General features: G+C 44.0%; 14 protein-coding genes and 3 long non-coding RNA genes across 107 annotated transcripts; 9 read left to right on the top strand and 8 right to left on the bottom strand.

Moving 5' to 3' along the window:
* Positions 1 to 3,616: 3,616 nt before the first annotated feature.
* LOC125712284 (E3 ubiquitin-protein ligase RNF26-like) lies at positions 3,617 to 6,237 on the top strand. 2 transcript variants are annotated; one of them, XM_048982184.1, is made up of 2 exons: positions 3,617 to 4,105; positions 4,256 to 6,237. In XM_048982184.1, exon 2 carries the CDS (start codon positions 4,353 to 4,355, stop codon positions 5,553 to 5,555), a length of 1,203 nt encoding a protein of 400 aa, XP_048838141.1. In that variant the 5' UTR covers positions 3,617 to 4,105; positions 4,256 to 4,352; the 3' UTR covers positions 5,556 to 6,237. The 2 variants fall into 2 exon arrangements, with proteins under 2 accessions (XP_048838141.1, XP_048838140.1); XM_048982183.1 differs by having other exon boundaries at positions 3,618 to 3,798.
* An 8,372-nt stretch (positions 6,238 to 14,609) lies between these two features.
* nlrx1 (NLR family member X1) lies at positions 14,610 to 27,752 on the bottom strand. 3 transcript variants are annotated; one of them, XM_048982097.1, is made up of 8 exons: positions 27,631 to 27,752; positions 24,582 to 24,702; positions 24,409 to 24,472; positions 23,964 to 24,082; positions 21,094 to 21,704; positions 19,452 to 20,884; positions 17,397 to 17,657; positions 14,610 to 17,233 (listed from the first exon to the last, which is right to left on the bottom strand). In XM_048982097.1, the coding sequence occupies exons 2-8, from the start codon at positions 24,682 to 24,684 to the stop codon at positions 16,906 to 16,908; spliced, it is 2,919 nt and encodes a 972-aa protein (XP_048838054.1). In that variant the 5' UTR covers positions 24,685 to 24,702; positions 27,631 to 27,752; the 3' UTR covers positions 14,610 to 16,905. The 3 variants fall into 3 exon arrangements, with proteins under 3 accessions (XP_048838054.1, XP_048838055.1, XP_048838056.1); XM_048982098.1 differs by having other exon boundaries at positions 19,506 to 20,884; positions 27,631 to 27,746; XM_048982099.1 differs by lacking the exon at positions 14,610 to 17,233 and having other exon boundaries at positions 17,421 to 17,559; positions 27,631 to 27,746.
* An 11,287-nt stretch (positions 27,753 to 39,039) lies between these two features.
* Positions 39,040 to 78,536, bottom strand: dpagt1 (dolichyl-phosphate (UDP-N-acetylglucosamine) N-acetylglucosaminephosphotransferase 1 (GlcNAc-1-P transferase)). 14 transcript variants are annotated; one of them, XM_048982175.1, is made up of 10 exons: positions 77,622 to 78,533; positions 77,277 to 77,397; positions 76,763 to 76,976; positions 76,169 to 76,315; positions 75,806 to 75,890; positions 75,503 to 75,691; positions 75,306 to 75,393; positions 48,463 to 48,618; positions 40,116 to 40,203; positions 39,040 to 39,162 (listed from the first exon to the last, which is right to left on the bottom strand). In XM_048982175.1, the coding sequence occupies exons 1-9, from the start codon at positions 77,774 to 77,776 to the stop codon at positions 40,138 to 40,140; spliced, it is 1,221 nt and encodes a 406-aa protein (XP_048838132.1). In that variant the 5' UTR covers positions 77,777 to 78,533; the 3' UTR covers positions 39,040 to 39,162; positions 40,116 to 40,137. The 14 variants fall into 14 exon arrangements, with proteins under 14 accessions (XP_048838132.1, XP_048838131.1, XP_048838130.1 ...); XM_048982174.1 differs by lacking the exon at positions 48,463 to 48,618 and adding an exon at positions 40,287 to 40,442; XM_048982173.1 differs by lacking the exon at positions 48,463 to 48,618 and adding an exon at positions 74,935 to 75,090 and having other exon boundaries at positions 77,622 to 78,530.
* Positions 78,537 to 79,137: 601 nt separating this feature from the next.
* LOC125712272 (phospholipid transfer protein C2CD2L-like) lies at positions 79,138 to 86,108 on the top strand. Of its 5 annotated transcripts, none has more exons than XM_048982156.1 (12): positions 79,140 to 79,399; positions 80,332 to 80,495; positions 80,869 to 80,964; positions 81,142 to 81,261; positions 81,858 to 81,968; positions 82,156 to 82,266; positions 82,364 to 82,430; positions 82,579 to 82,677; positions 82,950 to 83,065; positions 83,318 to 83,507; positions 83,615 to 84,691; positions 84,741 to 86,108. In XM_048982156.1, exons 2-11 carry the CDS (start codon positions 80,433 to 80,435, stop codon positions 83,827 to 83,829), a joined length of 1,188 nt encoding a protein of 395 aa, XP_048838113.1. In that variant the 5' UTR covers positions 79,140 to 79,399; positions 80,332 to 80,432; the 3' UTR covers positions 83,830 to 84,691; positions 84,741 to 86,108. The 5 variants fall into 5 exon arrangements, with proteins under 5 accessions (XP_048838111.1, XP_048838110.1, XP_048838113.1 ...); XM_048982155.1 differs by having other exon boundaries at positions 79,140 to 79,875; XM_048982157.1 differs by lacking the exon at positions 79,140 to 79,399 and adding an exon at positions 80,150 to 80,277 and having other exon boundaries at positions 80,373 to 80,495.
* A 2,926-nt stretch (positions 86,109 to 89,034) lies between these two features.
* On the bottom strand, positions 89,035 to 98,139 carry LOC125712286 (porphobilinogen deaminase-like). 2 transcript variants are annotated; one of them, XM_048982187.1, is made up of 14 exons: positions 98,000 to 98,139; positions 96,238 to 96,291; positions 95,257 to 95,329; positions 94,803 to 94,852; positions 94,561 to 94,616; positions 92,772 to 92,849; positions 92,337 to 92,414; positions 91,727 to 91,802; positions 91,288 to 91,401; positions 91,156 to 91,194; positions 90,944 to 91,067; positions 90,482 to 90,531; positions 90,220 to 90,306; positions 89,035 to 90,107 (listed from the first exon to the last, which is right to left on the bottom strand). In XM_048982187.1, exons 1-14 carry the CDS (start codon positions 98,021 to 98,023, stop codon positions 89,934 to 89,936), a joined length of 1,077 nt encoding a protein of 358 aa, XP_048838144.1. In that variant the 5' UTR covers positions 98,024 to 98,139; the 3' UTR covers positions 89,035 to 89,933. The 2 variants fall into 2 exon arrangements, with proteins under 2 accessions (XP_048838144.1, XP_048838143.1); XM_048982186.1 differs by lacking the exon at positions 98,000 to 98,139 and adding an exon at positions 96,506 to 96,886.
* Positions 98,119 to 104,639, top strand: LOC125712267 (coatomer subunit delta). 2 transcript variants are annotated; one of them, XM_048982147.1, is made up of 11 exons: positions 98,119 to 98,259; positions 98,816 to 99,043; positions 99,366 to 99,629; positions 99,967 to 100,146; positions 100,235 to 100,437; positions 100,638 to 100,799; positions 101,109 to 101,274; positions 101,467 to 101,614; positions 102,030 to 102,138; positions 102,247 to 102,451; positions 102,601 to 104,639. In XM_048982147.1, the coding sequence occupies exons 2-11, from the start codon at positions 99,041 to 99,043 to the stop codon at positions 102,688 to 102,690; spliced, it is 1,530 nt and encodes a 509-aa protein (XP_048838104.1). In that variant the 5' UTR covers positions 98,119 to 98,259; positions 98,816 to 99,040; the 3' UTR covers positions 102,691 to 104,639. The 2 variants fall into 2 exon arrangements, with proteins under 2 accessions (XP_048838104.1, XP_048838105.1); XM_048982148.1 differs by having other exon boundaries at positions 98,145 to 98,263.
* A 3,253-nt stretch (positions 104,640 to 107,892) lies between these two features.
* LOC125712236 (pleckstrin homology-like domain family B member 1) lies at positions 107,893 to 147,945 on the top strand. 17 transcript variants are annotated; one of them, XM_048982072.1, is made up of 29 exons: positions 107,893 to 108,868; positions 110,737 to 110,980; positions 111,445 to 115,838; positions 116,014 to 116,349; positions 117,607 to 117,708; positions 118,350 to 118,473; positions 120,665 to 120,838; positions 123,969 to 124,082; positions 124,269 to 125,107; positions 129,745 to 129,957; positions 130,058 to 130,195; positions 130,484 to 130,621; positions 130,720 to 130,848; positions 130,961 to 131,116; positions 131,496 to 131,606; positions 131,710 to 131,799; positions 132,056 to 132,178; positions 132,519 to 132,623; positions 134,754 to 134,900; positions 135,372 to 135,509; positions 136,492 to 136,563; positions 136,687 to 136,789; positions 138,184 to 138,466; positions 138,583 to 138,673; positions 139,556 to 139,702; positions 139,908 to 140,127; positions 142,590 to 142,675; positions 142,806 to 142,853; positions 146,569 to 147,945. In XM_048982072.1, exons 4-29 carry the CDS (start codon positions 116,314 to 116,316, stop codon positions 146,707 to 146,709), a joined length of 4,068 nt encoding a protein of 1,355 aa, XP_048838029.1. In that variant the 5' UTR covers positions 107,893 to 108,868; positions 110,737 to 110,980; positions 111,445 to 115,838; positions 116,014 to 116,313; the 3' UTR covers positions 146,710 to 147,945. The 17 variants fall into 17 exon arrangements, with proteins under 17 accessions (XP_048838029.1, XP_048838028.1, XP_048838030.1 ...); XM_048982071.1 differs by lacking the exon at positions 110,737 to 110,980; XM_048982073.1 differs by lacking the exons at positions 110,737 to 110,980; positions 111,445 to 115,838.
* LOC125712331 (uncharacterized) lies at positions 132,788 to 134,556 on the bottom strand. Its single transcript, XR_007383265.1, has 5 exons — positions 134,490 to 134,556; positions 134,262 to 134,337; positions 134,034 to 134,223; positions 133,882 to 133,995; positions 132,788 to 132,814 (listed from the first exon to the last, which is right to left on the bottom strand). It is a non-coding gene; the product is annotated as an uncharacterized LOC125712331 (long non-coding RNA).
* LOC125712234 (alpha-2-macroglobulin) lies at positions 146,880 to 178,578 on the bottom strand. 5 transcript variants are annotated; one of them, XM_048982062.1, is made up of 36 exons: positions 178,175 to 178,576; positions 177,052 to 177,232; positions 175,244 to 175,400; positions 174,959 to 175,011; positions 174,725 to 174,745; positions 173,432 to 173,600; positions 173,192 to 173,276; positions 172,951 to 173,044; positions 172,722 to 172,839; positions 172,212 to 172,327; positions 171,055 to 171,243; positions 168,226 to 168,429; positions 165,832 to 165,895; positions 165,547 to 165,692; positions 165,305 to 165,454; positions 163,233 to 163,349; positions 162,818 to 162,887; positions 162,579 to 162,723; positions 161,755 to 161,980; positions 161,381 to 161,507; positions 161,016 to 161,137; positions 160,209 to 160,260; positions 160,017 to 160,100; positions 159,638 to 159,814; positions 159,090 to 159,171; positions 157,963 to 158,119; positions 157,387 to 157,461; positions 152,647 to 152,809; positions 152,175 to 152,362; positions 151,826 to 152,041; positions 151,475 to 151,593; positions 149,681 to 149,771; positions 149,499 to 149,567; positions 148,803 to 148,908; positions 148,554 to 148,595; positions 146,880 to 148,123 (listed from the first exon to the last, which is right to left on the bottom strand). In XM_048982062.1, the coding sequence occupies exons 1-36, from the start codon at positions 178,237 to 178,239 to the stop codon at positions 148,101 to 148,103; spliced, it is 4,263 nt and encodes a 1,420-aa protein (XP_048838019.1). In that variant the 5' UTR covers positions 178,240 to 178,576; the 3' UTR covers positions 146,880 to 148,100. The 5 variants fall into 5 exon arrangements, with proteins under 5 accessions (XP_048838019.1, XP_048838018.1, XP_048838021.1 ...); XM_048982061.1 differs by having other exon boundaries at positions 146,880 to 148,595; XM_048982064.1 differs by lacking the exon at positions 168,226 to 168,429 and having other exon boundaries at positions 146,880 to 148,595; positions 178,175 to 178,578.
* On the top strand, positions 152,803 to 158,614 carry LOC125712288 (uncharacterized). 12 transcript variants are annotated; one of them, XM_048982197.1, is made up of 4 exons: positions 152,803 to 155,970; positions 156,141 to 156,276; positions 156,379 to 156,548; positions 156,617 to 158,614. In XM_048982197.1, the coding sequence occupies exons 1-4, from the start codon at positions 155,726 to 155,728 to the stop codon at positions 156,993 to 156,995; spliced, it is 930 nt and encodes a 309-aa protein (XP_048838154.1). In that variant the 5' UTR covers positions 152,803 to 155,725; the 3' UTR covers positions 156,996 to 158,614. The 12 variants fall into 12 exon arrangements, 10 of the variants coding, with proteins under 10 accessions (XP_048838154.1, XP_048838150.1, XP_048838151.1 ...); XR_007383233.1 differs by lacking the exon at positions 156,379 to 156,548 and having other exon boundaries at positions 156,209 to 156,276; positions 156,549 to 158,614; XR_007383232.1 differs by lacking the exon at positions 156,379 to 156,548 and having other exon boundaries at positions 152,803 to 156,276; positions 156,549 to 158,614.
* A 2,603-nt stretch (positions 178,579 to 181,181) lies between the features above and the next one.
* On the bottom strand, positions 181,182 to 193,332 carry LOC125712329 (uncharacterized). Its single transcript, XR_007383263.1, has 5 exons — positions 193,027 to 193,332; positions 192,686 to 192,801; positions 186,563 to 186,650; positions 182,025 to 182,240; positions 181,182 to 181,266 (listed from the first exon to the last, which is right to left on the bottom strand). It is a non-coding gene; the product is annotated as an uncharacterized LOC125712329 (long non-coding RNA).
* LOC125712270 (uncharacterized) lies at positions 185,794 to 192,175 on the top strand. The gene is made up of 4 exons (XM_048982150.1): positions 185,794 to 186,070; positions 187,910 to 188,146; positions 188,565 to 189,738; positions 190,403 to 192,175. Exons 2-4 carry the CDS (start codon positions 188,005 to 188,007, stop codon positions 190,587 to 190,589), a joined length of 1,503 nt encoding a protein of 500 aa, XP_048838107.1. The 5' UTR covers positions 185,794 to 186,070; positions 187,910 to 188,004; the 3' UTR covers positions 190,590 to 192,175.
* A 4,430-nt stretch (positions 193,333 to 197,762) lies between the features above and the next one.
* zgc:113279 (uncharacterized protein LOC553749 homolog) lies at positions 197,763 to 205,355 on the bottom strand. Of its 2 annotated transcripts, XM_048982144.1 has the most exons (12): positions 204,931 to 205,355; positions 204,542 to 204,663; positions 204,359 to 204,389; positions 204,178 to 204,224; positions 202,274 to 202,896; positions 201,763 to 201,792; positions 201,074 to 201,179; positions 200,709 to 200,855; positions 200,379 to 200,439; positions 199,791 to 199,981; positions 198,951 to 199,043; positions 197,763 to 198,697 (listed from the first exon to the last, which is right to left on the bottom strand). In XM_048982144.1, exons 1-11 carry the CDS (start codon positions 205,115 to 205,117, stop codon positions 198,978 to 198,980), a joined length of 1,611 nt encoding a protein of 536 aa, XP_048838101.1. In that variant the 5' UTR covers positions 205,118 to 205,355; the 3' UTR covers positions 197,763 to 198,697; positions 198,951 to 198,977. The 2 variants fall into 2 exon arrangements, with proteins under 2 accessions (XP_048838101.1, XP_048838102.1); XM_048982145.1 differs by lacking the exon at positions 201,763 to 201,792 and having other exon boundaries at positions 204,931 to 205,354.
* Positions 205,356 to 217,016: 11,661 nt separating this feature from the next.
* On the top strand, positions 217,017 to 236,199 carry LOC125712306 (POU domain class 2-associating factor 1). Of its 18 annotated transcripts, none has more exons than XM_048982232.1 (11): positions 217,099 to 218,490; positions 221,338 to 222,080; positions 223,448 to 223,701; positions 223,834 to 224,035; positions 224,229 to 224,292; positions 224,556 to 224,706; positions 225,709 to 225,909; positions 232,936 to 233,063; positions 234,401 to 234,443; positions 234,624 to 234,892; positions 235,112 to 236,199. In XM_048982232.1, the coding sequence occupies exons 7-11, from the start codon at positions 225,894 to 225,896 to the stop codon at positions 235,409 to 235,411; spliced, it is 756 nt and encodes a 251-aa protein (XP_048838189.1). In that variant the 5' UTR covers positions 217,099 to 218,490; positions 221,338 to 222,080; positions 223,448 to 223,701; positions 223,834 to 224,035; positions 224,229 to 224,292; positions 224,556 to 224,706; positions 225,709 to 225,893; the 3' UTR covers positions 235,412 to 236,199. The 18 variants fall into 18 exon arrangements, with proteins under 18 accessions (XP_048838204.1, XP_048838189.1, XP_048838201.1 ...); XM_048982244.1 differs by having other exon boundaries at positions 217,099 to 221,451; positions 222,012 to 222,080; positions 223,563 to 223,701; XM_048982241.1 differs by having other exon boundaries at positions 217,099 to 221,451; positions 222,012 to 222,080; positions 223,494 to 223,701.
* Positions 236,200 to 240,143: 3,944 nt separating this feature from the next.
* LOC125712337 (uncharacterized) lies at positions 240,144 to 244,047 on the top strand. Its single transcript, XR_007383272.1, has 3 exons — positions 240,144 to 240,392; positions 241,780 to 241,926; positions 243,984 to 244,047. It is a non-coding gene; the product is annotated as an uncharacterized LOC125712337 (long non-coding RNA).
* A 10,539-nt stretch (positions 244,048 to 254,586) lies between these two features.
* linc.pou2af1 (lnc RNA pou2af1) lies at positions 254,587 to 259,758 on the bottom strand. The gene is made up of 5 exons (XM_048982249.1): positions 259,618 to 259,758; positions 257,356 to 257,453; positions 256,539 to 256,587; positions 255,561 to 255,796; positions 254,587 to 255,217 (listed from the first exon to the last, which is right to left on the bottom strand). The coding sequence occupies exons 1-5, from the start codon at positions 259,622 to 259,624 to the stop codon at positions 254,900 to 254,902; spliced, it is 708 nt and encodes a 235-aa protein (XP_048838206.1). The 5' UTR covers positions 259,625 to 259,758; the 3' UTR covers positions 254,587 to 254,899.
* On the top strand, positions 255,951 to 268,921 carry LOC125712292 (uncharacterized). Of its 20 annotated transcripts, none has more exons than XM_048982208.1 (7): positions 255,951 to 256,017; positions 264,843 to 265,016; positions 266,179 to 266,299; positions 266,338 to 266,413; positions 266,528 to 266,565; positions 266,604 to 266,641; positions 266,680 to 268,921. In XM_048982208.1, the coding sequence occupies exons 2-7, from the start codon at positions 264,943 to 264,945 to the stop codon at positions 267,317 to 267,319; spliced, it is 987 nt and encodes a 328-aa protein (XP_048838165.1). In that variant the 5' UTR covers positions 255,951 to 256,017; positions 264,843 to 264,942; the 3' UTR covers positions 267,320 to 268,921. The 20 variants fall into 20 exon arrangements, 3 of the variants coding, with proteins under 3 accessions (XP_048838165.1, XP_048838164.1, XP_048838163.1); XM_048982207.1 differs by lacking the exon at positions 255,951 to 256,017 and adding an exon at positions 259,795 to 264,110; XR_007383242.1 differs by having other exon boundaries at positions 255,954 to 258,248; positions 259,551 to 266,299; positions 266,338 to 266,451; positions 266,680 to 268,909.
* Positions 268,922 to 272,576: the final 3,655 nt, after the last annotated feature.

The raw sequence follows: 272,576 nt of genomic DNA, 5'->3' as shown, positions 1-272,576 counted from the left end.
AAGAGGTTCCTTCAAATAACTGCACATGATGAAAGTATTATTGAAGCTTTTTCTGGATAAAGTTTTTAACTTCCTACATATTCTATCTATCCATATAGAAATGTTAAGGAAATGTTATAATTCAGTAGGCAAGGTCCCCCAGCAGCCAATATCCAGTCTCATTCCTGTTCCTCAATGATTTTGCCACCTGCTGTCCAGGTGTGCGCTCGCTCTCTCTCTCTCTCTCTCCCTCCCTCTCTCTCTTTATCTCTCTCTCACTCTCCCTTGTTATTATTGGTCAAGTGTCATGGCCACTGTGAAGCCGCACACTGATGCTCACACCACTGAGGCATGGAGTCCTTCTAAGCGAAGCTTTTCCAGTTTGTGAGCATATCCCTGGTGCTGAAGGAGCTTCAGCTCAGCTCTGTGGCGCCCTGTGGAATGTGAGGGTGTGCTCAGGTCAGGTCAGGACCGGAGCGGTCATGCGCCAGTGACCCCAACAATCCCCGATTTTTGTTTTCCCACAGAAGCTTCTTGTGCTGCATTCCCCAGCCACTCTGCTTGTCCTTCCTAGCATATTAATAGCAATTTCTCCAGTTTTGTTGGCAGGAACCCAAAGACAATATGATCCTAGATGGAACCCCTTGCAAGACGTCCAGAGCCAAAACCTGCTACTTAAGTCAATAAACACACTAACATATCTGAAGATGCCATGTTTTTCATTCAAGTATTGTTATAGCGATACAATGCAGTCATTTTTTCCAGTACATTAATTGTTCTCACACAGCATTTTGATATTTAATTGCTTTGGTTTATCAGGAATTTTAATTAAACATAACTGTATGCCAATTAATGATGAAGTTAATAAGTGCAGAATAAAGATGTATCATGGATTTGGAAACACCGTAAAAATCTGGAGGAAGCTTTCAAACAAGGAAATTAACAGTAATTAACTGATGAGGCATACCTGACTGAGGCAAAGAGTGAAGGTCTGTGAGGTTACACAGGACGTCTTAAAGTAGACAGATGGCCAGACAGGATCCTGAAAAATCATTAACAAAGACCTAAATCCTCATCCTCTTCCTTCTTTTGTAAGAAAAGTATATTCTTTTATGTTCTGGGGGTTGTTAAGATGGGGGGTTTCCTTGAGAATGCTGAGTTTGTTTTCCCACAGGGGTGTGTGGGGTTGTTGGTCTGTGCAAAAAGACAGGCAGATGTCATAACAAGCATGCGTTTAATGTTGAATGACTACATTATGGTGGCCCGGCCTCTCAAAGTAGCTAGGAGAGGTGAGAGAAGGTGAGAGGGATTTCACACTTGGGTGCTGTGGACTGGTGTGATATCTGGAAGGAGAGTTGAAAGGGGTTGCCTGGGCATAAGATAAGATAAGATAAGATAAGATAAGATAAAAGACAAGACAAGACAAGACAAGACAAGACAAGACAAGACAAGACAAGACAAGACAAGACAAGACAAGACAAGACAAGACAAGACAAGACAAGACAAGACAAGACAAGACAAGATAGGACTTTATTGATCCCACAGTGGGGAAATTTGTGTGTTATCACAGCTCCAGACAGATAGCAAGAAAGAATTACAAGAGTAAAGAATATAAAAAATACAAGAATAAGAATACAGAATAAAAATAATATAAAATAAGATAAAAACACTAATACAATAGTAGAGCCTATGTACACCCATACACAGTATGAAATATGGATAGTGGGTTGTGGAAAAGTGCAAGTAATAATAAATATCAACTATTTAACTACTGTAAAGAGATGCCATGAGAAATGCCATGAGAGCGGGCATTGCTGAGCTGAAGGCACTGAATACTGGACTTATTAGCTGGGTTTCCTGAGGGACTCTCATTTCCTCCTGCAGTACAAAGATAAGCAATTGAACTGATTGGTGTCAACCAGCATAACGTATGAGTATGTACCATGCAATGCACTGGCATCCTGTCCAGGTCGTATCCCTGCAAATTTAACTATGGGAAAATCCTCCTTACCACATGAATGTTTTAATGCAAATTTAATCCAGTTATTGTGCTTGCTTAAATTATAGTTAGTTTTAAGTCTTTCAGAGAATGAAATTCCACCTCAGATGTAACGACAACAGATAAGAATGGAAAGAGGTGCCATGCAGCATTATGGACAATATCCCCAGCAGTCAGATTACAATGCATACATGTTTGTAAAAGGAACACATCTGCCAAGATAAACATGAAACTCCAAACAATTGGTTACTCCATAGTTTATTGTTATTGAGGCATGAATTCCTACCCATTACACCAATTTCCCTTTTGCGAAATGGATATTTTGGGTTTTTTGTGAATTTCAGGAAGACACAACATGCAAGCTGTTGTTTGCTCAGAGAGTTCAATGGGCCATTAATCACCAAGAAGGGCAGGACTTAAGGTAGACAACACATGTTAAAACAATAGACCATCTAAAGTGTGAGGAGAACAGGCAGTGATGGTGGAAAGCAGCGGAGTGGCTAGAAATTCTTGGCCCCCTGACAAAATATCACCTTGGGCCATGTTGATGCCAATAATGTAAAAACTGCTGATAATGTAACAATGGCCAATACTGTAATAGTTTTTTCCATTTTTAATGTAATAAAAGCTAATAATGTAATAACTGGTCAATAATGTAATACATTTTCTGAATTGTTAACATACGTTATTACATTTTTGGCTAGTTATTACAATATTGACTGTTATTAAATTAAGAACACAGAAATTTATTACATTATTAGCATGTTATTACATTATTGGTACTTATTACATTATTGGCATGTTATTAAATTATTGGCTGTTACAGGGCCCACCACTGGGGTTGGCACTGTCAGTCTGGGTGTCACAACTAACAAGGGAAGCAGGAGCAGGGAGACGGAGGATAGGAAAATGCGGGATTTATTAGGAATCACTTGAACAATGACCGGACTGGGGAAACATACTTAAACGCGGATTTAAATACACTAGACTAATTTTTAAGTTTCATTTACATGTTTTATTATAATTTTTTTTTTAATTCAAGTACTATTTCACCACACGATAGGTACAATACCCATATCAAATAAAAATACTTTTTGATGACATTTTCGTCGTTTATTTTGTATTGCTTTACAGTGGTAAAACACACTGCATCTTGAAGACGGCGATTATAAATACAAGATAAACTAACATGCAGAGTGGCTTATTCCACTCCCCCGCTCTGTACCTGATATGTATTTGTCAATAATGTATATTTGTTTGTTTGTTTTTACTTGTTTGTTCTGGGTCAGATGAGGGATCTGATTGCTCCAAAGAAACTGAAAATGGAAGGGCCGGGTGTTTGTATTGTTTTATTCTGCTGTTTTCTGTCTCTTCAGATAGAAACAATTAAAGTGATCTCACGCTGCTATTCAACCTGGTATTCTTTGCATAGCTAGTAGGCTACTGTGATATGTAGTCCCATTTAGAACACTGAAAATGTGGTAATATGGAAAAGTTTGTAACTGGATCGGGATGATCTAACCGAATGTTACTTTGAAAAAACGGCACAAAAGTAAAATGTACCCAATCCTGCATAGCAAAGGATCAGGATCAGTCTGACCTAGATTAAACGTTTTGAACGATCGGACCCTGATTATTACCCCAACGACACTGACCAAGAAAAACGGTTGGAAGATCGATGATTATTACGAAAATGGATATCTGTACTTACTTGGTTGTGCCTGACTTACAATCGATTGATAGGCGATCGACTGTGTGACCTTAGAGATTCACAAAATCCGACGGAAATAATATGGCTTAATGGCGTGTTGAATTCACAGGTAAAAGTCTTTCACAAAGTTTTAACAAGCTCAAAAGACTACTACAAATTGTGCGCGTGCCTGATATATGGTTTAATGAAAAGCGATATTTGATTTTTGTCATTTTGAGCTACTTTACTGCTTCGAATGGGTAAACATGGTGAAGGATGCGTTGCATTTCAAACGTAAACATCCCCTCTGCCTGAGGAATTGCTCCTTCGCCCGGATCCTCGGTTCGCCATTCGTCAGACTCATTGCTTTTTTTCTTGCGATATATAACGTAACTGGTCGGGATTCCCATTTTGTTTTCATTTAGCGATCTGTCTTGGTAAGTTGGGTAACTTTTAGTCAATTAGGTACAGTGGGGAAGTCTGTTGGCGTGCTAACCAGCGTTTTCTCGCATTGTGTGCTGGTCGTAAAAATGGCCGAGGGGAAAATGAAGTGATTTGAGCTCTTTGTGTGTTGTTTGCCAATGTAGATGGTGTGGGGCCGTTGCATGCGAGCCAGGACCGAAGTTATCCAGGGTACCTGCACACTCAGAGCAATTCTGCGGTCTGCGGGTCACCGGCTGCGAGATGGGCCTCGTGTACTGCGTCTTCTGCGCGATTGGGAAGAGTATAGACATTTTATGCTTCTTGCTGGATTTGAACTTCTGGATGGTCCACTCGCTCATCCGGCTGCTGGTCACTGTTCTGTCTTTTGTGAAGGACTTGCCAACAGTGCTGAGAGGCACACTTTCGGAGTGCTGGAGCACGGCCCTCCTGTGTGGTCTCAGCATGGTTGACGGGCTGTCGCAGGGCATCAGGATGGCAGGACACTTTCTGGAGCACACTGTGCTGCGGGCGAAAGAGCTGTTGCAGCGAGCTGCGCTCTCCGGCCACTCAGCACTGCAGCAGGTTTGTGAGGCCTGCGGAATTGTGCATAGTCTACTTCTCTATGTGCTCAACAGCACCTCCACTGGGTTGACGTTAGGGGTACAGAGTGTCTGCTCCGCAGCTGTGGGCCTGTGGGATGTGGCAGGGGGAGCCCTGCTTCGAGCAGTTGAACTGACCGTGGCACTGCCAGCTGTGATTTGGAGCGGTCTGGCCGGTGCGGCTGCCCTGCTATGGACACTCTGTTGCTTTGCACTGGAGTTCCTGGGTTCACTGAGCCGTGTCTTCGTCAGTGTCTTCCTGCTGGATCTCTGCGGCCTGGTGCTCGCCGTAATTGTGGTGGCTGCCGCAGTTCTCTACCTGAGCCCCAGCCTCGCTCGCCGCATTCTGTGGAATGCTGGTGTCTCCCCCATCACGGGGCGCTTGCGAGGGGGGCTGCGGCACTTGCGTATGCTGGCGCTGGAGAGCACACAGGTGGTCATGGAGTTGCAGACGCGTCTTCGTGCAGCATGGGGTGGGAGCTATGTGCAGAGGAGGGGGACACGGAGCCTTGACGCTTCTCACCGTCAGTTGACAGCCAGCGATAGAACCCCAGGTGGCCTGGCGACACAGCGCAGCTCCACATTGGGCATGGCTGTCCCATGCTCCAGCATGGAGGGGCCCCTGCAAAGACTCTCAGAAGAGGACCCCCCTGCTGACAGCCTGCTGGGCCTCCTGAAGGAGCAGGAGGAGAGGAAGCGCTGCGTCATCTGCCAGGACAGCGCCAAGAGTGTGCTGCTCCTGCCTTGCCGTCACCTGTGTCTTTGCCGCGGCTGCACTCAGCTGCTACTGCGCCTTCCTGTTTACCAGCACAACTGCCCCCTGTGCCGCCACATGATCCTGCAGACCATGGATGTCTATCTCTGAAGAGGACGACTTCCACAGACACGAGGCTCGGTCGTACAGCTGCTTTCTCTTATAGGCCCTGTTGGCTTCTTGTTCCACGATCTCACTGGACATTCCGCTCCCCTCTTTTGTGGCTCTGTTTGTGCGTGAGATGGATGCTGGTGTTCTGTGCAGTCAAGTGGTCCTACAGGGTGAGGTTGTCTGTCTTTTTTTTAATACTCTCTTGCAAGTTGCAATAAAAGCACTGAAAAAAATCCAGCTGTTTTTGCATAAGACAGCAATGTCACAAAATTGTTTGCAGTCTGTGATTTACCACAGGAACAACAGGAATTGTTTATACCTGGTTTGGAGTCTGGATCCCCTTTCAGTAGTATTAAGTGAAAAGTTTTTTACATCAATGTGGCTGTCTAAGAATTGTTTGATACTTTAAAATTGTCTTAATGTTTGTGATATTTGTTGAAAGCAGGTGCAATGCAGGTATTTTTTTATTAGAATAAATAAACAAATTTCTAATATTGTTGATGGAAGTACTTTATTCCCAAATCATTTTTCATATCTCCTGGGAACACCAGCTTTACATGGAATGAAAATGTAAAATTCACAAAGTATATATATGCTGATCATTCATTCAGTTTTGACTGATTTGTACACTTTGTCTTAGACCACTGTTATAATTTGTTTTATAATAAAGGGTTATATCCATCACGGTTGAATTTCCTGTTGTATCCTGTGCTTCTCCTGTTTCCTGCCAAGTCCAGCCTGGGACCAGATATTGACCTGTTGTCAGGATTGCTATTAGTCTGTCAGCAAACAGCATTCCCCACCTTTTATGTCCATGCTGAAATGGTATCGATTGGAGAACTCTGAAACCTAAAACCTACAGTTTTGCAGTAGAAAGCCTCTCTGGTTTTGCAGGGGTAGTAATTGAATCAGAGGGCTGTTTTTTTCTGTTCAAAGGCATCATCCAGTAGGGCTTTCCTGGTCTTTGGTGCTCCTGTTCTCGGAAACCATCTGCAGCTCTGACACCCTGTATGCCTGGCACCGTCCTCAACGCCGTTGGGGTTGGAAAAGGTGCCATGTGATTCTCTTGATCTTACTTTTTCGGGAACTTTTAATATCATTACCAGGATGTTCTGTTGTTTTGTAGTGTTTGATTGAATTTTAGCCCAGTGCTCCAGTAATGTGATGGCCTTTAATTTCAGTTAAAGTTGATCTTATGTTACTTCTTATAGCTTAAAATCTTCAAAAATTTGGTTTTATATGCAATAAGATCTTAGTGCTCATTACTTGGACCTGTCAAAATTGACATTTTCATTTAGTACTGCTGGGTGTGTAGCTTTTATTAGATATATCTCAGCTTTGAGTCATTACAAATCGTAGTTCTGGATGAAAAAGGGGTCCGGTGAAGTAGTTTTGGGAGTTATGAGTCAAATATGAACAGCAGAGTTTTCAATAGTTCAGTCTGAACTTTGGTGTGCAGGTCATATGATCAGAGCTAGCTGATGCAGTTTCACAATATTGGTTAAAAGTCTAACTTTTCAAATTCATAACACTTGGCTAGTGACGTTAATTTGGTGTTACTATGGTTTTTTTAATGGTCTGAGCAGAATATTTTGTTAATGCTTTGTATTTTTTGTGGAAAATATGGAAAATAAGATCTGCTAAAGGAATGAAGGCAACAGGAACGATGGATGTAACACTAATCAAGAGGAATGATGTAACACTAATTCTTTGCCTTGGCACCCTGTTTGATCCTTTTGATTCCTGCAGGTTTCTCTCATGTTTAATGTTCCTGCCCCTGGGTTGAATTCTGCTCACATTCAGTCTCAGAAGAAGCATTTCATAACCACCCCCCCCCAAGCTGCACAGTCCTGAGCCATATGAAAGTTAAAACTAAGAGAAGATTCCTCCATGTGAGCCCTTGCCCTGTATACATGTGATGCCCCGCCCCCACCCCTGCACTCCTGAAGCTGTGGTAGAAACATTTAAAATATAACACTTAGAATAAAAGTCGGACCTCTCAGTTTGATGAGGTAAATGAAATCTCTTTTATTCTAGCAACTCAGCAAAGCGCTCCTGTCACACTCTGGCACTTGGTACCAAGTCACCCGGAGCACACAGAGCAACCAGTTGATAAACCATAACTCCCAATTCCCTATAAGGACTTCTAAGTCCTGATTGGTCACGAAACACCAACAAACCGAGCTCAAACGTATAACAAACACAATTCTCCTGCTCTATTGGTTTACCTTGGTAGGAAGGTAAAATCCACCCATCTAGCTCAGTTTACCAGAACATGTCTCGACTGCTAGGCTCCTACTTGAGATATGAATATAGATATTGATTACATGACATTGAATCACTGTAAATACTTGGTTGTCCTTTGATTAATGATTAACGTATTGACATATTGTCATTGAATCACTGCAAATACATGGTTAACATATGATTAATATGATTAACATAATTACTTATACATTTGCACTACCGCATAGCTTGCTATATATTGTCTGCCATAACTATTTTATAAAGCTATAACTCGCTGTGCACCAGTTGGGGCAGCTTCGAATCTCTTCCTGCAAGTGGTGTCTTCCCCCCCTTGGTTCCACTGTCTGCCTCTCCAAGGTCCGAGCTTTCCTCTGGGTCTGCGGAACTTACTGCAGGCAGCTATCGCGAAGCGAGGTCACACAGTATTCAAAACAATCTCTTCTTGCCTAAGACATAACAGACCCAATATGCCAACCTCCTGGGTCTACCAATGTCCAATTTTACTTCCACAAAGTATACAAGTGACGCCTCACCCCTGCACTCCTGAAGCACACACGTGACGCCCCGCCCCCGCCAAGCACTCCTGAAGCATACACGTGTCGCCCTGCCCCCGCCATGCACTCCTGAAGCATACACGTCTCACTCCGCCCCCGCCATGCACTCCTGAAGCATACACGTGTCGCCCTGCCCCCGCCATGCACTCCTGAAGCATACACGTCTCACTCCGCCCCCGCCATGCACTCCTGAAGCATACACGTCTCACTCCGCCCCCGCCATGCACTCCTGAAGCATACACGTGTCGCCCTGCCCCCGCCATGCACTCCTGAAACATACATGACTCCTCACCCCCGCCATGCACTCCTGAAGTATACACGTGTCGCCCCACCCCTGCACTCCTGAAGCACACACGTGTCGCCCTGCCCCCGCCATGCACTCCTAAAGCATACACGTGTCGCCCTGCCCCCGCCATGCACTCCTGAAGCATACACGTGTCACTCTGCCCCCGCCATGCACTCCTGAAACATACATGTGACTCCTCACCCCCGCCATGCACTCCTGAAGTATACATGTGTCGCCCCGCCATGCACTCCTGAAGCACACACGTGTCGCCCTGCCCCCGCCATGCACTCCTAAAGCATACACGTGTCGCCCTGCCCCCGCCATGCACTCCTAAAGCATACACGTGTCGCCCCGCCCCCGCCAAGCACTCCTGAAACATACATGTGACTCCTCACCCCCGCCATGCACTCCTGAAGTATACATGTGTCGCCCCGCCATGCACTCCTGAAGCATACACGTGTCACTCTGCCCCCGCCATGCACTCCTGAAGCATACACGTGTCACTCTGCCCCCGCCATGCACTCCTGAAGCATACACGTGTCACTCTGCCCCCGCCATGCACTCCTGAAGCATACACGTGTCACTCTGCCCCCGCCATGCACTCCTGAAGCATACACGTGTCACTCTGCCCCCGCCATGCACTCCTGAAGCATACATGTGTCACTCTGCCCCTGCCATGCACTCCTGAAGCATACGCGTGTCACTCTGCCCCCGCCATGCACTCCTGAAGCATACATGTGTCACTCTGCCCCCGCCATGCACTCCTGAAGCATACACGTGTCACTCTGCCCCCGCCATGCACTCCTGAAGCATACATGTGTCACTCTGCCCCCGCCATGCACTCCTGAAGCATACATGTGTCACTCTGCCCCCGCCATGCACTCCTGAAGCATACACGTGTCACTCTGCCCCCGCCATGCACTCCTGAAGCATACACGTGTCACTCTGCCCCCGCCATGCACTCCTGAAGCATACACGTGATGCTCTTGCTCAGCCCTGACTCACTGGAACGCAGGGCATGGGAATGGCCCAGTACTCAGTGGGAGGTGGGCTTATCGGAGCATGCTGTCAGGGGGCGTGAAAGGAAGCGTGGGGGCGTTTGACAGACAGCTGGCCTCTCCTGGGGCTGTGGGTGGAATTCGCTGGAGCTCTGGGACGTTTCGCTGTTCCCAAACCCCACACTAAAAATATCACAGCCCCAAAGAGGTGGCCATGACGCTCAGCAAGTGTTCAAGGTGAACACCCGTAAATTATTTTGTGTTTGATCACTAAAAGTTTCCAATCCTATACTAAATACGAACTCAGTGGGACTGGAAATAGAGAAATCCATATAGAATAAATACAAGACTACATTTTGTATTGGCACCTTGCAGACAGTCACTTAAACTGAAAGTAAGACGATGCCGTATAGCTTCCAGTGTGTGTGACGGTGTTACTGGAGGGGTGAGATGCAGGTAACATTCCAGTGCCTTCCAAAATTACTTGATGTAATTGTACAGGTGTCTCCCAATAAGAGACACTTCAATCCCTGTACAGTAAACACAGCACAGTGTATGCTTCTGTGACCGGCAGAGTAACGCAGCCCAAACTCCAATCAGGCTGGTTCTCCTCTGATTGGCTACATGGTTGTCCTGGGTCACAGGCTGCTTCTGTGCCCAACAGAACCCGGCAGTGTAACACAGCTTAAACCCAAGCTGGCCCACCTCTCTACACAAAGAAGCCTTGTCTCTTGGAGTGCTGTTAGAGATTTTGGGCCCCATGAAAGTATGTGAAATTGGGCACCCAACCCAGACCAATCCAATTATGTTCCAAATTTTTTCAGCCCAGTAAATTGTCCTAATGCCCCCCAATGGTGCCCGTGCTCATCTCTCTTACTAATGCCAATTCCATAACCACTTCCCCTAGGGCTGCACCGTTTGTGGACACACTGGCCATGTATTTTTAATGGCTTGTGGATTTTGCCGGTTCCAACGTCTTATTGGTGTGCATCTGAAGCACGTAAGTGCCCTTATCTTTCCCAGAGGGCCAGTCACAGTCTGTGGAAACCTTCTGAATGGTTTAATCAATAATTCATGTAAAATACATGTTTATGAATATTTAGTCCTGAAAAATACCATCATGGAAGCATTTTTAAGCCAAATTTTTATTTTCCCTGTTGTAGAGAGATTATTTTTTGCAGTCTGCTTAAAGCTTCTCCACCTACTTGTACTGCTGCAGTTTAATTTTTAATGGATCCTATCAGAGGAAGTTCTGTAGTTACTTAGGTTAAAGTGGTTTGCTGTGGTGTGTGAAGATAGTGATATCGCTAAGTGCCCTTTCCTAAACACAAACTTGGGTTATTTCTGGACATAGTGGGCTTCACCCATGGGAGACTTGCAGATGTGCAGGGGGGCGGGCTCTTTACTTTATTGACAATGATGTAGAAAGAGAATTATTTCCCATTAAGGAAGTTTTCAGGGTTGTCAAAGCCATGCTGCACTCTGGGAGTCGTGCCAGAGCCAGCCCAGCCCAGCGTGGAGGGGGTCTGTTCTCAGCTCCCTGCTGAGGCAAGCCGCCCCCACCCCTCAGGTCACGGGGAAGCCCCAAGAGCTGCAGCACAGGATGGGAGCACAAGCACATCCGTCACATTTCCGTGTTTTCTGCTGCTCCTGTTACCATGAGGATGAGTACGGCTTGGGAACAGGTTCAAAAGTGCAAGCTATATGCTGATCCTATAGGGTGACGAAGCAAGATCAACTCAGACATCTTAGACTGGCAAATATTTTTCAAAAATAAAAATGCCCAAGAAGTATTTGCCTCATTTGTAATTCACTGTTGCATGACATTGTAATTGTTCACATAAGGTGCTGGAGGAGGGTGCTATTGAAGCATGGATGCCCCCTTGTGGAAAGATGATGAAACAAAAGTATTTCGTTACTCCTAGATTGTTGTGGCCAGCTAAGTTCCAAAAAGCCTAGGATGTTTGATCTGCAGTGTTACTTTGGTGTTTTCACATGTTTACCACGGTATGCCAGAGAACAGCTTCGGTGGCAATATAGCAAGATATTCCTGCTGAATTGGAAGAGGCAGCAACTCTAGTGGAGATCAATAAAACAATTACATAAAAAATAATGAAACAAAAAAGTGCCTTTACCCTTGGTAGTTCAGAGTCCCTGTCACTGCTGTTTTGAAACCTTATTTTCTGCACAGCCCAGGCAAGAACATTTTCTGTGTACACAACATGCAACCTGGCAGCCAGCCCTTCAACCCATTAGTAGCAAGGGCTCCTCATACTTGTAGGTCAGGGCTCTGAGTGGGTCTGAGGAGCAGTATCAGGGTGGCAATGATATATCAAAATAATGTTATAAAGTAAGATAAGCATAAGTGTTCTCATTGGTTACTGTGCATCTTTTACCAGAGCAATGGAGGGGTGGGATTTAGTCACAGGTAGGTAAGACGTCAGCCTTCATCAGAGGTGAATCCGCAGATAAGACCTTGCAGTGTCTTAATGACTCGAGTGTCCAGGCAATTCATTGGTGTATAGAAAGGAACAAGTGAAACTGCAAAATGGAAAGACTGCAGACCACATTTAGCGTAGTATTATCTACACACTACTCTAAGCTCAGCAGAGAGCAAAGATCAGAAGTATTGACAGAAAACAGCAAAACCTTCTTTGTAGACTGGGGCCTAAAAATTGAGGTAAAGGCAGAAAAAGCAAAGTAAACGGACTAATTATATTGTTCATCCCCGATCTCTGAAGCATCAAGGATTCCAATAAAAGTTAAAAGTGGCACCATGACCTGCAGTATTTCTGTTCAACAAGAGAGTGGGGAGCTGAACAACAGCTTTTATTAACATACAAAATCAAGACAACCTCACAGAAAACAATATGAGCTCCAGAAACCCAAGATCTAGTGTGACCTCCTGCAACTGCTATTGTCCAGTGTTTTATCACGCACCAGATTTTCAAAACAGTCACAGACATAATTAGGGCTGCAGCTATCGAATATTTTAGTAATCGGGTATTCTATCGATTATTCCGTCGATTAATCGAGTAATCGAATAAGAAATACTTTTGTCTTATTACAGAGCAATCTTAACTATTCTTAAAATGAATAACTTATGGGTTTCCGTTTTAGGAACATTTTTAATGACTGAACTCCATACAACTGACAAGAGAACTAAACCTAAATATGTACATATTTGTTCTGCTTTTTTAAAAGAACACTTTCTTAAATGCAAAAATAAATACAATGATGTCAAATAAAATTACTGAAAAAAGGTATACATATATCTTAAACTAAGGCATAAATTAAAATGACCGTTACTCTCTGTGTACATTTATAGGAGGCATAAAAAATGTTCTGACAGGATTGTATCTCCTGGATGATATAGGAATGCTGTGTGCATGTTCATGTGTGTGTAAGTGAAGGTGAGTGAGTGTGTGTGTGTTTAAGTGTGTTAGAGAATGAGTGTGTGTGTGTGTGTGTGTGTGTGTGTGTGTAAGCCTTTAAAGGAGCATATGTGGCGGTTGGATAATTCAGTGTCTCAGAGTTTCACTAACCCAAGGTTGTTGGGGGAGGGGGGCTGGGTAATTTATATGCTATATTTATAATATATTATTTATATTATAATTATGTAATATTATTCATATTAATCTAAATCTGCAGAATAATATTACTAAAGCCTTGAAATAGATCTAGTTGAGTACACCCCATGCTCCCCTTTAGACTCTGCAGTTTATGCTGCAGGTATCACTGCGATAAAGTGTGACGTACGGCTGCTGTCAGCCTGCTGCAAGTTGGCAAATTTAAATATTATGTCAAACTAAGCTAACAGTTTATCTGCATACAAATAGCTTCTATTTTAACTTGTATAGCTTTACTGTAGCTTTGCTGCTATGGAAGACAAACGGCGGTGGATGGGAGCAGCTGAAAACATCGCTTTTCTTCACCTTTCAGCTTGTTGAACAGCTGGTTTGATTACGGACTCTCGCCAGCTCTTTACCAGTAAAGGTTTAGTAGCGATTACAAGCACCGCTGCTGTTCTCCTTCACTCCACCTGAGTTCACCATCTCTGTAACGGAACCGTCTCTTTGCTCTTAGTGTATAGACGGGCTCCAGTTCGATGTTAACTACGACAGCATCATTTTCCCTACTGTTGTGATATCAGTGTTTTTATTGAGGAAAAATAGGGGCTGCTTGGGTTGAATCTCGTTACACTTTTTTATTCACACATATGCCCATAAATATGTTTCTATCGCAGGTTTATTTTAGCCGCGAATGTGAGTGAAACGCTCGCGCTTACCGTGTACTGGTTCCGCTCTGTGGACTGGATGCATAGACTGGGTGCTTTCTGTTGAGATGTTGAATCATTGACGTTGTGCTATTATGGTAAGCTAATTCGGTTTTACAATGGACACACTGTACAGTATTTTTGCTTTTCTTTTGTTTATAATGGTCCCAAACTCTAGACATTTTTCTTCTCCTCCGACTTTCCTCACTATTTTCCCTGTCTTCCTCCATCGCGCCATCAAATCAAACCTGCTACACGTAATGCAGCGTAAGCACAATGTGCGACAGTAATAATCCTCCGGGTGAAACACGCTGATCACTAAGCAGTACGTAGTCGTGCGGATTGCACTAAGCATCGAAGCAAAGAATTTGCATCGAGTATTTTTTGTAATCGAGTTATTCGAGTTACAGGTTGAGTCGTTGCCGCCCTGGATATAATCAAATCAGTCAAAAAGATTTTCCTGAATCGTTATGCTCTGCGTTTGGACATGTCTAGATGGTGTTCAGTACGGGTCTGGATCAGGTTCTGCTTGGACTGGAAGACAACAGGAAATGGATGTGACCTAAGCAGAATCATGCTGAACAGGCCTGTTCATCATTTGTATGTCCTTTCCATTGTTCTTGTGACCAACAAGGAGAGTAACAACCAGAACACTGAATTGCCCTTAAACTTTAAGGTCACATGATCCTGAGAAACGTTGCTCTCTGAAGATTTTAATCCAAGAACAGTAAAACTGATCCCTCACACCAATGAGCATTTGAATGTCATAGAACAGAAATATATCATGCAAAATTGTTCCCCAGCTCTATCCCTCATAACGCTTTAAAAGAAAATACAAAACCAACCCTGTGGAGTAGAGCTATAAAAACACATGCCATATTAATCATTCAAAATAAAAAGGCAAAACGTATTACAGCTATTCCTGTGACAGTCAGGTTCAATTGACCAGGAAAAAAGTCTCCCTAAATGCATTCAAGTTAAAACAAAGCACCATTGTATGGACACAGACAGCCTTAAGCACAAAGTAAAAAAATAAACATTACTCCTCGATTAAATAATCAAAAAAATTCCCAAAACTCAATTTTACTAAAAATTCAAAACCAGCCAAATCTATTTAGTCAGCTGTATCTGCATTTTATGAACTATTTATCCAGATTTTTTCACTCAATACTTAACTGCCTTAACGCTACACCACCTAAGTGATAGCTTTATTACTGAGGCTACTGCGTGTAAACTGTTTGGGGGGGGGGGGGGGGCAGTGTGGCTCAGTGCCTGAGATCAGAAAGTTTGCCAGTTGAAATCCTGTCTCTCTGTTGGGCCCTTGAGTGGACCCCTAAGCTCCCCCCAAGAGGTTAAATGGCTGACTCCATCTGAAAAGTAAGACATGCATACCTGTTCTCACATGTGCAAATAAAGCTTCATTGCAATAGCAGGTTCCTTTTATCAGAAGAAACATTCCAGAAGGCACATGAATGTCAGTGATGGCATGTCCATTGGCAGCTGACTGCTTCATCCTAAGCGCCGTCTGCGCAGGTGTGGGGTTAGGGTGAGAATATCATCTGTGCAGATGTGGGGAGTTTCTGAAGCACAAGCAGAAGGAAAGTTGTGACAGGCAGGACACCAATCATCTGCACCCAAAAGGCACAGGCTGAGAATATTATCTGCAAATCCAGGCATCTTTCCCGCTTGAGGAATGATGTCATGTTGAAGGGCAGCACTTGTTCGTCATTTAACTTTTATTTTTTTATCATTGTTAATTGCTATATTACAGTTTAATAAGGGCTGGTTTATACTTCATGCTTGCAACATATATGCTCACTTGTGCTGCTTCTGTACAAGCAGTGTTGCTGCTCATACATGTACACAGTTAACTTTAATTCTCTAGATTGACAATGTCCACCAGGGGGCGGTGCAAGATATTTTTATTAATTCTGCAATAGTGCTGCAGGATTCTCTACATTGTACCCTGTGTGCCACATCATATTGCTACTCTGCTCTGCCACATATCACTTTACTACCTCATGTTGAATGTTGTATTATGTGCTGTTAGATATATGTTGTTAGATATCTCATCCATCCATCCATTTTCCAAACCGCTTATCCTACTGGGTCGCGGGGGGTCCGTAGCCTATCCCGGAAGCAATGGGCACGAGGCAGGGTAGATATCTCATAATACTTAGTATTTTCTGTCATATAGTATTTTGAGTTCAGAATAAGTTTCTCACAAACCTGCCTACGTGTGGCTTAAACAACAAGCATGGTTATGATTGGCCCTGAGAGCAGCATTAAACAACTATTTTGAATAAAAACATGTACTGGATCACAAAAAGGAACAATCATTAAAATCGGAAAGCTTGATAAGTTTAGTTTCCTTTGACAGAGTACAAATGTTTTAGCAAAATTTAAGCCCCCTCCTACACTTGGTGAATTTCATCACCAACATTTCTAAATACCAGAATTGTATTGAAAAATAATGTTATGAAATTGCTTTACATCGCAATACAATGTCCATATAGCATGAAGGTATGCAGAAGCCTGATTTCAACTCGGCCATCGCAGCCCTTGTCATGGGAGAATTGTCAGTACGTAACATGCAATGTTGATATTAATATCATACATTATCAAGTCCTACTTGCTACTTTAACAGTACTTGTCACTCTTGACACTTGAGGAGAGAGAGCCTACTTGTTACTTTAAGCTAAACTAACTATACCATACATATAGGTCTGTAACAGAAGTTGACCATACTGCCCAAGATGTTTATTGGTATTGCATGCTGCGTACATGTAGATGGACAAATGACACAAGAATTACCGAAAAAACGTGTGGCAGCCATGCTGCACAAGTGTATGTGTTGCACATGTTGAGTATAAACCGGCCCTTTGTATCATAACTAGGCTGTATTCTTACAACATTCTTACAATCACTCCCTTGGGCACCTAAGAGGAACCAGGCCTCTGGGTTTGTCTTTTTTTTTTGCTGTTTCCCGTTAGGGGGTTCTGTCATCCAAGGTGCGCAGGCACTCCCTCACTCCTTTTTCCACACGACGGAAGTGGTGCTTCTTCAGGAAGTTACGCTGCTGGCGCCGGCTGGACTCCAGGTCCCTGAGAAAGTCCAGAAGCTGCTCACGGACACGACCGCGGTCCCAGGATGTGGCATTCTGGCGGATGATGCTGAGGATGCGCGGCCAGGCATCTGATAGGTCCGCGCCCTCCGTCACGGAGGTCAGGATCTGGAGCCGACGAGCGGCACCAGCTTCACTGCCATCCACATACAGGGACTGCTTCCCCATCTCACTCAGCTGGTTCAGATACAGGCTATAAAGATACCCCACAGAGAGAGAGAATGAGAGTTAAGAAATGGAGGAGTGACATAGAGAATGGAGACGGCCAGAGATGGAGGAGTGACAGTGAGGAGAGAGATATAAATCAGTGAACTGTGTGTCTTATTGGGGCTTGAGGGGTTGAGGCTGTTACTCACTGCACGGTATGCACTGTCGGGTGCTTCCGGCATGCGGCCACCAGCTTCAGACCGGCGCTGTCCCCAATGTCGTTGTAGGCCACGTTGAGCTCTTCTAGGCCTACGGGGCTCGTCATGTCACTTAGGTGCTCTGCAAGCTGCCGGGCTGCACTGTCATCTAGGCCTGTGTGCATAAGGTCCAACCTTTTCAGAGATTGGTTCCCCTGCAGACCCTCCAGCAGGTGCTGGGCTCCCGACTCCAGCAGGGGGTTGTTACACAGCCTGACGTGTCACACACACACAGAAATGTGTTGGGTTTCCAAGATGTGATCATGTTATGATTATCTTAATTCAATTCAATGAAAGAGTTTGTCATATGTCCACTTAAAGAGACTGCTAGAGTAAACAATGATCACACGCAACTTATACAACATAAATACAAAATAAAGTGCTTAAAGCAAAGTACATTAAAACAGTAAGGTGCAATGTAAACATAATGCAAACATTGCGAATACTGCAAGAAAGCAAGTATGAGGCAGATAAGTGGCCAGTGGCAGCTTATAATGCAACAGACATTATATGTGCAAATCAGCAGACTGTTCTCTACACAAGTCTATATACACCATTGACAATTGTGAGTGTGTGTGTGTGTGTGTTTAGTGCAAACTCAGTACCCCATCAGTTTGAGGTAAGGTGGCCATACACTTCAAATGACATCTGACAAAACTGTCAGAGAACAATCGGTCATATATACGTAAAATGACATCACCACCTTGTTTGTTCTATGTCATACCACAACTCTTGAGGGCGCAGAATGTTTTCCATGAAGCGGACCCTTATACGTATTGTACTGAATTTGTGTCATTTTGGTAAAGGAGAGGACAGCGCTTTTAAAATGGAAGTCATTATCAGCCACTACTGATAATGCCAGTGATTTACACGACACTCATGGTTACACGCCAACAAAATACGTGCATTCCGCGACATATATTACACAGCTAAGACATTTACTATTAACAGAAATACACATGATAATTTACACTATTTAAAGTGCAGTGCAGTGCAAAGCATGCCGGTAACTGCATAATCAGTCCTGCTGCCCAACCCTGCAGCATTACAGTTATGGCAGCCAATCGAGGGCAGTGGGTCGGATCCGCACAAACAAAATAGTTTGCGGACCCTGCAAAAGCAGCGTGCTGAAACAGTGATCACCGCATACGATATTGTACTGCCAAAGAGACAGTGATTCCATCAATTATGTCTGAAGTATAGAGCCAGCAGTGGATTATGTCAAAAGAATTGGGGGGCACAGAGGGGCTGATGGCCTGCAGGAAGAAGGTGTTCTGTGTCTAAACCTCTCTGTCAAACCAAGGTAAAGACAGACTTGCTTCTTACTGTAGGGATCTAATAGCGCAGTTTGGATCAAGAAGCAGATCCTTCAGAATAACGCAGGACTCTGGATCCAGGCTGTTAAACTGGAGACTAGAGGTAAACGTCATATACAGAAGCAAACAAATGTCAAGCACAGGATCAGACACAGGGCATAAATACAAATATCAGCTCAGTCTTGGCTGCACTTTCCCATATTGAACTTCTGCCATGCCTGGGGTTATCCTGACCCTGTGGTATCACGGAGACTGGGAATACCCTATACTTCAAACTCATACAATCCATACTTGTTTTAACAGAAACTGTAAGAGAAGGCGGGGCAGCATGGCGGTGCAGTGGTTAGCACTGTTGCCTCACACCTCTGGGACTCGGGTTCGAGTCTCTGCCTGTGTCACATGTCTGTGGAGTTTGCATGTTCTCCCCATGTCGTCATGGGGTTTCCTCCGGGTTTTCCGGTTTCCCCCCCACAGTCCAAAAACATGCGGAGGCCAATTGGAGTTGCTAAATTGCCCATAGGTGTGTGTGTGTGAGTGAATGGTGTGTGAGTGTGCCCTGCGATGGGCTGGCCCCCCATCCTAGGTTGTTCCCTGCCTCGTGCCCATTGCTTCCGGGATGAGCTCCGGACCCCCCGCTACCCAGTAGGAAAAAGCGGTTTGGAAAATGGATGGATGGATGTAAGTGTCTCACTTCAGATGATGAGTGCAGCGGAAGGCTGATCTCAGCATTTTCAGCATCTCAGACCTGAGATGGCAGGAGGACAGGTTCAGCTCATCCAGAAGGAGCCTTCGGGGGCTGCAGGTCAGCACCCAGCTCAAGATGAAGCATTTGATGGGTGTCATGCGAACGGTGGAGAGGTTGATGGTCTTGAGGGAGCTCAGGACCTGGCTGGTAAGGCGTGGGTTCTGGAACTCATAGAGGAACAGCAGAAGGTCCATAAGCTCAGTGGGCGGCAGATTCTTTTGGCCGTGCTGAGCTAGCTGGCGGGTGAGGCCATGTGTGATCTGTGCCACGGCCGTGCTGGTGATGTGACAGCCTAACTGCTCCAGCAATGCTCGGTTTCCATAGTGCAGAAGACCTCCCATGAAGATGGGATAGAGCTCAAAGGACTTCATATCCAGCTCTTGCTTCGGCTGTGGACCCTGCACGCCCAGCAGGCTCTGCTCCACCTGGTCCAGCACATCCTCATTGAAGCTATCCTCCGAGCGGAACATTTCAGCCGCCATGGTTCGGGCAATGCGGCCTTTGGTCATGTTGAGCACACGCTCATACAGATTGGGTGCCAGCCGGAGAAGATTGAAGACAGCAAAGATTCTGAGGGGGATGAACTTAGAAAGGATGTTCCCCAGGCTTTGCAGATCCTCCCCAGCCTGTCCCAGAGCCATCGACATGTCTCGGCTTAACCTCTCCAGAGCTGACTTGTTCTCTCCCAGCACCATGTAGAGGGCAGCAAGATACTCCTGCATAGTAGGTATGGCGAATACATATCGCTGTTTGGTCACATCCCCAGCCTCCAGCAATTTGGTGTTCTCCACGCAGGGCACCAGAAAGAAGTCCAGCACGTCATTGCGGAAGACGGACAACTGCTGCAGCTCCTCGTCTGTTTTAGTCTTGCCACCCACCCACTGCTCCAGCTCCTCCTCAGTGAAGCGCGTCCGTCTTTTGGTGACACCATCAAAAGCCAGCTTCCCCACCGTCTGCACCACATATCGCATCAGGGAGCTCTGCTCAGTGGCACCGCTGCTGCCCTCGTTGACCTCCAGCACCTCCCCACCAAAGTTGAGCCGGAGAAAACTGGTGAAGATGCCTGTGAGTGTCCGGATGGGCGCCTGGGTATCCGTGAAATGCAGAAAATGCAGGGTGGCACAGGTGAGCCAGCAGTAGGACGGCAAGTAGCAGGCAAAGGCTAACTGGCTCTCCTTCTGCAGGTTTAGATAGAGCAGCTCGATCAGTGACTCGGCCTGTGGATTGAGCTTCTCTGTGGCCTGCTGGAGGAGCCTGCTGGTGAAGTAGGAGCGCTGGCTCTCTGGGTCATTGAAGCCACAGATCTGCATGTAGCGGCTCACATACTTCTTGGGGATATGCTCCACCGCAGATAGTCTGGTGGTGACCAGTATGGTAGCCTGGAAAACATTTATCAAACCATATAACCTGAAAGTAGCTATATACCATTCCTAAGCATACAACAGACAGTGGTTTGCCCTCATAGAAAGAAACAGCTGGTCACACCAATCAAGTCAAACACCACAGAGCCTAAAAAGACACATTTGACTCTCCATGCCAAACTAAGAGCAGTGAGGCTATATACAGAGTTAAGGAGGCCTCTTCCTACCTCAGGTAAGAGGTACTTCCTCAGAAGGTTGACCATGAGGGTCCCCGTGGGAAGTGCCTCATTAGGGTCGCTGCAGAGCTCAGTGGAGGCGATGCGGAAGTTCAGCCTCATCCTCTCCATGCCATTGAAGATGAAGAGGACATCGCGAGCTTGCTGAGCCTCGCCACTGAGGAAGGGAGTCCGACGCAGGTGTAGATACTTACGGCCTACCAGATCGCGCAGGGAGGTGGGATTCTTCGACTGGGAGAGATCCTCACAGGAGAAAGGCACCAGCAGCTTGAACTGGGAGAGGGTTGTACCAGCACACCAGTCCAATACCAGCTTGCGCACCACTGTGCTTTTCCCTGTTCCTACAGCCCCATAAAGCATAATGTTCATCCCTCGCTCACTGGGGTGCCCTAGTGGGCGGTCAAAGAGCTGTTCCACACTCAGCGAAGGGTGGTGGGGGATCTGCGATCTCTCGATGCCCCTGCTCTCCGCTGGCTTTCTCTCCAGAATCAGTGGATCTATGTGCATAGTCTCTGGGGTGAAGTACCCGCCAAACTGCTTCTCCTCCTGGGGCAAATGGCTGAACCACAAGTTCAGTCTCTGCTTGTGTATCTCAATGGGGTCTGTGAGAGACAATAAGGTTACTAGCTAAGGGCTTGATTCTCCCATGTGCTTAAGTCCAAAGAGTGCGTAGCGTCACCTTTTTTTCCACTTAAGCGTATTCTCCCTTCAACTTAAGTCTGGGCTTTATGCTCACTTGGGCTTGATATGCATTTTGGGTAGAGAAACGCTAAAATATGGGCATTGCATGTAAATGACCTTTACGTGGATGGAGCATTATGCGGATGGAGGGATATTAGCAGCCAACCTTTAATATTACTATTTCAGAAATCCTTATCTGCTGGTGTGGCACCTTCTGATTGTATGCATGCTAATATAACGCCCATATTCAAAAAAGGGGATAAACTATAGGCCAATTCATTTAACTTGCATAACTGGAAAGTTAATGGAAGCTATAATCCAAGTGAAAATGGTAGACTATATAGATTCAAATAACATTCTGAGGGATAGCAAACATGGGTTTAGGAGAAGTAGGTCCTGTTTGAAATTGATCACAAAAAGGCCTACGATGTGATCTACTTAGATTTCCAGAAGGCCTTTGATGTTGTCCCTCACAAACGGCTCTTGCTTAAGCTCAAAGCTGCAGGGATTTTAGGAACTGTAACAGCTTAGATCGAAAACTGGTTAACAGACAGGAAACAGCGAGTAGTTATTAGAGGCACAATGTCACAGTGGGCCTGCGTTCATAGTGGGGTACCGCAGGGTTCAATTTTAGGACCATTATTGTTCCTAATTTATATTAATGATATTGACACAAATACATACAGTAAACTGGTTAAATTTGCAGACACCACCAAGGTGGGCAGTGTAGCAGATGCTAAATTAGCAGCACAAAGGCTACAACGGGATCTTGATTTAATTAACGACTGGGCTGATACCTGGCAGATGAAATTTAACGTAGATAAATGTAAAGAAATCCATGCAGGGAGCAGAAATATAAAGTACAGATATTTTATGGGTTCCACTGAAATAAAGGTAGCTGATTACGAGAAAGACCTCGGTGTGTATGCTGATGCTTCCGTGTCCCACTCTCGCCAGTGTGGGGAAGAAATGAAAAAGGCCAATAGGATGTTGGGTTACATCTCTAGGTGTGTGGAGTTTAAGTTAAGGGAAGTGATGCTACAATTATACAATTCCTTGGTAAGACCCCACCTAGAATGTTGTGTGCAGGTTTGGTCACCATACCTTGAAAAAGACATTACTGCCTTGGAAAGGGTGCAACATAGGGCTACAAGAATGATCCCTGGTCTTAGAGGAATGTCTTATGAGGAGAGGTTAGCGGAGCTGAATTTGTTCAGCCTCGAGCAAAGGAGACTAAGGGGGGACTTGATCTAGGTATACAAGATTCTAAGAGGTCTGGATGCTGTTCAGCCAAAAGGCTACTTTAATATTAGTTTAAATACTATAACTTATGGCCATAGGTGGAAATTAACATTTTAAACTGAATTTGAGAAAACACTTCTTTATACAGCCTGTAGTTAGAGTATGGAATAGACCTCCTGTTAGTGTAGCGCAAGCCAAAACCCTGGGTTCCTTTAAATCAGGGTTAGATAAGATTTTAATAACTCTGAGCTATTAGTTGAGATCTCCCCAAATGAGCTTGATGGGCCGAATGGACTCTTCTCATTAGTAAATTTCTTATGTTCCTATGATGGACAACTGCGCCAGGCTCATGCGCACAAAGACACTTGTATCGCGCCCAGTGCCACTTTGTGTCGGACATAAAATAGGGTCCTAAGTATCTCAGGGTCATCTTCGCTAGTGAGGGAAGAAGCAGGTGGGAGATTGACAGGCTGATCAGTACAGAATTGGCAGTAATGCAGGCGCTGTGCCATCTCTTGTGGTAAAGAGAAAGCTGACCGGAAGATGAAGCTCTGAATTTACCAGTCGTTCTATGTTCCTACCCTCACCTATGGTCACAATCTTGGAGTGGTGACCGAAAGAATGAGACTGAGGATACGATAAAAATAAACTTTAAAAAATAATTTTACATCACTGGAGAATGACCTGCAGTTCAGCTGTTTAAGAAAACCTCATTAATATATGGTGAGAAAAGCTCTGCAACAGTAAAAAGTCACTGGATTTTATGCATTAATGATTATATAGCATTTCTATCAATGTAATAATCTGGGATGTTCAGCCAAACCACGTCAGACATGTGGGTATGAATCTTCAGATACTGACAATATTTATTTTAATATTTACAATATTTATATAATTACAGTGTTGTCTTTTTAGCTAGAAGCTGCTGTCCTGCTTACCTGCAGCAATGCTGGCACTGAAACTCAGAGCCCTGAGTACAGATATGGGCCCAGAGGCTGAGGACAGAAGGGGCTCCCTCATCTGTGGCCTCCACAGTGCCGTGCCCAGACTCTGATGCCTGTGTCACAAAATTCAACAGATCTCATCACCGCTCACATGGCAACGGCAGGCAGAAACCAGTCTGACGACCTGCAGATCGCCCCAAATTTGGCATAAAACAAATGGCTTCACTGACAACCCAGCCAAAGAAAAAGGTCTGCCCAGCCTACTGCTGCTTTCAATACGAACAAATGCTTAATATGTCACCTACTAAACCACCACATGAGAAGAGGTGAGTGTTCCATACTGTCTCCTAGTGCAGACATCCAGAGCAAAGCCTCTTTCACGTTACAAGGTTGGAAGACGGCTATGAAAGTGCAGATGAGAAAATCAACCTGGGCTTACCAGTGTAGCTGTAAGGGCCAGGTTATCTTCGTGCCCATACTTGAGAAATGCTTCTGTTTCAAATCTGAAAAATAAAACAGTCCCAGTCAAGGTCAATTTTAAAGATCAATTCATGGCATTAGAATCCATTTCAGCAGCTGAAAACTGAAACCAGAAGAGCTGTCAGGTCTTACCCTTCCATGAGGTGAAGATTGTTTGGTAAGGAGTAGCTCGCTGTTTCCATCGCATTCTCCTCCAGTTGTACACACCTACACATCTCCTACATAGCCACATCATGCCAATCCAACTACGAACCTTTACATGAAGACACAACATAAATCAAGGTCAACTGTGACTCAGATCCATCTTGGATGTGCAAAGTGTACCTCCATGGAGGACGACACCCTGAAAGGCACTAGGTCCCGATAATTCAACACATCGGAGCACACATCAGCTTCCAGCTAAGTATAATGCCAGAGCTCCAGTGTGCCCTGCAGAAAAGAACAATGCTGTACCTTCTGAGGCCAAGAAGGGAGCCCAACTCCTGCTCCTTCGCACTTAAAATGCTTACAGTCCAGGGTGCGGATAGTGTTTAACAGACTGGAATTAGAACTTCCTTCACCAAACTGTATATAGAAAAATGAAGTAAAACAATAGCTTTAAAGATTCTGATTGCAGTCATGAGAGGGAGGTCCTTCGATGCCATCCTCAACCCAAATGGACACAGCAGCCTGCCCCAGATTCTCCTCCCCACCCCAACAGGGTTATAAATACATCCTCTAACCCACATGATCTCTGGTTAACCCTCTGAAACTAATTCTGGGTGAAGCAGCAGCCGGATTACACTGCTATTCCAAGGCGCACCCACTGAACCGGAATGGTGCTGTGAGGTTCCACACTTTTCATAGCCCCTCCTCTTCTTTCATGACTTTGCAGGCCTGTGCCACCTCCCACCCCCCAGCCCCCACACAAGTAACCTGAAAGATTTATAAGGAGATTTCAGCTACTTCCCTCAAGGGCATTGGTGCAAAACAGATCAGTGGAAATTACAGGATACAGAACACATCATTTAGCAAAACAATTAACTCACTAGCATTACCGGACGTGGTAGCTGTCAGAATCTCTGTCGTGAAACATATATATTATCACAGGTCACCAAGACGAACCTGGTAGCAGAAAACTTGAGAAAGTTGTTGAAATGACTGGCAACTGGTTTCAGTTCTGCAACTGAATCATTAAGAGCTGGGTGTCATGACCTTACACTACCACGTAAATGCAAAGCTGATGATTTAAGACATCATGGAGTCCCAACTCACATCAATCCCACATACTGAAGAATAAAAACATTCCTTGGAAACCTGTTGCGTGTTAACATTCCACCTGGCCACTAAGGCTATTACTAGTCCTGCAATTAATTCTGCATGTTCCAAGCCAGACTTCCAGATAACTCCAGACTATTGTTAACTGAAACAAAACAGTGACATGTCACCTCCCACTAGCTTTTAATTGCAGATAAATGAACGATTTACCAAGTAATGACATTGGACAGCAGCACCTTGGTAGGGGGCTGTCTGTGTAATCAGTTGAACATCTTTGTGTTTCTCAACTAAAATCCTGATCACTTCTCTCTGAGTACAGCTGGTAGGTAACATGAATCATCACACATTTACAATACGATTATGAAAAGTGTAATACATTTTATGCTCCAATTCGTCTTAGAATTCCTTTTCTGCTGAATGCGAAGCTCGTGCATAAAAACAGCCACCTTCATGTTACACTGCTTGCAATATTTATGAGACCAATATTTCATACTTTAAGCAGGGAAGACATATGCTTGCGTTTATTTTGAACTGGTTTGTCAAACAAACACGAAATAGGCAAAGTTATAACTCACAATAATTATTCTTACTGAAATTAGTATAAACACCCACATGTATAAAAATCTAACATCAATATCAATCTGATAGAATAAATACAACGTCAGTTACAAGACACATATAAGAATTAAACCTGAAATAAGCAGGGATCTCAGGAAATCGCAATGGATGGAATTAATATTGATGAGATCCTTTAACACCCACTTACACTTCACCCACGACGTTAACTTTTGTTTAAGTACCACGGCAACATCCTCTAGTGCAGAGGTCACTAACAAACGTACCACGGTCAGGGTCCGGACCCAGAAGCTATCCCATGTACAGACCCGGACCGATAGCTAAAACAGAAAGTTGTTTAAAACCTGACGGGGCACTTCTATTTTATTCGGCGCGGCTTTAGTAGTCTTTTCGGTAGTGGTTTAGCAGTAAAACCGCCGTTTCCCACGCGAATGAACGTCAAACGCCTTTGACCGAGAAGCAATTACCAGCCCTTTGTCTGCTAATGTGCCATTAGTGTTAATAGCAGCAGCAAAACTGACACCCGTAACCGAAAAACCGTAATGTTCGTAAGAGAGTGGCTAATCTGTCTTGAAATCGTAAAGCTGAAAAGTTTTCAAATACAGTATGTATTGTATTACATGTTGGTATAAATAGACGTAGTTTATTTTTGATTTCATGTTCGTTGACATTTCTGCTTTTTAACATATCTATAACGTAATCTGTTATATAAATAAACTCAGGTGAAACAAAAAATTTACGTTTTCATGGCTGCCAAATCTCAAGCATCTGGCATGACGCTTTCAGACGCTGGAAATCTTACGGCAAATCTGTATTTTTTGCATTATAAAACCTAAAAGTTCTATGTCATGTGACAATAAATTTTGTCAAAATGTTTTTGAACTGTACCGAATTAATTTGAGTTGACAGTCAGGTATTGATTACATGCAATGACGATACAACTAATAGGCTACTTAAATATATATCACACTAAATAGTTAGACATGATCTTCCGAACCTTTGCTTCAAGAAATTCTCTCTCACTGGACCTGTTTAAATTTTAGTTGAATACCCCTGCTCTAGCGTCAGTGGGCTTCACGTGACAGAATGCCAGCGTAGTAGGAAGTAACCAGGCAAGGCGGAAAAAATCGAGATACACAACGCGCTGTCACCACAATAATTACGCTTAACTGGCAAGTAAAATCAAGAAAGATAAGTTCTACCCATGTCAGAACGACAAATTAGCTGGCAAGCATCAATAGATCAAGATACACGAAGGCGAACAAGTTATTATTCAGTGTCGATTTCCAGCGAAATGCACTTCAAAGAATCAGATGTTTGGTATAACTCGGCGGTCCGATTCATTTACCTCTCATCCTTTAGTAGGTAAACAAATACGGAGTTGCCGCAGGTTGTCTCTGGTTTACCAGTGAAGCTGCTCTCTAGTCATATTTCCTTGGTTGGAAGGAGCACTGTTGCCAACTCCTCAACACGGAAAGTCGCTATTGGCTGCTCCAGAAGTCGCTAAAGACGTCATCGCCTCATTTGCGTATTGTGCACGTAATTGTAATGGACGCTGTAGGAGAGAGTATTTATGTCGTGGGAGATACAAAAAGTGGTTAAAAAACACCATAAATACGTTTAGAACGACAAATGAACTTTATTCTATATCCGGGTTTGAAACAGTTGTTCAACATCGGTAAAAGTGACACTCTGGCGGAGTTTTATTATTATTATTATTATTATTATTATTATTATTATAAATGCCGTACTATATACAAAATATTACAAGCACATCTTTGGATATAGTTTACTGTGACAATATAAATGGTAGAATAGAACTAAAACAAAAACCTATTAAATATGTTACCCGCGACCCAATAGGATAAGCGGTTTGGAAAATGGATGGATGGATGGATGGAATATCTTATCCAGAATATATTACTGTATCTAAAATCCCAAAATAAATAAATTTTAGTTTAAAAAGCATTACATCCAAAAGAAAAGGACACATTTATATCTCTTTTAAATTTGGCAATCTTTCAATTCACTGGATAACATTATTATATGTATTATATGTCTAATGCGTTTGTTGGTCGCTTCTTTGCTCAGAAGAGGACACATGTTGCCTATAAACAGATGCTTAGGAGCCAGATGAGGGAGAGTGCAGTTTCTGCCCTTTACAGCCGATGATAGCAGGAAGACTGCCCCACTATGTATCGCGTCAAAACCATACAATATTCTTTAGGAGAAACAGGAATATACTCGGACAAAAACCTCTCATATATAAACAACAGATTATCTTCATTCAGTAATTGACTAACTAAAATAAAACCCTTATTAATCCATCTTTCAGTATGAAATGTTTTGCGTTTATGAGTTATATCTGATTACTCTGGCGGAGTTACATATTATTGACAGCCAGAGCAGGATCAGCCAGCGGCGGCTTCGCGCATGCGCGGTTCATTTGCAGTCTGGACGCGGAGGGGTGAACATCTCCTGCTCTGACATAAACAAATCATTCATTACTTTTACTAGGGCTGTTTTTGTGCTATGCTTTGGTTTGAAGCCCAACTGAAATAATTCATTGGCATTATTTTTCTGCAGGAAAATGAATGGAAGATTTGAGATAAGACTATACTTTCCTAGATCGCTAGTTTCATGATTTGATATCTTGAGAGCAGGCCTAATAGCAAAGAGGTATTGGAACATATACATGCCTAAGAGACGATTTTAACAAGTTTAACTGGGTCGTGGTAACCAGTGGTGCAATTTCCTTGAGTTTCGTAGGATTTGGGTCTACAAGGCCAGTAGTATATTTACAGGAGGCAATTAAGTTAAGAAGTTCTGATTGTTTTATAGGAAAGAGATTCAAATGTGTCATTATCAGTACCAATAGGACTAGTAGATGACTGTTAGCTGTACGTTGCTAAGCATGTGCTCTGGATGGTCCGTCTAATCTTAGTTATTTTACCATTCAAAATGTAATTAAGTAATCACTCCCAAAGCCTTATGGGACTTGTGAGTTTAACATTGAAGGATTCCTTGTTAACTCAGACATTCAAAAAGGAATTTAGGATGGTTTTATTCTCTTCTGGGGAGATACACAAACCTAGCCGTCACTAGTGTTTGTCTGTACTTAGAGAGGCTCTTTTTCCAGGCAGATCTGAAAACTTCTCGGTTAGTTGAGCACCATTTGCACTCCAGTTTGTTTAAGTTCACGTGTATATCAGAGTACCAGGGGGCAGGTTTTTTCTCTCTATGCCTTGTTTTCTTAAGCGGAGCTACAAGATCTAGAGGCTGCGAATCGATTTCTCCCTGTTTGCAGTTACCTGTTCAAGTTCATTTTCACACAAGGCTTCATATGTAAAGTTGAAAGACTGTGGAAGTGGGTCAAGAAACACTGTGGTGGATAATGAGGCTATGGAACAGCTAGTACTATAGTTCAGTTCTGGTGCAGAATGGAAGGTGCACTGTATTCCAAACAGTAATGATCTGAAAGTAGAGGATTCTGAGGGATAATAAATTGGAGATATTGTTCCATGAACTGTGAACAACATGGGAAAACCTCTGCTTGATTCTTAAGCAAAGTGGATTTTTCTTTTTGGGAAACTTTCCAATCTTTATGAACAGGTACATGTCTTTGGTTAGGTTTTGTTTCTGAGCTGTTCGGGTGTAGTTTGCAACCAGGGGTGTTGGAGGGACATGGATACCCTGACAGATTCAGGGGGCCCAGCACTTTACAGGGGCCACAGGGGGTACATGGATACCTTGTCAGATGCAGGGGGGCCAGCACATTAAAGGGGCCACGGGGGGGGGGGGGCATGGATATCCTGTCAGATTCAGCGGGCCCAGCACCTTACAGGGGCCACAGTGGGGGCATGGATACCCTGGCAGATTCAGGGGACCCAGTACCTTACAGGGGCCACAGGAGGGGCATATATACCCTGACAGATTCAGGGGGCCCAGTACTTTACAGGGGCCACAGTAGGGACATGGATACCCTGACTGATTCAGAGGGCCCAGCACTTTACAGGGGTCACAGTAGGGGCATGGATACCCTGACAGATTCAGGGGACCCAGCACTTCACAGGGGCCACAGTAGGGACATGGATACCCTGACAGATTCAGGGGGCCCAGCACTTTTCATGAGTGCAAGTGTGGCACTTTCCAGTCAGGATCAGTTCCCAGTGAAAGCTGAAGGACGGCAGGGTTACTACGCCTGTGTTAAGCAGCCCAGACATGGTGCTGCTTCCCATGGGAAGGACAAAATTTGCCCTGTTTACCACAGAGCGTAAATGATTTCATAGTGACTGTGCGTGCGTGTGTGTGTGTGTGTGTACGTGTGTGTGTAACCCTTGCACCTTACTCAGCAAACTTTTTTCTGCACTATTATAAGATTTAATGTATTTTTTATTTATCTATTCCACTGTCAAACTTTATTACTATGTGTATTTCATATTGCATATGAACAATGACAATAAATCTGACTTTACTAATAAGGCCGAATCACAAACAACATTATGTCCTCATCCAATAACGCTGTATGCAAAATTCCAGGAGGTGGCGCTTTGGCGCAAATTAATTTTTAAGCCAGTTTAGTGCTCAGAAAACTTTTAAATCGATTGGCCACAAGAGGGCATCCGTCTATTCAATACCAGAAACCCATGAATGTGACTGTAGCTATAATTGATACATTAGTTAGTTTCATGAGTTCATTGGTTAGTTTGATAAATGAAAGCACAATTGGTGTTACACATGTCTGAGGCTGTTATAAAAACAGTGTTACTCAGTTGGGAAAACTGCCTTTTTGTCTGACTTGTGCCCCATGCGACACACATAGAGATGAGATTAACCTTAGGGGTCAAGGTTAAGGACTCAGGGGCCCAATGGTGGCATCAATCTGCCCACCTAGGGATTTGAACCAGCGACTTTCCGATCATAGGTACAGAACCCTAACTCACCTCACCACACACTGCCCTACCAGTATATAATACAATGCTTGATGTTTCTTCCATCCATTTATCTGTTCATCCATTAATTCCATTCATCCATCATCTAACTGCTTGTCCTGGTTATGGTTATAGCTGAATAATATCCCTGATCTTTCAGGGTCCAGAGCTCGGAAATATTTGGTGCATCATGAAACAAAAAGTACAACAAAGGAGCAAACAACAAACCCCGAACTGTTCAGCAGCTGAAATCCTATATCAGGCTAGAATGGGCCAACATTTCACATTCAGAGCTGCAGGAGCTGCCCTCCTCAGCTCCAGAACGTTTACAGCATGTTGTGAGAGTAGCGGTGCAATACAACAGTAAACATGCCCCATCCCAACTTTTTTGAAACATGTTTGACCTCAAATTCACCTTAAGCATATATTCCTCATAAAACAATTCAATATCTCATTCGATATGTTATGTTTGTTATCTTTTCAATGAAATATGGGTTTATGTGATTTGAAAATCATGGCAAATTCTGTTTTTATCTACATTTTACCCGACCTCTGATAGTGTTACTTAGGAACACCATCCTTATCTGGAGAATTGCTGACAGCAGGATTTTAATGAAGGTTACATTATACTGTATACATTACATGTCACATAAACCAGAATATGTTATCAAGGCCATGTCCATTGAAAAAGAAAAAGGAATTTAGAGCTCTTATTTCAAGGAAATGGCTTTTATTTATAAAATGCACCACAAATAAAATAATGGTAAAGGCTACAAATTAAAACAATTGCAAAAACTTGTCAGAATATCTTACATAACCTTCCTATGCATGGCTTTCCTCGCAGCTGTGAAAACAAATATTAAGCACTTCCATTGTTTGAATACTAGCAGCATGCCAGATCATGCATTAAACAATCTTGTGAACACAGCAAAGGAACATTGTGCTGACAAGGGCTTTCTCAGTCAGTAGTATAAAGAGAGGTATAGGTAGAGGACAGGTAACAGGTGAGAGAATAGCATCACATGAGGGCTGAGAGAATGAAGCCAACTACAATGATTCTCCTTGTCACTGCTGTCCTACTACTGGTCCTCCGGGCTCCTGCGCTGGCAGGTAGGAGACATGCAGAAAGATTTAGCATTCTGCTACAGCCAACATCCGTTAGATCCACTAGAGCAGGGGTATTTAACTAAAATTTAAAGAGGTCCAGTGAGAGAAAATTTCTTGAAGCAAAGGTCCGAAAGATCATAATGTCTAACTATTTAGTGTGATATATATTTAAGTAGCCTATTAGTTGTATCAACATTGCATGCAATCAATACTTGACTGTGAAATCAAATTAATTCAGTACAATTCAAAACATTTTGACAATATTTATTGTCATGTGACATAGAACTTCGGCCAGCTGACTGGAGTCAGATTTTCAGTTCGAATTGTCTGCACACAAGTGTAACAGTTCTTACCTTGTAAATAGCCTGCTTTTGTACTTAACCACGTAAATATACTTTTTACGTAGCTAATTTTAGGTTTATAATGGAATAATATAGATTTGCAGTAGGATTTCCTGCGTGAGTCTGAAAGCATGAGTATCATGCCAGATGCTTGAGATTTGGGAGTCATGAAAACATACATTTTTTGTTTCATCTGAGTTAATTTATATAACAAAACAATACTTTATACAGTAGTTAAAAAGTGGAAACTTCATCGAACATAAAATCACCAATAAACTATATCTATTTATCCAACACATTATATAATACATACTGTGTTTGAAATTTATTCTTCTTTATGATTTCAGGACAGTTTTGGTTGCGGGTGTCAGCATCGCTGCTGCTATTACCACTAAAGGCTGTATATGCGGTCCGGTCTGCCTGTTAGTGACCTCTGCATTAGTGTGGACTAAGAAAAAAAACTGAATATGCCCTACAGGCTTCAATAGGAAAAATTCTACCTGCTTTTGATGTTAATTTCAGGCACACAATGATCCATCCAAGTCTTTCTCAGCAACAGCCTTTGTGGCTGATAAATTTAATAAGATGTAGTTTGAGGTTTAGTTATTTGTTTATTGTCTTATTATGTTTCAAGTTTCAAAGTTTTATGTGTCAGATACACAATTATATTCAGTACAATGTGCAGCAAAATAGCCAGTTGTCTAGATCCAGACTGTGAAGAGGCATAAGTTTAAGGCATAAGGCATAATGTATCAACATAACGTATAAACATAACGTATCAACAATCATTAAATACTGAACATTGAAAAATAAACTATATACATATATATTTTCAGGTCCCCACAAAAATCTGAGAATGCAATCAAAAACCTAAAAATCCCCTAATTCTTGTATTTTATTTGGTTACTTATGGTTAAAGTCAGGGCTGGGTAGGGATTAAGGTCATCATGTCGGGTTTGAGTTTTCCCATAGAAATGAATGGAGAGTCCCCACAAAGATATAATTACAAATCTGTGTGTGTGTGCATGCGCGTATGTGTGTGTGTGTTAAGTAGACTGAGAATATTGGCTATACTGGTCCTAAACACTGTCTTCACTAAGCATCCAAGTGTATAGTAAAATGGAAGTTTTGTCCATAAATCTCACAGATTCTGGCTGTAGGTAATTTCAGCATTTTTGCAGAATAGCCAATCTTGTCTTTGTACAGGTCCTGCAATGTCCCCCCTCAGTTTGACGGTGTTTGACAGCATCACAAACACCCCTAATCAGACCTACAGCACAACTATTGCCTACAGGGGCGTACTGCTGGGCGCCATGAGACGGCTGATGATGGAATCGAATGACTTCAAGTGAGAAAATGATACAAAGTTCATATCTGTGTTACTGTCTAGCAGGCACGTACCCAGAACAAGATGGATTAAAAAGTATCATTCATTCATTCCTTCATTCGTTCATTTCAGACAACTTTCTGTTTGAAAAGGCTACATGAAAAATCATGTACAGAGTCTTGCATCACACTAAAGAGGACGGGTCGAACATGTACACAAAAACTACCATCTCTACAGGTTCACGGTGCGTGAGAACTTCAATTACGGCCCCTACCTGGAGAGCATCAATGGCATAGCAGGCAATGAAGCTGCTCAAACCTACTGGGAGTTCCTGGTTCGACTCAGCAATGGTACCATCTTCAAACCTGATGTGGGTGAGTGTCAGAGCGACAGGATTTTGACCTCAATTCATACAGAAATAAGGCTATAAAACAAGTCAAATGTAGCTTGTAGAACATCATTTATGTCAGACTGTCACTATGCATTCTTTATGAACTCTATGTCTAGGGGAAGATTAGCACCTTGTTACAATGTTAATTTTAATGCTGCATTGTACAAGTACAATAGGAGTCTTTGCAAAGACATCAAAGCATGCGGTGCATAAAGGAGGAAAAACTAGAAGATATTTCAGTCCAGGGGTTCTGGGGGGCCTGGGTGGGGGTACAGATGGTCAGGTGATATCTTCAACCTGACCGTAGTCTAATGGTTATGTTGTGCTTTTTTCCAGGGATTGGTTGCTACATCCCAAATGTCAATGAAAAGGAGCACACAGCTGAGCACATCATCTTTAAATTCACCCGCTGGTGAATGTTTTGTGGAATCAGAGAGATTTAAAGTTTTCATGACAGAAAACCTTCTGCATGGAATGATAGGGCTGCTCTTGCTGAAAGAAATGAGTAACTACATTTTAAAGCTTCCAATGGTGTCACAACGTGTCTTCTTACTTCCATCATGCCTCATGCGCACAAGCGTTTGCTAAAATATTATATATGACCTCAGCTGACCACCAATAGCAGGTTCCTATACTGAGAGTCACAGGAAGAGCACTGAAGCCAGTGACCGGTACAAAGCTGATAATCGGACCACAACACAGCCACTAATACTGCAAACAATATCAATTCCATGAAATTCCATTTATCCTGTTTAATGCTGCATCTCCATTGAAAACTAAGGCCTGGATGTGGGGGAATGTTCATAAGAGCCAATGATGTCATGACCAACTTCAGCAGTCAGACAGATTCCTCAGTCAGATAGATTCGGCAGTCAGACAGATTCCTCAGTCAGATAGATTTGGCAGTCAGATGAATTTCTACAGTTACCTGTGGAAGGAAGAAGGCAGCTGACAAACTGGTTCCAAGACAGGGTAAGATCAGTCAAAGGTGCCATTTGAAATGGAAGCATCTGTATTGTGAGCCTGCTCCATTGTCTCTGGTGTCTCCCAGCAATTACAGAAATGTAATGACAGAGAAGAAACCTTAAACCCTCCATTTACTTTCTCAAAGCCACTGCTTTGTTTGCATTCTGCTATGTTTGACATTCCAGTTCTCCATACTGCTATACACAGCATAAGTACTTCATAGCATAATGGCTACTCTTCTGACAGGTTACATTCTGCTGTGCATAGGCAGACATTTATAAATAGCACCTAATAAATCAGTTTTCAGGATCTGCAATTTTGTTGCCAAACAAGTGTTTAACACCCCAATTCTCCGTACCTCTACACACAGCACAAACATGGTAAATTAATATCTACTCTGTGAACAGTTTCACTACGTAGTGAAACCATTAATCTTTCCATTAGACAAAACTCACGAGGATCACATGACGACTGTATTGCAAAATATGGCTGCAAGTCATAGAACACTTTGAAACTTTAAACACATGAGACAAGGCAGAAGCTGAGAGCAATAAACAAGAAAAAGTACTTCTCTCCAGTTTGGGGTTCAAACACAAACGGCATCATCTGTATTTCCCTCCCGTGTCTCTTTCCGGCTTCCTTCTCCATGACACATGACTCAAATAACAACAGACTGGAGACTCACCTTTTCACACAATTTGTTTTAAAAAAACGTTTTCTTTAAAAAAGTCTTGTTAGAAATAGTCCTTGCAGGTCATTGAAGAAACATGTGTTGTGGCTCTCTCCAGACCAGTAATTGTACAATAGTATATTAGTGGTACTAGAAGTAAATTAAAATTGCACAACCAAGCACTCAGTTAAATAAGATAAAAACGTAGAAAAACACTGTTTTCATGTCTCTTCATGAAAGTGTCTGCTAAACAAATGACACCAAATGCAAATGTCCAGTATTTACTTTTTAACACTCCTGTCTGTATTTTTACACCTCAATATACTGGATGCTATTCAAATTCTACAACAGCAGACAATAAGCCACATTATTGTACCAACACTAAGAATAAAGTACCCCAGTGTTCATTGAGGGGGTGGCATGGTGGTGCAGTGGGTAGCACTGTTGCCTCACACCTCTGGGACCCAGGTTCAAGTCTCCACCTGGGTCACATGCGTGTGGAGTTTGCTTGTTCTCCCCATGTCGTCGTGGGTTTTCCTCCGGGTTCTCCGGTTTCCCCCCACAGTCCCAAAACATGCTGAGGCTAATTGGAGTTACTAAATTGCCTGTAGGAGTGCATGTGTGAGTGAATGGTGTGTGAGTGTGCCCTGCAATGGGCTGGCCCCCCATTTTCCAAACCGCTTATCCTACTGGGTCCGGAGCCCATCCCAGAAGCAATGGGCACGAGGCCGGGAACAACCCAGGATGGGGGGCCATCCCATCGCAGACCACACTCACACACCATTCACTCACACATGCACACCTACGGGCAATTTAGCAAGTCCAATTAGCCTCAGCATGTTTTTGGACTGTGGGGGAAAACCAGAGTACCTGGAGGAAACCCCACGACAACATGGGGAGAACATGCAAACTCCTCACACATGTGACCCAGGCAGAGACTCGAACCCGGGTCCCAGAGGTGTGACGCAACAGTGCTAATCACTGCACCACCATGCCGCCCCCACGGCTAACCACTGCACCACCATGCCACCCAGCATTACAACATTAACCAGTAAATCATCCCAAAAATCAGTAACATATCACAGTGGGCAACTTGTGAAAATGTTACAACATTGTTTGCATTGTTGTAGTGTCATATAGAGACAGAGAGAGACAGCATGAATTAGCATGGATTCTTTAATAATGAATTACTGAAGCTAACTTCTATAAATATAGTAATTGTCATATCAACACTTTGTAATGTTCTTGATTCTTAACATGAATGTGTACTTTTCGTACACATAAATATAGCTATGCAGCATATGTTTAAGTTCTGTGATTATCATGTATTGATGTATACAAGTATTTTGATTCAATATCTTAATTTTCAGATTTAGCAATTTTGTTGCCGTTGAATTCAAACATAAGTTTAAGCTATATATTGTTGCATTGGTATATATTTTTAATAGTATCACTTTGTGTACCCTTCCCAATAGCAAACTTTCTCTGAAGCCCATGAGTTAGGTTTGGTAGCTGACATGCAACCTGAGGAATACACTTGTTTTGAAGCTGTGTTGACAATTGCACTATATACATATTAACAAAAGAGTGCAGATTTTACTGGGAGAAGTACGCATTTTAAAAATAACTTTGTGCACTTTGTAAAAAGAAGTTGGTGACAGCCTTGGTCTTAGCCCCTGCCCCCACCTTGACCCCGCCCCACCCCTGAAGATAATTTGGAATTGTCACTGCACAAAGGAGAACAATTTTGCAAAACAAAAACAAGACTTATTGATATTAATAGAAATTGACATCATGTGAATGATATGGCTTTTCACATGACCTCACCCCCCCCCCCCCCCCCCCCGCCGCCTTACCACAGTGAACAGTGTTTAAGCAAAAATCCTCCCAGCTGAGAAACGTTCCCCAGGTAGTCATGGTGACAGAAATGGTATAAATAGAGGACAGGTGACTACAGGGAGCCTCAGACGAATACAGGTGACTACAGGGAGCCTCAGACGAATACAGGTGACTACAGGGAGCTTCAGACGAACACAGGTGGCTACAGGGAGCTTCAGACGAACACAGGTGACTGCAGGGAGCTTCAGACAAACACGGCGGGTGGAATGGCTTCAGCAGTGATGACTCTGGTCTCCGTGGCTTTCCTATTTCTGATCCCATGTGTTACAGCAGCTGGCCCACACTTAGGTGAGAATATTATATTTTTTGTGATATATTCTATAACTTGTTTTCACATGATTAAGCAGTAAATTATGAGATACTCAGTAACGAGGGTGAGACTGTTAGACTTGCTTTGGACTTGCTTTTATATATGCTCTGGATTTTCACAGCCCCCATGGTCATGTCACCAATCACCATAACTGTGGTCAACAGCATCACGCGAGCCCCCAATAAGACCTTCTCGGCCACGGTGGCCAAAAGAGGGCTACTCCGGGGTGCCATGATACGCCTGGCTGATCATGACCGTGGCTTCAGGTCAGTACAAAATTATTCCTGTCTATACAGGATTATAGCACAAATAAAACAAAATATTTAGTTTTTGGGTTAAAGCTCACCCCTTTGTCTCTGTAGATACTCGATCATAGAACACGAGGAGTATGGGGTTTTCCTGAGGAGCATCAATGGTGTATTAGCTGACCATGAACAAAACCTTTACTGGAGGTTTTGGGTTCAGCTTGCCAATGGATCCATCATCAAACCAAACGTGGGTGAGTCAGCATGGAAGATCAAAGCCTGATCTTCATTCAGCCTCCGATAAGACATTGATCCTCATCTTCGTGAGGTACGCTCATGGATAGTCTTGACTTAAATTGATCCAGAAATCGCATGTCAGAAGATGAGGAAAATCTCACTACTGAAGTCAGATGAATCATATTGTGATGGAAATGTGAAATTATAAATTTGGTTAGGGTTAGGGTTAAGTAAACAAAAGAGTTAATCAACTAAGGTACTATTAGCATCCAACTTATGAAGCTATTGGTTATGTGGTGCCTCTATTTCCAGGATTCGCTTGCTACATGCCCAATCCGAATGACAACATCATCTTTGTATATGACCAGTGGTGAAGATGTCCAGCAGTTTGGAGAGGGCTCAGGCTTGAGGGAGATTCTGCAGCACATGAAAGCCTGGCCCTTGGAGCTGCCACTGCTGTCAAAAAAATAAACAAATTCATCAAAAAAACTAATTATCTTCATGATGGCATTATTTACTTCAATAACTGACCGGCACATACATGCAGTATAAGCAAATTCACTCTAACACAGACACAACAATCAAAAATCATACTGATCACGCACAACTTCTTAATATACCATTTATTTGATAAGCACTTCTATTGCAAGACCCACTGTTTTAAGCATCTGGAGATCAGGAGAAGTAATTAAGAGGTGAAGAGCTTTTTGGAAGGTGAAGCTGCCTCATGTAACTGTTTGGTCATGATTCCAGCACAAGGTCAGTAGTCACACCTACACTTTCTTTAAGGGTTCGGAGTAAAACAGAACTTTAGATTTTCAGGATCAGAGCAAGTCCTTGTCTGCTGTATGAAAACCAACATGGATGACATCAAAAAACACCAGCTGCGAGGACACCTGTCATGTAATTGAACATATTACAATTAAATAGGGGGCAGCGTGTGGCTCTGTGGGCTAAGCCTGTTTGCCTGTAATCAGAAGGTTGCAGGTTCAAACCCAGCCTCAGACTGCGGGTCCTTGAGTGAGGCCCTTAACCCCCACCTCCCTGGGCGCCGCTACAGGTGGCAGCCCTTTGCAGACAACTTACTCTATGAAAAAGAGCAAGTTAAGGAAGCATAAAGACAATTTCAATAAAGTATTGATTATTATTATTATATTTCATATAATAAACTTTAAAAGAACCCTTGAATGATTAGTGTGGATGGAGTGGTGGCTCTTAGATTAGGGCTGTATGCTAGCAACTGGAAGGTTGCTGGTTCAAATCCAATAAATGTCAGGAGTGATTCTACTCCATTGGGCACATGAGCAAGACCCTTAACCTGCCATTGCGCCATCCTGGCTATGACATTAATCTGCAAGCAGGTCCAAATATAACAAGACCTAAATCCCAGAGAGGATGTTGTGGTGTACCTCAGAATTCCATCCATGGCATCTACACATCATAGAAGAGACGTACCAGGTGATAGCGAATCCCAAAAGCCACAGCGCTCCCAAGCACCTGCAGAGAAGCGGGGGCAGATCAGACAGCCATGCAACAAGCAAGATCCCAGGACGAATAAATGTGGCGTCATACAATAGCACCTGTGTGAGCAGCATTACGCTCGTCAGGGTTCTTTCATGCATGGGTCCCAGAACCTTCAGCACCAGGTTGATGAGGGTCATGTTGTTGCATTGTACAAACTCTCCATCTCCCTCTAGGCCTTGCTGCACATCTACAACCTTTAATGTCTCTGCCACCTACTGGGAAAAAAGCAAACTGCAGTAAAATCAAAAAAACACTAAAAGCAGAAAAGGCCCATCAGTGATCTGATTTATTAATGTGCAAGTAAGAATAAAGCAGAAATCTTTCTTCCTTAAATTGTGGGGCAGATCTCCCCAAGACACTTAGAGTGACGCATTAAAGGTGGTTAATGAGAGGAGGGGCTGCCAACCTGCCCATAAACACGGTTTACCTTTAGAATGAGGGCTCCTAATTTGCAGAGGTCCTTCTTCTTAAATTTGGAGTAGCTCATGCCCAGTTTTCCTGTTTCAGGATTTAGTCTTCACTCAGCAGCCCAAACAGAGAAAAAACACTTTGCTTCAATCCTCTGTCTCACAGGCATCTGGCCAAAAAAAGATCCACCATTGTATCAGGGTGACCCCGGCTTACCTGGGCAGACAGTGTCGTGGGCAGGGAACCAGGTGGAAGAGCTGGGGCAGCGAGTACAGGAAGTTAAGCACTTGAGGTATGAAGAAGAGCAGCATCTCTGCCTGTGCATCTCTAAATAGCTACATGGACAGGAAATAATTAAATCACAGTTTTCACAAAATAATTAATCTGGTGATACGTGTACTGTATCTGATATAAAATTTCCTGAATCCGTTACTAAAATATACATATTTTTATTTCCATAACCTAATTCAAGTGAAGTAGTGTACTCAGTGGTACCACTGCAGAACTCCTCCCCTCTACTAGACCAAAATTCCAGAAGAGGGCGCTTTTGTGTAAACCAACCACCAATTGCATTTAGACCTCAGAAACCTATTAAAGCGATTGACCACAGGAGGATGCACTATCCATTTGGCCCCAGAAGTTTATGCATTGTTACAGTAGCCTTAATAGATAATTGTTTTAACTAACCTTGATGCCTTTGACACCGTCTTCACTGTGAAACCAAATAGCAAGGGGACCAGTGGTAAGGGCAAATAGCCAAGGAGAAAGAGAACAGGCTTTATCAATCAATCAATCAATCAATCAATCAATCAATCAATCAATCAGTCAATCAAAATACTTTATTTATCCCTAAGGAAATTAAACAGCTATAGTTGCTCCAGGACAGAAATGTTAAAATACCAATACTAGATAATACAATATATTACAAATTACAAATATTACAATATCTCTAATAACACAATAACCCCATATATAAATATTCTAATAAATTACAGAAATAAACTAAAGGTAAAATTAAATTGACATTCTATCATACTGCCTTGTTATGTTAATGGTATAAATACAGTTGCTGCAGTATATACCTGTGCTTAGATGGAAGAGTTGCTATGTATGTATGCTATAAAGCTGGAACGATGCAGAATGAATGCATCAGTATGAACTGACCCTACTGAACAGGTTTAAAGTAGTCAAATCCACGACATAAAGCTGCAGCTGAAGCAGAATTTTTGTAGAATAAAAAACAAATATTAACCATTTTACCCTGTCAAAAGCATCCAGAGTTACTACAACTCCAGCTGAGTCAAAACTGGGGGACAGGAGAACATCAAGCAACTTACTTGTGTTGTGAAAAGACTGCATTTCCAACATAGAGCCCAATTGGTCTGTGGAGATTAAAGTAGGAAATGCCTCTTAAAGACGGGGAGGTGGCACGTTAGCTAAGATCTTCAGGTCTACATTTAATTAAGGAGGAGATTGGCCTGGAGCAGAGGAGGGGATCTTTGTCTTTTTTAAGTAATAACAAGGTCAACTGTCTGCCTAACCCTACCAGGGCATCTTAGCATTACTGAAAACAGAAAAGAGTGGATTTGCTTGCTAAAAGCAAGGTACAAGCTGTGATTAAGGTCAAGCCACAAGCCAAAGTCTATCAATGAGTCACTGTAAACAGCTCTAGTATTGCTGTGGTTATTGTAGTTATGATTAATACTTGTGTTTCCAATTGTGGCCTGTATGTTTGCCCGTGTTTTATGTGCACCCTGTACGATCCTTGTGTGTCTTTAGTATTGTGTAAATTACCTAGCATCGGTCCAGCATCTGACCTTCCTGTGTTTTCCTACTGTGTTATGTTTGGTGCTCATTGGGTGCCTGTTATAGTCCTGTTCAGGACTAGAATAAAGAGTGTGTTTTGGCCGGGCAAGTAAGCCACCTTTTCCTTTGCTGTGCTCGTAATGCCTCAGCCTGCCCAGCACTGCAGTACATTTTAATCAGTAGAGTGTTACTCTTTCTATTTTACATCCATCCATCCATCCATTTTCCAAACCGCTTATCCTACTGGGTCGCGGGGGGTCCGGAGCCTATCCCGGAAGCAATGGGCACGAGGCAGGGAACAACCCAGGAGGGGGGGCCAGCCCATCGCAGGGCACTTCTATTTTACACAAATAAGAAATTTACAAACGAGAGGAGGCCATTCGGCCCATCAACCTCATTTGGGGAGAACTTAACTAATAGCTCAGAGTTGCTAAAATCTTATCTAGCTCTGATTTAAAGGAACCCAGGGTTTCAGCTTGCGCTACACTAGCAGCAAGACTATTCCATACTCCAACTACACGCTGTGCAAAGAAGTTCCTCAAATTCATTTCAAAATGTTCTCCTGCTAATTTCCACTTGTGGCCACGAGTGCTAGTATTTAAACTAACATTGAAATAGCCATTTGGCTGAACAGCAACCCTACCTGTTAGAATCTTATATAGTATACCTGGATCATGTCCCCCCTTAGTTTCCTTTGCTCAAGGCTGAACAGATTCAGCTCAGCTAACCTCTGCTCATAAGACATTCCTCTCAGACCAGGAATCATTCTCGTCGCCCTACTGAGGCTGAAAAATGTTTTGTCCTCACTGTGACCACCAGTGTGATTTTTTTTTTCTGTATGAGACAGGTGGACAGGCCCTCTATCCCTAACAAAGAGTACTTTTAAACTGGATAGCTGGCTGAGTGGGAACTTTTTAGCCAAAGACACTAATGTATCTAACAAACATGGCTAAGAGTAAATGAACGCGAATGGCACATACAATACAACTAAAAATCTAAAAGTAAAAATATGAAGACAACAGAATAAAGTAAAAATATGTCTTTTATAGGAGAAGCATGTAGACAAATAAGTAAAGAATCAAATAACAGAGTGGTTGTTAATGTGAGAGCAGCTATGGTTTCCACATGACCATTTTGCTGTCAAGAATCTCAGTTTCCCCATATTTTTATACACAACTTGGTAAATTAATATCTGCTCTACTAATAGTTTCGCTACGTAGTGACACAATTAACCTGTTAATTAGACAATGCTCATACGGATCACATGACATCTGTACTGCAATTATAGTGACAAAACATTTTAAAACTTGGTATTTAAGGCATTAGATGAGGCTCAAATTATGAGCAATAAATAAATTAATATCTTTTCTGCAAATAGTTTCACTACGTAGTGAAACTAGCTTTTCCATTAATCAGTGCTCGCATGGATCACATGACGACTTTACTGAAAATTTCATCCAGTTGTGGCACTTTTTGAAACTCTGCATTTAAATGCAGGAGATGAGACAGAAATTGAGAACAATAGATAAACATAGGACATCTCCCCAGTTTGGCACCCAAACACCAAGATCATCTTCTACATTTCCCTACCGTGTCATTTCCTGTGGCTCTTTCCTGACTCTTTCCTTCCTGTCAATGTTGGCCATCCTTCTCCATGATGTAGGACTCTTATAACATAGACTGGAGACTCATCTATTTAGACTATTAAACAAAATATTTAAAAAAATATATAAAAAATTATATACACCAGTGAGCCAAAACCTCATGACCACCGACATATGGAGTAAATAATGTCAACTGTTTTGTAAAAATGGCAAATATCTGGGATATAAGAAACAATATGCCAACATTTATGTACTTGTAGTCAACGTGTCGAATGCAGAAGAAAGGGGTAGGGATGAAAATATGAGTGACTTTGACAAGGGCCAAATCGTGACTGACTCAGAGCCTCTCCATAACGTTAAGGCTGATCGAGTGAATGAAGACAATCCTGTCTGGTATAAACCAGAAGGGCTACGTAGGCACACATTGGTCATAATCTTAATTATGGGCACAGGAGTAATGTGTCGTGACTCAGCACATTGAGAAATGCTTAGACACGTGGTTCCAACATTCACGCTCCATAAGCATTCATGCAGGTAGATACCCTATTAGATCTACACACATTATTCATGTCTACACCAAAACAAGGCCAACAAAATTCAGCCTACAGCATTTACGCGTGTCCCACTTGTCTTACTGTTGGATTCTGACCAGCTACCTGGAATAATATTTGCAACATCAGAATCATATTTAACCCGGTAGACAGCATACTCATTTAATAGGAATCTTTTACATCCTGAATAGAACAGGATCCGCCCTACACACCCTCAAGGGCTTAGAGGGATCTGAGAGGTCAATATTAGAGAAGGTTATGTGGTACTGAGTTCGCCGCTATGATGCTTCGTATCATCAGTCATTCAGTACCTTCAACTTAATGTTTCCACATGGAGTTGGACAGCATTCTCCACTCAAGCTTCTGTCTCAACAATGAAAAGTGAGATTGTCTTTGGAAAAAAGCTGGTGGGGCAGGGCACTAAGACCAATACATGGGTACATAAGAAACTGCTTGTATGTCAGGCAATTTGCACAAACCCTTCCTTGTTTATGATGAAGACCTGCCATGATCAGATACCAAAACAGAAGAAAATAGCCACCATTTGGTTTTCAATGGGACTCAATGATTTCAAAAGCCTTAGATGTTTTTTAGGCTAAAACAAAGAGCGTAAATGTATTGGGAAGATAAAGCAACTTATACAGATCAGAAGTGTCTTATTAGTTTTTAGAGAAAGATAAGAATTTGAAGTATAGATTTTACCATAACTTGTCATGAAGGACAAAACATTATAGCCATAATGTCTGTGTAAAGGAAAAAATAGTTTATTTCATGCACTTTGTAAAAGTTTCTGACAGTCCCCCTCCCCCCCCCCCCCCCCCCAAAAAAAAAAAAATCTGCAGTGGCCACTGCACAAAGGATAAGCGATTCAGTTGTCAGCCCCCCCCCCTTGAAGCACTGTACTCATTTTGTACTCATTTTCTGAACAGAGCCAGAAAAATAAAGTCTGACCCTCTGCATCCTGGCCACTTCCTTTTCCAGCATCTTCCATCCCAGCGAGAGCAAAGAGCCCTGAGCACAAGGACAAATCATCACCTAAACAGCTTCTTCCGTCAGCTCATCGCCCTTATAAATAAGAACCCATGAAAAACTGTCATAATGGAACCACACACTGTTCAAGCTTCATTATCATATTTTAACTAAACTCATCTGCACTGCACCTAAGCTCTTTGCACATCACATTAATCTATCATCTATTTATTTCTTTATTTATATTGTCCACATGCTTGACTCAGCATTGCACATCTCCTGTAAAAAAAAACAAAAAACAAAAATCCTTGTATCTTTACTTTTAGATGTTTGTTTGTATGTGTGTTTTGTTTATGTCATGATACCACCCACACCAAAAGAAATTCCCTGTACTTCTCTATACTTGGCGAAGAAAAAGATTCTGATTCTGATTCTAAAACAAAGAAGACATTTATATTACTACAAATTAACATCACATGAATGACATGGCTTTTCACATGACCTCACCCCACCCTGCCTTACAACAGTGAACAGTCTTTAGCCAAAAAATCGTTCACCTGGCAGCCATGGTGACAGCGATGGTATAAATAGAGGACAGGTGACAGGTGACAGGTGACGACAGGGAGCCTCAGACCAACACGGCAGGCAGAATGGCCTTGGCAGGCATGACTGTGGTCTCTCTGATAACTCTGGGCACCCTATTTCTGGTCCCGCATGTCGAAGCAGGTGGCGCAGTAACAGGTGAGAATGTTACTTATTTTTACTGTTATATTCTGGATTTCAAGTGATTTAGCTGTCATTTACGAAAAATACAGTAAAGGGAGGGTGTTGCAGACTGTGTGAATTATCTGTGTGCTTTGTGTTGGATTTTCAGAAACTGCGTACTCAATCACCATAACTCTAGTCAACCGAATCTCACATGCCCCTAATAAGACTTTCAGTGTGGAAGTCGCCGATAAGGGAATACTCCAAGGTGCCATGAGACGACTGATGAGTCATGATTATGACTTCAGGTCAAGACAAAATGATTCCTGTAAATATAGAATTTTAGCTTAAATTAAACTAATTTTGCATTTTGGTTCAAGCTAGCCCCCATGTCTCCGTAGGTATGCGGTATTAGTGAATCCCGATTATGGTCCAATCCTGAGAGGCATCAATGGTGCCTTATCTGACCTTGAACACAACATCTTCTGGAGGTTTTGGGTTGAGCGTCCCAATGGAAGGATCTTCAAACCAAAAACTGGTGAGTGAGGATGGAAGAACTCAGCCTGCGATACATCATTGATCCTAATCTGATGTAATCCAATGGAAAGATTTGTAGTCTGACTTAAATTGATCCTGAAATTACAAGCATGAAGATTTACAGATTTTTTAATCTGAGGAAAAAAATCACTGATGAAGTCAGACAAATCACTAACGTGGAATTAAGCATTTGATTGGCAAAGATAAATAATGTATTAGTCAATTAAATTAAATGTGACTAAACAAATACTAACAGCCAACTTGCAATAGTATCTAGAAACTAATTGTTGTGTTGTACTCCCTTTCCAGGATTCGCTTGCTACGTCCCAAAAGCAGACGACCACATCATCTATATATATGACCAGTGGTGAAGATGCTCAGAACTTTGGAGAAGGATCAAGCTTGGGGGAGACTCTGTAGCCGACGAAAGCTCAGCCCTTGGGGCTGCCACTGCTGTCAGTGACAATGGCAGATGATGAGTTTTAAATGGGAAAAGTACAGCCAATAGTAGACAGTATAACCAGAAAGGTTGCTTTTTTCTTATTTTAATTGGCTAGGATCACATGTGTAAACTCTGCTCTACTTTCTATTTGGAAGAAATTATTATCTTGTTGGCAAGCTAGCTATGAAATTAACCTACTAAATATCCCTAAACCTTCATTGAGAATTAAAGAAACGATCAAACTCAATTATAGTGCCTTAATTTACAATATTGAAAAAAAGAAAAAGTTGCGTAAAGCAAAAACTATGAACTAAGCTTGGGTCAGAAAACACGTAATCAGAGCATATTCACCAACATATCTTCTTTTATAAAACACAGCAAACGACCATTACTGTGGTTCAGTTAGTATGATAGATAAAAAATTTTAATCACAAAATAAAATGAATTGTCATTGACAAATTCAGTTCCTTTGGCAATCTTTCATCACGTTATTTGATGAATTCACTCTCACACAAACACTACAGATGAAAACCTGCTGAACTATTTCAGTCTAATTTAAATCTGGTCTTAAAACTTCTTAAGACCTTCTGATTTTCTTTATCAACTATTTTGTTCTAGTGAAACGTTCTTTGTATTTTAAATGCATTATTATTATTATTCAGGGAACCTTTGGATGGAGACCTACAGTTACTGCTCAGCCTACTCTTCCTTTCTTGAGCATGATTTGAAATTCCCTTGAATTCTTTTCGCTTCTTGTTTATAAAGTACATATGCATGTTGAGTCTATTAATTAACACAAAATGCATTTACTTTAACCTAGTTCATTTAATCTGTCTGTAGGCATTTTAAATGCCATTTTGCATATATAATTCAAAATTGTCATAATTTTGAGGCTCCTTCACATTCAAAGTTAGCACAAAAAAATACAAAAAATAAAAGGAAAAAAGTTACTATTTCAATTCAGTACATTCTTAAAAACTAAAAAGGCAGATACCAAACTGAATAAAACCTAAATCCCAGAGAGGATGTTGTGGTGTCCCTCAGAATTCCATCCATGGCATCTACACATCATGGAAGAGATGTACCAGGTGATAGCGAATCCCAAAAGCCACAGCGCTCCCAAGCACCTGCAGAGAAGCGGGGGCAGATCAGACAGCCATGCAACAAGCAAGATCCCAGGACGAATAAATGTGGCGTCATACAACAGCACCTGTGTGAGCAGCATTACGCTCGTCAGGGTTCTTTCATGCATGGGTCCCAGAACCTTCAGCACCAGGTTGATGAGGGTCATGTTGTTGCATTGTACAAACTCTCCATCTCCCTCTAGGCCTTGCTGCACATCTACAAGCTTTAATGTCTCTGCCACCTACTGGGAAAAAAGCAAACTGCAGTAAAATCAAAAATCACTAAAAACAGAAAAGGCCCATCAGTGATCTGATTTATTCATGTGCAAGTAAGAATAAAGCAGAAATCTTTGTGGGGTAAATTGTGGGGTAGATCTCCCCAAGACACTCAGAGTGACGCATTAAAGGTGGTTAATGACAGGAGGGGCTGCCAACCTGCCCATAAACACGGATTACCTTAAGAATGAGGGCTCCTAATTTGCAGAGGTCCTTCTTCTTAAATTTGGAGTAGCTCATGCCCATTTTTCCTGTTTTGGGATTTAGTCTTCACTCAGCAGCCCAAACAGAGAGTACAGGAAGTTAAGCACTTGAGGTATGAAGAAGAGCAGCATCTCTGCCTGTGCATCTCTAAATAGCTACATGGACAGCAAATAATTAAATCGCAGTTTTCACAAAATAATTAATCTTGGATACATGTACTGTACCTGATATTAAATTTCCTGAATCTGTTATTAAAATATACATATTTTTATTTCCATAACCTAATTCAAGTGAAGTAGTTTACTCAATGGTACCACTGCAGAACTCCTCCCCTCTACTGGATCAAAATTCTTTGAAGAGGGTGCTTTTGTGTAAAACAACCACCAATTGCATTTAGACCTCAGAACCCCATTGACCACAGCAGGATGCTCTATCCATTTGGCACCAAAACTTTATGAAATGTGACTGTAGCTGTACTTCATTTGTTTTGACCAAAAACTGAAAGCAAAACCACCTCTTTTTCAAGTATGCAGGCCACCTACACCAGGTGGTGCTGGAGGAACGCCACTACAATCATTAGGGATCCCAGGCCACGGTCTGCTCACCCTGCTACTGCCCCCTTCAGGCAACCTATACCAGGTGGTGCTGGAGGAACGCCACTACAATCATTAGGGATCCCAGGCCACGGTCTGCTCACCCTGCTACTGCCCCCTGCAGGCAACCTACACCAGGTGGTGCTGGAGGAACGCCACTACAATCATTAGGGATCCCAGGCCACGGTCTGCTCACCCTGCTACTGCCCCCTGCAGGCAACCTATACCAGGTGGTGCTGGAGGAACGCCACTACAATCATTAGGGATCCCAGGCCACGGTCTGCTCACCCTGCTACTGCCCCCTGCAGGCAACCTATACCAGGTGGTGCTGGAGGAACGCCACTACAATCATTAGGGATCCCAGGCCACGGTCTGCTCACCCTGCTACTGCCCCCTGCAGGCAACCTATACCAGGTGGTGCTGGAGGAACGCCACTACAATCATTAGGGATCCCAGGCCACGGTCTGCTCACCCTGCTACTGCCCCCTGCAGGCAACCTATACCAGGTGGTGCTGGAGGAACGCCACTACAATCATTAGGGATCCCAGGCCACGGTCTGCTCACCCTGCTACTGCCCCCTGCAGGCAACCTATACCAGGTGGTGCTAGAGGAACGCCACTACAATCATTAGGGATCCCAGGCCACGGTCTGCTCACCCTGCTACTGCCCCCTGCAGGCAACCTATACCAGGTGGTGCTGGAGGAACGCCACTACAATCATTAGGGATCCCAGGCCACGGTCTGCTCACCCTGCTACTGCCCCCTGCAGGCAACCTATACCAGGTGGTGCTGGAGGAACGCCACTACAATCATTAGGGATCCCAGGCCACGGTCTGCTCACCCTGCTACTGCCCCCTGCAGGCAACCTACACCAGGTGGTGCTGGAGGAACGCCACTACAATCATTAGGGATCCCAGGCCACGGTCTGCTCACCCTGCTACTGCCCCCTGCAGGCCAGCTTCTCAGTCATTCTTCGCTAAAAACTGAAGGCCATAAATTTTCTAAGCATGATATGGTATTATTACAGCATGTTTGTGATTTAGAAAATTAAGAGATTTTATTGGCAGGAAACTAAGTTCATTTTGGCTTCCCTTGGTTCTTTTCATCAACATTTTGCCACTAATAGTTCAGTAATGTTCAGTGAGGGACACTTCTGATTGGCTAAGCTTTCATTTTTTTAAACCCAACAACTTCTGACATTCATTGAACTTCCAGCAGCTTTTAATAAAAAGTCGTCATGAGAAAATGAAATGTCATGAAGCATGCAAAGGATCTCTGTGAATGTGTCAGGACATAAATCGCTGTTTCAATAAACTAAACAGCGACATCTGGTGGATTTAGATATTGGATATAGCAAGCAGCCTGGATGAAGAACACAAACACCACCTCATTGAATTACAATAAGATTTTGTAGATGCTGTTACAAATGTACATCTTTGTATCAATTTCAATGTGAACCGAAAGTAAAATAACCATTGTCTAAACATTGTGTGTATATTAAATTCATGCTTTATAAATATATTGTAGCTGGATTAGTGTAGTGGGGCATGATTTATAATAAGAAGGAGAAAGTTCTTTATAAAAAAAAGGAACAAAAGTTCCATATTTATTAATAGCACACTGCCAGAGACAACCAGCATCAAACAAGGGAGACAACAATTAATTTCACTTACACTGGGGGTAGACGGTAATGGAAACGTGCATTCTGCAGTAAAAAATTAAATGGTTACAACACTTAATAATAGCAACGTTAATACACAGACACACCTTACATTACATTTACATACTGCACATCAACGTGGTGTGGTACAAGAAATGCCGTTAACCAGGAAGATTTCATATAATAATAAGTGCCGCGGTGCTGCATTGCCCCCAATTGAGGGGTCAACCGTCCTGGTGACCCACAAGTCAACCACAAAGTCCCCAAACGACAGAGATGGCCAGCACTGACACAGATGCTTATTTACTGTTCACACGATTTCAGCCCTGCATACTGTCAGTGTCAGCTGAGTCAGCACAGGTCGGGAATGGGTCGGGTATGGGTCGGTATGGGTCGGGAATGGGTCGGGTATGGGTTGGGAATGGATCGGGTATGGGTCGGGAATGGGTCGGGTATGGGCAGGGAATGGGTCGGGAATGGGTCGGGTATGGGTCGGGAATGGGTCGGGTATGGGTCGAGAATGGGTCGGGAATGGGTCGGGAATGGGTCGGGTATGGGTCGGGTACAGCTCGCAATTGAATTGCAATGAAAACCCATCACTTCACGGTATGGGTCCAGTACGGCCCGATTCCTGGTGTCAAAATACTGTACCAGAGAGGCCAACCCTGTTCTGCAGCTGGTTCAACAGAATCTCTTGGCCTATAGTGTCACAGGTAGCACTGAGATATAGAAGAACAAGAAAGCAGAAGGTACATTTAGCACTTTGAGAAGAGCTGTTTCAATGCGGCGGCACATCTGAAAGCTGAAACTTTCAGAGAATGAAAGGTTAGAGGTTAGCCTATAATTACTGAGGGCAGTACCATTTTCTTTGACTAAGGCCTGACAAGAGCGGTTTTAAGACATTGTGGAAAAATTCCTTCTTTCAGAGAAAGATTAACAATACACATTTGCAGACAATGAGCTTAGAAATTGTTTAAAAACTTTGTGGGAAGGGGATCAAGAGAACAATTTGATGAGTTTATAAGTAATGTGAGTGATTAGTGAATGAAGGTCGATCAGAGAGAACATAGACAGATTACAGGACAGTACAGTGTGGTGGATTAAGGTTCAGGTTCTGAGGATGAGTATGCCTTATGTTCCCTCTTATGGTTCCAGTTTTATTGCTGCAAACTCACAGCATTTATCAATTGTAAGAAGCTCACATGAGGTGTGTGAGTGTGTGTCTGTGTGTGTGTGTGTGTGGGGGGGTGTAATCAATCTATCAATAGTAGTAAAATAGATTTTTCAGCTCACTCTTGATTTTCTATCACATTTGAAAAGTAGAGCTTTCTGGCAAATTCTTCAGTTCACTGTTTAAGAATGTTTTTGTAAATGTCACAATGAATATCTTCTTTCTGCATGTCTGCAGTCTCTTTTGTGTTTTAAAATTGGACTTGAGTTCCTTCATGGGGGTCTTCCTCTATCTGATACAGTCCTAGGTTTCAGTGGGGGAGGGGTATTTGTACATTCTGTAATTCTGGAGATAAATCTCTCAACAAATGCATTACAAGGGAGGGGGAGGAGGAATAGAGCACAAGGTTGATAAGTATGTACATAAGTAAATACATAAGTAAGTACATACAGTAAGTAAGTACATTTTATTAAGGTTCATTTAAGAAAACTTATGTTCACCAAAGTGCTACACAATTCACACCATCAAAAGAACTAGATAAATAAATAGAGATAAAACTGTCTTAAATAAGTCTTAAATAAGAAATAAATCACCCCAAAGGGAAAACATTTACACCCCAGAGGGGCTCTGGACATTGTATTTATCAGCTGTACTCACTTAAAGGCCTGAGTAAACAACGTTTTAAGACTTTTTTTAAAGGGATGGATGAAGAAAATCTGATATTAGCCGGCAAGGAGTTCCATAGTGTGGGGCCCATAGCTTTAAAGAGCCAGTCACCCTTTGGGTGTTAAATGTGTCAGTGAAATAACCCATAAAATAGCACTTAGTGACCTTCCCCTTATCACTGAAGCTCATGGTGAACACTGCCATCTCAAAGAAGATGCAGTGTCTCGTCAGAAGCCAAAACATCTGCGATTTGAGAAGCCTTGATGTCCAAACAATGAGATATCACCAAATTCAGGACATGACCTTCTTTCTGAGTGGGTCTGACATATGCTGCAACAAGTCAAATGAGTTTTGTTATCTCAGAAAATTGTTGATTTTAGGACATGTGGCCCTGTTTATGTGAATGTTAATAATCACCAGTTGTTATATTGAAAATCAGTTAAAATATAAGAGAGAATGTCCCCAAACTCATTAAGAAACCTGGAGCTAAGGCATGGTGGATGATAGAACTGTTCTTCTGCTGATAATCTATCAAACGTGAGATTCACTGCAAAGTGTTCAAAGGTAGAAAGGCCCCCCTTGCTTAGTGCATAAAGCACTACAAAATAGACACGCTACACCAGCTCTCTTTCCGTATAATCTACAACAGGGATGGCCAATCTTATCCGCAAATGGCCGGTGTGTGTGCAGGTTTTTGGGGTTACCTTTAGGTCAACTGTTCACACCCAGGTGTGAGGACTCTTCAGCCAATCAGTCCTGTAATTAGTAATCTAATTACAGAGTCGCAATGAAAACCTGCACACACACCGGCCCTTTGTGGATACGATTAGCCACCCCTGATCTAGACATATTGACACAAAAAAACTAAAACTGGGAAGGTTTCCTTAAGTACAGGAGCATCGTTACTATCCTGCCAGGTCTTAGCAAGAAGATAACATAAAGATTCTGGTTTTCAATCATCCTGCCTACTTTGAAAGATTTGTTTCTAAGGTAAGACACTTCATAACAATGAAATTATACTTATCTGAACCTCTCTGCTGCCTCTTTCCAATCCTGCCATGCCACCTGCTCTTACAATAACAAAGATATTCTGGCTAACAACACGGATTCTTACACACCATTTACTAACAGCTGATCTCACTGCATGATGGGGGTTGGTATAAATCGCATTCATACAGCACAGATCCTCACCCACTCCCCCAAGCAGACTTCTGCATATGAGAAACACATCTGTAGTAAGTGACCGTGGCTTTTGATGAGTGACATCACCTCGGATAAGATTCCTGGGTGGATGCGAGATGTTGTACAGCAGGTTTTATATAAGCATCTACGCCCCCAAAAGGTTGAGATACAAACTATGACACATGTACCATAGTTTGAGAGCCACTGAAATGAAATATTATGTATGTGAAAATGAAGATACTAAATTTATTGTACATGAATGCAGAAAAATAATGTATTGCAAAAATCTAGAACAGGTAAGTTATTTGCAAATAACATTTGATTTAAAAATGTTCCCAAATAGAACAACAATCAAGACAGAAATGACATTCAAAGGCACCAAGGTCACCATCTATTCTATGTCGGGGGACACTGAGCTACTTCAGGTTTTACAAACTACTTTAAAACTGAAAGGCTCATGTGTTTGGCTAAAAGAGTTAAATTTTTCTTGTGGTTTGACTTGTTTCTTTCCTTGATTGAATGACCCATCCAGCTTCACATTAACATTAGTGACACATGTGTGATTGTAAAAGACTGACCAATCAGCGCAGAGCAAGAACTCTGTGCTAAAGTGAAATCAAGGTATTTTAACTGAAATGGTAGTTTGCAAACCCTGTGTTAGCTTTGCAAAAATATTTTAGCTTCTAGGCTTTGGGAGCCAGTGATCCAAAACCAGGTACAAATTGTAGTAGTATATGATTTAATTCTGTTCATCAAAAAGATTTGTTCAGTGGCACTTCCGATATGTCAAAAATAGCCTATTGTTTAGGCTAAATGGTGCAACGGAGTAAAGCCAAATACCACCGATAATTTAAGTGGAGAAAAACAATGTTTGTTATTGAATTATAGTCCGGTTTAGGATCTCTAAATTCCATTTTCTACTGGAATTGCAAAAACCTCAATTCTTGGAAAAATTTAAATAAATACACAAAAAGTAAAAAATGAATAAAAGTTGCTGTCCTGTGAGTCTCAGGTAGTAGGTCTACTATAATCTACACCTGGTTCTCTCACAGCCTAGAAGCTATTAAAATTATATATATATATATATATATATATATATATATATATATATATATATATATATATATATATATATATATATATATATATATATATATATATAACAAACAAACAAAAATCCCGTAAAATACGCAAATGGTTAAAAACTAATGGCACTTAATGTCTCCTGTGAGTCTCAGGTTGTATAATTTGCGCTCATTTGGGGTCGCTGGCTCCCATAGTCTAGAAGCAACTGAAAAGAAAAATCCCATTTAAAACATCATATCAAATACAATAAAGGATTAAAATGAGGAAAAGTCGTTGTGTCCTATGTGTGTCAGGTAGTTCAACGATATGCACGCATTTTGGAGTCACTGGATTTCATGCAATTGATGCTATCGCAAGCAATTAGTATTTTGTTATTTGGGCAGTAACTAGTTGACGGTCCATAAATCAGCGGTAAACTATCATCTGCTAGCCTGTGGACTTGAACTGGAAGCCTTTCGCTATTAATGCCGGCCAGCGTGAGTGACACTCCGCCGCTCGATCTGGAGAGTGCGTCGAATATCCAACCTAAAACTGATTTCAGCTCAATTCAGTACACATATTTCTTTTTGGTTGTACATAATAAATATGTTGCCATATATTTAAAGCCATTCGTTTTAAACAACAAAACACTGAATGTTAGTTGTACACTAAATAGAAAAATAAAAATGCTTCTATATTTATTGACGCGAATTTCACCAACCGCTAAAATAACCGTATATTTGATTTAAATGGACAGTTCAATATGAACTCTAAATGACGCTTTTTTCTTTTTTCTAAAAAAACGTTCGTATGACTGCTATGGAACTTTCGTAAATGTGCGAACCTCTTCAGCATGTTTTCCTTATAAATCCTATAAATGTTTCTGATATTTTTCGTTCGCACGAAGCCTTTATTTAGCTCCTATAACTTTTCTTTGGAGGCCAAAATATGCTTGAAAGCAACAATTTTTCTGTTCTGTTCTGGTATAGTAATGTTTCTAATCTATTCAACGAAGACATTGCATTCATCTAAGATTTAACGTTAAGTAAGCTCATAATTTTAATGGAAAAAACTTGGGTATTAGCATTATGTACAATGATTATGGAGGAGTCTAGTAGACTGTGGAGTAGCTGAATATACTTGTTTTGAAGCATGCTTACCATTGTGTTGTATGCATGTTAAAGAAAGAGTGTATTGGAATAAGGAAGAGGTCATGAGTGTTTGATTTGAGTGTAAGTTCTGAGTGTCTTAATGAGGAAGTGTCTGTTGTGGTGGCGCACTGGTCCCCAACCATATATATTGCCCGTGGGGGGTTCAATGATACCGGTAAGTCTCACACAGCCTGCGACACCCTCCCAAGTATCACATAGCGAAATATAATTCTCACCTGCATGTGTTTCACTTGTTAGGACTCAAGGGATCAGAGTCATCACTGCTGAAGCCATTCCACCCGCCGTGTTCGTCTGAGGCTCCCTGCAGTCACCTGTGTTCGTCTGAGGCTCCCTGCAGTCACCTGTGTTCGTCTGAGGCTCCCTGTAGCCACCTGTGTTCGTCTGAGGCTCCCTGTAGTCACCTGTGTTCGTCTGAGGCTCCCTGTAGTCCCCTGTCCTCTGTTTATACCATTGCTGTCACCATGACTACCTGGGGAACGTTTCTCAGCTGGGAGGATTTTTGCCTAAACACTGTTCACTGTCGTAAGGCGGGGGGGGGGGGGGGGGGGTGGGGGGGGGAGGGGTGAGTTCATGTGAAAAGCCATATCATTCACATGATGTCATTTTCTAATATTAAAAATAATCTCATTTTCAAAATACAATAAACACCATATTTACTTAATTTACAGTAAAATATATTCAGCTTTTTTTTTTTTACTAAAAACATGGTTTTTACATATTTAGCAAAATTAGCAGTAAGAATGTGTGGTACGTATCAAATTTTCAGAGAAACTGCACCAAAATCAAAGCAGCACTGGGTATTGATAGCAAAAAGAAGGGCAGCCTCAGACACTTGATCTTGTTACTGTGATAATTAAAAAAATATTTCACAGAACTTTTTCAACCTTATGTTTTCAACATATAAAGAAGGGGACACATGTGCAACACATGGGCAATTAAGGCAAGGCAACTACAACGGAGTTGAAGACTTTCACGGGAAGAAGACTTTTCTCCTCAGCCTTTCAGTGCTGGCCTTTAGACAGCTGTGGCATTGTTGGGGTGTCTGGGGTCCTTGATTTTCCTGGTCCTGGATCTACATCATTTCATGCAGATGATTTGGAGGCTCTGGAGCACCCTCTGCAGAATTTGCTATCCTGCTGAATGCTATTTCAGAACCAGCTGGTGACAGTCCCTGTCAGAGTTTTCAATAATTGTTGGTATTTGAACTGGTAACTCCAATTAACTTCAGCATGTTTTTACTATGGGGGGAAGCTGGTGTACCCAGAGGAAACCCCAAGATGATACAAGGAGAACATGCAAATGCCACACACATGGTGCCATGGTCTGCGATGGGCTGGCCCCCCATCCTGGGTTGTTCCCTGCCTCGTGCCCATTGATTCCGGGATAGGCTCCGGACCCCCCGCGACCCAGTAGGATAAGCGGTTTGGAAAATGGATGGATGGATGGATGGTGCCATGGTGAAGAGGGACAATGCAACAGTGCTAACCACTGCACAATCACAGCATCCCAAATGAACAATTTACAATCATATTAGATTGCAATAACTTGATTAAAGACATTTGTAATTGGAACAGGGGGGGAGGAGCTTATGAAGGGGTTGCTTTGCTGGGTATCCCCAAAGGATGTGGTGCCCCTGTGCATGTGCCCAACTGCCCATATGGTTAACCTGGGCCCTGGTGAAGCAGGGTGTAACACCATGATTGTGAAGAGTCACACCATGGCACAATTAATATAAACAAAACAAAGCATAATACAAGTGTTTTTCCACTGTTTGAGGAACTGTGAGTCATCCAGATCTTAATTGCAGATGCATGTTTCAACTTGGAACAGAGGTGGTGAGTAGATCGATTTAGTGCTGAGGTAGGTTTGGGTGTCATTGGCATAATACTGGTAATTGAGAAAAAACTGATGAATAATGCGTCTGAGGGGGAGTATGCAGGACAAAAAACAGGGGCCCAAGAACTGATCCTTGTGGGACCCCTTGAGTGACTGCAGAGGAGGAAGATAAGCAACCAACAATATAAATGAACTATTTCCTGTCTGTCAGGTACAATGAAAACCAGCCCAGGGTGGTATCCTCAGTATGGAGCAACAGCCACGATGACCCACTGATGAACAGAACAAAAGCAGGCACTTAAATACACTACTAAAAAGAGAAGATGAAGGACAGGTGAGACCCATAACCAATCAACTAATCACCAAGGGCTCAGCACGACAAGGAACATCTCTCCTATTTGACTCTCTCTGCCGTCCCCTGGAGGATGGGCTCCCCCTTTGAGTCTGGTCTCTCCCAAGGTTTCTTGATTCAAGGGAGTTTTTCCTTGCCACTGTCCCCTCTGACTTTCTCACTGGGGGCTTTGGGTGCGGATGCTGTAAAGCGCTTTGAGACGATAATGTCGTGAAACTGTGCTATACAAAAATAAATTTGTTTGTTGTTTGTTGTTGTTGAACGGGTATGGTATATTACAATTAACAAGCAGTAGAGACTAGGAGACATTAAGTAACACTGAGGGCTTTCTACTCAAGGAGAGAATAGGACCACAACTAAATTGAACATAACTAAACATGGCACAGGCAGGGTAATCATGAACAAGGAAACACAAGCAAAGACAAATTAACCATACTAGAAACTAAAGGACAAAATAAAACCAAAATATTAAACAGAGGTGAGGTCTAAAGGTCTAAAGTCAGCCTCAAACTCATGATGGAAGCAGCGTCTGCCTCTGAGCCGCAAACCCATTGAGCTATACTGCCGCCCAGGGACCAGGGAAAAACACTAAGGCAAAAATGAATGGTATGGCAAACAGGAACCCAAAGGTGTTTCTTCAAATCACAAATAAATATGAGAGTGTAATAACTGCACTAAGAACCATCACGTCCTCATGATGGTATGTTAAAAGAATGCTTAATTAGTCTGACTTCTACTCGCTCTTCTCACATGTCTCCTGTGAACAGGGGCAGATAATAGATTTATGAGGTAGGGGGATAGAAGAACATATCCATAATAATGTAATAATGAGCACCCTTAGCATGGAGTATGTCCAGGTGCTACGGATGTAGAAAGAGACACCATTGCATCAGCGGCTGATTGGGGTTGTGATGAGAATGTAGGATGGTTAAGGGGTCATGATCACAGTGAATCGCTAGAGGAGAGGCACCCCCTCCTACATAAACATCAAAGTGTCGTAAAGCCCAAACCACAACAATGGCTTCTTTTTCCAATAATGAAGAAGTTCATCTGGTAATAATTTGATTTTGGAAAAGGTAGATACAAGCCAATCAATCCCACCATTGTCCTCCAGGCGGAGCATCGCCCCAGCCCCTACCGGTGTCCATTTGCATTGTGAGGGGTTTGTCCTACTGAGGCAGCTGAGTACTACAGCTAAAGTGAGGAGTGTGTCAGAACTTTCATAAGCACTCTGGCAAAAAAATTTTATTTAACAGATGCTTTCAACAAATTGGTTAAATGTGTAACCACTATTGAAACGTTTTTCAAAAATGACAGCAATAACCTAGCATACCTAGAAAACACTTTAGTTTAATTGTAGTATCTGGAGGAAAGCAATCAATGGCTTGCCCTTGCAGGACATACATGGTCCTGACCTACTACCTTACAAGATATGTTACCGTGGCTTTGGTAGACTCACATTTTCCTAAATTTACTGTGTTGTGTGCCTGAGCGAGCCAAATGAACAAACCATGAATACATTGAACATGTTCACACATATCATTGAAAACAGAAACATTGTCCAAATACACAGCACAACCTTCCAACCCTGAGTCAACTCTATTCATAAGGTGTTGGAAGGCTGCAGGCGCATTCCGTAACCCAAATGTCATAACTTTGTAAGAGTATAGTCCGTCAGACGTAATAAATGCAGAATCCTCACGCACATTGAGTCAAAGGGACCTGACAGTAGCCCTTCAACAAATTTTATTTGCCAGCATACTGAGCAGATCTGACTTGATCAGCATATTCCTTCATTTATGAGTAAGGAAAAGAGTCATGGCTGGTTACAATATTCATCTTGTTATAATTGGTGCAAAAACACTATGTACCATCAAATTCATTCACCAGGAGGTAAGTGGAGGCAACTGGATGAGACCATTGTCCAAAAATAATGGTATTTGGCTTTCAGAATCTTTTTTATCTCTCCTTCGAAACAACAAAACCACTGGAGAATATGGGCCATGTCCCTAACCTCAACATCATGTTTCATCCATTTCGTTTGGGACAGTGTATCAGAAAACAGGGATAGAAATGGAGTAATACGTTTTGTAAGTTCTGAGCACCTCTCATCATCTAGATGAAACAACATTACTAACAAGTTCAGGCAGGCAAACATTATATGGTCAACTGGCACTTTAATATCATCCTATTCTACCACTGTCACCAGTCAATATAGTGCCATTGGCCACACAGTATCACCTGGCTCTACTCTGGCCCACTCTTAATATGGTTTTAATTAATTCACCTGGCAAAGTCAAGCTTTCTTCTTCCTGTGAGGCATATGCACAATATACTTTATATAGATTATCTTGCCACCACAACAAATTGTGCTTTGAAGAGAGAACCAAACACTGGCAAGAGGGTGAGAACCTGATCCCCTCCTTAGAACTCCTGATGGCCAGCAGGCTATGATGGTCAAACGGTCATTTTATTCGGTCTCATCCTGTCTTGAGTACCAACTGGCAGACAACAGAAGGCACAACAATTTTCCACAATTGTTGCTCCAGCAAAATGATCTCCATGTGGAACTTGTTTGCTTACCAACACACCACCATTAATACAGGAAGCTTGCGCTTGGTTCATAATACGTTCTGTTCTCTGCCCAGCTCCTCTCATGAAGGACAAAGAAGCACCGGCGAGAGAAAAACCTCTCATCTTCAGTGTCGTCCCCAATGCATCTTTATCAGGTTCCTTGGCAGAGGGCAGCACAGAGTGTGTCACAGCACAAGCTCTGGTCACTGCTGAAGACTGTCATCAGCTTCTATCTTAGAAGGTGGCATCCCTGAGACCACCAGAGGGGATGAGATGTCATGTGAGATGTTGCTGAGTGATGGAAACATCATCCACTGAGAGTGCAGGGCACACGGCCAACTCCACTCTGCCTTCCACCAAGTTGGAACAAAGAACCAACCTGTGTACTGGCACGGTAGAGTGGTTAAGACCAATGGCAAAAATTAGAAGAGTGTTCCCTGTATCCGTTTTCGGGAAAATGGAATAACTGACAAACTATTCAGACGAGTCGTGTATAATATGTAACAGGAGCTTTAGACTTGCTTCCCACGAGTGCCACATACCCCTCTGAAACAAAGGGCAAATAGCTGCCCTGCAGCAACCTGGGGGTTGGAGGTAGTTATACTGGGACCACATAATGTTAGTCCCAGATGGAACCAGGACAGCTACAGCCTTTGCTTTAGCAGGCACCCCCCCCCATGGTTTTCCTCTGGCAGTTGTTTTTCAGAGCCCCCCCCTTTCTGAAACAGTAATGAAAAATCTCGTCAGGCTGGGTGGCCATCTCCTCTCATCACAGGCAGGTCAGGTTGGGGGCAGCAGGGGTTCTGTGGAAATGCAGAAAAGAGCCCAAAGTCTTACTTTCAATCCACATGCTATTTCTAGAACAGTTCATACTGTCTGCTAATTCTGTGGCCTCTGCTGCAGTATGCAGATCCCACTTGGCAAGACATGTTGCCACATACACCGGGAGGATGTTTTTATATTGGTTCAAAACAAGGAGATTAAACAAGTCACTCGAGACTTCATATCTCGCAGTACAACAGCGAGAGCACTGTGTGATTATTTCTCACACAAATTCAACATGGGACTGATCTAGACACTGTTGTCATTTACAGAACTTCAGGTGTTATGTTCCGGGAAATGAATCATAAGCCTTTAAGACAGCCGATATTTACATTTGTGTAATCCTGGCTTGGACTACCTTTCTTGGGTTGTATTCAGATGCCCTTTATTGATCCTGGGGAGAATTCTGGTACATACAGCAACATATATAAACATATATATAGTGCCAAACAGACCAAGTGCAAAGCAGTACACAGTGCAACCAAGTAAGTGTAGTGCTAAGTATAAATTAATTAACTGAGTACACAAGTGAAATATCCTGAGGAGAAAAACAGGATATTGTGATGCTACAGAAATAAATATTTAAAGATCAGAATAATAAATTAGCGACTGCCAATGGGTAGCAGCTACCATTGGGCATACAGGGCATTTTCCCGGCAAGTCGATGGGGTTGTGGGCAGAGCAATTTGTCATGGGGATCACCAGCCAATCTGCACTTTTTACCATAGGTATGTATGTGTGGTGGGTCTGTATGGGCTATTTTTAATCCCAGTTTAGCTCTAGTCAAGGCTGGACCAGTGCGCAGGCTAACCACAGCTGCAGTCCAGGGCCCCATTTGTTTTTCTGGTTGTTACGGCAGCACTGTATATTGTATGTGGGGCCCCAACAATGATATCAGCTGTACTCAATGCCATTGATGCTTGCTGTGCTTTCCAGGTAAATATGCATTGCAGCTTGAGTACAGGCTCACTGACTGGCCACTCTTGAACATCCATCCACGCAAACAAGTTAAAGACTGAGTCTACATCTGCCTCAATAAATGCCGATATCAGCCGTAAATGGATAGCTACATTGAACCTGGACACAGGACCACCAGTCAAATTGCCATTACTAGGACCATTGAAAGCTTCCCCCAGCGTTTATAGTTTGATTACATGAAGGTACTGCCCTGCTCAGTTTCGAGTTCTTGTCATTTTACAGACTGCCTGGTCAGTTCCAGTCAATGTTATGCTAAAGACAAAAAGAGCCGCTAAACACTGGTGTGATTCAATCCATAACGTTTAAGTAGTTTGTTGCCAGTTGGGTGTGAATGCAGCTTTTCAAAACAAAATCACCTGTGTTCAACCATGGCAGATGACCGTCCGAGGAATCTAGCTGTTCTCAGCATTGGGAACCAGCATGCAAAAGCACTTAACTTGGATATGTTTGTGAACTACTCTGGTGCACAGCACAACATCCATCACCTTAATGTGGACAGACATGATGAGCAGATGGGTAGTGCAGAGCCTGCAGGAGCTGCACAGGTTTTTTTGCATGAACGCTGATTTGTTGTTCCTATTGTCGATTATTAAGATAAACTTGAGGAAGTGTGTATTAACAGAATGTCACAATAAATATTGTTAAAATGTATTCATGGAGCTTTTGTTTAGTACATTTACCTATAGAAGTGCAAATGTATTTTCACACGAGAACTCCCACGTCCCACCCTCCATGCCACCTCATGAAGATTTTTCTAGATCCACTACTGTTTCGGTGCTGCAAGGCAACAATGGAGAATATCCCTGTTAGAAGAAATGTTGTGTATTTAGGTATCTGTATCTCACAAAAACCATAAAGAGAGACAAAATTAAAGAGAGCATTTGTAATATCTGGCTCCAAAGGGATTTCTCTTGCTAGGATACAGTCCTTTTATCCAAGGCAGAAATACTTTTTCATTTTATATATCCCTCTTTGTCTTTGCTTGTTGATATAAAGATTTGTAAAGAAATTGATAAAATTATTTACAATTTCATTTGTAAACACAAGTCACAGAAGGTCAAACAATTTGTGTTTTCAGATAAAAAAGCTGAAGGTGGGCTGGAGCCGTTGGGCTTCTGTAACATTAACTTCATGTTTAAGATAAACTGGCTTAAAAAGTGCTTGTCTAACCCTAACTTTCTATGGAATTACATTCCTGAGAACATTTTTAAGAAAATTGGTGGTTTGTGCTTTCTATTGTCCTGTAATTTTGTGCCAGAGAAGTTGTCAATATTGTAACAATTTAATCAACAGGTGCTCTTGTCCTGGATGATGTGTTACATCCACAACTTTTAACTCCATAAAGCCTTAACCTTTTTTAACTCTGGTAACCTACTCTCATATGCTCAATTTATATACCAGTTTGATCTCTCTATTCCTATTACAGATTATAATTCAGTTATTAAAGCAAATCCCTACTTGCATAAAGTATCTAACTCTCAGTTATAGTGACATTTAAAGTATACACAGTAAACTACTCTTAGATGGGATCAACATACTTGATAAAAATATTATAAATCCATCCATCCATCCATCCATCCATCCATCATCTTCCGCTTAATCCGGGGTCGGGTCGCGGGGGCAGCAGTCTCAGCAGGGAAGCCCAGACTTCCCTCTCCCCGGCCACTTCATCCAGCTCCTCTGGGGGGATCCCGAGGCGTTCCCAGGCCAGCCAGGAGACAAAGGCTCTCCAGCGTGTCCTGGGTCTTCCCCAGGGTCTCCTCCCAGTGGGACATGCCCGGAACACCTCCCCAGGGAGGCATCCCGGAGGCATCCTAATCAGATGCCCGAGCCACCTCATCTGGCTCCTCTCGATGTGGAGGAGCAGCGGCTCTACTCTGAGTCCCTCCCGAATGACTGAGCTCCTCACCCTATCTCTAAGGGAGAGCCCAGCCACCCTGCGGAGGAAACTCATTTCGGCCGCTTGCACCCGCGATCTCGTTCTTTCGGTCACTACCCATAGCTCATTACCATAGGTGAGAGTAGGAATGTAGATCGACTGGTAAATCGAGAGCTTTGCCTTTTGGCTCAGCTCTCTCTTCACCATGACAGACCGATGCAGTGCCCGCATGACTGCTGACGCCGCACCGATCCGCCTGTCGACCTCCCGTTCCATCGTTCCCCCACTCATGAACAAGATCCCGAGATACTTAAACTCCTCCACTTGGGGGAGGACCCCATCCCCAACCCGGAGAGAGCATTCTACCCTTTTCCGGCTGAGAACCATGGTCTCGGATTTGGAGGTGCTGATTCTCATCCCAGCCGCTTCACACTTGGCTGCGAACTGCTCCAGTGAGAGCTAAAGGTCACGGTCCGATGAGGCCAACAGAACCACATCATCTGCAAAAAGCAGAGACCTAATCCTGAGGTCACCGAACCGGACACCCTCAACGCCCTGGCTGCGCCTAGAAATTCTGTCCATTAAAGCTATGAACAGAATCGGTGACAAAGGGCAGCCCTGACGGAGTCCAACCCTCACAGGAAACAAGTCCGACTTATTGACGCCCATGCGGACCAGGCCCTAGCACCGGTCATACAGGGACCGAACCGCCCTTAAAAGGAAGCCCGGTACCCCATACTCCCGGAGCACTCCCCACAGGACTCCTCGAGGTACACGGTCGAATGCCTTCTCCAAGTCCACAAAACACATGTAGACTGGTCGGGCAAACTCCCATGAACCCTCCAAAACCCTGCTGAGAGTATAGAGCTAGTCCACTGTTCCACGGCCAGGGCGAAAACTACACTGCTCCTCCTGAATCCGAGATTCGACAATCCGGCGGACCCTCCTCTCCAGGACCCCTGAATAGACCTTACCAGGGAGGCTGAGGAGTGTGATCCCCCTATAATTGGAGCACACCCTCCGGTCCCCTTTCTTAAAGAGGGGGACCACCACCCCGGTCTGCCAGTCCAGAAGCACTGCCCCCGATGTCCACGCAATGCCGCACATGCGTGTCAGCCAGGACAGCCCCACAGCATCCAGAGCCTTGAGGAACTCCGGGCGAATATCATCCACCCCCGGGGCCCGGCCACCGAGGAGCTTTTTGACCACCTCAGTGACCTCCGCCCCAGAAATAGGCGAGTCCACCCCCAAGTCCCCACACTCTGCTTCCATATCGGAAGGCATGTCGGTGAGATTGAGGAGGTCTTCGAAGTATTCCTTCCACCGACCCAAAACGTCCCGAGTTGAGGTCAGAAGCGCACCATCCCCACCATAAATAGTGTTGATGCTGCACCGCTTTCCCGCCCGGAGCTGTCGGATGGTGAACCAGAATCTCCTCGAAGCCATCCGGAAGTCGTTCTCCATGGCCTCACCAAACTCCTCCCACACCCGAGTTTTTGCCTCAGCAACCGCCAAAGCCACATCCTGCTTGACCTGCCGGTACCTGTCAGCTGCGTCTGGAGTCCCACAGGCCAAAAAGGCCCGATAGGACTCCTTCTTCAGCTTGACGACATCCCTTACCACCGCTGTCCACCAGCAGGTTCGGGGATTGCCGCCGCGACAGGCACCGACCACCTTACGGCCGCAGCTCCGGCCAGCCGCCTCCACAATGGAGGCACGGAACATGGCCCATTCGGACTTAATGTCCCCTGCCTCCCCCGGGATTTGGGAGGAGTTCTGCCGGAGGTAGGAGTTGAAACTCTCCCTGACAGGGGATTCCGCCAGATGTTCCCAGCAGACCCTCACTATACGCTTGGGCCTGCCAGGCCTGGCCGGCTTCCTCCCCCACCAGTGGAGCCAACCCACCACCAGGTAGTGATTGGTTGACAGCTCCACCCCTCTCTTCAACCGAGTGTCCAAGACATGTGGCCACAAGTCTGACGACACGACTACAAAGTCGATCATCGAACTGCGGCCTAGGGTGTCCTGGTGCCAAGTGCACATATGGACACCCTTATGCTTGAACATGGTGTTCATTATGGACAATCCGTGACGAGCACAGAAGTCCAATAACAAAACACCGCTCGGGTTCAGATTGGGGGGGGGCGTTCCTCCCAATCACGCCCCTCCAGGTCTCACTGTCATTGCCCACGTGAGCTTTGAAGTCCCCCAGCAGAACAAGAGAGTCCCCAGGAGGAGCGCTCTCCAACACCCCTTCCAAGGACTCCAAGAAGGGTGGGTATTCTGAACTGCCATTTGGCACATAAGCGCAAACAAAAGTCAGAACCCGTCCCCCTACCTGAAGGCGAAGGGAGGCTACCCTCTCGTCCACTGCGGTAAACCCCAATGTACAGGCACCCAGCCTGGGGGCAATAAGTATGCCCACGCCCGCTCAGCGCCTCTCCCCGTGGGCAACTCCAGAGTGGAAAAGGGTCCAACCCCCCTCAGGGAGACTGGTTCCAGAGCCCAAGCCGGAACTTCACAACCTCGCGCATCAGCTCAGGCTCCTTCCCCATCAGAGAGGTGACATTCCATGTCCCTAGAGCTAGCTTCTGTAGCCGAGGATCGGACTGCCAAGGTCCCTGCCTTTGGCCGCCACCCAAATCACATCGCACCCGACCCCTATGGGCCCTCCCATGGATGGTGAGCCCATTGTTATATTATAAATATATCAGGGAATTTCTTTACAATCAAACTAAAGTTGTACCAAGAGGGAAGTTATATTGGGGATCAATTATAGATGATATCTCATGAAAAAAAGCTTGGTTACTCCCTTATAAAGATGCAATCTCAAATAAGGCCAGGGCAATCCATTTAAAATATTACAGTGCATTTACCCAGTTAACCACTTTGTTGCCAGGTTTGCTGATGTCACAGATCTCTGGACTTAATGCAATCAATCAAAAGACACCATTTCCCATTTGTTTTTCATTTGTAATGTGGTACAATTATTTTGGTCAGACCTGGGTGAACACATTTTTAGTTTTTGCTCTTATACCTTTACATTAAAAGATATAAGCTGTTACTTTATTGCCCCAAATAGCATCTTGCAACATGTGGGTATTTTTTTCATTCATAAGCGGAAACACCAGACACCCCACCTATTCTAGAGGCATTTCTACTAGAAATGGATAATATTTTGGGTTCGAAGAAACTCATAAGCAATTGCAAAAGTGCTTTACTATCATCTCGTTATTCAGCTCTCACTGGTCAGAACTCTTGAATGCATTTAATGTATGTAATTCAGGAGTGTGGATAATACCTACATTATTATTATTGGAATGTTTTCCCTTTTTTGTTTTTTATTGTCACACCTTGTTAAAGGACTGTTGTATGATTGTGCCTGATGCTGTGTACTGTAACCTGTATTCTTTGTTAAAATAAATTTAAAAGAAGGCACTGGCACCAACACCAAAGCGGGTCCCAAATACGTCCACTAATTTCAGTATTTGCTCACATGGGACATTTGACATCAGTGTATCCCATTGAAACCATAGTATCGTATGTAACATATGTGGCGCATTTAGGGTTTATATGGACATGATCCAGGAAAGAGGCACGGTCCCAAACCATGTGTATTATGGGTATCACCCATGACTGAGACTCACAATTACTCCCACCTGCAGCGCACAGCAAAGGAAAGGGCAGCAGGAAAAAAGAGGGAAGGCTCAAGCTTAGGGTCAGGGTCCGTTATACAGGGTTAGGGTTAGGGTCAGGGTCCGTTATACAGGGTTAGGGTTAGGGTCAGGGTCTGTTATACAGGACACTGAATCAGAAAGCATGACATCCAGCACACAAAGGAAGAATTTTATTGCGATTCGTAAAAAAACATAAACCTAATGAAGCCACCCCGGAAGTACTCTTCTTTCAGGCAATTTAACGCTCAGCCAAAGAAGCACTTACAGCACTACACATAATAATGTTACATGAAATCCACATGCTATCTAACAAAGTGGGATTCACCCCAATTCAGGCAAATACATATGATTCTTGCTGACATTTTTGCTACATTTGCTGACATAAAACCACCCCCCATCCTCGGAAAAAGCTTCCTTGCTGTCTCCAGTCCACACAGTGAAATACGGGAAACTCATCTATAAAGTACTGAACTGCCTGAATGTGCCGGGGTATCCGTGCCTCCCTGATGTCACTGGGAACGCCGTCCTCTTCTATAAAACTCTTCACAGCTGTATTTCAATACATGTAATGTATAGGCCTAGATTACATATCATGTAACATGGCATAAGCTACCAGGACCATGAAATGAAATGAAAAAACAGATTTTAGAGCTCATGTTTCAAATGCATTTATTCATGAACTGGACTGCAAATAAAAGCGTGAGCAATAAACCCAAGGCTGTAGATTAAAATCATACAATTTCGGCCACTGGGTGTTGCAAGTATGTCAGCAAGTAGTTGCTCAGTTTACATTCTGCTACATTTAACGTTCCAGTTCTTCATTTCTCTACACACAAGTATGTGGTAATTCGGATAACTACTCTCCCAATGGGATACATGATGTTATGTTTATAAATGCAGGCAGTATGCAGGCGATGAACAAGATTTGTTCCCTGAGTCTGTCTTTAAGTTGAATTTGTATAATAATAATAATAATAATAATAATAATAATAATAATAATAATAATAATAATAATAATAATAACGTAGGCAGTGGTGTCTTAATGGTTGGGGAAGCCCTGCCCCCCGGGCGTTGATTTAGCTGCCCCCTGCTATGTCACAATGTCACATATGGGTTAAATACAGAAAACACATTTCGTTGTTGTGCGCTGTGTGCTGTGGTGTGTCAACAATGACCACTGATCTTCAAATTCTAATAATAATAAAATGAACTGTACTGTACCACAAACCAAGAATTCATAGAAGTTGCACAGTGTTTTTATGAGTCTCACAAAGTAGGGTGTGTGTTCGTTATTACAAACCATTGTATTTACAGGCATTATATGCAGTCTGTTGGTAAGTACGAGCTGTCCGTAAGTCAGATGTTCTTAACCCGGGGACTGCCTGTAACACCTAATAAACCTAATAAATCTTCACTATCTACAGATGACCACATTCTTTTTGTCAAGAAAGCAGGTTAAATCTCAGTTTCTCCATATCTTAATATACGGCACAAACACTAGGTAAATTAATATCTGCTCTGCTAATAGTTTCACTACGTAGTGAAACAATTAACCTGTCAATTAGACAATGCTCATACGGATCACATGACAGCTGTACTGCAAATTACAGCCAGAAGTGACAAAACATTTTGAAACTTGGTATTTAAGGCATTAGATGAGGCTCAAGTTATGAGAAATAAACTAAAATCTTTTCTACAAATAGTTTCACTACGTGGTGAAACCATTAACTTTTCTATTAATCAGTGCTCACACGGATCACATGACAACTTTACTGAAAATTTCAGCCAGTTCTGGCAAAACTTTTTGAAACTCATCATTTAAAAGCTTGAGACAAGGGAGAAATTGAGAACAGCAGGTAAACACGATATACACTATATTGCCAAAAGTATTGGGATACCCCTCCAAATCATTGAATTCAGGTGTTCCAATCCCTTCTATAGCCACAGGTGTATAAAACCAAGCACCTAGACATGCAGACTGCTTCTACAAACATTTGCGAAAGAATGGATCGCTCTCAGGAGCTCAGTAAATTCAAGCGTGGTACCGTGATAGGATGCCACTTGTGCAATAAGTCCATTCGTGAAATTTCCGTGCTACTAAGTATTACACAGTCAACTGTTAGTGGTATTAAAGCAAAGTGGAAACAATTGGGAACAACAGTATCCACAAAGTGGTAGCCCATGTAAAATCACAAACTGAGGACAATGCATGCTGGGGCGCACAGTGTGCAGAAGTCGCCAACTGTCTGTAGAGTCAATAGCTACAGACCTCCTAGCTTCAGAACTACATGTGGCCTTCAGATTAGCTCAAGAACAGTGCGTAGAGAAGTTCACGGAATTGGTTTCCATGGCCGAGTGGCTGCATCCAAGCCTTACATCACCAAGTGCAATGATGAACGTTGGATGCAGTGATGTAAAGCACGCCTCCACTGCATTCTAGAGCAGTGGAGACATGTTCTCTGGAGTGACGAATCACACCTCTCTGTCTGGTAATCCAATGGTTGAGTCTGGGTTTGGTGGTTGCCAGCAAAACGGTACTTGCCTGACTGCATTGTGCCGCATGTAAAGTTTGGTGGAGGGGGATTATGGTGTGGGGTTGTTTTTCAGGGGTTGGGCTTGGGCCCTTAGTTCCAGTGAAAGGAACTCTTAATGCTGCAGCATTCAAAGGCATTTTGGACAATTTCATGCTCCCAACTTTGTGGGAACAGTTTGGGGACGGCCCCTTCCTTTTCCAACATGACTGCGCACCAGTGCACAAAGCAAGGTCCATAAGGACATGGATGAGCAAGTCTGGTTTAGAGGAACTTGACTGGCCTGAACAGAGCCCTGATCTCAACCCAATAGAACAACTTTGGAATGAATTAGAATGGAGACGGCAACTCAGGCCTTCTTGTTCAATATCTGTGCCTGACCTCACAAATGCTCTCCTGGAAGAATGGTCAAAAATTCCCATAAACACACTCCTACACCTTGTGGACAGCCTTCCTAGAAGAGATTAAACTGTTATAGCTGCAAAGGGTGGGCCAACTCCATATTAAAGCCTAAAGAATGGGATGTCATTAAAGTTCATGTGTGTTTAAAGGCAGATGTCCCAATACTTTTGGCAATATATGTATCTCCCTGAGGCCTAAACACCTACCGTGTCATTTCCTGTGGCCCAACTCTTTCCTTCCTGTCAATGTCAATTTCCTTCTCCATGATATAGGACTCTTACAACATGGACTGGAGACTCATCTCTTCAGACATTTGGTATAAACAAACAGTTTTTTTTTTAAATTATAGAAATTTATATGCACCAGTGAGCAAAAACCTTATGACCACCCACATATCGAGTGAAACTGTAAAAATATCTGGGATATAAGAGACAATATGCCAACATTTATGTACTTGTAGTCAATGTGTCAAATGCAGAAGAAAGGGGTAGGGATGAAAATATGAGTGACTTTGACAAGGGCCAAATCGTGACTGACTCACAGCCTCTCCATAACGTCAAGGCTGATCGAGTGAATGAAGGCAATCCTGTCTGGTATAAAGCAGAAGGGCTACGCAGGTACACATTGGTCATAATCTTAATTATGGGCACAAGAGTAATGTTTCGTGACTGAGCACATTGAGCAATGCTTAGACACGTGGTTCCAACTCATTCCACAGCTGCCTGAGGGTTGCTGACATGGGAACTGTGGAAAACATTTGTTATGAAGTTGCATTTCTCACAGTTGTGCTGAATATTAAAAAAAGAGCGTAAATGTATTGGGAAGATAAATAAACTTATACAGATGAGAAGTGTCTTCGTTTTTAGAGAAAGATAAGAATTTGAAGTATAGATTTTACCATAACTTGTGATTATAGCCATAACGACTGTGCAATTCAAGAAGAAAATTGTTTATTTTGTGCACTTTGTAAAAGTTTCTGACAGTCTTCACCCCCCCACCCCCCCGGGGTGGCCACTGCACAAAGGATAAGCGATTCCGTAAAACAAAGAAGACATTTATATTACTACAAATTAACATCACATGAATGACATGGCTTTTCACATGACCTCACCCCACCCTGCCTTACAACAGTGAACAGTCTTTAGCCAAAAAATCGTTCACCTGGCAGCCATGGTGACAGCGATGGTATAAATAGAGCACAGGTGACAGGTGACGACAGGGAGCCTCAGACCAACACGGCAGGCAGAATGGCCTTGGCAGGGATGACTGTGGTCTCTCTGATAACTCTGGGCACCCTATTTCTGGTCCCACATGTCGAAGCAGGTGGCGCAGTAACAGGTGAGAATGTTATTTATTTTTACTCTTATATTCTACAACTTTTTTTCGGATGATTTAACTGTAAATGAAAAACTATGTGACTTACCTTTGCAATTTGTACTGGATTTTCAGAATTGGCGTACTCAATCAGTATAACTGTTTTCAACCGAATCTCACATGCCCCCAATAAGACTTTCAGTGTGGAAGTCGCCGATAAGGGAATACTCCGGGGTGCCATGAGACGACTGAGTGGTCATGATTATGACTTCAGGTCAAGACAAAATGATTCCTGTAAATATAGAATTTTAGATTAAATGAAACTAATTTTGCATTTTGGTTCAAGCTTACCCCCATGTCTCCATAGGTACGAGGTATTAGAGAATGATGATTATGGTCCTTTCCTGAGAAGCATCAATGGTGACTTAGCTGACCCTGAACACAACATCTACTGGAGGCTTTGGATTGAGCGTGCCAATGGAAGGGTCTTCAAACCCAAAAATGGTGAGTGAGGATGGAAGAACTCAACCTGCGATACATCACTGACCCTAATCTGACATAAACTGATGGAAAGAAAAGTTACTTTGTAGTGTGACTTAAACTGATCCTGAAATAGCAAGTATGAAGATTTACTGATTTGTTAATGTGAGGGAAAAAAAAATCACTGATGAAGTCAGACAGATCACATTGCGAGGAAACTGTGGAATTGAAGATCTGGTGAATTTATAAAAATAGTGACATTTATTAGTAAACAAAAGACTAAGTAAATCACCTAAAAAACTGCCTGTGCCTGTGAATGGAAGATTGCTGGTTCAAGCCCATCTTCGGCAGAATGATGATGTCTGGGGGCTCTTGAGCAAGGCCCTTAACCCCCAGCTCCCTGGGGGCCACTGCAGGTGGCTGCCCTTCGCTGCCAAGCTTTCTCTCACCTACATGTGTGTTTGTGTGTAGTTTAGGCCAAAGGAGAATTTCCGCACAGGGAGCAGTAAGGTGCCTTTATTATTATTATTATTATTAGCACCCAACTTGCAATGGTATCCAGAAACTAATGGTTGTGTTGTGTCCCCATTTCCAGGATTCGCTTGCTTCATCCCAAAACCAGACGACCACGCCGTCTTTATATATGACCAGTGGTGAAGACGTTCAGCAGTTTGGAGAAGGATCAGGCTTGAGAGAGATTTTGCAGCACATGAAAGCCTGACCCTTGGAGCTGCCGCTGTCAGTGAAATAAATTCATCAAAAAGAAAAAAACAAATACTCTTCATGATGTCATTATTCAGTTCAATAACTGACCGACACATATATGCAGGATGAACAAATTCTCTTGTGAACAGTTCAGACAAAAACCCACTGAACACACAAACCTTTTCATCACATCATTTATTTGACTTATAGTTTTAGCATCTAGAGACCAGGTGAAATAATTCAGAGGTGAAAAGCTTCATGGAAGGTGAAGCTGCCTCATGTAACTGTTTGGTCATGATTCCAGCACAAGGTCAGTAGTCACACCTACACTTTCTTTAAGGGTTCGGGGTAAAACAGAACTTTAGATTTTCAGGATCAGAGCAAGTCCTTGTCTGCTGTATGAAAACCAACATGGATGACATCAAAGGAACCATCTGTGAGGACACCTGTCATATAATCTAACAATGTTTCATATGACAAAGTTTCAGAGAACCTTCAGATGGAGACCTACAGTTACAGCTCGGCCTACTCTTCCTTTCTTGAGCATGATTTGAAATTCTTTCTGCTTCTTGTTTATAAAGTATGTATGCATTTTCTGTCCATTAATTAACACAATCTAATGCATTTACTTTAACCTAGTTCATTTAATCTGTCTGTAGGCATTTTAAATGCCATTTTGCATATATAATTCAAAATTGTCATAATTTTGAGGCTCCTTCACATTCAAAGTTTGAACAAAAAAATAAAAGGAAAAAAGTTACGATTTCAATTCAGTACATTCTTAAAAACTAAAAAGGCAGATACCAAACTGAATAAAACCTAAATCCCAGAGAGGATGTTGTGGTGTCCCTCAGAATTCCATCCATGCCATTTACACATCATAGAAGAGACGTACCAGGTGATAGCGAATCCCAAAAGCCACAGCGCTCCCAAGCACCTGCAGAGAAGCGGGGGCAGATCAGACAGCCATGCAACAAACAAGATCCCAGGACGAATAAATGTGGCGTCATACAACAGCACCTGTGTGAGCAGCATTACGCTCGTCAGGGTTCTTTCATGCATGGGTCCCAGAACCTTCAGCACCAGGTTGATGAGGGTCATGTTGTTGCATTGTACAAACTCTCCATCTCCCTCTAGGCCTTGCTGCACATCTACAAGCTTTAATGTCTCTGCCACCTACTGGGAAAAAAAGCAAACTGCAGTAAAATCAAAAAACACTAAAAACAGAAAAGGCCCATCAGTGATCTGATTTATTAATGTGCAAGTAAGAATAAAGCAGAAATCTTTCTTCCTTAAATTGTGGGGCAGATCTCCCCAAGACACTCAGAGTGACGCATTAAAGGTGGTTAATGAGAGGAGGGGCTGCCAACCTGCCCATAAACACGGTTTACCTTTAGAATGAGGGCTCCTAATTTGCAGAGGTCCTTCTTCTTAAATTTGGAGTAGCTCATGCCCAGTTTTCCTGTTTCAGGATTTAGTCTTCACTCAGCAGCCCAAACAGAGGAAAAACACTTTGCTTCAATCCTCTGTCTCACAGGCATCTGGCCAAAAAAAGACCCACCATCGTATCAGGGTGACCCCGGCTTACCTGGGCAGACGGTGTCGTGGGCAGGGAACCAGGTGGAAGAGCTGAGGCAGCGAGTACAGGAAGTTAAGCACTTGAGGTATGAAGAAGAGCAGCATAGTCTTGCTGAAGTGGCCCAGTATTCCAACCACAGCAAAGGTCATCCCAGCAAAATAGCAGAAGGTGTCACCCACAAACACTGCTGATGGGTACCTGGAGCCAAGACAGAGGGCGATCCATATCTGATACTCAAAAAACAAGTCTTTTAAAACCTGTGGCCAACATGCCATAACAAATCATTTAAGATCTAGAAAAGATCAAACAAACCAGTTGTGGTAGAAGAGAGCCAGCGTGGTGAAGAAGAAGGGGATCATGAAGTAAAGGGAGAAAATGTGGTCGTCTCTGAAGTCACCTGTACCAGGTAGAAATGAATTCAGTTACAAAACCCATGGCAAACACAACTGGAACGCACTCAATGGAAACAGAAAGTATTAGGATCATCAGTCAGTTAATTTGATGTATAAAAGCACAAATACGCTGACATTCTACATTCAGGATTCGATTTACAGTGAATCACAAGTCAATGTGCAAATCCCAAAGCTCTTTGAACTTCAGCAAAAATGTTTCGCTCATCCAGTTCCTTTGCCATAGTACCACCTGTTGACCCATCTGGGAATCCATGCCTCTCACCATTCAACTCCAGCATGTTGAAGACTATGAGGGAGCCTGAGATGAAGAGAGCTTGCCCAGACTCTATGCCATTGATGCCAGCCAGTATGTTGATGGCATTGGTACAGAACACAGCCAACATCCCCATGTACACATAGTACAGGATCCCTGAGGAACCACAGAGAAAAGGAATGCAGTGCAACAACAAAATCTTCATCACACTGGTCCAACATAAATTGAATCCACTGTCTATAAATGACTAAACTGCAGTTTTTCACAACCTGAAATTGCATCTGTGGATTAAATCGGTTACTAAAATATTGGTTCCTAAAATATTTTTATCATGATTATTTGCAAAATAACTGTGACAATTAGCAGTACAATACTCTAAGGTACTCCAACAACGTACACTACATTACTGTTAGGTACTCCTAAAAGGTACAGTACATTACTGTTGGGTATTCCTACAAGGTACAGTACATTAAACTAAGGAACTCCTACAAGAGGTCTGTCCAGGCACTTGAGACTGCAACCCTCAGGTTCCATGTCTATGTCTAACCAGCATGTCAGTTGCTCTGAGCACAACCAGCAACTGGTCTGGAATAACGAACCCACCCAGGTCAAGGTGCATGCCCAGCAGAGCACGGAAGGGCTTGGGCACCACAATGAGAGTGTTGCCAAAGTTGGTGAAGTAGACCATGAGCAAGGGCAATGAGGCCACCGTGGGCAGGAGCAGCTTGTGGCGCCAACGGAGGTTCAGCACATCATCGGCAAAACCCAGGAAGATCATGCAGCAGATCGCTAGCAGGGCACCAATCAACTGAACAAACTGCCACAAAGGTCAAAGCGATCAATGGGACACATCATCCAATGCTACCAAAGCCTGAGAGCTTACACTCCACAACTGTGCGGACTGAAGGCAGGCTAATTCACTAGGCCTTGCCAAGTTGAAATAACATAGTATCACAATACTTTCATTATATGACTAAAACAAATCAAATATTTAAATATCAGCAAGCACCATGTTTGGAGAGCACAAGAATTTCTCCCCGTGAACAAGGAACCTCTAATAAGCTGTTTGCATTGTTCAACAGACAAAAATGGAAAAAATAGAGATATTACTCCTTACCTCATCATGAGGGAAAGCCTTACACTGCTCCCCCATGAAACAGCTGAGAAAGGGCACCGGGATGAAGCAGAAGAGGATGATGAGGAACACTGTTCCACTGATGACACCTTGAGATTCAGGACTAAGAGATGAGAGAGAACTAATCCCATTAATTGCTAAAAGCATGTTTCCTGCACTAGGAAACTAAAAGGTACAAAATACTGTACCTATATTTAAAGCACTATTAATATCACATGCTTCATTTCAGTCCAACAGATTTTTTTTAACTCAGCAAGTAGTACATTAGTAGTAGAAACGTTTACCATGGAAAGGACAACTGAAAAGTCATTACAGAGGCTCACTCACATCTCCGTTTTCTTGGTTTTATTCAGGTCCATGCCAAACAATCTGGCCGTAATGAAATGCTCTTTGAAAGCTGGAATGAGCTTTACTGTGGCCAAACATCCCAGCACAGACAAGCAGAGGTTGATCAGAAGCGGGAGCACTGGCAACTGGGACATCTTTATATCAAACGAAAAAACCTACTTTGTTGAGAACGACTGAAAACAAGAAAAGGCGCTTGGTCTAACTGGTAGTTACCTATGTACTAAACGGATCGAACCGTTTCCTACATCTACAGATTACATGCTTCCAACAAACACAAACAGTTTTCTTCCCATGGCATTTAAATCGCTGTTTGATTATGCATTATGTACATACATAGTACATATCGCGTACCAATACAGTCCTGATGTATAAAGTAAGATTTAATAATGAGCTACCTATCACTTTTACCATAAAGCAGAGTCACTTGGAAAACTATTTTAGCTACGTCATTAGCTAGTTGACAGATGAGAGAATAATTTCAATAAATTAACAAATGAATCGGTCGATCTTTAACTTAGTTAAGCAGTTTAGGCTAATTAGCAAAAACGACAATCATATCATTTTTTAATCTAATAATGCAATGAACGCCGTGTAACTATTTCTACTCTGAGTCCCATAACTACTGTTTGAGAATCTAATAAACATGCTGTCTCAACATGACAGCTCTCTTTGAGAAAACTCCGGTTTGCAATTGTTCCTGGTCGAGCTGTAGGACCAATTCTCCAGTTACACGTCTACTTCCGGTTATATTAACACGTAGATTCGCCTTTAGAGAAAAAAATAAACAAAATAGTACAGAAAGCCCAGCTTAACTAAACATAATTCTCTTTGATTACACAACACACAATTTATAAGATGGAAATATTAGGTAAAATGAGGTCCTAATATGTGTAAGGTGTACACGGACATACTTATTGGTGACACATTAGCGGAAGGCGTCTTATTGACTCCGCCCCGAACCACAGAAATCCTGTACCGGAGGTAGTGCGGCTCCTTGTGCCCCTCAGCGAACACACACAAGTACGCACCGATGTGTCACTAACAAAGTTTTTGTCTTTTAAATAAGTACAGTAACACTTTATTCTTGAAGCAGTTTACTTCTGTGCTACGATCTTACATTCGAGGTATTTAGTCACAATCAACCTTACCTTTTCAGCCAGGATTGCTTTACTTGACCCTATTAGAAAGCGTCCAGCGGTGAAAATGAGTAATGAACTGCTTCGCTACATTGAAGATCAATGTATTGTCAAAGAAGACAGCGGACTTTTCGTTTCTCGTGTTTTAAGGGAAACAAACTTTATTTATTTATTTACTTTATTTTGCTTTCATTATGTTTCTGTCACCATTAATCGAGAATTATTATTATTCCATTGTTCTACGCTGTTCTACCTCTAACTCTCCGTAGGTTTTGTTTTGTTTTTTTTGCTTCCAGACCTTGAGCAGTAGCAAAGCTATATGTACCGCTAGTGATTTTGAATCAATAAGTCAAAATTTTAATTAAAAACAGTGTTATTACATGAACATATAGTACATGTGGTCTTGCAGGACGACGAGATCTTGTGAATAATCGTGAGCTTTCCCTTTAAATATGTGTTGTCCACGCACTGAGCTATGTGGTTTGACTCCCGTTTCTGCGCGTTCCCGATTATGGCGCTGTCTAGTGCTGGAAGGAGTGTGAACGCGACCGCCGTACCGAGATCTCCGTAAACAGCGAAGGAGCACTGTTTAAGAACAGGATCATGTCTTTCTAGAGAAATGTGAAGAAAATCAAGTCTTCTACTCAGGGGTCGTCCGTGCAATATAGAATAAAAAATGTATATATATATTTATATAAGCTATTCAGCTTTACATCTTGAAAACTACTGGCGAAATAACTCGATTGGGAACTATAATTAGCAGATTTAGCTTATCAAATTTGCAATTAATTTTGCTCATCTAATGGCTCGCATACAGTATTTCTGCGATATCGGTATACATGTCAGTTATCATAACTTAAGCTTCCAGTTTTATGCTTGCTGTGTTGCGGAATACGGCGCTTGCGAGTGATGCTGACCAAAGGAATGCCATTTTAACATTGCTACAGTACCCTCTCAGATTATTTTGTAGCTAACTGTGTGAATGTAAAAGCCCTGTTTGTTATAATCATTTATACAATTAATTAAACAACATGATTCGGTGTGTAGAATCAATTAATATCGGACAGTGGGATGCTACATAATAACAACTGAACCACGTAAGAAAACAAGATATGTGAAGAGCTAATAATAAGGATTAATCACTTTATTATAGCCCATGATGGTTTGAATGCTAATGACCGTTTGTGATGCGCTTAAAACTATCTAAGCTTTTATACCGTTTAAAGCCGAGGATGCATCATTACTTCATTTATTTTCAAAATATCCACAAGGAACAACATTAAAATATATACATGTATATATTGTAATGTAAATTAAATATCAGATTTTTGTTTAAAGATAAGATTTAAGGAAAGTTGTTTTTCTGCATACTTCCTACGACATGGCCGTGACGGTATTTGACTACATCAGTTACATCTTTTTCGTGATCCTTTTTTTCTTCTCGTTGCTGACCGTCGTTGGCTGGGCTGTACAGCATAGTTTGGGCAAACGGGCTCTTCGTAAGATGGCTTCGCCGCTTTCTGTTAATTCAAAACCCAAAATTTTCCCGCCAGCCGTATGGGACTCTTTGCTGAAGCTGAGTTTCGGATGGCAGGAAGAAGACACCTATAACGGGCTGAAAAGCTTATTGTCGTCGCTGCTCTCGTTCGAACCCATGAGGGAAAACTGTCGCCAGGCTTGGGTTCAAGCACTCAATAAGCAAGCTTGCAGACCCGGGGTGGGTACTCTTTAAGCACCGAAATGTCTGTATACTCAAACAATACAGGCCTAAATGTAACACGGAATGTTCAAATTATTGTGGATGCGGAAGAATTTGTCTGCTATAGACGGTGTGCTTTCCTGCTTCATTCTATTGCACCTGTATCTCCGTAGCAGTTGTGCTGCTTTAGGTGAAATGTGACCAAGTGAGAAATGGCCAATCATACTCACACAAACAAACAGCGAAAGCACATACCTATTAATCGCAAGAGTGTGCTGTTTTTCCGCAAACACACTGTTTGGGGGGGGGGGGGGGGTGCTTCCGCATATAGTTAAACATTTCAAATATTTCCAAACTCAGAATGATAACACAAAATCTGTTTTGTTTTTAGAGTTCAATACGAATAAACTTTGGAGAGAACCTGCCGTTTCCAGCGTCTGCTAGCATTGACTGCATAACATATGCTGACCAATCAGCACACAGCATGGTAAGTGTGAATATCACGCAATATGGAGCACAGGCAGTTTCTCGTTCACATAAAGAAAACCTTAATCATTTTAAACATTACTTCACATATTGAACAAGCTCACATGACCCACATGCCCATATTTCCCTTTTTAACACCCCCCTCCTGACTTTCTGTCCATTTTCTTCTTCTGAACAGGTGTTGCACTGCAACTGTACAGTGGAAACAGTAACATTTCCTGTGACTGTCACCCAGCAGTCACCTGCAACAGTATCTGTGGATACATTCCAGGTTACCATAGCACCGGTGCAGGCACAGGTGATACTAATGTTTATCATATAGACAGAAGTATACTTAATAATATACACTGTCTGCTGTATTTTAGGTATAAGAATTCCTTAATAATTCTATATGTTAATCAAAGAATCATTAATTTCTAAATTATATATATATATATGTACACACACACACAGTGCCAGTGAAAAGTGAAAAGTTTGGACACGCCAAGCCTCCTACAAAGAATGGTAATAGTGTCACATGACATGACCTGGTCACCTGACCTAAACAAGCAGCCAATGAGTGCTCAGCATATGTGGAATCTCCTCTAGGACAGCTGGAAAAGCATCCAAGGAGAGCAAGAAACTGAGGAGACAGTAGGGTCAGCCAGTCGCTGGAGCTATTGGGGTTAAGGGCCTTGCTTATGGCCCAATGGTGACATCACTCTACTGACCCAGGGATTTCAACCAGCAACCTTCTGAGTCACAACCCACAGAGCTGTTATGATGTCTTTATTATTATTCTTAAATGTAGAAAACAATACAAAGAAACATCTCTATGGGTAAGTGTGTCCAAACTTTTCACATGTACTATGTATTTTTTCATTGATGATTTAAATTGATCTTGTCATTCTTCAGATGGTAGTGCATCTGGAGGACATGGATAAAGAAGGTCTTCTTGCATCATGGACCTTTTCCCAGCAGCCCCTATTGCACCTGACAGTGTTGCCATGCCAAGTCCAGCAAGAGGTAAAGGTGTGATTCATTGAGGGTCACTTCATACAGCATTGATCTATTTTTTTACTGCCTTTTAATCTCCTATTTATATTAGTAATTCTGCTGGACTGCACCCTGAAATGACTCAGGGAGAAACAATTAGCAGTCAGGCTTTTATTCAAAAGATGTCACCTGCTTTACCAGCTTTCTTGCCTGGCAGGTTGACACAGAGTTTGACTTAAACGTAGTGGGTGAGCTAGTGAAGAGCACTATTATCAACAGCCAGCCTGCTGTGGTTCTCTGCCTCAGAACCGGTGATCCAGAACTCACGGTGAGTGTCACAGGTGCCCACAGGCTCGAGCTTCTCTTAGGCTTATAGTATCAGCTGGAAACAATGAGCTTCTTTCCTCTATGCTCCACCTTGACAGTCCCAGGAAGAAAACAGCCACCATGGAGACCTGAATCCCAGCTTGCCTGTCCTTTCCGGAGTGCCAGGTAGGGCCACATTGCCAGCTAGCAGAGTGAAGGAAACAATCCAGGCACAACCATGGGTGGATTGTGGTCTAGGTTAGATCCTGACGTCTTGTTGCCAGTGCCCAATCTGATCACCCTGTGAGATCTTTACCTCCCACTGTCTTGACAGAGTCACACTGTCACTCCTCTTTAAAGATGGATGTGGTGGAGAGACAGCCTACAGGGAATTCAGTGGGTTACCCTGTGGACACCAGTCCCATCCAAACATGTAAGTTACACCTGCTCCTCCCTCCACATTGAGACAGTAACAGGAAATTCCCACAGATCATGTCACAGGGATCTTTTTACAGTCTCCATCTATAACTGAATACTTCTAATCCATCCATCCATCCATCCATCCATCCATCCATAATCATATATCTGTTATAGCCACTTGTGATGTCATATAAAAATACTTTGTTCTCGGACCCATCACTCATGTCCAGTCCTTATATAGATGTATTTGTTTCTCAATGTGCGTCTCTAACTTTTTGTCTCCAGTGGACAGTGAGGTCTCTGACAGGCAGGACTCCAAGGTTGGGGCTGCTGTTCAGCCAATGGTGGAGTCTTCTGAGAAAGCAGCAAAGGGGACACCTCCCAAGAGGGTCACGCTGAAGGTCAGGGCTTTTTCTTCTGGGAAGTTCTGGAAATACACTCAATGTTCTTTTAACAGGAACACATGTGTTCATCAGTAAAAATGGTTGTGCATTAAAGGTGAAGGGAGTCTTACGGAGAGGCAGTAAAGGTCAGAGAATTAAGGGATGCTGGTGAGGTGGGAGGGGGATTGTACACCGTCCTCCGCCCAAACTAATGGAAATGCAATCATTATGCTAATGGAAACAGTTCATTTAGACCCTGCTGTCCATCAGGCCCTGATCGATGAGGATGGCTCCACCTCATTGGCTGGAGGTCTTACAGCGATGGACACGGGACATGAGTCGGGCATGATGAGGGAGGTCGCACACTCCAACAATGGCGAGCGACCTTCTGTGTACGACCCTGGATGGGAGCTGGGTTCCACAGGAGCACTGGAGACACACAGTCTAAAGGACCAGAAAGGTGCCCTGCAGTTGTATAACACTTTCATGTTCAGTCATGCATTGTCATTTTACAGTGAGTAAACAGTGAGTAAAATGTCTTGTCACATCGTTGTGTGGTCACTCTAGGGGGGTTCCTCCGCAGCAGCACCAGACTTCTGCTCCGGAAAAAGTCTCGGCAGAAGGACCCCAGTCTCAGCCGGTCCCATGAGGATGTTGCCGATTCGAGCAGCGGCTGCTCACCACGCAGAAGGTCCAGCAGTTTTTCCCGGCGCCTCATCAAGCGGTTCTCCCTCCGCTCCAGATCTGGGGGGAAGTCCAACCTGGGTGGGGGTCTGGGCTGAAGGCGGGGGACAGGAGAGCAGGTCATGTGGGTGAGGTTTTCACCTCAAAGTACTGTGGAATCATCTCTTTCGTTTCAGATTCACCAGAAGGAAACCACTAATGTTTTTCAGTTCTGAGATTGAATTGTGTCTCTAGCCAGCAGAGGCTGCTTATTGTCTGTCATTTTGATGGACAGGGTCGTAAAAATTCTGCCATAATCTATCATCACTTGTCATTTTAATTTTCATTTGTTAAAGATAATAAGACATATTTAATAGCAGTTAATTTTCATTCATTCATTTTATTCATAAATAATATACAGAGCAGACTTATATCCATTTATAAGGACATGGAAAGAAAGGATTAGCAGAGACAATGACCGTGCCGTAATTTATTATGTCAACACCACAAAAACCAAATAAATGTGTTTTTTTCCGCAGTGACATACATAACATAGTTTGCCCCATAAGATTAGCTGCTGCTGGCTGATAAACGTTATCAGTAGGCTATAGATGGTTTTCTAATTAAGTTCAGGAACCAAGTTCCTGGGCCATCTCTACCTGGAACTTTTGTAGCTCCTGGCCACTTTCATGTGTTGCTTTCTCACCACAGGATGAACAAATCGTTTATTTGTTGGTTCTTAGGGGTATCAATTACGATAAAAATGGGACGCAGCTTTTTATTTATATTTAATTTATTCGATGTGACATGTTTATAATTCATTATTAAATCTGACCAGCAGATCAATCTTTCATTTTTCATACAATAAAAACATTATTCCGCCAATAAGTGCTGGCAAGTTTCACCACCGGCACCCGGCAATATTAGACAAAGGTATATGGGCTAAATCGATCCACCGGCACCTGGCAATCTTAGGCAAAGGTATATGGGCTAAAAGGATCCACCAGGCCCCTGGCAATATTAGACAAAGGTATATGGGCTAAATCGATCCACCGGCACCTGGCAATATTAGACAAAGGTATATGGGCTAAATCGATCCACCAGCACCTGGCAATCTTAGGCAAAGGTATATGGGTTATATCGATCAACTTTTCTGATGCAGAAGTATGGAGATGCAAGGAAAGGGATATTGATTAATACATTAAAGTAGCTGAGGTACAGCAATAATTCCATCTGCTCAATTTTTGCTTCCATCGCTTTTCCCTGCACTTCCACATAACTTCCAAATTAGCCCTGGTGCTTGTTGTCAACCATTCAGCAAGTTTATCTGTATAAGTCAACGACATCATGCACATGAGATCAAAGACAAGATTAGAGAATAGCAAATTAAGAGACTTGGTGGAGACTCGCCGCCAACTGGACAGGGATACAAATTACTTAAAGCAACGGTACATCTTCAGGGTGCTAATCTGTGAAAATGACGGACAGCCTTCAGACTAGTAACTGATGGAAAGCGAATAATGTGAATTCAATTTACCAATATCAGGGCGTAATCTACAGGCTACCTTCAGAAGACCAGGATGATTCTTGGTTACTAAGGATTTTATAGATGAGTAGATTTAAATTATATGTCAGCAAGGTTAACATGCGGCAGATATATGCCTAACAAATAAACATTTTTGTATCTATGTAAATTGAATGTTATATTACCTGTGAGCTTCTACTTTTGCTAGGGATGGCAATGTTTTTGACAGCGTTAGTTTGAAAATACTGGACATAAGATATGTATTGATTCAGTCTGCTGGGCAAAATCATTCTTCAATTCAATTTATTTTTATATAGCGCCTTTCACAACAGTGTCACCCCAGGGCACTTTACATGGGTGTGCTGTGAAACATTCCTACAACATTTCCACAGAAAAATAAAAAACAGGGAAATGGGAAGACAAAGAACTGAAAGAAAGCCAGATATCAACAGAGGAGAGGAACCGAAAATTCCCAATTAAGGAGAAAAAAAACATCTTAGGGTCCCAGGACAACTGGCTGCCCAACCCACAGCATGGGTGATCAGAACATTAAATTAATGGACAAGCACAGCAGATCAGATGGGGATGTACGGCAGCACCAGCAGCCATAATTACAATGAGTTATGTGTTAAGTTATGGATCAGCTAATCTGAAGTAATAGGTCTTTATTGTGAAAACAATGTTATTACTTTTTTTTGTTGGGGGGGGGCTTCTGTGAAATATATATATCTTTTCTGAAAGAAAGTTACTTGTAATTGCTTATTTTTTAAATTACACTAAACCTGAAACTGTATAGCATGAATTGTGCAGATATTAACTTTTCATTTCAAGCAAATTTCTTGTAAAGAAGATTAAAACTTCTTGTTCATTGTTTCCTGGTTTTTTTTCTCATTGAGTACAACACGTTTGTGTATTGAATTTTCAGGGATATTTTCTTGGGCAAAAAGAGAATCAAAATAATATAGAAAACTGACGAAACCCCTTTTCAGTACAACACATTCTGGGTATGATACAATTACTAAAGAGGTTAGCTTGCAGCGTGCTTCCATGCTTAGCCAATGAAATATTTTAATTACCGCCCAGACATTTATTAATAAAGAGTACAACCTACATTTTTAAAACATGTGGATCCACAGGGAGGTTTAAACTAAGTCTATTTATTGACTGACCTACTTTACAACTACTTAATGAGGACAGGCAAGTTCATTCGTGCTCCGTTTTAAGAGAGTCGGCTTCACAAACAACACTTCTGTTTACTCACACTTTTGCCCGGTTGCCATGAACCAGCCGTGCCAGGCCCGGGCACACTTTCGTCATCACTGTGCGACTTTTTGTGCTGCAGAAAACAGGGGAAAGCGCTACCGCATAGCACGGTGCAGTTTGTGTTCATGTTCTTATTTTGTGGCATATTTAAATTTCGGTATTATTACACAACGCAGTGATACTAATTTAGCTGTGCTCCATGTATAAGAAGTTTTTACCAAATATGACAGTTTTATGTGTTGCATTCAGTTGTTCCTAGATATTCTCATGATCCCAAATGTACAGCAAACACCGTGTCTTCTGCCATAGATCAAGGTACCCCTTTACCGCCATGTTTAAGTTTTGGATAAACAAAGTAAAAAAAGACGTTGGTGGTGTACCGGTAGATTTTTGCAGTTTAAAGTCTGACACGTTCATTAAAAATAAGGAAAAGCTGGCGTCCAGACAGATTTTTTACACCCGTCATCTAAAGCTCTGTTAAAATTCTTCGTTACCCGATACATTGCTTCTGAGACCAGCTCATGTATAGTGTACGTGTGCGCATGTGTGCCAGTCGCATCATTGACACCATGTCTGTTTAGGCACGTTGGATGCGTAATGTGCCTGAGTCCAAGGACCTTTTCCAAAATAGACCTTCCTGTCACGGAGTGCACCCTGTTTGTAGTCACACTGAATGGCGTTCTTTTCATTAAGGTGTAGAGTATGAATACAGCGGCATGCTTTGGGACGAACTTTATTTTCTCTAGCCGATACAGGAACCATCGTTACCATGGCTAGAAGAGACCATCTTGCAGGAAACGCACACGTTAGATTTTTATAAGGCCATCTCACTGGGTCATTTCTTATTCTGATGTTTATGAGAGTGTGCCCACCTAATCCATATCAGGGGGGACACTATGAGCTAGAACAGGGTTTGTAAACTACCATTTCGATTAAAAAGAATGGATTCCTCACTAGCACTGAGTTCTTGTTGTGTGCTGATTGGTCAGTCCCCAATAATCATGCACGTGTCTGTAAATGCACAAACATTGAACTAATTAACCAAGCTCAGGAGCCTTCTAGTTTTTACAAACTGGTTTGTAAAAGGTGAAGTAGTTCAGTGTCCCTCTTGACATGGATTAAGTGGTCATCCTAGTTTTTGAGATGTTTGGTTTTTCCCACAATCCTTGTAAATATAACAGTACAATCAACTGAACATGACATTTGATCTGAAATACAACATAAACTGTAAGTTGTTAATATCCATATAACTATTAAATGTCTAATCTTAGTTTGAGCCACTTAGGGGTGAGTCTTCGTATACATAGTTACACGAAACTTAAATTTGTAGGGAACGTCTTCCATGATGGACACAAAGTGCGTTACACGTTGTAAGGCCCTAGCCCAAACCAGTCCCTCCACGCCCTGCCTCACCACTCCACCTTCATTTGTACATTGCTGAGACCTGTTCCCATACTGAAGTGTGTCTCAAAGCAATAATGGCTAAGGGGGAATATCCAGGGACGGATTATGGGTTGTGTGGGCCCCTGGGCAAAATGTTTGTGAGGGCCCCCCCCACACCACCACCACCACCACCACCAGCGCCACCACCACAATTCAAGGGCCCTTGGCAGCCAATCGCCCTCCCTATAGGGTCAGGGGCCCTTGTAGGCAGAGGATCAAAGAATGTAGGCCCTCTAAAATAGACAAACGTAAATACATTGTTGATAAGCGTTGCAAATTGTTTTGGGCTAGGGGCCCCACGGGCCCCCTGCACCCCAAGGGCCCCTGGGCAGCAGCCCCGCTGGCCCGGTCCGTAATCCATCCCTGGCAGTATCCCATAATGCCCTCATGAAGCGAGTCAGTAGCGGTGATGGGTCACGCAGCTCCCCTACCACTCCAGTATCTCACAATGCTTTGCACACAGGAAACAGAACAGTGTGGAAAAAAAAATTGAGGACAATGTGTTGCATATAAATGTAAAAAAACAATTACATATTGAAATATCAAGTTAGTATTAAGTTACTGCAGCTAAATAGTTAAACTTACGCATATGTTACTGAATATTAGGTTTTTAAAGACAATTCCTTTTCACAATCTGAACCGGTATGAGTAATATTTGTTCATTTTTATTCAGTCACACAATATTAGTCAATAGTGGACACATCACAAAGGTGATGGTGGGGCCGGGATTATGTGATATATATAATGAACTCGAAACAAAATTAGTCAGTGTGATAAAACCAAGCAACCGTGACCTTCTCATAGTAGATTAACTTCATTTTCTTAACTGTAGAAACCTTGGGGTTTAGTATGATTGATTCCAGCTTTAATTTATGAACACGGCCCATGTTCTGAATCATTAGCATTTGGGATCATGCCACTGTACATGTGAATGATTGTAAACCATCAGTATCCTCGCATTCAGCAGAGCAGGATCTCTAGACACTTTCACAAGTCTACCCAGGTGTTTTTTTTTGTTTTTTAACAGCAAATGATTTTGTTATTGATGAGATTTATCATCTTTCTGAAAGCAGCCGTAGGCCTTAAAAATCACTTTCCAGATGTACTAGTCATTTTTATTACCCATTACACAGACACATAAGGCACATAAGTACAGACGCTCAAAGACACTGAGCTTTTACAAACCCATATTAAGCACATTTGTCATCTAAGCACAGCTTAGTTCAGTACACATTCAGTGTGTAGTCTTTTACCCTGTTCGCAGTAGCAGCAAGTCGGCCTTTGGTAAATACGTTATATGGTAAGCTGTGACATGCTAAGGAAGGAGAACTGGGAGCACAGTAAGCATTCTAGTAGTGCTGATTGACTGGTATTCAGGAGTGTAATGGGTCTTTTAAAACAGACACCGTGTTTCATGAACATATTAAGATGGAGTCCAATTAGCCAGTCCATACATAAAAAAGTACTTTCTATGAATAGAAGCAGCACCTCTTTGGGAAATAATTTCACTGGTAGACATTTACTTTTCTTTCTTAGTTATATTATATGAAAATAAACTGTGCTAATATTTAGGTTATTCATTCTGAAATGGTGTGTGTGGGTGAAAGAGCAAACAACTTCATTTATCAGCCCAGACACAGCGAGCTGAATACTGATAGGATGGATGTGCTGAAGTGGGGAGTCTGTTGATAGGAACATAGCAGGTGTCAGCTAGTGCATGGCTGTCTCTGGGTATTATATCATTGGTTGGATTTGCATATTTTAGACATCTGCTATTTAAATATGTTGCCCTTTTATTCCATGTAATTATTAAAAATATAATGTGAATTGTTAGAAAGACTATGAGGATTTTACAATTAGTAGAAGATGTGGTGAGGTTTAAAAGAGACGTCTGACAGATGGGCCTTCTGGAGGTTGTGTGTATGCGCTTGTTTCTTGGAGAGCATCTGGTTCCACCTGGACTCTGATGTCTTCTGGAATGGGTCGAAGGGATTAGCAGGCCTCATTGAGTTGTCTTGCCACTGTCAGGATCTCCTTGGCACCCTTGTTGAGCAGCAGCTGGGCCAGATCCACACCTAATCTCTCGGCAGCATCCTGGGGGGATCCAGGGAGGTTGCTGGCCGTCACCCCCACATGCTGGGCCTCACTGTCCACACCTCTCTCCACCTGACAAGGAGGGGTAGAGACCTCAGGCCATTCATGTCTTTAGCCAGATTTCTTATTTTAATGTAGGCCAGCCATTTCTTAAATCCCGCCCTGTCCCACACTACAGACTGACCTGTTCACTTGGAATGATGCTGGTCTGCATAGTTTCCTTCAAACTTTGGGAACCGTCCAGACTGTAGACTGCCCCAGTCAGGTACAGCTGAAACCATGAAACACACTGCATACACTGACTGCATACACTGGCACTTATGGGTCCCTCTATCCCTGGCACTATACAGGGCTGCAAAAACACCACATCTGCTAATATTTCATCTGTGTCACACACAAAGGGTCATGCAGTGTAACATGGAGAGTATAAGTGAGGCTCTTGGTACCTGTGAGTCTGTCACTTCTGTGTGCACAGCCACTGGCACACTGCAGCCACCTTCCTGAGAGAGAGAGAGAGAGAGAGTGTGTCAGTGTGAGAGCATGGCACTGCATCTGCTTGGTTTTGGTTTTACTTCCTAGGCTGACGTCAGCATGGACACTCAAGTGTTGCCGATTTAACTAACTGTTAATTTTTCCAGAGGACCAGACCCTGATGTTTTCCAGGGTTATAGGCTATAGCTTAGGGTAGCCTATGTATTAATGCGCCCCTGCATAGAGCCCTGTCTAAAAACTGCGTAACAGCAGCGGACTGTGGGTGGAACCTGCAGACTCCATGTACCATACAGTTCTGCCAGATCACACAACACCCACTTACAGTCTGCAGGTCTCGCTGAATTTAACTGCTTGGCTGACTCAGCCATCTAATGCCCCCTGCTGGGCATCTTAAGCACTAGAAGGCAGAAGACGACTTGCCAGATGTCGGAGGAAGGCCCTCTCAGCTATGCAGCGCAGCACAGTCTCTGAGTGATGCAGCACAGAAACCATCTCCAGGATGTCCTTATCCTTGGCTCTCACCTCCACTGCCAGCGCACCCTGTGGTCCAAGTTGTATATCATGATACCCATAATGCACAGGGTCAGGAGTTCCACTGTCCAATCAGTAAAGCATATAGTGTGCCCACCTGTCCAACAGCATACATGCAGTCCTTTGGGTCTAGGATCTAAGGGATGACAGCAAAGTCTTTGTGTGAGAGGATTTCTTGGCATTTTTTGAGAGCTTTGCCATAATCTACCTGCACAATGTGGGTAAACACCTGGCCAATCCGATTGTCCCAGCCCATGCGATTGAGGCCAGCCGCAGCCAGGATGATGGCAGAAAAATCGTCTGTCTCGTCCAGCTTCTTCAGACGAGTGTTGAGGTTGCCCCGCTGAAAGACTGATCAGGAATGACGACATTCATGCAGCTTCCCCCCATGCAGTTAGGGTGATTATAATCATCTCTGATACTCAACGGATGCCCTCATTCCTCAACATGCTATTTAGACTGACATTAAAACGTACTGAAAGCATCAACTGGGCTCATCTGCACTCTGAAAAACCAGTATCTTGAGGAATACATGGGGACCAAGCAGATCCAAATAAGGATCATATCAGAACAATGTTAAGTGCACCTGGCACTTGGAGGATGTCAAGCTGAAGTTTTAAGTGTTGAGGGGCAGAACAGACCCCTGGAAACAGCATTGAATAGGATACAATGTCTTTGAACTCCAGCTGGGGGAACCTTTTCTTCAGCTGGGCTGCTCGGCGAAGTGAACTGGTCCCGATGACACTGTAAAAATGCCATGGTTACCTACTGAAGAAGGGCCGGGCGTAACTCACCACTCCTGTTCTTTCCTATTAAACAGTCATGGAGATATACGGTTGTAGAAGTTGTATGTTATTTTCAATTATAGACGACCACTTAAAATGTTCAGTTTTTCTCTAGCACTTATTTTTTTAAGGTGGCGTCGCTCCTCAGCAGCTCCCAGGAGGCAGCCAACAGGCCTTCTGCCATTTATTGCCAGCTGGCTTTCATTACTGCCAATCCATGTACCCTGAGTGGGCGGGCTGAGTGCTGATTGGAGAAGCTGCGGTGTCATCCCCTTAACAGTGGCAGTCACTGGCTCACAGGCCCTGCCCGAATCACTCTCACCCTTCAGTGGAGCAAAGCCAGTTAGCTCTACCTCTCCAGCCAACTAAAAACAAGGTCCGGCTTCAAAAGGGCAGATAGTGTGGAGGCCCACTGCTTCACTGGGGACTCCAGAAGTCTCACTTTCAAATGGACAACAGACCCCATTAGTCCTCCAGGGGTAAGTTGACAAACCTCCTGTCTGGTAGAGTGTCGAGGGACTTCCCTGCGTTTTTCGGATGCAACACCACCGCATCATAAGGGATTTCCCTTCTACAGAAAAATACAACAAAAAAGAGCAGCATGCAGGAATGTCTTCAGGTCACAAAGCTATTGTCAAGTGTAAAATAAATAAACAACCTGATTCTAACATCTTAATTTAGATCAAGGGTGTCCAGTCACACGCATCCATCCAATCATTCTTGGTTAAAACTTGCAGGGAAAGCAGCGTTCCCTGGTCTGTCTGAGACATGGCCCGCCCGCCCCCCCCCCCCCCATTTCAGCGAAGATACTATAAGAAAATACAAAGAGCTGATGGTGTGTGAAGGCAGGAAGCTGTCTGAAGGTTTTATAAGGGGGCAAAAGCTGCTCTGAGGCTTAGCACAGCGGCTACTTGGCCTGAACACTCACTCCAGCACAGCTCCTATGGTGAATCCCAGCGGCAGCACAGTGGGCAGGTCCTTCAGAGAGTGCACTACCAGGTCTACCCTGTGGGGGGCACATAGAGCCAACATCAGCCACTTCATCCAAAAACCTCTCAAGGATATGTACAGTCACCCCTTCACATTTATCAATGTTTTAAAAGAAAATAAACCATGTACCAATTTCTGATCTTTCCCTCCATCAGCTTCCCTATGAGATGCCACTAACAGAACATTGTGATTTTAGCTGTGGATTCTAGGATTCTGTGCAATGTGACGACCAAACACCTCGCATAGTATTCCCTTCCTGGGTGCAAACTATGTTGATTCAAAATCCTTAAGAGCCCTAATTTTAACACACAATGAAAGTATGTTGATACAAATAGTATTGTGTCACCAATATCTCATTTTGAAAATATATCAATATACTGTAAAAATTAAATATACAGCTCAGCCCTATGTGAGGGTAAACGTTGTTAATTGGGGAGGGGGGGCAGTGGAGTGTTGGATAAGCAGGTGATATCCATGGCTGTACTCCCGGGAAGGATCAGCAGATCAGCTTATTCATTTTAGGATAAATGCCTTTACTAAAAAATAAAATTGAAACATAATAGGCCTACAAGATGGGTGGCACTTGGAGGGGTGGGAAAATTGGCTCATTTGGAGGGATCCCCCCGCCCCCCATGACGCCAAACCCGACTGTGCTGTACACTTTGTATGTCAAATTGCTTCGTCAGTTCCTATCTAGACCTTTCTATAATATGCAGCCTATATTATGCCCCTAAATGATGTCCCTGTTGGCACTTTGCACCCATTATTAAAAATGCAAAATTATTGGTATTGAAAAGTTTAACAGTGACTGCAAGAAACACAGATACCGCAGTCACAGGCACAGCTAACAGGAGTGAGGCAAGATGCATTTCAATAAAAATTTCAATATCAAAGACATAGTATTCACTTGCACCAATACATTTTATAGGATACTAACATTTATAGGCCCAGATTGTGATCGTAATACAGTGCTCACAAAAAGTCTTGGGTGCTTGCTCAATTCCGTAAAAATACTGGAAATATATTGGTTTTATAACAAGAATTATTACTTTATCCCTTTATTTTTAAAAAATATGTCTCACAGACACATTTGTAATCTTGGAGATTGTGAACGCTATTGTAGTGAATACTGAACGACTGCAGGAACAAGACTGAGACTGAGAAATGGTGACTTGAGATGGGAAGCTTGACGCTGAAACGACGTACTGCCGGGACCACGACCAAAGTTCTCGCTCAGTGTACAACACCGACTGGTCGGAGAGCTGGTCATGAACCTGGGCGGTTGTTAGACAGGTAGGTCGTTAAGGGAGGAGGCTCTGTGTGTATTCAGCTCTGGAGAATTTTAAGAGATCACAGCAGCATTTTTAGTTTCACTTATTTCTCAGTTTATGCAGCCTGGCTCTTCCCTGCTTCTCACTGATGCAGGGCTTCTTCCTGGCTTTTTGGATCTTTAATGGCTTCTAAGAGTCCTGGCTTTCCTAACTATCGTGGCAGTGACTGGCTGGTTTTTGGTCACTGCCAGCATCTCCTGCTTCTCTTTGTTCTTCTGTACTGCTGTCTTAGAAACTTTGAGCCTTGAAGCAGCCTGCCACTCAGTGTAGCCTTCTGCCAGCAGAACCATGATTAAACCAGGATTTAACCATGCAGATTTTTTTAAATATAGTGGTTTCTTAATTTATTCCAGAGCTGTATATGTAAAATCATAGTGAAGATGACTGAATACTTACTCATTCTTCTCCAGGGCGTATTCCAGTTCTTTCGTGAAAAGACTCTTTTCTCCAATCTAAAACATCCACATCACAAACAAATGCTCCCATCAATAAATGAAGCACATGTGACCAGCACTATCCTAAATGATGCTTCTAATGTGGAACACAACACATTTCCCTCAAATATCAATATATAAGAAGCATACTATAGTAAGCATGGTTCAGTTGTAATTTAGCAGACCTTGGAAACAGACACTCACTTTTGATAATGCTGTGTCCAAGATTTTATCTCCAGTTGTTGACATGGCAACTACAAAGAGAAAATATCACATTTACAAAAAAAATAAAATCTAGGCCTAAACTGACATTTAAACACACATCCAACTTCTAAAACCAACTGATTAATATCCCACCCTGATGGAGACAACCTGATGTGTAAATGTGAATGAAGTGGCTTTAGTCGGAAGGGGTGTCCTTCAGCAGTTACACACACAAAGGCTGGGGGTCTATGGTGGGCTTAGCACCAACCCCCCTTCTGAAACACTTCATCCTACTGAGTAAGACAGAAAGGGAGGTGTTCCCTGAGACTGCTCGGTCCAACAGCAGAAACATCACTGATCTGTTATTTCACTATTGAAACATCAATCACATTTTCCCTGCTTCTCAGCCTGCTGGTTCCTTTCCGAGCTGCGCCCAGAATTCTACGTCTCTCACCGACTTCAAGGTGGACATCAGGGTAAAGCTTCCTCAGCCTGTCTGCCACGCTGTCGGTCTGGATCCGAGCAAGCTACCATATATTGCCAAGGACACAAAAACACTCAGTTTAGGGGAAGAACAACCAAATATGGAAGAGATTACACACATTTCTGGATTTTTAAACCATATGTATTTATTCATTCATTACTGTTGTGTGTGTCATGTTGTAAAGTCGTTTTTAAAGTCTTTTTAAGACACGCTATTTCATTTTATCACATGCTTGCATATTTTGAAATGCCATTAAAGTTTGACTTTTAATTACGTTATCTGTATCACAGATTTCATTAATCGTGTAAAACAGTTTGATTACTATTTTGTATTTTCTTAACAAAACGGCAAGATGAGCAAAATAGCAGGAGGAACCGAAAGCATTTGCCATTCAGCAAAGTACAAGGAGTACAGCAAAGTACTGCAAAGTACGCACAGGTAGCCTACAGAAAGCACCGTTTGATCTGCTTGTGCTGTGGCGAAAGGGCTGCTGCCCAGCGCCCAAACCCTTATCTGATCGGGGATCGCCTGGGCTCCACCGCGCCCAGCTGGAAACCTACACTCTTCATAATTTATGTAGGCAAATATAGTAAATTCACCAACCAAGGAAAATGCGTTCTGGTTTCAAAGAACAATCAATGTATTTTCGGATAAAGTAAATATAATAAACATAAATATCAAATATATGGTCGCTATTCACAGTTAATGAAAACGGTGAACATTACGAAACTACAGAAAAGTGTAAGAATAAAAAAGATTCAAAATATCATTCCGACTAGGCCTACAGCAAAGTTTCCTTCAAATTTTCAATTGGCACTTAAGAAAAATTACCCTACATTTTGTTATATTTCACATCAATAGCCAAATCCCATGCATACCACAATCCGTTACCAACCAATGCAATTCAAAATAGAACTTGTACTTTTGGTTTCATAATAAATTGACACCAACCTGACTCTTTCGGGTTCCGATCCGAATGATCTGACTGATTTTTCCATTCCCCTCCTGTAAAGATGAAATAATATTTCAGAAACATGGGCCCCCTGCTTTCCCCCTGACAGACTCAATCTGCAATTCGCTACCTTGTACACAGCTATACTTGAGTTACCCACATAAAAGTTTGGTGTACATTAGGTATGAGAGAATATTCTTATAACAAACAGTTATAAAGTATAAGAATACAATAGGCCTAACAAACACATTCAACTGAGAGCCTTACCCTTATGTACTTATATGGTCCATCTTCCATTGTTCCCTGTAGGTTACTCGGCATTTCAACAACAGTTTTGCTCTTGCTAGGCTGCAACTGTCACTATATGTGTCTACAGACTGCTCTGGATGTTTCGTTAAAACACAGCTTTTTGTTAAGCCTCATCACAGCCTCCCCCGCCGCTATGCTGGCCCCAGCTGATAAGTAAGGAGTTGCCCATTCCGTTGGGGAGGTCCGGGTGGGGCAGCTTTTACCTCGCTATGGGGTCTGGAAGCCTGTGCTGGCGGTGGGCTCCTTCCCATAATAATCTCATTTATATTTGTTTGCTACACATACCTGTGTGTCCAAAACTCAGATATGAGAAAGCTCAAGCGGTATCGTAACACGTGTCAAAATATTTATTTAAGATACGTTTATTAACACTGAGGTTTAACTCCGCTAATCTCAGCAGAGTTCGGTAAAAAAAAAAAAAAAGAAAGAAAGAAACCTTAGACGAAAAACCTTATTTTCAATGGCTGCTGCACTCCAACAACAGGTCTAATATTTTTGCAGATCATTAAAGTATTTCTTCTAATCTTTTAGGTATCATCTTACAATAACAGTAATTCATTTTGACAAAATAATTTTACAGTATAGCCCAAACATTTTAATCATCTATTAATCGTGGTAACTCCCTAGAGTCCCTTTTGATTGGTAGGCTCCTCGAGGGTTTAAGTCAATGGACTTCGCCTTGTTATTTCTACTGATTAAACTGTAATTCATCATAACATCCTTATGTTATCAACCTGAATATTAATAGTTTTTAACATTTACTAGATCAAACTCATCGTATACAGCTTGACGTTTTGCTGAAAAAAGTTCTGGTTAAGAACATTGCTCAAGTGCGTGATAGCAAGACTTGAAAAACAGCGAGATGTGGGTTACACCAGAATTTACTTATTGCACGCATACCTTTATATCAAGTATATGGCTTCCACATTTTTCACAAAGACATTCTAGTTCTAAATTCAGAATCAATAAAACATATCTGAACGATGCCCTAAATGAATAGAAATACTTTAATGTAAGGAGGCTGGGTTTGACTGGTTTCCATTCCCGCCATTAGAAGAACGGGGTAAAATAATCCGATTTGCAGATAGAACGCATGATTACACATACGTGCACAACATAATTGTATATATATATATAATTGTACATAATAATATATAATTGTGTGTGTATATATAACTATATATATGTGCGTATTTAACGTAGGTTAAGAATACAAAAGGTAGACACAAATATCAGCTATCAATGTTATGAATGTAACATAGTGCACATCACACTTGACTAGCAGGCTGAGATTTCCAAGTTTCCAAGATATGACCTTATTATCCGCCCACATGTCTCTCTACACCAATCGTAGCACCGGCCAATAAAGATTGACTTGAAAAAAGCCAATCAGGCCTTGGACCAGTTCCAGGCGACAGTTCAAATGTTACGAGGCGCCCACAGTGGACCCACCTTCGTATTCCCGTCTTCTGACATTTCAGCGCGTTTTCAAAGGGATAGCAATAAAACAGGAAAGCTGTTCTATATCACTGAGACGATCCGGGCCTGTGTGCCACGAACAGATGATGGTTAATTCATCTTCTTTATGCGTACGGAGGACAGAGCAGCCGAATGAGCGCACCGCCGACCTCCACGGAGTCACTTCCGTTAACTTGCAAGGAAAAGCAATCTACGCATGCGAGGATGTAGATGTCAACGAATGTGTGTTTTCCGTAAGTAAGTTTCAGTACGCTGTTAGTCAGCCTTAGAAAGCTACTGGCTGATTGTATATAAAATCTAAATGCTTATTCAGAGTCGGTTCTGTAAGGTTTAGGTAATGGGTAAAAATATTACACGATACTCAAAACAATTTTATTGTAATGATTTGAATGTATGACCACCCATGTTGGCCTCAGACGTAGTTTTATTTAGTAAATGCAGTTTTACATTTCAACTCGAATATAAACCCGCATAGTTTACTGGAAAAACTGGTGTTAGTTGCCTATAAGTACAGCTGATCCTCCTGGGTTTGGAACCTGAGACCTTCATGCTAAATAGTCCGCTTGTTACTATGAGTCCTTCCACCTTGGAAAGTAGGGATACCAGTTACACCCAGACATTTATTTTTTGCATTTGTTTTGGAGCTAGACATAGTCCCCTGGACATTCTGATTTCGAGTGCGTTTATGCTGCAGCTGCTGGACACGCATGATAAACCTGTTGCTTATAGCCCTTTTCCTTTTCTTTTCCTTTTCCCCATTGTTCGTTCGCTTTATTGTTCTCCGCACAGAACTCAGCCCCGCCTCCCATCTCCTGCTTGCCCCGCTGCTGACGGCTTTTCCGGTTGGAGACGTGGCTTTACGCCGCTGCCATATTGAAGCTGTAGGAGGACGGCGGCGGATCGGGGGACGATTCACCGATCATCTCACGGTATACGCGGTCAAAAAGGACTCGATCGCCGACGAAAGCGAGCCAGCCAGCGACTTAATCACGCAAAACTCCATAGGAGACCAAAATGGTGAGTGATGGCGAACTGGGAACTGCCTAGAAAGTCGTTAAAAATAGCGAAGCTAGCATCTGCCGTAGCTGGCCCCCATGTCAATGCTAATGCTTTCGTGTCAGAATAATGTACGAATGCACTAAAGTATTAAGCTGCAGAAGTTAATTCGTGGTGTTTGGTGTGCAGTAGTGGTTGTTATGGTTCCTTTCACTTGCTGTAATCTTGTAGCAATGGAAACTATTCCGTTTGTTGTACCTTTGAAATCAATCCGAGTGAAACTTGCTTAGGTCCCGCTGGAGCAGCATGGCTGTCCCAGTGATTGGCTTCCTGATCTTCGCAGGTACTTCTGGCCGCAGCGGTGTGCACCAAGGCCGGCAAAGCCATCGTGTCGCGCCAGTTCGTGGAGATGACTCGAACGCGCATCGAGGGTTTGCTGGCCGCCTTCCCCAAGCTGATGAACACGGGCAAGCAGCACACCTTCGTGGAGACTGAGAGCGTACGCTACGTCTACCAGCCGCTGGAGAAGCTCTACATGGTGCTCATCACCACCAAAAACAGCAACATTCTGGAAGACTTGGAGACCCTGAGACTCTTCTCTAGAGTGGTATGGCTGATATCCATCTCCACATCGGTCACCATGGCAAGCTCACTTTAGTCAAGTCAGTTTTATTATGGAGATTGGCAAGACAGTTATTATCACTAAGAGTGGAAGTTAAAAGGATTTTTTTTCTTTGTGTGCATGATGTGTGATAAATGCATATAAACTGTTTGAATGTAGGTGGAGATTTGGGGTGCAGTTATTGGGTTGGGATTTGAAGTGTGGTTCTGGTTTGAGTGTAGAGTTAAGTGGGAAGGTTGTAGTTGTAGCATTCAGGCTGAGTTCTTACCGTGTGGGATGTGATTGGATCAGTCTAAAGTACTGTGTGAATCCACCGTCACAGATTCCAGAGTACTGCCGAGTGTTGGAGGAGAGCGAGATCTCAGAGCACTGCTTTGACCTAATCTTCGCCTTTGACGAGATTGTTGCGCTGGGATACCGGGAGAACGTCAACCTGGCCCAGATCCGCACCTTCACCGAGATGGACTCGCATGAGGAGAAGGTCTTCCGAGCTGTCAGAGAGGTGAGGACCCCCCTCAGATCAAAACACACGTGAGTAAGGTCGAGAACCTGCGTTGTAGTCATCGGCACCCCTCGGTGTTGTATCTCAGACCCAGGAGCGTGAGGCGAAAGCTGAAATGCGACGGAAGGCCAAAGAGCTGCAGCAAGCCCGTCGCGATGCAGAACGTTCTGGAAAGAAGGCGCCCGGCTTCGGTGGCTTTGGCAGCTCCGGCGTGAGCGGAGGCTCCTCGTCCATCATTTCGGATGTGCTTGTAGAGCCGGAAAAGCCCAAGGTGGTGCCTGCTCCCATCAGGTATAAGCTGCGCGTAGCTCTTTGCTGCTCTGCCTCTCTTAAATTTTGTTTTTCTATAATTTCTTTAATTTTATTTACAGTTATGCAGTTCACACGGTTGACTAATTTCAATATTAACTGTGATTTTGTACTTTAGCTGTACTTTAGCTATTTAACCATGGTGCCATGGTGCTTATTCCCCTGAATGATTCCTCCCACAGGCCAAGTGGCCCAAGTAAGGCTCTGAAGCTGGGTGCCAAGGGCAAGGAGGTGGACAACTTTGTGGACAAGCTGAAACTGGAGGGCGAGAACATCATCCTGCCCAGCACTGGGAAGAGACCAGAGGCGTCTAAGGCCCTGGCACCGCCTGTTAATGTAGAGAGGTATGGAGGGCAGCCTTTTATGGCCGATAGTGGGGTACGGTTTGCGCAGGCCTGTTTAATTGTACTTCTCTTTGTGGTTTTGATCCTGATATTGGTAAATATTCTGGGCTGAAACAAGCTTTTACTTGCTGTTGCCTGTGAAGGTACCAAACTCCTGTAGCAGTTTGTGGCTTCCGTGCTACGTGGTGGCCTTACTCTAACGTCCCCTGCTTGGTCTTTATGCATGAGTTACCACACTGTAGTAGCCAGAAGCAGGGCCTTTCTGCCACCTTCCCATGTGTGTGTTCTTGTGTTGTGGCACGTCCACAGCGTACACCTGAAGATCGAGGAGAAGATATCCCTTACCTGCGGGCGGGATGGCGGCCTCCAGAACATGGAGGTCTTGGGTATGGTGATCCTCAGGGTGTCAGATGAGAAGAATGGGCGAATCCGGCTTCACGTTATCAACAATGACAAGAAAGGGGTTCAGCTACAGGTGGGTTACAGTCCTACCACGGAGATGAGGGTCTGCCTCATTGGACGGCTCCTGTTATTAAAAAGGGGACAGTGTAAAGACCAGGGGTCCCCTGCGTGGCCTCACAGATCAGCACCCCTGCATGAGTTAAGCTCCTTTAGGTCTTTACAATTTTGGAGGTTTTATCTAAAGCCAAACTCCCTCCACTGACAGACCCACCCCAACGTGGACAAGAAGCTCTTCACAGCAGACTCGCTGATCGGCCTGAAGAACCCAGAAAAGTCGTTTCCGCTGAACAGTGATGTGGGGGTGCTGAAGTGGAGGCTGCAGAGCACAGAGGCGGCGCTGGTGCCGCTCACCAGTGCGTGCCCCCTGCCCGTTGTGTCCTGGATCGCAGTCGTGGTCGCACTGCCTTTGGGGGGCTGACTTGCATGCCTGCTGTGTAGATTAAAGACCAAAGACACTGTCCGAGTTAATGAAGCGCAGCTTCCATGTTAATCCTTCACCAGTGCTTATCTGTGGAGTATTTGGTCCGTTTATACTTTAGCTTAAACTTAGCCTCTGGAAGCTTTTCAGCCCAGCTAAACGTAAATATGAGTCTTCCTAATAGGCCCTGAGCTTATCTCTCCTAAGCTGGTAAATTCTAAATGAATTCCTCTTAAAATTAGACTGGGATTGATTAGCGGCAGGGCACAGTGTGATGGTAACACTGGTCAGGCTGGTCTTCCTGTCTCCTCCAGGTTATTCTCTCTCTCGCTCTCTCTCTCTCTCTCTAGTAAACTGCTGGCCTTCCGAGACTGGTGATGGCTGTGATGTAAACATTGAATACGAGCTGCAGGAAGATGGGTTTGAACTCAACGACGTCGTTATCACCATCCCTGTCCCGTGAGTAAACTGCCAGTTGGAATCTCCCAGCTACGTCCACATAGGGCTCCTCTGCTGTCGGTGTGTGTAAGAACGTCAGATGTTTCGTTTGTGGTTCGCCCCCTGCAGGTCAGGAGTGGGAGCGCCTGTGATTGGGGACTTGGACGGCGAGTACCGGCACGACAGTCGCCGCAACATGTTGGAGTGGTGTCTGCCTGTTGTCGACAGCAACAATAAAACTGGCAGCCTGGAATTCAGCGTAGCTGGACGGCCCAGCGACTTCTTCCCCGTAACAGTCTCCTTCGTCTCCAAGCGCACCTTCTGTGACATACAGGCAGGTGTCCCTCCCCTGCCGCTGGCTGCCTATATTTCTGTGTCTCTCATCGGTGACCTACACTCATAACATGGTCACCTTAGAATGACTGATTTTGTTTGCCAGATTTCCTGTTATTAGCGTTAATGTCTCCTCCCATTTTATTTCAGGTCATGAAAGTGTCTCAGGTGGACGGAGACAGTCCCGTCAGGTTCTCCTCAGAGACGGCTTTGGTGGTGGACAAATATGAGATCCTGTAGGGATGTGGACTGACAGAGCGAGAGAGATCCTGCTGAGAGAGATGGAGACTGATTGACTGACAGTATGTCAGCGGGACAGAAGCCTTCTGAAGCCCTTTTCACGTCGGCGTACTGTTTGTGTATTTATACATTTATAAGACGAAATTATATTGAAAAATGATACCCGTACAGATGGTGTAGAGGAGCAGCCCTGGAGCGAACTGCCGCATCAGGGGAGGGTGAATCCAAGGGGCCACGCAAGGCAGCTCCCTGCACCTCTGTCCGCACTTATCCTGTAGCGACAGCAGCCCACTATCATAGTACCCCTATTGTTTTGTTCTGCCTTTCTCCCCGGAAGGCGCTCCATCATCATCCTTCCTGCTCTGGTTTTCCGAATCCGTCGGGACCCAGCAGAAATGCCTGTCCTCTCCTGTCCTGGTCCCGTCGCTTGGGCTGTGTCCGGGACCCCATGCCGCGGGGCGGGTACCAGTGGCCGGCCAGGCCCGCATCCCCGGGCCATCGCGGGACGCTTGTCTGCAGCCACCCAGAACTGTCTCCTTCAGCTTTTGTGTCTCTTCATTAACTGACAGACTGTGTCAAATGAGTGCTGATAAATCACATTATACTCCTGTTGCTCGTTTTTGGGTTTTAAATTAAATGACTGTGTTGTCATTGATGCCCCCTGAGGTAAACCTCTATGCTGGGTTCTCCTGAGCCGGTGTATTGTAATATCTGGTATTGCTTTACATTAACCGTACCTTCATAATGAATTCATTATGTGTTCATAAAATGCTCGATGCACCTTCATAATGCATTCATAGAGCATTCATGAGCACCATTATGATTGTTTATCATGTTTACTAATATATTGTTACATGTTAGAACATTTAAGGCATACTTACATGATGCTTGTGAATGTTCTATGAATGCATTATGAAGGTGCAGTGAGTGTTCTACGACTGCATTAAGGCATTGTGATCTTATAGTTAATGGAAAGCGTTATGTAATATTAGCGTTAATGTATCACATATGTCAATGACTTAGATGTTTCAGATGTTGAGTGTAAAACTTTTTTCCATTCATTTGGTTAATTTTTGCTTTTGGGAACTTTTTTGCCCATGAGGTCCCATGTGGTGTACAAACCACTGTTCTGAAATCAGCCATTGTGTCACTTCAGCTGAACAGCTCTGTGTTGGGTTGGATCTCTTGTCCTGTGTGTGAATGTGATTGTTGAAGGCTAGCAGTGAGCTGTATGCAACAATCTGCATGTTGGATTTTCCTGGTGCCAAACATGATTCAGTTAGGATCTTATGGAACTGATGAATATTAATGCTTATGATTGGGCTGCACAGTGGTGATTCTCCTCTGGGGGGCACTGTTGGCCTGGGTAGGACCAACTGAAGCTGAAGAGGACAATTGATAAGCCGCTTTCCTTTTTTTCAGGGACATAACAATCAATTGTTTATGTCCACATATAAGTCTGTTGAAGCAAGATGCAACTTCACGGCCAGTTGTTTTGCTTCCCCTTTTGGCCAGAGCGCCATGGGTCTCTACACCATGATGACTGAGAAAAACAGGCCAGGGAGGGAGAGCCAGTAGCTGGGTCTATCAAACCAGCACTTCCCACAATGTAAGTGCAGCAATTTCAATACAACTGCGAGATCTGATCTGAGGTCTCAACTAGATGAGAGAGAACATAGAGAAACAATAACTCTGGTTGGCTTAATTGAAGGATTAATGCCCCTGCTGTCTTACCCACAGTTATACCTTTGGCAGTAAATTTCAATTTGGAGTCCTGACCCATTCGCTTTGTTGAAAGTAATGACATATTTTAGTCATAACTGCAACCCTACATGGGAGATGGCATGGGAAACTAAACCAGTATGTGTGTGTTGTGGGACAGGGTGGAGGTTAAAAAAATGTAACAATGAAAAGAAAATTAATTAAACCTGCAATGTTCTTTAATTGAACTTGAGTGTGATGTGCTTGTTTCGCTGAACCACTTTTTAGTTGTCTTTTTATGTCAAAAAAAGTATGCACTGTCCCCATAAGTTAAATACTAAAAAGTAGTAATTGAAATAATGCTTTTTGCAAAAGATCCTTTAAAGCCCCACTCCCCACCTAAAGAGTGAAAGGTAGTGGTTATTGTTTTTGCGTTTTGCAAAAGGAGGCCTGTGTGGATTTTAACAAACCAGATTGCCCTGCAAAAGTACTTATTCTTCTTGTTTCATCATAAATGGCCACTGGGGGGTGCCTTGAGCCTCACTTTGTCATTGACCTTCATTGCTATGGAACATGACCCGGATACATCAGCATGTGGAAGCTGAAGAAGGTCAAAGTGCCGAAAGAATTTCAAATAGTTGTGGCTCCCTGACTGTCCATCATCCATCAAGCTTCTGCAAGTCTCTCTCCACCCCCCTCAACATTGTGGAGCTTCATTATTTGTGAAATATTTTTCTAAGCAAATGCAAGCAGGACGCGGTGATCTGTGTAGTGTATTCTCATTGCGTTAACATTATGCAGGTCCTAACCCACTACATCTAAATTAATTTAAGACTATAATCAATAGCTTTTATTTATTAAGTGGAACAAAAATGACAGATATCTGACCCCAACCAGGTCCAGAATTATTGCCCATGGTTCACGTCAGCCTGACCAGTGCCTTTAGATTTTTCATTTCTACATGAGGGAAGCAGTAACATGACTTGGCCTATAGGTCAAGAACCAAATATTAGTTTTTCAAGCAATATTTTCCTAAATAAACTTTTCTTAATTGCATATTGTTATTCTAGATGTATTTATTTTTTATTATTCCTGTGATTTTCAAACCCTTTCTTCTCCTACAGATCTTTACCTAGAAACTCCATTCCACCCATTAAGGAGAAATCTGTTTGTATTTTTCTTTTTGATATTCCATCTGCATCCCTCTATCTCAATTTTTTTCCCTTAGACTTCCCCATAGAAACTGCTTTCATTCAGTTAATCTTCAACATAAAACACCCAAACCTCCCTGTGTGTGGAGTTTGCATGGTCTCCCCCCACAGTCCAAAAGTATGATGAAGTTAAATGGAGTTACTAAATTGCCTGTAGGTGTGCATGTGTGTGTGAATGGTCTGTGTTGGAGTTAGAACCCCATCCAGAATTCTCTGCCTTGTGCCCGTAGCCTCCGGGATCGGCTCCGGACCCCCCACAACACTGAAGAGGACAAGCATTTTCAGAAAATGGGAGGATGGACTTACTGAAGACAATCAGTGTACAGTGGTCCAATGGTCAGTAATGGTGGTGTAACAGTAGTTCAATGGTGGTCCACTCGTCAGTAATAGTGGTGTAACGATAGTCCAGTGGTGGTCCACTGGTCGGTAATGGTGGTGTAATAGTTAGCATTAGTGGTAATGTTCATGTTATTTGCTAGTGTTAATGCTAAAGCTTACAGTATCATTGTTTATGCTTATGCTATTACGAATGTTTACGTTAGCATTACTGATAATCCTAATGTTAATGTCCGTGGTAGCATTAATGCTAACCTCCCTACTATCATCTATTTCACCCTTTTATTCTTTCATTCACCCCTCTATCCTTCCACATAAATCTATTGATTTTATTAGTCTCATGGTTTAAAAGCTACAACAATCAAACTTTGCATATAGACTCAACAGCTAATTAAAAGCACTAAACAAGCACTCAACTGCTTAAATTAAGCACAAATATTTATAATTCCTCCATCTTATCATTCTCAGTGTCTTTCTACTTTTATGCACACAGGCATTTACACATTTTCCTCAGGAAATGCCCTTTCTAGTTAATATACAAATTTCCTCATTCGACTGCAAAATGGAGAGCAGAGCAATACCATTGTGTCAGTAGCATCAATGCGAAACTTTTGTTAAATCTGAAATGATTTGCAAGTCCAGCAGTCAAAACTTATCTGGGAGTATAACGAGCGTTGGAACCACACACTAGGGGGAGAAGATGGCCCAGATGTAAGTCTCCGGGGCTCCAGTATCACTAATTGGCATTATTTCCAAAAGAGCCTAGATCACAAGGTGCAGGTCAGCCAACCTGTCCTTTAAGGCCTCTGATTTGACTAGTTAAGTTCGGCACGAAGCAGTCCTCTTCCATGACCCACTTCTATAAGTCGCTCCCTAGACATTTCCTCTTTGTCAGGATCCCAGAGCCCCTGCACATCTGACAAGAACAGAAATGTAGCTTTGCCAGGTGGGGGTAACTAGAAACATGCTTTTCATTAAGGATGAAAGGAGAGCAGCAGCTAAATTTTATGCCGTCCAAAGCGTTTTTTCACCCATATAACAGCGTATGTTGAACGTTTACGTCTCTCCTTGGAAAATGAAGCTACAGTGACGTTCTCTGCCAAGACAAAGGTAATTTCTCAGAGTCAGAGAAGCCTGCCATCTCCCCAAGGGGCCAGTCAAATTGTCGTCGCAACATCTCATACTTCATTAATCTGGATGTCTTTCCCTCGTGATCATCACACCCACATTTGAATATGACATCTTGGACTACAGAAGAAATTTGGGTAACGTTGTCTTTATATTATTCTGGTTATCTAGATGCCCTGTCAGTGTTAAGCTGTATTTTTGACGAAAACATTGTTGAATATGGACTAAAATGTGCATTCTTCTGTTGCCCCATGTTCTTAAGTCTTATTAAATAATAATGAATTAAACCTATATAGTGTATTTTAGTTTTCAAAGGCTATTAACCTATGTGTTTACCAGAGAGTGCTGACTCAAAAGCAGCTCCCTGAATTCCAATCTGTCGCTCTGGTGTTCAGTTTAAAACCGTCCACCGTGTTTAAATGTACATTGTAGTCGAGATTGTTTCCAGTCTTATTTTGCTGTGGCACTGGCGGCTTTGGAAGCCCCCCCCCCACATACACACAGACACACACACGTAGGGTATACCTATCCTTATGGGACCCGCTCATTCACTTCTATGGGAAAAATGCTAATGCTAACTATGACAACCTTAACCCCCACCCTGCCCTAACCATAACCATAAGTAACCAAGCAAAATACAAGAGTTTTTTCATTTCTAGTTTTTTCATAGCAGTTACCGATTTTTATAAAATTGAGTTTTCCCTTACGGGAAACGTATACATACACACACACACAGATACACATATACACGCACACACAAACACAGACAGATACACGTATACACGCACGCATATACACACACACACAGAGACACACACACAGATACACATATACACACACACACAGATACACGTATACACACAGATACACACATACACACACAGAGAGACAGATACACGTATACACACACAAACACACAGAGAGAAAGACGTACACACGCGCACACACACACAGATACACGTATACAGGCACGCACGCATACACTTTTTCTATTGTGAAGAATAACCACAGGAGTCTAGAAATTATGAGAATAAGCAGTTTTAGACAAACGCGTGGGCTATACACATACACAAAGAGAAGAGGGAAATGCTTTCTGGTACAGAAAGACCAACAAACTGCTGTTAATCAATTGTTTTATTCTCCTTTCACCATAAGTTTTGGACTGAACAGCACACCGATGAGCGACGGGAGCGTTTTTTGACCTTCCCCGGGATTTTAATACTGCAAGAGCCGTAGAAATAGAATGGCTCGGAACCGAATAAATGTACGCCTATAGCCTATGGGGCGCACAAAATACTGTAAAGCACAGCTGCCGCCCAAGCAGGATTGGCTCTGTGAGGCGGCAGCCCTCCCGGACGTCTCTGTGCCTCGGAAGTTTGATAAGAACAGCGTGCCTTTTCTATTATGCTGCTGTAGATGGACAATAATTCCCATTGGCACCATTGTTATTTGAGTTTTTGGACCACAAAATACGGTGCTTGAATGCCTGGTGAAGTTTCCAGTTGGACACGTGGTTTTTTTCTTTTAAAACAGGAATCGTTTTGGCCGGGAGGCGGAGGACGGCCTCGCTGCAGTAAAGAGCGTCGGACAGCGCCGTTATCGCCGGGTTCGCTTTGTTTTGTTCCTTCATCGTGGCATTTTTGTTTCGCGATCGTGATCGGATACAATTCTCCTGTCAGAAAGACCCCGTCGATCCTCGTTACGTACTCAGTTTGAAGAGGAGTTACGGCTTGTCTTAGGAAAAAACGCCGGCTGATTTAACTGGGCTTTAACTGTTAGACTACCGGGAAAGTCGCGTACAGGTAATATGTGCCTTACTTTTTTCCTTGTGTATTTTTTTGCACACTGGTTGGATTCATGATTTGGTCACCTGTGTGCTACAAATATTATGCGCAGAATAATGTGTTCTTCAGCTCTATCGTATCAGTTTTTGTTTATTTGCATCTTATTTTAGATGGACTCGGGTCTTGGATAGATTTAGTAATTTTTCGCGAAACCCAAGTGATACAGAGCTGAGTGTCTAGTATGTGCAGTGCATGACCCGCTCTAAAATTGTTGCCCGGTGGCTGTACACTGATTTACAGAGGACTCAAGAAATTAAACGCCTGACTTAATGCTTTCCCTGGTCGACCTAATTTATCCTCCTCTCTCGGCAGCGAGGTTGTTAGCATTTAAAGAGAGCTGGAAATTGTGCATATCAAGTACTCTACCAGGACTAGTAATTGTACTCTGAGGAACTGTCGCCCCCTCCAAAAAAAGTGTGTACACCTGTCTGAGGGTGGCAAAGCGATACCGTAAGTAAAGCAGGCAGATATCTATTTTACACGTATCGTTTTGCAGTACTGAGTTCTTTTTCCCTCCAGGTAATTCGAACAGGCTGCGGCTTATGAGTCTCAGACATAACATAAATGCTGCCCCGTCATCCTATGCGTCATTGTTCTCCACCTTGTACACACATCTCCACAGTCACTGGGAGGTGATTGAATTGCTGGGATCAGGATCTTGGAGAGGTCTTGTCATGGTACCTCTGTGAAAGGTATTTATGCTGACTCCTAGCAAGGAAAGATAGTTCTGTATAAGTGGAGAAAGTGCCCTTCTGTGAGCTGTGATGTTATGGCTTGAGAGGGAGCTTGTCATTGGTCCAGCGGGGGCCCATGTAAGCCCCCAACAAAGCTGCTTTTAAGGAGCTGACAGGAAATGAAGATCTTATCTGTGACCAGATGAACTTCTAACCTCTCAGCGGAGATGAGCAAACACATTCATACTGCCAACTGCGCTAATGAGACCTCTGTTTTCCACACTCTTGCCTCTTAATAAACGTAGAGTACTGGAGTGATTAAGGATTTACTGTGTCACGCGGTGGGTGTGATGCTTTGATTATTGCCCCGAGTGTCATCTTGGGCTGGCAGCAACTGCTTTGGCATCTACGGTGTCTCTGAGTTCACGTTCACTCGGCCTCTGTGATGTAAAACGCTGCAGTGTCAGTGTGTTTGATGACCTGCCAGACGTGTTTTCTGTGTAAGATTGCCTGTACACAGCATGTGAGTGTGTGTGTGACATGCTGCGGTTCGTATGTCACCACATTTCGAGTTCTTTTTGGCTGGAATGACAAAGCCAGCTGGACTTGTGAGTGAGTGTTTATTGCATGTCTTTGTGCTGGGAAGGTCTCGCCTCCCAGTAATAGCCTGGGTAGATGCTTGGGGTGAGGGAGTGGGAGACACTGGCTCAGCCTGCTTGACGTTGTGTACTGAAAACGAGAAGAGTCGGCTATAGCCAGGTGTTGTCCATGTGTTTCAGTAGCTAGTGGCATTTTTCTGTGATGTCATTTCTTTTCCACCTCCTGCCATGAAGTTTATCATAAACTGTCCCCCCACCCAGCTGGCGGTGGATAGTTTCCCACTTGGCAGGCTGGCTGAATCTCACAGGGCTCCACCATGATGGCAGCAGTGGCTGGTTTTATCATATTTTTACCTGACTGAATGCTGTGTGTATTTCGAGGACCCCGGGGTCAGGGAGCTGAGCCAGCAGTAGATGGCATCAGAGCTCTCGCTTAAAATGTATGATGCAGCAAATGCTTATGAAGCAAAAAGAGTAAATAAAACGAGTTAAATGGGACACTGGGACTCTCAGGTTACTGGACGCTTCTTCCTGTTTGCTCTTCTCGTTCCAGTCGTGGTCAGCTGCTGAACGGTTGTCGGATGGGAAAGGCTCTGTTCTTAGCTTTGCAGTTTCACTCTTTCAATAAATAAGAGTTTTCTGTATAATCGCTTTCCTGCGGCCCAGTTCCGTCGTGGAGAAGCGGCCGGGAGAATAATGGGTGGCTGGAAGTTTCCCTCTGAGATCTCTGCTCTGAATGTGGTACGGCTGTCCTGGGACATCCTGCATAAAAAATACAATAGTGGAAACGCAAGAAGGTATTGAATGTCATTTTAAGTATGTCGCTCAGCTTGGGATCATTAAGCCTGAATCATACCTGCTGTTGGTCTAGATCTGGGCAAACATAAGTATCCTTTTCTGTTCACTATAAACCACCTTGTAATGATGCTATTTTGATGCGAGTTTTGGGTTAAATCTATAATTCCTAACCTGCTCTGCTGGGTCTCACAATATTTGGGGGGGAGCTTTGCATAACTGTCTCAGAGAGTCTTGAATCCAAGCCCACAGTCCTGCCCTCCCTGGGGGAGGGGGGCAGCCCCTTTCCCCACTCCTCTGCAGGGATTACCCATGCTGAAAGGCCGCCTTTGTGTTGGCTGGGCTGGAATTCCTGTGGAATTCCGTGTCTTTGGGATGCAAACGGCCAAAAGTCAATGGAACATCAGAGCAGACCCTTGGTGGAAGATCATGTTCACAATGGCCCCCATGTATTCCCCCCCCACAGACATACACACTGGCACCTGGACAGTTCTCCGTATTGCCAACATTAGGACATTTTGAGGCCAAAGAAAGAGCAATCTCTCAGGATGAGATCCAAGGCGGAGGCTCTCAGGATGAGATCCAAGGCGGAGGCTCTCAGGATGAGATCCAAGGCGGAGGCTCTCAGGATGAGATCCAAGGCGGAGGCTCTCAGGATGAGATCCAAGGCGGAGGCTCTCAGGATGAGAGGAGCTGTTTGTTGTGTTTTTTTGCTTTTCTTTGAGGATTGTTACTGCATTTATTAATAATAGTCCACGTAAATCTTATGGATTATTCCTGTAAATGGAGAGAGTGATGTTTCCTTTGCCTGGGCAGCTGCGGGCTGTAGTCTTCAGTGGGCTCACATTCTGCACTTTGAAATGACCTGCTATAAAAGTGCCTATGAAACATTATCTTTAGGCCACCTGATTATGGAGCTTCACTGGGGTGTGGAAAGAGGACTCCTCCTGTGTTGGTGCAGCTTAATTTGTCTGCATTTCACCACATTAAATATCTTTTACGTGGTCCCCCTTTTAAAGGAATAGATGTGGAGGTGCACCGATTCTATTTTTCCAATGCTGATACAATCCGGATCCATACCAAAGCTCTAGTAAATACAAATTAAAACATGTACGCCAAAAAATTCTGTAATTAGGCCACTAGAAACATACATAACGTACTGTTCCACCTTGTTTGTACATGTTGTTTTAAGCATTTTGAGGTATTTGTAGTTCTGTAATTTGAATATCTTCCAAGTGAGGATAAACGAGAGGTTAATACTTAAAATGCCCACCGTGTTTCTCCCACTGACAACAGCATGACTTACACTTCTCTGTCATTCTCCCACTGGCTACAGCGTGACTTACACTTCTCTGTCATTCTCCCACTGACAACAGCGTGACTTACACTTCTCTGTCATTCTCCCACTGGCTACAGCGTGACTTACACTTCTCTGTCATTCTCCCACTGACAACAGCGTGACTTACACTTCTCTGTCATTCTCCCACTGGCTACAGCGTGACTTACACTTCTCTGTCATTCTCCCACTGGCTACAGCGTGACTTACACTTCTCTGTCATTCTCCCACTGACAACAGCGTGACTTACACTTCTCTGTGATCGCAGCCCCTCGTGTATCACAAGCTGTAGCGTGTGTGCAAAACAGCTCAACCTAGTGACTCCTAGATCATCTATTGCTTTTTTCATATTACTTTTATTGTCTTGCACGATTGCGTGCAGTTTATTTCGTGGGTTTTGACATCACAGCAGGCGAAAGTCACTGCACTCACACTCACTGAGTGGCAAATCGTGAGTGGCAGCGTTAGCGTTCAGCTTGAATGCCGCAAAAACATAGAAAATGGGAAAGAGCCGTCATGAAATTGTTTGTATAAAACGATTTAACAAAAAATAGGAGTTATCTTTTGACAGGCTACCGAAAACTAAAAAAAGTAAATATTGGACATAGATCGGTTACAAATGGCTGATATCCGATCTGTCTAATAGGTTTGGATCAGTGCCGATAAAGATCCTGAATATGGGATCGGTGCACCTCTAAATAGATGTTTTACTTTATTATATGAGGACACATCCAAGCGTAGTAAAAATGCAACGCACCACCATGAAATAGCAGTAAGATAAATGAGGACTCTGAGTACCCCGCCGATGACAGCTCATTGTGCTTGGCAGGCTTCTCCTCGCTGTCCACTGCTCGCAGTTTCCACTGTGTGATTGTTGGTCAGCTGGGATCACTCGCACTCATTTCCTGGATGACGAGTGGAGACTGTGGAAGTGCTTCTAGTCCCATATGGACAGCTGTGGTCTGCTCCTATCTCTGGAAGCCTGTCTGAGCCGGGCCTCAGCCCACCGGAAGCAGCCTCACAGGAAGTCCACGTAAAGATAGTTGAGCTGCCTGGTGTCTGGCGCTGCCTTGCCCGATATGAGCGCGGCTGTCTTCAGCTCCCCAGGTTTCCGCTGCCATTCTGCCCAGTAGCTCAATAGCTGCAGGCCTCTGGATGTCCTCCAGATTGTTCAGCGCTTCATGGGGGACGCTACAGTCACCTCACATATTCGGGAGGAAAATTGCACCATCATCATAACGGTTGGAGTGTCAGCGATGCCCGCTGATATCTGTGGCTTTCGGAATGTGGTTATGCTGCTGCTCCACATGCACCGTTTGTGAAGTATTACTGTTACAGTAGCGCAGCAGCCAAATGATGCAGGTCTCACAAACAGCGTTAAAGCTGTTTCAGCACCAAGCTGTGACAGTAACCCTACAATGTATCCCAAACCCCTGTTATATCACCTATTCCTGGATGTAGCTGTTTGTCCTAAGCCTGGTATAAATAGCTTGCTTACACCAGCTAACAAATGTGAAACCTGTGTTTTGCTGTTCTGAACCCCTTTGCCGAATGGCTGTCTGGGTGGTTGTTCTTCCTCACTCCCCCTTCACAAACTTGGCTGTCTGGGTGGCTGTTCTGCCTTCCACCCCCTTCCGAATGACCTCCTGGGTGGCAGCACCTTTGTGCTTGGGCTGCCAGCCCAAGATGACACTCAGGGCAATAATCAATGGTGGCGAATGGCTGCCTGGGCGGCGGTTCAGCCTCTCTCCTGAAATGTAGGTGTAAGTCAGGGGTGGCAAAGTGCCGGTGTGTATGCAGGTTTTCATTGCGACTCCCTAATTAGCTTACTAATTAGATGACTAATTGGCTGAAGAGTCGTCACACCTGGGTGTGAACAGTTGATCTAAAGGTTACCCCAAAAACCTGCACACCGGCCCTTTGCGGATGAGATTGGCCACCCCCGATGTAAGTGGAACTTTTGATGTTGCTTTGGCCCATCCTCACCCTCTTCCCACTGCTGGGAAGGTGGCTTTGAACTTGATGACTGCACCCTGCCACTCCACCCGCCATTACGACCCTTTGTGGCATTTGTGTCACCAAAGACCAGCCCAGAGGAATAAGCTCTTACACCTTGGGAATGGGCAGAGGGGTTAGAATGCAAAGCAGGTGTGACCCACTTGGCTTGGTTCCCATAGGTGTGACCAAATTGTTTTTTTTTCTTTAATGTGGTTTTTGAGGTATGTGAAGCTTTTGTTTGAAGCTGGATATAGGCAGGAGGCAGTAAGGGGAGGTTGCTGCTGGCGAGTGAGGTGTGAGCTTGGCCCACTTCGGCATCGGAATGCTACACGCTCTGTGGTGACGGTGCACGGCTGGGGCTAAACGCTACGCGCTCTGTGGTGACGGTGCACGGCTGGGGCTAAACGCTACGCGCTCTGTGGTGACGGAGCACGGCTGGGGCTAAACGCTACGCGCTCTGTGGTGACGGTGCACGGCTGGGGCTAAACGCTACGCGCTCTGTGGTGACGGCGCACGGCTGGGGCTAAACGCTACGCGCTCTGTGGTGACGGCGCACGGCTGGGGCTAAACGCTACGCGCTCTGTGGTGACGGCGCACGGCTGGGGCTAAACGCTACGCGCTCTGTGGTGACGGAGCACGGCTGGGGCTAAACGCTACGCGCTCTGTGGTGACGGAGCACGGCTGGGGCTAAACGCTACGCGCTCTGTGGTGACGGAGCACGGCTGGGGCTAAACGCTACGCGCTCTGTGGTGACGGAGCACGGCTGGGGCTAAACGCTACGCGCTCTGTGGTGACGGCGCACGGCTGGGGCTAAACGCTACGCGCTCTGTGGTGACGGCGCACGGCTGGGGCTAAACGCTACGCGCTCTGTGGTGACGGCGCACGGCTGGGGCTAAATGCTACGCGCTCTGTGGTGACGGCGCACGGCTGGGGCTAAACGCTACGCGCTCTGTGGTGACGGAGCACGGCTGGGGCTAAACCCTACACGCTCTGTAGTAATGCCACACAGTTGGAGCTGAACCCTATACGCTCTGTGGTGACGCTGTACGGAGGGCCTGTGCCTGCCAGTAGAGGGCAGAACTGCGCCTTCCTGCACTCCGCCTGTGTCTGTGCCTTTCCTCTACAATGTGGCTCTTTCTCCTGAGCTGAATGTCCAGCAGCTGCAGTTTATGACCCGACTGTCCCTCCTGTGGTGAGGACTCTTGATTCGGCATGCTTTCTGGGGCCAGGCTTCAGCTCCTGCTTCATTTGGTTGATGGGTGTGGAAGGAATCTGGTTTCCTATTGCCGTAGGTTTTAGTGACCTCCTCCTATCCAATGAGGGGAGCAGCGAGAGCAGCCGCAGGAAGTATTATGGATGGATGCTGCCATGCTGTCACTGAGGGCCATGCTTTCAGGTCCTCACTCAGGTCCTCACTCAGGCCCTCGTAGGGTCTCCGTCTAGGCAGGTAACTCTCCACGTCTGCAGCTTCCGGGCCTGCAAACAGCCCCAGCCTTTTCATCTTCTGTCCATCGGTTGGAACACAGGTATGTCAGCATGCAAAGTTCTAGGCCAGTTCTGGGATTTAGAGACTGATCACAGCCACTGCAGAATGTCAAGTGACAGGCTCTCTGTGGGGCCTTACATCTGAAGAGGTCAAATGCTCAGATTTTAATCTGTTTCTAATTTTACCCTATTTCTGTCTGTCTCCCTGCCCTATAGGCCACCTCTGTCTCTTTCTCTCTCCTCTCTCCCCTCTTGTTTCGCTTCCTCCTCCTTTTCTTCATAGCCGCAGGCTGCTTATCTGCGTGCTGACTGGAGGGTTGGAATGTCGGGCTAAGCCGCCTTAGCAAGCGTGGACAAGTTTGGCCCATGAGTTGAAGCAGGCATCCAGAGAGAACAAGAGACGCAAACAGACAGACGCAGACAGAGACAGACAGAGGGCTGTTATGATCCTGTGTAAAGTCAACAGCATGCTGTAGAGTAAGAACAAGGGCACAGCTTCATGGTAAAACCTTCAAAATGGAGACCTTGTCACCTTTACAAAATTGGCCAGAGGTAATGATTCTTGGTATCTCGTTTCAGTGGTGGTTTCGTTTGCTAAATATTATATAGAAGAGCTCTTTGTTTAGTCTTGATTTTTCTTTCGCCCTGGATGTGTCTTTGTTTTAATAATATGGTGTAAATAACGGTAGTGAAATGTTCCACTCTGCTCCCATGGGATGTAAACAGAAAGGATTTTTGGCAACAGTAACTATAGACTCTGATATCAAATACTAAGAGAGCGTGGGATCCTACAGCGGTTCAGAAATACTCCGTTACAGTGCTATAACGTAAGGACAGTGTGTTTGCGTTCAAGGTAGACGCTCAGATCTTCCTGTTCATGTTCTGTGCTCTTTCTCTGGGACTTGCTCTGGCATGAATTCTTCTCTTTCGCCAGAGCACATTACATACCGTCTGCACACTGTGTGTCATCTGCTTAATCTTACCAGAACTTTCTCATAAATCGCCTGCTGCTTAATTTCCAATTGACTTTCGATTTCCTTTATAGACAAATGTGTTGTTTTGTTCTCTGAGCTTTTGGGGGCGTCAGTTATTGCTGAAGCTTCTACATTACGGTAATGGAATTTCCTGAGGGGCATTCTGAACCGGGGGAGGACAGGCGGGTTCTCTGAGTCCTTGGCAGCCTTGGACAGCCCTGGGGGTATGGGGGTGCTGGTGGGGGAGGTGGGCTCTGCGTACTGGATCGTAGTCTCATCTGAGTGACTTGCTTGAATGAGTGATTGGGGGGGGGGGTGCTTCTGGCACGCAGCTTGGCTAATGATCGTTATGGAAACTATTATGACCTGTTGTGGCTCTTTGTTCCCGTTGTGGAGTGTCATCATTTCAGCAAGCAGATGTTCGGAGTGTTTTTGTTTGCCTGAAACGCTGTTTACTGCCTGTTACTGGTTCACATGGTGGACTGTGGTGAAAAGCTAGCTCAGGATGGCATAATGCCCCCATCTCTCAGACTGACTGGAGAAACATATGGGAGTTGTTGATAATTCTTCTGTTCTTTTAGTGGAAAGGATGGATTTAGCAAAAGGAAACTTGGTAAGCTATGGGTCTATTAAGGCAATTAGGTTTGTTCTATTATGAGTAATGAATGAGTTAATGAGGTTTTTATTATATGGTTGACAACACAGCAGTCACCACACCTGCGTTCTGCTGAATAATTGCCAGCATCTCTTGAGAGTGCAGCTGTCTCATGTGGTGTTATGGAAAGGTGCAGTGAAACCATTCAGGAGTATGAAACAGCCTCGTGTTTCTCTGCAGGAGCTCCATGTGGGTGAGGGTGTGACTGACACTTTGGCAGGCATGGAGGGTCTGATGCGGAGCCGACCCGAATATGGGAGGCAGGCACACCAGTGCTTCCAGGTGGGTGCTCGGGCCTGTCGGTGCCTCCAGGTGGGTGCTCGGGCCTGTCGGTGCCTCCAGGTGGGTGCTCGGGCCTGTCCGTGAATGATTGAATCATTTATTCATCATTTATCAAGTCGCCTGCCTGGGGTAAATTTTGCCAACCAAGGGTCTTCCAGTATATTTTCCTGGCTATATTTCTATACACAATATATATTTTTATAATCATTTATATTTTTATATTTTTTTCTGGTAATTCACTTCCTTTTTTTTTTACTTTGTGCCACTGTTTTTGCTTAAGATTCTCTTAGCATTGCCATTCAGCACATTTAGGACACGGAAAAGATGCGTTGGACTTTAAACTGACATCTTTTTACCTTGTTTATCCACAATATTTCTGACATAAATGCTGTTTTGGCTGCTGATCACCTTCTTCACTGACATCCGAAGTTTACCCGCGTCTAGCAATGTAGGGTCGAACTTCCGTCCCGAGCAAACCCTCAGATCCTCTCAGATAGGAGCTCCATGGCCCAGGAATGAGCAGCAGTCATGGAAGATCTCACCTAGGAAGAAAAACGTCCCCATCAGTACAGATTCACCTTTCATAACAAATTTCCTGTCAGTGTGAATAAAATGCTGTCATGTTTTATCGGTGACCACAGAGCACCCCTCTGGACCTGATCGAGATGGAGAAAGGACTGAAGGTCCAGTCGGAGCTCCCCCACCTGGTCAGTCTTGGAAGTGGCCGCCTCAGCACTGCGGTCACTCTAATACCTCTGCCTGAAGGTGCGTGTCCGGCGCCGTTAATCACCCGGAGCAGCTCTTCCCAGGAGTCTCCGGTTCCTGTGACCTTTAGAAGGACTCCTAAACTGAAATAAACTCACCTGTGAGCTGGCAAACTGTGCAACTGTAATCTGTTTAATGGTCTCCCAAGCAACCACATTCTGTGTACCAGTACTGTAATGTAACTACATGCTATTACCTACCTACCCACCTACCCACCCACCCTCATCGCCTGAACCGTTACCCTGGGTTTGATGGGGAAAACTAAATTTATTACAGAAATGAGTCAAGCAGATTTTGCATAATTTGAGTCTGTGGTCACTTTTCAGAATTAGACAAAACTGACATTCATGAGAATGACCTGTATACTCCCCTTTGTGTTAATTCTACATTTATCTAGGCAGTTGATGTGTAAATATAAGTGTTTTAATGTTAGAAAAAAAGTTGAATCCATTCATAGTGCATATATATATATATATATATATATAATATACTCATTGACAAAAAAAGTTAAGCACCCAGAAGTAATGGTCCGATTTGGATGTAATCTGGGACGTGTGCAAACCAGCGATGGGTATGTACATGATTCAGTTTTGATGGAGCTGGCTCGTCTAGTCACCAGACACAGAGGATGCCTTCTAGACGCAAACTCGTAAACTGCCTAGCATGTGGGGCATGCAGATGTCACAGACGCCCAATGTTGGAACCAATGGGCAGGTGAGGTCACCCACACATGTCGTGAAATTTCCGGTCGGCCAAAACGGAGCACACCAAGGGAGGGTCGTCGTATTGTGCGCCGAGCATTACAGATCCCTATGACATCTGTGCCTGCCATCCAGACACAGGAATTTGACTTTACCACACCCTGTGTCATCCTGCAACGTGTCTCAACGACGACATTAGCCGGACAATGGGTTCACCATCCCAGGCATAGGCTTCCATTAACACCAGAGACTGCTGCGACAGAGACTGCTGCGTTTGGAGTGGTGCCGTAACTGGGAGGCATGGAGTGATGATGTGACGTTTTACCATGTTCATCGATGAATCTCGGTTTTGCATTACCACAGATGACCGTTGTATGCATGTATGGCAGCGCCAATGGGAGAGGACCATTCCTGCCAATGTTGTGGAGAGACACACTGGTGTTACTCCTGGCATCTTGGTGTGGGGAGCCATAGGGTATGACATCATGATGTGGGGAGCCAAAGGGTATGACATCATGGTGTGGGGAGCCAAAGGGTATGACATCATGGTGTGGGGAGCCAAAGGGTATGACATCATGGTGTGGGGAGCCATAGGGTATGACATCATGGTGTGGGGAGCCATAGGGTATGACATCATGGTGTGGGGAGCCATAGGGTATGACATCATGGTGTGGGGAGCCATAGGGTATGACATCATGGTGTGGGGAGCCAAAGGGTATGACATCATGGTGTGGGGAGCCAAAGAGTATGACATCATGGTGTGGGGAGCCATAGGGTATGACTTCAGGTCATCTCTGGTAGTGATTCAGGGGATCCTGATGGCACAGTGCTACATCAGTGACATCCTGCATCCACATATCTTACCCCTGTGTGTCTATGGACTGCCTGCATTGTATTGAGGTCCACTTGTGGCCGGCCAGGTCCCCCGATCTTTCCCCAATTGACATGTGGTATCAGCTCGGACGTCTTAGACCCAGTGCCAATCTGCAGGATCTTGAGGGCCAGTTGCAACAGCTGTAGGCCGGCTTGCTGCAGGAGAGGATACAGCGGCTGTACGACTCCCTTCCGCACCGGACCCAGTGGGTTGCCGCACCCTACTGACATGGGACCAGCAGTGTGCCTACTCTGTTGTCCGTTTGATCTGATGATGTAATCATTGCGATAGTCACACGACGTTTCACCTCGTGCAGATTCATTTCCACCACTCTGTCTGGGTGCTTAACTGTTTTGTCACTGACTGTGTGTATGTATATATAATATATATAGAAATAAACTCAGTATGTTTAACACCTAACAAGGCTTGAAGTTATGCTAAGTAACAACTAGGAGCTGGGAGGGAGAAAAAGTGTGGACTTTCTGGGGAGAAACACAAAGTTCAGTTATATAAGCATATGTTTCCTTTAGCCATTTGAATCTGACACCGTCGGTTTAGCAGGTCTGACCCATGTCATTAACCTCCACAACACCTGCTGTTTGTGATGTCCCCACAGGCCATACCTCGCTGGGCAGTGGACCCGGCATGGACATCAGCATCCAGGGTCCTGGCGTGGAGGCGCAGCATTGCTTCATTGAGAACCGGGCAGGGAACATCACACTGCATCCCTGCGGTACCCAGTGTGCAATTGACGGGCTGGTCGCCTACACTCCTGTGCGCCTCTCGCAAGGTACCTGGAGCAGGTGTTGCATCTCACGGGCTGCGCGCTTGATCCTGTTCTCCCATCTGTTAGCAATGGCCTGGTGTCTGTAGCGGTGTCCTCGCTCGTTCAGAGTCTCTCCATCTTTCGATTAAGGCCGAGTGTCTGTGACGGTGTCCTCGCTCGTTCAGAGTCTCTCCATCTTTCGATTAAGGCCGACTGTCTGTGGCGGTGTCCTCGCTCGTTCAGAGTCTCCATCATTTGATTAAGGCCGAGTGTCTGTGACGGTGTCCTCGCTCGTTCAGAGTCTCTGCATCTTTCGATTAAGGCCGAGTGTCTGTGACGGTGTCCTCGCTCGTTCAGAGTCTCTCCATCTTTCGATTAAGGCCGGGTGTCTGTGACGGTGTCCTCGCTCGTTCAGAGTCTCTCCATCTTTCGATTAAGGCCGGGTGTCTGTGACGGTGTACTCGCTCGTTCAGAGTCTCCATCATTTGATTAAGGCCGAGTGTCTGTGATGGTGTCCTCGCTCGTTCAGAGTCTCTCCATCTTTCGAATAAGGCCGGGTGTCTGTGACGGTGTCCTCGCTCGTTCAGAGTCTCCATCATTTGATTAAGGCCGGGTGTCTGTAGCAGTGTCCTCGCTCGTTCAGAGTCTCCATCTTTCGATTAAGGCCGCGTGTCTGTGGCAGTGTCCTCGCTCGTTCAGAGTCTCTCCATCTGCAGTTCCCATTAGTATTATCGTTTTGGTTTTTTGGGTTCTTCCCCGAGCACTGGTCACTGCTGGCTGCCGAGCCAGCTCTCAGCATGCTTGGGGGCCCTGGAGGGGCAGTGCTTAGCTGTCAGGGCTGATCTCCATGCGTCTGGTGAAACCCAACCCGCACACCCCCCACTGTGTCCGGTCAGTTGGGGCTGACGGCTGTTCGCAGAATTGCTGCAGTGGTGTGGTTTGTGGGGGTGAGGGCATCGCCCTGCGTATCCATAGCGGGCCACAGGAGACGCCCGTGAGTGCGGGATGTCTCTGTGGTGGTGTTTATGGGTACGGTAAGATGATTCCCATTGGGGGTTTATGAGGGTTCTTTGTGCTTTAGCCGACCCCCCCCCGAGATGTTTTCGAGCTCCCGTCATCGGCGATCCATTTATCTGGGTCACCCGTAAGCAGATGCATCACCGGGCCCAACACGATCTGTCTGTATTGTCCGACCTGATCTCGCGTGATGGCGGATGTGCTGGCAGCGAGTCTTTGAACATAGGCGACGCCTCAGCCCATAATCCCCCCATCCAAACGTAAGTGTTCCACACGCTTTGATGCCCAATGCCTGTTTTACCCTGCCTGTGTGATGGAGCTTTTGATGCTCCGCTGTCATGAGGACCTGTACAATATCACTCTACACTCAGTTTTAACCAAGTTTTAAGGTTTGCTGATGTGTGGCAAAAATACATTTCGTTAAGTATTATCTTTGCTAACTTTGTATCCTCGAGGAGCTCTCTTAGAAATCTGGTCTGCTTTCTTACTCTGCTTGTTGGGTCTGCACCCCTTGTATGGTGCTCCTGACTAATATGGGTGTAGGATGTAGCCTCCATTTAATCCTAACAGCTTCCCAGATCCTTTAGATTATGGTGACAGCAGAGATCTGGGAATTGGCGCTGTGTTTTTGGGAGCTGCTCATTTTCTGACTCAGGTTGAGTTTTTTCTCAGCCTCATAACCTGGATATATTTATGTGGTGGACGGCCTTCCTGAAAATCCAAGTTAAACCGGAGCTATGATCTTATTTCGCTTCTGCAGGGTCACAGAGCTCCTGTATAAGATTACGCTTCTATTCCCGGCCAATGTGATCGGTGTCCTGTTATGTGTCCCTGCTTCCTGCTTCCATTTCATGCATGTTGTTCTGTATGGTGTCTCTTTCTCTTTTAAGAAGGATTATTCAGTTTTGAATTGATCTACTTAGGTTGGGCGTCTGGCTAAAATGGTTCTTTTAATCTCATAAACCTTCCAATCATTGGTTGGAGTATAAAGATTGTATCCTGACAGAAACTCCTTGAATCTGAAGGTTATACCAATTCAATCCATATGTGATCCAACTGATGCTAAGTGAGTGTATATTACAACTCTGAGACAATGGGTGTTCTAATCCTTGGGGTAGCATTGCATATTAGGAGAAGGCCAGGTTAGTCGGACTGCATTGCCAGTGGAGTTGTGTGCTTGTGATTGTTTGTTGTTTCGGAGGGTGGGTGTTGTCTCTGTCTCACCTACTGAATCTGCCTCTCAGTTTATTATTATCCTTGGTATCTGGCCTGCTTCATGGGCTTTTGTTCACTGCAGCCGTCCTGTGATGCCCATGGACTGAACATGTTCAGTCAAACCAGCTTATTCAGCACTGAATTTAGCTGTGCTTTGGGAGGGATGGACCTGCAGTTTGGTTGAGCAGGATCCCTGTTGCCGGGTTACCCCCAGCCAGCAGGTTGTACGTTTACCATCAAGGTGACCAGTGGCCCAGCAAGGCCTAACCTCCATTCCGCATCTGACATGGTGTTCCTTCTCTACTTGGCTGCTCTGTAACTCACCTTGGACACCAGTAAATGAGATGCTTGTCTGCTGCTGGCATGGTAGCAGCCACTGGTCACGTTGGAGTGGGCAGGCGCTGTCCAGTCGTAGCAGGCTAGGCAGACGCCCAGGTCTGGCTGCAGCCCCCGCCAGCCTTCATCTCAAACCCTGCACTGTTTTCACCTCTGTGTCCTTCTTCCAATGAAATGCACCATGACAGCGTAATAATATGGTCTGAAAGACAGTGTCCCTCATTTTTTCCAGCAGATCAGTCTCCTTATGGCACCTGAAGTGGGAACCTTCGGGTTCGAGTGTTAGACAATGACAGTCACTTTTGTGGCACCAAATGTATGATGTAGCTGAAATGGGAAATCAGTGTAAAAAGTGGGGCTTTTACTTAGCTGATGAATAGCTGCTTTAGGAAGCAGGCTAACCCAGGGACATGCTGTTATACCCTCGGTTATGTCCAGTCAGGTGTATCTTAAGTAAACACTCGATCTGCTGCTTAGCGACAGATTGATTTAGCAGAGGGATTGATTTGATGTTTGAAAGCGGAGGGAAGATTTGACATGGCTGGCACTAACCCCCCTACCCCCCCCCCCCCCCAACCCCCCACAGGCTGTATGCTGTGCCTTGGTCAATCAGCCTTCTTTCGCTTCAACCACCCTGAAGAGGCTGACAGGATGAAGAGCATGATTTTGGATCGGGACCGAGGGGTCCGAGCACAAGCAGGTGAGGCGAAGCCCCTGCAGAGAAGCCGAGGGAGACCTATTAGGACAGGAGGGACCCCTGCAGGGGGGGTGTTTGAGCAAACAGGACCTGTATGGTTGGGTGTTTCGTACCTGCTGACCCTGCACACACACAAATGTTAGTATCTGCATGTTGAATTTCCAGCCTAATTGCGCCCCCTCCTGGCAGGTGCAGAGAATATCGTCACTGGGAACAGTCTGTTTCTGCCAGCAGCCTCCTGTGAGAGAGCTCCCCATGGCAAGGACTCTTTGGAGAGGGACCTGCAGGAAATCATGGACACCCTGTCGTCCCCTGTAGGCCCCACCGAGCTCTCTCTGAGCAATGCGGTTCGGTATTTAAGGTCCCCCCCCAGGAGCCCGCCAGTGAGCTACAGCAATAATAACAGCTCCGCCCCTTCGCCCCAACCTTTCTCCTCCCCGTCGTCAGTGGACGGCTCCAACTATAGCCCCCCCCGCTTGCCCCTGGTGTCGACTCGCTCTTCCAGCCACCATTATACCTCCCAGGGCCCCCCGAGCACACCCCCCCACAATCAGTTGTATTTCCCTTCCTTCTTGGGAGGTGGTGGTCCCAGAGACCCACCTAAACTGACTGGCACAGGAGCACTGCCCCCCCCCAGCCCCTCACGATCGCCCCGCTCCCCCCGGGTCCCCCATCCTGCACTGGAGTCCACCGTGCCTACTGCCCAGGGACAGCCCAGTGGTGGAGGAGTTTGGGAGCTGTCCCCCCCCAGCCCACCCCTTAATAGGTGGCTGCCGCAAAGCCCCGGGCAGCATCGCAGACTGGCTGGGTGCCGAGAGCGCAGCCCGTCCCCAACGCCACCGGGCTGTTTCTGCAGCCCCTCCCCTCTCGCCGCCCCCAATGGGCACCAGCAGCCAAGGCTCCCCCTACTGGGTGGGTGGGAAAGTAAAGGCAGAATCGCTGAGGTCATCGACAGCGAGAGCGACCTGCTGGCATACCACCAGCGGCAACACGATGAGCGGCTGCAGGAGCAAGAGGCGGAGAGGCTGGTGAGTGCGGGGGGTGCGGACTGGAGGGACATGGAGTGGGGAAGCATGGAGAGGCGGGCAGTATGGGAGTGTGGAGTGGGGGGACATGGGGGGCCAGGGAATGGGAGGGCTGGGCAGGGAGTGGTGTGGGGTGTGATTGGGGGGGCAGGAGGCAACCTCAAAATTAAACCGGCAATGTAACATTTTTATTATTGTTTCACTCCACTCAGACCTGTCAGACCTGGACGGTCCCGTTGGCTTTGCTGACCCTGTCAGACCTGGACTGTCCCGTCCCGTTGGCTTTGCTGACTCTGTCAGACCTGGACTGTCCCGTTGGCTTTGCTGACTCTGTCAGACCTGGACTGTCCCGTTGGCTTTGCTGACCCTGTCAGACCTGGACGGTCCCTTTGGCTTTGCTGACCCTGTCAGACCTGGACTGTCCCGTCCCGTTGGCTTTGCTGACTCTGTCAGACCTGGACTGTCCCGTTGACTTTGCTGACTCTGTCAGACCTGGACTGTCCCGTTGGCTTTGCTGACTCTGTCAGACCTGGACTGTCCCGTTGACTTTGCTGACTCTGTCAGACCTGGACTGTCCCGTTGGCTTTGCTGACCCTGTCAGACCTGGACTGTCCCGTTGGTTTTGCTGACCCTGTCAGACCTGGACGGTCCCGTTGGCTTTGCTGACCCTGTCAGACCTGGACGGTCCCGTTGGTTTTGCTGACCCTGTCAGACCTGGACGGTCCCGTTGGCTTTGCTGACCCTGTCAGACCTGGACGGTCCCGTTGGCTTTGCTGACCCTGTCAGACCTGGACGGTCCCGTTGGCTTTGCTGACCCTGTCAGACCTGGACGGTCCCGTTGGCTTTGCTGACCCTGTCAGACCTGGACGGTCCCGTTGGCTTTGCTGACCCTGTCAGACCTGGACGGTCCCGTTGGCTTTGCTGACCCTGTCAGACCTGGACGGTCCCGTTGGCTTTGCTGACCCTGTCAGACCTGGACGGTCCCGTTGGCTTTGCTGACCCTGTCAGACCTGGACGGTCCCGTTGGCTTTGCTGACCCTGTCAGACCTGGATGGTCCCGTTGGCTTTGCTGACCCTGTCAGACCTGGATGGTCCCGTTGGATTTACTGAAGCTACAGGTAGATTCTCTTTGACCTGAGTCAGCTGTTGCATTTCCACACGGTCACAGCACTGTCAATGTGCTGCAGTCTGATACTGTACCTCTCCCCCCGCCCCCGTTTCTTCTGCACGCTTAAGAACCCCCCTCATAATCGCAGACGGCAGAATCTGTCTGTTCCCCCAGGCATTTTTCCTCTTGTTTTGATGTAAAGTGTTAAAAACATGCAAGTAGAGACACCCTCACCTCAGACATTCAGGACGGACCTGCGATCTCTGGCGCAGCCTTGCAAAGATTCCCGCGATGACATCATTGTCCCACGGCTGCATAGCAGAGCTAAGCTGTTATAAGCTGTACTGTTATGGGTTTATTAATTATTGGGGGCAGCGTGTGACTCAGTGGGCTAAGCCTCTGAAGGTCGCTGGCTCGAGCCCAGTCTCTGCATATCCGTGGATCCTTGAGCAAGACCCTTAACCCCCAGCTCCCAGGGCGCAGCCATCTTGCTCTCACCTACAGAGATCAAGCTGGGGGAGTCATAAAGAAAATTTTCCCACAGGGATCAATTATTAATTATCAGTTAAGTACACAGTGGTTTATTATGTGAAATCTGTCGGTTTAAATGTGCAAATTGGCTGGCATTGTAACTAACATGAGTAATTTTCAGAAAGCAGGAAAGGGGGGCGTTTCAGCTGTACCTGTTTGTCTAACTCTGGGGCTAAGATCTCATTTCTTTGTTTGCTCTGTGGTCCAATGAGGTGAAAACACTGAATCATGTTCTTGGGCCTATTTTTGGACCATGAGTTTTGCAGTTCTGCTGAGTCAGGCAAAGCACTGACTACGCTGCCTTGGCCGCACACGCTGACCATTTCTTGCCAGAAAATGCCTGGTAACTAATCCCCGTCAATCGATAAACATCAGGTTGAGTTTCAGCAGATGATCATTTATATTTAAGCACAGCAACAAGGTATCGGCATGACTTAGCATGTCTCCCAAGCAACACTGAAGTTTCTCTTTCCTTTCCATTCTAGCAGGAGAAGAAAAGTCATGGCAGAGGTTCACTGCCTCTAGTATTCATTGCCAGTACTGCTGCCACTAGGGGGTGCTCTCTCATAATTGTTTTTTTAATTAATAGTTATTGGCAGTGTTGAGAATTTTAAAGTTGCATTGGGGCTTAAATTTAGTTTCATCTAATGTCTTTCCCATCAGTACATGTAGCCTTCTTAAAATCCTAAAAATGTTCAAAGCGTGTTGCATTTTGACTATTAATACCTTTGTCTCATTTGTCAAAACTTGAATTCCAGTCCTATCTGCACAACATTGAACCATTGTGTGAGGTGGCGGGCATCACAACCTCCTAAACTGTTTTGTATTTTGGGATTTTGTGTGGAACCTTCATTCCCACAGATAAAAAAGTGTTTCAGAGCATTTTCAACAAGGGTGAACTGTCCCTTAAGCTTTTTATTAATTGATATTTTGGTTATTGATCTTACTAATTAATAATTTTTAAGGATTAATCCTAATCAGAAGAAGGATGTGCATCTTGTAATTCTGTTACACTGATCTCTTTTTATTTTGTGAAAAACGGCACCTGCTACTCTCTGTTTTCAGGGAAATCACTGCCCATTTTACAGTCGTCAGTCCAGCCTTCACTCTCTTGCTGTGTCTCTTGTAATGCTACGCTCTTGTATAATGTCACATCCAAATCTCACATTCCGGGTGGGAATTAACCCCCCCCCCCCCCCCCACACATCCTGACATCATTACCCCGAATGCACCCGCACATATCCTGTTATGAAAGAGCACCTCATTTGAAGCTCAGAGGTTGTGCTGTGCAGTGTGGTGGGCTTTGCTTGCTGGGAGAGCCGAGGGCTGCCGAGGGGAAGGTAACCATGCAGACCACGCAGACGCTGCTGTGGTTGTGATGGATAGGCGTTTGGTGCTCAGAGACACTGGGGCAGCACTGGATCGGGCAGATGAAGTCAGGGACAGCGTCACTGTCTGCATACTGACTTTGCTGAAGGAGAAGCCTGCTTTCCTGAGCAGTATAGCGACTGTGAGGCAGGTAACTCCGGAACGTTCTGATTTTAAGCAGCCCTGTTATTTATGTTTCGTTGTCAGACACTGTGAAAAAGCATAGTGAGTGAGATGAGTATGTTTGTGAAAGCTTGTTTGCACTTTGTGTGGGATTGAGTGGAGTGCGCTTATCGAAGGGTGTGCTGGTAGCTTTACTCAGCTTGAGTTTGCCAGGCTCCCTCAGTCAGAGACCAGTGTGGAGGTGTTCTGCTGTGTACAGTGCATGGGACCTGAACTCTGTAAAATCAAAGTCAGTGGGGGGTTGCGGGGGTGCTCTAAATGAAAGAATCTATTTCCCTTTGTTTTACTTCAAATGTGTTCAAATTATCGTAAGTGTGGAGTAAGCTGAGCAGTACTGACCCCCCCGGGCCAGAGGATGAAGGTGGGGGGTGTCCTAAGGGTGTCTGAGATGCTGCACATCCCACTGAGTTTACCCCCCCCCACCCCCCCGGCAATTAGTGCACTATCTGCACAACCCCTGTTTACACAGATACCCGGAGGCCCCTTGCAGGAAGGTCGTTCTCGTGAGTCCGTGGGCTGTGAGCCTGCAGGAAGGGGGTTTGCTGTGGGCTGGCTGGGCACTTGCCGCTTCACTGGAGAGCAGGGTAGGGCTGCTTAGCCGCAGATGTATACATAGATCACTGTGTCTCTTCATGGGCTGGATTAGGTCAGTTCATCTGTGTGCGCTGATAGCACGATGCATGTCGTAGACCTAACCTCTCCTAATATGTGTGATGTTTTCTTTAGCAAACCAACTTATGTAGCTTAAAATTACAGATATTTGTTTAGCTTGGACTCACACATTTCTGGTGAAGGTAACTTTAAGTTACTGAAGAACATGGCATTTTGGTGTTCGTGGGATGTAAGCCTAAAACGTTTTTATCTGCATTTCAGTTTTTAGGATAGAAAATTGCAGTGAAACAGGGGAGCTGGACTTGGGGATATTTGTCGAGTCCTGGCTGATCTTGCGCCTCCGTCTTTCCCTGGTCCCGGAGGTAGCACTTGAGTGAGGCATGATTCTTTAGATCCCAGAGAGTGAGAGGGAGACTGCGGGATAAATATCAAGACTATTTCAGACATTGAGAGGCTGTGGATGTGAGACAATGATGTTCACTTATTGGAAGCCAGTGTTATAAGAAATTGGTATAATTTGAGCTGAAATGTTCAGGTTCTGGCACAGTCCCTGCTATATTATGGTAAATTTACAGCTGAAATGTTCAGGTTCTGGCACAGTCCCTGCTGTGTTATGGTAAATTTACAGCTGAAATGTTCAGGTTCTGGCACAGTCCCTGCTGTGTTATGATATAATTAGAGCTGAAATGTTTGAGTTCTGGCACATTCTTTGCTATATTTTTCCTTTAATACACTAGTCTGTCCCGTGTGAATTGAGGACCCATTTGTTGCCTGCTGCAGAATGTGCACGTCGCTGGATAAATGGCCAGCCACTCCAGTGATATTTGCATGTCCACAGGAACGCCAGCGTCTTGAGACTATCCTGAACCTGTGCGCCGAGTACAACAAGGGAGATCCGGGTGTAGCTGAGGAGGTGAAAGCCGGCTTTCCACTTGCCTGCAGCAGGGGACCCTGCGTGGATGCGGGGGACGGTGTGGAGCAAACACAGCCAGAGAGCGATGAGGAGAACCTCAGGGAGGAGAGCAGCAGCACAGAAAGCACCCACCAAGAGGTGAGAGCCCCCCAGCAGAGATCCTGTGCAGTGAGGTGTCATATGCATTACGGAGATGTATGAATGTTTCCATCTGACTCTCCTGCTGCACACCCACCAGTGCGAGGACCCACTGGAATCTGGGTCCCCAGAGCTGGGAGACCTAGAAGAAGAACGATTGCGAGTCCTGGCCCAGGTGGACAAGCTGAAGAACCGGGTCACGGAGCTGGAGAAGCAGCTGCAGGAGTCCCAGGAGAAGGTGAGGAATCATGATCTACCCTGGACACGCCTTGGTGTGGGGATGGGGGGAGACAGGCAGTAGGAAGCCTGTACCCAATTATCCTGTGCTGGAATTAACAGGAAGTGGCAGAGGAAGGAAGAGAGACACTCCCTTATCATTTTCCCTCATAATGAAGTGACTTTAGGATTCTGATGGCTGATAAGCTCTATCTGTCATCAGGGTGAGTGTGTGCTATGTGTCTGGACTCATACTCACAGGGAAACCTAGGGTTCACCGTAGGACTGCTGCTCTTCTGCCACCCCCTAGGCAGATCTGGAGCAGGCGCTGCTACACAGGGAGCGGCAGGGGGAGCTAGAGCGGGCAGAAGCAGAGGCCCAGGCCATCGCACAGCTGCAGTGCAGGCTGAGCGAGTTGGACGGTGCCATCCAGGGCGAGAAAGAAAAGGTACCATGCCGTTTACATAGCGTGGATACCAGGGTGCAGAAATGTGTGACGTTACGATCCAGGTGAACCCTTGTGGGGTGGGTGTTTTGTCATGTCAGGGAAGGGCGAGTGTCGAATCAGATCGGCAGGCACTGGAGAGTCTGCGCAGGGGCTTGGCAGAGCTGCAGAGTCAGCTGCACGGGTGCCCCGAGTCCCTGAGAGAACAGCTGCAGGAGCGACTGAAGCGGGTGAGGGCAGCCCTGGTCTGTCGCTTTAATCTGACCGGGACAGCCTAATCGAATTTCACCTGAGACAGCACTGATCCCCCCCACCACTGATCCCCCCCACCACTCCTATCAGGAGTCAGAGCTCCTGGACTTGGAGACGAAGCGTTTTGAGGACCTAGAATTCCAGCAGCTGGAGAAGGAGAGCAGCCTGGAGGACGAGCGGGAAACTCTGAGTCAGAAGCTGCTGCAGGAGCAGGCCGAGTACCAGAGCAGCCTGGCCCACAGAAAGGTGGGTTTCTGTGTGGCTGGCTGCTGCTTTGGGGTTAGGGCTCAGCATTAGAGAAGCCCAGCCGGATCAGGCTCATACACCCCCACTGGTGCAGGTGTGAACTTTAGGCTTGGAGCACTTCCTCTAAGAACAGGAAACAGCTTTATCCATGCAAAGTCCAGATTTCTGTTCATGAATGTGGCGATTTTCTGTGCGTCTTTATCGGTTTGGTCTAGTAATTAGTTGTATTGACACCATAGCTAGCATATTAATCTAAATATTTTACTGGAGTGATTCAGGGAGTTTACTACAGCAAAGCCTCCCCTATGGCTAAACATGATGTCTGTGGGGCGCTGGCCTGCCTGGGACTGAACCTCCCGTCTTGTCACATCCTGCCCAGGAGAAAGTGGCGGCACTGGAGAACCGGGCCAGCAGCCGCGGGCTGGAGGCGGCCCAGGAGTGTGAGGGGCTCAGCCAGGAACGGGACCACACCCTCCAGCTACTAGACAAGGTACAACCAACCTCGGCCTGACTTATAACCCCTTTTCCTCACATCCTGTTGACCACAGTGGTCACTTTATTATTGTTCATTAACACTCTGAGATGTTTTGTAGGAGAAGGAGAGGTTCTCTAGCCTGGAGAAAAGGTGCCTGAGTCTCAACAGAGGAACAAATTTCTCTAAATGTTCCTCTACCAAGAATGAGGTGAGGTGATACTGCCCCCTTCTGGTAACACATAGTATGTTGTTCATCTAAGTGAAAATGACAGACTATAATAAGTCTTCAGTCTTCAGTCTTTGTCTTGCATGTTTTTATTCCATTGAAGGTGTCTTGATTGCAGTTTACATCAGGGTGTGAACTTAAACATGAACCCAGAAACTGCTGTATCACTTGCCGTCTTATTCAGAGGGCGTGGTTGTGAATTTGTGACACTCTTCCTGATCAGTAAAACTTTGAACAGGAAGTGCTTCATATCAGCGAGAGTGACCTGTCAGATGAATTCCACTCCCAGAATTTCCTCTGTCCGCCTGCTGATGCAGTCATAGGCCCTTCCTCATCCTCCTCTCTGAGCAGGCCTCGAGAGGTAATGTGTCACAGTGCCCAGCCTGGGAAAATGGAAAGTTCTGTCACACACATTGTTGTGGTTACAATACAGGACCAAAAGACACATTCATCCTTTATTGGTCGAAACTAATCATGATTCTGTAGTGGATATAACAGGGATTTAGCTGATGCTGGAGCACAGGATTGGTCGTAGTGAGTGACTGATAGAAAGATATGCCGTGTGTGTGTGTGTGTGTGTGTGTGTGTGTGTGTGTGTGTGTGTGTGTGTGTGTGTGTGTGTGTGTGTGTGTGTGAGCACGTGTGTCTGTGTGACCATGAGCTGACAGTCTCTTTGTCCCATCTGGCTGTGACGGCCTTAGGATCATGCAAGGATGCCAGATGTCTGTAGGACGTACGGGGGTGATGGGCATGACTCCCTCTCTGCCTGCCCACCTCAGCCCTGCTTCCCCCTTCCTCCCTCTGAGGTACCTCAGCATGCTCCTTTCCTCTTCCTGCCTCTAAGGTACCTCACCATACTCCTTTCCTCCTCCCTCTGAGGTACTTCAGCATACCCCTTTCCTCCTCCTCCCTCTGAGGTATCTCAGCACGCCCCTTTCTTCCTCCTCCCTCTGAGGTACTTCAGCACGTTCCTTTCCTCCTCCTCCTGCTGAGGTACCTTAGTACGCTCCTTTCCTCCTCCTCCCACTGAGGTACTTCAGCACGCCCCTTTCTTTCTCCTCCCTCTGAGGTACTTCAGGACGTTCCTTCCCTCCTCCTCCTGCTGAGGTACCTTAGTACGCCCCTTTCTTCCTCCTCCCTATGAGGTATTTCAGCACGTTCCTTTCCTCCTCCTCCTGCTGAGGTACTTCAGCATACTCCTTTCCTCCTCCTCCCTCTGAGGTACCTCAGCACGCTCCTTTCCTCCTCCTCCTGCTGAGGTACTTCAGCATACTCCTTTCCTCCTCCTTCCTCTGAGGTACCTCATCACGTTCCTTTCCTCCTCCTGCCTCTAAGGTACCTCATCACGCTCCTTTCCTCTTCCTGCCTCTAAGGTACCTCAGCACACCCCTTTCCTCCTCCTGCCTCTAAGGTACCTCATCATGCTCCTTTCCTCCTCCTCCTGCTGAGGTACTTCAGCATACTCCTTTCCTCCTCCTCCCTCTGAGGTATCTCAGCACGCTCCTTTCCTCTTCCTGCCTCTAAGGTACCTCAGCACTCCCCTTTCCTCCTCCTGCCTCTAAGATACCTCATCACATTCCTTTCTTCCTCCTCCTCCCTCTGAGGTACCTCATCATGCTCCTTTCCTCCTCCTCCCTCTGAGGTACCTCATCATGCTCCTTTCCTCCTCTTCCCTCTGAGGTACCTCATCACGCTCATTTCCTCCTCCTGCCTCTAAGGTATCTCAGCATGTTCCTTTCCTCTTCCTCCTGCTGAGGTACTTCAGCATACTCCTTTCCTCCTCCTCCCTCTAAGGTACCTCAGCACGCTCCTTTCCTCTTCCTGCCTCTAAGGTACCTCAGCACGCCCCTTTCCTCCTCCTGCCTCTAAGGTACCTCATCACGCTCCTTTCCTCTTCCTGCCTCTAAGGTACCTCAGCACGCTCCTTTCCTCCTCCTGTCTCTAAGGTACCTCAGCACGCTCCTTTCCTCCTCCTGTCTCTAAGGTACCTCAGCACGCTCCTTTCCTCCTCCTCCTGCTGAGCTACCTCATCATGCTCCTTTCCTCCTCCTCCCTCTGAGGTACTTCAGCATACTCCTTTCCTCCTCCTCCCTCTGAGGTATCTCAGCACGCTCCTTTCCTCCTCCTGCCTCTAAGGTACCTCAGCACGCTCCTTTCCTCTTCCTGCCTCTAAGGTACCTCAGCACGCTCCTTTCCTCCTCCTGTCTCTAAGGTACCTCAGCACGCTCCTTTCCTCCTCCTCCTGCTGAGCTACCTCATCATGCTCCTTTCCTCCTCCTCCCTCTGAGGTACTTCAGCATACTCCTTTCCTCCTCCTCCCTCTGAGGTATCTCAGCACGCTCCTTTCCTCCTCCTGCCTCTAAGGTACCTCAGCACGCTCCTTTCCTCTTCCTGCCTCTAAGGTACCTCATCACGCTCCTTTCCTCCTCCTGTCTCTAAGGTACCTCAGCACGCTCCTTTCCTCCTCCTCCTGCTGAGCTACCTCATCATGCTCCTTTCCTCCTCCTCCCTCTGAGGTACCTCATCATGCTCATTTCCTCCTCCTGCCTCTAAGGTACCTCAGCATGTTCCTTTCCTCCTTCTCCTGCTGAGGTACTTCAGCACGCTCCTTTCCTCCTCCTGCCTCTAAGGTACCTCATCACGTTCCTTTTTTCCTCCTCCTGCTGAGGTACTTCAGCATACTCCTTTCCTCCTCCTCCCTCTAAGGTACCTCAGCACGCTCCTTTCCTCTTCCTGCCTCTGAAGTACCTCAGCACACCCCTTTCCTCTTCATCTGCTATAATTCTACTTGCCAGGTTGATAGTATAGATGACTGCTTTTCATTGAACCTTTAATATTCTTTTCCTCTGTAATTTTCTTCCTTCTGTCTCTGCCTTTCTTTTTCACATTGTTCATGCTGTTTTTTTCTGTGCTTCTCTTTCTGCTTGGTTTGAGAGAAGGAGTACATCACTGTCGGACAGCTGAGGCAGATCTTTGGGATGCCGAAGGCGGATGCCCCCGCCAGCCCACTCGCCCCATCATTCCAGCACTCTGCTTCCTGTCGCACAGCTTCACCTGGCTTCTCTCCCTCCCTGTCATTTGAGGTGCTCAGCTGTCCTCTCTGTGTGTGTGCTTGTAACTGTGCTTTAATGTAAATAAAGGTAAATGTTGGTTTTGAGGATGCCGGGTTAAAATGGCCATGGGCTTATTTTGGTGCAAATGTGCTGCTTTGTGGAAGCATGATTTATTTATGTGTTAATTTTATTTGAAAAATAGTTTATGGTTTAGTTAAATAGCAGTGATGTGCAGGCAATCCCAGGAAGTGATCTGCATGTGGCAGGATCTGTCTCATTTGGTGAATGAGGAGGGTGATTCAGAGGAACTGGGTTCTTGGTCTTGGGGAGGGTTTCTCAGGAGACTGAGGGGGCCACAATCATACCGCTGGCCATTGGTGATGAACAGCTGACTTAATTTCTTTTCTCTAATTTCCGTTCTCTTTATTTTCTTTCTTTCTTTCTGTCCTTTTGCTCCTCCGCTCTCTTGCTGTCCTGGGTCGGGGGCTTCTTCTGGCCCAGTGTGACTGGGTTAGACCTGTGATGCCCTCTCCGGATTTAGAGTGGTGGTTCCAGGTGCTCATGGCTACTGGGGAGGATGTTCCTCCCTGCCCCCCGCCTCTCCCAGCTAAATCTCTTTTCTCTGCCCGGTCACTGCAGGTAAATACCTCAGGACCATTAGCCTGCTCGCCCATTTTTCCTTGCTTGTATGTTCTGTGTGTATCTGTGCGTATGTACAGTGTGTCATGGGGATTTAATGTGGGTGTTTGTTCTATCTCCTGGGTTCTTCTCCTCTGCATCTGTGTTCAGTTCTAAGTGACATGTAAACTGTTGTTTTGCTGTCTGACATTACTTTGAGGATGGAGCTGCCACCCCATTGGACCCACGTTGGGGAAAATGGAACGATGGTTCTACCCCCCCCCTATTTTTTAAGTTACATTTAACGGGAGCTCGGTCGAGACCATGTTACATTGCTTGGCCAAAAAAAATAAAGTCGTCATTTGAATTTATGCCAGCAAATACTTAAGAGCCCATGACTGGGTCATTATTACAGCTCAGCAACATTATGTAGCAATAAAGTGAAGTCAGCTGAGCACCTGAATCTACTGACTGGCCGGGTTACACCTCCATCCACCAGCAATGGATGTTTCTCTTCCCTGTTGGCATGGACATATTCCAGGACAAGAATGCCAGGATTTATTGGGTTTGAATTGTCAAAGAGTGGTTCAGGGAGCGTGAGGAATCATTTTCATGTATGACTTGGTCACCACAGAGCTGTGACCTTAACCTCACTGATGATCTTTGGGATGTGATAAAGGAGGCTTTATGCAGTGGTTCAACTCACTTGTCAATACAGGATCTTGGTGAGAAATGAATGTAAATATGGATGAAAATAAAGGGTGAGATGTTGCATAAGCTTGTGGAAACACCATGACAAATGTGCGCCACAATCAAAGCTAAAGGCCGTCCAACGAGAAATTCAAATGACGACTCTTTGGCCAGGCCGTGCACTTCTTACCACGCTGGGTGTGTTGGTGTGGGGGTCGACCCCAAGTAAACTCAGCCAACATGCAGTGGACTGATAATTATTCCAGGAGGACTTTTGACCTTTAAGTTTTAACCTCTATATTCTCCACCCCAGGTGTATCAAGGGCAGACAGGATCTTCAGTGCAATACAACTCAGCCACTCTGGGACGTAACCGTACAGCTAAGGTAGCTCTGATCCTTGCTGATGCATGATCTGGACGGTATGCTATTGGTTGGCTGTAATGTAGAGAACAAAGTAAATGGGTCAACACCTGCTGACTCGTGGATTCTTCCAATTTGGCTCTACAGAGCCCCCTGGTGGCCTCTAGCAACACTGGCAGCCTTCCACGAAACCTGGCCGTTACCCTGCAAGGTATCGAGGCCAAGAGGCAGCTGGCCTTACAGCAGAAAGGTAACCGGGATGCCCTTTTCTAGCTCTGCCATAAGGGGGCCTGTGTGCCCCCACATCATTTTGAAACATAGCAGAGCAAATAGAGACAAGTCCTGGAAAGGGTACTCAAGTCACAGGTGCTTGGAAATGAGTAGGCACCTTGGGAACATTAGCGGCTAAGTCATCGGGTTCCCAATGCCAAGCCTGTGAAGCAAATGTGTCCCAGATACTGAACTTCTTACGGTGTTCACCCACCGTGGGTTTGACAGCTGCACACCCCACTCCTCTGCATATGTTCTGTCTGGGAGGTTACACAGATGTCCTGGAAATGAGCCTGTTGGGTTTATCAGGTGTGTGTGTGTGTGTGTGTGTGTGTGTGTGTGTGTCTGTGAGTGTCGGTGTGTGTGTGTCTGTGAGTGTCGGTATGTGTGTGTGTGTCTGTGAGTGTCGGTGTGTGTGTGTGTGTGTCTGTGAGTGTCGGTGTGTGTCTGTGAGTGATGGTGTGTGTCGGTGTGTGTCTGTGAGTGTCGGTGTGTGTGTGTCGGTGTATGTCTGTGAGTGTCTGCGAGTGTCGGTGTGTGTCTGTGAGTGTCAGTGTCTTGTGGAGCTGAGGCTCTTTGAGCAGCTTTTTTTCTTTCCTGTTCCCATTTTAACTTCAAAGCTTGTGGCTGCAGTGAATGCAAACTGGAGCTTTTAGGAGCTGGAGACGCGTTTCATTTTAGCCTCCGTTTCTCCCAGTAGTGTGTCTTCCCATCTATAACATCCTGAGTTGTTTTGTCTGTGTTGCCTTGGTCCCTCCACGTCGGTGTCCACCATAAGGCACAGGCCCCCCGCTATCCTCACCTGGCTTTGCCCCAGTCCAGGAGAGCTTCGCCGGCAGAGCCAGAACCTGGTGGGCGGTTTGGTTTTGTGATGGATAGCACCTGTACCCCTCCCACGCTTGGCACTCCCCCTCTTGTCAGCCAGCCTCTTTTGCCTGCCATTTCTCCTCCAACGGCTCTGAAAAGTCAGCATGGAAGCTTTGAAGGCCAAGCGAGTGCTGACGGATAAGTTGTCAAACCAGGAGGTTCTGCGCCCCCTGTCATTTCTTCTGGTGTCGTTTTTATAGCCTGTGTGAGGCACCAACGTGGCATGTATGCAGGGTTTTGCGCTGCTGAACATGACAAACAGTTTGTGGGGGGGCGGGGCTTTATGGCCCCAGCATCCTGGGTGGCACAGGCTATGTGTATTTTCAGCATGTGACTCTCTCTCTGAGAGTGGGCCTTGTGTTCAGTGAAGCTGAACCGCTCGATTGTAGGATCCTTCCTAGTGTATCTGTGTGCATGTCTCTGCCTTGCTTTCATATCTATAAGGGCTTTGGTGGATGCCCTGCTGCTTTTGGTGGATGCCCTTACTGTCCTCCCATGATCCTTCAGGGCAGCAGGTAATCGAGGAGCAGCGGCGGCGGCTAGCTGAGCTGAGGGAGCGTGCTGCGCTGGAAGCACAGTGCCAGTGGGAGGCGCTGCGCGGGTCACAGTCCCGGCTTGACGCCCCTCCCCTGCTGCCTGGGCCTGCTGGGATACATCACTCTATCCTGCACCACCGGCACCCCTCGATGGGCGAGAGGCCATACGACACAGTGAGCCTGGAGAGCTCCGACAGCCTGGACACCAGCATCTCCACTGGTGACAGCTCCTTCCCTCCAGACACCTTCTCCAGGTAAACAAAAAACTCTACCATCTTATTTTTAAGTTACTTCTTAAAAGCAGAGTAAATGATAAGATTTATTTGTGTGACTCCACTGATGTGTGCATACCCCCATGCTGCCTGAGTAGTGCCAGCATGATGGACACCCTGCGGATGGAGGAGATGGAAAGGCTGCTACGAGAGGCCCAGCTAGAGAAGGCCAGGCTCATCGAGAGCCAGGTAAGGCCTGCTAGAGAAGGCCAGCTCATCGAGAGCCAGGTAAGGCCTGCTAGAGAAGGCCAGGCTCATCGAGAGCCAGGTAAGGCCTGCTAGAGTAGGAAAGGCTCATCGAGAGCCAGGTAAGGCCTGTTAGAGAAGGCCAGGCTCATCGAGAGCCAGGTAAGGCCTGTTAGAGAAGGCCAGGCTCATCGAGAGGCAAGTAAGGCCTGCTAGAGAAGGCCAGGCTCATCGAGAGCCAGGTAAGGCCTGTTAGAGAAGGCCAGGCTCATCGAGAGGCAGGTAAGGCCTGCTAGAGAAGGCCAGACTCATCCAGAGCCAGTTAAGGCCTGCTAGAGAAGGCCAGGCTCATCCAGAGGCAGGTAAGGCCTGCTAGAGAAGGCCAGGCTCATCGAGAGCCAGTTAAGGCCTGCTAGAGAAGGCCAGGCTCATCCAGAGGCAGGTAAGGCCTGCTAGAGAAGGCCAGGCTCATCGAGAGCCAGGTAAGGCCTGCTAGAGAAGGCCAGCTCATCGACAGCCAGGTAAGGCCTGCTAGAGAAGGCCAGGCTCATCGAGAGCCAGGTAAGGCCTGCTAGAGAAGGCCAGGCTCATCGAGAGCCAGGTAAGGCCTGCTAGAGAAGACCAGGCTCATCGAGAGCCAGGTAAGGCCTGCTAGAGAAGGCCAGGCTCATCGAGAGCCAGGTAAGGCCTGCTAGAGAAGGCCAGGCTCATCGAGAGGCACGTAAGGCCTGCTAGAGAAGGCCAGGCTCATCGAGAGGCAGGTAAGGCCTGCTAGAGAAGGCCAGGCTAATCGAGAAGCAGGTAAGGCCTGCTAGATAAAGCTAGGCTCACAGATTCTTGCCTACTAAAATGCTGATCTGTTTACTGCCATCCCTCCACATGTAGGTGAGGGAGAGCCAGGCGAGGAGTGAGCTGCTGGAGGAGGAGCGCAGGAAGCGGGAGGAGGCGGAGAGGAGGCTAGAGGAGGAGATGATGCTGAGACAGCAGCTGGTGGAGAAGGAGGTGAAGATGAGGGCCAGGAATCTGTCTCAGGTAGGGCTGGACTGGGTCTCTGACAGCAGCACCGTTTCTTATCAGGAAATCACATTCTCAGCATTTGTCTCACAGCACCTATCTAAAATACATTTTTATGATGATAATTTTTATAATTTGCTAGTTTTGACCTTGACTAAGGTCACAGCTAGCGGTGTGAGATGTGAGATTTTGGCAACGCCAGATCTCTGCGTTCCACTTCCAGGCACGTCCCATGACCCGCTACCTGCCCAACCGCAAGGAGGAATTAGACCTGCGCTCGCATATCGAGTCCGCCGGCCATAACCTCACCAGCTGCTATGACTTGATGCTCACCGAGAAGATGTGCAAGGGCTACCTGGTCAAGATGGGTGGCAAAATCAAGTCGTGGAAGAAGCGCTGGTTTGTCTTTGACCGCATGAGGAGGACCTTCTCCTATTATGTGGGTAAGGCTCACGAGCTACAGTAGAAAGTCTGCATGCTATAGAAAGTGTGCACAGTGCTGTCAATGGCAGGTTTTAATATGATAAAAAATTAAACCAAGACAAATCATGTCACAACTTTTTCCACCTATATTGCAAAATTGCAACCTATACAATGAAGGTGAAAACAAACAAACTATTTAGTGAAATTTTTGGGGGGGGGGGGGGAATCATACAAAAACCTGGTGGTGTTATGGACGCTTTTCCACCGCACCAGGTATCGTACTCTTGGTACTTCAAGAAAGTACCAAAAGTAGGGTACTCCAAGATGTTAGTTTTCCACTGGTACCGGCACTCGTACTGAATTTGGACTAAACTGGACTGATTTTTATAACATTCCACTTATTTTTATTTGCATTGACATGTGTTTATTGTGTATAGTGTTGCTTGTATTGTGTGTTGAATTCATCACTGTCAAAGATGAATTTCCATCTGATGTAAATTTGATGGACATTAAAGATGTATTCTATGTATTCTATTATTCTATTTGAAAAATGCCTGTAGTATAGTATAGGGCTGGGTGATGTGTGATATTAATACCAACATCACATGATATGCACATGCAATTGTTATATTACTAGTAAGCTAGATTTAGGTCAGGCTTTTTCTCACTTTCAGTTCTGTATACGGACTGAGGGAGTTCGTTTTTCCGAAACATTTTTACTCTGTTATAGGAAAAAAAAAACGTAACTAGCACTGCAGTTCTAATTATTGCTTTTATCAATTATCTAATGTATGTTTAAGAATCAGTTTACTTCGCTGCTTTTGCACGAGCAACTGTAGCTCTGGTGTTTTTATTATTATTATTGTTGTGTAATTTTTGCACAAAACATACCTTTTGGAATTATGGTCAAAACGTTAAGCTCAGTCTCATCAGGTCATAATGCATTTTTTCCACATGGTTGTGGGAGACTGGATGTACCTTTTTGCAAAGTTTAGCTGGGCTTGGCGGAGGCTTTTGTTTTGCTACCTTACCCCACAACCCAGGCATATGAAGAGTATGTGGGATTGTTTGTTGTCACACCCAGTACTTCTGCAGCTCCTGTAATGCTGCTGTAGGTCTCTTGGTGGCCTATTTGACCAGATTTCTCCTTGCCTTCTCGTCAGTCTTTTTGAGGGCTGTCCTGATCTAGGTAGAGTCACTGTTGAGCCATATTTTCTCCTCTTGTTAATGACTGTCTTCACTGGGCTCCATGGGATGTTTAGTACTTTGGATACTTTATGGACCATGGCTTTTGGAGCAACTAAGAGGACATCAGACTAATCCTACAGGAAAGGCCAAGGTTTATCTGAGGTTATTCAGGGTCACTTTAATGTCAGGTGTATGCTGATGACTGTTTCCGATGAGATAATGTGATTAGTTGCTTCTGAACACAGTTACATCCTGGATTATTGCAGATTGTGCATATTTATGCAGCCAGGTTTTGGCTTGGTTTTTATTTGCGATTTTTACCTAAACACTTTCTGATTTGTTTTCACCTTTGTACAGATTGCAATTTTGAAATAAAGGTGGAATGAGTTCTGACATGATTTATCATCACACAAAAGCCACCGTTTTGGCAGAGGTGTGTAGACGTTTTATATTCACTATAAGACTAATCTGAGCACAGGACCTTTGGCCAGTGGATCTCATTCAAATCTCCATATATGCATCATCCGTCTCCTGTATGAGGGCAGCTCTGGACTCATCCAGTCCATATACATGTTTGTTTATCATCCATCCATCACTGATTATCCAATTGATTAGAAAGTGGGAGGCTCAAGGCAAGAGAACACTTTGGAAAAGAAGTCAGCTTTAATATTTAAATTTTATATTTAGAACTATTTTGAAGGTTTAGGAATGAAGTTACTACACACATCAGGGAGCAGCTTTCTGTTTGCCTTCAGTCAGGCTGGTAACTGATGATGAAATAAGCTGCAATGCCTTCACGTCGTGCTTGTGCAGAGAGCGTGTGCTGAGATATACTCAAAAAGCACAGCTGTCCAGCAGGCGACGCGGCACGTCTGAGCTCTGCTCTGGGAGTCACGCCGCTCACAGTCTCATTTTATATCCATATCCTGTCCTGCTTCTCCTGTACAGGTCGGCTGAGAAAATAAAACCAGGCAAATTGTTTGTTTGTTGACCTTGGTGCGCTGTTAAAATGGAACGAACTGTAGATGTATTTCCAAGAATGGATGTTTTATTTACAAAAAAATCAATATTGCTTGTTGCTGCAACGACTTTGAATAACTGTAATTTAAGGATGTAATTACAAGGCAGTTTTGAATAAAGATTCGTCGTTTGCTCTGACAGCAGCCCCATGCCCTGTCGCATTCTCAGCTCAGACTTCTTATAGCTGTGCTTTTATAGTGTTGTAACATTGTTACTTATTCTTGTTAGATGTCTCTCTGCGATTTTTAAAAATTGCATCATCTTTGACCCCCAGACAAGCACGAGAGCAAACTAAAGGGAGTCATTTACTTTCAAGCCATTGAGGAAGTCTATTACGACCACCTACGCAGTGCCACCAAGGTGGGTCCCGCCTCTTGCTCAGTCACCATTCATCCTGCAATGAGCTTTATACGATTTTTACACATTATGTGCTATAATTTGGCGTTTCATTTCTTGTTTTCCCTGTTACTGTGGTTGGCTGGTTTCTCAGAAAGGATTTTTCAACCTGAATTTTGCCAATGTATGTATCACAGCCCAGGTGAATAACTAACACTCGGCATCCTCTTGCTGGCTTTCCTCTTTGGCTGCAATTAAATTACAGATTAAACTAATAAAAATGCAGTTTAAGAAAATCATTAAAGACCTTCTTTCAGGCCTTCCAGTTCATTTGACAGACTTGATTGAACTGCTGGATTCATTGATTAAGTCTCATATCATAAAGTTACTGTAATTTTACTGGTTGACTTGCGATGAATTTTAACAATATTAACAAAAACAGAAAATGCAATTGCATGCATTTGCTTCTTTGCTTCATTTCATCATTTGTATAATTTAACAAAACGATATATTCACTTCAGTTATTTGTTCATGGGATACAAACGTATTGGTCATTTATTAATTGAGAACAGTTAGTATGGAGATACACATAGGTGTTCATGTACTAGCGTCTGACCCTCGTGCAGTGTCACTCTGACCACGTCCCTGCAGCTTGTCTTCGGGTTGTAGCCTCCTTTGTTCGTTAGAGTGTCCAGTTGGTGCCACATAGTGTGGATTCCTGTAGGGAACACCCAGGACACCAAAAGCGGCCTTTGCTCTTATCACCCTCCCAAAGAAGTGCTCAGAAACGTATAGTAACTTCTTGCTATTTGACACACGTTCAGTGTTACCATATATATAATGGTGTATAACAGTGAATGATGGTGCATGACAGTATGATGATGCGTGATGGTGCAAGACAGTGTATGACGATGTATGTCCATGAAGGTGCTGTATGATGGTGTATGGTAAATGCATGGCGATGCATGACCATGCATGACGGTGCATGACCATGTATGGTTATGTTTGACCGTGTAGCTGCTGTGTGACGGTGGATGGTGATGCATGACCATATATGATGGTGCATGACCATGTATGGTTATGTTTGACCGTGTAGCTGCTGTGTGACGGTGGATGGTGATGCATGACCATATATGACGGTGCATGACCATGTATGGTGATGTTTGATCATGTAGCTGTTGTACTGTATGATGGTGGATGGTGATGCATGACCATATATGATGGTGCATGACCATGTATGGTGATGTTTGATCATGTAGCTGTTGTACTGTATGATGGTGGATGATGATGTATGACCATATATGATGGTGCATGACCATGTATGGTGATGTTTGATCGTGTAGCTGTTGTATTGTATGATGGTGGATGGTGATGTATGACCATATATGATGGTGCATGACCATGTATTGTGATGTTTGATCATGTAGCTGTTGTACTGTATGATGGTGGATGGTGATGTATGACCATATATGATGGTGCATGACCATGTATGGTGATGTTTGATCGTGTAGCTGTTGTATGATGGTGGATGGTGATGTATGACCATATATAACCATGTATGACGGTGCATGATGCAGGTCAGAGGTTGTCAGCCCTGGTCTTGGCCAGTGGTGGAAAAAGTACTCAATTTTCATACTTGCGTGAAAATACAGCCAAAATATAACTGAAATAAGTCATCCAGTAAAATACTACTTAAATAAAAGTAAAAAAAAACACCTGGTTTTAAAAGTAATTAAGTAAAAAGTACTCTACATTCAAATGTATTAAAACCAGGCTATCCTTTTAAATTCACCGAAGAGCGATTTGAATACAGCATTGCCGCACAATGCAAAATAATGACAGCTGAGTTGCATATTTTCTTTTTATTCCGAAAAAGTGGTGAAACTTGACAGGCTTACTGGCATGGATGAGTGGAATGACTTTTTATTGTGTAGAAAATGAAAGATCAATGGTGCAGATTTAATAATGAATTATAAACATTTTGTGGGCAGGTACTTTTAGGCCTCTTATAAATGGTGAATGAGATGTGGCCAAGACCCTCAGCCTCCACTATGGCAAATGGCGGTGAAATCATCACCATTATTGTAATAGTTGTGTCTTTAGCGCTCATGCTGCTCACGTTTAATATTGATAAAGTTTAAACATTGGCAATATCGAAATGTAAACCGATATATTGTGCATCTCTGCATAGTTCGTTCCATCTTCTCAGGACAATATGTAATGCAAAGTGATAACAACAAAGAAATAAATGTCCTGCTGTAGAATCACAAGAAGATGATTGATTCAGATTTCATCTAGAATTGTGCCACCCCATGTCAGATTCGCTGCATGAAATATTATCATCAATTATTTATTTGTTTGTTTATTTATTGTGTAAGTGAAGAATGCATCAGAGTAAAAAGCAGTTATTTAGCTCAGAAATATGTCTAAGTGGAAAATTAGTTGCAACAGTTTAAAATAGTCAAGTAGAGTTCAAATCCAGAAAAAAACATTAAGTACAAAAAAAAGTGCAGTAAGGAAGTATTTGTGCCTGGACACTTAACACCTCTGATGCCCCCCCGCGGCGTGAATGGGATTTAAGCCCTGTTAGCTGTGGGGTAATATCTACATGTTGTGTTTGGGGTTAACCCTCTCGGGTCTAGGGGTAGGGAACACACTTTCACTGACTGGGGCATGATCACACATTTCATTCAATATCATAAACTTAATTCATCCATTTTCCAAACCGCTTATCCTATTGGGTTGTGGGGGGTCCGGAGCCTATCCCGGAAGCAATGGGCATGAGGCAGGGAACAACCCAGGATGGGGGGCCAGCCCATCGCAGGGCGCACTCACACACCATTCACTCACACACGCACTCCTACGGGCAATTTAGCAAGTCCAATTAGCCTCAGCATGTTTTTCGACTGTGGGGGGGAAACCGGAGTACCCGGAGGAAACCCCATGACGACATGGGGAGAACATGCAAACTCCACACACATGTGACCCAGGCGGAGACTCGAACCCGGGTCCCAGAGGTGTGAGGCAACAGTGTTAACCACTGCACCACCATGCCACCCCTAACTAAATTCATGGCAAATAAATTATTTCTTATGTATTTGTTTTGGCATTAAACTCATCTTAATTGTAGTGTACTTTGATGTCAAACTACAAACTTCACAAAAAAGTGACATAATTACAAAGTATAGACATTGCAAAATGCAGGTTGGAACACTTGCAGAAACATTATATAAGTAAGCAATGGTGGCAGTTTGTTTTGATCCCAGATATCTGATCACCAAAGTCTTGGCTACATGAAGATGACTAAATGGTGCAGTTGCAACATACACCTGGCCACACACCCCCCCTTTATGGAGCTGATGGGGATGTATCTGGATCGCATTTCACCGTTGTGCTGTTCATCAAATTACCATGCGAATACGATTTGAATACACGGTAATGCGGCTATTTATAATGCGAATAACGATCTTCAGGTGAGGGTGACACTACACACACCCGCTGCAGGTTAAACAAAGTAAGGTGACATGGTTTAATTTTTTGCTGATTTAACTGAATTTTAAAAACTGTGATACTTCAGACAATTGACATTTTGAAAAGAAGACAGAGTATGGATCTAGTCAGCGTTTTTTTTTTTTTTTGCGAATACTTGTCATTTTCCCCCCGGTCTTAAGATTTGGTTCAGGACTGTATATGAATTCTCAGTTAATTACAAAAATAAAAACAATGTCTATCTCTTAAATGCAGAAGTTTAGTAGAATCTTGGAGACTGTGTCGCAGCAGCATGTGCCATGTCTGCACTGGTGCCGTGTCTGCACTGGTGCCGTGTCTGCACTGGTGCCGTGTCTGCACTGGTGTTGTCGGCATTGGTGAGCTTCATCAGTAAACATCAGATAAGCCTCCTTCTGGTTTGCTTTCAGAGCCCGAATCCTGCGCTGACCTTTTGTGTGAAGACACACGACCGGCTGTACTACATGGTGGCTCCATCCTCGGAGGCCATGCGCATCTGGATGGACGTCATAGTAACGGGCGCTGAAGGGTACACACAGTTCATGACCTGAGAGCACCTCAGACTTTGAGGCTGCAACAGGTCGCAGACTCAGTATGGACTCTGCAGGAGACCTGCTTTTCCAAGGGTCTGAAACCCCATTTTAGGAAAAACCTTATTTCTATTTTGTTCGTAACACTTCTGTAATTTTAAAAAAAAAAGTGTCAATTTTTGCCTGGGTGAAAAAAAGTGAGTTCAAATGAAATTAAAAAGTAAAAAAGTAAAAAGTAAAACAGTTGCCTTAACTGTCACGCAACACAAAACCGCAACAACAAAACATTCCTTAATGAAAAACAACATAATCCACCAAATATGATATGAACTCAGGGATCATCTCCGTTGCCTTAAAGAATGGTACAAGTTCTAAGCAATAAATGGGATTTTGCTGTCTGAGAATGTTACCAGTGAGCAGGTTTAAGTATGCAAGCAGATCCAGATGTAATGCAGTCCTTGGGCCAAAAGTTGAACTTTGACCCTTTTCTTGATGCTGAAGCAGCATTGCATTTCTGGCAGTCTATAGGAATTTATATACCAGGTGTATGAGAATGGTACTTGGCAGTGCTGTAGCTATGCAATTCATGCTTGTATATGGTAGTTTGTACCTTTCATGTCATGATGATTGCTCCAAGTATTTGACTAAAGCTTGCGTAAAGTCTGCTGGGATAGTAGTATTTTTTACATGTATATGAGGTTCTTTTATAATCATGTTTGTTGACTTTGAGCAGATTTGTGTGGCCCTTGTTAAGGCGAACTGGATGTTTGAATGTGAAGCTACATGCTTTGCAGGAGAAGATCAGCTGGGGCCGTCTGAAGCTCATGCTTAGGAAAACATTATACATATATGCAATATAAATCTGTCTTAGCTTTTAAATTTGAATTTAGTACCAACACTGTCTGGGCACAGTTTTAAATGTTGTATCATCTGAACTCCTCTCCACTAGCTTGTGCACACAAGTGAAATTGCTTTGTTACTTTATTACACTGAATTACCAATTCACATGCCTCTGTCCACAGTGAAAACACAAAGGGAACGTTGGTTAATCTGCTAAATTAATATGAATAATATCAACTGCCAGAATGTTAAATGGTTTCCCTGAAACACCTACGTCTGTCGGGGTAGAATATTGGCTGCTAAAACGATATCATTTAGTTAACTGTGTTTAAGTACGAAGTCTTGAGGACCATTCAAAAGATGTTTTTTTTTTTTTTTAAATTGAGAATGTAGTAGCATTAAAATCAATAAAATAAATCTCTGGTGTGTTAGTATCTATGTTAGCATATACACTGAGGGGCGACCCAGGGAAAGTGCTGGAAACATCTGCACAGCTGATCAGCTTGCTTGCTTGATCATGCATCATGGTCAGGGGGCTGGTCCAGCTCTCCAGTCACACGGCACCGTCCGCCCTACAGCTCATTAAAGCCGTGGCCTGCAAGAAACCAAAAACCAGTCACTTTTTCCCCTTTCAGTCTCCATCCCAATTTGGGGGAAGCTGGCAGCTTAACCATCTTCTGTTCTAATCTCATTCTTATCATGAGAGGCACGGCTGAAGCCACGAACGGCGCCCTCCCGAGCTTCTCCTTGGGAAGTGGCGTGCTGTCACTCATTTTCTTCCATTCTCTGCACACGCAGTCACCACACAGCCAGATTTACATGTTTCAGTAGATCTGGGGCTGAATTTCGTTGTACCCACTCCGCAGCGGTGACAGTTCCGCTGCGTAGGGATTCCTGTGTCTGACAGTAAGGGTGAGTTCAGCTGGGATGGTGGTAGAATCACTCCCTTTGATCTTTAGGGAAAAACCAACCACACTGACGGTTGATTAGTGAAGATCATGTGTGAGAGAACAAAAAGTACTTACTGTCTGCACAAGGGGAGCTGTACTCACTCACAGCTTCATCACCTGCATATGAAGTTCAGGGTACATTAGCATTCATAGCTGCTTTTTAGACAGCGAACGAGACTCAAAGTACAGAGGAGTCTGATCAACATTAATCACAGAGTAATTACCAGCTGAAGTTTATTCTCATTTTCATTTTATAACTGAAGGTGTTATTTCTCGTGAGTGCCGTGTTTGTAAGGTTGAAATGCGGGTTTCACTGATTCTTACTTGTCTGGTAGTAGTCGTACACCTTCACCACAGCTGGCTTTCGATTCCGTACAGGTACATCTTCGGTTATGGTCAGAGAGTACAAGTTGGACTTCATTTTCGTCAGCTGTACAGATAACATAAGGTTAACTGGTCTGTATTCTGATTCATGTTCTGATTGCTGCTGCAAATCCCAAATCTGCTTATTTATCCTGGTAATCCCAATTATTAAAAAATCTTAGGTTATTGAGAGAATAAAAGGTCATTGCATGCTGGTCATGAATTTTTTTTCCTAACAAAATGTAGCACAACCTTGGTGACCAAGAGTGGACGTCTCTAGCAGAAAACCGCCCCCGTTAGCTTTTTGGGCGAGAAGCTGAGGGGCAATGGGGACAGTTACATCAGTAGGCAGAAGGCCTGTTTCCTAATCGGGCTGAAATGGGGAGCTGAATGTCTGACAGCCTTATCATTACAAGGCTTGACGTGTCACCCGAATTACACCGTTCCTTTTGTTATCCTCAGATATTTCTGTTTTCCATAACCTAACAATTTCCTGTCCAAATACTAACTCATACCCAGCAGCACTTAGCTGCAGATGTTTGTGACAGAGCAGTCTGGCTGACGGCAGCATTTTTCAGTGCTTATTTTCAGTGGTACTCGTTACACAGCAGCACAGCCTTAGAGTAACACAGTACCACCACCTTATTCTAGTTTTACCTCATCCACGTAGAGGAAAATATGCCCATCATCCTCTTCTACCCGCTTTACATTGGGCTGACTTAGCATCTGCAAATGAACAACGTTCCTGGTCAACCTTTGATCATTAATCCAAAGACCAGGTAACGTTAACAATCTGTGAGAATATTGCTCCTCCTATTCGTCTGCATAATGCTACTCACAGCTTCACGGGAAGGTTTGTCCAGTGAATATCCAGACAGGAGCTTCACCTTTATAATCACCATGTTAGTTTCATCCCGTTTCCCATTGTATCTGTCACAGAAGAATGGTACTGGTCAAGAGTTTGGACAATCAAGCCATGTGAGAGTGATAGTGTCACATCACATGACCCGGTCGTCTGACCTAAAGACAGCAGAAATGGTTCTGGAGGAGTCTGGCCAGAGAATGAAGGAAAAGCAGCCAGTGGGAGCTCAGAATATATGTGGGACCTCCTGCAGGACAAGCATCCCAGGAGGCCACCTCATGAAAGCAGTATACAAACAAATTTATTTTTGTATAGCGTGTTATCACAAAATTACATTGTCTCAAAGTGCTTTACAGCATCCACACCGAAAGCCCCCAGTGAGTAAGCCATAGGCAACAGTGGCAAGGAAAAACTCCCTAGAAGGAAGAAACCTTGGGAAGGACCAGACTCAAAGGGGGAGCCCATCCTCCAGGGGCCGGCAGGGAGAGTCAAATAGGAGAGATGGTTAAGTGCCAAGTCACACTGTCCAAATCATAAGATTTGAGAAGTTGTTTCATAAATGTTATTGTAGTTAGTGAGGCAATGGAACGTCTGATTCTGTACTTTGGAGCTGTGGTCGGCGGGAGGCTATACTGGATGTCAAACGTTAACAATTAATGATCTGAGAGCAGAGGACTCTGTGGCATAATAGACACATGTTCTACCAGGATGCCATGACTAATGATCAAATCAAGGGTATGGTTACAGACATGAGTAGGCCCGACTACATTCTGACATACACCTACAGAGTCAAGAATAGCTGCAAACGCTATTTTTAAAGGATCATTATCCTTCTCCATATGAATGTTAAAATCACCCACAATAACGGCTTTGTCAGTACTGACCACCAGGTTTGTTAAAAAATCAGCAAATTCCTTAAGAAAATCACTGTACGGCCCAGGCGGTCTATACACAATAACCATGGTGATTTGGGGTGAAGAACTAGAAAGAGATGAGCCAGCAAGGCTAAGAACAAGAGTTTCAAATGTGCTGAAACTCACACCACATTTCTCAGACACTCTTAGGTTGGACTGAAAAATTGCAGCAACACCACCACCTTTGCGATTTGGTCGAGGGTTATGCTTCTAACTGTATTCCGCTGGAGTAGATTGATTTTGTGCCATGAATTCATCTGGTTGAAGCCAAGTATAGAGGAAACAGTAGGGTCAGCCAGTCCCTGGAGCTATTGGGGTTAAGGGCCTTGCTTATGGCCCAATAGTGACATCACTCTGCTGACCCAGGGATTTGACCCGGTAACCTTCCGAGTCACAACTCACAGAACTCCCCCACCCCCCAAATTTTTTATTTTATTTTTTTGTTAATTTTTTTTTTTTAATTTTTTTTGGGTAAGCAGATAATTCAGTATCTGTTATTTTATAGTTTTTATATTATTTGAATTGCACAAATAAATTGTTCATGGGTAGTTTGTGTCCAAAATTTTGATTAGTACTATATGTAAAAAAGGAACAAAACTCAAACTCACTACAAAATATTAAAGGATTGCCAAGCCTACCGAAAAGCCAAGCAATTATATTGTTTTGGCATTTAATTAACCTTAAAAGTCAATTTGCTTTTCTATTAATTATTCAGTACTATTGTTATACAACGGTCATTTCTAACACTACCACTATTTATCCGCTGCTGCTACATTTCCAGCCAACATAAGAGGAAGCGTCAGAGTACATTTTCGTTTCGGATGGTGGCATGAAAGCAGATCCGGCACTAAGCTCACCTCACTCCCACAGACACTGTCAAGGGCTTCCTTGAGCTGTCGCACAGCCCATCTGCCTTGGCAGTGATGCTGAAAGCTGTGAAGTCAGCAGGAGCAGGGATGTGGTAATGCAGAGCAATCTGGGCGAGAAAATAACAGGCCGACATGCGCGTGTTTTGTTAGAAGACAGAAGACACAGGAGCAGGGGAGTTCATCATCTTAATGAATTACCAAAGGGTTATGCCTGTAATTTGATTTTTTTCAGCTAATCAGAAATCCAGCATGAACAAAATACAAAGGCTGAAAGGCTGGAGTTACTTGAAGGGCTATGGGCACAGCATGAGCCCAGTGAGGCTACGGACGGGCAGCAACCTGCACAAACGTGCAGCCTCGGCCTGTCGCTTTGATGCTGTATTCCCCCGGGACTTCTGTCAGTCGGTCCTCCTGGTACAGCAACCTGTTGTGCTGATTCACTACAAACTCCCGCTTGTATCCACCGGCCGATGACACAACCACTGTACTTTCACCCTCCGGGCTGAAGGTAGTGGCGCTGTACAGTGACAGAGCCTGCAGGGCCACCACTGTGTCCTGGGGGGTGCAGTGTGTGAGACAGATCAGATCGACAAGCTCCACAAAGAAGGGACATTAATAATGTGAATACAGAGCAAAGGTGCTGAGAGAGGAAGAGAATGGCATGCGACAGCTTGGAGCGTTTCGGCACCTGTGTGGAGGAGAAGCCGCCGTATGGGTTCTGCTGCAGGCTCAGCCAGCGCACGATGCCGGACATGTAGGACAGGCCAAAGTCAGGAAGCATGGGGCCAGACAGCAGCGCCAGCAGCACATAGGAGGTCATTTCCACTGCCAGGGAGTCTGTCTTTGTCCCTGACGTACCAGGCAGTTCCCAATGACCTAGTGACATGAACCACCCAGTCACATGAACCAGTTAGTGACAATGACCAGCTACTGACATGAACCAGCTAGTGAAATGAACCACCCAGTAACATGGACTAACTAGTGAAAATGACCACCTAGTGACATGAACCAACTAGTAACATGAACCACCCATTGACGTGAGCCAACTAGTAACATGAACCACCCAGTGACAATGACCAGCTAGTGACATGAAGTTGGATTTTTATTACGAGTGAACTATCCCGCTGCTGCTTCTGGTAGGAACTGCAGTGAGAAGGTACCTGTGTTCTTTGCCTTCTTGGCTAGATAGCTAATGAACTTGCTCCTCATCTCATGGTCCCCAGCCAGCGTGAAGGTGTATGAGAGCAGGGCAGTGAGGTAGAGGTTCTCCAGCTGGCCAGAGGCGTTTCTCAGACAAGACAAGCTCTTCTCCAGCACTGCATTCTGTCCCAGGGAAGCAGAGACTCAGCTGATGTATGCTTCTACCCAGGTTAGCAGTGTGTACAGGGCTGTGACCCGATTAACCACTTTCAATGAAAGGTCCAAACGGTGCCCTCAAGCTGTCTGGGGGTCCAGCCATATTTGGGCAGGTCTCTTTCCATTTGGGCCTCAATATATTTGTCTGGTTACACTTCCAGAGAAATTATGTCATCAGGAATCTGGAGGAATTGAACTGCATTTATCTGGTCAAGCAGGGCAGTGCAGACTTTTCAAGGATCATGTTATCTTCAGTCTGAATGCTAAGGAACTGGAATCTATACGATACATGTATATACTGTATATTTCAAACTGAAGCTATATAATACATGTATATATCGTATATTTCAGACAAACTGAAGCTATATAATACATGTATATACCGTATATTTCAAACTGAAGCTATATAATACATGTATATACCGTATATTTCAGACAAACTGAAGCTATATAATACATGTATATACCGTATATTTCAGACAAACTGAAGCTATATAATACATGTATATACTGTATATTTCAGACAAACTGAAGCTATATAATACATATAATGTTTGAGTAATGTGCAGCCTCGCATGCAGCTCTCCTAGCGGAGCCTCAGTATAGTCTCTGCATTGTAATAATGTTTGGGTAATGTGCAGCCTCGCATGCAGCACTCATAGTGGAGCCTCTGTATAGTCTCTGCATTGTAATAATGTTTGCGTAATGTGCAGCCTCGCATGCAGCTCTCGTAGCGGAGACTCAGTATAGTCTCTGTATTGTAATAATGTTTGAGTAATGTGCAGCCTCGCATGCAGCTCTCGTAGCGGAGCGTCAGTATAGTCTCTGCATTGTAATAATGTTTGAGTAATGTGCAGCCTCGCATGCAACTCTCGTAGCGGAGCCTCAGTATAGTCTCTGCATTGTAATAATGTTTGGGTAATGTGCAGCCTCGCATGCAGCTCTCCTAGTGGAGCCTCTGTATAGTCTCTGCATTGTAATAATGTTTGGGTAATGTGCAGCCTCGCATGCAGCTCTCGTACTGGAGCCTCAGTATAGTCTCTGCATTGTAATAATGTTTGGGTAATGTGCAGCCTCGCATGCAGCTCTCGTACTGGAGCCTCAGTATAGTCTCTGCATTGTAATAATGTTTGGGTAATGTGCAGCCTCGCATGCAGCTCTCCTAGCGGAGCCTCAGTATAGTCTCTGCATTGTAATAATGTTTGGGTAATGTGTAGCCTCGCATGCAGCACTCCTAGTGGAGCCTCTGTATAGTCTCTGCATTGTAATAATGTTTGAGTAATGTGCAGCCTCGCATGCAGCTCTCGTAGCAGAGCCTCAGTATAGTCTCTGCATTGTAATAATGTTTGAGTAATGTGCAGCCTCGCATGCAGCACTCCTAGTGGAGCCTCTGTATAGTCTCTGCATTGTAATAATGTTTGAGTAATGTGCAGCCTCGCATGCAGCTCTCGTAGCAGAGCCTCAGTATAGTCTCTGCATTGTAATAATGTTTGGGTAATGTGCAGCCTCGCATGCAGCTCTCCTAGTGGAGCCTCTGTATAGTCTCTGCATTGTAATAATGTTTGGGTAATGTGCAGCCTCGCATGCAGCTCTCGTACTGGAGCCTCAGTATAGTCTCTGCATTGTAATAATGTTTGGGTAATGTGCAGCCTCGCATGCAGCTCTCGTACTGGAGCCTCAGTATAGTCTCTGCATTGTAATAATGTTTGGGTAATGTGCAGCCTCGCATGCAGCTCTCCTAGCGGAGCCTCAGTATAGTCTCTGCATTGTAATAATGTTTGGGTAATGTGTAGCCTCGCATGCAGCACTCCTAGTGGAGCCTCTGTATAGTCTCTGCATTGTAATAATGTTTGAGTAATGTGCAGCCTTGCATGCAGCTCTCGTAGCAGAGCCTCAGTATAGTCTCTGCATTGTAATAATGTTTGAGTAATGTGCAGCCTCGCATGCAGCACTCCTAGTGGAGCCTCTGTATAGTCTCTGCATTGTAATAATGTTTGAGTAATGTGCAGCCTCGCATGCAGCTCTCGTAGCAGAGCCTCAGTATAGTCTCTGCATTGTAATAATGTTTGGGTAATGTGCAGCCTCGCATGCAGCTCTCCTAGTGGAGCCTCTGTATAGTCTCTGCATTGTAATAATGTTTGGGTAATGTGCAGCCTCGCATGCAGCTCTCGTACTGGAGCCTCAGTATAGTCTCTGCATTGTAATAATGTTTGGGTAATGTGCAGCCTCGCATGCAGCTCTCGTACTGGAGCCTCAGTATAGTCTCTGCATTGTAATAATGTTTGGGTAATGTGCAGACTCGTCATCTAAGGCCAGCCCCATAGAAAAACATCACAATCACCGTATGCAATGTCACATGCACGTGAAGTAAAGACCAGCCTTTATGTTAAAATTGTTTCAATTTATTTATTTCCCTCATTAGTCTATACTCAACACCACATGACAAACCAAAAGCAGAAATTTAGGAACTTGTTAAAAATAAAAAATTGAAACATCACATTGAAAGAAGTGTTCAGTCCTTTGCTGTGAAGCTTGAAATTTAGCCCAGGTGCATTCAATTTCAACTGATTATTTCTGAGATGTTTTTAACATTTTTTTAGATACTACCTATGGTTAATTTAATCGATTGGACATGTGACATCATGTGAGGCTTTTATGTGGTCACTAAAAGCTTCAATATAAAAGATAAAAGCCCACTTGCAGTTTGCTTAAAGCTGCCAAAAGGACTCTCAGACTATGAGCATCAGGATTCTCGGGTCTGATGAAACCAAGATTGAAGTGTTTGAAATTTCGATTCTTATTTTGCTTTGTCATTATTGAGTATTGATTGTAAATTGATCCTACAACATAACAAAATTTGAAAAACGTGAACATGAATACTTTATGTATCCCCAGTATAACTGGCAGAGCGGCAGACTGGCCAGGCTACTGTGCTTTCTCTTCACATTCACTGGCCAGGCTACTGTGCTTACTGTTCACATTCACTGGACAGGCTACTGTGCTTTCTGTTCACATTCACTGGCCAGGCTACTGTGCTTACTGTTCACATTCACTGGACAGGCTACTGTGCTTTCTGTTCGCATTCACTGGCCAGGCTACTGTGCTTACTGTTCGCATACACTGGCCAGGTTACTGTGCTTTCTGTTCACATTCACTGACCAGGCTACTGTGCTTACTGTTCACATTCACTGGACAGGCTACTGTGCTTTCTGTTCGCATTCACTGGCCAGGCTACTGTGCTTTCTCTTCACATTCACTGGCCAGGCTACTGTGCTTACTGTTCACATTCACTGGACAGGCTACTGTGCTTTCTGTTCGCATTCACTGGCCAGGCTACTGTGCTTACTGTTCACATTCACTGGACAGGCTACTGTGCTTTCTGTTCGCATTCACTGGCCAGGCTACTGTGCTTACTGTTCGCATACACTGGCCAGGTTACTGTGCTTTCTGTTCACATTCACTGACCAGGCTACTGTGCTTACTGTTCACATTCACTGGACAGGCTACTGTGCTTTCTGTTCGCATTCACTGGCCAGGCTACTGTGCTTTCTCTTCACATTCACTGGCCAGGCTACTGTGCTTACTGTTCACATTCACTGGACAGGCTACTGTGCTTTCTGTTCACATTCACTGGCCAGGCTACTGTGCTTACTGTTCGCATACACTGGCCAGGTTACTGTGCTTTCTGTTCGCATACACTGGCCAGGTTACTGTGCTTTCTGTTCGCATACACTGGCCAGGCTACTGTGCTTTCTGTTCGCATTCACTGGCCAGGCTACTGTGCTTTCTGTTCGCATTCACTGGCCAGGCTACTGTGCTTTCTGTTCGCATTCACTGGCCAGGCTACTGTGCTTACTGTTCGCATACACTGGACAGGCTACTGTGCTTTCTGTTCGCATTCACTGGCCAGGCTACTGTGCTTTCTCTTCACATTCACTGGACAGGCTACTGTGCTTTCTGTTCACATTCTATTCACTTTCTGTTCACATTCACAAGTGCTTCATATTCACATTTTTATATAGCCAGCTGTGAACAGTCATGCTCACCTAGGGCGCCCCTGGGGCAAATAAATGATTCTACACCTTTTCTCAGAGTGAAGTTTACTCATCTTAACCATTTTTACCTTTACTTTCATAGAACTGCCCCCAAATAATCTATAGTGAGTGTGTGAGTCAGTTATGTTTAATAACACACAGATGCTGTCCCACAGTTCATCATCACATTATTCAGGAACATGTTCCAATAAGCCTGAGAACCAGAATGAAGCTGTAATACTTGTTTGTGTCTATTTTTAACCGTATGTCCATCTTTTTATGATTTACAACCTACCCAATATTTCTTGTTAAATATTTTGCTTAAAAAGTGTGCTTAAAGTACCTATATTCCACACAAATGCAATTTCGTTTGACATTTTGTTGTGCAACTCAATAAAATGAGGGCAATTTTAAGCATGGCTTAAATGTCCAGATACTTTTTGGGGGCTGTATGCTCCGTCGACAATCACAAAACCAATAAAGCAATACTGAGGGTATTAGACCACTCACAGAGGTGTTTCTGTCTATCTCAAGAAGAGCAGCAGTGATGTAGGCAGTCAGAGACACTTCATCGCTGACTCCGCCCTGAAACAGAGTTTATTAAGCTGTGTGCAGGAAGTCACGGTATACATACTACATACATTCCTGAACTGCAGACGTCTGCAGATAATGCTGAACCATTAAGCGTAATATTCAAGCAAATCAAGAGCGAAGTACTGATACGACAGAAGCAGAAGGATGGCTAGATGGCGTTTTACCTTCATAATGTGTGAAATAGGATGGCTAGATGGCATTTTACCTTCATAATGTGTGAAATAGGATGGCTAGATGGCGTTTTACCTTCATAATGTGTGAAATAGGATGGCTAGATGGCGTTTTACCTTCATAATGTGTGAAATAGGATGGCTAGATGGCATTTTACCTTCATAATGTGTGAAATAGGATGGCTAGATGGCGTTTTACCTTCATAATGTGTGAAATAGGATGGCTAGATGGCGTTTTACCTTCATAATGTGTGAAATAGGATGGCTAGATGGCGTTTTACCTTCATAATGTGTGAAATAGGATGGCTAGATGGCGTTTTACCTTCATTCCGTTGTTGAAGAGCTTCCCCACTGACCTAAAGCAGCCATTCTTGTTCTGTTGCCTGTGTAGCCACAGCTTGGCATCGCCAATGTGTCTCGGGTCCACAAAGATGTACGGACTTGCGCCTCCGAAGGACTTCAGTACGAACGCGGTGAGCCTGGGTGAATCACAGAAGATCCATTTCCTGATGGATGTGGATGTCAAGTCATAAACTACCTAGGTTATTTCTATAGCATATTTTTAAACAACCAAAGCCTGACAAAGTGCATTACGCAGAATCAGTAACACATGCAACAGTAATAACTTTTTCCAGTGGTCATGTGGTAAAGAATCCACAGCACAATATTTTGTTTCACTTATTTCTCAATATATGGGTGTGTATCCATGAATAAAATATATATTTTTGAGACAATACTTATTTTTGCTCTTGGTTCTTCTCTGTTTCTCATTAATGAAGGGCTTCTTCCTTGCTTTATGGGACTTCAGTCCTGCTTCTAGGAGCCTGACACGCACTGTCCTAGCAGTGCACCTCACACCTACACTTAATGTTTCCCACTCCTTTTGAAGGTCACTTGATGTCATTCTCCGATTCATGAGAAACTGTTGGAAGTTAACAGTGATTCTGGCATTAAAAAGTCGCTTCTGTCCTTTACTTGGCTGGTTTTCGGTCATTCCCAGTGTCTCCTGCTTCACCTTATTCTACTGTCTTAGAAATTCTGAGCCTGGAAGCAACCTGCCGTGTAGCCCTCTGCCAGAAGAACCAGGATTAAACCAGGATTGAAAAATGCTTAATAAAAAAATGGAGTGGTCTTTTAATTTTTTTCCAGAGCTGTATATAGTCAGACACTGTACAGATTAACCATAATCCACTGGGCCAAGAGGAATTTGATTCACTTTAAAGAATAATTGAGTTTGTTGCTCATTGTCATAGCTGGCCAAGCAGAAAGCGGTCAAATTTTTAAAAAAGTCACAATTTAAACCAAATTTCTTTTACTGGGCAGAATATATTTCTCATAATATCAATTCTGCAAAAATTGGCTCTTGGCAAGAATTACTGGAACTTAATGCTATTGTATTTCTGTAATACTGGCATGGTTCTGCTCGAGGCTTTGGGTAGCGACACTCACCAGGTGTTGCCAGACTGGTCGTGCTTTCCAAATGCACTGTAAGATCCATCATTGTGCTTGTAATTTAGCTCCCTCTGGTACCCTGCAGAACAGAAAAGGTAAACTGGGACCATCTAGCGAGGCTCCAGTCACTGCTTACAGTACTGTGCGATAGTGCTCAATGAGATATTGATTAGCCAGTTGTGGCGCTAGTGGTCGAGTCAACAGACACACTGGTGTATTGGATGGTCACTGCAAATACTGTTGTGACTTGAAATGGTGGTTTTGAAGTGGCTAAGCTGACATGCTTTCCCAGACATCATTTTATCGTTTTACACCAAAATGAAGTTCAATTATACGGGATTCCCTTTGACTACCTGAGACTTTTGCACAGTACAATACCACGCTGTGTCACAAACTGCAGGTTCAATCAGTAAAAAATAAAAAAAGACTTCAAACTGCCTGGTATTTTTCTAGCTGAGTCCAAAAGTTCTGAGATTTGCTCTGAAAACAAGAGTTTGACCACAATGGAAACTTTTAGCCCAGATTCCTATGGTCTCCACACTCACCAGTCTTTAAGAAGCAGATGGCCTTTTCCTGGATCGCTTTGGTCAGCTGCTTGGTACTCTCCAGATATCTTAGGATGTAGATGTTGGGAGCAAAGAGCACCATATTTTGCTCCCCACAGCCATAAGGCATGGCTAGCAGGCGGTCGAGGTTCTGCATGGCCCGGCCCATCAAGTCACCTGGCCAAAGCATACAGCTGCTTACAACCTGGTCATCTCATCAAGAGCCAATCAGGAACCAGTACCTGACACAATGATCCAGCTGTGAAGGGGTGCCATGTTGGTTGATAACAGAAATCGACATCTGGCACTCAGAAAAGCATGGTTAAGAAACTAGAAGTTAATTTTGTTAAATAAAAATGATTAACATAAAGAATCTCACCCAACACAGAAAGGAAGGCCTTGACAGAGCCCTCGACATGCACTTCTGGAAGTTTCACAGACACATCTTTCTCCACTGGACCATCTGGAAGAGCGAGAACAGAGATAAAAAACTGTCTTAACCAAAAGACAGTGAAGTGACATGATAACGGCCTGAAGCCCAATCTGTTCTGTGCTCATCAGGGGCCCTCACCAGCAAGGCACAGCAGTGCATTATGGGTAATGGTATCTTTCGTTCCCTCTGCCTGAAGAAAGAGGAAAGCTGTCATGCTAAATTCCCCATCAGATGACAAAAAACGGAAAAGGTTTGTTTATATTATAAATAAGTTAATTATTAAGACTAGAAGTAAGATGAGGACAAGACATGTTCTCATTTGTCAATGAAGGATATTCTCTATAACCACTTATCATATTCAGGGTCACAGGGAACAAGGCAGGGAACGACCCAGGATGGGGTGCCAACCCATCGCAGTGCACACTCACATATGTACACCTACAGTATGGGCACAAGGCAGGGAACGACCCAGGATGGGGTGCCAACCCATCGCAGGGCACACTCACATATGTACACCTACAGTATGGGCACAAGGCAGGGAACGACCCAGGATGGGGCACCAACGCATCACACAATCACACACCATTCACCCGTGCATGCCTACGGGTTTGGGAACTCCAAATAACCTCAGCATGTTTGTGGCCTAGTCAACAGACACACTGGTGTATTGGATGGTCACTGCAAATACTGTTGTGACTTGAAATGGTGGAAACCCCACGACAACACTGGGAGAACATGCAAACTGCACACCCATGGAACCATGGCAGAGCCTCAAACCCTGGAGTCTGAGGAGTGAGGCTTCAGTGCTAACCACTGCACCATCGTGCCACCTAATGAGGGCTATTCAAGGCCTTAAAATTCTATATGGTAGCAGCGTCTGCAAAGTAAATCGTAAAGAGCAGAGGTCAGAGTCCAGGCCTGACATCACGGAAGCAGCGTGCCAACCTCCACCAGCAGCTTCCTGACGACTGTGTCTATACGCCCCCTCTCTGGCGTGGTCACCACCTCGTTCCCACAAAGCTCCTGTGTCCTCAGGGCCTCTGCACTTACCGCAATGGTCACCTCACCTGGTGGAGAGAGTCAGCGGAAGGCACGTTCACTTGTCATCCTGTTCTCTAAATAACTGTTTGGATTTCACTTTTTTAAAGTGAGTAGTCAGCCATGCTGACAGGTAGATTATCACTGAAAGCTTCCTTTATACTGGGACGTCCTATGAGCAAATGATTTGAGCAGACTGTGGTGCAGATTGCAGCAGAGTCCGCAGACAGCAGTGTGTCCTCCACATGATGGAGACAGAGACGGACAGAGACCTAGAGCAGCAGGCTTCAGGATCCACCTAAAGGTCCTGCTCTCTTCTTCACACACACAGTGCTTGTACTTGCAGCCTTCACAGGCTTGGGCCGTGAATTCAGCCGACTCCATCAGGCTCACCTGAACCTAAACGTCAAGACACACAGTTTACTATCAGCACCAGTGACAGCAGCAGGAACTACAGCCTTGTGTGCATCTCACGTGTGAATGCGAGTGAGTTGGTGCAAGAATTACTAACACTCCAAAATAAGAGTGGGAAAAGAGAGGGAGGCTCTGAACATCATATAACACAGGCTCTTTTATATTACCCGTTTATACGCTCACACACTGCCCTTCGTCTTTGCCCAGAAGTGACTGTGCTGTGCGTACTCACCATGATACATCTGGGGAGGTAGCTGAACACAGAGGCTTTGAGGGTGAACACCTCACCCCGGACGACAGAGTAAGGCAACGTCAGGCTCACGAAGAAGGGCTGGTAGGCAGTGAGCTGGGCGCTGGGGGCCAGGCCAAAGCCCACTGGGGAGGTGCAGAAAGCCCCCGCCACCCATTTGGTGATGGTGTCTGGAAGGGTGTGCGTCACATTCACGGAGCCCGAGTCTCTGTGTAGGGGGGAGAGACAGCTCTCACACAGACGCACTGGTCTGACACAGAACAGACGTGGAGGATCCGGTCAACAAACTGCACCCAAATATAAATTCCAAGCAAGACCCTGGTGCAGAAATGTTCTTGTTCCGCATCCTGCTCCTTTGGAGCTCACACAAGGGGGCTGTATGTACTAAGCTGATTAGGACTGAGTGGTGAGTGGAAGGTTACCAGCTTGGTACTGTGATTTCACATTTAGGCCCCTAAACCCAACTGCTCCAGAAAGTTGCCGACAAGGCTCTTGAAGCTGAATGCAGCTTCGGATAAATTCATCTCCTGAAGTAATATACCCTAAATTGTCCATTCTGTGCCTTTGCCTGTAGTGTGCCAAGCCATTGAAAGGCTCAGTTTATGGTTCTGCCTATATGCAGGTGCACTTATGTTATTTTATCAATTGGGGTTTACGAATGCTTGTTTTCTGAACATTTATAATACAAATGTCATTGTCGGTTGACTTATAGTGTGAAATGTACAGCTGCATAAACACTGCAGATGAATAGCCTGGTAGGTGGTAGAAGGATGAAAAATTGCCAGCCCATCCCCAGCGGGGCCTACCCAACTGGCACCAGGTCCCAGATCCACGTCTCTGGGAAGTAGGTGCGGACGGTTTGCTCCAGCGGTTCTTCTGTGGCCTTGTCTGTGTATTGAATCCGTTCCTGGCCAGACATCGGGCGACCTAAGTCCTTGTGCTTGAATGTCTCTGATAATTCAGAAACAGTGAAGAGATGAACCACTATTACAACATGAAAACATTTTACCTGAAATAGACTTAGTTAGATCTTTATAAATATTACCAGGTTCCCGACTTCTGCACGACCCAGGTGCCCTCATGCTGTAGCTCGTTATGACTTTTACTCCAATTTTCTGGGAAAAAAAATACCAAGATGAAGGTAATGGGGATTGGCTGCACTCCCCTGGGTCAGGGGACCAGAGGCCCAGCCTCTGCTCTGGGTCCTGGAGGGCTTCCTCCAGGTGCCTCCTCTGGCTTTACCCCTTGGCCCAAAAACACACACTGTTCCCATTAAGTGTGTGTCCATGTGTTGTACGCTGGACAGGCATCCCGTCCGGAGTGTTGCGTAAACCCAAAACACACATTAATTACTTCGTATCTCTTAAAGAGCAATAAGGCTTACAGAGTTAAATGTCCTCGGTTCTGTGATGGACGTCTGACTACAAATGGAGCTGGCATAGGAGCTGAGATGGACTCACCTTGAAGACGCTGTATATGTCATTGTGGGATTTACGGCAAATCAGGAAGCTGCTCACTTCATCCTTCACGCGCCGGTGGTATCCCGAAAGCCTCTGCAGCGGCAGCTGACTGTACATCTGGTGAGGGAAGGTGATTACAGATCTTTTAATGTTTTTATCAATGCACACATAATTTTTATTTACCAGCACAGATATGCTGCTGAAGCAGTAATTGTTTGACATGGCTGTCCTGAATCCGGAGTGGGTGACATGAGGAGATGCATCTGAAACCAGCTTTTGGTGACTAAGCAGCTGTGCTTACAGAGTTACACCTCTCTGAGGATGGGAGGTATTAAACAAACTGGGCAGAAATGAATTTTTAGCACCATCTTTCAGCTGTTTTTTTCTGTTGGTAAGTTTATAAAATAAAAAGACTGAATCCAGCATTTGATACTTGGTGAATTAGAATAAAAAGAAAATCTAACTTGTAACGGAATATCTATGCTGGGGGAATGATTATAGGTTAAAAAATCAGAGCAAGTGGACAATAAGTGGGTCTTCATGTTGATGTCCAAGCTAAGAGGTGAAGATAGAGATACTGTAGGTGTGACGCAGGCTACTTAATAAAGCTGTTATGTGTGAGGCACCCCGACTTAAGGAACAGCACATAAGTAACAGAGGTATGACAAACGGATGCTTTGGGGGTGTTAGGGTCCGAAAAGGGGACACGAAGAGTCAGGTAAACGGGGTTTAATTTCGTGAAATGCCAAAATGCTGGACAAAACGCATACAAACGTCAATGATTGGACAACAGTAAGACAGACACAGAAGCACTAAATACACAGAATCAATTAACAACAACTAGACACAGCTGAGAACACCGGGATTCCACGGTAACAAGGGGGCGCGGCACACAGAGGATCAGATGAGCAGGTCATGACAGGGGGACCAGGTCTTCATGGAGTCAAGAGGCTCATTTATAAAGGCTTTGTATAAACAAAATAGTTGCGAAACATTCCTACACTCATTTAAGTGAAGATTTGGAGATTTACTAATGAATAGTGAAACAGAACATGCTGTGAGAACGCGCTGTCGTGAGGTAAACGGCAGATACGCGCTGTCGTGAGGTAAACGGCACATACGCGTTGTCGTGAGGTAAACGGCAGATACGCGCTGTCGTGAGGTAAACGGCACATACGCGCTGTCGTGAGGTAAACGGCAGATACGCGCTGTCGTGAGGTAAATGGCACATACGTGCTGTCGTGAGATAAACGGCAGATACGCTCTGTCGTGAGATAAACGGCACATACACGCTGTCGTGAGGTAAACGGCACATATGCGCTGTCGTGAGGTAAGCCCTGTGTATGGTAGTCCTGTGTATATGAGTCTGCGTTCAGGTCTGTTTCCCCAGGTCTGTCATTGACGTTTGTGGAGGTCTGTACCCTGTCAGTCTGTACCCTGTCAGTCCGCCAGCCCTCAATAAATCCCTTTGCCTTGGATTTACGGCTCCCGGACTCTACTTCACTGCACCCTGCTCGTTCGCCCGTCTCTCATTCATAACAATTACTACCTACATTCCAGTTCGGTTGGTTTGTCAACAAACAAAACAAATCCTGATCTATATTATAGATCATGATTTTAACCAAAAATATTGTAATATGACACTTTGGCCATAACAGATATTATATGATGATAACAAACATTCTGCTTGTATAACTGTATAATGTGTTATTAATGCATATTGAAGCTATTAAGGTATGTTAGGATGTTTAGATACATTAACATGCTGTTTATGAATGCATTATGGATGCATTATGAAGGTGCAGTTAATGTAAAGCGTCACACTTGTATTAATAATTATATAGTTTAATGATTAAAGCTCTGTAAGCATGACTCATTTATACTCTATGTGGCCTATTAATTAGAATAATTGTCTAATTTAGCCACACCCTCTGCTGACACAATTGTATAATTAAGTACACAGTCAGAGAGATGTTGGACAAGCTGGTGCCCACATACTTTTGGCCATATGGTGTAAGTATTCACTCATTTCAGGTAGATTCTTTGTGTGTCTGTTGATAAAAAATACCCACCCAGTCCACAGTCAGCTCCTGCTCTGGTGCCATCAGCAGAATGCTCTGGTCGATGGCCCTCAAGGAACACAGCGACCCCGGGTGAGCTGTCAGCTCCAGCAACGTCTCCTCCCCTGGGAGCTCCTGGACGGACGGGAACTTGAGGGACACCTGGAAAACAATAAAGGTTAACAGCTCTGTTAACAGAAAGCAGGGTCTTCACTGAGGCCTCTTGTTTGAAGATAATCTGTCCTGCTGGTTACCTTGTTATTGAAGCATTTCTGGATGGGAACGCTGTCGCTGTCTGCCACGATCTCCTGAGTGGGCAGCAGCGTGTAAATCACCAGCTGGGCATAGGGAGCCCAGGATCTTATCTGCCTCAGTGGGACAGTAAGCTCACCTGTGTTCACTAGAACAATAAACGGCCATGAGAACCCATGTGGATGAACACAGATTTTATAAATATGTGTTATTTACAGGAAGTCACATCATTACTTTTCCAAACATTATAGGAATTAAAAAGTAACTTAAAGGTCTAAATGAATCACCTTCTGCTTCCTTCACTGCTATTTCCAGCTGCCCATTCAGCACAAGGTGGCCTCTGGAAAATACCTGATCACATGGGGGGGCAGAGAAAAAACAAAGAGCACGGGTGGGTATGGAGACACTCACTGCTCCGGGACACTGCGGACTGAGCCTGTCTTCGGCCTGTGTTCTCTCTTATTTTGTGTCACTAACTTACAGCAATGGGAAAAAATTAAGAGTCCATTCTGTATTTTTTAAAAATCTTCATTTTTAAGTCCTGGTTTAACTGTGGTTCTGCTGGCAGAAGGCTACGCTGAACAGGGGGGTTGTACATAAGAACAGGGTTAAGCAGGAGACACTGTGATCAACCAAAAACCAGCCAGGTAGAGGGCAGAAGCAATTTTCCAATGCCAAAAATGACCATCAACTTTTCCGGCAGTGCCTCATAAATCGGAGGATGACATCAAGTGACCTTCAAAAAGAATGGAAAACATTAAGTGGAGGTGTGAGGTGCACTGCTAGGACAGTTTTTATCAGGCTCAGAAAAGCAGGACTGAAGTCCCATAAAGCAAGGAAGAAGCCCTTCACTAATGAGAAACAGGGAATATAGAGTACCCGTAAGTAAGAAATGCCCGTAACTTAGAAATACATGAACGGTACAGTACAACGTATATGTACTTGTGTACACATACAAACTACATGATTTTTATGAGGTGCAAGGCTTATAACAGAATGTTAATTCAGTCTGAGCTAAGTGAATCACCCCGTTTTATTCTTGCAGTGGTCATCCAGTTTTTAACCAGCATCAAGTAAGCTGGATGATTTTTTCTTTACTCCTCCAAATATCGCCTACCGTAGACCTAGCTACTCCAAAGTGGTCTGCAACAACTCGTTGGTGTGATTTTCCCTTTCGTATCTCTGTAATGATATTGATCTTCATTTGGAGGGACACTATGCTTCCTTTTTAAAACCATGGATTTTGCACAGTGTTACGCGCCGCTGTAAGTTCAGCTCCGCCCACAGCCTCGTTCTCTAGTTCGCTCTCCATTCGACGTTCGCTCCGCCTCCACGTGCAGACTCCGCCCACGACTCTCTATATGCGGCATTCATCACTTCCGTCTTCTGAAGTGAAAAGCCGAGCAATAGACGTCTCGGGAGGTCTGCTTGCTTTTCTTTGATGGATATTACTGTGTATGATTTGTTTGGTTTATTGGTTTTCTGATTTTCGCTTTGTCCTTTTCTGTACTTTCGCTTGGGTTTACTTGCTATTTGGTTTCTAAGTCTTGCCCGGTTTTTGGTTAACGTCTTCGCACGCCCCTCGGACTTTGACACTTTGATCTCTGTGTATGCTCTGTCGGTGTGTTAGGTGCATAGGGAGTGACTGCCATTTTTGTTTCATGAGCTTATGTTGTATGCTGTTGTTTGCATAGGGAGTAAGGTGTAGAATTTGTCGTTGTGTTTTTGTTTTCTCTGTACTTAGGTAAGTTAGCTTTGGGTTGCGTTCGGAAGAAAAAAAAAATCCATTTGTCCACGTGTGCCATGTCCTTCCCTTACTTTACGTCCCCTTTCCATTTCACTCTGTTACGCCCCAACTCTAGACTAGGGCTCCTAACAACAGCTGCTGGTTGTGTAATATTAATTTGCTCATGCGCGTGCTTATAGCTGCCCGGTAGAGGGAGGTGCCCGTATATTGGAGGTCAAGATAAGGGAGGTTTAACGGTATATTCTACTTCATCATTAGGCAAGGTAGGCAAGATAAATTCTTCAAGTTACATCTAAGGGTATAGCATAATGTGATCATTTAAATTTTAGCAACATGTCTGCTGTTTGTGTTTTTAGTGACAGTCTTCTGGACAGACAAAATTGCTAAAGAAAATGGAGCATAGATACAAAGCTAACATTATGGGCCTTACTTTCGAGAAATGATTATGCTCAACGCAGGTTCACTCAATGTAAACAAGATTAGATCACAAATTTATACAGAATGAAAATTTCAGTGGCACTAACAGTTAATGGATAAAGTGGTTTCCTTACAATCTGAAACATTTGGTTTCTGCTTAACTTTACCAACAGCACCCTCTTCCCCACCCTAATCGGTAAATCTTACCACTGACACCGCAAACCTTTATTGCCATATTATTGATATTCTATTGTTTTTACTTCCGCCTCCTTACTCTTTCAGCTCCAAAGAACAGCTCAAATGGCCTGTCCATGTTGGCTCAGTGTCCTCTGACCAGTTAGTCCGACCCTGATATTACATACAGCTAGCACCCTTTTGCATAGCTGTACTGTAGTACGGTGCACTGAAGTTCACCATAAGTCCCTGCCTATGCAGCTGCTCCACAGCTTGTCCAGTGATTGTTAGTGGATGCAGGGTCTCCGGCCTATAGCCTCTCAGTCACTGTCTACAGACTCACCAGGTAGTAAAAGTACAGTGAGTCCTGGCCCTTCTGCAGTGCTGCTCCCTGGATGATGTAATTTGCCCAGATATGTCCTTCCTGATCACATGGAAGCTCCCCCTGGACTGGCATGATCTTCAGATAGCTGTTGCTCTTTGAAAAAAATGCCTTGACAGTCTTCTCATGTCTGCAATACTGTGATGTGCATGTTTGGGGATAGGCCTGTATGAGAGGCGAACAAAAGCATTCAGCACTGGAAAGATGATCACAGCATCATATGTTTAAGCAACAACATATGAGAAGTGTGGTTGTACTCCAATATATCACAGCAGAGATTCGGTTGTAGATAATCACAGTCGTGATATACTGGAGTAAAACCACATGACTTCCAGCATCTTTCTGCTGTTCCGCCAAGCTGCAGACGTCCATGGGATGTTGTTTTATGGGCTAAATCATGTCGGCCCCTTACAGCCTTTATTTAGACCAGATACAGTCATTGAAAATTGAGCTGGCTTTAGTCCGTGTATTTTGGTCCACATTTAGCCCGAGACAGGCGTCTCATTTGTACCACTTGTAGCCTTAATACACCCATGAAAATACACTGCAGCAAGTGGGGAATCATTACAGTGAGTATTGTGTAAACTTCACTCAAATCCTGTATGTTTTCTCTTGCAGGGACCGAAAAAAATGGTCCCCACAACATCAAAAAAAAAAAGTTTTCATCACATTATTGGGACATTTGGTCCTCACAGTGTAATATAAACGTGATTCATACATACGCACAGTAGTTTTAGGCAGTCTAATTTAACATTAGAACATGTAAATTAACAGTAACACAATAAAAAATAAACCAGAATTTCTTCTGTTCCCCAAAAAGTGACTTACACCTATTTGGCAGTAGCGGCTGGCCCATAGGGGGCGCTCGAGCGCCGCCCTCCCAGATGTGGGGGGGAATATATATATATATATACACTGAACAAAAATATAAACGCAACACTTTTGTTTTTGCTCCCATTTTTCATGAGATGGACTTAAAGATCTACAATTCATTCCAGATACACAATATTACCATTTCTCTCAAACATTTCTCACAAATCAGTCTAAATGTGTGATAGTGAGCACTTCTGCTTTGCTGAGATAATCCATCCCACCTCACAGGTGTGCCACATCAAGATGCTGATCTGACATCATGGGTAGTGCACAGGTGTACCTTATACTGCCCACAATAAAAGGCCACCCTGGAATGTGCAGTTTTGTCTCACAGCAAAATGCCACACATGCCACAAGCATTGAGGCAGCGTGCAATTGGCATGCTGACAGCAGGAATGTCAACCAGATCTGTTGCTCGTGCATTGAATGTTCATTTCTCAACCATAAGCCGTCTCCAAAGGCGTTTCAGAGAATATGGCAGTACATCCAACCGGCCTCACAACCGCAGACCACGTGTAACCACACCAGCCCAGGACCTCCACATCCAGCAGGTTCACCTCCAAGATCGTCTGAGACCAGCCACTCAGACAGATAATGCACGGCCCCATGTTGCAAGGATCTGTACACAGTTCTTGGAAGCTGAAAATGTCCCAGTTCTTGCATGGCCAGCATACTCACCGGACATGTCACCCGTTGAGCATGTTTGGGATGTGCTTGACCGGCGTATACGACAGCGTGTACCAGTTCCCACTAATATCCAACAACTTCGCACAGCCATTGAAGAGGAGTGGACCAACATTCCACAGGCCACAATTGACAATCTGATAAACTCTATGCGAAGAAGATGTGTTGCATTGCATGAGGCAAATGGTGGTCACACCAGATACTGACCGGTTCTGAGTCCCCAGACCCCCAATAAAGCAAAAAACTGCACATTCCAGGGTGGCCTTTTATTGTGGGCAGTATAAGGTACACCTGTGCACTACCCATGATGTCAGATCAGCATCTTGATGTGGCACACCTGTGAGGTGGGATGGATTATCTCAGCAAAGCAGAAGTGCTCACTATCACACATTTAGACTGATTTGTGAGAAATGTTTGAGAGAAATGGTAATATTGTGTATCTGGAATGAATTGTAGGTCTTGAAGTCCATCTCATGAAAAATGGGAGCAGAAACAAGAGTGTTGCGTTTATATTTTTGTTCAGTATATATATATATATGATATGATATGATATATATATATGATATAGATATATATATGATATAGATATATGATATAGATGGTTTTGGAGGAATTTGACCAGAGAGTGATGGAAAAGTGGCCAATGAGTGATCAGCATATGTGGAATCTCCTCTAGGACAGCTGGAAAAGCATCCAAGGAGAGCTAGAAACTGAGGAGACAGTAGGGTCAGCCAGTCCCTGGAGCTATTGGGGTTAAGGGCCTTGCTTATGGCCCAATGGTGACATCACTCTACTGACCCAGGGATTTCAACCAGCAACCTTCTGAGTCACAACCCACAGAGCTGTTATGATGTCTTTATTATTATTGTAAAATGCAGATAGTATAGTATAAATAAACCTTTCTATGGGTATGGGTGTCCAAACTTTTGACTGGTACCATGTAAATTTTTATACATAATTTATATATAACATTATTTTTATATATAACAATTTATTGTCTACCTCAAGTAAACTAAGGGTTCATTCATATCTATAATGTGTTTTAGTTAGCTCATAATAATACTTTGTGATGCATTATGAAAGTGTCTATAATGCATTATAATTGAGAGATTCATAGAAAGTATTACCTAACCAATTCATCTTACCGCCTTAAGAGGTGCCCGCAATGGTGCCCCCTGGTGGCAGTGTATGCACTCTATGCATTAGGAGACAGGAGCAAGAGCAGATTCTAACCTGGAGTTTTACATGGTCTTGTGCCCAGTGGGAAGTGTTCAGTGAGAAAAGGGCAATGCCTTCTCTGTTTGTCCTCTGTGTCCAGGTGTCGGATGTCGCTCCATAATTCACTCGAAGGTTAATAAGCTCATTGGCCACAGGGAAAATGGGAAACGTCCTAGGGGAATGGATCCGTCTGATTGCTTTCAGCTGACAAAAAAAGACCGTAGAAGCTATTATTCTATGATATGATGTTAGAACAACACACAATTTAGCTTAAAACTTCCATTACACACCAGTCTGAATAATCCTGTTGAAAATCCAGTTTTCTGAATCATACCTGTTAAAAATGTGATTGCGCTACTGCACTTTGATTCACCATTCAGCATGATACTGTACATCAACAATGTTTACATTTGTTTTGTATTTTAATTTATTTGTCTTTTGTAATTTTGGAGAGAAGCACACAGTTTCATTGTACGTGTACAACAACAAAAATACTCTTCATTTGTCTAGTTGTCCAAAATAGTAGATTCTGTACCCCCCAGTCCTGTACTGACTAAGTAGCTGAAAAATGGATGGATTATAGATGATGGATGATATGGATGGTACACCCTGTCATTTTTAATTCTTCTTTATGGATCATAAAAAAAGTGTCATAGAACTGAAATAAACTGCACTTGATTAGTTATTCTTATTTTAAAATTAAGTAGGAGAATAAACACAGCACATGTACCATCTAAGGACCTATACAGAAGTAGGAGGATAAAGGCAGCACATGTACCATCTAATGACCTATACAGAAGTAGGAGAATAAAGGCAGCACATGTACCATCTAAGGACCTATACAGAATTAGGAGGATAACGGCAGTACATATACCATCTAATGACCTATACAGAAGTAGGAGAATAAAGGCAGCACATGTACCATCTAAGGACCTATACAAAATTAGGAGGATAAAGGCAGTACATATACCATCTAACAACCTGTACAGAAGTAGGAGGATAAAGGCAGCACATGTACCATCTAATGACCTGTACAGAAGTAGGAGGATAAAGGCAGCACATGTACCATCTAATGACCTGTACAGAAGTAGGAGGATAAAGGCAGCACATGTATTATCTAATGACTTGTGCAGATAGACAGTCTGAGACAGACGGGACACAAGGACTCTTACTTTGACTTCATACAGGATTCCTCGTCTAAAAGTGGCCGGTGCCTTCTCAAAGAAGACAATTTTCATGTCAGTGTTGTAGTACATCTCCCAGATGGTACTCCCCCTCACGATCACTCCTAAGTCAGTCACCAACAAAAATGAGCAGGGCCTGTGCACACTGAGCAGAAGCAGTTCTGCAGTTGCTTTGTTCTTAATCATGACCATGCAGAACCAAAGCAGCAGGTATAGACTATGTGGGCTTTATGTCAGCTCACTTGCAGACGGGCCCTGAATCAGCGGAGTCTTATTATGCATGTGATTCCATTGTCCCAAGTGTCTATGCTGTATAGTATATATTCATTCAAATAATTATCCTTTATGACACTAAGTAAAACCATGAAATCTACTGAGGAATGAGTGTGAATTGCAATAACTGATTTAATGCTTCCGGAAGTGTGAATGAGCATGGGTTAACAATAAGTATATGCTTATTTTTAATAGGTTTATATATTATATAAAAACATCACTCACCTGTCCCAGACTCCTCTAACTCACTCTCGACAAACAGATGCACACTCGGCAACCCGTAATCAGGTATTACCAATGCTGGCGGGTCCAGTGTTTGCGAGGCACATCCCACCCTGTCAGTCTAGGTCAGACAAGCAGCTGTCAGTGCCATAATTAGACGGCAGGAATGGCAAAGGCTTTGACTTTCCATTTCCACACAGTTTACAGCTTTACATCAAATATGGCTTCTTACTGTCATGTTGTATGTCATGCATTCATAGGTCATCTCGGGGTCTAAACACACTTTTGCCTTAACTGATCCTTGGACTGGCTTTCCATAGGTGTATCTACAAAAAAGTACATCATGATTTACCCTTTTTAGGAATTTTAGAATTCATATTTGAGACATGCAATGCAATGCCATTACAACAGAATATAACATGATGTTAAGCTACTCCAATGACCTTTGGGCAGAAGAATTTGCTTAGACTTACTTTCCACAAACCTTCAACGCTGCCTTAGTGTCTTGAACAAGCCAAAAAGCAGGAAGATGTACTTTTACCTCAAACTTTTGTAGAACTACATAAAAAACACAACACCTGTTGTTTTCAGGAGAGGCACAAACATCCATTTTCAGCAGCAAATGTTTGAAAAATATATATATATATATGTGCAATATATATTACATAGATAGATAGATAGATAGATAGACAGAGGTATGAAGGTGTCCTGACCAAACTCTTGCACTTCAAAGGACTGGGACGCCTGTCTGCCTATTTCGTCCCAGGCAGTGATGACGTAGCTGCCCTGAGGTGACTCAGCACTCAGGCGATAGGAGAAGTCCAGAATCCCGCTGGCAGCTGACTGGTTTAACCACTGAGCAATACGATTGTGGTTGGAATCCTGCAAATACACCGAAATGCAGACGGAGAAAGACAGAAATTACCATTTTAAGGACCTTTTAGCTTTGAATATATAAATAGCTATATGGACAGATCACCACTAAAATTATCTACAATTATCCATTAGGTAAATAGCATTTTACCACATGCGCGCACACACATACACATTCATGCCTAGAGGCAATTTGGCAACATAGTCCTGGTAATTAGGAAACTGCCCCATCCTCACCCCTACCGTGACCAAAATGGAAGGTGTTATGCAAACCATAATGACCCTTTATTGATCACAGTGGGGAAATTCACTTTCCACCAATCCCTTCATGTTCTCCATGGCACACAGACATGTACATAGGCAAGACCAAGCCTAGCAGTGAAGAGCAGCTACCTGCAGCGGCACCCAGGGAGCTGGGGGTTAAGGGCCTTGCTCAAAGGCCGCCAGACATTTGACTATTCTGCTGAGGATGGGCTCAAACTGGCAACCACTGAGACACATGCTGCCCACGACTGGAGCAAATATAGAGTAATCAGGTTGCCACAAGGTAGACTGCTCCAGAAATCAAGCCACCCATCATCGTCTCATTCCTGACCTCCTATCTTCGGCTTCTTGACTGGCTCTGATCAAAATACCCTTTCCCACTGCAGAAACTTTTTTTCAGGAACCTGGAACTGACATACTGATTTGTTATATACCAGTATATTTTTGTCTAATATCACTGATACTAAGCAAAATGACTTACTCATGCTCCATTCTTTTGGGAAGGTAGTATAGTTTCCTCACTTATGAAAATTTGACCTACAATTATGAAGTTTAACCTGCAAGCTTTTTCCATCTCCCATGTTTAGCATCAAGGCCACAGTGCGTTCGGAAAGGTGGGAAAGCGACGCAGGAAAGTGACAGAATACGATTTATTGTCTTAGACTCTGTAAAAAGGCTGATATCACACATAAGTTAGGAGATGAAGGTTGAGAAGTGTAACAACATCTCCTGCACCAGAGAACATTCCATCCTCCCAAAGTCAGCGCCACGTCTCTGGTCTAGTTCATTGCTTTTATGGTTGAAACAACAGAAACTAACATTATGAATAATTTTAGGGAAAGTAAAATATATTAGAAAAAGTTCCCTACCTTCAACTCCACAGTTTTGTACTGTTAATAAAAAAACAGTGAAAACCATTTATTGAATCAGAGCACAAGGTTAAGAAGCAAAGTGAAATACCATAGTCAGAGGCTCAGACCAGCTTTTTGGCACTTTCCTGGTAATTATGAACAAAATTACTTCTAACCACCAGCTCCTATTAACCAGTTTTTTAAAAATTCTTTTTTTTGTCCTACAGCCATTTGGTGTGTTTAACAGCTCACCTTCTGGTTCAGGGGCAAAAAACTGAAATCCACTGTTGCAATTCGGAACATGACTATGGAAAACAGAACAGATGTAATTGTTATGGACTGAGATCTTTAAAGCAAGGATGGTTCCATACATAGAAGACAAAAGAAAAGTCAAATATAGAAGAAACACAGTGTAAACTTCATAGGGTAAATAGATTCATGTGCATGGGAATATAAAATAACTGAAAACTTGTTTTACATAAAGTTTATTTTTTACTACAGAAAGCCATGGAGAATTAACTGAAAAGCAAAAAGGACCTTCCTGTCCAGGCTTATAGATTGGTTTGTCAGTCTGCATGATGGGGAGACTGCCAGATGGAATGATGAAGATCCTGGTATTTTCTGTTACATGCTCTGTGGGCCCCTTGAAAGTGGCGTGTAAGGTGGCCACTCTATGAGAGAACACAGCAGGAATCTGAACAGGGGAAGAACACAGGGAGCACAGGTGAGCAGCACAGCCATTATCATCTTGGACATGTTGGGCTGTTGAAATTTACCTAACATGGATTATTAGACAATATATAAGGTCTCTTTTGCTATTATTTTTTTAAATAAACAGTAATTGCAGTAATTTTGTAAATCCTCAGGCTGTCTGGGGTAGCTCAGTGTGCATATGCACTGTAGCGGGGCACATCACATACTGTAATACTGTCTTGGTATACAATGGTTTGGTATACTTCAGGGGCGGCATGGTGGTGCAGTGGTTAGCACATGTGTGTGGAGTTTGCATGTTCTCCCCATGTCGTCGTGGGGTTTTCTCCGGGTATTACACATTATCGCACTGTAGTGGGCACACCACATAATACTGTCTTGGTATACAATGGTTTGGTATATTTCAGTGCGATATGCACTGTAGCGGGGCACACCACATAATTCTGTTTTGGTATACTATGGTTTGGTATGCTATGGTTTGGTATACTTCAGTACGATATGCACTGTAGCGGGGCACACCACATAATTCTGTTTTGGTATACTATGGTTTGGTATGCTATGGTTTGGTATACTTCAGTACGATATGCACTGTAGCGGGGCACACCACATAATTCTGTTTTGGTATACTATGGTTTGGTATACTATGGTTTGGTATACTTCAGTACGATATGCACTGTAGCGGGGCACACCACATAATTCTGTTTTGGTATACTATGGTTTGGTATACTATGGTTTGGTATACTATTGTTTGGTATATTATGGTTTGGTATACTATTGTTTGGTATGCTCTGGTGGGTTATGCACTAAAGTGACAGTTGAAGAAAGGAACAGTTGGGTCCCTCCAGGACTTTTGGTTTCCTCGCACAGCCCAAAGACACTCAGTTAGATGTAGCAACGTCTCCAAATTGCTTACAGTATGTAACCCTGCACGTGTGTGTGCCCAGGACAGGCATGCCCTCCAAACAGAAAGGATAAACAGCTTTATTTATAGGATACAGTGTGTGCAGAAAGTCTTTAGTGTTTAACATTTTCTTTTAAGTAAGTGTCACAATTTTTGACTCATTCAGTTCTGTTTTTGCCATTTTGCAATAAATAGCAATTTAATCACTGGCTCCCAAAGGGACACTAGGGATGTTTGGTGTTTTATGTTACTGCAAAGGTGTTACTAATTAAAAAATACCAAGTGAGGCTGCTTGCCTGTGAACTTTTTTAACTCAGAACAGCCTCTTTTAGTGCTAGAATTTCCATTTCAGTTTATTACTACATGAAAAGAATGTTTTACTTAAAACTACTGGTTGTTTCTAATGTGATGTATATTTTTCGTAAAAAAATGAATAAAGTAATGATTTTTGTTATAATCCAATGCATATGCAGTATTATTACTGAATTAAGCAAGCATTCCAAGACTTTCTGTAAGAACTGTCCGTGTCAAGTGAACTAAAACTTCACTAATTCACTTTGAGCTGTCATTGAAAATGGCTCAAAACTGTAGGGAACATTAGATTTTCTATTAAATTACGGTATTAACACTTTTACGTGGACAAATTGAACACACAATAAATCCCTAAGTCCAATTTTTTAAATAGTTTTAATGATTTGTTCTCGCACAGATGACTATGTAAAGAAAGCCTGACCTGGAAAGGCACGCAGCGGTAGAAAGGGGGAGCTACCACCTCCTCCATTAAGACTACAGTTTCGTCACCCTCCATGAGCAGTGAGATGTTGACTGTCACCGGCACCTGGGACTCCAGGTGGACGCAAACTGTCTCTGTGCTTCCGCTCACGGCTTGCGAGGTGACAGTCACCAGGTAATCCCTAATGGGAAAATCAATTAATTGTGGCAAAAGAAAGTCCCACTTAGACAGACTGAGACATGCCAGGAAGGCATTTGCTTTCGAGCCCTGCCTGTCATATACAGGGCTGTGAGCCCATGCAAACTGCACACGGAGCCGGAGCTCAGGCCCGAAGACGAACCACAGCCTGGCCTGCGGCCCCAGGCAGCGATTCCGAAAGGCTTCAGAGGCGTGAATGGACAGGTCACTTTGAACGAGCTCAGGTAGCTGCTGCAGTTCAGGAGAGGCAAGCAACAACCTTAATATACATCACAGGAGGAGCACCATTTAGGGTGAGATTTAGGGAGATTCATCTTTTTCAGAAGACATTCTGGGGTTGGCACTTTCAACATGAAGAGGTGAAGGACTCGGTTGTTATTGTCGTCAGGGAGAGGGGTGGGGGGCTATGGAGGGTATTAAATTGTATTTCGGTCCGGATAAAACACGGTACACATCGCATCCTGATTACGGGACCACTCTATCTAACATCTGTATTTCACGGACTGAAGGAAATTAGAAGCTTTATAGGTCAATCTGCAGTCTACTATAACTAAAACCTCACCTTAATGTTAAAGTACCCACATTTATATAACCGGCATACTTAAACAAGCAATTAATACAGGTCTATATTTAAGACACCGCAAAAAAATGTGATTTCTGTAGAAACAATAATTACAAGTCAAAATCAGATCACCATACGAAGCACGTTATTTTACGTAACTTTTGAATTCTTATTGGGTTGCATATAAAATTTCTAATTTTAAACAAGATGGTATAATTATTTTTTTAAATCTACTGTGTCGTTGCAAATCCATAAGTGCCTGTTTGACACACGGACAACGTACGAGTTACTTTAGTAAAACAGTACTAGGTTTCTCAGAATAACACACGCAAAAAAAGAAATTAGTTTAATTAGGTTACTCACAATACGTTTGTGCCACCCGTGCCTGCAGCCTGCAGCAGGACGAAAATAAGCAGCAGCTCGCACATAGCTGGGTCCGAGCTCAAGTTCGTGAAACGTTTCCCCTTCCAAACGCGATACAGGAGAATATATTTGTATGCCCCTTCACTTAACGGGAATCGTTACGTCATTTATTTGTGCAGGAAAGCCTAATAGTAATAGGGATGGGTTGCATAACAAGTAGCTCGTTGGTTTTCTTTCACAGGGACGTTAGCAAGATTTTAATCCAGGTTACACAGCACCCCCGAACCTTGCCCCCCCCCCCGCGCTGGATTCTTGGCACCCGCAAATGATGTGCAGTGAAACCTGTTCAGAGATTATAAAATGAATTTATGCGGGGGTGTCTACAACTTTTACAGTCGCCACAACATCCCCTCGCGTCGGTGGTGATACCAACCTTTTTACATAGGACAATAACCGTCGCCTAGCCACGACAAATTTCACTGCCAGACCCCCCATCCACCTCCCTGACATCAGTATGCCGAAGGCAGGCACGCAGTTAGCACCAGGGACGGATGGGATGGGTCCCCTTCAGATTCAGAGTGACCTCGATCCGTCCCCCCTACTTACTCTTTGTATAAAGAAAAAATATCCCGTCAATACTGCGTTTGTTGAGTTGCAGCACAGACATTTGGCATTAGCGTTTACTGAGAAGCCTGTATACCGTACCACGTCAGCATCAATCCACATGTGCGCAACACTGATGGACCATTCAGGGACGGGACAGGTTAAAGCACAGAGTGATGGCTATAACTCACACTCCTGTTTTAGGGACTGAAATTTTATTTCACACATCTTAAATGAAAATCTGAACATGCTTTATTACGGCTACCTTCAAGCTCCTAGCAACACTTCTTGTGTTTTTTGTTAAGGGGTCCTGAATCGTACGAGCTGCCTCAGCAGAGCCTGTCAAAGTTGTAGCGGTAACCATAGTGACCATTAGGCCCATCTGATGGATTGAATAGAAGGATGAAGCCAACGAAAAGGCAAAAAACAAGTACAGCGTTTATTCAAAAACCAAACGATGTAAGTAGGCTATCCCTTACTTGTTGCCTGTTTAACTTACAACAGGCTAAATATGAATGCCTTTCTTGGGTTTTGGTTGGTGATTCATTGGCACACTAACAAATGAAAGGTTTATCCTGTATGGGTAGCGTTTATCAAGTAGGACTTTGTTGACGGTGTTCATTGTTGATCTGTGGTTTCAAAAAATATCATTTTTATTGTTTTTTTATTGCAAACCATTGGCCTAAATTACACAAATAGGCTAATTAAGAACCAGTTAAGGCCTTTATTGCACAAAAAAAAATGTAAGCACTAATTCTAATTACAGTACAGTTGAAATGCTGACAGCTAGATCTAGCCTGATACATCAGCCCCTTTCACATCATTTCACTTTGTGAACCCTAGTAATTGACATGTGTTCACTGCACGTGGCAGATACTTTCTGCTTCAGCCAATCACTACAGTTTGGTTGTGACATATGATACGTGCTGGAGTGCATCGTTTGAATTCAACGTTACTGCTTTCAGCCCTCCTTCTGCTGATTGGCCCGGCTCTCTGACGCAGTTCCTAGAGGTGAATGAAATTGAGCGGCGCTTGCCTGGCTAAGCTTGGTCCCCCCCAATTCAAAAATCCTATTTGCGCCACTGGCTGAAGGTAGGATGTCCGCATAATTTTCCATCCATCCATCCATTTTCCAAACCGCTTATCCTACTGGGTCCTGGAGGGTCTGGAGCCTATCCTGGAAGCAACAGGCATGAGGCAGGGAACAACCCAGGATGGGGGGCCAGCCCATCACAGGGCACACTCACACACCATTCACTCACACATGTAACTCCAATTAGCTCAGCATGTTTTTGGACTGTGGGGGGAAACCGGAGTACCTGGAGGAAACCCCACGATGACATGGGGAGAACATGCAAACTCCACACACATGTAACCCAGGCAGAGACTCAAACCCATGTCCCAGAGGTGTGAGGCAGCAGTGCTAACCACTGCACCACCATGCCGCCCCTGCATAATTTTATTCTGTGGAAAACAAAAGATCGATCTATGGGCCTGATTTCATATTGAATTATAACATATGAAACATGTAGCTGAAGTAGCCATTTAGCCATCTGATTTGCCTGTAATCAGAAGGTCGCAGGTTCAAACCCAGCATCAGCTTGTGGGTCCTTGAGCAAGGCCCTTAACCCCCAGCTCCCTGGGCGCCGCTACGGGTGGCAGCCCTTCGCAGACAACTTCCTCTATGAAAAAAGAGCAAGTTGTGGGAGGTGTAAAAGACAATTTCCCTACGGGGATCAATAAAAAGTGTCAATTATTATTAAATTATCAAATTATCATTTAAATCCCTCATCCCCCACTGTGGAAAATGGATATTAGGCCAATCTAGCATCTCCATTTTTCAGTAGTTGTGTCTTTAGCTCTGGTACTGCTAACTTTTAATATTGATAAAGTATAAACATTAGCTGGCAATGTCGGTATGTTATGTTATTGGTATGTTAACCGATATCTCGTGCATCTCTATATATTGTTTGTACCAACCGCTGTGAGTGATGTTGGTGAGGGAGACATTTTACTTGCAGCCTCGCTCGATGGTAGATCGGTGCCCACGAGATGACACTCTTCTGCCCTTACAAAAATTAACCATGGTTTATAATGGTTTGCCATTTTTCATGTTTTTTTGGGTAACTATGGAAATTATGACTATGGTTTTATCATGCTACAGTTAAACCCTAGTATAATCTTGGTCATAAACCATGGTCTTTCCAAACCATGCTTTTTACAGACCATGGTTTTCTTATTTAAATCTCTAGCTCCATTAATCTGGTTTCACAAAACCGTAGTGCAACAATGCATACATCAAACAATTAATAGGCTATTTGTAATGTAACAGCAAATGTAATTAAAAATCCTACTTCATGCTTCCATCTAGCTACCAAAACCCATAAAAACAGGAGAATCGTTCAATCTGTATATATTTTTATTAAATCACATGCAAGGCATTCAGGTCTCATTCTCAGTTGTCTGGGATGGAATCACTGGGTCCAACTCTGTGTGTATAAGAGAGAGGAACAGAAGGAGAGACAGATATTCAAGGTTAAAGATTGCTTGCTAAAATAAATAACATGATGTTTCATGGTAAGTGAAAGTGTGTTTTTTTTTGTGTGTGTGTGTGTTCACTGTTGAAAGAAATGTTGCATGAAATCATTTTAAAGTTATAAATTCTACATCTAATGTACAGTCTATGGAAAGATTCTACAATAAAAAAGTGTTTGTAATACAGTGTTTTGCAATATCATTACTTTCATCATACTGTAGCCCGCAATGGGCCCATTTAGGTTTGGTGTGGTCTGCCCCCAGTCCACACTTCCCGACACAAGATCCTCATTACTGAGGACCCAAGCGGCTGGACTGGGCCAGGGTGGGACTCGACCGTGTATTGGCCTGGGGTGGTCAACTGGGATCCCAAGTTGTTTCGTCATGTTGTGGGTGTGGCAATGAGCTGTACCAATGTATGTTTTCCAATCTAACCTGATCTGACTTTCTTTTTAGTTTCAGTTGGACATCCATTTCCAGTTTTTGGATCAACTCTATTACCTAAATATCCCATATCTGAAAAAACTTTCATCAGCTGAAATTACTGCAATCCAGCAATATTGTATTTTGGTATACTTCACAATATGAAGTTTATATTTTAATTACTCAACCCAAAAAAATAACATTTCAACAAGCATTTCCATCAATAAAATACTTTTTCAAATCCTTAGAAACAGGTGTGTTTTATTAGTTCCATCCATCCATCCATTACCCGCTACTTATCCAGGGTCGGGTCACATAAGCAGCAGTCTAAGCAGGGATGCCCAGACCTCCTTCTCCCCAGTCACCTCCTCCAGCTCCACAGGGGAATACCAAGTCGTCCCCAAGACAGCCAAGAGATGTAATCTCTCCAGCATGTCCTGAGTCTGCCCCGGGGTCTCCTCCAATTTGGGCAAACACATCTCCAGGGAGGCTTCCAGAAGGTCACCTAGATAGATGCCCAAAAAAATAGATGATCCACACAAAGTTAGAACACACCCTCCAGCTTCCTTTCTTAAAGATTGGACCACCTCCCCAGTCTGCTAATCCAAAGGCACTGTCGCCATCCTGTAAAGAGAAACGCTTATACTGTAAAGAGTTCTGCCAATACCATCAACTTCTCTTTACCTTGTTTGTCCACGAAATCTGCTTTTTTTTACATGACATTATGGCTGCTGAGCTGCCCCTTCCTTCACCAACACTTGAAGTTTCCTCAAGTGTTGGGTATAGGCTGTCCAAGGCTTTATCAACCAGAGTACAGTAAACAGTGGGTTCCATATTCTCCAGATGTTCACAGATCTTCTCTGTATTTACTCTATTAAAGCATTACAGAAACAAGCACACCCCACATTCACAAATTTGTATGTCATGTAATCATGAATAACCATTTGGTAAGAAATTCTTTGTTATTCCATGTGGAGATTTCATTTTGAAACATCGCAAACTGTCAAAAAGGTTATGTACAATAGGGGATGGATTATTTGCTGTTTTCACAATGTATTGGCTTTAGTACTTGAGTAACCAAGGTGTCCATGTAATTTCACAAACACAGATTTTTGAATGTATCAAATTTTAATGTTTCAAAAGAGTAAATGTCCAGCTTGCATTGCAATGCTAACTTTACTCCATTACCACACCAGCTGGAATTGGATTCATTTCTGTGATGAGATACTATCAAGGAATGTTCATTATTGAGAGTGTATCAAAGTTACTTATTGATTACATGTAGCAATATACATGGTATGATAACCATCCATTTTCATACCGTAGTATACTATAAACCGGCATCCCTACTGTGAAACCGGTATCCCGCTGCCACCCTAGTTGTCGTTATTTCTATTACTTAAAAAAAAAAGTCCTATAAAAATATTTGCGGAAATCAATGTATCAATGTCTTGATAAAATTATTTTTCGAAAGTTTATCCCGATTTTGAAACTGCATATTCATTAAATCTTTTCGGATGAAATGACACTACAGAGACACGTACTGCACGTTATTACCGCAATTCAGACAGCTTTTCGTAAGTGCTATCATTCATCACTCTAATCCTTGCCACATGACAGAGGTTTGCACAGGTTCTGCTATTTAAACGAAAACTTGCCAGCGACACTTACATCAATTTTAAGGAATCCCACGGCCCATTACACATGTTACTTTCTTGCACCGACGGTGAAAGTGTATGCAATATATGGTGGAATAGTACGTGGGGGGCAATCGTCCGTGCTCCACTTTAATTCACAACGGAGTCGTTACAGTTTTTTAAGCACCAAACATAGTCCAAAATACACCCCTCTTAACTACCGATGAAGTACCTACCATGCACGCGCTATTTCTTATGCGCGGACTTATTTATGTAGTTAATTTATGCTCTGACTGTCGTGCATTAAAATGCGCGTCCCGCGTGGAGGCGCGTGCTTTTGATTTGGGATTCGCCCCCGTTAACGGCTCCTGCCTCTTCCAACACGTATAGAGATGATATTAGCTCCCCCCTCCCCCGAGCTAATGATGACACCCTGATGCAATGCTGCTAACATGTCATGTATTCTGCATAAACATTTATTTCACCTATTTCGATGTGTACACATACACCCAAACCAATGACTATAACTGTGTGTTGCATACACGCTTAGCGTATCTACTATTCTCTACATTTAGTATTCATAAACAAACAACTTTTAAGCGCATGTTTTAACCACGCTGCTAGTTTTACACATACAACTTAGGTACTCTTAAGTAATACATAAAATTATGAAGCAAGACATCATGTGTTGATTCTACGAAATTACTTCAAAGATTGTCAAACAAGTCCCGTCGGACCAATTAAAGAGGTGTGAAACGTCTGCTCTCTCCCCGGTGGCAGTCGGACTATCAGCATCTCCACCTCTGTGTCCGCAAGATTGCGTCAGCTGCGAGTATTTCACTTTCACTGAAGTTTCTTACCCCAATTTCAGACTGCAAATCCCATTTACAGTTCTTGCAATACATTGTCCCTCCCCCACACACATTTTCATAAGTACGATGCGTATTTATAAACTCCTTCGAATCGTACCACTCAAATCAATAACATAACGTGCTGGGTGAAATTGTGTACTGTTGTTTTAAAAGCACTAATTATATTGTTGCAGCTAAGTTCAACTTTGCTACTGTTCGAGGTGAGTACAGTTACTACATATGCAAAAGTAATTATAATGAGCACAATTTAGGACGACAGTCACAAGAAAGTGACTATATGTAGGCTATATTTTCAAGCATTTATTCTCACATTTATTGTGATCACTGAAGAAACGTCAAATCTGAAGAGAGAGCGAAACGGAGGTACCCAAAGGTTTTGCAAACCCATGGCAACAGCAACCGGAAAACATGTCTAAAATAGGGGGCAGTGTTCGCTATTACTATAGCAACAGGAAGACGTAGCTGCTTCAATCAGGTTTTGGTTTTGCAGCCAAAAAAATGCAAGACTCTTTGCATAGCAACTCCAGACAGGCAGAGGTGTTACCGTGGTAATAAGAGGATTCCAAAGTTCCTACTTGGAAATCCTAGTTTATAATTTAGAAGCGCTTTAATGCTTGTTAAATCATAACTAAGCATAATACACAATCGATGATGCCAATAATGTAAAAGGACGTTTTATAATACGAATACACTTCCTTCTTGTCACTATATTTCAAATGGCATGTTTTATCTTCAGCCACATATCTTCACAAAATACAAATTTCTCTTATTTGGACGTCATAAAATATCTTAGAACTGTTATGGGAGGCACCATGTTCTTTTTCAAGAAACAGGACAGATTTGTGTTTTAATAACTAATTCAATTATTATTAAAATCTTCGCTAAATAAATTCAAGCAATGATTCATTGGACAGTATCGTGAAATTTACTTCAATTCGCTTATTTGGTTGCATATACTGTTGTTTGAAACATGTATTTCACATGCTTTTTCCTTTCTCGGGATATTTACATCGAGCATGTGGTTAAAACGGGGCGTACGTTTCACTGCAAGCCAACCAATAAGAGGAATTCTTTTCAGCCAATGAAATGCGACTTACTTCCCACGTCTAACGAATCTCCTGTCCATTCTGCAGAGCTGATGCAACAAGGTTGCAATATGGCTTTTACACAACACATATTAGTAACTGTGTCCTTCCTCTCTAGTAATGATTAAATAGTCCTTTGTAAACAATGAAAATTCAGCGTGTTTTGCTTTGTTTATGAGCGTCGGATATCAAAAACGGCCGCAACCCTGTCAGATGAACGACTCATATGCTTACTTGCAACAAAGTCTTACACTAAAGTTGACGCATCTCTTATATCATGTACATTCTATGTTAAAATACTTAAAACGTCCATGCAAAGTATTAGTACTTGAGTGTTGTCTGTGTTAAAACATAACTTATATTAAAACAAATTTGAATTTGCAGGCAACTTAGTGATTTGTTAACACAGCTACAGGACCCTTCTTCCTAAACTGACGAATGTAGTCCGTTGGACGAAGCTGTCTGGTAGGGGAGATAGGCGGAGTGATCTCAATTACGTGTGAACGGGTCACGGCAGGACTTTGGCTGTGAGTCCGGGCGCAGTTTTAAAACGGAGCTGACAGCCCACGTCTCAGCATTAGAGCACCGTGCGTAACGGCGGAGGAGTACATCCGACTCTGGCGGCCCGTGGGCACGACATGGCTCTTTAAACCGGACGACTGTTCTGCGCTCTTTTCAATAACGGACTTTGCCTTGGCGAAGCCCCGCGATTTATTAGCAAAACCCGGACGCCAAAATGGAGTAAGTTTAACTGACACTTCTCACACACTTTCTAGAGTTTAGGTTTCGCCTGGTCTTACTCTGTAACTTGTTGGGTAACTAGTTTGGATGGTGGTGGTTCTGGCTGGCGGCACTTCTGATACCACTTCGGGGTTAATAAACTAGGAATAATGCGGTGTTGTCTGATGTTACCACCGGATAACTCTGAGGTACTGTACCTGAACCTAACTGTGCATGATCTGTTCTCTGTTAAATTTTAAGTAATTGAACCTGCTCTTAGCACATGAATAATAATTAGTACGTTTTATCTGTTGCTGTTTGTCGTGGCATTTAGATTGACGGTACTATTGTATGATGCGAAAGTTTACTCCAATGATGCGGTTCTGATGGGCTGCTGATCACCTAACTTTTAGTCATTGTCTGTAGCGTGTCTTTTCGGGTATTTGAGTTGAGTGGCAGTGTTTTTTATTAGTGGTGTTGCTAAATATGTCATCGTAGCTGGCTTTGTTGTACCTGTTAACACCGCCAAGGGGAGACAGTCCTGGTTACTGCGCGTTGTCTTCATCCTAATTCTGTCACCTGGGCTCTGCTCCATTTAAGCCTGCATGTAACGGGGTAAATTAATGAATTTCGTCGCTGTGTTAATCATCATAACAATCGCTTCGCATGTACTGTGGTTGCTGTACCCGATTTTGTGCTGTATGGCAGTGGTTTTAGATGGAGGTTTCCGCTTAAATGCATGCATGTAGGTATAAACGTGAGAAATGCTTGAATGAAGTTTGCCAAGTGCTGCGCGCGCCAGTGTCATGCATGTGAGCTTCTCTAGTACAGTAGATTAAGTGTTAAACCGTAGACGACAATTTCTTCTGCCGGTAAAACGACATGGCACTTATCGGCTTGCCGAATTGCATGGTATGTTCTGCCTTGATACTTGAGTTTTGCATGATGTGAAATTGTAATAAAAATATTAAATTCTATGTTATCATAGATATGTAGTTTAGCAATGCCAGAGAATGCTTTGATTGTACCGAATTATAACTTGCGCGTTAATTTTCCAAGAAACTTTTTTGAGAATTCATTTTCTGCCTAAACCGTAAAGGGTTAATTGGGGCTATTTACAGGTTTCTTTGTGATTGTGGGTAAAACTGTCTTGGCAGTGAAAAGTGGCTCTGATATGTATTTTTTTTGTATTTGTCATCACTTCTAGTAAACTATGTAAGATATATTTATGTTTTTTTTTTGTCTTCTGTTTTTTTTTTTTTTTTTTTGTTATTTCCCTTAAAATGTAACACTAATTTTGTGGTTGTTTTAAAACTGAAGGTTTGTATGGTTTAAAGCAAGTTCATGCTCATGGTCTGAATAATTTAAAAATAAAATAATAAAATTTAATTCTGCTACTGCATTGATGAAATGAAGGCAGTTTTTAGTGTCAGTTGATAATTGTAATAATTCCAGCTGAACTCTGGCAGTGTGGCCAAATGAACTAGTAATTTTGTACAAACTATGATTTCAGTGTGATTTGGAGTAACAGCTTCAGGTTTGTGTAAATAAAATGCTTTTTGAGACATGCAAATGAAATACCTGCTTATGTTCGCATCCATGAAGTAAATTTTTATATATATTTTTAAAAAATATTATTCTTATAAATTATTTAAATTTCCAGTACATAAATGTTCTTTTCCCAAGCTGAATCCATGCATCTGTTGTTGACTAGTAGTTCTGTGCTGAGATTCTGAGATGGGAGAGGTTTGTTGCTATACTGGTTAGGGATGTTGTGCACATGGTTGGTGTCTTTGGCAAAGGACTAACCAGGAGAATTGGTTTTAGCAAGATCTTAATTTTTTGTCCAATTCCCTGTAGGTCTTACAACACTCCCTCAACTCTGTCCTTTGTGGCTCATCTCGTACATCCTTACGTATTGCCAACGTTACATCTTCTAAATCAAACCAGAGGAAATGATGGCGGCATTGGTACCTCTCTGGAAGACTCCCCTCAACTGCCCGGTAGACCCCCTCACTCTCTCTCCCCTACTGGCTAGCCACAGCCAATCAGAGCAGAGGAGGGGGGAGGAGTTAGAAGATACCCAGCACTTAATTGGTAAGTTGCCGTTATACGCTTTTCTATTTTCCCCCGTTCAGGGTGGTAGCCGCACTGCAGCACGTTCGTTCTCCTTGCACAGTGAGTAACGTAAAAATAAATATTTTGGCAATGCATGTAGTATATAAAGACCTTTCGCAAGTTGCCGTAGTAATTCTGACTTGTTACTGTAACGTTGCCCTTAGAAACTGAGGTAAGCGTTTGGTACGTGATGGTAGCTGTAGCTTTTGGTTTAGGTGCTAGCATGGAATACAGGTTGTGTTTGTGGGAAAGGACAGGGACACGCCCTTGTCAAATGTTATCGATTTGCTTATTGCTTGATCATTATTGATGACTGTCATTTCTTTTTGCCAGTGTATATATCTTTTTACATATTGCGTATATATATTTTTGTTATTTCTCCCCTTCCCCCATATAGGTGATGTTCTCACTGACTGGATGACGGAAAAAGTTGATTTCTCCTCTTACCTCCCTACCTCTCACTCCTCTCCCAGGGAGTCCCTTCCCCCCTCGCCACCTCAGCATGACGTCCAGGTGCCCTCTGATTTGGAGGTGATGACCTCCTTATTGCAAGAAGAGCTTGCTCAACTAGAGGATTACTTCCTGTCTGATGCGACCCCAAAGAAAGTGGAGAAAGTAGAGAAATGTGACCATGTAACCCCAGAAAGTGGTACCCAGTCGTACTACCCATTGCCCTATGCTTCATACAGCTCTAGCCAATCAGAATCTACTCCACTTCTTGTTACCCTGGCAACTGGGGAACTCGACCTGCTGAGCTTTTGCGGAGGCCCTATTGGCCGATGCAAGACACCTAGACCTGCCCCTTACAATTGCACTCGTCCTAACAGCAATAATCGTAGGAGAGTTTTGGATGGGGTGAGGGTGGCCGATGGATTGGAAAATAATATCTGGAATTCCAAAGAAAATCACTCAGGTAGCCCAGAGGAAGGTGTTAACTACTTAGGTGTGGAGGCTGAAAAGGGGATTGGAAAAGGATGTTGTGTTGGAAACAGAGTAAAGATTGGCGAGTGTTCTGTACAGTTGAAAGAGGAGGACTGTTACTACTTCCCAGGTGATGTTGGTGGTGAAGAGAAGATGGCTGGCGGGTATTGTCTTGGTGCAATAATGGACACACCTTGCAAGAGGGAAGACCAGCTGGGCCATGGATTGAGGGAGGTTACTGGTAGTGAGGGTGGTGCAGAGTTGGAGACATCACAGGGAGACAGGTGTAGTGATGGTGCAGAAGTTCTCAGTAGAGGGGTGGAGGTGAGCCAGAGTTTTCTTCAGTCCAGCAGCTCTGTGGAACCTTATGGGTTCATGGGTCTGACGGAAGGGCAGATGAGATCAGGGTCAACGGAGGCAGGGTGCCGCCCTAGTGGCTTCTCTGATTTGCTTAGAGATTCCAGTCCAGAATGCTTGCCCAAGGGAGATGGAAAGGGGCTTTTGCCAGGGCAGGCTAGTCACAGGTCAGCTCCAGAGCTGAAGGTGGAGGCCTGCACCATCAAGCTGGAGATCGAAGCTGCACCTGCGAACCCCATTCAGGGAGAGCGTAAGCAGAAGAAGCGAGATCAGAACAAAACGGCAGCTCATAGGTGAGAATATGCATGTGTGTGATGTGCACTGAAATGCATAAGACTGAATACGGGCCAGGCCTCTGCTGTGGTACTTGGGGATGTCAAACTGGTCCTGAAGGCCCGATGTAATGTGCCTTTGGGTTTAATAAATCTTAACTGTAGATCAGGGAATCGCACCATTTAAATTGGTTGTGCGTTGGCTTCATGTTTTGGTAATTATGAGAGTAATCGAAAGAATCCAATTCAAATAGCTAAATTACTATGATGATCTAATTGGATGTTATGAATTAGATGCAGTTGTTCTTGTCTTCAAAATATGCAGTAGTTGTTAGTTAAATAAACATTAATTTTGGGCGTCATTATTTTCCTTGGCTAATACTTTTGTGTTGAACATCCAAATAAATTTTAACATTTATGAATGGATACGAAAAACATAGCCGGTCCTGTGACCTCATTCAGTTTAGTTATTCAGTGCCGATCATCTAATGGCTCAGTCAACAGGCAACGGCTCGGTCAACACTCAACAGAAGCAAACATACGGTGGGTCTCTGGGGCCGGGGATGTTAAACACTGGGCTTAATCGCCTCATTCACTTAAATGTGACCTACACTAAGCTATGGGAGTCACTGGATGGCAAAGGCTGTGATTGTAGAAACCGTAATAAAACCAGAACCTCCCACAGGTATCGGCAGCGCAAGAGGGCAGAGCTGGACTCCCTGGAGGAGGAACTGCGTGGGCTAGAGGTCCGGAATCGGGAGCTGCGGGACAAGGCAGAATCCGTGGAACGGGAGATCCAGTACGTGAAAGACCTTCTCATCGAGGTGTACAAGGCCCGCAGTCAGCGTCTGAAGCAAGACACAGGTGCCTGACGCTAAGGCCGCTCTGCACCAGCACAATGGCTACACAGCACAAGAAAAGAGAATTTAAATGTCATGGATGGCATACTGTTGGTTAGGTAGCTATGTTGGATTTGTTATGCGTTTTTAATGTAAAAGCCTGCTTTATTTTCTTTTCAGCACTTCATATGACGTGTTTATTAGTTGCTGAAGGTAAAAGTTGACGTCTTTTAGCACTGTGAAAACGCAGCTTTGCAGGTCCTTTAAAGTACATGTCTTGTACTCTGCTGACAATCTAGATCTGGCAGAGAGATTCTCTCTCGGCATGTATGAAATATTGCCTGATTTCCAGAGCAGAGAGGAATAACGGATGGTCATGGCCTTCTCCTTGCATTGGCCTTGTAAGTCATTCCAACAAACTGAATACCTTCAGACGTTCAATTTGAATGTGTTTGTGTGTCATATTGTCCAGAGTTAGGAAAGTGCATGTATACCATTGAGTGGAATATGAATATGGAAAATGCAACTGCCATGCAAGAACAATTAATACTACAGTCCACTTCCATCTACGGTCTTTGCAAACAAAGTCCATGCAGCCATTTCCGCAACCCAAGCACACAATGCATGGCTTAAATTCAGGAGCATGTCTGCTTGTAATCTAAGGACTGTTTTGGTTTAGTGCATGGATTAATTTTTGTTTCATTTTTATTTTTGTCTAAGTGGTGCTAGCGGCTGTGTGCAAGTAGAAAGGACAAGCTTTTCTCAGGCCTCTGACCAGCGGCCTTTCATTGAGGGGTGTGGCGAGCGTGTAGCTCTCATCCTGCTTTTCCATCTGCTGTATTTGCGAGAAAACAATCACTTGTCCACAGTTTTCCAAGCAATGGTGTCCCTACCTTTGTCTTTGCCATGTAGGGCAATCAGGGGCATTTTGTGAAAGTTCTACAAGTAGTGTAATTTTTTTATTTATTTATTTTGGTAACATTCCTCACTTGGGCCTTCTGCTAGCTTGATTTTTGTTTTATTTTTAACTATTTGGCTCCGAGTATGTGTAGCAGTCTCTACTGATGTTAATGGTTTGAGGCAACAGTTTCCATTATGGTATACATTAATTTGATTTTCAGTTAAAACGGTTTCGCTTTCGCCATAGTTACAGATTCCATACATGGATTCTGTATTTTGGGGGAATAAAATAAAAAAACACTGATTTCACAACATAAAACTGTAGCCAAATAATGAGAAGCAGTGGGGGGGAAATCTCTCTTTTCCTGGGTGAAGTCAATACTTGCTAAAGTGACAGATTTTGATACTACAGGATAGTACATGAATTTTATGATACAATGGCAAGAACACATTTCACTGATGTATGTAACGGCAGGACCCTGCTGTACCTTTTACTCACTAGCAGTGTGTAGTCGTCTGAAATTGCTGATACGCAATTTATTGTATCTTTTTGTTTGTTTTTTCTTTTTCTTACAGCAGATTTTGCTTTTTAGTCCTACATATGGTTCTATGTTTAATCATCCGTGGCCCACTTTTTAAATCTGAAATTTCTATGTAACTTCAGACATGACCAATGTAGATTCTCTTTGATTAAACAAATAAAGTGATTTGTGTCTCCAGTTCAAAGTTTCATTACTGAAATTGGTTGGCAATTGCCAACACTTTGCAATACGGCTATGAATTATTCTAATGCAAAATTCTGGCAGTGCAGTCTATTTAGTTTTATTCCGTTACGTGCTGAACTAGAGTAAGATTTAGTTTTTAAGCGAGGTTGTGGGACATTTCGTAATGGTACTTAATACATACACGCATCCAATTTTCATTTCCATCACTGGGCATTTTTAGCTATTAGAAAAGTGTAGGATTCGGCTTCAAAGTTTATGGAGCTGGGACAGTATTTTTTTTTTTTTTTTTTACCTGTAAAGCCGGGAAATTGCTTTACCAGTGTTCGTGTGCTGAAAGTTCATCGCTGTGTTTTTTTCCAATACACTCCGTGCCCGTTACTGATTGTGTTTGAGATCTTTAAGTTGTCATTTGGCCCAGATGAGGGAAGTTGCTTCATTGTTCGTTTCTGAAATCTGTGAATGAAATGTAACCAGAAACGGATCCGTATTTTGACGCGAAAATACCGGTGCGATGGAAAAACTGCCCGTAGCTCGTTTCAGATGCTGGAAGCGTTTCGTCTCATCGTGGTGATTGACTGGCGCCCGGCAAGTGTCTTCGGTTACTCCTTCCTAACACAGAGCTGCATTAAAGAAAGAAAACTACGTAAAACATTCGATTTTATGGATTGTGTGTTCATACTGCTGAAATACACGAGGGCCCGCCAGTTGGCTGGATATTTTAACAAAACGAAGAAAAAGGCTGGCGGGGCATGGCACACACGTAACCTATGCTAGCCAGAGCATCTGAATAAAACAAGCTGCGACTCAAAGTAACGTATTTACAGTGCTTTAATGTCGGTCGGTACCTGCACACGTCCCGATTATGTTCCAGTTTTCAAGCAAGTAGAACATCGCTCCCTCTCACGTCACTACACACGACTGTCGATCGTCGCAGGAAGTCACTTATGCTGTAACGTCGTTGTCGTGATATCAGTAGAGCCAGAAATATTTGTTAAAACATTGCCTTCATACAGTAGCTGAGTGTGTAAACTGAGAAATTTGAATTGTAATCATTTATATGATTAGAAAAATTGGCAATAATACTGATCATGATTAACAAGGTATCCGGAAGGTGTTTCCTAACTCCACCATGAAATGTTGGCAAAACTGATAGTTTTCGCTTTCGTAAGTGGAGGTATCGTTTAAATTTATGCTGAATCCCGTCCACAGGGGGCGACGGAGAACTTAACAAGAATCTATATACAAACTGTTTTAAAAAAGTCGCTAGCATATATAGAACCTGGTAGTTAAAGAAGTAACTGAAAATGAATTTCTAGCAGCTGCTTGAATATATGAACTTTACGGAAATCGACGAGACAGTTCTAAGCATTCAAGTTGACGCTTTAAAAACTCAGATTAATGGTATTTTAATTGACATAGATTGTGCATTTTTCTAAGTTGGCTTTAAATACCTCAAACACAGAAGTGTGGGATGACTGAGAATGTCATCATATTGAGCGATCAATGCTCAGTCCCGAAGTATAGGCTACTTCAAAGAAAATAAAAGATGTCAGTTTTTTTCGATAGATTCGGCACCGCAAAGTCCAGGAAATCCATGGCTTTGGGCGGATAAGATGAAACTTGGATAAGAGATTTTTCCCAAAATTTTTAAATAGGCCTAGGCTATTTGTATTTCTTTAAGCATATCTGGCGTTTCGGTGACTTTGGTCTATTTTGGCTTACGGGCCATTAAATGCTATTAGCACCATCGATTTATTAAAATAGATTAAACTGAATTTAGTTACATTTGTATACACATTTAACAATAAAAAAAAAATGAAAATTTATAAGACAATTTAAATAGGCCTACGTTAGCCTATATATAGAGCGCTACTTTTTAATTTATGAAATGCGGGTTTGTCTTTACAGGGCGGTCTGAATTTTATGAAAATGAAAGAACACACTAGACTAGTTTATTTGAAAAAAGCCCTAGCGACGTCTCTGTGTGTACGTTTGAATGGTTAGAATTGTAACAAGCAATAAAAAGAAAATGAAATTGTTATGTATAATACGTAGGCTAAATTTTGTTTAACACTACTTGATGCTTTTTAAATTTTCGGGGTTTTGCGAAACAATAAAATAAAGTCCCATTAAAAACTGATTTGTTTTACAAAGCCTATTTTTTTTTATCACAGAAAGGTTTCTTTCAATTCATTGTTGTGAACTATTTGCTTTGGGGAATTTTACTACCAAGTCAGTTTTGACATTTATGTCGAGGAAAAAGAAGCATAATTGGAGCAGTCTGAGGCAGATTCATGGTGAGGCGAGCCGAGTAACATGTGTGATCGGGAAGGAAGGTACGTGTACATGGGGTACGAGGTCTTGGCTTCTGGTTATTAAATGCACGGAATGATTTGGTCATATTTAGAGCAGTTAACGGCACTAAATCTATCCATGGGCGTATGATTAGCCCATTTGTTAGTGGTATAATATTTTTGGATTCCGCTATCCGTTTCCTGCCGCCTGTGTGGAAATGGTCAATTATTTGTTATTTTACTCTTCATCCAGCTAATACTGCCCATGTTCACTTTAGACCAGATACCTAAACACAGTGGTATTTTTTTAATTTTTGTTTTCAAGTCATATTTACCTTTGTTAGAAAAACTTAGTAAATATTTGTTACACTTTGTGTAAAGATATGCTGTGGGATTTTCGTCAGTGAGTGCCGAATAGGTACACTGTTCCATTCCTGTTTTTTGGTTTCGTGCATGTATTATTTTTTAATTTTAGAAGAGTGCGGTTTCTTAAAATAAATTTCTAATCATTCGCTCGTTTTTCGCCGCTTGTGTAAAGGGTCATTCAGCTTTTCTCAGGTTCAACTAGGTATTTCTTTGGCTATTTCAGTGAGTAATTTATATTCCTTTTGTTTTTAGTTTTAAGGATTAATGTACTATATATTTTTTCCATTTAATGAGAGGTTGAGGTTATTCTCAGTGGCAGCGGTGACCTGAAGCGAAGATTAGTTTGATGGATAGCCTTTGCAGTCTATAGGGGGCGCTATACGATGTAAGAATTTAAATCCACCTGTATTCTTATTGAAATAGTATTGCAGAATTTAAATTGTAAGGCTGGTTCACAGGCACTGTTTCGTTCCTTATTGTTTTAGGAATCGGTGATGTGACTGCTTTGTTGTAAAGGCATAGACTGGGCGGTTAATTTATTTTTTGTGTATTTCACATTGATATATCCTTAAATTTACATTTAAACATTTCAAAACAAAAGTCTTTTTTCTTCTAAATATTGGGTAGGCATGGCCTGTGTTGTGATGGGGCCCCGCTCTGGGTTGGTCATTGACTTCCGCCCTTTAGCCTCCGCCTTATAGACCCCGGACCCCCGGAGACAAGCGGTTACAGAAAATTGAGTTTGTAAGCACGCGCCTACCTAAACTGACTGGCACAACGCCGCTATAATTATGGTACTGCCATTTCGCTGGGGGGCATTGTGCCTACTAGGTTAATTGTAGGCCTATTGAAATACGGGAAAATGTGGGGAATTATTGCAACTGTTCGGCTTATGCATCCATTCAAATCCGTGAAAAAAAGAACACAATTTGTTGTTAAAGTTCTTAAAATATATTTATTTAAGGATTGAATTTGCGGTAAGAAATGGACACATTATTCCGTGGAAGGTGTAATCAAACTTCATCATTATCATTAGGCCTATAATCTGCAATTATTCGGTTTGCCCAGAGTCACGTGTTTAGTGCCGGACGTTTTGTAACAATTAGTTTAATGGTTTGAAGTCTGCACAATTATTCCCATATTCAGAAAAGTACACCGTGGGAATAAGACAAGGCTTTTCAACAGAGATGATTTTAGTAATGCAAAGAGGATAGAGCATTATCCGGTAACTGTAATACACCACCGAATTTCAAACCAGTCAACAAGGTGTAATGGAGACTAAGTACCCCAGGGGCAGCGCTGCGAGTTTGAAACTCTTGCCCCCAGTTCTGTACATACCGTCTCCTGATTTGCTGATAGTTCATACTTATAAAACTGGCAAACGAAGCATTTTCGAACGTCATATGCGTTACCTGTGCTAATCAAACACATAGAAGAAGGAATATTAAAAACTTCTTCTGGAGAAGTAGATCACGTTGGAAATGAGAATAGATTGGCTCTTTTGAAATGTATGTCATTTACTACAGAAATAATTAAATCCATCACTTTTGCAAGGGAAATATACGGTAAAACAGCGGGCTCATCAGACATGAGCGACAACACGTGACCTGACTAGTTTTAGGTCGATCACTTGTAAGGCGTGTGGTCACGTCGCCTGGGGTGCAACTGTCATTATAGCAAAGGAGTGTCTTCGCTTCGATGTTACTAAAGTTTAAATTCCACGTATCTGCTTTAAGACGGCTTTATTTTGCTCTTCAAAATTGCCTCGCAGGTGCCACAGACGCATTTAATCTCGTTCCAGCAGCTTCTGAGTGATCTGTTAGGTAAACATGCGTGAGAAGTAGGCAGTTGTGTGCGCTACCCTGCGGTCATGAAACACGATAATGCCATGACATCCTCCGTGAATCCTGGCCTGGATGCTTCCAGGAGCTAGCACATCATTAATGGCAATTTCGCATTATTTGCTACACTGAATAGCGATTCCTGAACACTGCAATAAGATCATACGCAATGCAAAGTTTTTAAGTGCATGAACATATCTGTGAAAAAATAATATTTCGACACTGGGCTGTCATGTGCGTTAAATTAGGGGCAGGTGAATTATGAAACTGAACTCGTGGCATTTCCAAGTTAAAGTAGCTGACCGGAAAGCACCAGAAGGGAAAGGGGTGATGTGTCTTACCCGTAATCACGGTCCTGCTACAGATTTTATTTCGGCCACAACTAGATGAAAAGCATCTATTATATCCAGACGAGAAATGTAGCACGTGCAGCCGCTGGCCTTCCGTTTTTTTGAAACCTGTCTCCACTTTCCGTTCCGACTTCTATCGAGAGTCTGTGTGAGTCTATGCACGAGTGTCAGCCTCAACGCCCACTGCGTGTTTTCCTGTCCGTCTACAGTATATGGATGTGATTTATCCTTTAAGACAACATTCCAGTCATGATTTTTACACTGGCCGCCTGCACACTCCCTTTCCCCGGTTATAATCCTCATTTTCCTACAGAGACTTGAAGCTGCCGAGGAGGACTGCAAAACTAGCCCATTTGTTAGTGGGCTTCGTGCAACCGCGCGATTCAGTTAACGAAATATAAAAAGAACGAAATAAGCTTTAATTTATCAAGATACACAATACAGTCGTTGTCAACGTGACAGAGCAGAGCTTTGGTGGAATTCCCCTCAAACCCCATTCCAGGAAACTAGACTCACTGAATGTAATCAATAGCAACAGGATTGCTGTCAGATTTTATCTGTTACTCAAGACGTTCGTAAGTAAAACAAATGTTTGTTTTTTTTTGGTGTTTGAGTGAAACAGCCATGTTCTGCTGTGTCTGTAAATTAGAATCTTAGACTAGATAGGCGAGTTTTTTCTCTTTTCTTTTTGGAAGTTAAAAAGACCGTAAAATCAGTTCTTAACCAGAGCTTTTTCTTTTCCACTTTGTCCTTTATTTGATCTACGTCAGTCTGACAGGTTCAATACATATAATGTTACAGGTCCTTTAGTAAGGTTGCTTGCTTAGCCGGTGTGCGTATGCAACCCTGTAAAATAATTCATTACGTTTATTTTCTTATTCATCCACTGCTTATCCTGGTCTAGGTAAAATAATTATGGTTTACACTATTGCATTTCTCAAACTAAAACTATATGTTTCATAACATATAATACCTGGACATCTGAAAAACATCCTTAAAACTATAAATGTATTTCTAGAAGCAGATACTCCTCCAAGTACAATGAATCTAACTACACTCTCTAAACAATCCCATAGGAAATACTCTGATAGGTTTATCTTTAGAAAGTACCTTTGTTTAATCATCATAAATTGCAGGAAATAGTTAGAAAACATCAGCTGAAGCTTAACTGTAAATGTTGACTGTCAGCATAATCACCATCAGTTTTGTACTCACTGAAATTGCTTCATCTGTCTGCAGACAAGAAGCAGAGAAATATTACTATGCATCTGGGTCACTTTACTGAAGCAGTGACTCGCTACACTTTCAGTTTTTCAACTTTACTGCATTAATTTAACAAACTATGGAAGTTTCACAGAAACCAACTAACATGAAACCAGTCTTGCAAAAGGTCATCGGAATCCGAGGGTCTGTCCCCAGGTGCCTGTCTTTTATAACTCTGGTTGCATTACGCAAAATCTGAGGCATACCTTGGAACAGCATATAAGCATCATGCAAACTGAACTGATCTGTCAATGGCAGGTGGGTTTTCTTTAAGGCTAATGGGTTCTTGCTCAGGCCAAAAGGACCTTTGTTCCAAGATGTGCTCAGGCTTGTGCCGACTCAAAAACATGTACTGTCAGTTCTCGGGGCTGCCTTTCTTGGCAGAAATAAATGTGGATTTACCTGGAAAAGAAGGAGAAAAGAATCATGTCACGATGTTTTAGGCATAGGGGATTTTTTTTAGTTAGGGAGGTTGTCGTGTGAATCCTCAGCCTTCAGATGTCCTCCATGAGTCCTTGAACAGATGTACTTAACTGGAACTATTTAAAAAAATTCATCTGAATAACAGCTACAACAAACTAATAAAAAAGTGACCATTAAGGTGATGAGTGTTAAGTGTAGAGTGTGAGTTCTGCAGCTGCCTGCTGTCACTCACCTCCCACACTGTGTCAGGTTGGTGCCCCTACAGCAGGGCTCCCTCCGTGGGCCGGACCCACACGGAGCTACGGGCCAGCTGGCCCTCATGGTCCTGCAGAGGAGGAAGTCGACAACGAATGTCTGTCAACGGCAGAGCAAATCTGTGCCCTCTGTAAGGAAATGGCTTCCCAGGCAAATACTTCATGCCAACCAAGTCACTTTTCTGCATGACAGACTATGGGCTTTTCTTGTCAAAACCTCAAAGACAGGTGTGACGATGGGCTTTAAAGGCAGCACACTAAACGTGCTACTGGAGGAGATGTAAGTTTCTATGATAGCAACGGTGCTAATTTTAAGATGGTAAGGTAAACACAGGGAGCAGATACACCTGTCAACTGCAATTTACCACTCTGCTCTGACTTCTGCGATGCTCATTTTCAGTGCTTATACACTCTGAGTTAATGTTCCCCTCCTGGAGCTCAGCTCATTGGAAAAATACCAAACAATTGTCAAGAATGTTATTTTAAATTATTGCTTCCTAAGACTGTTTCAGTCGACGAGTTAAAATGTTTAAACCCCTGGAAAAAGCTGACAACATAACATAAGAAGAACAAGTGAAGTCTCTCTGAATCCGTGGCCTGCCTTGTCTTCTCTGAGTTCCATACCATCACCTTTCATGACAGGCAGATTGTCAGTGCAGCTTTCTGAAGGGGAGACTCACTTTTCTGAGGTTATGTTTTAAAAACTTCTTCCCAGGAAGCTAGGCACTGCCAAGGTGGTGTCAAAACACATTTCTGCAGTCACTCTGAGTCAGACTGGCACGCTATGACACAGCTCCGGCTACGTCAGGACAGCTTACAGCGAGTGCGTAGCTCTGGGCGGGGCCCGGGCCGCGCCAGCCGGCCCCCATGTGAAGCATGCACTCCAGGGAGTCCAGGAGCTGCTCCCTGCACAGCATGTGCAGCCTCATCTGGCTGGGGGCCACGCTCCCCCCCAGAGCCCTGGTGTTTGCATCCAGTGCGTTCAAGGCACACTGCAGCGCGCTCATCCCTGGTGGGGTGGGGGTGGGGGGGGGGGACAGATGGGAGGGAGATGAAGAAGGTGTGCATGTTCATGAATGTGAGTGCAAGCCGGTAATTCACCAGGCACAGGCAGCGCGGGGAAACTGGTGCAATAAACGGCCACATGTTTTTGTTCTTACAGGATATTAAGGTATTGTAAATTCTTACAGATGAAGTTAATATTCTCCCTGCAGTGTGAACTGTAATTTCAATCACTGAGCAGAAGAACATATTACTATAGATACAGAGGCACTATTTATGAATCGTGTTTCGAATGAGGAGTGAGCAGCCAAGGTGCCGTGCTCGTTTTATTTTGGGCCCATTTCCGTTTGCTGTGCACATCGTGTTTCGTGATTTTTAAATCGATTTATTTTTGTCATACATACCGTTCGCATCTCTGGCTTCGATGTCCAAATACATGCCGTTATGTACCGCTTGTCTCAAAACCTATAACAGAAAGAAACAAAATATATGGATTCATATGGAAGTTTGCTGGTTGGGAGCTTGGGAGCGGCTCTGCTGGTGCGTGGTGCTTCATCTGAATTATCCTGTGAACTGAGTAAACAATGGGCTGCTTCAGGGGAAGGTATCACCTGCCAACACGCATCCAAAGCTAGTAATAAAAATGAACGCGGTCCGGCGATAAAACCCGCACGGAAGTCAGGGTAAGCTGTCAACGCAGGGGCCAGCTGAGACAGTCATGGTCTCTCATTTACCTCCAGGACTCTGACGTAGCCGTTTTCTGCACTGAGATGGAGGCACGTCTTCCCAGACTTGTCCCTTAGGTTGACATTGGCACCAAAGAAGAGCAGGTCAGCCACCATTAAGTGCTGGTTCCTCTGGGCTGACAAGTGAAGCGCTGTCTGGAACAGGAAGAGCCAGACACCCTTGAGATGACCAACCGGTGCCTCACTTTTCACAGTGTTCTAGGAACCCACTCTCACTGCAAGAATTCTCAACAGATACAAAGTCCTATCTTGCACTGTTATCATCGGTGATTCGTGCAGCAGATCTGTAAGCCGATCATGGCCGCACCCTCTCCAGAGAACTGATGCACCACATGCCGGATCCTTTGCTTTACCTTTCCGCCTGAATCTCTGATGTCCAGCTGGTTTACAGCTGCCATTCTTCTGGCAATCACATGGGCCAGTGCTCTCTTCCCTTCAGTCACTGCGCTGTGGAGCAGTCTAGCAAAAGGAGTGGGCATTTGCTACAAAAGTTCTTCATTTCATACATGGGCCACAGATGACCCCCTGTCAGCAGGGAGCATGCTGCTCTGCCCCCCTAAGCACCTCCCAGCTTATCCTTGGCGACACACCACCTGTGGCTTTAGTGAAATAAAATGACAGATTAATGTATCTGAGGATGGAGCACTGCTGCACCCGTAAGGGACTAGGAAAGCCCTGGTTTATGGTACTAAGGCATTCAAACAGGGCAGATCCTGAATCACAGTGACTTTGTAGAATTATTCTAACTTTTTTGCTGGGTTAGAGAAGGGGCTAACATGCACATCCTGTAACAGACACCTACTGGGACTTATGAGGAAGAATTACAGATAATTTTCTAGGAAATCTCTGATTTTTGTGGTTTCATATGTCATTGCATGCAGACATGACAGAAAGAAGATGCTTGGTTTATGAGTCAGATAAAGGTTTTCACTGGAGGCACAGTTCAGGATCTATGCTGGACTTGTTTTCCAGAAAAATAAGAGATTAATATCTCCACTGAGTAATATTCCTTGGAAAGTCAACAGACGAGTAAGCAACCCACCTCCTGGCTCTCCAAAAATATGCAGCTGTGCTGTAAAGGTATATAATGACACAGGGGATTTATATATATAAAAGGCCGGTATTTTTCAAGAGTTTGATTGTGCATAGTTCACACATAATAGCAAACTTAATTTCAGCCTACAGAGCAGCTGAAGGGCTGAGATCATTCTCAAGCCAAGTCTAAGGAGCAAACAAGTAATGTCTTGCCTGTCATGGTAGAAGAATCAATGTGAACATATTGTTTTTCCCTCCCCATGAAATAGGTAGTCGTGATATTTTCCATCATACAAGTAATTTTTTGAGCGATCACAGGACTGCACTACCACAACAGATCCATTCCTTACCAAGTACAGCCCTGTGGGATGTAGCATGTCACCTGAGGTGTCTATTCCGAAAGTGAATTCATAAAACCCATTAACGATTAGGCTAGATTCAAAATGGCCATGTCATGTTACACGGCCCTGCTGTACCACATGATAGCGAATCGAAGGGGGTGCCGAAGGACAACTTACGTTCTTCCCTTGTCATCCGTGGCCAGGAGCTCCTTCTCAGGAACTCCCCTTAGCAGTGACTCCTGCTTCTGCAGCTGGAACAAGAAAAAAGACATTCCATCCCAGTCACTAGCCAACTGACTGGCCCAGCTGGTGGGGAAGACTCCCTGGTCCTGGAGACGCTCCCTACGGAGGTCTTGGGGGCTGTTAGGGGAGGAGTCTGGGGGTGATGGTCCCAGCCATTTGGCATGGCTGTTTGGGAGGGCCATGGCTGGTTGGGGGCTGGGGAACCTTTCCTCCGAGTCGTCACTGTAAAGGCTGCCCCAAACGGTGGGAGAGGGGACCATGTCTTCTGTGTTCATTGGATTTGGAGAGAAGCTCCATGCTTGATTTGTGGGGCTTGTTGGAGAGACCTCTGAGGGCGTTGGGCTCTCCTGCATCACAGCTGGGCTCGATCTATGACTGTGTTTGAACATTTGGTTTTGACAGGGGAAATCCTCCCCTCTAAAGTCTTCCTCCCACCCAGAGAAGATGGCTGCCGAAAAGGCCCTTTCAGGGCATCTCCTTCTGCTGGCTTTGAGGTCTTCCTCTAGCACTTCCACGATAATGGCCAGGTCCTCCAGGCTTTTGATTTGTTTTTTATTCTGAAGAAAAAAAAACTCCTTAACCAACTTCTGTACTCGTGCAGAAAATGCGACCAGTCACTTGTACGTTACCTTCTTCAAACAAACCGGTTAGATTTTTTTCATCAAACAGCTTCATCTTTAATTTACTCATTCGTCTGCAGCTCCACACACTTAAATGTAAGCCGGCCTTGTTTCATATTTGTTTTCGTTGGCTTCACTGAAGCACTGCATTCTAGATTTGACTGAGACAGCATATAAAGGCATCTCTCTTAAGTGATGTGGTGTAGGTTGGCCCACTAGACAACCACAGAAAGACCAGAACGATTTAAAGAGAAGCCTTTTCCACTTTTATACATTAAGGACAGGAATGAGATATTTGGTAACACTTCAGTTTAAGGTCTGCACCATAACCATGAATAAACTCTTACTAATAATTTGATAATATATTAGTAAATAAAAAGATTCACCTACCATCAAATTTTGGTATGTATTACCAAGATATATTAATCATTTCAAAGTATTTACCAAAGAGCTTATAAGTTACTTGCAGTTACAAAGTAATGCATTTATAAGAATACTCAGAAATTAGCCTGGACCTGAACCTTAATGGTCTGCTCCTTAATGATCTGATTAATAAACTGTTACTAATCATTTGATAATATATTAGTAAATGAAAAGATCTTACTAGATTTAGAAATGTTAGTAACACTTTACAATAAGGATCTCTTTTCACTTATAAATGGCAGGTAATTCATTAATAAAAAAAAAGTGGTGATTTCTATTCAATATTAATAATTTACAAAGTGTTACAACCTAATTAATAACCTGATTATAAACCATTTATAAACCCTTTTTGAGGGTTGTCTTATTGGAAAGTGATACCAAAATGTTTTACAGCGATATCTTACTCCTATTTTACGAAAGAGATTTGTAAATAGCAAGAGCAACGTATGAAAGTAACACATTATCAAATGATTAGTATCAGTTTATCAAGAGTTAAGAAGCAGAAGTTAAACTAAATTGTTAACGGAAATTCTGATCCGGGATCATAACAGTCAATTACAGAACATAAGCAACAATTTACCAATTAAATTTTCCTCCCCACCACCATTTTGTAAATTTAACTTTGGGGAATCCAACCCCCCGTGGCCCCCCATGCCCTGAGGGGTGTGAGACTTGGACCTTACCAATGTAGAAACCAAGCCTACGCCCTTGCTTGGACATAATCAATAACAGGTAACAAGGGCTCCATTTAGGGACACGTGTCCTAATTTAATGACGTCGTAATCCTGAACTCACCGCCCTACTGCGGCGATCTCCACTCGAAGGTACCCGTTTCTTTTCCCCTGCAAAAATAATTGCATTTTAAAACATGCACAACGCGTTTTTAAATGTGCATTTATAAAGCTCAGCTAACGTTCTGATGCATTTTTATACCATTTATTATTTGAAAATGAATAGGCCTAGTCTATTTCAATACCTGAGCCTTTCGACGTTTTTCCTGTGGTGCCCTATTGAAAAGGAAAGTCGTTAGAACGTAAGCCTGTCAATAAAAAGAAATTTCATACTTTTTAGCGTTATAATTATAATATGGATAAGGGCAAGAGAACATGTTGCATGGTAAACGCCGAAGCTAAACCGAGGGCAGCAGAGATGTGACCACCTGCAGTGCTGCCGGGTCCACCCCCTTGGCGATGCGTATCCGTCTAAGCATGTCCCTGACTGGCATTCTCACACGGACTCCCAAGTACCGTTTCTCAGGTTTAGGCTCTGAGATTTTACAACCTGAGAAAACAGGAACATTAGACTAACTTGAGTTCACATAAACGGCATCTCACGTTGTGAGCTTATTCATAAACAGTCACGCTACTAACTTCGGCAACACATACTGAAATAACATGTAAAACAGATGTTTTGCACATATAGATTGATCTCTTCTATATGATATTAATTAGCATGTCATCGGGATAACAATGTATGAATTGATCATGAACTTATTAGAAAATGAATTTCGGATATACAGCTGAGACTATCCGGAAACTACAAGCCAACCTTTTTGGGAGTTTCGCGTCTCCCCTGACAAAGCGTCGTCTTCCCCCAAGTTCTTCGTCTGGCTGGAGGCGCAAAGCGGCGAGTCTGGTTCGCTTTTGGACGTAGCAGGTTCTCCTGACAGCGGCGAACAATCGCTGGGGTAAAAAGCATCACCTCGGACACCCACATCCTGTCCCTGTTCGTGCATTTTTCAAGAACAAATTGTCCCTCGATTGGATCTTCAGCCAGTATTATCGGTCCCCTGCGAATTCTGCTATTTTAATAACTGCTTGGGATGAAGACTTGAGAATGAAGCCCACGTAAGAAAAAGCGGCTATTGATTTCTAAATGTTATGCATTCAGTATGTTAGCATGAGGCAATAAGTGGAGATGGGCTCCCTCTGAGCATCTCACCTGTAAGTCCCAGGCGGTAAATCAGCATGCGGTTTTATATTTCGCATTGTATATCTGGGCGTGGACTGAGAACTAAACCGAAGGAGTTCTAGTTTGTCTGAATCCATATTTCCGCCCGTTTTGATGTCTTGCGTGGCTCGCTATTGAAAGTAACTTTCACTGAAAGATACATGGTTGTTTATGTAAAGTATCGCTTTCACGTTCATTTTTTCTGCGTCTATATATATTCACTTTGAACTGACAGCTCGACAGCAACCTGTAGTAGTTTGCTACGAGTAAGCTTTTTAAAACTGATAGTTTGATAGATTGAACCGTCAATGTGCTGGCCTCTGACCACTTAAGACGTTGAAAATTTTACAAGCACTAAAACAAGCACTAGAAACCTTCACGGGATTTATTCTAATATGATAATCTGGCCTTGCTCCTAAAAATACAATATGTACAAACTAGGGAAACTGTGAAAGAGTCTTGTATAATTTATAATCTTGTATAATGTTCAACCTAGTTATGAAATGTAACTAAATACCGGGAGCAAAGACGGTTTCATGGAAACAAAATGCGTATTGTTAATTTTTCATTCAGGATTTAGGGCTTGTAAGAAGCGCCAGCGCAAACGCTTATTCCGATCTTTGTCGCCACTTTGTGGCCGAAGAAACAATGTATTTCACGGCTCTCCCTAGTGGCTACACTGCTGTATTTCATCCATCCATTCATGCAAACTCCATTCACAAAGCTTGGTCCCGGAATCGAATCCACATAAGGTGTGAGGCCACTAAGTCACCTCCTCTTGCTTTTAAGACAAACAGCAGTCCCTGTTTGTGATGCTGAGAAGTGCTCAGGGATCTCCTTCCTTCATGCCTTCAGCGACACGATACTGAGGCAGCGTTTCCTAGTGGCCTGTGGATATCCAGGCATATTTGGGGAACTGGGGCACTTACAGAATGTGGGCAGTGGGGGCTTAATGGTTAGGGAAGCACACTTGTAATTTAAAGACTGCAGGTTCGAATCCCCGACCAGCAAGGTACTTCTCCCCGGGCGCTGAATTAGTTTCATGCCCAGAGGCTTCTGCCTTGTGAAGTACACTCTGGAGTTTATTCTCATGTGCTTACTTGCAGACAAAGCATTTTTTGGAGGTTTTGTGAAAGCCTGAATACGTTACATTGTCACATATGGGTTAAATGCAGAGAACACATTTCGTTGTTGTGCACTGTGTGCTGTGGTGTGTCAACAATGACAATTAATCACTAAAAAGAAAAAAACACTAAAAAAGAAAAAAAAAAGATTTTCCACAAAGGCAAGACGATTCGTCAGCTGCTGAATTCTTAGGTTATTGAACATCTCATACTCTGAGATAATGTTGTTTACCTTCCGGCTTTGAGATCAATCAGTAAGTTGCAGAACTGCGATAATGATATGCTGTATATGGCCAGGTGTTGTGGAACACAGGGCTTCCTGGGAAGGTTTGGCCTTACAGTCTAGTGTGATCCTCAGCTTGTGACTTTGCTGATCTCATGTCACTGTGAGACAGGAGCGGCTTCTAATCATGAATTACACTCTCAGCCGCTGAGCCCAGAAGCCTGTACTGGCCAAAGCCAGTACACGTTTGTGTCAAATGAGTCATTCTCATGCGTGTCCCTAGTTAGCTACAGGACACTGGGCACATGTTTTTGCTTCCAGTGTAGAAGCCTTTGGGGGACACTGGGCACAAAGACTGAGGAGGCGTCACAAACACTCAACCCAAAGCTGACAGAAGCGCATCCTTCACCTCAGCAGAGATCTTAGTCTTCATGCCCAGAGGCTTCTGCCTTGTGAAGTACACTTTGGATTTATTCTCATGTGCTTACTTGCAGATAAAGCATTTTTTTGAGGTTGTGTGAAAGCCTATGTGCTTCTACACGTTTAGAAGATGGTGGCCCAATCCTGCCTCCAAGTCCTCCATTATTTATCTATTTATCCAAATCTGTGGCTCTTCACCCTCATCCTGGTGGGACACACTGTGTGTCGTCGGCAGTGACTGGGGCTTAATGAGGCCTGTGATGGACTGGAATCCAGTGCCGGGTGCCCCACTGTCTGGGACAGGCTCCAGGACCCCCTCTGTGACCTGGTACTGGATACACGCCTGGAAGATGGATAGAGAGCTTAGATACATTTAAAACTTGTCTCTGCTTGCCTGCATTGCCTTACCTGCTCCGGTGTGGTAATAGCACAGCATCATAATGTTTAATTTCTTATGGAATGCTGAACTTACTCAGCTGCCATGTGCTGCGTTCATGGGATTCCCACTGCAAAGAAAAGAAAAATGGGGAATAATAAGTCTGAAGTGGCGTGCCAGGAGTACTGTCCACTGTGTCCTTTAGAGAATTCTAGCTGTGAGGCAACACGCAGTGGCTGGTTGCCGGAATGGGGACACACAGTGATACCGATATTGATTTGAATTGTCAGTGACATCTGATCAGTATAAAAAGGAGTAACCCACAACCCACGATATAAAACACCGTGGTGAAATGACAACGAAAAATGGCGGTAATACTGTCAGCGCTAATGTGCGGGGCACATGGGGAGGCCATGAGTCGCGTGGCTCGGGGCTGCTGTAGGACAATCCGACGAATTGGCAGCAGGGGGTGCTATTGTATAAAGATTTCTTCCCCTTTTTGTTTTTTGTTTTTGCAGCGCGTGCCTTCCTCTTTTTGCTTTTGAGTGCGTACCGTACCACACGTATTGAGCAGAGCTGCAAGTTTATTCGTGGCAGGAAATACTTATTTACCACGTTTATTTTGTGACAAAGTTGTATTTATTGACAATTTATTTATTGACTTGGTCTTATCAACTGTTCTCTCTCCAGTGTTGGTGTAATTTAATAGTAAACAAAAACGTTCCCAAATCGCCGATTACAACTCAATACGTGTACCAATACAGCCTTAATGTTAAAATAATGCATTCAGATGAAATGTAGCTGCATACCATCAATGAAAAAAAAGAAGAAGTCTTATATATAATAAACAAACATTATTTTTATTGTTCTTTATTTATTTAATTAAATAATTAATTTAATTAACTAATTTCATTAGCTAGGGAAGTTTCTCTTTTGGGAAGCCACACTGATTGCTGCCACACCGAATGCTCTGCCATAAAGACAGATCAGCAGATTCCCAGGCTCACATTTGTAAGATTTTTCTCATGGGAAAATCATCTCTGAGAACTATCCACTGGACTCAATATGGTGGAAATGCTAGACCCACAGGAGTGACTTTGGGCTCTGCTGTTGGTTGCTTGGGTAACACCTTTCTCTGATGATTCCATGTCAGTTATGTCTCATATGAATCATGTTCTTTAAATCTCCATTGTCAATTTTAGTATAAATGATTTAAGAAGAGATAACTAGTTACAATGAGTCGAAATTGATATATCTGACTGTCACCCTGAAAAGATTCTGTGCAAGGTGCATGCAGATCTTCTCAATGTTAAATATGCATGAATGTTTTCCGCATAAAGTATAAATAAACTTTCACCCTCTTTCTTTAAGGCACTTATGCGCCTTCACTGTGAAATATTTTCCTCAAGGAGCTGATCATTATCATGCCTAGATATTTCTCACACCTAAAGGGAAGATCTGGATGCAGACAGTTAAACAGGTTGAGTAAGTTTACCTTTGATTCCTAAACCTGTTTTGTTCTTCATGTAGATTAGACAGAAACTATCAAAGGCATTTGATATGGAACAGTGAAGTCAACAGGTGCAAATGTTAAAGTTTCTGCTGAAAAAATAGCTTTTTTTTTATGACGCCATGGTCAAAAAGCCTTATAAGGAAGTCATATAAATGGGGCCTGCTTGTGAATTCGTTTACGGCTATCCAGGTCTCAAGCTGTCCTACAGTAAGTACGCACTGCATATTACACTGTAACTTCTCAGTATTTATTATTACAGTATAGTCCATAGAACTGGAAGCTTTTCTTCTTGATGACTGAATCAGATCCCCCTACAGACAATTTAGTGTATGACAGTCTGTCACAGTTCCTTACAGCCTAATCCCAGTATGGCTCTGTGGTTCTTTCTCACAGCCTAATCCCAGTACGGCTCTGTGGTTCTTTCTCACAGCCTAATCCCAGTACGGCTCTGTGGTTCTTTCTCACAGCCTAATCCCAGTACGGCTCTGTGGTTCTTTCTCACAGCATAATCCCAGTACGGCTCTGTGGTTCTTTCTCACAGCCTAATCCCAGTACTGCTCTGTGGTTCTTTCTCACAGCCTAATCCCAGTACGGCTCTGTGGTTCTTTCTCACAGCCTAATCCCAGTACGGCTCTGTGGTTCTTTCTCACAGCCTAATCCCAGTACGGCTCTGTGGTTCTTTCTCACAGCCTAATCCCAGTACGGCTCTGTGGTTCTTTCTCACAGCCTAATCCCAGTACGGCTCTGTGGTTCTTTCTCACAGCCTAATCCCAGTACTGCTCTGTGGTTCTTTCTCACAGCCTAATCCCAGTACGGCTCTGTGGTTCTTTCTCACAGCCTAATCCCAGTACGGCTCTGTGGTTCTTTCTCACAGCCTAATCCCAGTACGGCTCTGTGGTTCTTTCTCACAGCCTAATCCCAGTACGGCTCTGTGGTTCTTTCTCACAGCCTAATCCCAGTACGGCTCTGTGGTTCTTTCTCACAGCATAATCCCAGTACGGCTCTGTGGTTCTTTCTCACAGCCTAATCCCAGTACTGCTCTGTGGTTCTTTCTCACAGCCTAATCCCAGTATGGCTCTGTGGTTCTTTCTCACAGCATAATCCCAGTACGGCTCTGTGGTTCTTTCTCACAGCCTAATCCCAGTATGGCTCTGTGGTTCTTTCTCACAGCATAATCCCAGTACGGCTCTGTGGTTCTTTCTCACAGCCTAATCCCAGTACTGCTCTGTGGTTCTTTCTCACAGCCTAATCCCAGTACGGCTCTGTGGTTCTTTCTCACAGCCTAATCCCAGTACGGCTCTGTGGTTCTTTCTCACAGCCTAATCCCAGTACGGCTCTGTGGTTCTTTCTCACAGCATAATCCCAGTACGGCTCTGTGGTTCTTTCTCACAGCCTAATCCCAGTACTGCTCTGTGGTTCTTTCTCACAGCCTAATCCCAGTACGGCTCTGTGGTTCTTTCTCACAGCCTAATCCCAGTACTGCTCTGTGGTTCTTTCTCACAGCCTAATCCCAGTACTGCTCTGTGGTTCTTTCTCACAGCCTAATCCCAGTACGGCTCTGTGGTTCTTTCTCACAGCCTAATCCCAGTACGGCTCTGTGGTTCTTTCTCACAGCCTAATCCCAGTACGGCTCTGTGGTTCTTTCTCACAGCCTAATCCCAGTACTGCTCTGTGGTTCTTTCTCACAGCCTAATCCCAGTACGGCTCTGTGGTTCTTTCTCACAGCCTAATCCCAGTACGGCTCTGTGGTTCTTTCTCACAGCCTAATCCCAGTATGGCTCTGTGTGTCTTTTTTGACTCATTTAGCAAATATTAGCAAGAATGGAGAATTAAATAATAAAAATAATATTAAGTTTAGCAAGTAAATAAATGCTGTGCTTTGTCTCCCTCTCTCTGACTGGTGGAGGCACTGCATTGCACTGCAGCGCTGACCCTGGTCTTTTTCCTACAGCATGACACAGAGTCACTGTGCTGTTTATGGTTCTGCAGAACAAAGAAGCAGACCAGCTCTCTTCTGCAATCATTAATCCAGCTCGCTTGCTCTGATGTTCAAAGAACATTCTGCTACTTAGCAGAGGGATAAAGGAGATTTTGCCAAAATATGACTCCAACCCCCATAATGACTGCTTATGGATACACCTGTAAATATTCACTCCCTAAAAAAATGTTGTAAATAAATTCTAAGTGACCCCGTGGAATTACAGTGCAAGGGGCTATAAAGTAAAAGCCCGAAACTGGCGAGCCAGCTTTGCACTGCCGGGTCAGATAAAGAGGAGTTTTAGTGTCAGAAATTGTTTGCCTCTCGCACTTGTGAATCTTCCCATGACACTCCATGGACTTGTTGACTTCCTAGTGTAAAATTTATTTTACAAATAATATCAAAAAATGGAGTTTTTTTTTAAAATCCAATTTCCAATGATTAATTGGTTGGAATAGAAAAGAATATGTTGGAGTATAATTGACTAAACTCGAGGTAAACTCGAGAAATATTAATGATTAATCAAACAGGCAAGATGTCCTTGGAAAGAATGTCAGTAATTACAGGCTGATGGTGATGTTTGTACATGGGTGTGAGAGCGTGACAGAAATTGTATTTGTATTTGTGTATTTTAGAGAGATTATTTTTGTGTGTGTGTGTCTGTGGGGGGGCGTTGTTTTTTTATCACATTGTGGGGATCAAATATCTCCACAATGTGGTAAAACATTACTTTTTTAGCTAGTGTGGACATTTTTTTAAGTCCCCACAATATTATCCCCAGTTTTATAAAAAAATCTGTAACTGCAATCAAAAAACTAAAAATGCCAAATGACTTGTATTTTGTTTGGTTACTTATGGTTATGGTTAGGGCTGGGTGGGGGTTGAGGTTTCCCATAGAAATGAATAACCGGTCCCCACAAAGATATGATTACAGGTCTGTGTGTGTCTGTGAATGTTACAGTGTGCATGTGTGTTTGTGTTTGGGAGGAAATTTGCAGTTGAGTGTTTGTGTGTTGAAAGCTCCTCAGGTATGATGTGACCTGAAATGTATCACTCATCTGTGGGCTGAGCTGGGCAGAGGCACTGCTGTGGGGCTCGACCCTCAGCAGCAGAGGCCTTAACTGACTCTGATAACAAACACAATCTCTGGATTGCCTTGTGTGGTACAATTAGTTAAGGGCAGTAGAGGAGGATAAGAATAATTTATTCTCAGGCAGGGAAGAGGGGGCCAGCCATTCCCTGGCCAGTCAGTTCTCCAAAAAACATGCAATGATTTATCATTGTGGAACAGGATTAGATTATATTACGTTAGATTATATTAGATTAACTTTATTAATCCCAGGGGAACAACTTCTGCAAGCAGCAGCAAGGTATGCTAGCGTGCAGGCAAACATGCATTTAATGCAATACGGGCAAGTACCCAGCCCCTCTGGAGATGAGGCAGTGGGCAGGCCGCTGATGACAGCAAGGGCGGGCACATATATACACAGAACACGATAAACAAACTTTAGACAGGTGTTGATACTGAACATATTAGGGCTGGGAGAAATATTGTTATTTTGAGATGGCCAGCGGCCTCTGCTGGTCAAACAGGGAGAAGAAAGAGGCAGATCATGACGTCTTTTGTTTTTTTTTTTTTTAAAAAAAAAAACAAGCACAAAGTTGCTGGACAAGCACACAAACTGACACACAAAAGCCCCGAGCTGCTTTTATTTGAGGCATGTATGTTTTATTTGGTAGGCAAAAAACAAAGGAATCTCTTCTTGGAGAGAAGTCTTTTTTTATTTCATGCTATCGCTTACAATTCTGTCTTCAGGATGTATATTCCAGCCTCCGTAGAAGAAATTGTGTTATTCAAAATGCACAGTGCTTACTTTTTAATGGTGGCAGTGGCCATAAATCCGCAGCCATGGGGGGAGTGGCTAAAAATCTGCAGCCATGGGGGGAGTGTCTATAAATGCGCAGCCATGGGGGGAGTGGCCATAAATGCGCAGCCATGGGGGGAGTGGCCATAAATGCGCAGCCACGGGGGGAGTGGCCATAGATGCGCAGCCACAGCGGGAGTGGCCATAGATGAGCAGCCATGGGGGGAGTGGCCATAAATGCGCAGCCATGGGGGGAGTGGCCAAAAATGCGCAGCCATGGGGGGAGTGGCCAAAAATGCGCAGCCACGGGGGGAGTGGCCATAGATGCGCAGGCACGGCGGGAGTGGCCATAGATGCGCAGCCATGGGGGGAGTGGCCATAAATGCACGGCCATGGGGGGAGTGGCCATAGATGCGCAGCCATGGGGGGAGTGGCCATAGATGCGCAGCCATGGGGGGAGTGGCCATAAATGCACGGCCATGGGGGGAGTGGCCATAGATGCGCAGCCATGGGGGGAGTGGCCATAGATGCGCAGCCATGGGGGGAGTGGCCATAGATGCGCAGCCATGGGGGGAGTGGCCATAAATGCGCAGCCATGGGGGGAGTGGCCATAAATGCACGGCCATGGGGGGAGTGGCCTTAGATGCGCGGCCATGGGGGGAGTGGCCATAGATGCACGGCCATGGGGGGAGTGGCCATAGATGAGCAGCCACGGCGGAAGTGGCCTTAGATGCGCAGCCATGGGGGGAGTGGCCATAGATGAGCAGCCACGGCGGGAGTTGGCATATATGAGCAGCAATGGGGTTAGTGGCCATAGATGCGCAGCCACGGTGGGAGTGGCCATAGATGAGCAGCCATGGGGGGAGTGACCATAAATGCGCAGCCATGGGGGGAGTGGCCATAAATGCACGGCCATGGGGGGAGTGGCCATAGATGCGCAGCCATGGGGGGAGTGGCCTTAGATGCGCGGCCATGGGGGGAGTGGCCATAAATGCATGGCCATGGGGGGAGTGGCCATAGATGCGCAGCCATGGGGGGAGTGGCCATAGATGCGCAGCCATGGGGGGAGTGGCCATAGATGCGCAGCCATGGGGGGAGTGGCCATAAATGCGCAGCCATGGGGGGAGTGGCCATAAATGCACGGCCATGGGGGGAGTGGCCTTAGATGCGCAGCCATGGGGGGAGTGGCCATAAATGCACGGCCATGGGGGGAGTGGCCATAGATGAGCAGCCACGGCGGAAGTGGCCTTAGATGCGCAGCCATGGGGGGAGTGGCCATAGATGAGCAGCCACGGCGGGAGTTGGCATATATGAGCAGCAATGGGGTTAGTGGCCATAGATGCGCAGCCACGGCGGGAGTGGCCATAGATGAGCAGCCACGGCGGGAGTGGCCATAGATGAGCAGCCACGGCGGAAGTGGCCATAGATGAGCAGCAATGGGGGGAGTGGCCATAGATGAGCAGCCACGGCGGAAGTGGCCATAGATGAGCAGCAATGGGGGGAGTGGCCATGAAGTGCACCTGGGTAATGGGGTATGTCACTATAAGCCCTTGCATTCACCAGGAAAGGCAGGCATGCTGAGAAGTACTTCAAAGCAACAGAGGGGGCGGACGGACAGAATTCAGGGGCCCTGAACCCAAGGTTCGTACCCTAACTACCCTGTGCGGAGATAACAGTCAGATGCTTAGTCTGATTTTAAGCAAATTGTTTGTAAATTAGCTTGCTAAGCCTGTGAATTTTCTCATTCTTAATGGGAAACCTTCTTTTAAACCCTACATTCAATCAAGATGTACTTTAGAAATAGAATAGAATCAAATATGCCTTTATTGGCATTGCACAACATACAATGAAATTTAACATGTTTACTCAGCAAGGATTACATAAATTCTATAGCTAGCACTCCTTATGAAGATGTTACGAAGTTGACAGATGGGTTGTGAAACTGGATACAGACAGATTAGACTTCATCCATCTCCCGTTGTCTTATGTGGGTCTCCGGGGGCCTTGGAGTCCATCCCAGGTGGCACAGGGCACCAGAGTTCTTGAAGGATACTCTGATCACAGCTCTATTGGAACACATTTATTTATTTGAAAAGTTATTTTTCAAAGCAGCAGAGATTGTGTGTAGTTACTTGCAATGCCATAACTCTCTGAGTCAGTCCTATAATCTGTATACTTTTTTTAGCTCCACACAGCGATTATCATCCTAACCTCGACCTGTAGCAACTCATAATGTAATTATCTTCTGATGATGCCATTAAAATCCTCAAGCTTATTTAAATAACTTAATATTTTTGTATGTTGTGCAGTAACATTATATGCCATTTGTTACATTATGAATACTACAAGGCCTCACTTTACTTACAGCCCTAAGGAAAAACTTGTCACACCCCGGCCTAGAAAAGACTGGAAATTGGGACCCAGGGTGACATTTTGTTTGTGGGCTCAGCATGTTTGTCTACTCCCCTGGCATCCAGTGTGTACCTCCAGTGTGTACCTCCATGAGGCTTCAGGGGCATCGATTCATCTCACTGCTTCTAGCCAAGACGCCATCAGCTTTCCTTCTACTAGCTGTAGGAAAGTACAGTAGAGCAACTATCGTGCGGCGCACGGCCGGCACTAGCTAGTGTGCTGTTGCCAGGCGTGCTACTGCCCCCACTTTATTTTTGCATACATTTACTTAATTCTGTAGGCGCGAGTCGTCATTAGTCACATAGTTTCTCAGTCAGGCACTGCCCACATGTGGGTCCCGCACCTCTGGGCCTTCTGGAGGTAGCTTAGCTAGAACTTTCAGCATCACGGTTATACTGGGACTTGCAAGTTCAAATACAAACTCTCACGCCAAAAAACACTCTTACTTCCCTTCTTTTACTCCCTCTTGTTTTTTGTAACTACATGTAAGTGAATAATATAAAGTCTTGTCATGGGAATGCTAAAGTAAATATGCTGTTTAAATAATATCTACATAAATGAAGTATGCTTTGTGACACTTAACTATAAGACACACTGGTCTGTTTCCTCCATTTCCTCTTTTCTCAGATTTGTTGTAGATAAACAGGACACTGATGGAGCCGGGCTATGACAGGTGTGCTCCAGGTGCCAGTCTTGGGATCGACCTGCTTTCTGAACTCTCAACAAGCTGAAAACATTGGAACTGAGGGGGGAGGGAGGTTAACATTAGGAGGCATATTTGATCGGTTTTCTGAGAAGGTCTTGTCTTGGGTGAATGATTTACCTCATGCCGAGGGGGGTCATGGGGTGGATGGCTCCACCGGCAGGCATGCATGCTGTGACCTTTACTGTACCTGAAAGTTACATTGCCTCTTGACTCCGAGCCATGGCTGACCTGGGCATGTTGATAACCCATCTCAGTGGGAGGGAGTACAGTCATACTCAGTTGGCCAGAACTTGTTTATTAATGGCTTTTGAATCTACTGGCTCATTAAATTCCTAGCTACACAAGTGATGTGGGCAGGGAGGCCAGGGAAACTGTGAGCAGGTGAGTCTGGAGCATCACGTGCTGGCGGGACATTTTAATACAGGCTGTACATTCCATGCGACACCATCTGGATGCAGATGTCCTGCTTGGGGACCCTCTGGATGTGGGCATCCTGTTTGGGGACCCTCTGGATGTGGGCACCCTGTTTGGGGACCCTCTGGATGTGGGCACCCTGTTTGGGGACCCTCTGGATGTGGGCATCCTGTTTGGGGACCCTCTGGATGTGGGCACCCTGTTTGGGGAACCTCTGGATGTGGGCACCCTGTTTGGGGACCCTCTGGATGTGGGCACCCTGTTTGGGGACCCTCTGGATGTGGGCATCCTGTTTGGGGACCCTCTGGATGTGGGCACCCTGTTTGGGGAACCTCTGGGTACAGATTTCCTGCTTGCGGACCCTTTGGTTGCAGATGTCCTGCTTGGGGACCCTCTGGTTGAGGGCGTCCTGCTTGGGGACCTTCTGGATGTAGATGTCCTGCTTGGGGACCCTTTGGATGCAGGCGTCCTGCTTGGGGACCCTCTGGTTGTGAGTGTCCTGCTTGGGGACCCTCTGGTTGTGAGTGTCCTGCTTGGGGGCCCTCTGGATGTGGGTATCCTACTTGGGGACCCTCTGGGTGCAGACGTCCTGCTTGAGGACCCTCTGGTTGCGGGCGTCCTGCTTGAGGACCCTCTGGTTGCGGGCGTCTTGCTTGGGGGCCCGCTGGATGTGGGTATCCTACTTGGGGACCCTCTGGGTGCAGACGTCCTGCTTGGGGTTTGAGGTACTGCTGATGGGGGGGGTGTTTATGTGGAGTACCCAAGCAGGTTTGTTGGCTTGGCAGGTCTCAGCGTGCCCCAGGAAGGAGGGGGGCACTGAGGCTTTATGTGTGTGAGGCAAGGTCCAACGTGATCCTAGAATGCCCTGCAGCAACTGCTGTCCTGTAAGCCTGAGAGCTCCTCAACAATATCTGAGCATGCTGATCTGGCGGGGCTATCTGGCCCACTGGACACACTCAGATGTATGTTATGGGGAGTTTGGACACATCAGTTCGCTAACTGCATGTCTGTAGACTTCAGCAGGAAGCTGGAGTACCTAGCAGAAAGCAGCATGATGTGGAGAGAATGTGCAAATTCCACACAGGGAGCACAGGTGGGATCCTGAACCTCCAAACTAGCAGCATGAAGTATCTGTGCCACCCCCTCTGCCACCCCCTGTGCCACCCCCTGTGCCACTCCCTGTGCCACCATACCATCCTCAGTGAATATATGTCAGCTATATATATCTTACATTGCCCTAACAAACACACTGAACTACACTGCATTGTGTCACATTATATTAGCTGGTGCTTCTTTAGGCTAAGTGATGTCACATCGTACTTTCAACACTTGCCCCTTCAGTGTTCTATTCTATGAAAAGAGCTGCCTGGTATTGTGAAGTCTTTAGAAGAGCATCCAATCAACAGCTGTGTTATGTTGCTATTTAGCAATGAATGAAGATGGGTGTGGATTGTGTGAATCTATATGAGTTTGCAGGGCAACACCGCGAGTGTGTGCATTCAGCATGACACCAGCTCCGGTCTGTTCACGTAAATGTCTAAGATTAAACGCACTTCAGGTGCGCTGTCTCAGCCGAGCTCTCTGATACTGCCCAGTTGCTTCTGTTCACTCTTTTTCTCTGTATTGCGTCTCATTTTCCAAATTTGTGGTGTACTGTGACGATGCTCTGTGCAGACACGTTGGTATGTCTAACCTCAGGGGCTCATTCTGTTAACAGTGGGTTCTTTTCCATGCATGCACTCTCTCCTCTCCTGGGTATATCTTCTCAGGGTTTATCTTAAAACACCTCTTTTCAGTTTTTTACGGGATGGAAAACTGGTTTCCAAGGAAATGCCCGTTGAGTTGATTAAGCAGAAAAAGCCCCTGCTCTTTGAACGCGGGACAGATGTCATCAGTATTTACTCTTTGTCTTCCTTGTTCCTTGTACCAGCTAATTCAAGACCTGGATTCCAGTGGCGACATCACTTCTGGCAGTTAGTGATTGGTTCAGGCTGAGGAGTCACATGAAACGGGCCAGTGATTTACAGCGAAAGATGGCGCCACCTGCTGTATAATCCACATACTTCTCCCAGCACCTGGCCTAACTGAAGACTCCAACTCCCAGCGAACTGGTGGAGCAGCTCTGAAGTCAGTGTGTAGGCAGTTGATTTGATGACTTTGGGAAAGTGACTTGCTTTAGAAATTTCAGTGTTTTCCCTGAGAATTCCAGGGCAGCCATCTTGGTAAGCGCCTGTGGCACTAAGGGAACTGACTTGCATATTCTGGGGAGGAAACATTAGCCCTGCAACCGGGAATAAGGCACTAGTGACATGAATGAGTATGTTTGGCATCTGGATTTGCCCCCTCCTGGGAGATCCAACCCCCACATATTCCCATCACGGTTCATACTGTACATGTACTATATGGACAAAAGTATTGGGACACTTGGCCATTACACCCACAGGAACTTTTAAATCCATAGGCATCAATATGGAGCTGGTCTCAGCTTTGCAGCTATAATGGCTGCCACTCTTCAGGGAAGACTTTACACAAGATTATTCAGTGTATCTGTGGGAATTTGTGCCCATTCATCTAGAAAAGCATTTGTGAGGTCAGGCACTGATGTTGGACATGAAGGCCTGGCTCTCAATCTACATTCTAGTTCATCCCAAAAGTGTCCGATGGGGTTGAGGTCAGGACTCTGTGTGGGCCAGTCAGGTTCTTTCACACCAAACTCACCCAACCATGTCTTTATGGACCTTGCTTTGTGCACTGGGGCACAGTCATGCTGGAACAGACAAGGGTCTTTCCCAAACTATTCCCACAAAGTTGCTGTCCAAATTGTCTCTGTATGCTGAAGCATTAAGAGTTCCCTTCACTGGAACTAAGGGGCCTAGCCCACCCCCTGAAAAAGAATCCCACACCATTATCCCCCCTCCCCATTATCCCTCCTTCTGGCTCAACCTTAGCAGCCCATTCCATGAAGCTCCTGGTGCGCAGTTTTTCTGCTAGGGTTAATGCCAGAGGAAGTTTGGAACTCCACAGTTAAGGCAACAGAGCTTTGGCGACTTTTCCGCACTATGCTCCAACAGAGCTTTGGCGACTTTTCCGGACTATGCTCCAACAGAGCTTTGGTGACTTTTCCGCACTATGCTCCAGTAGAGCATTTGGCGACTTTTCCGCACTATGCTCCAACAGAGCTTTGGCGACTTTTCCGCACTATGATCCAGCAGAGCTTTGGCGACTTTTCCCACACTATGCTCCAGCAGAGCTTTGGCGATTTTTCCGCACTATGCTCCAGCAGAGCATTTGGCAACCTCACTCTGTTACTTTATGTAGTCTGCCACCTCTTGGCCAGTTTCTTTTGTTCCTAAATGCTTCCACTTTGCAGTGATCCTGCTTACAGTTCCTAACAGGGAAAAAATTACCTGACTTATTGCAAAGGTGGCATACCATGACAATACCATGCTTGAATTCACTGAGCTCTTTAGAACAACTGATTCTTTCACAAATGTTTGTAAACCTAATTGCATGGGTAGGTGCTTGATTTTATACAACTGTGACAATGAGTCTGAATGAAACACCATAATGACCTTAATGATGAGAGGTGTGCCCCAATGCTTTTGATAGTGTATATTATGGGAAACAGCTCATGAACAGAAAGGTCATCACCTCAGCCTCAAAGATCACTTATCATTTTTGGTAAATGCCTATTCTGTTGCTGTATACTCTTGAATACATCGGTCAGCTTTTGGCACTTTGGAATTTGCCTGCCCAGGCCTCCCTCCTGGTCCCCCCTTCTGGATCCATGTGCCCCCATCCTGGCTCGAGCACCCCCTGGCCCCGAGTGCCCCCCACCACCCAGGCCCTGTGTGGCTTCCCTGACACATGTCTTTGCACTCTAGGGAAGATGGCAAATAAGTGAGTCTTTATACCCCATTCCTACTCCTGCAAGGTGAGAAGCCCATACTTGAGTGAGGATCTCTTATCGCGGTGGTAGACTAGCTTTTCAGTCCTCAGTTATCTTTTTTCCTTTTTCCTGTTGCATTCTGGGGAAATCATTGCGGTCGTGTCACCTTTGTGTTTGGATGCCATTCTGATTACCAGTGGTAAATAGCTATGTGTCACTTTTCTGAGCATCAATGCTGATAATCAGACACTCTATGCAAACTATAGCATAAACGATGTCAGAGGAGCAGGGCTGGGGTAATAAACAGAGGGAAAGTCACCGTGAAGCTTTGGAGATATGATCTGCAGTAAAGGTCTGCCGGTGGGTCAGTGATGACCTGAGGCCTCCCTGCGTATTGCCTTTGTTCAAGCGTCTGGGACCATTTTTCCCTGGCAGAGTTTATTAGAGGCTGTTCTCAAATGTGTGTCAGCAATGGAGGCTTATTTACAAGCACATGTTCTAATACTCAGCCGGTTCAAAATAAAAATGCATTTTTGGTAAGATAAGGCCACCTGTGACGGTGCCTTTTAACTGCCTTATATTGAATCATGTTGCTTTTCTGCTGACTCAAACACAATGTGTATCTCCTTATCACAGTGCAGTGCTGTTAATATCACTAGCAAGGAAACCAAGAGCACTGATTCCTACAGAGGGTCTGCACTGGTCTCACTCTCTTGCAGGAACACGCCCCCTCAGACAGGCTGAGTAGCAAAACATGCTGCGACATGGCTGATCTTGGTCAGGGAGACTGAAACAAATGACTGTCTGCTTAAATTAATATACTTACCGCATTATTTATGACTGCGCTGTCATTTCCAACCACTTTCTATTTATAGGTTAACTTTACTGTATTTTGAATTTATTTATAAATTTCAGTTTTCTGTTACTTTTCATTTCCTTCCCTTAACTTCTCTGTACTATGCACCGGAACTCGCAGAATCACATTTCCTACCTTTACGTTGTACTGTGTGTTGATGTATAGGAATGACAATAAAAACTTTTTATTTATTTATACATAAAAAATTATAACCTGATTTTGATGCCAGGGCAATACACAAATGAAGCATGAAGAAATTCGAAAGCCTTGGTGCTTGGTCCTGCTTCAAGAAGAAACTGCAGTAATGAGGACACCAATGGATATTCTGAGAATATGTGGACAGGTTTGTACAAATATTTTTGGTCAGAATTGACTACCTTTTGCATGGATTCCAGATAGACTGACCCCTCGTCCGCATTTTGCCCAAACTGCCCAGATTTCCAGCCCCTGTCCAAACATGAAGCTCGCACTGAATTATTTAAAACATGTAAATTAGCTGGGGGTGGGGTAGGGTTAGGGTTATAACCTGAGTCTGTGCTTTAGTGGGGGTCCAGTAAAATGTATGAGCTGCGTACAAGAGATTAACTCTTTCTGGTAGCTGCTCAGATTGCGCTACTGTACAGTTCTGAGAGGGAACGGGCAAGTCTGGCCTTTATGATGCCCCAGTGACTGTGAAGATCCCTGTCCCAAATTTGCAGTTCATTTCTTGGGCATCAAATGAATCACATGCCTTTCTTGAGTGGGCCATGCAGGAGGAACCAGAGGGAAACCAACAGAGGACGCAGAGCCTGAGGACATGATACTGTGCACAAAGCACACAGCCCACCGTTAGACGTGAAGGCACCGTGTTGTTGGATACTCGATGATCCGCTCAGGTCTGACTGATCTGGCGTGGTTTCACAGCACGACGACATTCCCACAGGAGGCGTGCATCCACAGGAGGCGTGCATTCCAGGGAAGGCATTTGCATTGGTGAGCATTCCCCACATCTGGTTTGGTCCAGCCCTTTCCCTGGTGACTATAACCAAAAATCCCTGTTCTGCACACAATTTCAGATTCTCAGTAGTGTCAGCTGGACGATAAGCCTAACCCTAAATCAGGAGGGCCCACACTTGCTGTCCTTCATACATTTTGTAGTCAAACCCCCATTTGTTGACATTGCAAGTGTTGAATGGTCTCTGCCAGGTCCCCAATGTTGGCTGAGAAGTGTCCATGCTGTGCACATTGCAAAGAGACACACACAGAATCTCACAAACAGAGGGCCAATGTCTTCAGCAATCCGTAGATAACGCAGGACAGCTCATGTGGTGCAGCACGTCTCACTTGTTCTGTGGTTCTTTTTGAAGTTTTATTTCCTGATTTTCTCATGCCTCTTATTAAAAAAAAAAAAACACGCTTGTCAAAGCTTTGTTTCTTAGATACTGTAACCACTGTCGATGCTGCGTCCCAGGACAGTTATCGATTCAAGCTTGAGTCGTTCTCAAGTTTTGCCGAAAACAGTGGGCGGTGCAGTTGTTTGTAAGTAGGAAGCGTGAGTGTAGGGTTGCGGGTGACTGCGTGATGGTTCAGTAGGCATGCAGCTGTGAGAATGGTGTGGCTGAGCAGGTGCCTCAGTGGCTGAAGATGTGTAACTCAATAGTACCTGTATACTTTGCTTTGCTAAAAACAACATGGGGGTCCGGCACATCTTTGTCACTTTATTAGACTAAGGCCCTTGGGCGGCTGTGTCTGTGCTGCACTGCATTACTGAATCATCCTACCTCCCCCCAAAACATACCTGATTAGATTTTTATATTTATTCAACAGAATCTTTTATCCAGTCTAACATATAAGTCAGGCAGACAGTATCTGTGTGCCACAAGTAGAGGGAGGGTTCCAGTCCCTTCTTGGTCGACTGGGGTTTGAGTTCCCCAGAGGACACTGGGTTCCATGTTTTTGGTGGTATATTATTATTATTATTATTATTATTATTATTATTATTATTATTATTATTTGTGTGTTAATTTTTAAAACATTAAATTTTTTCTGTTATACTTATTTTAATGCCTTTCTTTTAGATGTGGTTATAACTGTCCTATTTGAATAAATAAAATAAATATTGACAAGCATACAGTGGTCAAGGAGCCAACCTAGGTGCAAGTACCGCTAGGTAGCTAACAATGATGGACCAGTAAGAAGTGCAAGACAAATGGGAAAGAGAGCGACATGAACTTAAAGCCCCCAAGCTGTTCTCAGAAATGTGCTAAACTTGTCATACGTTTGGCAGAATCTGATACAACATAGAATCAAGGTGCACTCAGTGGAGGCATGTTGTACAGAGCAGGCTGTGTGATCCTCAGAGCACTGCTGGCTCCATCCTCAGAGCACTGCTGGCTCCATCCTCAGAGCACTGCTGGCTCCATCCTCAGAGCACTGCTGGCTCCATCCTCAGAGCACTGCTGACTCCATCCTCAGAGCACTGCTGGCTCCATCCTCAGAGCACTGCTGGCTCCATCCTCAGAGCACTGCTGGCTCCATCCTCAGCTTTTGTGGCCTCACCTTTGACCTCAGCTCTTCAATCGAGGGGGATTTGCATGTTTTCCCTGTGATGGCGGTGGGTTCTCTCCAGACACTCATGTTTTCTTCTGCAGACCTAAAGCATCTCTTCAGGTGGCAGGTCTTTAGTGTGTCCTTCGGATGAACTTGTAAATGTTGCTTTCTGTTCTGGCGAATGTATGTGTTTCAGCTGAAGGTCTCTGAAGCTATGAGCAGCTCATAAAAATCCCCAGGCTTGAAGCTCCTTTGCATCTGCCCACTGAATGCGCCCAGGCTTTGCAGAGCCGTCGCTGCCTCTGGGCTCATCACACGAGGAGCGATTCGGCGAGAACCACGACCACTGTGAGGCCCGAGGACTCCATGACGATGGTGAGGACTCACCAAAGACCGTAGTAAGTGTGCAGCACTAAACAGGAAGGCTTCTCTGGAGCAAGTCATGTTTCTCTATCGGCAAAATATTCTTTTGACTCTGGGCCACAAATGAGGTCATGAATTATGTTTTGATTTAGATATGAGACAGATAGCCTACTGCTTTATGCGCTATATTATGGCTCTTAAATTTGCATGCATGTCTATACTTACTAGATCTGTAGGTTTGCGGATTTGAGGGGATGCAGTTAACGTCAGAGTCAGAGACAAAGGGATATCGGTGAGTTTGTGTGACAGGAGTCAATCCAAGGAAACCCAAAAAGGCAAAGACTAGTAGGTGGGGGAGTGGAGGTTGTGCTCCATGCAAGCTTTACTTTTGCTTAAATATTCTTTCAGTGGAAAATCAGTTTTATAAAACACCATTTTAAGTCAGCAGTAAGGGTGCGGGAAATGCTGTCTCCAAAAACAAGCTTTTCAAACACATGCTGGGTCTGTGTGTCAGGGACTTAAGCACCCGTGGTGATCGGTGAACCTTGCACACAGGTGTTTCCGCTGCAGCACTGACAGAGCGACTCTTTCGGCTTTCGGCTTCTGTCTGAAATAATCTTTGCGGAATCAGGAAAGCCAAACTCCAGATTTCTGAAATGACGCCTCATGGCTGCCTGGTCTGATGGGCCAGTGTGTTTCCGTTCATGTAAGCATCCGCCTGTAGGGATTAGAAATAAATGAAGCAGCCTTTTATTTACCCCCCTTTTAAATTTACCCACTTTATTGCTTTGGGTGTGTGTCCAAGGAAGCTGGCTACTCCCGGCTGTAACTGGAAGGCTTCTCAGAGGTGTCACAAAGTGGCAAAATATTATTATAAATAGTGACACACCAAACAAATGATCTTTGGTGAACTGAGTTTAAACACCATGTATTCGTTTCCTTAGGAGCCCCATGATATTGTGAGCAGGGATAAAGAGTGGGGTAATGATTTAAGGCTGTCTGGGATTCATTTAAGTGCATCTTTGATGAAATACTTACCTTTCACTTCAGCTGAAACATTTTGTGAGGCAGATTTCATGCTTAAATATCTCCTATTTTTGCCCTTTTTCTTCTTGAAGAGTTCATAAAATATTCTTACAGCCTCCCTTCAGAAAATGCAAGCTGGGGTGGAGCCCCCCACCCCCCCCCCCCCAAAGCCAGATATCACTTCTCTGTGGTTGATTAGTCATTTTGGCAATAGCTTATTCAGAAAGCAATGGAGAGCACATGGAGGCTACCAGGCTACACAGCATGGAGAAAAAATATTAATACAGAAAAATAAATATTGTATTTATTAACAGAACCATAGGTGAACCGGAAAAGAGTGATTAAAAACATGGTAGCAGATGGTCATCGCAACATTTAGCCTTTTCTAATTAATTTGAAAATGTAATTATTTAAAAAACATTCTTTTTCACAAGCTAGTAATAAATTTGTGATTTATTACTGGAGTAAATCTGAACACTTCGATCTGACTGACCAATCATCTACAAGATTTGTTATTAGTCATAAGAATTGCCATTTCCAGATTTGTTGAAATTCTGTGATGTTTCATTTGGAGTTTTGTTCTATTGCCAATCTATGGTCGCCCCATAGCACCAGTGTGGGTTAGGGTCTTTGTGCTGGTGAGTGGGTGTGTGACACCATCCTCTTCTGTATTGGTGTTCAGGCTCTAATCATCAGGGGAACACAGCTGTGGTTGGAATACAGTGACATCACTTGAGGTTTCATCTTTGGCACATAAAAAGCAGCCGAGAGAATCGCCCATCAAGAATATTCACCTTTCAGTCACAGCTTATATGTGCGTTATCCCTGCGGGGCGTCAATAAGACACTGAGCCGCTTGGAGCAGAACATGCACTGGGAAAAATGTAAGTACATGATTGTTTTGAAGCTGCTGATTCTTGAACTGACTGGTATATGAACACTGAGATGCTGTCTAAGGGTTCTATCAGGATAATAAAGGTTCTCTTCGAAGGTTGGAGAAGTTCCTTCTGGAGAAGTTACACAGTACTGTTAAACGCCCAAGAAAAATTCTAAAGCAGAAGATATTTAATCCAAATCAAAATACAAAAAGTATTATGTGATGTGGTCACATTTCAATGATCCATTTTATACTGCAGTAATTCTGATTTCCTACTGCAATATTCTACATCTATATGCCCTTGGGGGGGGGGGGGGGTTAGCGTTTTGGACGTTATATTTGTGGGAGTTTGCGGCTGAGGATGAGTGATGAAGATTAGCCATTTCCACCCATTTAACAGCATGTAGCCAGGCTGACAGTGTGAGATCCAGTGTACCGGCTGACAGCTGCCTGTTTGTTAGCTATGCTGAACGGAGACATTTTTTTTCTTTGTCAACCTTTTGGTGACTCATTTGTTCATTATTTTGTTCTGCAGTAGATGAATCGAACAGAATTGAATCAATACATTTTTTCCATAGTTGTTTCATCCTCCAGACAATGAGTCATACATGAGATGTAATTAACATATTTATATTTTTATTGTTTTATGATCAACCTTAAATGGGTCACCGAAACTTTTAAGGGTTAGGGTTAGGATTACGGTTAGGGTTAGGGTAAGGATTAGGGTAAGGATTAGGGTAAGGATTAGGGTCAGGATTAGGGTTAGGATTAGGGTAAGGATTAGGGTTAGGGTTAAAATAATCTCAGTAATGTTTGTATATTTTATAATGAAACAAATGATACTGGGATTGGAGCAAAGCTGACGTGCTGCAGGAAAGCCGGGCTTTTTCATATTCATTTTTATTTTTCAATCTCATATTCGTTAAAGAGATTATCTTAAGAGGCTACAAATCCAGTTTTTTGAGGAAATTTTGTATCACTCAAGTTGTACCTGACTGACGGTGGAGTCAGTCAGGTGGTATGTTAAATACTACACAGATTCACATATCCAGATCAATTAAATGTATAACATTTCTCTGAAATAGAAAAGGTTCATTTTCATAAAACAAATGTAATACAGAAACACTTTTTTGTTGTGCAGCATAATTATATTAGATATTGAAACAGAATGTTTGTTCCTTGAAGACGACATTGCATTCTGCTGTCTGTGATAAACATACGGTTATGCCCGACTCACGCCGGACGGAATCTACATTTACATGTAATCTGCACTGAAAAAACATTAAGTGAGCATCCACACTGTCGTATAACTCTCTCAATGTCAAAGAGTAGAATCAATCATCTATTTAATAGACAGATTTTGGCTGGACTGGGAAGTGCCGTATCGATCAGTAAACAAGACTTTTCCACTCTGCTGACTACATGATGGTTCATAGGTGAGGGTTGTGAAGATGGACGTGGTAAGTGTGTGACAGGATGCTTTCCACAGAGTGACATCTCTCACGTTGCTGGGCGACGGCTACCTGTGCCAGCGCTCTCATTGTAGCTGGAAAGGAGGGGAAGTAAGGCCAAGCACAGCCGGGAAATGTGTGGTTTTGAGATTTTCCTGAGAGAACCATACCACACATGAGAAACTCTTTAATCTTCGGTAAAAGGTATTTGCAGGAAGTGTGCTTTCTTATGTAAATATCCCGATGCTAACCATTTCACAGGCTATTGCAAGTAAACACTGAAAGCAGCCTGTCTAAGTCTTAGCTTCTTGCTGTTTTAGTGCCTGGAGCCAAGTATAACGAAACCAACCAGCTAAAGATGAATCTAAGTCGATACCAAAAATGTCCAATAAGGAGGTTCAGCCAATTAAGTATCTTAGTGACCGATAGGACCAAGATACCATCAGGGCAGTTTTTTTGTTGGTCCTTTATGGCAGCATATTAATTTTGATATGCAAAGCTGAGCAACGGCTACCGAGGCCTGTAGCCCATCGCAGCTGTGTGCCTGTTTCTGCCCCCTGACCTTCCTCTTTTTCTGGAGCTCTGCAAGAATGTGTGTGTGTCTGTGTGTGTGTTTGTGTGTGTTTGTGTGTGCGTGGCATGTGTATGTGTGTGGGTGTGTGCATGTGTGTGTGGGTGTGTGTGTATCTGTGTGTGTGTGTGTTTGTGTGTGTTTGTGTGTGCGTGGCATGTGTATGTGTGTGTGTGCATGTGTGTCTGTGTGTGTGTGTGTTTGTGTGTATGTGTGTGTGGCATGTGTGTTCTTTGTGTGTGCGTGGCATGTGTATGTGTGTGGGTGTGTGCATGTGTGTGTGGGTGTGTGTGTATGTGTGTGTGTGTGTCTGTGTGTGTGGCATGTGTGTGTGTTTGTGTGCACGTGGCATGTGTATGTGTGGGTGTGTGCGTCTGTGTGTGTGCGCGCTTGGCATGTGTGTGCACATGGCGTGTGTGTGTGTGTGTGTGTGTGTGTGTGTGTGTGTGTGGGGGGGTAACTTATATAGGCAGGGATGGACATAACTGGTATGCCTTTAAAAACGCTACGTGCGACAATCGATTATTTTATGTATTATTTTATGTGCATTTGCGCTGCTATGACAAGAAAATACCTTGCATTTTAACCTGTATACTACAAATGAAGTAGAGTTAGTATATAAAGATAAAATGCAATATATTTCATATCAGCGCAAATGCACATAAATATCCATTTACACTGCTGCCACAATCACTTGTCACACGTATCGCTTTTTACAGGTGAATGCGTACTTGCGTACCAGTTATGTCTATCCCTGTATATAGCGCATTGTGTGGACCAAATATCCCCACAATGTGATCAAACCTGTTATTTTGACGTTGTGGGGACCGTTTTTTTCAGTTCCCTTAAGAGGAAACTCAATTATATAAGAATCTATGGCTATAATCATTAAATTTAGAAAATGCCAAAAATCTTGTATTTTTTTGGTTACTTATGGTTGAGGTTAGGACTGGGTAGGGGTTAAGATTGTCAACATATAATTATATAGTACAGGAGACAAATATGCGGAATATACAGTATATCAATGTGATCCAGATATGAGAAAATGAAATTCCTGAAATAGAGGCAGATAGGTAGGTCTTCACTGAGAAGGTCTTCAGTAGATGTTCTTGATGGTCACCAAGAACATTATCTTTTTATTCCATGTCAGCTGAAAGATTATGGTTTTTACCAGTGCTTTGCTTGCAGGTGTAACTACAGCGTCTATCCTGCATTTAAAGTCACACTGTGGTAGCACTTGCTGAGTGAGGATGTTAGCAGGAGAATTTGGCCGCTGGTAAACAAACAGTGTCGACCTCTTTGCAGTGGTGGCTCTGCCTCTCCTCTGTCATTCATAATGGGAGCCTTTAAACCGTTAGATGAGTTTTTGATAACAATCAGCCAGTACCTACTTTCATTTCACAATTTGTCCTGTTTGTCAACGCTAGTTTTTCAGGCCTCTGCAAGTTTCGTATGCATGGGGGGGAAGAACGTGTCACACTCAATTAAACTTTCACTCAGTACTCCGCTTAGGATTGTGGGAGCTCCAGTTTCCACTGTGGCTTCCTTAGGTTCACACACACAGAAGATCCCAGACCTTTCTGACAGGCTTCTTCCATGAGTTCAGCAGCACAAACCCTGTTGGTTGAGTAATGCAGAACGCACCCCCCCCCCCACTCCATCACAGACGGCTTTGCCATAGATGTGGTTAAAGGTTCTCAGAAATTGCCGGTTTGAGAAGGGTTGGTGTATCCATCTAAAGCATGAAACAGAGCATTTTGCCGGTGGCTGAGTGCCGCATGGCTGGGCACAAGAAGAGAGAGAGAAAAAGCAAATATAACACGGAATTCAGGACCTTAAGAATTAGACTAGATATGCGTTTATAATGGATTTCTACATGTAGAAAATGCTTTTGTACTGACACAAAACAAAAAGTTATTTGAAAACACAACAGGACATGTCTTTACTGCATATGACAAACTGTACCATATGATTAGTGCAGAAAACTTTCTACATAAGGGGTTTTAGTAGCCGTGTGGACATGTATCAGAGAGCATATGTCGAGATCTCTTGCCCATCTCATAGCGTGGTCTAATGTTCTGGGTTTAAAAAGATTGTATTACAGGAAGAGGCTTAGCTGTTAGAGTCTTCATCAGTTTGAGATGTGAACTTGGGGCTGGTTTGGTGGGTTCAACCAGCGTTACTTTCGTTTAAAAAAAAAAAAAACACGAAAGGGGGCTTTCCTAAGCTCTTGGATGGTTGGCCCAGACAAAAAAATGGCTTGTAGAATCAAACGTGGAAGTTTACGTTACTGCAACCATTTTAGACCCCTCAGCTAACAAAGCACAGCAAATGCAGATGTTACTGAGTAGTCTGTGGGAGTCCTTACTGCGTTTTCTCTGGCATAGTCTGTAAGTGCACTCATAGCTGTCTGAATTATCTTAGTCCTGAATGGGGGCGTCACTGAACATGTCTCATGTAATTCCTTTGCATCCTTACATTAATATATTTGTGTTTTTGGGCTCCTGAGTACTAAAACAGCTGGGAAAATAAATGAATCATCTATTAGTTTCAAATTTTATTAAATTATTACTTTCATTATTACATACTTTTGGAAGTTGACTTATTCTACAATAGGGGTGTCAAACTCCAGTCCTGGGGGGCCGGAGCCCTGCAAATCTTTGGGTTTCCCTTCATTTAACATACCTGATTTGCCTGTCTCCGCCTGGGTCACATGTGTGTGGAGTTTGCATGTTCTCCCCGTGTCGTCGTGGGGTTTCCTCCGGGTACTCCGGTTTCCCCCCACAGTCCAGAAACATGCTGAGGCTAATTGGACTTGCTAAATTGCCCGTTGGAGTGCGTGCGTGAGTGAATGGTGTGTGAGTGTGCCCTGCGATGGGCTGGCCCCCCATCCTGGGTTGTTCCCTGCCTTGTGCTCATTGCTTCCGGGATAGGCTCCGGACCCCCCGCTACCCAGTAGGATAAGCGGTTTGGAAAAAGGATGGATGGATTCAACGCTTTGCACCTCCTTGTGCTAATTACTTCACAGTGATACCTCAGTGATTTTCTTTGACAAAAGTCCCTGATTGTTGCGCTTTCATTAGTCCATGACGTGTGAATTTCAGGCACTTATAATGTCTCTAAAGTTAATGGTGGCAGTTCTTTGTAATTCTTGTAACTACATTGAGGTAGAAATGTCTATTTTAGAAGCTGCTACTGCTTGGGGTAACGCTTTACTCGAGGGGGCTCAGTAATAAGCCGCTACTTATGTATTAATTATGCACAAATTAAGTCAGGTACATACTGATCTCATGTTCATTCATCATCAATGAATCATGATGCATCTTTTATCTGAAGTATCTACTGCAATTGTTCATGATTTGTTCTTCAGTATCAACAGAGTAGCAACTGTATTTATGCCCCACAAGTAAGGTGTTACCATGCTGAATGCTCTGTGTCATTCTAAAAGTCTTATACAGCGTAAATCAAAGCGCTCAGCGTGCATTTAAAATATTATTACATTTACTGATTGAACTAAAAAAAATTTTCTTCTACTGTAATCTAAAATGTTGTGTTTCTACCAGAGTATTTCATGCTCAGGAATCAGGTGACCTGCTCTAGAACACGTCAACATTGGTGTGACCATGACTGTGGTCATAAATGAATATTGTTTTGATGGTTTGGTGAAAATGGGAGACGGTTGTGTCCTCATCATGTGTTTAATGGGCACCTCTCTTATCTGTGTCTCTACTTTTTGTTTCACTCATTCATAGTAACATTATCTGCAAACTAAGAGGTCCAAAGAGTGAAGTAAGCTTTTGAAGTAAGTTCATAGAATGATAGGCCTGTAGTTCCGACTCCCGTGATTTACAGTGCTCCTCACAGCCAAACCTTTAACAAAAGGGAGTAACACTTTACTTGAGGCGGACCAAGTGATGTAGTAGTAGTAGCACGTCACTCTTACTCAATGAATTAATTAACCAGTAAGTATTAGTTACATACTAATCCCGTGTTAGTTTAACATTAATAAGTTATGACGGTTCATGTATTTCTTGTAGTAACTACATTAATGCACGATATGTTGTTGAGTAACTGCCTCACTGTACTTATTTGTGTCTTAGTTAAAGTGTAAACCGTCACCCAAAATGGTTAAAAAGAGAGATAAACACCATCTATGCTGATAAGACTTAATCTAGGTTTATTGCACTTGAGTTGCTTTCAGTTCTACAACAGAATTGGAGACTTAACTGATGTAAAATGTACATTTCAAGAAAAACAGAAACTAATTCACCATATAACAAGAAAGCAAAAGCTTTTATAAAGTGTTCATAAAGCAGAAATTTCATCAAGGTTTAACAGCTTTCGGGTCAGAGCAAACACACCTGTGTGTACTAACAGCACAGACGCCCCTGACGCCTCTTTCATTTATAGACAGATGTGCCTCAGTGGTGTGTCTCCAATCTACTATGTGTTGCCTTGGTATTGTGCCAGCCTGCTGAATGTAAATACCACATTGCTCTTCGACATTTCCCAAAATCCCACATGGACCCACTTTAGCACCTCTTCTGTGAAGCTTCTTGGAGTCTCTGTTCCATTCTCATTGTACTTCCCTCCATTTTGGCATCATGACAAACTGTGCTGTTATTGGCTATCGCAGGCACCAGCTGGTAAAACTGAATCTCTGCTAATGTTGTGTATGAACATTCCCACCTGTATGGCTGTGCACAAGCATCTTAACACTGCCTTAGGGAAATTAAAAGTTTGGTGAAGTTCCACTGTGATTGTATGTACATATAAGACACTTATACATTTTACATTGTTCTGTTTACAGATGCAGGCATGCAACATGTTTGGTTTCTGCATGCATTAGAGGTTACTTCAATTTAAATTATACCAGTGAAACTCGGAGCTGTACTATAGGCTAGAGGCAGTGGTCACTCTCTGAATGTGTATGTGAGCAGTTTGTCGCGCTTCCTGTGGATGATGAAGCCTTTGGCCTCAGCAGTGTGTTCTTGTGTCACATGTCGTGCAGCGGCGTCGGCTGAACGGACGAGTTCCAAGCCCTACCAAGGGGTGAGGGTAAAAGATCCCGTCAAAGAGCTTCTGAGGAGGAAAAGAGGAAATGACCTGAACAGCGCCAAGTCTGCACCTGGGACAGCGGTGAGGACATGCAAAGAGCCCTGACATGTCACTCACACCTTCTAGAAGCTTCCTTCCCACTCATTCATTTTGGAATCTAAATGGAAAACAAATGAAGTTTTTTTAAAAGCTATGTGAGGAAGAATCCCAGGATGTCGGGGTGACTGGTCATTCCGGATACCACTGGCAATTCCACATCTGGATGTGGCGTCTGTGAATTATGCCAAACCAATGAGCACATACGATGCGAGTCAGTGACACCAAAGTGGGGGGAAAAGCTTGGCTGATTGGTTGATTTGTACTCGAGGACTGTAGTTCCGAGAGTTCTGTGGGACAGCTCGTAATTAGGCCAGTCCTCAGATGACGCGTTGTTTGAGAGCTGCAGCTCACACCCTAACAAACCGCAGAGTGTTGGCAGGGGGGACTGGGGGAAGGGGGTTATCCTTATGTAGTCCAGGTGTTTTTCCATGTCAGTTTAAACCTTTCCCTCATGTTGCTGCAGGGCTGGGCACAGAGCCAATGCAAATCATGCCATTACCCTGCCAAAGCCCATTGCTGCTAACTCCCCGGCGTCCTCAGGAAGGCACCCCCAGACATCCACGTTGCCCAGATCCACAGACCCAAAGAGGCCAAAAGATTTTATGGACACCTCATTAATGCGGGCAGCCTGGGGAAGCTTAGGAGTGTATGGAGGACGTGGTCATGCTTTGATATACCAGCATGGAGACTTCCAGGATGATGTGGCATTTTCTGACACAAACTACTTGGTCGGCTCCATCGTGTTTGGGTCCTTGCAGTCCTTCAGTTATCGCTCATAAACAATGTCACATGACCATCATAACAGGTCACCCTCTAAAGCTGCATTCCAGTTTTATGTAGAGATCTGGAAATATTAGGTGGCAACAAGGCCTTAATATTTCAATATTTAATGCTCTCATCTAGAAGCCCTTTAAATGTTTCTTAAATCCTGAAATGTCCAGTTCCAGAGTAGCAGACAGATCTGTCAATAACCTGGAATTAATCAGAAATGGCTTAAACCGGCTATTGATTAAAGGGAAACTTGTTCTGACACTCAGTCTCAGACAAAGATGGTAACGTCACTCTCCACACTGATGATTATTATTTTTGAACAAACATTTTTCATTGTTTGCTGACAGGTGAAACTCAAGAACTTAATACTTTTTATTTTCCTGCACAGCACTAAAACACAACTGGGTGCACATTTGATATTCTCAGTAAACACATGCACTGTATCTTGTGACTAAGTATGTATTGTGTTCTTTTAATGAAAAAATAATAAGTCCTTCTACTGATCCAAGGCAACTTCGCCACAAGCTTAAATAAGTCTCTCATTCTAGGTGGTTGTGCCAAACACGATACTGTCATCATATCCCCAAATCGGTGAGTTCCCCATTGTTTCTGACTCTTCTTCCTGATACTGGTAAATACTGCAGGCTCATTTGATGTTTTCCACACATTTACATATAAAGCACATTTGAATTTGCAAGCATCTGTTCATGTTGAACACAGACTATCTATAAGGGCCGGCTAAGCATTTTGCACTGGAATCCTTTCCATCAGCACCAGTGGCTCTTTCTGAGGCTGGTTCCACCATCCCTGATTTCCTAGCACTGGAGGAGGGGACAGCGTGCTCAGGGTGGATCGCACAGCCTGCCCCCACGACACTGCAGTCCGTGGCCCCCTGGCCATGCACGGAGTACCTGCCCACTGAGCACGGTGGATCGGCCTATGCCAGTGATATGTACCCCATGTGCCCCAGCTACACTGTTGTGGGGCCGCCCTCGGTGTTGACATACGCAACGCACACGCCTCTGTTCACCAACTTCGCTGTGAGTATTGCCGCCGGTTCCATGGTCCTTATCAGAACGTTCCAGAGTGGGTCATTGCTGCTGTCCGTATGAGACATTTTACCAAATAAAATAAATACGAAATGGCACATTGATGAAAGTGCACTATGGACATTTCCGGTTGATTATATGCACTACACTGAAGTTAACTGGCAGTGTAAACTGAGCAGACCTTATTAATCCTTCTGCTTCCTACCACAGAGCAGACCCTCCCCATCCTCGGCTTTGCCTCAGCTGGATCTCCCTGACTCCTCAGTGACCTACCTACCATGGGCTCAGCCCGTGGCTACCTTCTCTGCGGCGGCCACCCAATGCCCCCCCTGCACAGCCCCCTTCTCGGCCCCGCCCACCACGGCCGTCACAGCGCCAGAGCCGGAGCTGCAGCGGCGGGAGCAGGCAGGGAACACGGTAGCCAGTCTGCCCCTGGAGAAGCTGCTGGAGGAGGATGATGAGAAGGACACGTATATGGGTGCTCCTTTGCTCTTTATCGAGGACGTCTGAAGGTCCCTGGCGAAGTGTGTGTATGTGTGTGTGTGTGTGTGTGTGTGTGTGTGTGTGTGTGTGTGTGTGTGTGTGTGTGCAATAAAAAAACTAAAAATAGCTAAAGTCTTGTATTTCGTTTGGTTACTTATGGTTAAGGTTAGGACTGGGTAGGCTTAAGGTTATGATTAGGGTTGTCACCATAGAAATGAATGGAGAGTCCCCACAAAGATACGAGTATGGGTCTGTGTGTGTGTGTGTGTGTGTGTGGAGGGGGGGGGGGGTTCTGATATTTTATACCAACAAAGTTTGGAAAGTAGTGTGCAGTGTCTGACTCCGTGTCAAACCCACCGTGTCCTTTCAGCTGTATATTTGGCATTTTCACTTTTATTCTAGTATTTTCTAAAACTGCTAATGATGTGCAACAGGTGTACGCTTATTGACAAGTGCTCTGACAAAAACGCATAACTTGATGGAAAGAAAAAGAAATTTAAAGGGTCTGATGTAAAATCTCTTTAACAGTATTCAGATACAAATATCTTGCCAAAGTCTCCACTTGTGTGCTTCTAAAGGATTTTTCTGTTTAACTCAACCTAAATCTATGGCACAACATTACAATATTAATTACATGCAATTTATCAAAGCTTGTACAAAACTCTGACTCATAATATTCAGATCATGGTATTTTATAATTTCACCACAAACCAAAGTTAAAAACAGGGTAGTCTTGCAAAAAAACGCCAGTTAAATGTTTTTCTTCCCGGTTGTTCTGCAACAACAGATTTCAAAATAAATCTGATACAATACGAGTGTTTGATTTCTTTTATGAAACTTCATTTCTTTTGTCTTTATCCTTCTTTGCTTGTAGTGCATTCAGGCCCCGTCACTATTGTTGCAACCTTATGTTGTAATTCATTCAAAATTCATTTTTTCCCCATGATACACTCAATACCATATAACCACAAAGCAAAAACAGAATTCAAGAAATTTTTGCAAATTTATTTTGCATTAATCACATTAACATAAGTATTCAGCCTTTTTCTTATGACACTTGAAATTTAGCACATGTTCATCTTATTTGTATTGATCATTAAATTAAACCATAATGGTCATGATTTGGAATGACACGCAGCTGTCTTTATAATGGCTGCACGGTTCACAATTTATATCAGACCAAGCCATGGGGTCAAAGCAATTGCCTGCGGAGCTGAGATACAAAACTGTGTTGAGGCATAGATCTGGGAAAGGCTGTAACAAAGTATTGGGGCTTTGAAGTGCGCTACATAATTCTTAAATGGAAGAAGTTGGGAACAAGCAAGAGCCTTCCTAGGGCAGAGCCCCCCAGCCAAACTGAGCAGATTCCTAGGGCAGACCCCCCCAGCCAAACTGAGCAGATTCCCAGGGCAGAGCCCCCCAGCCAAACTGAGCAGATTCCTAGGGCAGACCCCCCCAGCCAAACTGAGCAGAGTCCTAGGGCAGACCCCCCCAGCCAAACTAAGCAGCTTTCTACTGCAGACCCCCCCAGCCAAACTGAGCAGAGTCCTAGGGCAGACCCCCCCCAGCCAAACTGAGCATATTCCTAGGGCAGACCCCCCCAGCCAAACTGAGCAGATTCCTAGGGCAGACCCCCCCAGCCAAACGGAGCAGTTTCCTAGGGCAGACCCCCCCAGCCAAACGGAGCAGATTCCTAGGGCAGACCCCCCCCCCAGCCAAACTGAGCATATTCCTAGGGCAGACCCCCCCCCCAGTCAAAATTATCAGATTCCTAGGGCAGACCCCCCCCAGCCAAACCGAGCAGATTCCTAGGGCAGACCCCCCCAGTCAAACCAAACAACTTACCAGGGTAGACCCCACCCAGCCAAGCTGAGCAGATTCCTAGAGCAGACCCCCCCCCCTCAGTCAAAATGAGCAGATTCCTAGGGCAGACCCCCCCCCCAGTCAAAATTATCAGATTCCTAGGGCAGACCCCCCCAGCCAAACCGAGCAGATTCCTAGGGCAGACCCCCCCAGTCAAACCAAACAACTTACCAGGGTAGACCCCACCCAGCCAAGCTGAGCAGATTCCTAGAGCAGACCCCCCCCCCCAGTCAAAATTAGCAGATTCCTAGGGCAGACCCCCCCCCCCTCAGTCAAAATGAGCAGATTCCTAGGGCAGACCCCCCCCCAGTCAAAATTAGCAGATTCCTAGGGCAGACCCCCCCCCCCCAGCCAAACTGAGCATATTCATAGGGCAGACCCCCCCAGTCAAACCAAACAACTTACCAGGGTAGACCCCCCCCAGCCAAACCGAGTAGATTCCTAGGGCAGACACCCCCCCCAGCCAAACTGAGCATATTCCTAGGGCAGACCCCCCCCCCCAGTCAAAATTAGCAGATTTAATATAAACATTGCTTATGCTGTTAAACAAGTTACCTGCTTATGTTATTGACATGAAGTTAAAATGTTGCTTTAGTTCTATGATGGCTATTTTTACATTTTACTTGAACAGCAACTGAAGTACCATTTAGTATCAGTATTTTTGTGATATCTGTACCTAATATAGACATGTAACGCTCAGAGACATTTAGTATCAGTATTTTAGTGATATCTGTACCTAATATAGACATGTAACGCTCTGAGACATTTAGTATCAGTATTTTAGTGATATCTGTACCTAATATAGACATGCAACGCTCTGAGACATTTAGTATCAGTATTTTAGTGATATCTGTACCTAATATAGACATGTAACGCTCAGAGACTCCAAAATACTTTTTGTGTGGGTGACGCAGCAAATTGGCTATCATTGTTTTGCTAATACCTACTAAGTCTCATCTAAATTATGACAAGTGAACACTGTAGAGAAAAGAGCAAAGCAAAGCTGCAGATTGCATGCCTCAAACATTCATGAACCTGTACAGCCGTTTTAGACTTTCAGAGGACCGGCAGCCCTCGTCAGTCAGCACAGGGCCTGGTAAGTAACACCATCGGCTCGTCCCTGAACGTGGCGGCTCCTAATCTGACTCCTGATCTCAGTATCTCTCGTGAGATACACCTGTGTTTCTGTGACCATCCTCCAGGAATGAAAGATGCTGCTACTGTTAGTGTTTTAAGTCATGTGCATATCCTGCATTACATCATACAAACATTTTTATCACAGTAGTTAACACCCTATTTGCATGTAGATCTGCAGCCAAAATAATATTTTCACCAGTAATTATTGCCATAGCCACAAAGTTCAAAGAAATTAAAATTACTTGCAAATAGCTACCTTGAGTATACAATCTTATATTATTAATCTAGTAAATATTAAAGGCTATATTTAAGTAGCTCAACTTCTAAACTGTAGATTCTCTAGAATGTGTGCAGTCATCACTGTACGTTGTTTTCCTGGCAATTTGAAGACAACATTAATGTGGAGCATCAGTCACGGCACTACGGCTGTGTGGCGCGTTTCCCTGAGGGTGATCCGGCTCGCAGGATCCTCACTGCTGAGGACTCGAGCGGCTGGACCGGGCCGAGGGGACGCCCATGTAACACCTGGCTGCTGCGGCAGACAGACGGCCATTTCCAGGACAACCAGGATCCCAGTATTTCGCCATGTAGTGGGTGTAGCAATGCACTGTACCAGTGCACTGTACCAGTGCATTCTCCTCAAGCTGACCTTAATGTGGTAAAAACAGTCAGGACCCACAGCGCCACAAAATTATGCTTGGGGAGATTCCCCAATAACAATGGTGTCCATTTTTGCACAGTTTCTGCTGCTATTTTGGACAGAAGAAGACATCTGGACTGTACATGACCTCATGTAAAGGGCTTTATTCAGGTGAGAATTAGCAGGGTTCTGTAATCTTGGGTGCAGTAAAAATCCTAAGTGCTCTCAGTTCACAGAGTGAGGCAACAACAGAGCCAGAAATCATAGTGAGGGTAGACTGGCAGAAAATCCGGTTGACCAGGGCCATAACAATTCACCTGGTGACAAAAATAATCAATTTTTTAATTAACTGCAGGAATGCTAAGACCTAAACAAAGTGAAAGATTAATCTATTTGCCTCTCAACAGCATTTTTCCTCCAATTAATCTGACCACGCACACACTTACTTGTCAGACACAATCGTTTTATCACACTGAATGGGGGGGGGGGGGGGGGGTACTTCCAAACAGTCTTCTGGGTAGAACTACAACAAAAGGCATGTGGTTGGATCAAACTTTGGACTTCTGGCCTAATTTTTATTCATCCAGCTTCTACAAAACCATTAATACTATCCCACACAGTCATTAATGGTCAGCCATAAAACATGATTCCGATTCTGCTGAAACAGATTTGCATTTTCGTTTAGTCAAATTTTGGTGGAATGTATTTAATTAAATCACCTCTTTAACAGGAAGGGGAGCCACTTCTGCTCAACAATCCAAACCAGTCCCTCTCTACATGTGATGATTTATGGGTTACCAAACCTTTTCTTATGATGATCAGATTCAGTCAGAAATTCAGTGTTTACCAGCACCTGGCATATGCACCGCAGAGCATTTTGAAACACTTAATCAACTCTGCCATTTATGTATTCACCTGTCTTGGTCTCAACTATTTACATAGAGAGAATTAAACATATTTACTTAAAATCTCTCTGCAACTTCGCACATGCGCAGTATGGTGGATTAGAAAGGTCAGACAGCATTGTGATCATGACAGAATCCTGTGTATCATACTGTTATCGGTTCCAGGTGATCTGCAGAAAGTTTAACATTTATCAGATTTGCAGTATAACGCCGTAATAGAAAGGGACTCCATCTAAAACTGTCTGGTTCTGTCTTTCTGTTAAGTCAAATATTTACTAAAATACAATCACTTAAGACCGAAAGAAACTGGTCTGCACCGCGGCGCCGAGGAAAAGACTCCCAGAACTTTCAGCGTGTCTCCTCTCGCCTTTACGCCGCCAAAGAGATATGGGAACTCGTCCACGTAGCTGCGGAGAGACTCGAGGGGCTGTTTGGGATCGATGCCAAGGAGCATCACGGAAAGGTAGGGCCCAGAGGCACTGTGGGGGGGGGGGCGGGGGGTGCTGGGTGCTCCCCGAGAAATATGTGGTGCACTCCGCCTGCTCTACGATATATTGATATGTGCCACCCCGCTTATCTGAGCGCCGATATCGCATTTATCGCAGGGGGATCATTTGATGTAGCCTACTTGATGAGGGCGGAGTTCACCTGAGTCCCAAAGGTGTGATTCATCAAGATGAATGAGTACCTGTCTGCCAGTATCACGCGGGGTATTTGTTTAGCTTTGTCATATCTTACACATTGTTGCCACATTCCCAGGCAATTTTATTTTATTTTTGTTTTGATGCCAAGACTGAGCATCAGTCTAGTAAATATTGGTCCCTTTTTTAAACGGTGCCGCTTTACTGTCGCACGGATGAATAGATGAGTATGACGTTGTTTAAATCACTCTGTTGGTACAAAGCTTGTTATTGCGGCTCCTGGAGACTCAGCCCAGAACAAGTATGACAAGACTGAGTTGTTAATTAAATAAAAGCAGAACTTTTTTGCTGCTGGATGATGCATCAGAAATATAACGGGAGTAAATAGACGGGGTTTCTTGTCTCAAATACCATTGGGTCCGTTTGCGAAATGCATCTTCCATTAATTAATGGAATGTTGTTAACCACCTATTCTTTTAAATCATATGAACAACTGAGATTATATCTATTTTTTTTGTTTTCTGTTTTTATCAGTAAACATTTCGGTTGAGAAGCAGACATGAAATTATGGTACGTTATATAACAGTATATTTATGAAAACTGTATTTTCATCAACGATACACCCCATTCATTTTTTCATACTTTGCTGCTATTTCTTATTTTTGATTAACGTCCTTAAAGAGTCCACTGAGTTCTGTACTGTCTGTTCTGTTGACGAGAGTCTTTGTTAAAGCATTTAATACTAAGTTGTCGGCTTTTCATTTTCACCTTAAAGAATGATCACTGTGGGCGACACTCAGCTACCCTGTCGGGATAAAGTAGTTTTCATTAAGAACAGCTTCCAAAGTACTGAAACCAAAGGTAACTCCTGCTGTCATATAAGTCAAAAAATACCCTGGGCTATGGTGTGAAATGAGATGCATGTGTCTGACATTTCTGTGAACCACTTTTTTTTTTTTGCTCTTCAACATTTTTATTCCAGATAAGGGAACCAACATGATCTCCAACCTTGTGCAAGGTTGTGCATCTTGACCGAATGAAAATGTCTTGCTGGTTGACCAGTTTGCAACTGCTGCTCTGGATGGACGGAGGCTCTGTAGACTCTGTGTAGACCCCATGTGGACCCATAGTTTACCCAAACACACTTGTGGCCCCATGCAGTGCATTTGCCACTGGTTCTTTCCTATGATGCAATGCTTACTTTTCCAGAGCCCACTGTTGGTTGTAGTGACCGCCAATCAGCTGCACATCGCTTGTGACCTCATCAGGCTGGGCGCCGATGTGAACACAGCCAACGACTGAGGCCGTTCCGCCGTTCACCTGGCCTTGACGTACAGCTTTGTGGAGGTTATTCAGGTATGGGGATGCCATTTTAGTCCATGTGACACCTGTCAAATAGCAATCCATACTCATAACCTGATAAGGTGGACTTTGAATTAAAGCTGGATACCAACTTTAATAAAACTTGCCTTTTTTACACATGGGCTTATTGTATTGGATATAAGAACCATGATATTTGATATGTAAGCCTTTCATGAAGTGCCTCCTGAGCAAATCAGGTAAGCAAAACACGCAGTGCGGTGAGAATTAGAAGAAGACCTTAAATAACTTGCCTTCCAGAATCCGAGTCAGACAGGAATCTATGTTAGTGTGTGTATTTCCTAGATTCACTTTTAAAGCAGTTATAGCATTTCTTTTTGATGCGTATCATAGTCATGGATCATTGTATCATTTGTGCAAATAAGACTTCACGGTCCTTCCCAGCATGGCAGGTTGCTATGGCGATGACAGCAGCCAGCCCACAAGTGCTTTTGGTACTTGGGTAGCTGACGGTTCTCCAGGTGTCCGGCATGTTCCTCACTCCTTAAATCCTCCGGTTTCCCACAGTTATTGCCAGTCACATGGTGCAGTGGGTGTGCTGGTGGACATGGTTCACAGAGAATTCATCTGACAGGTCTCTGCCTTTGTTTGTGTTTGGTTTTGTTACTTCTGTGTTCCGTCATTCCTGGAGGAGTCAGGTCGAGGATATAGCTGTGAAAACACTCTTCGTAATCTTAGCTCTTTGTCATTTTGATGAAGCCCCAGTTGGACTCGTCTGAAAAGTTTGTGTACAAGTATAACGGGCAAATGGAGTTTTGGGGCTGTATGTGTGTGAATGTCTTCATGTGTGTGTTTGTCTGTGTATGTGTGTGAATGTTTTCATGTGTGTGTTTGTCTGTGTATGTGTGTAAATGTCTTCATGTGTGTGTTTGTCTGTGTATGTGTGTAAATGTCTTCATGTGTGTGTGTATGTGTGTCGTCATGTGTGTGTCTGTGTATGTATGTTATTGTCTTCATGTGTGTGTGTGTGAGTGTCCTCGTGTATATGAGTGTGTGTATATATGCCCGTGTTGGGGGGGGGGGGGCTGGGGGCTCAGGGGGCTTTTCACGTTTTTCAAGTTCTTGAGCACTGTACTGTGAAGTCAGGAGTGTTTTTCACCTGCCAGATTTTATCATGCATCATAAAATCCTAGTGCATATGAATCCACACTGAAGATGGCTGAATTTTATAGATAGTATTTTGCTATGCACTGCCCAGTGCTTCGTCAGAATGTGGCATATGTTCAGAATCACCAGCAAAAACATGTCCAAACTTATTTTTGTTCAGGTACATATGGTTGTTTTCTTCATAGCGATTCCAGCTTTAGTCTGGGAATGTAAATGAGCAATTTTAGTAGCTGGCATTTTTATTTTCATACAAATTCGAGGACTAGCTGCACCCATACCTAGCTGGCTCCCTGACTAGCTGCACCCATGTCTAGCTGGCTCCTTGACTAGCTGCACCCATACCTAGCTGGCTCCTTGACTAGCTGCATCCATACCTAGCTGGCTCCCTGACTAGCTGCACCCATGCCTAGCTGGCTCCTTGACTAGCTGCACCCATGCCTAGTTGGTTCCGTGTCTAGCTACACCCATGCCTAGTTGGTTCCGTGTCTAGCTGCACCCATGCCTAGTTGGTTCCGTGTCTAGCTACACCCATGCCTAGTTGGTTTAGTGTCTAGCTACACCCATGCCTAGTTGGTTTAGTGTCTAGCTACACCCATGCCTAGTTGGTTTAGTGTCTAGCTACACCCATGCCTAGTTGGTTTAGTGTCTAGCTACACCCATGCCTGGTTGGTTTAGTGTCTAGCTACACCCATGCCTAGTTGGCTCCTTGACTAGCTGCAGTCTTGTATCAGGCTTGAGAGACCTTGAATATTTTCAGAGGAGAAGGACAAGGGCAGAGATTCTGGGGTGCAGAGTGCACAGGCAGGTCCAGACGAATATGTCCTAGAAAAGTATTTGTGAGAACGTTGATATCAACACATCAGCATGAGTAATGCAATAGCTGTGAGCGAAGAACAGGCCTGAACGGGTCTGCTGTCTCTGCCTAGGAATCTCAGAGAGGCTGTCAAACACCAGGAACCCCCAGCCGCTCAGATGTCAGGTGCCCTGAGGGTAAGATCTACCACATTTTCATTTGATCAGGTTTGCACCACCTATTTAACCACGTTATTCTCTCCTTTCTGGTACAGCTTCTGAGCCTTTTAATTCTTATCAAAGCAGGTATTAAAATAGGCATGAAGGGGGGTGGTCCCAGTGGAAAAGGTGAGAATGGTCCTAGTGGAAAACCAAGTAATGGTCCCAGTGAAAAATGAGGGAATGGTCCCAGTAGAAAAGGAGGGAATGGTCCCAGTGGAAAAGCACGGAATGGTCCCAGTGGAAAAGGTGAGAATGGTCCTAGTGGAAAACCAAGTAATGGTCCCAGTGAAAAATGAGGGAATGGTCCCAGTAGAAAAGGAGGGAATGGTCCCAGTGGAAAAGCACGGAATGGTCCCAGTGAAAAATGAGGGAATGGTCCCAGTGGAAAAGGAGGGAATGGTCCCAGTAGAAAAGGAGGGAATGGTCCCAGCAGAAAAGGAGGGAATGGTCCCAGTAGAAAAGGAGGGAATGGTCCCAGTGAAAAATGAGGGAATGGTCCCAGTGAAAAATGAGGGAATGGTCCCAGTAGAAAAGGAGGGAATGGTCCCAGTGGAAAATGAGGGAATGGTCCCAGTGGAAAATGAGGGAATGGTCCCAGTAGAAAAGGAGGGAATGGTCCCAGTAGAAAAGGAGGGAATGGTCCCAGTCGAAAAGCTGGGAATGGTCCCAGTAGAAAAGGAGGGAATGGTCCCAGTGGAAAACCAAGGAATGGTCCCAGTGAAAAATTAAGGAATGGTCCCAGTGAAAAAGCAGGGAATGGTCCCAGTGGAAAATGAGGGAATGGTCCCAGGGGAAAAGGAGGGAATGGTCCCAGTGGAAAAGCTGGGAATGGTCCCAATAGAAATGGAGGGAATGGTCCCAGTAGAAAAGGAGGGAATGGTCCCAGTCGAAAAGCTGGGAATGGTCCCAGTAGAAAAGGAGGGAATGGTCACAGTGAAAATTGAGGGAATGGTCCCAGTGGAAAAGCTGGGAATGGTCCCAATAGAAATGGAGGGAATGGTCCCAGTAGAAAAGGAGGGAATGGTCCCAGTCAAAAAGCTGGGAATGGTCCCAGTAGAAAAGGAGGGAATGGTCCCAGTGAAAAATGAGGGAATGGTCCCAGTGAAAAATGAAGGAATGGTCCCAGTGGAAAAGGAGGGAATGGTCCCAGTGGAAAACCAAGGAATGGTCCCAGTGAAAAATTAAGGAATGGTCCCAGTGGAAAAGGAGGGAATGGTCCCAGTGGAAAAGCTGGGAATGGTCCCAATAGAAACGGAGGGAATGGTCCCAGTAGAAAAGGAGGGAATGGTCCCAGTCGAAAAGCTGGGAATGGTCCCAGTAGAAAAGGAGGGAATGGTCCCAGTCGAAAAGCTGGGAATGGTCCCAGTGAAAAATGAGGGAATGGTCACAGTGAAAAATGAAGGAATGGTCCCAGTGGAAAAGGAGGGAATGGTCCCAGTGGAAAACCAAGGAATGGTCCCAGTGAAAAATTAAGGAATGGTCCCAGTGAAAAATTAAGGAATGGTCCCAGTGAAAAAGCAGGGAATGGTCCCAGGGGAAAAGCAGGGTATGGTCCCAGTGGAAAAGGAGGGAATGGTCCCAGTGGAAAAGGAGGGAATGGTCCCAATGGAAAAGCTGGGAATGGTCCCAATAGAAACGGAGGGAATGGTCCCAGTAGAAAAGGAGGGAATGGTCCCAGTGGAAAACTAAGGAATAGTCCCAGTTGAAAAGCTGGGAATGGTCCCAGTAGAAAAGGAGGGGATGGTCCCAGTGAAAAATGAGGGAATGGTCCCAGTGAAAAATGAAGGAATGGTCCCAGTTGAAAAGGAGGGAATGGTCCCAGTGAAAAGGGAATGAATGGTCCCAGTGGAAAAGCAGGGAATGGTCCCCAGCAGCCTGCTTGCTATGTTTGCTGCTATGATTTCCCGCATTTTTTGAATGCCATTTTTCTTTTTCATTCTGTGAATCTTGTCAAGGATAACTCAGCATTCTTTGCAAATATGTGTGATTTATTTCTGCTTTTATTTCTGTCTGAGATAGGGAGCAGTAGCTTTAGTGAGGTGGTGAAATTTTGACAGACGTGTTTTGTTGCTGGGCATGTTTAACACACAGAAGGGGATGGAGTGACCTGCAGCCATTTTCGTGGTGTTTGTCCTGACATGCTTGCAAGCCCAAACCTGGTGTGACAATAACCTTTTTAATTATAAAGAACAGGAGCTGAGACGATGGTGATGTCAATTTTTCTGAGAAAATGGCAGATGTGTGATTGCACTTTGTAGTCAGACCTAAGGTTGCAGAGAAGTGTGAATGAAGCTTAATGTGTGAAAGATCCACCTGTTTTCCCCACGTCATTTCCCATTCAGGGCATCGGTTTTTGGGAACCAAGGCAAATGAGCAACTTGGGTGGGACATGGGCTCACTCTGGGCTGCTTCCTATTCACCTAAATGCACATTTTTGCACTGCAGGAGAAAATCTCCAAAGAGGCACACATGCTGCACACACACCGAGCTGGGAACTGAACCCATGATATTAGAGATATGAGCCTGCAGCACTGACCACAAAGCCATGATGAACTTCCAGCTCCAGTTACTTATTTAGATGTACTTGCCATTTATTCTGAATTAAGGCTGATAAATAATGGCAATAAATACAGCAATTTTGTTGTGTACATAGTATAAGAAGATCTTCAATATGGAAGCCTATGGCTTAGGGGCTAAAATTTGCCTACAAATTTTTTCACTGCACAATAGCCAGCAGTGAGCAGGGATTGCGAAACGTGCTGCGATATCTATCTTTTACGAGCGTGTTGCATTAAGATCTTTATTTGGCGCCTTCCAGGTTACAGTCTCCCTTTAACAAGCCGTCTCCACTCGAGCAAGTAAAGACTTGATATGCACATAATCTTTTTTTTGCCAGAAGATAAACTGTGCCAAGTCTGTAAACATATCACCACCCTTGGCAAATGAGTTTGTGCCGGGAATTGTCGGGAATGTACATTCCAAAAGTGTGTATGGCATGGTATAGCAAGGAAAAGAGCAAAGTCTCTCTCTCTTTCTCCCTGAACAATGGAACTTTACAAGTCCTTCACATCCCTGGCATTTCACTTTCAGATGCATTAAAACTTGTGTAAAAGTACCTGTTCAGGCTCACTGCTAATCTTACGCACTTTGTCTTTCAGCCTTAAATAAAGTCCTTTGATGATTCATTTCGGACCATTTTCTTTATTTGATCCAGTGATGGACCACAGCCGACACCCACGCCTCCCCGAGCCTTTGGAAAGGCATCATCTCCTCAAAATGGCATTCCTTCTGCATCATTGACTCCAGAGGACATCGTCTGATTTGTCTTTCCCAGTTGCTTGATGGAACATTCCGGTTCAAGCCTTTTCCTTAAGCAGGCTTGCCTCAGGCCCCATTCTCTTACAGCAATTCATCCTGCCTACCCTGCCTTCCACCCTAATGGATCATTCGCTGCCAGAAATGGTGGCAGTTTGGCCTCCCTGTTCAGCTTGTCCATCTTTTCGCACGTGTCTGTGTAAATCCTTCAACGTCATGCTAATTGGAACACCACTTCACCTTTGCTTTAAATCACTCACATTTCCCGTGTAACGTGCGCCTCCCTTGCTTTAAGCTTGGGGATGGGGAGTCGCTGGGCCATCACTGTTGACAGCCAAGAACTCGTTCCAGGTGCTGAAGATCCATCAACAGCACCACAGGTATGAGCCTCTCGGCTGCCTCCTGGCTGCTGCCGGGCCTGGGCTATACTGCTTCCCCTTATGGTGACAAAATCAGATACAGCATGTGACACAGTAATTAGCTAGGATAGAAGTTAAAGTGATAGTTAAGGATATTAACTTCCATGGATGACCCGACGGTTGCCAGGTCAAGTGTCAGAAACAATCCTACAACAATGTCCTTGAGCAAAACCACTTAACCCCAATTGCTCCGGTTATACATCAATTTGTGTAAATTGTATTTTACTAATGTAATAATAATACTACCTTGTCTTTGGTTTGGCAAAGGTATATTTTATGGGGCTAGATAGTGTAGATATGTTCCCTCTGTGCCTCTCAGTTGCCAGCAGGTCCTGGCTTGGTGTTTTGGGTGGCTAGAGGGTCTTGTTGACCGGCATCTTGCTTTGGGCTTCTGCTTGGCCCGTTTCTGGTTTAACGATTCATGGTCCCAAATAGCCAGCATCTCATAGCTGGTGCACTGTGCCTCTGGTGCACCGTGCCGTTGGTGCGCCGTGCCTCCGGTGAGCCCTGCCTCTGGTGCGCCGTGCCTCTGGTGCGCCCTGCCTCCGGTGCAGCGTGCCTCCAGTGCGCCCTGCCGCTGGTGCGCCCTGCCTCCGGTACGGCGTGCCTCCAGTGCGCCCTGCCGCTGGTGCGCCGTGCCTCCGGTGTGCCCTGCCTCTGGTGTGCCGTGCCTCTGGTGCGCCGTGCCTCCGGTGTGCCCTGCCGCTGGTGTGCAGTGCCTCCGGTGCGCCGTGCCTCCGGTGCGCCTTGCCTCCGGTGTGCCCTGCCTCTGGTGCGCCGTGCCTCTGGTGCGCCGTGCCTCCGGTGTGCCCTGCCGCCGGTGTGCCTTGCCGCTGGTGTGCCCTGCCTCTGGTGTGTTCTGCCGCTGGTGCGCCGCGCCTCCGGTGCGCCCTGCCTCCGGTGCGCCCTGCCTCTGGTGCGCCGTGCCTCCGGTGCGCCGTGCCTCCGGTGCGCCCTGCCTCTGGTGCACCCTGCCGCTGGTGTGCAGTGCCTCCGGTGCGCTGTGCCTCCGGTGCGCCCTGCCTCCGGTGTGCCCTGCCGCTGGTGCGTCGTGCCTCTGGTGCGCCGTGCCTCCGGTGTGCCCTGCCGCTGGTGCGCCGTGCCGCTGGTGCGCCGTGCCGCTGGTGCGCCGTGCCTTTGGTGCGCCGTGCCTCCAGTGCGCCCTGCCTCCGGAGTGCCCTGCTGCTGGTGCGCCGTGCCTCCGGTGCGCCCTGCCTCCGGTGCGCCCTGCCTCTGGTGTGCCCTGCCGCTGGTGCGCCCTGCCTCCGGTGCGCCCTGCCTCCGGGGCTCCCTGTCGCTGGTGTGCAGTGCTGCTGGTGCGCCGTGCCGCTGGTGCACCTTGCCTACAGTGCGCCGTGCCACTGGTGCGTCCTGCCTCTGGTGTGCCCTGCCGCTGGTGCGCCGTGCCTCTGGTGTGCCCTGCCACTGGTGCGCCCTGCCTCTGGTGTGCCCTGCCACTGGTGCACCCTGCCTCCAGTGTGCCCTGCCGCTGCTGCGCCGTGCCTCTGGTGTGCCCTGCCACTGGTGTCCTATCTTTCAGGTTTTCTACGTGTATATATACACGTATTTTGTGTACTTGCCCCATTTAGGTTCCCTGGTTTCTGTTTTGGGTTCTCCATTCCTCGGGTGTTGAGTCTGCCTCCTGCTTCACCTCATCCTTGAAGCCGTCCATCCAGTCAGTGGCCCAGGCCCCCCTGGTTCCCCGTTTTAAGCAGCGTTGTGGCTGTTAGTGTCAGGCACCAGGGGGCCATATAGCTGGCCTGATGGATGGGCAGCCTGGGGTGAGGTGCTTTAAATGTTGTAACCTGTAAACACTGAGTCCAAGTCATAACACTTTTCCCTTTGAACTTTATATTTTGATATTTTGATCTTTAATCCTAGCCTCTCCCAGTCTGCTCTGAGCATGTTTGTCATTGAAATATTACACCTCTTTATGTGCAGACTTTCTATTTTGCAATTAACTGCCTTAGCAAAAATATTTATTAAAAGGCAATTTTTTTCACCCATATCCCATTTAGTGCATGACAATATTCACTTGCCCATTGTCATAATACTGTTCTTAAATCACGTTTAGATCCTTGCCAATAAAGTGAGGATAGTTACTGGTCTTGTTTAGGTCTCAACATCTACAGCCACAGCCTTAGATTTGAAGAGATTGATTTTGAAGGTAAATATTCACACAACTAAAATGTGTAGTGGACATACAAAGCAGTATAAGCTATATGATTGTGTGTGAAAGCACCTGCTATACATCTCACACCGTCCAAGGGTATGATCCACTAAGCCAGTGTTTCCCAACCCAGTCCTCAGGGAACCCCGGACAGTCCACGTTTTTGCTTCCTCTCAGCTACCAGCGCACCTGTACCAGATATTCGGTGTGCCTGATTGGCTGGGAGCTGGGAGGGAGCAAAAACGCGGACTGTCCTGGGTTCCCTGAGGACCCGGTTGCGAAACACTGCCCTATGCTGTGCTGTTGTGACACAGTCAGCTGCAGTAGGAGATGAGGAAAACATTGCGGTCTCCATGGAGATGCCAGAGATGCTGGAGCAGAAGCCATCCAAAGTGATGGGTTGCATTCATTTGTCAGGATAAGCCGAAGCTCCTGTCTCTACCCAAGCAGGTGGCACCCACAGGTGTGCACGGAAAATTGTGCTTTTCCACATATTACTGTTATGTCACTGTGTTTCTTCATAGTAGTTCATTTCATATAGATTCTTGCTGCATGGCCTCTATTTCCAGGACATGGAGAGCTGGAGGTCGGTGCTGCATTTGGCTGTTCAGGAGGGGAATTCCTGCTCGCTGAAGTTTTTCTTGGAAGCGAGAAACGGCTCTGTTCCAGCTCTTGTGAATATGAGGGTACAGTTCAGTGCTCATGGTTCACCGGAACAATGCTGTCTCATTAAAATATTTACTCTGTCCTGAATAAATGCGATAGGATGGGCTGGCTCAAAGTTGGGTCGATTAGGTTGCAGCTCGCGTTGGTACCGCTCCTTCTGTGGCTCGGGGGATTTCCACACCTCAAAGTTCACTAGTAGTTGGGCAGGCGGGAGAGGCGCCGAGTCCCATGTGCCCCTGCTGCAGCCGGTGGGGGGATTCCCAAAGTGCACGAGCCACGTGTCGCACCTCAAAGGTGCCGAAGAGCCACAAAGGAGCCGAGGAGCCGCAAAGGGGGTGAGGAGCCACATGGCCCGTCTTCCCAGCCACAAAGGGAAGGAGCCACACAGCTGTGTGCTGTGGTACAAAGGGCCCGAGGAGCTGCAAAGGGGCCGAGGAACTGTATAGGGGCCTAGATACACACACACACACATACAGACAGACATACAGACACACACTTACACACACTCACACCCAGGCTACTTTTGCTTACAGCACTGCTCTGTGTTTGCTCTGGCAAGTCGGTGTGTTTGACCAAGACAGTGGCGGGCCACAGACACAGGTGTGGCTCTCCATTTACAGCCCAAGGCCTGGAATATTCTGAGCTGGGCAAACTTTGGGGGAAAACATTTCCGATAAGAAAAAAGCCCCAGTGTTTTTCAAATATGAACACTTTCTCGAATATTCAGGTAGCACACTCAGACACTCAGAGGCAGTATACTCAGACACTCAGAAGCAGCATACTCAGACACTCAGAGGTAGCATACTCAGACACTCAGAGGCAGCATACTTAGACACTCAGAGGCAGCATACTCAGACACTCAGAGGCAGCATACTTAGACACTCAGAGGCAGCATACTCAGACACTCAGAGGCAGCATACTCAGACACTCAGGCAGCATACTCAGACACTCAGAGGCAGCATACTTAGACACTCAGAGGCAGCATACTCAGACACTCAGAGGCAGCATACTCAGACACTCAGAGGCAGCATACTCAGACACTCACACAGGCGAGGAGGCTGCTTGCTGCGCTGTGGTTCCCTGCTGCATGTGATCTGGTATTACGTTTAGCATAGACGGGCAGTGCACTCTCTAAAATTCCAGCATATTTTAAAGTTTATGTGACATTTTAAAAGGTTGCTTAAGGTGCAGTAATTAAAACTGCAAAATAAAATGTTTAACGCTCTGCTGCCTCAGTACAATGTGCATTTTGTCAGGCGGTTGCTTCGGTGACTATAATCATTATAAGTAAAACAGCAGTTAGCCATTAACTTAATTGTATATAAGGGTGCAAATCATCTCATCTCATGAAGGAGTATGTGGTTAAGTGAAAACACAGAGGCTGTACTACCTCAGACATGCTCCTGTTATAGAACTTGCTGGCTGGGAAATTAAAAAATACAACAATAATAATAAAAATCCATTCAGCTGTTGATGGCAAAATAAATCCATCTATCCAATCATTGGCCTCCCACTTACACTTGGAAGGCTCACTGGGTAATGTACATAAATAAAATAATAATTCTTGAAAAACTGTCCCCTACTGCTGCTACTTGTACAGTGTTTCAGGACAGATAATTGTAACTCTGTCATAAAACTTCGTAAATCATTACCTTAACATATGCCTGGCTGTTCAGTGTAGGAACCAACTTTGGAATGCTGGACGAAGGCTCTGTCACAGCAAGCAGACACCTGTATAAATGCATAATGCTATTTTACTATATAACTCAGCTGAGACCTATGTGATCTGCGGTATAGTTTCGATCCATTTGTATACTCTAGAGCTGTCTACTGTTTATTGTTTGTAATAAACAGTACAACAGTTATTACAGTGTGACCCCCAGCCCCCCACAGGCACACGGAAACACCACCCTACAATGGCTGCAGTGCTGCGCCCTGACATCAGCCACCAGGAGCTGCCGTAACCATGACAACAACCAGGCAATACACCCGGGGTGTATCCGATGTATCCTTGATATTTGCGACATCCAAGGACTTTCACTGTCCTCGTTTACTTGTCTTCTTAGTATTGATGATGTAAACCGGGTGCATGAGAACACAGGTATGGTCAGTCAGGCATATCGAGATTCAACTCTGGTTCCCCTGGGTATTGAGGGTGACAAAGTGTATCTTCTTCTTCTTCCTCAGTTGTTCTAGATGTTTTGGTCATTTTAATTTTTGTCACTGTAGGAAACCTTGAGCTGTCACTAAGATCAAGCAAAGGTGCTAAGATGTTAACCCTAATTTATCTGTGTCCCTGCCAGAGGTGGGGAATGTCAGAAAGATTCAGCCAGCCTGTTACAGGTGAATGGCTGCTGAGCCGATACACATGAATATTAGCAGGCCTCGGGTGAAAAGGGGCAAAATGGTGACTTGCTGTGAATGTCAGCCATGTACATTATGAAGTGGGTATAAAATCTGTTCTCACAGGTTGTCTTTCACCCGAAAGTCATATGTTCCACCAAACACAATATGGAGCCCTTAATCATTATCTGAAGAGAATTTAAATACAGACACTCCTCTACTTACGAATGAGATACGTTCTGAACGGCTGTTCGTAATTTGAAATGTTCGTAAGTCACTATTCAACACCATTTTAAGGGTATACACAAGTACAAAGAAGTAGGATGCTGGGAGTTCGCACGCTACACTGCTGCGCGGCGGGAGTAGCGGCCAGAAGACGTACTAGGCAGAATTGGCACGCAGAAAAAAACTGATGTTGCGGACAGGAAATAGGAGTCCAAGGAACACAATTTGAACTTACAGTCCTCTTAGTTCGTATGTGTGAAAGTTCTGAAATTGAAAGTTCATAAGTAGAGAAACGTCTGTATTACAGAAACCCAAGGAAGGACACTGGAGGTACAAGATGTAACAAGTGAGTCAGAATTCCTAGGCAATAGCAATAAATTCTTTTCTGATGAAGGTGAGAAACTCCAAGTAAAGGTTTAAAAAAATGGAACTTGAATTTTCTCTGAAAGCATAACGGCAGGTCACTCAAATGACTTACTAGTAAGGAAGAAGGACAAAGAGTGTTGTGACGGCAGTCGTTAGTTGACATTTTCTGCTTTAACTTAACTAAGCGACAGTTATTACCACCTCACGTTGCTATTACATTTTAACCAATGAGCAGGGTCGCTACTTTCCGAATGTCTGGTCAAAGGAGAATGCGCTGCGTTAACCGAACTTTGATGCGCAACTAGCTGCAACATTTTAAGCCCTGGGCCCAACTAGGGACAAAGAGCTAAGATAAGGATCAACAAGCACATTGATCAGATCGCTTGAAACTTGGAAAGAATGATTGGGGGGTCACTTACTGCTTGTAGTTCGGTTTAATGGCAACGAGAAATACCAAGTCTCCAAATCCTACAAGATTTAAATGGCTCTTTTCATCTATATCGTATTAAATACGGAAAAAAGACGCGGCGATTTCTGCTTCACTAATGATTGTATTGTCGTTTTTAAGCCTTATAGATTGATAAAAACACAGCGCACTAATATTCTAGGCTATTTTTCCTGAATCAAACTTTGTCACTGAATGACTTTCGTAGCATAACAAACGTGTATTATATGCTGAAGGCGATTTTAGTTTATTTTCACTTGACCAACTTTCTTGCATCCTGTTCTTGCACGTGGAAATCCTTTAACAGAATGCTTGTATATTTTTAATTTAAATCTACGTGTGTGACTAAAGTGTTTGCTGGAGTGTCGCCTACTATTCCATCAATGCAATAACTGCAGGAAATTTCGCATGCATTTAGAAAAGAGCGATTGTTATCAGTTTTTAAGTGGACTTTAATTGTTCATTTCTTTCATTTAAGTGATTTTGACTATATGTCATTTGGGAATCAGTAGCTTACTTTTAAAAACAAAAACATGTAAGTGAAAATTTAAGAAAACACTACATCATTAAGAAATATATACATCTTTATTGTTTACGTAACTGTAATTTGTTCGTAACTGGAAGCATGGAAAATGATTTTTTTCCCGTCACTGCTCAGCACCAAGCACCAAAACAACACAACACACATGCGCTTCAATCGCACGTCCATTCGCTGGTTCAGTTTAGTGACAGGTTAAAAGCGTGGAAGTGGTTTGGAACATTAGGGCCTCAAAGACTGAAAAAGCCGATGTAAAGACACACGTGATGCTGGTAACAGACAGTAAGTTGTAGCGAGCTAGTTGCATAAAACCAACTTGCTCTTGCTCTGGAGATTTCATTTTAAAGGTAGCACATTTCTGAGCTGCGCACATCCCTTCTGAAGTAGCTCTGGTCCATTGCTGTGTACAAGCAGTCCGAGGCGTACTCCGGGTTCATCGGGCTGTCTTGGGGACCCGACCAATGAGACAGGCAATAGCAGCGCTGCAGGCTGCAGTGTTGGTAATGGTAATTCTCTGCAACGAAACCATAATTCGAGTCCATCCGAGAAGGAGAGCTGTAGCACGAGGAAGAGGAGGAGTAGGAATCGGGGGGTGAGAAACTGTTGTAATCTGGGCTGGGAAGATTGAGCGACAGTGAGTCGGGAATTGCGCTTGGAACCTGGAAGAGTAAAATGAAAGTGGGTCACAACGAAAATAAAGCATTAAAGACTACAGATACATAATCGTGCAGTGCAGTTTGCTCACTGTAACGGAGTCTAATCAAGAGCATCACATTTCTTTTTTAAGTGCATTTCACAAATCTGCTTCTCAAATGTCAAACTGCCGATTAACTAGCAATGTACGTTACGACAAAAAAACATACAGATAATGCAAGCAGGTCAGCACGCGAGACTGTGTTCAAGGATACAAAATCCGAGCTTTCCCCTACGATCTCTTCGCAGTAATTAGTATTTAAAGCTGACAAATCACATAGAGAGAAAAACTGTACTGCAGCAGCGTACCATTCCATTGATGTGATAGTCAGAAGTCGACAGAAAATGTCCATGAGCCCAGTGCTGCACGGAAGAGTCTGCAGGCAGAATGCTGTTGAAACTGTCTTGCGGAAACATGACGTTAGGATACTGATTGTCAAATGTTGAAGTCTCCATAGGAATGTCGCAAAAGTTGTCGATGTAAGGGGACGTCTGGTAACTGGCATCCGGAATAGAGTTTCCCGAACACACGTCAAAATGATGGGCTGGGAAAGTGAATAAGGTATATGAAGTGGATGAATAAGCAGAAGACATTTAAATTAGTAAATACTTCAGAAGTGATGTCATGGGAGCCCTAGCCAACAGTTAAATCACATTTAAATGCAAGTTTATAAAAGGGGCAGAATACACTGCGCGAATGGGGACCCGAGTATTTCAATTGTTTCTGTAATCCGAGTATTCTGCGTGAAGGTCGTTGGCACTCAATGTAAGTTTTAGTTTGGACATAACTTCTATGAAACCGATTTTATAACGGTCTAAATCTATCTGTGTTTATTTGTTTAAGCCTACTGTTATGTTAGTGTGGCATTGTTAGGCGATTTGCATAGATAGTGTGTTGCACTCCGCCCTTTGGGGAATTTAAGTAGTAGCCAGATTGGCTAACCTAAGCTGGTACAGTTTTGTAATACGACGTATACCTTCTCACACACTGATATGCTTTCAGCGTTTGTACAGTTGAATGGTTACAGCAATAGGTTTTTGAAGGGATTTCTTCTCGTGTAGCCTATATGCGCTGTGTAACTCTGTTTACAACAAGTAAGTGATTTGAAGGTAATGACTAAGAACACAGGCGTTCAATTGAACATTTTATTCAATATGCAGTCTTTACATACGCCTTGCAAAGATAAGGTGACGCCATGCTGGCGTGTTTGGCTTCTTTTGAGCTTAAACGTTTTGGCTTGTTCTTGAGTAATTTAAAATAACGTTGTCAGATTATTTAAATCTTACCAGGAATAGGTGTGGCACAGTCATCCTGGACCGTGAAGTTCTGGGATATCTGAGGAGTGAGGGAGAGAGAAAAAATAGAAAGGAAAGAAGAGGCATAGGAGAGACAGAGAGAATACGAATTATTAAACCTCACCATTAAGTTTCCCCCCAAAATTAGGCCTATATATTCTTTTCGCCAAAAACTGATCGTTACTCTCGACAAAGCACTTTATAATCGATTATTTTTAGATGTAGTGTACACGCTATTTATTAACCTCACCGCATTTATGAACCTCACATCAAGGCCTGCATGTACTAAGCATGTGAAACGATTAACTTTTTGCCCGTCACACACCACGCCCCTGTTATTATTATTATTACTATTATTATGTAAAATATTTTCGGGAGTTTTTTAATAGTCAGTATGATGAGATTTGTCATGCATGTTTCTGGTAACTGGTTGATGGTTAGTCCGTAGACTCAACAGCTTAATTAATACATTTACATTTCTGTTTTATATGGGGATAGGGCTTAACTGTGCAGATTCTCCTTGTATAGAGACCCATAAACTCATGTGCTACACAAACAGGTCCACAGCTGCTATGTTGTACAACAATAGAGAGATATTGAGTGACTTATGCGACGAAGGTGTTACTGAGTTAGATACGCTTTTTGTTATTTTTATTGATTTGTCGTCTGGGATTTTTATCTAACTTATTTATTTATTTGGGGGGGGGGGCAGTGTAAAACCCAGATAAAGGAAATATTCTCTCAGTGGTATTTGTATAACATCAGTCCTACCGCTCCCAATGCGTTGATTTATCGGGATGGGTCTTACCGTTGTGCTTTTAACAGCAGCCTGTCGGGCTCTCTGCTTCTGCAGCAGTTCTCTCACGGTGGCCTTCACTCGGACACCCTGGTACACCTTCGGTTTATCTGTGCCGGGAGAGTTAATCGGATGTTACCAAAGCCTGTATATGCCCATCTACGCGGCAACACCCACGCCTTCTCTTGATTGCAATATAAAAGTGATGTAACCTCCCGTTTAGTTCTTGTAGCCTGCTTGTGCTAAACATTTTGGAGTCCACGGTGGAAATCTAAAAGAGCTGTCAATTAAAGTTAAACCGCTAGGCGGTTTCAGTAGCCAAACAACATGTGCAGGTAAGTATAGCCACGTAACCTGTATGGATACAAAGGTTAATCCGGCGTGTGTAATGAGCACGGAGTGGTTTTCAACCATACAGTATAAATCACACAAACTTAAAAGAATGTTTTATTTTCAAGTTTATTACAAATAGCCCCCCCCCCAAACGGTGGTTGTATGGAGTCCAACGGAGTGTAATTTGAGCTTGATTACTGCATCGTAATCGTTCTCCGGCGTATGGCAACGAACGGGTTAGCGTTTCGAATTACAGATGTGAATGGCGCATTACTGCTGGAAGCGGGGAGACGCGTTTTCGGCCATTTTAAATGCGGGTTAAGACGCGTAAAATACACTCATAAGCGTTTTAAATTTGCAAACACGAATTTTGAGAATTAAAAAAAAAAGATGAACGTGATCATAGGCCTACGTTTTTTTATCATGTCTCCAAAGTCCCGAAACAGATCGTAAAGTAACAAAAGAATAGGATTTTTAATACTTTGACAAAGACCCGAAGGACGAACAGTAGAGGGAATATGAAAAGTTGCGTTGTAGATCATCGATCGTGCGACATTCTTCTGTGCTCTCAAGTAAGTAAAGTTTTGTATAGAACCAATATACATGTAAAGAATAACTGAATGTAGACAGAGGTTTGCGCTCTTCTCGCAAGTTGTATTTGCCCTGCATGTTCCAGCAAAGCGCATTTCGAGGAAAGTTAGTCTCCTTTGAACTGAATACGGGAGCAAACGCAATCATTGAACCACAGGTCTCAGATTAACCTAACCGAAATCCCGATTTTTTTAAATTACGAAAAATAAAACAAACTTTCTGTCTACAACCTGTACGTCTACGTATAATTCGGTGTGATATGTAGCCTATAAATATGTATATGAACGAAAATGAGATACAAAGGTAGGCTATTAAAACAACGATCAAAAACATGCAAAGTTAAATTTGAAATACGGTCAATACTGGCCGAGTGAATAAAGAATGTCGCATTTTTTTGTTTTTAAATTCACCCCCCCTCCATGTCATCGGGCATTAACACGGCGATTCGCCATCATGTAAATAAAGGTTCTCCCGAAACCACGCCACACAATGGTTAAACCGATTAAGACACCTACGTGCCCCTTAGCTGATACACTACCGGCAAAGTGGTTTTAAAGGCGATACGTTGCCAACAAAAGCTTCCGAGGTGTACTGATTAAGCGAAAACTTCTAGACCCGTCCTTGATAAATATTCATATATTAAGATTCCGGTATATTTTTGCCCTTAAATATGGCAAATAGTAAAGCTACAGGAAAGGAATACGATACGCCCCATTCGAACTGCCGCTTTAAAAATTGCCTACATGCGTGCATGCTTTACTTTTCTTTCTTGTTTTAAAATAACTGTTGTACATTTACTTTACCAATATCCGATACCTGCATAAAACAGTAATAACACCAATAAACTGTAAAGTCGTTACTATAGGCTACGTCTAGCGAAAATTAATGGTAGGAGTCACTACTCTGCTTTTGCATTTGAAATAAGCGAATAAAAATGAACAGTAACATCTGCAAGTTGCAAAGTTACAATATGGCCAATAGTTGTAGCAAGGTTTTTTTTTTTCTTAGACACTTACTCGTAAAAGTAATGCACGTGATATGGTACTTGCATCCATTGAATGCATCGAACATGTCTGAAATCTCTGTATTTACATATAAGGCTAGTTTATCGATGATAATCTGCAGTTCGCCAGCATAATCGAATAATCAACATTAGATTTCCTCTTTACTTGGAGGTAATAGTTTTTGTTCCCAGTTGTTTGTCATACTATTTCTATTGCACTGCTTTTGTTCTTCATATACTTTTGATAGTGACTTGCATTTTTCTCCTTCATATTTTTCAGGTATATTTCAAAATAAAAGACTGAAAAGACGAAGAATCTCAAGGAATTAAAATGGTTATAAACTCACCAGACATGTTGGCTGAAGGAAGTGAAAATCTCTGAAACAAGTGTTGCTGTGAGCCTCTTCAGTCAGTCAGCTCTGGCTCAATTATATGGGCTAGAATGAAATAATTACAAAAGTCGCACTAACTCTCAACACAAAAGTCTTAGACCTGGTCGAGGACATACAATAATATTGAATTATAGCTAGGGATATATTAGTTTGAGTATTTCTCTCTCCATGCCTACTATTTAAAACCTCTAGAACTCAATGATTTGACAATCAATGATTGCGCGATACTTTCAATTTGAATATTCAAAGGCTTCACAAAAAGAGTGTTCTTTTAGTGATACATACTATATTAATGCTTTAAATAAGACCCCCTTTAATAGAATATAGTGATATTTTGCTGCCAGACTCAAAATAAACGGACATTTTAAACATTTTATATACCTTTTAATATCGATGTGGTTTGTCCCCAAGACAAAGCACTATTTCGCTGTCAGAATCAAAAGCTACATCTTAATAGCTCAAAACATGACGCACGATGTCTTTAACATGTTTTACAACTGGCAGTTATAACAAATAATCATTTTCATAGATGTTTGCCACCATTTTTGACAATATTTAAAAGAACACTGAGGTTGTGGGCGTGGCATATGGCAGCAGCCATGCCATCACTGGCTGTGGCCCGAGACCATTACTGGATGTATCCAACATTATCTACCTGCACTTACCCCATATAAATATGACAATTAGAACTTGTCATTGTTTTGATTTGTGGTTAAAGCTAATGGGCAATGTACAAGTAGAATGTCTGAATATAAATAAGGACATTCGTAATTCCGGTAGAAGTATATCAATTAACTGCAAGGCCAATGAATTTAGCCAATTAAAATCTACTTAAGGGAGGTCTATATCAAAAATGGAAATTATAGATGCTAATCAGACACAAATTAAGCGCTTTGATGCAACATTGTACTTTATTTCAGTATGATTCAGTACGAGTAACATCGTAATAATCTTTAAAACCGACTTCAAAATGGCTTTCATTTACTTTCCCCCAAAACAAAATGCTGGTGATCGGTAACCCCTTTAAAAATAAACAAGTATCTTTCGTCACCAAAAAGATATAATTGTACTTGGTTTTTTCGATTTGTAGCCGAAGTACCCTGTTTCAGGTTGCACTGTGTTTTGACCTTACTCACGTGTAAACGAAATTGAACACGAAACCACATTATTAATATTATTATTGCATAATTTTATGATGTTACGTGAGGATGCAATCAACCTTTATCTGACAAAACACCCCATCTCTTTGTCTCCCTTCAAGCACTCATGCCTACACACATAGAAACGCTGAAAACGACTAAATCATATTTGGAATTGGTCTTCTAAGTCCTTACACTTATTTCATATAAACATTTTAGGCTATAGTAAATGACGGTACTAGTGGTACCCAATTCCGGTTTTGTGATACATCTCCATGTTTCATATTGTTTTCCACTCGTTATTCTTTTTTCTTTTTTATAATTTATAACCAATCACAGGGATATTCCAGATTGCCACACCTATTTTTCTTCCTTCCATGAACAACAAATTAAAACGTTTTTTTCATATCATTCATCTGTATTAATTACACAATGCCATATACATTTTTGTAATCAATGTTGTAAAGACAGAGTTGCAGTATTATTCTATTAGAATTAGTTAATGATGGTGTAAGTAGTTAAAATAATGAACAGAACAGGATAATGGAACGTAATAATAAGTTAGCTGCATGCATACTTATCCATGCGTATTTGTTTTACGCGTACGTATAGACGTTTTTAAACGAAACCGGTCACCAGTTTTTAGTGGTATTATCTCAATATCCTAAAATCTATTGTTAGAATAACTGTTAATTAATTAATTAATGTGTGATATATTTAACCATTTATGTAAACACATACTTTGCAGATAAAGTCAGTTCGTAAATATAAAGATTGGGCAAGATACAAGTCATGTTTTTATATTAAGTCAAAATATGGTAAAGTATAATCATTCACCAGAAGCAGGCTCTTGCGTTAAACCGTATTTATACGAAAATACACTATATTTACACTAAAACAGTGAACTGTCTTTGGAAAGAGCGCAGTGACAATGAACCCAAAAAGTTAATATTTCTGTGTTTCATAACAACGTTTTCTCTAATTCGACCGTTAGCCATCGTGTGCTACTGTTTGGCTGCTTTAAATTTCACGTTTGACGCAGATTTGTATGTCATTGGTGAATTATAGAGAAAATGCGCGAGGCTGACTTGAAAACTTTTGGTCCCATCAGTACCTCATGCTGATCGAACAACGTACTCCTGCTGACCGACCATAGACGTCCACGTGTCTGTCATTTTATGATGTTATTACATTATGCTATAATTTATTGGTCAAAGTGTAATACTTTTTCTAAAGTCGCGACCCGTGTTGTACTTGAATTGCTGCGCCATCTAGTGTACAGCTCTCGACCTGAATCAGAACCATAACCAAAAGTAACCACACAAAATAGAAAACTAAATTTTTAGTTTTTTGATTGTATTCAAGGATTTTTATAAAATTGAGTCCTTCCCATGTGGGGACCAGAGAAAAAATCCCACAAGGTAAAAAGCATCAGGTTTTATTACATTGTGGGAACATTGGGTCCCCACAATGTAATTTATACAAAACACAGACACGCGCACACACACGCACACACACACACACACACACACGCACACACACACACGCACGCACGCACACACACACACACACACGCACGTACAGAAAGTGAACTTTGGGGTCAGAGCGCTGAGTTACGTCACAGATCTAGCACCCCTTGGAGCACTTTGGTGGGTTAGGAGCCCAGCTCACGGGTCGGGCGGTTCTGCCATGGTCAGGGCTGGGACTGTCCCTGACTGTAACGGCGTGTGTAAACAGGGCGCCCAGTTTACTTACTGCAAAGATGAAAGACAACTGATTAACGAAAATAGACTGAATTACCTAAAAATGGCTAATCTTTATAATTCATATAGCCTAAACCTAAAAGTATTTGTGAATATTTCACAGTGAATATTTTATCATGGTCATGACGCCTGAATCATTTCATGGACTGAAAATACTGTTTAATCCACATAAACCATGTTTTACGAGACACAAGGTACCTGACAGCAGGTATTGCTGACCGTTCTGCCTTCCCCCTCTGCAGTTGTATCCTTTACCCTTGTGTGTTTTGGCTTTTTATAGTTTGCTTTTTGCTTTTCCCAGTGTTTAGTTTCTGTCATAGTCCTCCCATCCATAGCATTACTGGCTTATCGGGGTAACTTTTTAAGGGATTTATGGGAGTCTGGGCAAAATGTAAGTCCATTTAAACTGTGGTACCTTAAATCCGCCAGTAACCCCACTTCGTAGTACAGGCCACTAGTGTTAGAATAGTGTTTTCTAGTTGTATGTTAAGTTCCCGGGGGTGGGATGGTGGTGCAGTGGTTAGCACTGTTGCCTCTCACCTCTGGGACTCGGGTTCGAGTCTCCGCCTGAGTCACATGTGTGTGGAGTTTGCATGTTCTCCCCGTGTCGTCGTGGGGTTTCCTCCGGGTACTCCGGTTTCCCCCCACAGTCCAAAAACAATTAATTGATAATAGGCTAATTGGAGTTGTAGGTGTGCATGTGTGAGTGAATGGTGTGTGAGTGTGCCCTGTGATGGGCTGGCCCCCCATCCTGGGTTGTTCCCTGCCTCGTACCCATAGGGATAGGCTCCGGACCCCCTGCGACCCAGTAGGATAAGCGGTTTGGAAAATGGATAGATGGATGGATGTTGAGTTCCCTACTCCTGTGATTTCCTCTTCATTAGTTCCATTTGTTGCCTGTTACCTAGTCTTCCCCGTGATTGGTTCTCTGGTTAATGCTTCTCGCCTGCGTCCTCGTTAGCTTAGCTTTGGTTGTGTATTTAAGTTCCCGCTTTAGTTCATTTCCCCAGTTCAACATTGTATGAGAGTTTGTGTGATGTTACTGTGTGTGTGACTAAGCTAGTTATCCTAGTTAAGAACAAAAGAAATTTACAAATGAGAGGAGGCCATTCGGCCCATCAAGCTCTTTTGGGGAGATCTCAACTAATAGCTCTGAGTTATTAAAATCTTATCTAGCTCTTATTTAAAGGAACCCAGGGTTTTGGCTTGCGCTACACTAACAGGAAGACTATTCCATACTCTAACTACACGCTGTGTAAAGACATACTTCCTCAAATTCATTTTAAAATATTCTCCCCCTAATTTCCACTTATGGCCACGAGTTCTAGTATTTAAACCTAATATTAAAGTAGCCATTTGAATGAACAGCATCCAGACCTGTTAGAATCTTATATACCTGGATCATGTCCCCCCTTAGTCTCCTTTGCTCGAGGCTAAACAGATTCAGCTCAGCTAACCTCTACTCATAAGACATTCCTCTAAGACCAGGATTCATTCTCGTCGCCCTACGTTGCACCTTTTCCAAGGCAGCAATGTCCTTCTTAAGGTATGGTGACCAAACCTGCACACAATATTCTAGGTGGGGTCTTACCAAGGAATTATATAATCGCAGCATCACCTCCCTTGACTTAAATGCCACACACCTAGAGATGTAACCCAACATCCTATTGGCCTTTTTAATTGCTTCTCCACACTGGCGAGAGTGGGACATGAAAGCATCAACATACACACCAAGGTTTTTCTCATAATCAGCTACCTTTATTTCTGTGGAACCCATAAAATATCTGTACTTTATATTTCTGCTCCCTGCATGGATTTCTTTACATTTATCTATGTTAAATTTAATCTGCCAGGTATCAGCCCAGTCGTTAATTAAATCAAGATCCCGTTGTAGCCTCTGTGCTGCTAATTTAGCATCTGCTACACCACCTACCTTGGTGTCGTCTGCAAATTTAACCAGTTTACTGTATGTATTGGTGTCAGTATCAGTGATGTAAATTAGGAACAGTAGTTCTGTTGTCCTGCATTGTCACTTGCTGGTAGTTTCTTGTTTTTCCTGTTTGCTTTTGACTCCTCACTGTACTGTTTTGTCATAATTATGATCAACTTTACATTGTCATGAGAAACTGTCATTATGGATTTCAATCTTGTAAGAATGACATGTATATATTAAAGGCAGACAACTGGATTTTTAAACATTGGATCCTGTGGACATATTACATGCTTTATAATTTGCATGTTTTACAGCATGAATCACTTGCTTTTCATCTGCCCTTAGCTACTGTTTAAGGTCTCCTAAGATGGCTGGTGCAGTGTAAGGTCTCCTGCGCCCCCCGCAAGAAGCAAACGGAGGTGTTTCTTCAGTCACAGCCAGTCGTATGGCAATGACAGACCTGTCCCCTCAAGCTCTGCCGTTTACATGCAGTATCTTTTACGATCGGATGCCCTGCAGGTTTGTTGTAAGATTCTTACTTTAGCTTTTTTGTTCTTTAATTACTTTATTGTTTTATTGTGTTGCTATCAGATCTAAACAAAAAACGTTTACACTAATCTTTGCCCAGTACACTGTGTGATGAAATATATTTGCCTTGTGTAACACCAAGTTGTCTAAAGCTCTTTTTCCCACACGGTGTTTCCATTATCGTCAGGAAAAAAAAAATCATGTACAGGCATGAAATTCTTTTGCATGCAATGAATTACATGTGTACTGAGGAGTAATCTTTCATGGTGTTGCATTTAAAACAGATTTAAATAAAACACACTAACCCGAGACTGAAATATTTAAAATAAATCCCCTCGGAACCTTGAATTCACATTGGATCCAAATAAAGCATTGAAGTACCAAAATCCATAGCATTATTCTTATGTTTTTTTTTAAATGGGTAATGGAGGGGGGGGTAGTGGTCCATACAGGTTCTATTTTTTTTCATGCTGTTCTCTGGAACATAGAAATGTCTATCTGTCTACCCTGTGGCCTGTGTATATTGATATTAGCATTCATCAATATCTTTGGCCTAGTATGGGGCCCTGCCCCTTGAACCCCCACCCCTAAATCAACGACAACAAATCAGAAACAAGTTTGGTGGTCAAAGACTTCTCAATGTGAGATCAGAGTAAGCCTATGCTATGGGGTACAAACCAACAGAAAGGCTACTATGCTGTGAATCATAGGTCATTTTAAGGATGGTTACGGGAGTGATGTGTCACGGCACATAGGACTTAGAACCCTGTTGTGTACAAAGCTAAGTAGCCGTGTGTCAGTCCAGTAAATCCCAGATGCTTACATACTTGGCCATCCAGGGAACAGAAAATTTTGCGGCAGGCCACCTCCTTCCATTGCTCCATGGTCCAGTTCTGTTGTTCACGTGCCCATTGCAGGTGCCTTCTCCGGTGCACAGGGGTCCACATGGACACACTGACCGGCCTGCTGCTAAGTAGCCCCTTACAGAGCAGGGCTTGATGGCACATTACTGCCACATCCATCATAGAAATTATCTGCCATTTGTGCCCTTAAACTGGTTCATACCAAAGGGGGGGGCCTTCATTCCCATCCCACACTGACGAGTCTTGGCCACCCAACCCCCTTTTGGTGAGTCAAGGTTTTTCCATCCCAGTAGGTTCTCATTCCTGCTGATCATGAACATCCTACAAGCCTCACCATTTTGGAGTTGCTCTGGGAGACCGCAGGACATTTCAGGTCATTCTCAGCATCTGGGAGACCGCAGGACATTTCAGGTCATTCTTAGCATCTCGGAGACCGCAGGACATTTCAGGTCATTCTCAGCATCTGGGAGACCGCAGGACATTTCAGGTCATTCTCAGCATCTGGGAGACCGCAGGACATTTCAGGTCATTCTCAGCATCTCGGAGACCGCAGGACATTTCAGGTCATTCTCAGCATCTGGGAGAACGCAGGACATTTCAGGTCATTCTCAGCATCTGGGAGAGCGCAGGACATTTCAGGTCATTCTCAGCATCTGGGAGACCGCAGGACATTTCAGGTCATTCTCAGCATCTCGGAGACCGCAGGACATTTCAGGTCATTCTCAGCATCTGGGAGACCGCAGGACATTTCAGGTCATTCTCAGCATCTGGGAGAGCGCAGGACATTTCAGGTCATTCTCAGCATCTGGGAGACCGCAGGACATTTCAGGTCATTCTCAGCATCTGGGAGACCGCAGGACATTTCAGGTCATTCTCAGCATCTGGGAGACCGCAGGACATTTCAGGTCATTCTCAGCATCTGGGAGAGCGCAGGACATTTCAGGTCATTCTCAGCATCTGGGAGAGCGCAGGACATTTAACGCCATTCTCAGTGTCTGGGAGACCGCAGGACCTGTCATGTGCCCTAACCCTAACCTAACCTCTGAAACACATCCGGGACAGCTCAATAAGGAACTGAAAAACATTACTGCTGTTGCTTTCTCCATCTTCTCGGCCATGAGCGAGTTGTGTGTTCAGGACGGAATGCATGGCGAGGTGGCAGCAGTGTCTGAAGCAGGCGATCAGCTGAATGAAGACGTGGTGGCGGGTCCTCCGGATACTTTAGCTCTGCCCTTCAAGCTGGCACCTGCCCCTTTGCTCGGTGGCAGGCACAGCAAACACCTTAAACAAAGCCACACTTCCCCCACCTGCATGACATTGCTGACACTGCCATTTTTGGACAAATCATTTTTTCATTTGATCCCCTTTTTCGGGTCCATAGTCTGTGCTATCTGTAGCACTATTGTAGCAGAAGAGAAAGTTGAGTTTTAAATCCCAGCTGCCCCCCCAGTGTTTGCTAATCTCTGCTCTCTGTTTGTTGATGAGTATAACCTTAGGAGGCCTCTTGGGAGCTGCACCTGGCACTGGGCTGCGGAGCTGTCTGTGCGGTGCTGCTCTGCGCACAGCGGCAGCTGGGGTCAAATGATTAGTGGCTGTTTCCTGGCAATGGCCTTGACAACAGACCTGGGGCCAGGCCTGGCTTGGGTCCAGGCAAACGTCGGCCCTCTGGCCTGGGACACATGTCCACCTTATTGCTCGCTGTTACAATCTTAATTTTTATGAAAAGCAGTCAACTGGAAAAGAAGGCATGGGAGCCAACAGGGCTTTCAAATGGCACAGCTGCTCCTTGCTCTCACATTGCCTACAGACACAACGAAATGAACACATTTTCCCACAATCCCTCAGTAACTCTTTGGTCACAGTGTCAATGCATGCAAACCACATGGTGTGACGGTCTTGAAAGTTCAGTTCTGTTTTTTTTTTTTAATCTTGTTTTCCTAACTGCCATTATTACCGCAGGTCTTGTTCATTTTCCTTAGAATGTGAGGTCACTTTTAGATAATCTTTATCAGGAATTTTTCATTGTTTATTTCTGGCTGGCAGTACCGTTGCTTTGACAACCGTGTTGTAACCGTGTTGCTGTCAGTGGAGGGCAGCTGCATGTGACTGTGGTGGAGCAGAGGGCTGAAAGGACGCTGCGTTTCTGACGCTGCCTTTGCATGTGAGACCTGCTCACACCCACCTGAGAGGCTTCATAAGCTCCCCTTCATTCACCCGGCTGAATCACAGCACTTAATGATGATCTTATCGCTGCCCGAAAATCTATTACCCTTTTCAGATTTGAGGACTGGTGATTTTTTTTCAGTTAGAGATCCAGCTTCATGCAGTGTAAAACACCTTTGGGACAGTGAGTCATCATAGCAGAGTAATATTTCAGTGTCTCAGGTAAGTGTGAACCCAGTGCAGAATTTGGGGCTGATCCACTATGCACCAGCACTGCCACGTCTTCCCCCTTGTTACTGGCACTTATTATCAGCCCAATAACTGACCTATCAGTCCAGTTTTCCAGGCAAATAGACGAATACATAACACATCTTCCTTTAGTGATGGCATTGAATTACGTTGCTAAATTCTGGCAGATTGTGTGTAACACATCCGACTTAGAGGAATAACGCAAGTTATCGTTTCATGTTATCTCAGGTTTCATTTTATCCTTCTTCAGTTGCAGCATTTTGCTTGGAGCTACTTTCAGGAATTTCCATGTTATTGCACGGTGTCGAAATAAACCCGTGGTTATGAGCAGCTGCTGTAATAGATGTTATGTAAAGGAACGTGTCAACACTCAATGGAGAGGGTGTATGCAGTTAAATTTGTTTTGACTCGTTACCTATGGTAGCAATATATACTTTATATATACAATAAATATTTTCCGTAATGGTTTAATCCTGATAATATAAATGAGATGCAACAGTATAGAAGTGCAGAGTGTAACATTTGCTATTGCCGCGGCATTATTTGTTACCTTTTGTGTTTGACCAGGCTCTCACTTCTGACAGCAATCTCCTGAAGAGTCTGTGCCATGTCTGGGCTTGATGCGGCTGAATGTGCAGTCGGGGGGTGGGTGGTGGGGGGGGGGGGGTCCCAGTTAAAGGGCTGTTTATTTAGACAGAGCCCTGTACGGCCTTTGTGTATGTCCCATTCAGGTTTACACCTCCCACCCTCAGTTCTCCATACTGTTTACACAGCACATCTGCATTCCCACATACAATCCACCATGGCCTTTTCCACTTTCCAGGCTCATTAATAAAATTGGATTAGTTATATCATTTATGTTATATTTTTGTGATGACAATATAATGTTACTGTTGGTCTAACAGCTTTTAATATGATTCAGACCTATATGCCCCTGTAGTTTGGTTACAGCATTTTGACTAATTAGGTGTTTTAACTGTGTACAGAGTTAACATGAGAGCGAACAGGTAAAATGAGGTGAAAAGTGACCCATGTCAAAGAAGCTATTAAGTACAGTCCTGTATGAATGTGTCAGTGACATCCATCCTTCACAGTTCAAGGTCCGATAAGCCCATTGTTTGCTTTATGTTGATATTTTTTGAATATTGGTTAATATTATTCCAATTGAATAAAAAGTATCTTTCCAACCATGACACACATACACACAACATACAGGTGGAGCGATAACATAAAGCTGAAACACAAATGTAACATATTATTCAAAATGACAGACAGGCTGTCTGCCAGTCCTGTCTAAGTACACTTAATGATTGGCTTTGGATTAATTTAATGAGTTTTAACCCGATATTAATCAGAATGCTTGATTATGGGCTTTTTAGTTATTTTGACGTTTTCTTTCAGAGGTATTTGCTGTCTTCGTCACTCCTCATAACATCCATTTATCCATCATTCAGCCCTGTATCCAGTATTGGGCCATGGAATCCTCATGGCATTTCAAACACAATATAATGCTGACCAGTGCTGGACAGATACAGGCCTGTCGCTCCCCCAGTGACTGCTGTCCGCCTGGCATGTCTACTGCTGTCCACCTGGCATGTCTACTGCAGGAATCTCAAATGGAAGTGTCACCCCCTCACCCGCCTTGCGCTGGCACCCGTGTCTGCGCAGGACTGACAGCTGGTGGGCTGAATCGGGCCCTTGTTTATGCAGGTTGGGGAGGGGGGCTGAATAACAGGTTTCTGATACATCTGAGGGGACAATGGTGCATTTGTCTGGCTCCCCGCAGGCAGCGATGGGGCCGCCGAGCAGGTGAGCTCTCTGCTGTCTTTGCATAGCCGGCCTGCCCAGACCAGACGGGTGAGTGTACCCACCGCAAAGCCATTCCTGGGGACGCCGATTGTTCCCCTTTGCACTGTGAATTAATTCACAGGCTTCTTTCCTCGGCTTTAGCCTGGCCCTGCCTCTGCTCTGATGTTTACCTTTACTCTTTATTTCCTGCCGTGGACATGCACAAAAGGTAGGCATAACCTCACATGGACTGTTTTTTTGCTTTTGGATTAAGTGGCTCATGAATCATTAGAATAAAAAGTTAAAATGTAAATACATGCCTGGTTCGGAAGCAACAGACTGCAACTGGCAGACCGCAAATGATGTTCTGGTCATGTCTGCATTCTGAAAGAAAAAAATATAAAAGGCAGAATGAATGAAAGGAGGGGAAAAACAGAAGGAAATAAATGGGGAAAAGAACAGGTGACAGGTGAGCTAAGAGAGCCGTGAGTGAAGGAACAGACTGAGACTGAGGCATACAGTCATAAAACTCCCCTCCCTCAAACTCAACGCCAGCTCTGAATACAGCGATAATTATTCGGAACATATTAATGCTTCGTCTTCAACTTACCAACTGGCATCATAATAAAAAAGACTGAGAAGCAGAGTTCATGATAAAGTGCAAGGATATTTAAGGATATTCTGGGCTAATTACACTATAAACTGTGGAAAGAAAATTATTAAAATATGTTTGTAAAAAATATGTAATTTATTTAATGTAATTTGTAAAAAATAGAATCCACCAAAAATCTTGAAACTGATCTTTGCTATATGTTTGTCGATTACTGTTAGAAACTGCACCTAAAAATCATGACAGAAAGCATTAGAAGAGTCTTACCATAGATAGAGGAGCAGATAAAGTTTTTTTCCTGCATCCCAAGAACACAAACTTCAAACTGAAAACATCCGGCCTGCATTTCAATCTGGGTGCTCAGCGTCGTCTCTCACACGTACATATTGACATTTTAAACCAAATGATTTCAAATAAAACCTCATTTACGAATCTGGAGGGTACAATTGGTTAGTCAAAATATTACAAAAGAAGATTCATTAAGTAGCATTAATCACCAGACAGTGCCAGCAGTATTAGGGGCAGAAAAAGCTTTTATTTGTGGGTCCATTTGCTTAGCAGGCATTGGATAATGTCCATTACTGACCTCAATAATTATCATCATTCACCAAACACAGAAGCCTATAATGGCTCCATTCAGGTGATGTTAAAACACAGGACTGCGCAATCAGTTTAGTGTATTATTTCAGTTTTTCATTGTGAATGTTGTAGAATTTCCCTCTAGGATCAATTAATTAAATTAAAACATTTTAATTAAAATATTAAATTAGAATTAAAACATTTCACTTGTGTCCAAAGGTACCTTGAGCTTTTTAACAGTAATTGAAAGAGTGGTGTTCAAACGACACAAATGTATTTTATATTTTATAAATTTAGATGGAAATTATTGTTCAGGAAGCAATTTTTGCATGTGGTGTTTTACAGTGTGGAACCAATGTGACACAGTTGTGTCACAAATAAAGATGTCTGGACAGTTTCTTCAGTCATAGGTGCAGAGTGAGAAAATATCTCCCAGCATGTTTGGGGTGAGCAAGAGAGATGCCTCCCCCAAGCACACCCAGAGTGGGAGTGATACCTCGCCCTAACACGCCTGGGTGAGAGAGAGACAAGTCACCCCAGCACACCCAGAGTGGGAGTGATACCTCGCCCTAACACGCCTGGGTGAGAGAGAGAGACAAGTCACCCCAGCACACCCAGAGTGGGAGTGATACCTCGCCCTAACACGCCTGGGTGAGAGAGAGAGACAAGTCACCCCAGCACACCTAGAGTGGGAGAGATACCTCGCCCTAACACGCCTGGGTGAGAGAGAGAGACAAGTCACCCCAGCACACCCAGAGTGGGAGAGATACCTCGCCCTAACACGCCTGGGTGAGAGAGAGAGACAACTTACCCCAGCACACCCAGAGTGAGAGAGATACCTCGCCCCCAGCACACCCAGAGTGGGAGAGATACCTCGCCCTAACACGCCTGGGTGAGAGAGAGAGACAATTCACCCCAGCACACCCAGAGTGAGAGAGATACCTCGCCCCCAGCATGCCCGGAGTGAGAGACATACCTCGCCCCCAGCATGCCCGGAGTGAGAGAGATACCTCGCCCCCAGCATGCCCGGAGTGAGAGAGATACCTCGCCCCCAGCATGCCCGGAGTGAGAGAGATACCTCGCCCCCAGCATGCCCGGAGTGAGAGAGATACCTCGCCCCCAGCATGCCCGGAGTGAGAGACATACCTCGCCCCCAGCATGCCCGGAGTGAGAGAGATACCTCGCCCCCAGCATGCCCGGAGTGAGAGCGACATCTCTCCCTAGCACGCCCAGAGAAGCAGCATCGTGATCATAGTGTACCATGGGTTACCAGTCAGTCTCAGAGCACACATGAGATTA

Source organism: Brienomyrus brachyistius, chromosome 17 (assembly GCF_023856365.1).
Source record: "Brienomyrus brachyistius isolate T26 chromosome 17, BBRACH_0.4, whole genome shotgun sequence".
Classification (NCBI taxonomy): domain Eukaryota; kingdom Metazoa; phylum Chordata; class Actinopteri; order Osteoglossiformes; family Mormyridae; genus Brienomyrus; species Brienomyrus brachyistius.
The sequence above is the reverse complement of the archived record's forward strand: the minus strand, read 5'-3'. Positions and strand labels throughout refer to the sequence as shown.

Bases quoted from the DNA above. Each gene is read 5' to 3' on its own strand.
- LOC125712267 (XM_048982147.1), top strand. The intron at 99,630-99,966 runs GTATGGCTGATA...CCACCGTCACAG, and splicing joins TGAGACTCTTCTCTAGAGTG to ATTCCAGAGTACTGCCGAGT. The intron at 102,452-102,600 runs GCAGGTGTCCCT...ATTTTATTTCAG, and splicing joins GCACCTTCTGTGACATACAG to GTCATGAAAGTGTCTCAGGT.
- LOC125712236 (XM_048982066.1), top strand. From the start codon at position 117,319: ATGGGAGTTGTTGATAATTCTTCTGTTCTTTTAGTGGAAAGGATGGAT. The intron at 129,958-130,057 runs GTGAGAGCCCCC...CACACCCACCAG, and splicing joins CAGAAAGCACCCACCAAGAG to TGCGAGGACCCACTGGAATC. The intron at 131,117-131,495 runs GTGGGTTTCTGT...CATCCTGCCCAG, and splicing joins GCAGCCTGGCCCACAGAAAG to GAGAAAGTGGCGGCACTGGA.
- linc.pou2af1 (XM_048982249.1), bottom strand. The intron at 255,797-256,538 runs GTAAGATTTAAA...TCACTTTCCCAG, and splicing joins CTGTGCCACACCTATTCCTG to CCCATCATTTTGACGTGTGT. The intron at 255,218-255,560 runs GTACGCTGCTGC...TTACTCTTCCAG, and splicing joins ACTATCACATCAATGGAATG to GTTCCAAGCGCAATTCCCGA.
- LOC125712286 (XM_048982186.1), bottom strand. From the start codon at position 96,559: ATGCCGAGTAACCTACAGGGAACAATGGAAGATGGACCATATAAGTAC. The intron at 96,292-96,505 runs GTAAGGCTCTCA...TCATCTTTACAG, and splicing joins GACCATATAAGTACATAAGG to GAGGGGAATGGAAAAATCAG. The intron at 94,617-94,802 runs GTGAGTGTCTGT...TGGATGTTTTAG, and splicing joins TGGACACAGCATTATCAAAA to ATTGGAGAAAAGAGTCTTTT.
- LOC125712272 (XM_048982154.1), top strand. From the start codon at position 80,160: ATGGCCGTGACGGTATTTGACTACATCAGTTACATCTTTTTCGTGATC. The intron at 80,965-81,141 runs GTAAGTGTGAAT...TCTTCTGAACAG, and splicing joins ACCAATCAGCACACAGCATG to GTGTTGCACTGCAACTGTAC. The intron at 83,066-83,317 runs GTCAGGGCTTTT...GCTGTCCATCAG, and splicing joins CCAAGAGGGTCACGCTGAAG to GCCCTGATCGATGAGGATGG.
- dpagt1 (XM_048982171.1), bottom strand. From the start codon at position 77,776: ATGTCCCAGTTGCCAGTGCTCCCGCTTCTGATCAACCTCTGCTTGTCT. The intron at 40,443-40,657 runs GTAAACCGTGTT...TTTTCCCAGTAG, and splicing joins TAGGAGCCCTCATTCTAAAG to GTGGCAGAGACATTAAAGGT. The intron at 39,163-40,161 runs GTACGTCTCTTC...TTTTTTTGACAG, and splicing joins TTGGGATTCGCTATCACCTG to CAGTGGCAGCTCCAAGGGCC.
- zgc:113279 (XM_048982144.1), bottom strand. From the start codon at position 205,117: ATGCACGAACAGGGACAGGATGTGGGTGTCCGAGGTGATGCTTTTTAC. The intron at 201,180-201,762 runs GTGGGTTGCTTA...TCCTTTTGCTAG, and splicing joins TATTTTTGGAGAGCCAGGAG to ACTGCTCCACAGCGCAGTGA. The intron at 199,982-200,378 runs GTATGTATGACA...CCACCCCACCAG, and splicing joins CGAAGCCAGAGATGCGAACG to GGATGAGCGCGCTGCAGTGT.
- LOC125712306 (XM_048982232.1), top strand. The intron at 233,064-234,400 runs GTGAGGACATGC...CTCTCATTCTAG, and splicing joins AGTCTGCACCTGGGACAGCG to GTGGTTGTGCCAAACACGAT. The intron at 234,893-235,111 runs GTGAGTATTGCC...TTCCTACCACAG, and splicing joins CTCTGTTCACCAACTTCGCT to AGCAGACCCTCCCCATCCTC.
- LOC125712284 (XM_048982184.1), top strand. From the start codon at position 4,353: ATGGGCCTCGTGTACTGCGTCTTCTGCGCGATTGGGAAGAGTATAGAC.
- LOC125712288 (XM_048982189.1), top strand. From the start codon at position 155,726: ATGTATCCCCAGTATAACTGGCAGAGCGGCAGACTGGCCAGGCTACTG. The intron at 156,515-156,582 runs GTTACTGTGCTT...TACACTGGCCAG, and splicing joins TGTTCGCATACACTGGCCAG to GCTACTGTGCTTTCTGTTCG.
- LOC125712270 (XM_048982150.1), top strand. From the start codon at position 188,005: ATGATGGCGGCATTGGTACCTCTCTGGAAGACTCCCCTCAACTGCCCG. The intron at 188,147-188,564 runs GTAAGTTGCCGT...TCCCCCATATAG, and splicing joins AGATACCCAGCACTTAATTG to GTGATGTTCTCACTGACTGG. The intron at 189,739-190,402 runs GTGAGAATATGC...AACCTCCCACAG, and splicing joins AACAAAACGGCAGCTCATAG to GTATCGGCAGCGCAAGAGGG.
- LOC125712292 (XM_048982208.1), top strand. From the start codon at position 264,943: ATGGCAATGACAGACCTGTCCCCTCAAGCTCTGCCGTTTACATGCAGT. The intron at 266,300-266,337 runs GTCATTCTTAGC...AGGACATTTCAG, and splicing joins GAGACCGCAGGACATTTCAG to GTCATTCTCAGCATCTGGGA. The intron at 266,414-266,527 runs GTCATTCTCAGC...AGGACATTTCAG, and splicing joins GAGACCGCAGGACATTTCAG to GTCATTCTCAGCATCTGGGA.
- LOC125712234 (XM_048982061.1), bottom strand. From the start codon at position 178,239: ATGTGCGAGCTGCTGCTTATTTTCGTCCTGCTGCAGGCTGCAGGCACG. The intron at 173,277-173,431 runs GTCAGGACACCT...TTTTTTATGTAG, and splicing joins CTTTGAAGTGCAAGAGTTTG to TTCTACAAAAGTTTGAGGTA. The intron at 152,042-152,174 runs GTGCCGAAACGC...TGCACCCCCCAG, and splicing joins GCGGCTTCTCCTCCACACAG to GACACAGTGGTGGCCCTGCA.
- nlrx1 (XM_048982097.1), bottom strand. From the start codon at position 24,684: ATGATGTGGCTATGTAGGAGATGTGTAGGTGTGTACAACTGGAGGAGA. The intron at 24,473-24,581 runs GTAAGACCTGAC...TTTATTTTTCAG, and splicing joins AATCTTCACCTCATGGAAGG to ATTTGAAACAGAAGCATTTC. The intron at 24,083-24,408 runs GTAAGCCCAGGT...TTTGTGACACAG, and splicing joins TGGCCCTTACAGCTACACTG to GCATCAGAGTCTGGGCACGG.